Consider the following 262,091-nt stretch of genomic DNA (forward strand, 5'->3'; position numbering starts at 1 on the left):
AGAGAGAGTCGTGGAGTTAACAAGTTTCTGTCTCTTCTCCCTCTTTTATTCTCAGCCGTATTTCTCACTCTTGTTTTTTCTTTCCTTCTTTTTCTTTTTCCTCCCGCCCCCCCACGCCCTTCAAGGTTGAGAGTAAAATTTCATCTCATTCTCATGTGTCTTGAAAGCAAGATTTTTTTTTTTTCTCAGAAATAAATACACTCCCATTCCTCAGGACTGGTTTCTTTGTTCCCATATTTTCAGGGAGAATTGTGTTCTATTCAAATTAAAATTCCTTTTTTCCCCCCTTTGGTAAAGTGAGACATGGATAATTAGCCACGGGTAATCTACAAGCTTTAATTTAAATAATAAATTCAGGGTTTTTTTTTGTTCTCTCATCCTCAGACTCTTCTCCAAAGTTTGGCTTGTGTTGCAGTAAAGACAGGTTTGGAAGGTGAAAATAAAACGGGCATGGGAATATTTAAAATGGGTGTCAGTGGGACAGCTAATTAATGGAACATTATTCAGCAATTTTAAAAAGTTAACTATTGGACTGGAGAGATGGCTTAGGTTAAGATGCTTGCCTGCAAAGCCTAAGGACCCATATTCTACTCCAGATCCCATGTTAGCCAGATGCACAAAGGTGAGGAAAGCGCAAGGTTGCACATGCCAGCTAGGTGGCACAAGCGTCTGGAGTTTTATTTCAGTGGCTGAGGCCCTGGCATGCCAGTTCTCCCCTGCCTCCTCTCTCTCTCTCTCTCTCTCCTGTCTCTGTCTCTCTTAAAAAAGAAAAAGTTGGGCTGGAGAGATGGCTTAGCGGTTAAGCGCTTGCCTGTGAAGTCTAAGGACCCCGGTTCGAGGCTCGGTTCCCCAGGTCCCACGTTAGCCAGATGCACAAGGGGGCGCACACGTCTGGAGTTCGTTTGCAGAGGCTGGAAGCCCTGGCGCGCCCATTCTTTCTCTCTCTCTCTCTCTCTCCCTTTATCTGTCTTTCTCTCTGTGTCTGTCGCTCTCAAATTTAAAAAAAAAAAAAAAATCTTTAAAAAAAAAAAAGAAAAAGTTAACTCTCATCTGGGTACGGTAGTATATACCTTTAATCCCAGCACTCAGGAGGCAGAGGTAGGAAGATCACCATGAGTTCAAGGCCACCCTGAGACTACATAGTGAATTCCAGGTTCACCTGGGCTAGAGTGAAAACCTACCTCGAAACACCAAAAACCAAAAGTCAACTATTAAGCCATAACCAGGTGTGGTGGTGCACACATTTAGCCCCAGCACTTAGGAGGCTGAGGTAAAAGGATTGTTGTGAGTTGGAGGGCAGCCCGGGCTACATGCAGAGTGAGTTCCATGTCAGTGTGGACTAGTGAGACCCTGTCTCAAAATCAATCAATAAATAAGCCCTGCATGGTGGCGCACACCTTTAATCCCAGCACTCGGGAGGCAGAGGTAGGAGGATCGCCATGAGTTCGAGGCTACCCTGAGACTATATGTGAATTCCAGGTCAGCCTGAGCTACAGTGAGACCCTACCTCAAAAAACAAAAAAAAAAGAAAAAAAAGAAAAAAAAACCCTGGCACAATAATTAGAGACACATCAGTAAAAGAACCTATGCCCTTCATCAGTGGCAACAAATGACCCATTCTAGTGGAAGATGCTCATACCTGGGAAGGTTAGGGGGGGGGGGGGAGCTGGTGCGGCAGCTGTATGGGAATTCTCTATCCTTGTCTCCAGTTGGTTGCACTTCTCCCCCCAGTGCTCCTCGCTTGTGTCTTGGGTCTCTTAATGTGCTGTTCCTGTCTGTTTTCTTCTTCTTCTTAAAAAAAAAAATCTTGGGGCTGGAGGGATGGCTTAGCAGTTAAGGTGTTTGCCTGCAAAGCCAAAGGACCCTGGTTCGATTCCCCAGGGCCCATGTTAGCCAGATGCACAAGGGAGTCCATGTGTCTGGAGTTTGTTTGCAATGGCAGGAGGCCCTGACGCACCCATTCTCTCTCTCTCTCTGTCTTTCTCTCCCTCTTTCTATGTCAAGTAAATAAATAAACATAAAATATATTTTTAAAAAAACTTGAGCCTATGTTTTTAATTAATTTATTTATTTGCAAGCAGAGAGACAGATAGAAAGAAGACAGACAGAGAGAGAATGCGCGCGCCAGGGCCTCCAGCCACTGCAAATGAAACTCCAGACGCGTGCGCCCCCTTGTGCATCTGGCTAACGTGGGACCTGGGGAATCGAACCTGGGTCCTTTGGCTTTGCAGGCAAACACCTTAAACGCTGAGCCATCTCCCTAGCCCCTTCTTTTTCTTCTTCTTGGCCCCTTGTCTCCTGAATGAGTTTTGCTGTGTTCCGTGGCCCTGCCCACGAGCCACCCACACATCCATTCCTACCATTCATGTTCCCTTCCACCAGGTTATTTCCTTCCTTTGATCCTACGGCAGCTGCTTTCATGGATAACAGTCCTTGAAGGTTTCTAATAATTCACCATAATATGGTGCTTGCTGCAGTTTTTAAAAATTTATTACTTATTATTTGAGGAGGCGGCGCCAAGAGAATGGGCACACCAGGGCCTCCAGCCACTGCAAATGAACTCCAGACGCGTGTGCCCCCTTGTGCATCTGGCTAATGTGGGTCCTGGGGAATCGAACCTGGGTTCTCGGACTTTGCATGCCTTAACTAAGCCATCTCTCCAGCCCCTGTTGCTGTTTTCTAACATGCTGCTTTTAAAGCCAAGAATATTTCTGTCTAATCCCAATAAAAATTTCATATGAAATTAATGTTTTTCCTTCAACTGCTAATATAGGTTTGATATATGCTTAAAATTGGATCGTCTTTTTTTATTTCTATGGTAAGTCCTGTTGTGTTGTGGTACTTTATCCTTTTGAATAGCAGGATTTGATTTGCTAGCATTTAAGGTTTCACACCACAAGTGAAAACCACTTACTTTAATTTCTATGCAATGTTGCCCTTTCTTGGTATCGGGTTATGATAGCATCATAACATTGACAGACTTTTTTCTGGAAAGCTTTTTACAGGTTTTGTGAAACCTATATATAAATTGTCATACCAGTCACTTTCATAGGTATTTTTGATGATTATTTTAATTTCCCTAGGTTATTTGGTTAACAACTCTATCGTCAAAAAACTTTAACTATCCCTCAACTGATGAGTGGATAATGAAGATGTGGCACATTTATACAATGGAGTTCTACTCAGCAGTAAAGAAAAATGAAGTTATGAAATTTACAGAAAAATGGATGGACCTGGAAAGGATTATACTAAGTGAGGTAACCCAGGCCCAGAAAGCCAAGCACCACGTGTTCTCTCTCATATGTGGATCCTAGCTACAGATGACTGGGTTTATGCGTGAGAAGGAAAATACCTAGTAGCAGAGGCCAGTAAGTTAAAAAGGAGACATAAAGGGAAGAGAAAGGAAGGGAGAAGGGTACTTAATAGGTTGATATTGTATATATGTAAGTACCATGATTGTTATGGGGAGGTAATATGATGGAGAATGGAATGTCAAAGGAGAAAGTGGGGGGGGAGGGAATTAACACGGAATTTTTTTATAATCATGGAAAATGCTAATAAAAATTAAAAAATAAATTAAAAAAATTTAAAAAAACTAACTATTTTTAATAAAATTATTGATTTTTTTCTGTTCCTATTATATTTTATCACTATTGTATGCATTTTAGCTATAAGCAGATAATGTATTGTAAAAGGAAGTATAGTGTTAATAAAATGCATCACTACCTATTTTTCTCCCTATTCACCCAAACACATAAGCACATGTATTCATAGAAAAATGTAATGAGCCCCTACTATGGGCTGGGAATTAAAAGTACAAAGATGAGCTGGAGAGATGGCTCAGCAGTTAAGGCACTTGTCTGCAAAGCCTAAGGACCCAGGTTCAGTTCCCCAGTACCCACATAAAACCAGATGCACAGTGTAGTGCATGCATCTGGAGTTTGTTTGCAGTGGCTAGAGCTGTGGTGTACCCATTCTGTCTTTACTCTCTCTGTCTCTCTCTCTCTCAAATGAATTATTTTTAAAAGTACACAGGCAAGGGGCTAGGGAGATGGCTCAGCAGTTAAAAGCACTTGCCTGCAAAACCTGTTGTTCCTGGCACAATTCCCTAGTACCCATGTAAATCCAGGCCCACAAAGGTGGCTGGTGTGTCTGGAATTTGTCTGCAGTAAGAGGCCCCAGTGCATTCATGTTCATTCTCCCTCTTTCTCTCTGTCTCTCTTTCTCTCTCAAATGAATTAAAAATATTTTAATAACAAACATAAATAAGATACATTCCTTGGCTTCAGTGAGCTCAGGCCAGAGTGGTTGGAATACAGATTAGGGAAAAACTGTGATAAGACAATGTGCTGAATTTCATAATGAAGACATAAATAAATTCTTGGGGTTGTTTGAATGTAAATGTTGCCCATAGCCTCAAGTGTTTGTGATTAAGCTTCCTGCGTACTCTTGGGCTTTGGGAGGCGGAGCCTTGCTGGAGGACGTGTGTTGCTGGAGGCAGACCTTGGGGCTGATCAGCCTCCTCTAGCTCTGGCTGCTCAGGCCCTGCTGCCAAGCCAGTTGCCATGCTTTCCACACCCAAGGCAAGACACCTTCTTGGACCCGGTGTCAGGTTTAGCATTGCAAGGGCACCTAAAGGCAGAATATTCTGAGCAGAAGTCTAAAGGAAAGACGGTATTAAGGTGCATGACCCTGGGCTGGAGAGATGGCTTAGTGGTTAAGCGCTTGCCTGTGAAGCCTAAGGACCCCGGTTCGAGGCTCGGTTCCCCAGGTCCCACGTTAGCCAGATGCACAAGGGGGCGCACGCGTCTGGAGTTCGTTTGCAGTGGCTGGAGGCCCTGGTGCACCCATTCATACTCTCTCTCTCTCTCTTTCTCTCTGTCACTCTCAAATAAATAAGAATGAACAAAAAAAATTTTTTTTAAATAAAATAAAAATAAAGACCATGACCCAGGTATTCTTCTGGGGTCTTCTGTGAAGTAGCCTCTGCCTCCTTTAAGGAGATAAAACCCAAATTCCCCACCAGTGGCTTTACCCTGGCTTTTCCCAGGAGAGTCTGTCCACCGTGGGGCAGCTTCACCTTCCAGCCTCAGCTGCAGCTGCACATGTGGTCTGCCCTTTTCTGGATGTAACTGAAGTAAGCTGGAATGCCTAAATCCAACTTTTCTAAATGACTTAAAATCAAGCGAACACATGAAATGATCACCAGTGGGATTTTTGTTGTCGTTGTTGTTTTAAATTTTATTTTAGAGAGAGAGAAGAGGGAGAGAATTGGAGCACCCGGTCCTCAGCCACCGAAATCGAACTCCAGACGCTTGCGCCACCTAGTGAGCGGGTGAGACCTTGCACTTTCCTCATTTTTCAGGGCATCCCTCCCCAACCCTCCACGAAATCATATTTTGTCTGGTGTGTGTTCATTTTGCTGAGGGCACAGTATCCCCAGCTGGAAGCACTCTTCTGGAATCTTTGGGAAGTGACGCCTCCCTGGAATACATGAATCTCTGGAGGTTAGGCCTTGAGGTTTATAACCTGCCCCACTTCTGGCTCTCTCCCTGCTTCCCATTCCCCAAAGATATGAACAAGTAGCTCCCACGCTCCTCCATTCACTGAGCTACCATGCTTTCCCTAACACCATGGATGGCACCCCTCAAATTATGGATCAAAGTAAGCCTCTCCTCTCTTTTTGATTTTGTATTCTTTAAATATTTTATTATTTATTTATTCATTCATTTGGCAGAAAAAGAGAGAGAGAGAGAGAGAATTGGCACGCCAGGGCCTCCAGCTACTGCAAATGAACTCCAGAAGTGTGCGCCCCCTTGTGCATCTGGCTAACGTGGGTCCTGGGGAATCAAACCTGGGTCCTTTGGCTTTGCAGGCAAATGCCTTAACTGCTAAGCCATCCCTCCAGCCCTGTTTTTTGTAACTATTTTTTTATGAGAGAGGGAGTGACAGAGAGAGAGAATTGGTTGGCAACAGGGCCTCCAGCCACTGCAATCCAGCTCCAGACACGGGCACCATCCTGTGCCAATGTGCGACCTTGCATGCTCCTGACACATTGTGTGTCTGGCATACATGGGATCTGGAGAGTTGAACATGGGTCCTCAGGCTTCGCAGGCAAGCGCCTTCACCGCTAAACCATCTCTCCAGCCCCCTTCTCCCTCTCTCCATGTGCTTCTTGTCAGGCATGTGGTCACAGCAGTGAGAACAGTAACTCATCAGGAATGTCCCATAGACACCTCAAACCCAGTGTCCAAAACCTGTCCCTTCATTTTCTTCCCTAAACAATCCCCTATTTTCTTATGTCCCAAATCACATTTTTGAGCCTTACCATGACTCTGGTACCTTAGCCAGAATCCTAATTGAATCCTGTCATTTTCACTCTCACCCAGTATATACTCATCAACCACCAAGGGCGATCGATCATTCCACTGTCTAACTGATCTCGCTAAATCTGTTCACGGACCTCTGTTCACTCTGCACTGACTGGCACCATACAACCATCTTCTCTCTATTATCCCAATAAGCTCCTAAATGCCCTCTTGCCACAATCTTGTTTTCCTCCAGTCAAAATGATCAAATACTCAAAAGACGCCACTCAACATATTCGATAGCTTCGTGTCTCCCCACCTTCATTCTGATCTGTGCATCGTAGAAATAGGAGTTTTGCCGCATCCACTACTATTAGCAATTTTCCAAATAGTGCTGGTCACAGAGTAAACCTTTAATCAGTATCTGTAGGAAAAAAGCAATGATCAAGTGACACTGTCCTGCTTCCAACCCTTCAATGGGTCCTTGCTGTCCTCGGGAAGATGGCCAGCATCACTGTTGCTAAAGTTACTCAGGAAACACCACATTTGCTTTGAATATGTTTTCCCCCCACACCTCTCTCTGTCTCTGTTTTTTCCAAGGTCGAGTCACTTGCTTGAGCCCAGGCTGACCTGGAGCTCACTCTGTAGCCTCAGGCTGATCTCAAATGCACAATGATCTTCCTACCTCAGCCTACCGAGTGCTGGGATTATTACAAGGCATACACTACCACACCCGGCTCTGAGCATATTTAATGTTTCATTTAGTCCTCCTGCCTGGTCTACAGTGTAGCCAGGCCTACCCCCGAAATGTGCATGCCAGCCAAGAAGTCCAGATGGAAGGCTACACGCAAATGTCGAAGTATTTGAAACTTATAAAATGATAGACCTATTGAATAAAATAACTTCTATTCTCGGGATATATACTTTCATAACAACTACAAAGACAGACTCAAAGTTAGAGACCTCGGGCTGGAGAGGTGGCTCAGCAGTTAAGGTGCTTGCCTCCAGAGCCTAATGACTGGAGAGTTCAAGTCCCTAGGACCCACGTAAGCCAGATGCACAAAGTGATGCACGCATCTGGAGTTTGCAGTGGTGAGAGGCCCTGGCGTGCCCATTCTCTATCTATCTATCTGCTTGCAAACAAATAAAATAGTTTTTAAAAATTTAGAAATCTCAGACTTAGAAGTTGTTTTGTGTTACTGGAATGTGACAACTAAAAAGCTTGTCAATGGGGCTGAAGAGATGGCTTAAGTGGTTAAGCACTTTCCTGTGAAGCCTAAGGACCCCAGTTCAAGGCTCAGTTCCCCAGGACCCACGTTATCCAGATGCACAAGGGGGTGCACGCATCTGGAGTTCGTTTGCAGTGGCTGGAAGCCCTGGCACGCCCATTCTCTCTCTCTCTGCCTCTTTCTCTCTCTCTCTCTCTCTGTCACTGTCAAATAAATAAATAAAAATGAACAAAAAACTTAAAAAAAAAAGAAAGAAAGCTTGTCATTGGTACCCCTCTCCCCTGCCTCTGTTCTGCCATTATATGCCACAAAGACAACATGGCTAATGTGGTATACTCCAGCCTGCCACTTAAGGTAAGAAAGAAAGCCACTTAAGGCAAGAAAGAGCTGCTGTTCACCTTACAGCTTCAAGGGGGAAGTGACCATTGTGCAGGGAAAACACGGCAGGCCAGACAGACAGCGTCACATCTTCACATCAGCAGGGAGGAAGGAGCACGACCCAGACAGCAAATAGGGCTGGCCTGCACTACCTCAAGGTCCTCCCCCAGCAGTGACATGCTTCCTCCAGCAAGACTCCGCCTCTTAAAGGTTCCACAGCCTTTTCAAACAGTGCTACCCACTGGGGATTAAGTACTCAAACACATAAGGGAGACATTATATATTCCAACCACCACACAATTCAAGTCCCATCTATATCCCTGTCACACAGCCACCCTTTGACAACATCTCAGACCCAGGACCCAATGCAGACACCACAGTCTTTCCAGACCTTAAGGACATGCTCATGGTCCTAGTACTGAACGTGGTCTAGGAAGGGGATGAGCTCTGGGTGACATTGTCCCCTGATCCACTGAATGATAAAAGAGCCACAGAGGGTAAATAATTTGCTCTAGATCACATAGCTAGAAAGTTGGTCTGGAGAGATGGCTTAGCAGCCAAGGCACTTGCCTGCAAAGCCAAAGGACCCAGGTTCAGTTCCTCAGTACCCACATATAAAGCCAGATGCACAAGGTGGCATATGGCCCTGACATGCCCGTTCTCTCTCTCTCTCCCTCCCTCCCTTTCTCTCACTCTCTCTCTCCCTCAAATAAATAAATAAAATGTTGTTTTTTTGTTTGTTTTTTTTTAAAGAAGGTTATCAGACATGTGTTACTTGGACCCTTCTCAGCCACTACACTGTACTAGCTCCTTCTGGTAAACTTTCATCTCTTGAAGTTGGCTTAGCTACTGTGGCTTAACTACCACTGTGGCAAGGAGCCCCAACACTACAATGGCTTAGCAAAGTAAATAATGGTTTGTCATTGTCCCCCCACGTGAAAGGCAGACCTCCCCCGCCCAGTAAGCTAGGCACTACGCGCTTTCCCCGTCGCTGCTCTCCAAGGGCGTACTCAGCGTGTGTGTTCAGTGTCCTTAACCAGGACTTCGGTGTCACTTGGGATCCTTCATTCAATGACTCAGACCTACTGAATCAAAGTGGGCCTGAGGGCAGCGAGCCGCATTTTCACAAGCCCTCCAAGTGACTCCGAAACACACTGTGGCTATCCTTGTTTAAATCACTGCCACATCCCATTCCACCCACAGCGATAGAGAGGGGAGAGGCAGAAACACCTGCGATCACATGACTTCCTCTTGTTGCAAATGAAGCTAGAAAATCTCTGATGCCCTCCTACAACCTGGAAGGAAAAAAGACACACTCAAGTCCCCGGTGAGAGGCGTGCATTTTGCAGGGTTATGGTACAGAAATCAAGGTTACTTGATCCTTTCAGCCTTCTAAGAAGCACAGGGCCTGGTGCCTGCCAAGAGCTGCTGTTTACGACTGGAGAAAATTTCTAGCACTGGGGTAGAAAAAGGAAACTTTAAGATGGAAACTGATGTGCTATTTGCCAACTAAAATTCAGCTCATTGTGATTTCCAACTTAATGTGGAATCGAGGTCATTTTAGTATGTTTGATATAACATGTCGAAAGGATCTACAAAAACCAGTGAGAAGAAGTTTTGTAACATACGTCTGCATAAGTCTCCATGTGCCCCATTGTTATGGGTTAGGAGCAACACCTAATTCCCCATCACCATCTTCCAGTTTCCTTCTCAGCTCAGCACACGTGTGGAGCTGGCCCTTCCTCAACAGACCTTTGAATTAGCCCACCAACCAGTCAGGTCTGTGGCTTGTGGTTTGATTCAGGTGTCCCTCATAAGCTTAGGTGCTCCGAGTGCTGGGCTCCCAGCTGATGGAGATTTGGGAATTAACACCTCCTGGAGGGAGTGTATTGATGGGGGCGGGCCTATGGGTGTTATAGCCAGTTTCCCCTTGCCAGTGTGTGGCACACTCTTCTGTTGCTCTTGTCCACCTTATGTGGGCCAGGGGGTGATGTCCACCCTCTGTTCATGCCATTGTTTTCCCTGCCATCATGGAGCTTCCCCTCGAGCCTGTAAGCCAAAATAAACCTCTTTTCCACAAGCTGCTCTTGGTTGGGTGATTTCTACCAGAAATGCCAACCTGACTGCGACAAGGTTTCTTCCTTACACAGCTAGTCTGGTCATGAGGCTCATCCTAATTGGATGTTTGATCCATAAGCAGGCCGGGCACTCAGGTGTGAGCCTCTTGGCTCCTTCCCCCTTGCTTCTTGTTGGTGCCTGGCTCACTGTGTGAGGGAGATTTTCTTACTCTCCTTCCATTTGGCCTGGACTTTCCCACTAAACCTCATCATTCATGCTTTACCCTTCTCTGAGTTCATGTTTTCAATTCTTTGACAACTTGGTGTGGTAGTTGAAATAACACCCCCCCACACACACACACACACACTCCCCCAATAGACTCAGGACTTTTAGTCAAGCTTGTAACTCGGTGTCACCGTGGGTGGATCCGAGGGTCCAGCCCAAGGTATGTTTGGGGGCGGATCTGGAATCCCAGTGTAAAAATATGCAGAGTGCTGGAGCTCTGCCTGGGGTCCTGGAGGGTGCTTTTCTCCCTGTGTGGACCTGTGAAAGGGGGGCGGCCAAGTTCTTCCACCATTATGGACTGTCCCCTGGATCCGTCAGCTTCCAATCAAGCCTTCTTCCTCCCATAAGCCCTTTCTGCTCTGGAGATTCATCCCAGTGGCGTGAAGCTGTCTGCAACATCTGAACGATCAAAGACCTAAAGTTGGAGTTTACTGGCCTTGGGTCTCCTGAAATTTTTTTTAATTCTTAAAAATTATTTGAGAGAGAGGGAATCCATGCTTTGCGTACCTGTCCTTTCAGAAGGCGGCACTGACAATGCCACCATTCTCGTCCGAGTGTTCTTGGCTAGTGATGCTCTGCGTTGTTTTCGTTAAGGTCATTTTAGAGATAACATTGTTGAGGATCCAGTTGTTAGAAATCGAGCTACCAAGTTTTTTGAAGAGATGAACTTTAATTTTTTTTTTGTTATTTTTATTTATTTATTGGAGAGCAACAGACAGAGATAAAAAGAGGAAGACAGAGAGAAGAGAGAGAATGGGCACGCCAGGGCCTCCAGCCACTGCAAATGAACTCCAGACGCGTGCGCCCCCTTGTGCATCTAGCTAACGTGGGTCCTGGGGAACCGAGCCTCGAACCGGGGTCCCCAGGCTTCTCAGGCAAGCACTTAACCGCTAAGCCATCTCTCCAGCCCTGGCCTCTGAATTTTTTATGGAGGTCTAATGCCTCCCAGAAGTCCAACCTCACATCACCATCCCTCCTCCAACTCCACCCAGAGGCACTGTGCAACTTGCCATTCTTGCATGGGCCCCATCGCTCCTCTCTCCCAGTCTTTGTTTGTTGAGAACATTCTAGGCCCTTAGCTGCCTGACTGACCATGAGCTAGCTCCACTTTGGCCACGTGAAGACTTCCTCATCTTCTAGGTCTGGCCTAGGACTCCTCTGCAGGAAGCTGTCCAGGCTGTGCGCCTCTAAGCAGCTGAGTATTCTGTCATGGAATTTGCAGCACGGCCTTGTGACTGGAAACGGCCATGGGCAGTGTGAAGCACGTTTGCAGGATGCCTGCATGGAGACCCCCGTGGGGCCAGGAGGATGGACCGAGGGTTGCAGTGGAGATGCTGGAACCACAAGATGGCTGCCAAGGAGAGCTGCCAGCCCCAGATGAGGTTTTCTGGGACTGTGAGTAGCCAAGATGGGGGTGGGGTGGGGGTGGAATTGGAATGCCAGAGACTTGTTGCTGGTTTGAACTTGGAGATTTGTCACTGACTATTGCTGTTGGACTTGGAGCTACAGAGTTTGATGTTTGCCCTGTTTAAATCTTGTATTGGCTGAATATTTCTTGGCATGCCCAATGCCATCTTGTGCAGTGTGAACGTTTATTCTGTACCATTATGGGGTTTTGGAGGATTTTTTTTTTTTTTTGTATTATGGCTCAGTTAAAAGACCTTGGATTATGGGGAATGTTTGGACATCATTGGGATTGATAAAAACTATGAGGACTTCTAAAGTTGGACTAAATGCATTGTATATTACATCATGTACGGTTATTAGTTTATGGGGCCAGGGGTGGAATGTGATGGTTTGATTCAGGCATCCCCCATAAACTTAGGTGTTCTGAATGCTATGTCCCCAGCTGATGGCATTTTCGGAATTAAACCCTCCTGGACGCAGTGTATTATTGGGGGTGGGCTTATGGGTGTTATAGTCAGATTTTTTCCTTGCCAGTGTTTGGCACACTCTCCTGTTGCTATTGCACATCTGATATTGACCAGGAGGTGATGTCTACCCTCTGCTCATATCATCGTTTTCTCCTGCCATCATGGAGCTTCCCCTTGAGACTGTAAGCCAAAATAAGCCCCCTTTCCCCGCAAGCTGCTCTTGGTCAGGTGTTTTATGCCAGCAATGCGAACCTGACTGCAACACGCGGGTAATGGGGAATAGAACTTGGGTCCTTTGGGTTGGCCAGCAAGTGCCTTAACTGCTAAGCCATCTCTCAGCCCTTCTTTTATTTTTTATAATTTTGTACTTGTTTTAATGTATTTTGATCATATTGTCCTCTCTTATCCCCCTCTCACTAAACCCCTTCTTCTCAACTAATTCTCTTCCCATTTTTTGACTTCTTTTTTCTTTTGTGACACACTGAGATAAATTAGGGTGGCTTGCATGTGAGAGGGAGGAAATTGTTTACTGGAGCCTGGGCAATTTATTAGGGCCTTGGTTCCACAATTACAGAACATGATTCAGGAGCAAGAGAGAGATGGCTTAGCAGTTAAGGCATTTGCTTGCGAAGCCAAAGGACCCAGGTTTGATTCTCCAGAACCCACATAAGCCAGATGTATACAGTGATGCATGCATCTGGAGTTTGTTTGCAGTGGCTAGAGGCCCTGGCATGTCCATTCCTTTCTCTCTCTCTCTCTAATAAACAAATAAATAAAATACATGAAAATACATTTTAAAAAATAGAACATGACTCTGGCTGGAGAGATGGCTTAGTGGTTAAGGCACTTGCCTGAAAAGCCAAAGAACCCAGGTTCAATTCCCCAGGACCCATGTAAGCCACATGCACAAGGTGGTGAATGTGTCTAGAGTTTGTTTGTAGCAGCCAAAGGCCCTGGTACACCCAATCTCTCTCTCCCTCTTTCTTTCTTTCTTTCTTTCTTTCTTTCTTTCTTTCTTTCTTCCTTCCTTCCTTCCTTCCTTCCTTCCTTCCTTCCTTCCTTCCTTCCTTTCTTTCTTTCTTTTTCTCTCTCTCTCTCAAATAAATAAATAAAAATAAATTTTTTTAAAAAAACAGGACTTCCCCACCCTCAGCAAACATTAGCTGACAGTAGCTAATTGGGAAACCCCAGGGGCCCTGTGAGCCCCTCTAACAGAAGATTGATGGGCTCAGTCCTGTGCAGAAAACCACAGCTGTTGTGAGTTCATGAACGTAACAGCCGCTTTGTGTCCTAAAGATGATACTTCACAACACTTTTCCCTGTCTCCTGGCTGTTAACATTCTTTCTACCCTCTCTTCTACAATGTTCCCTGAGTGGTGCTATAGATTTTGTAGTAAACAGTTTCCTCTTTGTTGCAGGGACAAAACACCTAACAAGAAACAGCTTATGGCTTAGCCGGGCGTGGTGGCGCACGCCTTTCATCCCAGCACTCAGGAGGCAGAGGTAGGAGGATCGCCATGAGTTCAAGGCCACCCTGAGACTCCATAGTGAATTCCAGGTCAGCCTGGGCTAGAGTGAGACCCTACCTCGAAAAAAACGACAAAAGAAACAGCTAATGGGAGGAAAGGGTTTATTTCAGTCTTAGGGTTTTGAGGGCAAGTTTCCTCGTGATGCGGAAAGTATAGCAGTAGCAGGAAGTAGCCACACATCTGGGCGGAAGGAGTCGGAGTGAGCCGAGCTATGAGCACCCCGAGGGTCGGACTAATAAACCTCAAGGTCCACCTGCCATGACATGCCCCCTCCAGCCAGGCTCCACCCGCCCAAGCACAGCCAGCTGGGGATCGACCCTGAGGCTACACTACACTACACTACAGGTGACCTTTATGTTCCAACCCGCGCAGATGTCCAAACTATAGTCATTTCTGAGAACTTTCTCCAGTTAGGTGTCTCTGCATTAACTTCTGCCCCCTGCAGAAAGAAACATCTCCGATGGAGGCAGGGAACAGCACGGATCAAATTGTCCACTTAGCATGGCAACAGTAGCAGCTTTTCCCCCAGGGCCTATCACCTCCACTAGATTTGTCTCAGCAAGCATAAAAACCCTGGGGGATGGAGAGATGGCTTAGCAGTTAAGGCGCTTGCCTGCAAACCCAAAGGACCTAGGTTCAAGTCCCCAGGACCAGGTAAGCCAGATGCACAAGGTGGTGCTTGAATCTGGAGCTTGCAGTGGCTACAAGCCTTAGTGTGCCCATTCTGTCTCTCTCTCTCTCTCTCTCTCTCTCTGTCTCTCTCTCTCTCTCTCTCAAATAAATAAATGCAAAATGAAATTTCAAAAAGATTTTAAGAAGGAAAATCCTCTTGGGAGAGGGCCTCAAATCCAATAAGAAAGCCATTGTTTTCCCCCACAATAGTCATGCTAATTTTGCATCAGTGGGCATACCTTGCTGGATAAATCAATATTGTAACATATTGGGAGCACAGCCGAGCCATACCTTTCATTTTTCAACCCCACCCCACCCCCACCCCCCACCCAGCAACCTGCCTGGCACTTTCTAGCAGGATGTACGCAAGCCAGCAGGGAGGAAGCTTGATTTCTCTATGGTAGGCAACCTGCCATCTAATGTTGATGGACAACCAAGAGCAAAGACAATAGCATGTCTTCTTTTAAGGCCTCTGTAGCCTCCCTGACCAGTAGCTCATTGGGAGACATTTCATCCTTGGCACTGGCGTGTGTGTGTGTGCGTGTGTGTGTGTGCGCGCGCGCGCGCGCGCGTGCCACCATGCCTGGCTCACAATGGTACAATGTTTTTCTGTGGGTTCATTTGTTTGTTTGTTTTGTTTTTCGAATAGGGTCTCATCCTAGCTCAGGCTGACCTGGAACTCACGATGTAGTCTCAGGGTGGCCTCAGATTCATGGTGATCCTCCTACGTCTGCCTCCCAAGTGCTGGGATTAAAGACGTGCGCCACCACACCTGGCTGTGTTAAATGTTAAACATTTTTAAATGTTTTTGTTTATTTATCTAAGGGGGGGAGAGAGAAGTAGGCATATATTTATAGAGAGAGAGAGGAAGAGCGGGTAAGACAAGACCTCCAGCCACTGCAAAAGAACTCCAGACACATACACTACCTTGTCAATCAGGTTTTACATGGATACTGGGGAATCGAACCTGTGTCCTTGGGCTTTGCAGGCAAGCACCTTAGTAACTAGACCATCTGTCCAGCCCAGCACTGGGATTTTTGAATCGTAACCCCATGGCTTGTGGGAACAGCTTTATCCACTCATGTGCGGTACATTCACTCAAATTCTATCTTTAATTCTATTAAAATTAACGTGCAGGCTGGGGGACTGACTTAGCGGTTAAGGCATATGCCTGCAAAGCCAAAAGGATCCAGGTTCAATTCTCCAGGACCCACCTTAGCCAGATGCACAAGGGGACGCACGCATCTGGAGTTTGTCTGCAGTGGTTGGAAGCCCTGGTGCACCCATTCTCTCTCTCTATCTCCCCTCTTTCTCTGTCAAATAAATAAATAAATTAAATTAAATTAAAATGTCTTTTAAAATTAGCTTGCAGAGTAGCAGGTTTCCACGTGGTTTTTCATGTATCTTTAGTATTAGTTAACTCTTCTCACACCACCATTTCCGCTTCAGCATGTGTTCTGCTATTCCTTTCACTTGTTGCGACTGTTGTCCGCCTCCCCCCCCCCCCCCGAAAAAAAATAACCTGCTCTCCCCTTCCTGGCGTCTCCAGACTCTCATTCCAACCTAAACACACACGCGTCTAAAACTCTGATGTTAGGACCCACATTTGAGACAGAAACCGCAGCACGCTTTTCTGTAAGGCTCTCTTTGGGATCAGAGGGCCTGACCGTAATGTGTGTTTAACAAGCACTCACTGCATAGAGCCCTTGGACATATTTCTACCTGTGACTCTGATTTCAGCCTGTTACCTTTTACAACAGATAAACTAGTATTGGAGTCACACAGTAAGGTATTATTACTTATGTTTCTAGAATGCTTTTAAAAAAAAAATATATATATATACACACATATATATATATTTGACAGAGAAAGAGAGAATAGGTGCACCAGGGCCTCCAGCCACTGCAAATGAACTCCAGACAGGTGCACCCCCTTGTGCATCTGGCCAACGTGGGTCCTGAGGAAGTGAACCTGGGTCCTTTGGCTTTGCAGGCAAATGTCTTAACAGCTAAGCCATCTCTCTAGCCCCTAAAATACTTTTTCGTTTTGTTTAGTTTTGAGGTAGGGTCTCACTCTAGCCCTTGCTGACCTGGAATTCACTATGTACTCTCAGAGTGGCCTTGAACTCCCGCCGATCCTCTTACCTCTGCCTCCCCAATGTTGGGATTAAAGGCGTGCGCCACCACACCCAGCTCTAGAATACTTTTAAAGCTTCATATAACCACATCCTTGTGGTTGATGCTACAGATCACTTTTAAATTGAAAGTTTGCTGAAAACAATTCCCTCATAGAACCTAACTCCAACTCCTGACGAAATCAAGTGCAGACTTTTCCAGTAGTGAAGTTCGTGATCGTTCAAAACAGGAGACAGCCAGGGTCTCATACGCTTTGGGAAACCAAGGGGTACGGGGTAGCAATCTAAAATTGCTCGTTTCCTGTGGCCTTCCCTCTCGGCTGCCAGCCAAGCCATAGAGCAACCCCGCTAAGCTCAAACCCTGAGACTGGCTAAAAAAAAATCCCATTGTAAATCCCAGCTGTATTTCCTCACAGCTCAAATATTACGCAACTGAAAATCACGTTGGTACAGGGCCTGTTTAGACTGTAGGGCTTATTTTTTTCAAAAGGAACAAACTGTGTTTGTTTTTTTTTTTTTTTGTCTATTTTAGCTAGGTGTAGGGGTCATGGTTAGCTTTCACCAGTACATGAAGGCCAAATGGTAAAGCTTTGAGAAGTTAATAAATGTACGGAATCATGGGGCTGCGGTTTGCTCCACCCTGAGGGGGGCAGAAGCCCTGGTGATGCCCATTCTCTTCTCTTCTCCTGCCCAGTCAGCCTGTAACGCTTGGTACGCTCGTCTAGATGGCAGCTCGCTAAGGCGGCAGCGAGTGGCAGTCAGCTTCGTGGTGTGTTAACAAACACCCTGAAAAGGGTTGATTCCAGGCTTACCAGTTCCCGGGCACCACCACCAGTGGCAGGAGGAGCTGGCTGATTTCCATAGCGACACTGCATGCAGCTGGCATCACAAAGCCACCAGGGCTCCAGCTGCTCTCCGCGCACCTTAGGGCTGGACTCCGAGACCCAGTCACTTAGCTCTTCCCTGCCGGCGTCTCAAGATCCAAGCCTGGGTGTGTGGGGCCACAGATTCCATCTACCACCCAGTGCTTCTCAGTGGGGCTGACTTTTCAGCACTCCTGGTCAGAGCAGTTTCTGGAGAAATTTCCCACGAGCAGAGGCTGGAGGGAGTAATAACCAGCTCCCAGTGCCCGGGACAGCCCTTCCACGATAAATGTTAGCCAGTGCCAAGATTAAGACACCCTGGCCCAGAGGTTAAGAGGCCAGGGTCAAGTCCAGGGCCTATAATCTTGAGCACGTTGCTTCACCTTTACAAACCTCAGCTTTGTTCACTGTAAAATGGAGCCGTCACCTATCTTCCTCCAATCTTATTAATTTATGCATCTCTGAGTTCATGCAGTTATAATCTTCCATTGTCCTCACTCAGGTCTGCTCTGTGCCCACTGGCTGGGCCTCAGAATCTGCAGTTTTTGATAATTTTTTTTTAATTTTTATTTATTTATTAGAGATAGAGAGAAAGAGAGAGTGATGTGCCAGGGCCTCCAGCCACTGCAAACAAATTCTAGATGCATGTGCCACCTTGTGCATCTGGCTTATGTGGGTCCTAGAGAATCAAACCTGGGTCCTTAGGCTTCACAGGCAAATGCCTTAACCACTAAGCCATCTCTCCAGCCCCCAAATCTGTATTTTTAATAAGCTTTGTCATTAAGCAAGAAACAGACAGCTCTTTGTTTTCCATACAGCCATCTCAGAACCACTGAAGTGAAGGATATTAGATGGAGCTTGCTTGTTTCTGATTTGTGGATTTGTAAAGTGGCCAAGACATTTCTTTTTTTGAACTACATTTTCAGCTTTTCCAGGAAAACCAACTTGAGTTAAAATTGCTTTGGCTTGGTTTTTGTCCAAAACTGACTCCTTTTTCCAGTAAAGGATTTAATATAAATTTTTTTTCAAATCTGCTTTAAAAATTTTCAATCTGATGGCGATAGAGACCAGCTGGAGAGTGTTTTCAAGCATGTACGAATTATTTCAGGTAATTTGAGATTAAATTAGTTTGAAAGAGCTGCAGAGTGTGTGTGTGTGTGTGTGTGTGTGTGTGTGCGTGCATGCACACACGCAATCTTGCTCATCTAACACTGAGAGGAAAATGATCACACACTTTTATTTCTTTTTAAAAAAATATTTTTTTATTTTTATTTATTTATTTGAGAGCGACAGACAGAGAAAGGAAGAGAAACAGAGAGAATGGGCGTTCCAGGGCCTCCAGCCACTGCAAACGAACTCCAGACGCCTGCGCCCCCTTGTGCATCTGGCTAATGTGGGACCTGGGGAACCGAGCCTCGAACCAGGGTCCCTAGACTTCACAGGTGAGCGCTTAACCGCTAAGTCATCTCTCCAGCCCAATCACACACTTTTAAAGGTATTTGGCCAAAAGTACCATCATGTGAATTAGAATTAAGCAAGATTGATAAGACCACACACAAAAAAAAAATATAGCAAGAGCTAAGAAACTGTTTGTGTGAAATCTATATTATTAGGAAGAGAAACTCAAGGCAACCTGTCTCTACCCGTGAAGTCACAGAGGTCAAAAGATTATTCTACTTCTATTTTACTGATCTCAGAAAATAAGACACCTGCTTTCTATGTTGAAACGATTTCCAGAAGTCCTTTCTGCCACACAGCCTTAGTTGGGTGGGCTCCCAGACCTTGCCGGTACGGTGGGCACAAGACCTCTGAGCCACTGTGAAAATAAGCAATGTGGGCTAGAAGGGTGTGTCACAGAATTTAGGGCCTGGGGTCATCATCCTTCTTGTGCTGCATAATAGGGCCCACTCAGATGTCCCCCAAACAACACAGATCAAAGGAACGTCTACTTTGATTGGCATCCTTCTGGGACATGGCCTAACCGTGATTCTCTGTGTGCTAAGAACTCTGCACACGCCACCTCACTTCACCCTGCCCAGCCCCACGCTGCCCACGTGTCAAAGTATACGCAAACAGACTCAAGGGTTTAGAAATTGCAGAGAATGGGGGTAAAATAAAACAATTTTTAAAATTTAATTAATTTATTTGACAGAGAAAGAAGGAGGGGCAGAGAGAGAAAAAAAAAGGGGGGAGAGAAAGAATGGATGTGCCAGGGACTCCAGCCACTGCAAACAAATTCCAGACGAGTGTGCCCCCTGTGCATCTGGCTAATGTGGGTCCTGGGGAATAGAACCTGGGGCCTTTGGCTTTGCAGGCAAACACCTTAACCACTAAGCCATCCCTCCAGCCCAACAATATTTTATATCACTTGTTCATTACTCCTGCGCCATGATCATTATCAAGCTGTCTAGTAACACCTTTGCCTTGATATGTGTGTGCGCTTGTGTGTGTATGTGTGTGTGTGTGCACGCGTGCTACGTATAGACACTTGGTTTATCTAAGCCCAGGAATCGTCTCCACCTGTGGATAAACCAGAATCCCCGTTGATCAGAAAGCTATCACGCACTTGGTTTCGAAGGAGTTTCCCATTCCTTTGTGAGCCCAACCTTGACTCCTTCCAGCCCCACCACCACGCTCCAGCCAGTTTATAAGCCTAGAGACCAGGCACTTGGAGAGTCAACCTGTGTCTCTCCAGGAGACAGAAACTTAAGGCGCAAGTGTGGCTGTTGTAGGCAGCCATGTCTTGTATCACACAAGGAAGATAGAAAGTTCCTTCGGGAAGGTGGAGCTCCTGGTTCCAGCCATACCTAAACTCCATCTTGCCTTTCACAAGATTTTTATTGCATAATGTTGGATTTTGCTCACAATTAAAAGAAAAAATACCTACGAGGCCTGGGAGAGATGGCTTAGCAGTTAAGGCATTTGCCTACGAAACCCAACAACCTGAGTTCAATTCCCCAGCACACACGTAAAGCCATTTGCACAAGGTGGCGCGTGTGTTTGGAGTCCATTGGCTGTTGCTAAAGGTCCTGATCTGCTCATTCTCTCTCTGTCTCAAATAAGTTAATAAATAAAAATTTTAAAAAAAGAACGAGGGCTGGAGAGATGGCTTAGCAGTTAAACGCTTGCCTGTGAAGCCTAAGGACCCCGGTTCGAGGCTCGATTCCCCAGGACCCACATTAGCCAGATGCACAAGGGGGCTCATACATCTGGAGTTCGTTTGCAGTGGCTGGAGGCCCTGGCGCGCTCATTCTTTCCCTGTCTGTCTCTCTTTTCTATCTCTCTCTCTTTGTGCTTGCAAATAAAAAAAATAAAAATAAACAAAAAAAATTTTAAAAACAACAAATAAAGTTGGATTGTTAACTCTTTGAAGACAGAGACAAAGTCTGCAGGTCCTTCTCATACTGGGTCCCTGACGTCGTCTTCCCCAGAGAATCCCTTGGACAATGCCCTGAGCAAGATGTTAACTGATAGAAACATAGGGTCTACTTAACCTATTATTTCTCAACCTAAACCTCAATTTTTTGTTTGTTTGTTTTTTTAAGGTAGGGTCTCACTGTAGCCTAGGCTGACCTGGAATTCACTATGTCATCTCAGGCTGGCCTCGAACTCACGATGATCCTCCTACCTCTGCCTCCCAATTGCTGGCATTAAAGGCATGTGCCACCACACCCGGCTCTAAACCTCAGTTTTGAAAGCCACTCTGGAGAAATAAAAATCTGATATCAAAGAAACAACATTAAATGATTGGAGAATATAACTTTTCTCCTTTTCATTAAATTATGGGGAGCATTTTAGTTTATAAAACAAAACAAAATAAAATAAAATAAACAAGTAATTTTGAGTCTTCCTCTCTCTATACCAGTGTCTTGAACCTACCATGCATGAGGAATTGCTTGCAAAGTTGTTTTGTTAAATCTTAGGCCATACACCCTAATTTCTGATTTAATTGTCTGAAAAAAAGCCTGGATACCACAATTTTTATTTTTTCAAAAACCGTATCAATGTTTATAGGGATTGCAGTGAATTCATAAATTATTCGAGGACCACTCTCACAGTGTTATTACATCAGTGGTACCATAAACATATTCATTTGCATGGATTTTTGAAGTATAGTTTATATATATAAATACACCTTTGCTATACACGATTCTAAGGATTTGGACGTATACTTGCAAAAATCAAAATCAAGATCAAAATCGAGATAATACATGTATGAATTGCCTCCAAGTTTCTTTATGCCCGTGTGTGTGTGTGCGCGTGCATGTGTGTGCGCTGAGATCTACCCTTTTAACACTTTTTGAGGTTCACATCTGTAGTTTTACACTCCCTGAACAGCCACTATTTTCCACATTGTTGAGGAACCTGGCTCCTTAGAACTGGACTTGAGGGGCAAGGTCGCACCCCTTCCCTGTTGTCTCATGGTAGTCGGTGCTTTGTTGAGTGAGTAGATGCACAGCAACCCACAAGTCAACTTCCCAATCTGAGGGCAGTTACGATTTCTGACCTCCCATTACCTTCTTACTGCCTCAGTTTTTTTCTGGACCAGCAAAAGTCCCACATCAAGCTAGGTATAGTGGTGCACACCTTTAATCCTAGCGCCTGGGAGGCAGAGGTAGGAGATTATCATCAGTTCAAGGCCAGCCAGAGACTACATAGTCCAGGTTAACCTGGGCTAAGAAAGACCCTACCTTGGGGGAAAAAAAAAAGAGAAGAAAAAGGCTGGAGAGATAGCTTAGTGGTTAAGGCACTTGCCTTCAAAGCCAAAGGACCCAGGTTCAATTCCCCAGGTGGCACATGTGTGTGGAGTTCGTTTGAAGCAGCTAGATGCCCTGGCATGCTCATTCTCTCTTTCTCTCTCTCTCTCACTCCCTATCTGCCTCTTTCTCACTCTGTCTCTCTCAAATAAATAAATAAAATATTTTTTTAAAAAAAGAAAAAGTCCCACAGTGAAAAAAGCAAAGAGGCAACCTACAGAATGGGAAAAAATCTTCGCCAGCTATATATCTGATAAAGGATTAATATCTAGGATATACAAAGAACTCAAAAAGTTAACTAATAAGGAATCAAACAGGCCAATCAAAAAATGGGCTAAGGAGCTAAATAGAGAGTTCTCAAAGGAAGAAATACGAATGGCATATAAGCACCTAAAAAAATGTTCTACGTCACTAGTCATCAGGGAAATGCAGATTAAAACTACATTGAGATTCCATCTCACTCCTGTCAGATTGGCCACCATCATGAAAACAAATGATCATAAATGTTGGCGGGGATGTGGAAAAAAAGGAACCCTTCTGCACTGCTGGTGGGAATGCAATCTGGTCCAGCCATTGTGGAAAACAGTGTGGAGGTTCCTAAAGCAGCTAGAGATTGATCTACCATATGACCCAGCTATAGCACTCCTAGGCATATATCCAAAGGACTCATCTCATTTCCTTAGAAGTACATGCTCAACCATGTTTATTGCTGCTCAATTTATAATAGCTGGGAAATGGAACCAGCCTAGATGTCCCTCAACAGATGAGTGGATAATGAAGATGTGGTACATTTATACAATGGAGTTCTACTCAGCGGTAAAGAAAAATGAAGTTATGAAATTTGCAGAAAAATGGATGGACCTGGAAAGTATTATACTAAGTCAGGTAACCCAGGCCCAGAAAGCCAAGCGCCACATGTTCTCCCTCATATGGGGATCCTAGCTACAGATGACTGGGCTTCTGTGTGAGAATGAAAATACTTAGTAGCAGAGGCCAGTAAGTTGAAAAGGAGACATAAAGGGTGGAGAAAGGAAGGGAGGAGGATACTTAATAGGTTGATATTGTATATATGTAATTACAATGATTGTAATGGGGAGGTAATATGATTGAGAATGGAATTTCAAACGGGAAAGTGTGGGGGTGGGGAGGGAGGGAATTACCATGGGATATATTTTATAATCATGGAAAATGTTAATAAAAATTAAAAAAAAAAAAAAGAAAAAGTCCCACATCAGAGGCAGTTGCCCATCAACCCTCCCCAAATCTTTTCCACAAAGCTTCCTCAAAGCTTTGTCAAACAAGACCTTATTCATATTTCTAGATCTAACGGTTAGAGGACTACTCATGAAAATGATTCCCTACAGCACTTAGTTTCTGAAAAACTCAGAAAAAATGTGAAAAGATAAAAAGCAGAATGGGGAGGGGAGAGACCAATCTATGCTTAGTTCAGTTACCTGGATTATAGCAATAAAAGAGTCACTTAAACAACGTTCCAGTTTAGTGAAAGAAAAATGCTCAGCTTTTCCAAACCTGGAGTGGAAACTTTTCCTGAGGAAGGTAGACAATAGGCTATGAGAAGGATAGACTTCATGCGGCTGGTTGTTAGGGTTTGGACGTAAACTGTGCCCCCCTTGGGTTCATGTGTTTGAACACTTGGTCCTCAGCTTGGGGGCACTGTTTGGGAGAAGTTCTAGGCTCTTTAGAAAGTATGTATGGGAAGCTAGCAACACTAACTGGGATACAGATGCTGAGCTCTGAACCCCAGAGCTGCTTCCTGGCCCATCGTGACGTGGGCAAGCTGCCTTGCTCTCTGGCAGCCACAGTCCTGAGCCACTTCAACCACCATGCCATCCTGCCACGATGGACCGTCCCTGCCTTAACCCCTCAGTCAAAATAAACCCGTCTTTCCTTACGTTGCTTTGCTAGATACTAGGTCTCAGCGATGAGAAAAATACATGGGTGGAAATAAGTAAAAGAAAGTGGGTTTAAAATGTAAGAAAAAGCCGGGCGTGGTGGCACACATCTTGAATCTCGGCACTTGGGAGACCGAGGCAGGAGGATCACTAGGAGCATGGCTGTGAGTTGGAGGCCAGCCCGGGACTACATAGTGACTTCCAGGTCAGCCTGAGCTAGAGTGAGACCCTACCTCAAAGAACCAAAATAAAAAAAAAAAAAGGTAAAAATAAGATTTAAAAGACCCAGTTTATAAAAATTAAAACATAGGGCTGGAGAGATGGCTTAGCGGTTAAGCGCTTGCCTGTGAAGCCTAAGGACCCCGGTTCGAGGCTCGGTTCCCCAGGTCCCACGTTAGCCAGATGCACAAGGGGGCGCACGCGTCTGGAGTTCGTTTGCAGAGGCTGGAAGCCCTGGCGCGCCCATTCTCTCTCTCCCTCAATCTGTCTTTCTCTCTGTGTCTGTCGCTCTCAAACAAATAAATAAAAAATTAAAAAAAAAATTAAAACATAAAAAATTCATATCTTAAACCGGGCGTGGTGGCACATGCCTTTAATCCCAGCACTCGGGAGGCAGAGGTAGGAGGATTGCCATGAGTTCAAGGCCACCCTGAGATGACAGAGTTAATTCCAGGTCAGCCTGGACCAGAGTGAGACCCTACCTCGAAAAAACAAAAAACAAAAAAAAAAAATTCATAGCTTAAAGCACTCTCTTGGATGTAACCATCTTAGCAAGAGAAGATACTTGTGAAGAAGTTACAGATGACCATGGGCTTTCTCTTCAGCCTGTTCCCAAGGGTGAGCTACCAGGGACTCACCTTGTAAGTCATAACTTCAGGCAGAATAGTTTCAGGACAAAACCTAAGAGTGTACTATTTTGTCAGCTCCAACTTCTCCATTAGGTTGCCAACCTGTATCCTGTAGACTTGAAAAACTTGGGAAGCCTTGGTGTACATTTAATAATAAAATTACTGTGGCCTAGATAATGCACTAGATGTTATAGATCTACAATAAGCTATGCTGTATCTTACTCTAGCCTTGCGATGCATCAACAATTAATACAGAGATGGCTTAGTGGTTAAGCTCTTGCCTGTGAAGCCTAAGGACCCCGGTTCGAGGCTCGATTCCCCAGGACCCACATAAGCCAGATGCACAAGGTGGCGCATGCATTTGGAGTTCGTTTGCAGTGGCTGGAGGCTCTGGCATGCCCATTCTCTATCTATCTGCCTCTTTCTCTGTCAGTCACTCTCAAATAAATAAAAATAAACAAAAAATAATTATATAGCTTTTTAATTTGATTGCAAACAGAGAGAGATAGAGAAGAGTGACAGAGAGAGAGAGAGAGAGAGAGAGAGAGAGAGAGAGAATGGGCACTCCGGGCCATCTAACAACTGCAAACAAACTCCAGACGCATGTGCCACTTTGTGCATCTGGCTTTACCTGGGCACCAGGAAATTGAGCCTGGGTCATTAGGCTTTGCACCTTAATCACTGAGCCATTTCTTCAGCCCCAATATTTATTTTAATTCACGTTTTTATTGTTTTAAGTTTATCTTTTTAAGATCCTATGTTGCCTCTTTTTGCAATCAAAGGAGTTAGTGTTTTTTTCTTTAATGTTTACATTGTAATACTTAAAAACTGCATTAATGTACCTTTTATGCTTTTGACTTACCAAATAACAGTTAAGTGGCTCAGATCCTATGAACACAAATTTTAGGCTCGCTAGTTCACTTTTTTCTCTCTCTCTCTTTTGTCAGTTCCTAGTGTTAGAAATGGAGCCCGCGACCTCATACAGACTGCATAAATGCTCTACCACTGGGCCATGTCCCTCAGCAGCTCATTTCATGCACATTCATTTAAATAAGCTTTAGTTACTACAAAATCAGTTGTGCGTGGTACGGGATGGAAGGAAGTATTAAAATAGCCCCCTTAGGAAGGCCTGGTGACCGGATCGTCCTGGGCTTTTGCCTGAGCACCCGATGGATACGAGGTGCCAACTTCCTCCTGGTGATCCCGTCTCTACGCTAGATGGGCCAAGAATCTGCTAATGCTGAACCCTTGCTCTCCTTCTGGGAGTCTGGAATTGGAGCTGCTACCGGGCTCTGCTGCAACGGGCCAGTAACAGCCCTTCTGCCAAAGGCTTCTATAGGGCTCAGTGCAGGTGAATGCGGTGTGACTCCGCCGGGACAGAACTCCAGAGGATTGTCCCTGGGTTATTCCAGCCTCGTGAGTCTCCTCCTTTTGGTCCACGCGTTTCTTTGTATCCTTTCCCGAATTTCCAGAGAGTCACCGAAAGTGGGAGGGGCCTTGGGGGACTCCCAACATACAGGGGTTTCTTATGCACGCTCCTGTCTTGGTAATTGACTTTTCTCTCTTCTCCAGACCAGATGGCAATTGAAACTTTTCCTCTTTTCATTTTCCATTTACCTTCAAAATTAACCATTCTAAGTACCTGTCACTTCAACGGAAATCCTTAATTAAGGATAATTCCGTCCCCCCCCCAACAGATTTGACTTTAAAATAGACGGAGCTATTCTGAAGTCTTCGTGTGCCAGCTTAGTGCACTTTTTTAAAAGGCTTTCAGGGTGTCATTATGACCAAGCTCTGTACCCTCCCTCCACACCAGGCAGAGGCTCTTAGCCACAGGCTACAAGACTGAGCCTCCAGATTCGGCCATGACTGTCACCTCTACCCAGTCATCGCTATTTCTTCAGCGTGGCTGTTGGCAGTCCCTCCTGGCTATGCAGACATGTGGTCTAAAGGGTGAAGCAAGCTCCAAGCGAGACAAAAAGGAACAGGGATAAGTGCGAGGGTGGTTGCTATGCTTGCAAAGCAGACCGGTGTGATGGGTGGATAAAGGGGAAGAAGAAGTGGTTTTGAGGCAGTTCTTCGCCTCGGGAAAAGCTGAGCAGGTCCAGCTCTGCCGCCCTCACAGCACCCAGCTGCCTGAAAATCAACGAGCCACATCTTTCTAGAACTGATAAGAACTTCCTGGAACGTGCCTCTTTGGGTACGGTCTCTTTCTCTTAAAATGCATGCAAGGGTATTAAGTTTCCTGGTCTCCAAGATTCCTAGATGCTTAAAAGAATTTTAATTTTTCTTTTTTAGACACACACACAGAGAGTTGTCATGCCAGGGCCTCAGCCACTGCAATCGAACCCCAGACACTTGTGCCATCTAGTGGGCATGTGTGACCTTGTGCTGGCTTCATCTTTGTGTGTCTGGCATATGTGGGATCTGGAGAGTGGAACCTGGGTCCTTAGGTTTCACAGGCAAGCGCCCCAACTGCTAAGCCACTTGTCCAGCAATAAAACCCAGATTTTTGATTGCAGTTTCTTGTCTTCTTCCCCAAAGGCAAAGATGAAGTAGCTTCTGTAACCTCAAGTCTCTAGAGCATCTGTTTTCATCCAGGTTTTACCTGACTTCCCAGTACTCAAAGGACATGCTGTAGTTGAATCAGCTTAAATTACCTGAGTTCTATCAGAGGCAAGATATGTGATAGGTATATGGAGAGATATGACAGATACATAGATATAGATAGATGATAGATTAGATACATGACAGAGATAAATGGATGATAAGATATATAATAGATAGATGTTAGACAGGGGATAGGAATTGATGATAGATAGCTGCTAAAGATATTTCATAAACAGATTTTTAGATAGGTAATAGACAGGCAGAATACTGCATGGATATGATAAACAGATAGATGACAGGTAGATAAGTTATAGGATAGATAGATAGATAGATAGATAGATAGATAGATAGATAGATAGATGATAGATGATTGATAGATAGATGATAGATAACAGAAAGATAGATAATTGAAAAATAGATGACTGGTAGGTACATGATTGATAGATAAATACATAGATGATAGGTAGATGATAGATAGATAGATGATTAGTAGATACATGAGATAGATAGATAGATAGAAAGATAGATAGATAGATAGATAGATAGATAGATAGATAGATAGACAGACAGACAGATAGACAGACAGACAGACTGCCTATCATTTTACTATCTTGGTCTCTGCTTTCAATTAGGTTTTCAACTTTGTTTTCCATGTACCTGACATTATTTTGGGCGACCTGGATGCCAAGACTGACAATCTAATTTTTAGATAATCTCTTAAACGAAATCTTGGCAGAAGTCCTGGAGCTCACTAAAGCTATAAGACTTGGTGTTAATTTGCCCACCCTAGGAAGAGATGAGAGATATCCTCTGTCACGTGAGACAGCTGTCTTTCTCACCTTTTAAGTACCAGCATCAAGGGCCTCAGGGACTGGTGTCCAAAACCAGCGTGCTCCCCTGTGGAACATCTGCTGCATTTTGAAGCCACCTCAGGTTAGTTTGGAAGTTGTGATATAAATAAAACGCACCTCACGGATCTCCCCCTGCATCCCCCCCACATACGCAGTTTTAACATATATAGTGTAGCTATATCATTTCTAGGATTGTTTTATTTTTCATACTCATTTCTTTTTAAAAATAGGGTTTTTTGAGGTAGAGTCCCACTCTAGCCCAGGCTAACTTGTGTAGTCCCAGGCTGGCCTTGAACTCATAGCAATCCTCCTACCTCTGCCTCCCAAGTGCTGGGATTAAAGGTGTGCACCAACACACCCAACTCTTTAAAAGTATTTTTATTTATGAGACAGAGAAAAAGAAAGACTATGCCAGGGCCTCTAGCCACTTCAAACAAACTCCAGGTACCATGTACCACCTTGTGCATATGGCTTACTGGGGAACTGAACCTGGGTCTTTAGGCTTTGCAGAGTCCTTAGCCACTGAATCATCTCTCCAACCTCCTATTATTGTTATCTCTAAGGCAGGACCATGTCCCACCTTTTCTCTTGTAGTCCAGCTCCTCAAAAATGTTTTGGTCGGGGCTGGAGAGATGGCTTAGCGGTTAAGCGCTTGCCTGTGAAGCCTAAGGACCCCGGTTCGAGGCTCGGTTCCCCAGGTCCCACGTTAGCCAGATGCACAAGAGGGCGCACACATCTGGAGTTCATTTGCAGAGGCTGGAAGCCCTGGCGCGCCCATTCTCTCTCTCCCTCTATCTGTCTTTCTCTCTGTGTCTGTCACTCTCAAATAAATAAATAAATAAATAATTGAAAAAAAATGTTTTGGTCAGCTTGATTCAAACCAGAGGAGAAATGGCAAATGGTATTGTGATTCACCCTGAGTTTGGGGACATAGTTAAAACCAGGCATGAGCGTGAAAGGTTCAGCTAATTTGTATTTGACAGTTTAAAACCAACCCCCCCAAACATATTTTGTATTAAGTCATTTTAGATTTAAGTTTCTACTTGGCACTTACCAAAAAAAAAAAAAAAAAAAGTTTAAGTTTCTCTAGAGAAGCTAATTTTTTTTTTCTCTCCTTGATATGATTACCATAATTCAACCCATAGAGGAGGAACTGGGTGGGAATATATTAACATTTCAATTCAGCTCAAAATAACTTAATACATTATTTTCTACTTCCCTTTGTATGTCATGGTTACTGTATGTCATGGTTACCGCCCTTCATCTGCAAGCTCTTTGTAAATAAAGGAGTTTAATCTTAAGCTTTAAATTATATCTATCACAACCAGAATTAGCCCCTAATTAATCTTCCAAGAAGACATACAGTGACCAATTTTTTGCTCTAATGAACATTGGCAGGAGGGTCACAGGGATCTTGCCTCATTATTAATGCTGCCGTTCGACACTACTTCAACACACCAGACAGGACAGCTCCACGTACTTACCCATCAACACAGGGGTCACGGAGACTCGTTTAATACATGAATGGCGGAGCAGGTCAGCCACAAAAGCAGACACGCAAGAACCATCTTGCAAATCCATCACATAGCTTATTGCCGCGGCACTCGTGTTCCTGCCGTACTTGAAATCACAGATGGAAAACAAAAAAATCTAGAATGCAGTAGTCTTTCCAGATGTGTTTTAAGATTTATAAATCAGGCCAGAGAGATGGCTTGAGCAGTTAAGGCATTTGCCTGAGAAGCCAAAGGACCCAGGTTCGATTCCCCAAGACCCACGTGTAAGCCAGATGCACAAGGTGGCGCATGCATTTGGAGTTTATTTGCAATCACTGGAGGCCCTGGAGCACCCATTCTCCATCTGCCTCTTTCTCTCTCTAATAAATAAACAAAAATATTTCTTAAAAAGATTTATACAGCATTCTGTATCTAAGACAATAAAACCATGTAAACTCGGTGAATGACCAGAAGGTGAAAATTTTATTGAGACTAGCTAATTTTTAACTTTCTTTTTCATAGCAAATTCAATAAAAAAACAAAATTCTGACCATTTCTTTATTTTGTGGTAGGGTCTCCCTCTAGCCCAGGCTCACGTGGAACTTACTCTGTAGGCCCAGGCTGGCCTCAAACTCAAAGTAATCCTCCTATCTCTGCTGGGATTAGAAAAGGCATGCATCACCATGACGGGCTTTTTCTGTCCTTTTAACCAGGTCCATGGATTCCCATGAAATCCCCTATCTAAAATGATGACCGCGGCACCACAACTGTTCCATGCAATGTAGTGAGAACCAGCAAGTTGCAAATTCCTAGCTCTAGAAATGGGGATGTAGCTCAGCGGTAGAAAGCTAGTCCCACATGTACAAAAATCTCAGGTTCGTTTTCTGTGCATTCTTTAAATTATTTTTTTAAATTTATTTTCAAGCACAGAAAGACGCACACAGAAAGAGAATGGGCACAGCAGAGCGTCCAGCTGCTGCAAATGCATTCCAGATGCAGTCGCCCCTTTGTGCATCTGGCTTATGTGAGTACAGGGGAAGTGAACCCAGGTCTTTAGGCTTTGCAGGCAAGTGACTTAACCACCCAGCCATCTCTCCAGTCCTTTTCCTGTAAGTTCCAAATGGTTGGAGGGTATATTACCCACAGCCGTTTTCTTTCTATACTTTCCCCTTAAGGAGGGGGGGGGCATTCTTCCACAATAGAAAATACGACTGGTACGTCACACAATAATCACTGCTTGGAGCGTTGTCCGCCTCCACATCCGGTTTGCCTTCGACCGGGGCCAAGAGGTGTTTTGGTTGTATGGTTGAGAGGTCTGACTAAAATGATCAGTCCATTGTGGATTCTGTTCCAATGATTAGGTTTGCTCTTCCGTGAGGTCTGGCTGCATCTTTACACTAATACAGTTATTCATAATTACAGAATAATGATGGGCTAGGGAGATGGCTCAGAGGCTACATGCGCTTGCTTGCAAGATGAGCTGGCCAGGTTCGATTCCCCAGTACCTAGGAAAAGGCAGATACACGACGTGGCACAAGTGGCTGGAAGGTTGTTTGCAGTGGCAAGAGGTCATGATGTGCCCCTTCTTCCTCCTCCCCTCTCAAATAAATACAAATTTCAAAACTGCCTCTTTTTGCGGGAAAAAAAAAAAACACTGCTTGTCACAAATGACAGAGCAGGACGCAAAAATACTGTCATATCAGTATCTTATTAAGAGAAATGAAAATATGTGTGAGTGTACACGCAAGAGATGATATATGATAGACAGATAGACAGAGTGACAGATTAGACAGATGATAGACAGATGATAGAGGAAGGAAGGAAAGAGAGCAGGAAGGAGGGAGGGAGGGAGGGAGGGAGGGAGGGAGAGAGAAAGAAGGAAGGAAGGAAGGAAGGAAAGATAGATAGATAGATAGATAGATAGATAGATAGATAGATAGATAGATAGATATAGACCTAACATCTGAAATTCCAAGTGCCAGGCTCTTCTCAACGTCTTGTGCTTAAGGAATAGCACAACTTGGAGAGTCAATAAAAGATCCAGAATGTACATCTTTTTTTTTTTTTTTTTTTTTTTTTTGGTTTTTCAAAGTAAGGTCTCACTCTAGCCCAGGCTGACCTGGAATTCACTATGGAGTCTCAGGGTGGCCTCGAACTCACGGCGATCCTCCTACCTCTGCTTCCTGAGTGCTGGGATTAAAGGCGTGCGCCACCACACCTGGCCAGAATGTACATCTTGAGACACCCCAAAGAAAGTAACCACCCTGGGTCAAAAGTAAAGTTATACAGAAATTCCAATGCACTGGGTTGGGGAGATAGCTCATTTGATATAGTGCTGACCTCTCAAGGAGGAGGACATGAGTTTGATTCCCAAAACACACATACAAATGCTGCAAATGGGGACATGGACCTGCAATCCCAGTGCTGGGAAGGCACACACTCACATATACACATAAGAGAAGGAACTTCAACACACTGGCAACACAAAACCCAAATTATGACAATCCAGGAATAAATTTCATAAAACTTTTATTATTCATTAGCAGTGTATCCTCCTACACTTTAAAATAGAACAAAATAGCTTCTGGAAGATAAACTATTCATAACAAAATACATGTCAAACAATTTTTTTATAGCTGGAGTAGAATTACTTTTCTATATAATTTATATTATATACATCTCCTTTCTGGTGTGCCTTATGTATACACATGTGTATAATTAAGTTTAAGACATACACATGTAGATACATATGACTTATATACACACATCATTGTGGAAAATTTACAGTAGTCAACTTTACAATCATTTTAGTGGCTGCACACGTTAGTGTTCAAAGAACTAAAAATGACAATACAATTCCCTTTCCCCGCTTCTCAAATGCAATCTGAATTACTTTTCAGTGATAATCTGAAAAAATAGCATCATCTTCCTATACAATTAACCAACCTTTTTACAACAGCTCATAATAAAATATTTTATTTTTCAGCTTTAGAAAAGATAGACAATTTCATCCCACTTGTTTTAATATCTGATTCCTAAAGCATGCAGTTCATTTTTCCGTCAGCTGAGTGCAAGTATTTGGTACTGTCGTGGAAGGTTGTGCTAACACACCTGAGTCAGTCACTCAAATGCCTTTTGAAAAAAGTAAAACGTGAACAAGATGTCCTACTGAGGCACAGGTACCCCCTGCGAATAAATACTTTATAAATAACTCAGTGGCTGGAATCAGTCACTTCGTTAGCATCCATGTAACTGGCCCTGCACTATGGAGTGGTTCCTTCCTAAGCAGCCTAGAAGAAAATCAGGATCTATAACTCTCCACTTCCAGAAACAGAACACACAAGTTTCTAGAGTCCTAAACCTGAGGTGATGCTTACAATGAAAAGGCCACGTGTATCAAAGGGGCCTTTCATTTGCACGTTAGGCTCTAGATACACAGCGGGTATCAGGGGGGGTTGCTGTGTTCAAAATTGTGTCCCTTAATATACAAATGTCCCTAGCAGCGTCTTCCCATTTCCCTTCAGGGAGTAAAAAGTGAAGTCAGATCTTGTGTGCTTTCCAAGGTAACCATCACCTCGCACCAAAACCAGAATGTTCTGAGTCAATACCTCTTTTGAAGTGCTTTGTGGTCATTCTAAGCATGATAGACTACTTAGTGACAGAGGTCTTAGAAACTTCAGGCATGGATTTTAAAATGTGAAACCTTCTTCTGCATATTACAAGAGAAAATAGAAGGGAAATTAATGGTTTAAGGCATTTTTGTAAAGCACTCTTGTGAGAGAAAGAAAAAGAAAAAAGTGTTTGGAATGTTGTTATTTCATACAGGGAAAAAATAAAATGCTTTCAGGAGAAATATCCAGTAAATTCTGGTCTTCCAGTAGATGCTAAGATCTTTAAGTATTCCCTCCCTCCCGGCAGGAAACAAAGCTGACAGAAAGGAACAAAAACAAAAATAAAATAAAAGTGGGGGAGGCTTCATCCCAAATGAGCCCCACCAGACAGCTTTACTCTTGGTAGAGATAATTGGATGAATTTTTAAAATAGACACAATTCTCCCAAAGAATACCCTGGTCTGCTGTATCCACAGTGGGAACAAAAGTTGCTTCCTAAAAAATGTCTTCCTCACTTCTTTTCCTTAATAAGGAGTCTGGAAAAAAACAATCCTAACACTAATCACATTTAAAATACAAATTTTTGGTAGCAAACAGCAGAAAAAAAGCTAAATCAAAATAGAGTCTAACTTTTACATAATTTTTTATATATTTATAAATTTATCAAAATAGTCTTTCATAAAGTTCACAATACATGTATGCTGTAACACTGTACACGTAAATGCAGGTAACAAACGCATTCCTGGAATACATTAGAAATAACCTTTAAAATACCAAATTCAACTTTAAAACTGTCTTTTAAGAGTGTCAAAATCTCCACAAACATCATTTCAGTGCATTTCTGGAAGTCATTAACCAGGGTCCTGGTTCTGAGTCTCTTGAAGGTGTTATCTTAGTGCGCTCCTCCACATTGCTCGTCCAGATGTCTGAGGAGACAGAACTACCTTCACTGGCGTGGCAAGGCCTTAGTAATGGACATATTCACACTGAAGGGACTGTGCGGGGAAGAGACAGAAGGGGAGGTTAAATTCCATCACACAGAAAACTGCTAACAAATCATACAGCTTCCTCCTTCAACACAAGGCAGTTTCAGGTCTATTACATAAAAGATACATGAAATAAACTAAGAAAAAAAAAAAACCAGAAAGATGAGGGGAAGCATGGCATTTGCTCAAAAAGAATGAGACATTCAGTTATGTAAAGTGATCACCAGAAAACCCTTGTATTTCAAAAGATTTGGTAACTTACTAACAGTGGTTATAGTGAAATGTTAGTTGAAAAATGGAGAGGCAGCCTAAATTTGATTCTTGAGCTTTTGTGCAAAAATACTGGCTGTTACTCAAAAGTTTTAAATGCCGTAATTAACTGAAGGGTTGGAGTAAACTTCGTGAAGGTTTTCTTTTAATTTAACACGCAAAAGTGACATGTTAACACTTCTAATGCGCAACAGAATTAGCAGCCATTTAAATCAGGTCCTTCAAAATGCCTGAATTTAGTAATTGTCTTACAAATCCTTCCCATGGAAGGGACACAAATCACTATCAGCTTTGAAAGCTCATCTCAGGTCAGTTCTGCAATTGCAGCAGCTTTCACACCCGCTGCTGGCACTTAACAGGGACATGAGGGTACCGTGCATCAAAATGCGAGGATGCCAGGCATAACAAGCCAGGAACAGAGAGAGAGAGTGACAGAGAGCACTCACCACTTACCTCTGAACACTAAATAGTGGTTACAAAGAAGCGACATAAACCAGTTCTGAACATTAACAATATTTTTGTACAGAATTCTACTCCAGTGCCTCTGAACAACAAAGATGAGTTTCTAGAAAATCGCCTCTTCGGACTGGAGAGATGGCTTAGTGGTTAAGGCGCTTGCCTGCGCAGTCAAAGAATTTATGTCTGAATCTCCAGGTCCCATGATGCACAGTGGATAAGCGCACAATGTCACACATGTGCACAAGGGGGCATATGTGCCTGGAGTTCGTTCACTGCACCTGAAGGCCCTGGATCACCCTTCTCTCTCTCTCTCTCAAAAATAAATAATAAAAATAGAAAGTCACCTCTTTGCCCACTTGATCATTTTTCAAACTGATCTGCAACATTTTATTAGCAGATCATCTCAATTTCGAGACTGATCCATTTAGTGCTGATATAGGTATCAGTAAAAAAATAAATGTGCTGTTCACTTTCATGAACAGTCAAACAATGTCCGTTAAGAATTTTATATCCTCCTTGAAAAACCAAAAAAAAAAAAGAATTTTATATCCTATCAACAGCTATTTACTAAGTACCTTTTAACACAAGGAACCAGTTATAACCCTAACCTCAAAGGGCAAAAGATGCATCCACGAAGCACGTTAAATGAAGACAGTTCTGGCAGACAAGAATGCACCCCCCACAGCCCCCCATAGAGTTCACATTGTGCATCAGTGAAAGGCTGGGAGAGGGCCAAGGAAGAGAGCGGTTCTCCCCGCTACAAGTTTCAAGGGAGAGGTTCAGTGTTACGACGAGTGAGGCAGAGGGCAGGGACTTGCACAAGCTGACTTGCACGCTACGGGATGAGGTTTACACAAAAGCTTCCCAACAGGAGTGAGAGCATCAGTATTTAAACGCTACAGTATGAAGACACCTGATTTCACAGAGAGGACAAACATACTTGGACCCTGAGAAGGTCCAGTGGAGTTAGCCAAATGGCTTAGAATAATCCATAGTCTTTTAGCTGGTGGGACTCCAGCTGTCATGTTAGCCATGTGAGCTTAAACATGACCTGTTGTTTTTCTAGCTGCTGCTTCCCATTTTCTTCTGATACCTGGGCAAGCAGTCTGAGGCAGAGCAAGTAAGAATTCTCCGTTTGCAAGAATGCCACACATAACAGGTCACAGATTGCAGCTGGCGTTCCTTGGGGATACTGAATTTTGACATATGTTTCAATTAGAAAAGTCACAGGTGTTATCACTGAGGGGAATTTAAGATTTCCCCGCATGGCTTATAAATGGAGAACAGTTACGTAGGCAAGCGCTTTCTGAAGCCTTGGGGCTCCCTTAGTTCTCACTCAACAAAAGACAGAGACTGAGCAAACGACCTCACTGAAATTGTTTTCAAGGGTACTAGTAGCGACAAGAATGTGCAGGAGGTACACACGTGTTCATTTTTTTTCATCTTAGGAGTCACAGTGCCCACCTTCAGGTTTTATTGCTCATATATTCAGGGGTCTTCTGGCTAAAGTCTTTGCCTTTACACAGCAGAGCTCACCGCGCCTAAGTGGGGTTTGATCTAGCTTCAAATACAGTTCCCCACAATCCTCCTGTTTCCTTTTCCCACACCCTGTTTGCTCTCCTACATTGCTGATCTGGTCCTGCAGGTCTCTGCAAACAAATGAAGACACGTTTTGGCCCAAGCAGGACCTTTTGTCCTGCGGGCTGAACCATTCAATGAGTATTTATAGATTAGGCTGTGGGGCATTAACAATGCGACGCTCAAAGTAAAACACGCCGCATGGATTCTTTAAATGCTGCAAAGAAACTTAAAGGTTTCTTCACTTTAGCAAATTCTTCTGTATTTTGTAAGAAGGCAACTTCTTTTTAGTCTCAATCTAAAATAAAAATCATAACAGAGTCCACAGACCTACTAACTTCAGAACACATAAGAAACATGTCAGCACTTGTCACCGGGGCAGCAGTGACGTCGGGGGATGGGAATGCTTCCCCTTCAAGCACCGGGTGCCTACCGCAGCGGGGTGCTGCCCGGGATCTCTTTGGGCCGGTTGGACGGTCCACCACGGAAGAACCTGCGGGGAGAGCAGCAGAGCTCTCCACCTGAGATCTCGGCGCAGAGGACCGACAGCCCTCCCAGCTCCAGCGTGAGTCCAGCCCACATCTAACAGCGCGACACTTCCTGCAGAAGCACAAGGGGCCTACCAAGCCGACCAAATGTCTTCCGATGCTCTGTCTATCATGAACGTCAGGTGACAATCCAGACTGCTCCAAAACCCAAACTGATTTGAATGATAGCCACACACACACACACACACACACACACACACACACACACACACACACACACGCCCCGGACCTCATGCGACTGGGTCGCCCTCAGCATACAGGCACAGTAGGAATGCCACGTGGAGTTATCTTTGGGCTATGCACATCTCCACATATCTCATTACGTATATTTAAATATGCCAACATCCACTTCTGATAAAGAAGATTCAATCTGGACTACTAGCTGGAAAAGATACCTGTTGCTAGAGTTTTAATTTGTATAATTAACATACGCTTTGTAGTTGAGAAACATCATCACTACCATCAATTAAAATAAACGGAAAGCAAATAGATCTAGCGTTCTTCATGAGTTAGATAGAGTACTGAGCAGGTCGTCTATTCTAAGGTGAATATTCACTGAGTACGTTCTGCACGTGAGACACAATTTAGGTATCTTATATGCACTCACTCACTGCGTCCTCCACACAAGCGATCTCACAGATGGCAGAAAGGAAAAGTTGCCCAGATCACACGACACAAGTGGGGGTGCTCTAGTCTGAACCCCAAGAGCCTGGGTCTGAAGCACAAACTCTGGCTGCTATATTTAATACCTCAAGGGAACTTTCATCATCTGTCCTGTGATCTCTACACATTCAACATTCTCTCTGACCCTGACAAAAAATAAGGCAATAATGTCTAATGCAGAGCAAAATCTTGAGAGAACAAATGATAAATATATATTACAAAAGATAATGTATTAAAGGAAATGATGTTTAAATTATCTTCATCAGTACTGAATCAAAAAGGAATCTTCTAGATGAGTGTGGCAGCACACGACTTCAATTCCAGCACTTGGGAGGTTGAGATAGGAGGATTACTGTGACTTAGAGGCTAGCCTGGGATACATTGTGAGTTGAAGGTCATCCTGGGGCTACCGTGAGACCCTGCTTCAAAAAAATAAAAATAGGCCTGGAGAGATGGCTTAGCAATTAAGGCATTTGCCTGCGAAGCCAAAGGACCCAGGTTTGATTCCCCAAGACCCACATAAGCTGATGCTCAAGGGGGTGCATGCAGCTGCAGTTCCTTTGCAGTGGCTGGAGGCCCTGGCATGCCCATTCTCTCTCTGTCTTCTCTCTCTGCTTGCAAAAAAAAAAAAAAATTAAAATTAAAATAGACCAAAAAGGAATCTTCTTTATAATTAATTAAAGTTTGTGTGCGTGTTGTGTGTGCACGTGCACATGCATGCAGTGTGCGTGGGTATGCATGTGTGTACAGTGGATGCAGATATGCACACGCCATGCACAAGCATGCAGAGGCCAGAGGAAAACACTGGGTTTTCTCCAATGCCTCTCTTCTGACTTAATCCATCGAGACGGTGTCTTTCATGACCCTAGAGCTCCCTATTTCTCAGTAAGACCGGCTGACCAGCGAGCTCCAGTGACCCCCCCCGTCTATGCCCTTCTCAGCACTGGGGTTCCCAGGCATCTATCACTGGGCCAAGTTTTTTTTTTTTTTTTTTTTGTAAATTTATTTATTTGAGAGCAACAGACACAGAGAGAAAGATAGAGGGAGAGAGAGAGAATGGGTGCGCCAGGGCTTCCAGCCTCTGCAAACGAACTCCAGACGCGTGCGCCCCCTTGTGCATCTGGCTAACGTGGGACCTGGGGAACCGAGCCTCGAACCGGGGTCCTTAGGCTTCACAGGCTAGCGCTTAACCGCTAAGCCATCTCTCCAGCCCTGGGCCAAGTTTTTTACGTGGGTTCTGGGGACTGGACTCAAGCCTTCATGCTCATGGGGCAAGCATTCTTAGCCGACGAGCTCTCTCTCCAGCACCTAATTAAAGTTTTAATTCTGTTTGGCAATTTTGTTGTTGTTACCTTAATGAATTAATAATATTCATGTATCTAAAATACAAAAAGTAATAGCAAGGGCAAAGATATTGGAGATGGTCACGAGACCTGACATGTTAATATTATTTTAGCGCTTGTTTACATAACCAAGAGATTTTTAGTTTCTCAACTATAATATTCAAGATCATATGGTCAGCAAGTTCCACAGGGCTATAAGAAATTAAGATTAAATCAGGTTTATTATGAAAGTACAGTATTATTATGATATGAAAACCATAAAAATAATAATGCAGAAATATTTAACCTGGGAAGTATGGATGAAATTGCCTTACATTTTCAGCCTCAATTTTTTTAGTGTCAAAATATAAGCTTCCATCAAGAAGTCTTGTTCCCTGAAAGCTGTAAGATTTGACATAAAACAAGGTGTTAGGTAAAGAGATCAAGACAATTTGTTCTGATCTAGAAATTTGCTACTAATCTGTTTTGGCAGATGTGCGTAATTAACTGGAGACACTTAGCTAACATGCAGGTGTTACTTGTTTCAACAGCCCAGTTACTTAATCACGGCAGAACAATGTTGAATAATTATAGACATAAATACAGCATAAATGGTTAATAATAAAACTAAGTTGGCTAGCAAGAGCAATACACTAGAAAAGACAAAATAAAAAATGGGCACCCTTGGCCTCAAATAAATGAAACAATATCTTATGTCATTAAATGAATAAAAAGGCCTAATTTAGCATCCCTCTAAGTCAGAGTCTGTCCTCAAACTGGTCATAAACTTTTGTGCCACATTAACTTTCTTTCTTTTTTCATGGTGACTTTCTATTCATCATATTTCTCCTTCTTCCCAAGTCTCTCCGTTCTCATTTTTTGGTGTATACGTACAAATGGTGTGTGTGTGTGTGTGTGTGTGTGTGTGTGTGTGTGTGTGTGCAGGATGTGCACAAAGCATTTACGTGTGAGAGTGCAGGTGGAGTTTCGGGGATCAGCCCTCACCTTCCACCCTATATGAAGCCAGGTCTCTCGTTCATGTCTGCATTCACCAGGCTAGCTTCTAGAAAAGTCTCCTGGCTCTGCTTCCCTTCTCACCATAGGCACACTGGGTCTGCGGACGGCTATCATGATGTTTGGTTTTTATGGGGGAATTAGGCTTAAACAGCAAGCACTTTATCCACTGAGCCATTTTCCCAAATGGGAGGGGGAATAAATCATCTACCAGTTACCCCTGCTTTAAAACATTTCATTTATTTATTCATTTATTCATTAGAAAGAGAGAGGGGCAGATAGAGTAGAGAAAGAATGGGTGTGCCAAGGCGTCCAGCCACTGCAAATGAACTCCATATGCATGTGCCACATCTGTACATCTGGCCTACATGGGTATTGGGGAATCAAACCTAGGTCCTTAGGTTTTGCAGGCAAGTGCCTTAACCACTAAGACATCTCCCCAGCCCATCCCAGATTTGCGTACTAACTACAGAGGCAAAAATGCACCTAAAAAATAGTTTGTTTTAATGTGATGGCCAATTAAGAAGAAAAGCACATGTTTCAGGAGAAGAGACTTTTTTACACAGCTTCAGTTTCAAAAGTTTTAAAGAAAATTCAACACTGGGAAAAATTTAATTAATCTCATTAATTCCTGGTTTTCTTTATGTCTTTGAATAGCTTCCAGTTTTTGTATTGCTTAACACTGAATACAGTGGGGTTGGGGAAATGGCTCAGTAGTTAAAGGCACTTGCGTGCAAAGCCTGGCAGCCTGGCTTCAATTACCAAGCTACGCGTGTAAAACCAGCTCGGCATTTGTTTGCAGTGGCAAGAGACCCTGGCATGCACGTGCGCTCACATGCACGTACACAAGCAAATAGACAGATAAGTTTTAAAGAACGGACACACAAAACATGTGTGTTGATGCACATTTCTACAAATGAGGTTTCTCAGCACTTAAGAACTTGCCTCTGGTGGTGCCTCCGCTGGGTAAGGGCTTATGGGCATTGTGTTAACACAAAAAGGCTAAGAAGGTTTGTGATAAAATCAATAGATAGATTTTTCTTGTGTTCTCTATGCAATCCAGGTACCTTGAAGATGGAACAAGCCAATTTTGGTTAATTAAAATACTATGTAAAATATTCTTTTACCATCCTACATGGTTTTTAATAGATTCTTTTTTTCTGGGGGAATTTAATATATGCTTTTCAACAATCACAAAGAGCTCAATTGTTAGGTGACATGTTGTTGACACCCAGCTCGAGTCAGCCAAGCATTGCAGGAGTGTTTTCAGTTCATCTGAACGCCAAAATTATATTGATGCAAGCTCGGTTTAATTTTATTTTCTCTTATTTTAGGAAAGCCACTTTTCTAGAAGAAAAAAATAGACAATTTCCAGATTACTGTATATTACGGCTAAAACCGAAAACTTGGTTCTCTTTGTATTAGTGTTTGACACACTAACAATAATATATACAGGCTCCTGAGTGCCTTAGCTTAGCATTCATGAACACAGATATATTATCCAACTTTTAGTTTGAGAAAACTTGTTAGGCAGAGACACTACAGAGCCTCAGGAAACAAAGGCACTCTGAGAAGCTTAAAAGCTGGCAGAGGACGGAGACTCACGAACGTGACCCCGAGAGTAACGGGTGCAGGGCAGTGAGGGGTGCAGGCACAAAAGCCATAGGTGTCCAACTAAATGGGTCACTAATGCTTCATCAGAAAGGCATATCAGGGGCTGGAGAGGTGGCTTAGTGGTTAGGCGCTTGCCTGTGAAGCCTAAGGACCCCAGTTCGAGGCTCGATTCCCCAGGACCCACGTTAGCCAGATGCACAAGGGGCGCACATGTCTGGAGTTCGTTTGCAGTGGCTGGGAGACCCTGGCACGCTCATTCTCTCTCTATCTGCCTCTCTCTCTCTGTCTGTCTGTTGCTCTCAAATACCAGCACCTGGGTGGCAGAGGTAGGAGGATCGCTGTGAGTTGGAGCCCACCCTGAATGAATTCCATGTCAGCTTGGGCTAGAGTGAAAAAAAAAAGGTATATTAGGGCTGGAGAGATGGCTCAGCACTTAAGGCACTTGCCTGTGAAACCTAATGACCCAGGTTCGATTCCCCAGTACCCACATAAAGTCAGATGCAAAAAGTGGCACAAGTGTCTGGAGTTCATCAGCAGTGGTGTACCCATTCTTCCCCCCACCCCCAGCTTGTAACTTGGAAAGAATATAGGTAGATGGGATTGCCACTGGAAAATGGGAGGGCTTCTGTGATTTAAAAGGGAGTGGGGGCTGGAGAGATGGCTTAGCAGTTAAGGTGCTTGCCTGCAAAGCTCAAGGGCCCAGGTTCAAATCCCCACTATCCATGTAAGCCAGATGCACATCCATTCTCTATCTACCTCTTCCTCTCTCTCTAATAAATAAATTATTTATTTATTTTGGTTTTTTGAGGTAGGTTCTCACTCTACCCCAGGCTGACCTGGAATTCACTACAGAGTCTCAGGGTAGCCTCAAACTCACAGCAATCCTCCTATCTCTGCCTCCTGAGTGCTGGGACTAAAGGTGTGCACCACCACACCTGGCTCTAATAAATAAATTATTTTTTAAAAAGGATAGAGGGGGAAAGGGATGAGTGTGAGGCAGAAGCACATGGAGTGGAAGAGAGAGGTCACTTCTGGTGAATTCTGTGTTCTCAGCAGATTTCAAGACCAGGTCAACAGGCTGTGGATGTCAGGAGGGGTTCAACTGATGATGGTCTGATGTTTTGAAACAGCCAGTGTAAAGAAGGGACAGCACTCCAGAAAAGGGACAAGTAAACCAACTGTGATCACTGAAGAGTCAAGTAAATTACAGACACATTTGAAATGATATTTTTCTCAGACAGCACTTAGAGAAGGACAAGAGACCGTTGAACTGACTGAATATTGGAAGCTGGTCATAAAGTGACCAGCGATTGTCCAAGGACACCTGAGAAGCTGGGAGAGGGAGGCAGAAATGACTACATGGGCTGCGGAAGGAAGGGGGAAACTGGACAAGACTGAGGAGCTGGGTCCGGGTCAGAAAGGAGACAGTGCGGACGTGGGAAGGGAGGTGAGTTGTTTGGAGGGAGTTTCAAGATGTCAGAAGCAAGCCTCTAGGGACTTCAGTCTACTGGATGGATGTCCGAGAGACTAACATGGTAACACAAATAAAGTCCCTAATGGGACGACATGTACGTCAGAGGTATTCAATGACTAATTTATTTTTTTTAATTTTTTATTTATTTATTTGAGAGTGACAGACACAGAGAGAAAGATAGAGGGAGAGAGAGAGACTGGGCATGCCAGGGCTTTCAGCCTCTGCAAACAAACTCCAGATGCATGTGCCCCCTTGTGCATCTGGCCTACATGGGTCCTGGGGAATGGAACCTCATACCAGGGTCCTTAGGCTTCATAGGCAAGCGCTTAACTGCTAAGCCATCTCTCCAGCCCAACTAATTCATTTTTAATATTTTATTTTTATTTGTTTATTTGAGACAGAGAGAGAGAGAGAGAGAAAAAAAAGGCAAAGAGGTAGAGAGAGAATGGGTGCACCAGGGCCTCCAGCCACTCCAGAAACATGCTCCCCCTTGTGCATCTGGCTCATGTGGGTACTGAGGACTTGAACCTGGGTCTTTAGGCTTCATAGGCAAGTGCTTAACTGCTAAGCCATCTCTCCAGCCCTCAACAACCTACTTTTTGAAGAGGGAAATGATGAAGAAACTGTTACAGAATTTTGTCAAAGACCTGCTACTTAAAACATAAGCACAGGTCTTCTTCAAGGAAGGAATTTGGTGACAGTGATGAGGGAGAAAAGCTCTTCGTCTCACTGCGTGGTGTGCTGAAAAGAGGGGCGCATGGGGGAGCAGACAACCACTGCGGGTCAGAACTCTTGGGAGCGGCCTGAGAGCAAGCAGGTTGTATGCAGAGCTGTAAATGGGGGGGAGAGGGGAAGAGGTTGGCAAGGGGCCATCATACTTTACTCACTTCCAAATGGAGACTTCTTTTCTCCTTTGGGTGATCATGTTTTCATAACAGCGGGTTGACAGGCTTGTAACGTTCTCCCCACGGAGGAAGCACATGCTTTTATGAGGAAAACAGCTCTCCCCTCACGCTCCAGCCACTAAGCGGTTGTGATAATTCACTACCAAGGAGAGCCTGTGTCGTTAACCAGAGACTCTGTCAAGGCCAAGCTCAGTGGGGGCGGGGGAAGGGACTGAAGTGATGGCTCAGCGGCTAAGACACTTCCCTGCAAGGCCTCAACCCCCAGGTTCGATTCCCCAGTACCCACATAGAGCCAGATGCACAAAGTGGCGCATGTATCTGGAGTTCATCTTCAGTGGCTGGAGGTCCTAGTGCACCCATGCTCTCTCTTTCTCCTTGCAAATAAATAATTTTTTTTTAATTTATTTGTTTGAGAGAGAGAGATGCAGAGAGAAAGACAGATAGAGGGAGAGAGAGAGAATGGGCACGCCAGGGCTTCCAGCCTCTGCAAACGAACTCCAGACGCGTGTGCCCCCTTGTGCATCTGGCTAACGTGGGACCTGGGGAACCGAGCCTCGAACCGGGGTCCTTAGGCTTCACAGGCTAGCGCTTAACCGCTAAGCCATCTCTCCAGCCCAAATAAATAATTTTTTTTTAAAAAATCTGGCTGGGAAAATTCAAAAGGCTTCAGATACATTTAACAGACCTAAAAGTTATGACTACTCCCTCCACGTACAAGCTAAGTATCTGTTTAGATGAAGAAGCCACCCATCAGCATTCAATGATCAGGGGCTGGAGAGACGGCTTAGTGGTTAAGGCGTCGGCCCTGCGAAGCCAGAGGATCCAGGTTCAACTCTCCAGGACCCACGTAAGCCAGATGCACAAGGGGGCGCACGCATCTGAAATTGGTTTGCAGTGGCTAGAGGCCCTGGTGTCCCATTCTCTATCTGTCTGCCTCTTTCTCTCCCGGTCACTCTCAAATAAATAAATAAAAATAAACAAAAAACTTTAAAAGAAAAGCATGATCAACAACTCTGTGACACGAAACGAAAGAAGAAGACACAGGGCAGGCCACTCACTGGAGACGGAGACAGGCCCAAGTGGACAGCTGGTCCATTTCTGTGGATCCACGGGGCCAAAATCCTCAGGCCTGAAACTGGGGCTGAGCCACGTTCTGCCCGCCGCGGAAGGAGGCTGAGCTAAATCACGACCACTGTCCTCAGAGCGGGGCTTCCCGCTCACCAGTCCAGGAGCCTGGATCACTCAGACCAGCCTCCAGATTGACAGACAACCAGCAAGCTCACAAGGAAGGATAAAGGGTCAAGAACAAGCACACTGGAGAGACTGATTTGATCACTACGTACCAAAGCATCATATTGGGGACGGGGAGATAGCTCAGTCATGAAGTGCTTGTCTTGCAAAGCATGAGGACCTGAGTTCAATACCCAGAACCCATGGTAAAAAGAAGAAAAAAGGGGAACCAGGAGCCAGGCATGGTGGCGCACGCCTTTAATCCCAGCACTTGGGAGGCAGAGGTAGGAGGATTGCTGTGAGTTCGAGGCCACCCAGAGACTCCATAGTGAATTCCAGGTCAGCCAGGGCCTCAGTGAGACCCTACCTCGAAAAACCGAAAAACCAAAAAACCAAAAGAAAAGGGGGGCCAGAGAGATGGCTTAGCAGTTAAGCACTTGCCTGTGAAGCCTAAGGACCCCGGTTCAAGGCTCAACTCCCACGTCAGCCAGATGAACAAGGAGTTCATCTGCAGTGGCTGGAGGCCCTCTGCGCCCATTCTCTCCCTCCCTCCCTCCCTCCCTCTCTCTCTCTCTCTCTCTCTCTCTCGCTCTCGCTCTCAAATGAAAATATTTTAAAAAGGCATGTGCAGTGACATGTGCCTGTAACCCCAGCACTGAGTAGAACCTGGGGGGTCCTTAGGGCTCACTGCCAGCCAGTATAGTCTACGTGGTGAGCGCCAAACCAGGGTAACACTGTGCCTCAAGAAAGGTGAAAAATACCTGAAAGATGTCCTGATGTTTGTCCTTTAGCCTCATACATATGCACACACATGCAGTGCACATACATACGTGTACACACAAGTCATATGTAGTCCATAAATAGACCTAATTATTTTGCCAATCAAAAATAAAATGAAGTGCTAGAGAGATGGCTTAGTGGTTAAGGTGCTTACCTGCGAAGCCTAAGGACCCAGGTTCGATTCCCCTGTATCCATGTAAGGCCAGATGCACAGGGCAGCGCAAGCGACTGAAGTTCTGAAGCATTTGCAGTGGCTGAAGGCCCTGGTGCACCCATTCTCTCTCTCTCTCTCTCAAATAAATAATTTAAGTTAAAAGTATAAGTAAATAAATAAAATGAAACAAAAATCAGCAAACAGAGGAGAAATACAGAAAGGAGAGGAATGAAAAAAAAATAATACTTCTCTGAGGCTGGGGAGATGGCTCAACAGTTAAAGGCACTTGCTTGCAAAGTCTGCTAGCTGGGTTCAGTTCCCCAGTACCTATAAAAAGCCAGACACACAAAATGGCACATGCATCTGGAGTTTGTTTACAGTGGCTAGAGGCCCTGGCACACCCATATTCTCCATATTCTCTCTCTCTCTCTCTCTCTCTCTCTCTCTCTCCTCCCCCCTTTCTCCCCTTGCAAATAAATAAAATTATTTTTTAAAGTACTTCTCATCAGGCTGGAGAGATGGCTTAGCGGTTAAGGCGTATGTCTGTGAAGCCTAAGGACCCAGGTTCTATTCCCCAGGTCCCACGTAAGCCAGATGCATATGGTGGCACATGCATCAGGAGCTTGTTTGCAGTGGCTAGAGGCCCTGGAGTACCCATTCTCTTTCTCTCTCTACCTCTCTCTGTCTCTAATAAATAAATTAAAATAAAATCTTTAAAAATACATACTTTAGGACTGGAGAGATGGCTTAGCAGTTAAACACTTGCCTGTGAAGCCTAAGGACCCCGGTTCGAGGCTCGGTTCCCCAAGTCCCACGTTAGCCAGATGCACAAGGGGGCGCACGCGTCTGGAGTTCGTTTGCAGAGGCTGGAAGCCCTGGCGCGCCCATTCTCTCTCCCTCTATCTGTCCTTCTCTCTGTGTCTGTCACTCTCAAATAAATAAATAATTTTTTAAAAATACATACTTTAAAAAAATACTTCTTTTCCAGAGTTAACCAACTAGAATTCCTCTAGAACACACTGAAAAACATAAACAACAAGAAAACCAACAAAGCCGCAAGGAGGAAGCAAACTCTCCCAGGCAGAAAGACAAAAAGCACTATCAATACGACTTTCCCCACAAGATCCTGAAAATGCCTCAAAGAGAACAAAAAAAAACTATGAAGCCAAAACAGGCAGGTCCAAATTAGACCAGATGGCTATCACACTACATGCATTTGACATGCTAAAAAAGAAAGAACTAAGCTGGGCATGGGGCGCACGCCTTTAATCCCAGCACTTGGGAGGCAGAGGTAGGAGGATCGCAGTGAGTTCGAGGCCACCCTGAGACTCCACAGTGAATTCCAGGTCAGCCCGGGCTAGAGTGAGACCCTACTCTGAAAAACCAAAAAAAAAAAAAAAAAAAAAAAAGAAAGAAAGAAGGAAAGAACTGTTGAAATGCAAAGGTCAGTGGACCGGGACACCTACTCCGGAACACACACATCAAAGACAATCAGCACCCGAAAAGCAAAGGCGGGCTGTCATCACAATGCAACCAGAGCTCAGGAGAAAAGCTACAAACACAAGGGCAGGAACGCTGACAACGGACAGACGGGCAGAAAGGCTTCAGCGCGAGCTGCGAGGGTTCCTTCCTGGCAGCGCTCATTTTCCTGGTTAGGGAATTTTGATTGGCAGCTTCCCGCTGGGTGGGAGGTTTTATTTGTTTCTCACCAGAGTTTAAGCTAAAGGCGAAGGGAAAAAAAAAAAAAAAAGCAGAGAAGGACTATGCGGAAAGTTACCCGCTGAGAATTCGCCGTAACAGAAGAAGGCGTCAACCCGAACATGGAAAGCTTACACAGAGGCCGAACACCCATCCGCTATAATGAACCCACACCCAGACACGCTGTCAAACCACAGCATTTCAAGGAAAAGGAGCCAGCACCATCTCATGATAACTGATCTTAGTCCACAAACACACGGTATTTCTAAACATGCCTAACCTGGGAAACTGTGGGCTGGAGAGATGGCTTAGCGGTTAAGGCGCTTGCCGGCCAAGTCAAAGGACCCAGGTTCAATTCCCCAGTCCCACAGAAAGGCAGACGCACAAGGTGGCGCATGTGTCTGGACTTTATTTGCAGTAGGTAGAGGCCCTGGCATGTCCATTCTCTGTCTCTCTTTCTCTCATAAATAAACGATCTTTAAAAATTGGGAAAATGGTCTCTGAAGTAGATTGTAGCAGTGGTGGGAACACAATGATCCATGAAGTCTAGAGACAAAGTAAGCCAAGAGACGTCTCCGTGGAACTTTAGCCTGGTAGAAGACCATGGCTATGCATCTTTTCTGGCCCTGCTCCCATGAAACAATGCTGAATTCATATCAACATATAAAATTCCTATTGGGGGCTGGAGAGATGGCTTAGCGGTTAAGCGCTTCCCTGTGAAGCCTAAGGACCCCGGTTCAAGGCTTGATTCCCAGGACCCACGTTAGCCAGATGCACAAGGGGGTGCATGCATCTGGAGTTCAATGGCAGTGGCTGGAGGCCCTGGCACACCCATTCTCTCTCTCTCTCAATATCTGCCTCTTTCTCTGTCTGTCACTTTCAAATAAATAAATAAACATAAAACAACAAAAATATTTTAAAATTCCTATTGGTTAAGTTTGACATACATCTAAAAAGCACTTCACTCTGGGCCAGGCGCAAAATTATGTATGGATGGATGGGAAGTTGGCTGGATAAGTGGATGAGCAAGTTGTCTGAATGAATGAATGTCAGACTAAGCGAAGCCTCTTCTGATCCAGCAGCATTGTTGATGTCACATAAGGAAACGACACAGCCAGCTCCGGTGGCTCGGGCCTGTAATCCCAGCTACTCTGTAGAATTATCACAGGTTCAAGGCCTCCTGCCCCATCTACAGAGCAAGTTCAAGGCAACCAGCCTAGGCAACTAAGTGAGACTTGTTTCAAAATTAAAAAAAAAAAAAAAATGCTGAGGATATAACTCAGTGGTAAGAGCACTTGCCTAGCATGTGTGAGGTCTGAGGTTCGATCCTCAGTAAATCATGAAATTTATTTATTGAATCTTTGGGAAGAAAATAGTATAATAACATGCACCTACAATGTATCTAGCATCTTTCTATGTGAAGTCAGGGACAATTAACTTGTTCACATGCTACAGAGATGATTCTTCCACTGGTCAGATTTGAGGGCGAGAACTCAGCTCAAGTCTCCCCAAAGCACAGCCCACTCAGCTGACTATAAGAACAGTCACTCCCTGTGAGCGGCCACAGCTACATCGCAGTCACCTTCAGCTGTGCTACAAGAAAGCCGAGAGAGCCGGGAGGTGGCTTAGGCGCTTGTCTGCAAGGTCCAAGGACTCATGCTCTACTCTCCAGATCCCACGTAAGCCAGACACACAAAGGAGAGGCAAGCACAAGGTCGCACATGCCCACTAGGTGGTACAAGTGTCTGGCATTTGATTGCAGTGGCTGAGGCCCTGGAGCACCAATTCTCTATCTCTCCTCCCTCTGTCTCTCTCTCTCTCTCTAAAATAAAATAAAAAAATTTTTAACAATAATGCCAGTGTAGGCCAGTGCACACCTGTAAGCTCAGCACTTGGGAGGCTGAGGCAAGAAGACTGGCTGTTCAAGGCCACCCAGAGCTACACAGTGAGATCCTGTCTCAAAAGCAGGAGGAAGAGGAGCAGAAGGAGACGAATAACAAGAACAGGAAGAAGACGAAGAGGCAACTGTGGCTAAGTCAAAACTGGAAGTGCATAATATTTCATTTTAACTTTCCTTTCAACTTTAAACCGAATGAGTATCTTTTTATCCTTTTCTATTTCTACATAATACGTTGGAAACCATGAACTACAAAGAACTTCATGAGATGTTTGCACAAAGGAGACTTAAACTCTGGAGACAAAATGGTAAATGTGGATAATACATAAACAGATACTTCATAAACATAACAGCAACACTGCATGTCAACAAATCAAGGCGCTAAATCCTCACAATGTGAAGGAACAGAAAGTAGATGGGCTCAATGTACCGGAAAGAGCTTTACAGAGGAGGCACAAGGCCACGTGTTTCTGGTCCAAAGGGCAGAAGACTTTAAGAAAGGTCTTCCCAAGGCTAAAAGATAGAGAGAACTCGGAGCAGGAAGATACGAAAACAGTGTTCAAGGACATTCAGGGTCAGTGCAGAGGCAGAGATACAACAGGGAACTATCTGGTTCTTTGTGGAACATGTCTGCCAACTCTAGAGCAAGAACTGAAAGTAGAAAGAGGCGGACTTAGGAAGATCATCCAAGATGTCACCACAACACGGGCAGCAGAGAAGAATGGGAACATTCTAAGAAATGACACAGCCTTCATCAATACAACCTTCATCTTCCCCATGACTGGAAATGTATTCTTGGAAATATTTGATGATTAAGCTGTAAGAGTGAATAACAAAGCTAAATGTAGGATGCCACAATGTTCTTATTTTTTAAAAATATTTAAATTTATTTATTTGGATAGAGAGAATGGGCACACCAGGGCCGCTAGCCAGTGCAAAAAAAAAACTCCAGATACATGTGCCACTTTGTGCATCTGGCTTTTCGTGGGTACTGGAGACCAAACCTGCATTGTTAGGCTTTGCAGGCAAGTGCCTTAATTGCTGAGCTATTTCTCCAGCAACCCCCGTTTTTTAATATCAGAAGGTGACACCCAAAGTAGCTTCCAGAAGAATTTTATTATTGTTAAGAAGCTTATCACTGCATACATGTATAAACCCTACAGGCCACCGCTACACCAGCTTGTTCTCAAAGGCTGTTCCCATAAAACAGGATTGATGTGAAGCCCAAAACAAAACAAAACAATTCCTTGAAGCCTCGTAACTCTGCACACATGGTTGTTGTTGTTCTTTTATAACAAAGCACAGTACTTTATATCTTCTCATGCTCAATGACTGTGGAAAGATGCCTACTGAAGGACTATAATTTATCTTTGAATAGTTATGGTTCTATTCACAAGACTAAATAAAGAACTTAGAGATACATAATAGAACCATGCCAGTGTCCACATGTGGGTATTCAGGACTATCTACTAGAATGTGTGTTGAAACCCAGAAGAACAATCACATAAGCACAGCAGTTTGTTAAGGACATCTTGCAGAGGTGCCCAGGACGGCAGAGAAGCCCTCTCATATGCAATTCCTGACATGGAATGCTTTGATTTGTTTCTGACTTGTACTGACCTTCAGTAGTACTGGCAAGGAGGCCGGGATGAGGCTTGAGATGAGAGGAGAAGCAGGAAGGGTCGAGAGGAGGGGGTACTCAACAGGCAAGCGGAGGGACGGGGTAGAGAGGGCAGAAGGGTCTTGGCAGGGGATGACTGGGGAAAGGAAGGATGGGAGGAAGAAATACACAAAACCATAGAAACCTTCCTCTTAGTTAGCTAATTAAAAGTTTTAACTCTGAAGCTGGGTGTGGTGGTGCACGCCTTTAATCCCAACACTCGGGAGGCAGAGGTAGGAGGATCATCGTGAGTTCGAGGCCACCTGAGACTACCTAGTGAATTCCAGGCCAGCCTGAGCTAGAGCGGGACCCTACCTCAGGAAAAAAAAAAAGTCATAAATCTTAATAAGGCGTGCAGTGGGTGTAGTTTGAACAGAAGTACCCTATAGGAGGAGGAGCAAGCTGTATGCTAAAACCGTAGGCTTTTGCTGGTCAATCCCAGTGCCAGAACTGGGTTACCCACCAAAGTGAGCTGTTGGTCAGAACGGCCATGAGGACCCCAAAACAATGCAGGCCATTGTCAAAGCATTTGGTTACACACCAGATATAAGTAGTAAGACCCTATTACCGGAGACACCGAAGACGGCAGTCACAGGACACTGAGAGATCATGCTGGAACTGGGAATGAAGCAGCTCCCTGCTGGCTGGCCCTCATGGTGCTGGAAATGCCACCGGAGCTGCTGGGGGACAATGGTCACCAGCAGCAGGAGCAAGCAGGGATCCTGCCGGCTACAAAAGCAACCACCCAGCAACGATGCGCACTGCTCTCTGATTGGATCCTGGAGCCCATTCAGTGGGAGGGCATTCACACCTAGTACTGAGAGCCAAGTCAGAAGGCTGTAGATTAGAAATTCATAGACTTAGTGGGGAGCTCCCAGTATTCTTTGGCTAAGAAGAGAGGGTTTGCTCACCAAAAAGTTTTCTGAATGTCTTTGCTTATCCCCTTTGATCCATGCTGTTCTCACTCTGGGTTTGAGAATCTGAGTTTACAGATGGCAGCAAAAACCAGGGAGTCCCAAGAACCATGAGAGGAAGGAAGGGAGGGAGGGAAACCAACTGCCTACCACAATATGCTTTAGCTCACGCACATCTGCCAGGCTCCAGGAGACATTACAAAGGAAGCGGTGGATTAAACATTAGTGCTGCTGTCAGTGCTAGCCTGAGAACCTCCTCAAGGGAGATGGAGGCAGACACTGAGGAGACTCAAAACTCCTCAAAGCAGAAAATCAGAGGCTGCCAAGAGCTCAACATTAAAGGAGACTCCTAATATGCCCTCAGAAAGCATGGTAGATGGGGAGACAGAAGATTTGTGAGAGGGCTGGAGAGATGGATTAGCAGTTAAGGCACTTGCCTAAGGACCCAGGTTCAACTCCCCATAACCTACATAAGCCAGATGTACATGGTGGTGCATGTGTCTGGAGTTCCTTTGCAGTGGCTGGAGGCCCTGGCATGCCCATCTTCTCTCTATTCTCTATTTTTAAAAATAGATTTGTAAGGGCTGGACACTTGCCTGCAAAGCCAAATGACCCAGGTTCAATTCCCCAGGACCCACATTAGCCAGATGCACAAGGGAGTACATGCATCTGGAGGTCATTTGCAATGGTTGGAGGCTGTGGCATGCCCATTCATTCTCTCTCTCTTTCTCTCTCCCTCTTTCTCTGTCAAATAAATAAATAAATAAAATATTTTTAAAAATAGATTTGTAAGAGCCACAGGATGGGAAGGGTGTCCTGAGGTATTGTCCTCAGGAAGACTGGCTGGTACATTCATGGCCTCCTCAGTGAATAACAATGACCCCAATGAAGAGGACTCTCAGTGGAATGGTATTGGTGGAGAGAAAACATAAGCGTATAACCCAATGGGAATACCTGATTCAATCATACCACTTCTGAAAAAATACCTGAATCTAAGTCGGGAGACCACAAAGATAATTGCATATCCATGTTTATTGCTGCATGGTCCACAATAGTCAAGATATGGAACTGTCCTAGATATTTATCAACTGAGGAATGGATAAAGAAAATATGGTACATATACGCTGGAGTGCCACCCAATGATAAAGAATGAACCTATGTCATTTTCAGGGAAATAGAAGAAACCGGAGATTGTGTTAAGAAAAATAAGCCAGATTCAGAAAGAAAAACATCACATTTTCTTTATATGGGGATGGGGAATTTATATTTAAAAGAGTATGCAAGCGTGTGTGTGTGAGAGAGAGAGACAGAGAAAGAGATGAGAAAAGAGATGTTCTCTAAATATTCCTTTATTTTTTTAAAAACATATTATTTATTTATTTATTTGAGAGAGTGGAATAGAAAGAGGCAGAGAGAAGAGAGAGAGAATGAGCATGCCAGGGCCTCCAACCACTGCAAATTCCAGAAGCATGTGCCACCTTGTGCATCTGGCTTGTGTGGGTCCTGGGGAATTGAACCTAGGTCCTTTCTTTGGCTTTGCAAGCAAGTGCCTTAACTGCTAAGCCATCCCTCCAGGCCTATTCCTCTACTTCTACCCATAACAGTACACACATGGCATACAGTCAAAACTGTACGTCTCCAGGAGTCAGATGGCCGAGCTTCAGATGATGGCTCTGCTGTTGGCCAAACATTTAATCACTCTGCCCTTTAAGTGTTTTTAATTTTTATTTGAGACACAGAGAGAGGGAGTGAAATAGATGGGCACCCCAGGTCCTCTAGCCACTGCAAGCGAAGTCCAGACATTTATGCCACCTCGTGCATCTGTCTTATGTGGGACTGGGAGAATCAAACCTGGGTCCTTAGGCTTCATAAGCAACTGCCTTAACCACTAAGCCATCTCTCCAGGCTACCTTAAGTATTTTTTAACTGTAAAACACAAGTAATAATTCTTACTAGATTCACTTATTTATACATCCATCCATCTTTTTATCCAATCAACAAACCTTTGCTGAGTGCATCCAATATGCCAGGAGCAAGACATTTAACAATGGAAACCACAGGGCACATTCTCTGCCCTCACAGAGCCTGCAGCCTAGTGGACAAGCCCAGAGTGAGGAAGTACTGTGAGGAAGACCAAAGGAAAGCTGACGGGGAAGGGCTGTGACCGAACCCAGACGTGGGGGTCACATAAGGACAAGGAAGATGAATCGCAACTCAGTGAAAAGTGTCATAAAATGATAACATAGCAAATATTCAAGACAGATACCACAAGTAATTTCAAGTTAATAAAATACTTCCACCCCACCCACAGCTCATCACATGTCCCTCATTCCTTAAGCACTTGAAGACTTCTCTGTCAGCGATGTTCCACGGTAAGCGGGTCACCACAAGCAAAATTTTGTGCTTAGCTCCGGGCAGCAGAGAACCCCCCCCCCCCACACACACACACAACTAGAGGCCGTGATAATAAAAATAATAGCGATTATTTCTGTCTCAACCACAAGGATTCCTTATTGTTGGTTTCTGTTTTCCGTGTTAAGGCATTTAATGACAGAACAAGGAAATCATTTTTACATTTTTCTGGGGGCTGAACTGCTGTAAAAAGTGAGAGCAATTGCAGCTTTCAAAGGAGATGCTAATTGCAGCTTCTAAAATATGAGACTCCCTCCAAACACCCATCACCTCATCCCCCAGAGCTCCTGGATCTTTCTTAAAGGTACAGGGTGGATATCACCATGCAGACTTCATTTTCCTAACCAAGGAGTTTAGAGTTCTTAAAGTGCATGTATGCACACGCAGGTGCACATGTGTCTATGTTGGCTCGTGATGTGTGTGTAAAGATAAGAGAACAGCCTTGAATGCTGCGCCTCAGAAACACAACCCAGTTTTTCTGAAAACATGTTCTCTTCTTTATTTTCCCTTTGTCCCGGCTCTTTCTCTCTTTCTTCTCTCTTTGCCCCCCACCTGGGGTTCACCAGCTAGGCTAGCCTGGCTGGCCAGCGAGCCCCAGAACTCCACCTATCTCACCTCCCCAGCTCTGGGACTGTAGACACACGCCCACCTTGCCCAGCACCATTGCTTCACTGTGGGTTCTGGGGATCAGACCCGTGTCCTCATGCTTGTTCAAGGGTTTCCCGTCTCCCATCTGCAGCAGCCCGGGAAACAAGACCGATCTTATCAGACAACGATCGGAAATGCTGCGCAGGACCCTGAAGGAAAGCGGCTCCCCAGCCGCGTACAGCGGGCCCGGGCTCGTCTGAACTTCCTACCAGCGAGTCACCCGGGCAGGACTGGGGCCTTCGCGTCCCAGGAGGTCACGGGTGGCTTGAAAGGCAAACAGGGAGGAGGGTCTGCACAGAGCCCTTCTGCCTATTCCTCCCCAGCAGGGTGCGAGGGAGGAAAGGCTGGCCATGCTGCCAGTTCGAGTCACATGCCTTCTTTCACAATCCGACCACAAATCTAGGAGGAGCAGCAGCAGTAGCTGACTGCCCACACTTCAAACTCAGTTATTGGAGAGCCACTCTATGCCAGCCAAAAGGGATAAGGAGGAGGAAAAATGAAAAGAAGCGGCAAAATAGGGAACAAGACCAAAATTAAGTCATATAAACATCACTGGGGGGGCAGGTGGGTGTCAATAAGAATCCCCCAAGCTCCCACCAGCAAGGAGGAGGAGGGAAGCCCAGCTTTCCCCCTAAGCGGAGGTTCTGAACAGGCACCACAGTCCTGTGAAGCCATCAGGGTTTCTGCCATCGGCTAGGAAGTCTGCAAGGAATTTGTGTAATTCTCGAGCTCACACTTTCCCTGCAAATGTAAAGATTTGTATTCCGTTCTTGGAGAAAAAAAAAAAAAAAAAGGCTGTCCACAATCAGTGAATGAAGATATTGGCCTAATTCAATTCAGTGGCATACATGACGTATAACAATGAAAATAATGAAAATTTAAGAAGGAATTCTTCGTGTCTCGTCCCCATTGCGTGGATTCCAGCTTTTATGATACTCACATGTACTCGAAGCACATGGAAAGATCCGAATCAGACAGAATCAGATCAAGGTGTGTAAGTCATTACCTGGAGCCCTAGTCTATAAAGGGATCTAAGATAATGCTGAGCTACTTCATAGGGAAGAACATCAGATGGGGAAAGTTATATGCGCATGAACTCATCTTAGGAAAAGGAATGTGTGTGGAGTGTTTGGCCAAAGGGGAAAGGTTTGTTTTTGAAGAGGGCTGTGGTGGGGACAGGGGTGGCCGAATCCACGGAGTCCACATATGCACACGCGCGCGCGCACTGCATCCTCATTAGAGATGCTGCCTCAACTGCAGGCTAAGGAAAGAGGGCCCAGCGTGAGTTCACAACAGGGCAGCGTCGGGCTGATGGGTCAGCAGCAGCATTCACGGCCGGCACTTTCCTCGGTCCCCACCTCTTCTCGCAGACGGTTGGCTGCAGAAGTAACTCCAGACAGTGGCACACGGTGGGCCTGAACAGCCCCTTCCCAGGCGGGCTGGCTCCTGCCCGGGGTGCCACCAACGTGCCACCATGATTTCCCTTACACTTCCATGGCTCCTCTGCCGCGTCTCCTTGTCCCTCTCAGCCCTTACCCGCGTTCCTCAGATCTCACCGTCCCTTGAGGGATCACTAAACAATAGCCCTCGCTAATTAAGGATCTCTTTGGCAAAATGTGTTTGGAGATCTTCCCACCTGTCTCTAAAAAGAGATAGCAGATTTCAAACATCTTCCTGACATTCCTCCTACTCCTCCCCTGGCAGGCCCGGTACCAACTTAGAAGCTTTTCCGGTAAACCCGCTCAGTGACCACTTAATGGAGCCTGTGCCAGTTCCCTGCAAGAGGGCTAATGCTTGGCTCTGGGGCGATGCTTCTCCATGGAAAGACACTGGCACATTTCTCTGCCCCGAACCCACTCACTGATGCATGAGGTGGAAAAGTCATCATTGCTAATACACCACCACGAGCAAAGCAAATGCTCCTGACATATGAATCAGCTCCTGGCCTTGAACCAGACACTCAGGAGTGTTCTGAAGTCCAGCCAGAAAGCTGGCTTAGTGGGCCGGGGCACTTCCCACGCGAGCATGAGGGCCTGAGACTGCCTGAGTTCAAGTCTCCAGCAACCCACACGGAACCTCCAGGGAGGAGACTCTGTGTCTCGGGCTGCAGACACGGCTTGGTGGTTAAAAGTGCATTTCCTGTGCAAGCGCAAGGGTCCGAGAATGCCTGAAACTCCCAGAGTTCAAATCTCCAGGGCCCACGTAAACAGCTGGGGGTGGTCTTGTGCACCTGGAACCCAGTTCCACAAAGGGGAGGCGACACCAGGGACCCGCCTGAGCTCGTGAAAGGCTGTGAGCTCTGGGGTCAGTGAGAGACCCCGGCTCAAATGACAACAGGAGGGAGAGCCATGGCACAAGAAGACACGTGACCCTCTGCGCTGGCCACAAGGGCACACACATGTGCATACAGCACACACACATTACACGCACACAAGCAAAAAAAAAAAGCAACAATCAAGGAGAGACTCCATCTCATGAAACAAACAGATGAACAAGGGACACCAACCTTTGCACACACACGGAAGGGTGCACACATCTGTACACGCCACACTTTGTACACACACGCGCGCACGCGCGCGAAAAGAAGAAAGAAAACAAAAGCGTCACTGAAGTCAACAGGGTCTGCGGTGAAAACCCCACGTGCCCAGAGAGGAGAGGGGAGGCAAAGAATTAGGAAGAAGACCCAGGTGACACTCGGCATTTACTTGAAGAGGAGCGGGCAGCAGAGCGCGGTGCCGGGACAGGCTGGCGGCGCAGAGGGCAGCCGCTCAGAAGGCCTCCTTGGCACTGCCCAGGGTCTTTGGTGGCAGCCTCCGCTGCGAAGGCAACGGGCAGAAGTTGCAACCGGGGGTCTGAGGACCGAGAGGCGGCGTGTGCGAACTTACGGGGATGGACCGGCTCAGGAACCTGGCCGAGGAGGAGGAGGAGAGCCCGGTGAAGGAGGGTCGGAGGAGGGCGCTGTCGTCGGGCTGGCCGCTCGCGGGGCCCGCGCGGCCGTGGACGTGGCTCCCGGGGCTCCCCGCGCTGCAGCAGCCGCCGCGGCCGTCCTGGTTGTTGTTGAGCTCCGGGGGGCTCCTGCCCGGCGGCGGGGGGCTGCCGTTCGGGAGAGGGCTGGAGTGCGTGGCAGCGAAGCCCGCCTTGGAGGACGAGGAGGGCTTTTTCTCAGGGCCACCTGTCTCCGCGTTCAGGTTCCCTAGGGAGCTGGCGAGCCTGGAGTGGATGGAAAAGCTGGGTGGGAGACGCGGGCGAAGGAAGGGAGACGAGGAGGAGGGAAAAACAGCATTGTGTGCACCCGTGGACCTTGCCACACGATACAGGGCAAGGACATGACGACTCCCCTGGCCCCTGACACTGTAACTGGTGGCCTTACCTATACATATCAAGTTCCTTGGTCCGCAGAACTTAACTAAAACCCAAGAAACACTTGGACCAGGGAGCTTAAAACAGAATATCTGCGCTGGAGAGATGGCTTTGCGGTTAAGCGCTTGCCTGTGAAGACTAAGGACCCCGGTTCGAGGCTCGATTCCCCAGGACCCACCTTAGCCTCATGCACTCTGGAGTTCGTTTGCAGTGGCTGGAGGCCTTGGCCCGCCCATTCTCTCCCTCCCTCTCTCTCTCTCTCTCTCTGCCACTCTCAAATAAATAAATAAAAATGAACAACAACAAAAAGAATACCTGAGGGTCTTAGTGCCCCGAGGCAGTAAGCGAGTAAATGGGAAGTCTGCATGCAGACTGCCTCGCGAGCTTTAACGGAGACATTCAAGCTCATACCTACACCACGCATCCCCATCCACGAAGGCCATCCTCACTTGTCTGCACACACCAGGTGAGGAACAACATCTACCATTCATTTTCCGGAGCCCATGAAGCAAACTGGAGATTTGCTACAAGAATGGGATGGTCTATGATACTCTCTCCACCAAGCAACTAGGGACAGAAGTCCCAGATGGTCACAAGAACTTTTTAGGTTTCTCCCCGTTCCTTATCCTTTCTTCACTCGGAACTACAGTCAAATTTCTTGGCCTTTGCAAACTTCCTTACCTCAAGCCAGCAGGTTGGTTTTTGGGTTTTTGTTGTTGTTTGTCTGTTTTTAGAGGCAAGCCCAACAGACTGGCCTTTTTTCCTTTAATTTTTTTAAACTTTATTTTTATTTATTTATTTGACAGAGAGAGAGAGAGAGAAAGAGGCAAAGAGAAGGAAAGAGAGAATGGGCACACCAGGGCCTCCAGCCACTGCAAACTAACTCCAGATGCATGTGCCCCCTATGCATGTGGCTTAGGTGGGTCCTACAGAGTTGAACCAGGACTTAACTGCTAAGCCATCTATCTCTCCAGCCCCTCCCCGCCCTTTAATGTGAGAGAGTGAGAGCAAGAGCAAAAGTGAGAGTGAGGGAGAGGAAGAGACAGAGAATTAGCCTGTCAGGGCCTCCAGCCCCTGTAATCAAGTTCCAGACGCGTGTGCCACCTTGAGTGACACGCGACCTTGCACACTCGCGTCACCTTGTGCGTCTGGCTTACGTGGGACCTGGAGAGTCAAACATGGGTCCTTGGGCTTCGCAGGCAAGCACTTTAACCGCTAAGCCATCTCTCCAGCCTGCCGGCAGTTTTTTTTTTTTTTTAATATTATTTATTTATTTATTTGCAAGCAGAGAGAGAGAGAGAGAGAGGTAGAGAGACAGACCGAGAGAATGAGATGGGCATGCCAGGGTCTTAGCTGCTACAAATGAATTCCAGATGCACTGTGCGTCTGGCTTCACATGGGTAATGGGGAACTGAACCCAGGCTGTTACAAGGCTTTGCAGGCAAGCACCTTAACCACTGGGCCATCTCTCCAGCCCCTCAAGCCCACAGTTTTGAAGAGGGAGAGATATTTACCTTCTTACACTGGCTCCGGTAGACAAGGAACCTCTGCTTATCCTCTTGGCTGTGGCAGAAGGGGGAAAAGCCACTTTGGGGGTCTTCAAAGAAGACACGGATCCTTGAGGAGAAGAATTTATTCTTTGGAGAGAAAAAAAAAAAAACGGGCAAAGTGTCATATTAGTGTGGCATTATGTTGTCTATTCAGCAGCGAACTAGGACAAGATGGGTTAGCCAACCTCAAAGATGGCAGGATAGGTAGTAAGACAGTCAAACAGTAGTGCCAACAGACACCACTGGGAGCTATGCTGGGCACCACGAAGGTATGAGCCGTATTTTTACTGCCACCACCCTAGGAGGGGCTGAAACGGCTGCCCCACACCCAAGGGAGGAGAGCCACATGAAGGAAGACTTCTGCAGCCAAAGGCACTCGGCTGGCAAGCGGTGAAGCCGGGATTCAAACCCTGGCTTCAGGGTCCCGCCCTTCGCTCAGATTCTGCCCCCCCCCTTCCTCACAGCTGACACTCACGCCTAGGGACCACTGAACCCACCCTCTCCCTTCCTCACAGCTGACACTCACGCCTAGGGACCACTGAACCACCCTCTCCCTTCCACCCAGCACTGGCATGGGGCGCTGCCACCACACCGCATTTATCCTCAACCAAACAATTCATATTGAGAATCGCCTGCAGTGAAACCTGAAATGGCTAATCATATCCTTTTGTCATTTTCGGCCATTTAACCACTCCCTGGTGTCCATAAAGCCGAGAGTCTAGGACTTATGAAAACCTCTGGGTCGGAGCACTTGCTTCTCTGTCAGCTGTCCGCTGGGATGGCTCTAGCCCAGCCGCACAGACTCCAGGCACTCCCTGCGGGGCCGCACGCACACCCCCTTGCCAGCTTTCAGATGTTCCTTTCCCTGTGGGATGTGCCATTCCCTCGCCTCTACCTTCCACCTCCGCTGAACCCACTGCCACCTTCTGCCCTCCGGCAGCTGGGTCAGCAGTCATTCCACGCAGCAAGGCTTCCCGGAATTCCCAGGCAGGGTGAGCGTTTTGATTCAACCCAAACCTCCCGGTGAATCACAGCTCTTACATCTCATTTTATCATCTCATCTTTGCCTGTCGGTCTCCCTCAGGGTTAGTATTTTGAGGACAAAGACCTGGGGAGATGCCTAGTGGATAAAGTGCCCAGTTCAGATCCCCAGCGGGTATAAATGTGAGGGGCCGTGGCTTCCACCTGTAGTCCGGCCCTCCAGAAAGGACAGCGTAACCTGTAACCTGGCTTGTCTCCTGTTTCATGAACAATTTTAGCCAAACACTTCTACCCTCCCCTCGCACCCCATGCTGTACCCTGATAACACCACTCCCACGGTGCTCAAGGTGCTTATTCCCAGAGAAAAACACTACCGCTCTACCTCTTAAGATATGGGCGAAAGAAAATGATAAAAAGGGAGGGGGCTGGGCTGGAGAGATGGCTTAGCGGTTAAAGCGCTTGCCTGTGAAGCCTAAGGACCCCGGTTCGAGGCTCGGTTCCCCAGGACCCACGCTGGCCAAATGCACAAGGGGGCGCACGTGTCTGGAGTTCGTTTGCAGTGGTTGGAAGCCCTGGCACGCCCATTCTCTCTCTCTCTCTCTCTCTCTCTCTCTCTCTCTCTCTCTATCTGCTTCTTTCTCTCTCTGTCTGTCGCTCTCAAATAAATAAATATAAATATAAATAAACAAAAAAAAATTTTAAAAAGGGAGGGGGGAATAAGCCAATACAAAACTAGGGGAAAGATGCTGGGAGTGGCGGCACACGTCTTAGGATGGCAGTGAGCTCAAGGCCAGCCTGGGCTACAAGTGAGTTTCAGGTCAGCCTAGACAAGGGTGAGGTCATGTTTAAAAAAAAATGGGCAGGAAAAAGGACTAACAGAAATGGGGTAAAAAAAATACACCTCTGGATTGAAAGGGAAATCACAGGGCACTCTGGCATTTGCTACACACCCCTTAAATGTGCTGTGCACTCAAAGAACACTGAGATCACCACCAACACACAGCCCTGTGGGCACGTAGGGAAGAGAGAAGTCCTTTCAACAGTGATCATTTTTTAAAAAAAAGCTTAGGGCTGGGCGAGGTGGCGAACGCCTTTAATCCCAGCACTCGGGAGGCAGAGGTAGGAGGATCACTGTGAGTTCAAGGCCGCCCTGAGACTACATAGTGAATTCCAGGTCAGCCTGGGATACAGTGAAACCCTACCTCGAAAAACGAAAAAAAAAAAAAAAAAGCTTAGGGGCTGGAGAGATGACTTAGGCACTTGCCTGAAAAGCCTAAGGATCCAGGTTGGATTCCCCAGTACTCATGTAAGCCAGAAGCACAAGGGTGCATGCACATGCGTCTGGAGTTCATTTGCAGTGGCTGGAGGTCCTGGTGTTCCCATTCTCTTGCTGTCTCTCTCCCTCTCTCTCTCTCTTCCCCCCTTTCTCCCTCTACCTCTTCAAGAAAGAAAGAAAAAGAAAAAAGAAAGCTTACTTTATTTGGGTATGGTGGTGCACATATTTAATCCCAGAATTTGGGAGGCTGAGATAAAATGATTGTCACGTATCCAAGGCCAGTCTAGGCTACAGAATGAATTCCAGGCCACCCTGGGCTAGAGTGAGACTCTGCCTCAGGTGCATATATATTTACACATCACATATTATATACGTGAACATATAGAATGGTGATGTATATATTACAATGGGTATGATAAAGCTCATTTTAACAACAAACAAAAATAATGGAATTTCAAAAGCAAAAAGATGGGCTCAGTGGTAAATCACTTTCGTAAGTACCACATATACAAAACAATGAACAGGTCTGTCATTTATGCTTATTTTCATGTGTTTCGGGCTTGGAAGATATGTCTGGAAGGTCTCATGGCCAAACCACCCGGAAAGCTAGAACGTCAAGCTTGTTAGAGCCCCTGAAAGGCCGGGCGTGGCTCGGGGGTGGGGGGCCCTTCATGTCATCCGACCTGCAGAAACGAAGGACAAGCACTCAAGCATGGCCAGGGCTCCTGGTTAAACAAAGACCAGAACACACGGGGGCCGGAAGGAAACCCATGCAAACATGTTACACGTCAGAAAGGAAAGGCCTCACAGGTGGGCATCAGTTTTCGTCCACTTTATAAAACAGATAATCAACCCAGCAGGAGAGCTATTTTTGTCATTTTATTTCATCTCCCCTGTCACTTACAGCACCTTGCTTTTAAATCAAAAGATGGCATTGTATCCACTCAGATTAAAAAAAATAAATAAGTAAATAAATAAATAAAAAACACAGTGTTTCATAATGGTACCATAACAGTAATAAGAAAATTAAAGGGTCAGGGAGATGGCAGCAGTTAAGGGTGTTGGCATGCAAAGCCAGGCAGGCGTTGTCTGCAGCTGTAAGACACCCTTATACACAAATAAAGTTTTACAAGTAAGTTAAATTCTAAAAAACTGGAAAAAATTCTGAGCGTTAAAAAGAAATTAGAAAAATCATTCTGGAACAAGAGTGTAAAAAAAAAAAAAAACTTTTTTGGTCTATTTATTTGTCAAGTTTTACTTTCTTCCAACATAAGCCTCCTTCTCAATTAAGACTCTTTTTTTAAACCCAGGTTTCAAGTGCTGGGGTCGGAAGTCAACTTTGGACATATGTAAGAAGTACTTATTCGATTTTCAAACAGAACATAAAGTAAAGAAGTAGTGGGATACACCCGTGTAGGGCACACTTGGGTATTCTTCATGCCATGGCTTTAATACAAGGCCCTGGCACACCTGAGGGGGTTTGCCATAACACTCAAGACCCATTCGTGAACTCCAATTAGAACAGAGTACCAGAAATAACTGCTTGGCCCCTTGAGGTTAAATTCCAAAGATGGAGATTGCTTTCAAGAGACTTCTAAAATGCAAATACTGGCAACAGTGATGACATTCATAGTACATGAATACCACAAAAGAATGATACATCAAAAAAATGAGGTACAGCCGGAGAGATGGCTTAGCAGTGAAGCCAAAGGATGCAGCTCCGCTGGAGTTCCCAGTACCCACGTAAAGCCAGATGCCCGAGGTGGCGCACGAGGCTGGAGTTCGTGTGCCAGGTGGCTGGAGGGCCTGGTGTGCCCATTCGCTCTATATACCCGTCTCTCTCTCTAAAATACATAAGTAAAATATAAAGAGACAAAATATTTTTAAAATGAGGTGACCTTAGTATTTATAAAATGTGATACTCAAAAAGAAGATTAAATATTTTACCCCCAATAAAAGTAGACTATGAACGGAAACATTTAAGACAGAGCTACCTAAATGCACAGGATGGCGAGGAACGTGGCTGTCGCTGACTTTTTAAGGCACGTAGTTTGTCTCCCTGCGTTATTTTATTTTTCATTTCCACATCGTCATCATCTTCTAAATTGTTCTGGAAGAGAATGCATGTTCCAAAGAAAGGTCATTATGAATACTTTAGCTTTTAGACAGAGTTCCTAACAGAGTATGGATTGTCTACATTTGTAGATAACATCCTAGTCACATAACTGTTCTTCACCCAGATGAAGTCACTCAAAGGTGCTCTGAAGTCAGCGCTGCCCCAGTATACGCTACAGGAAGGCTCCCCATTTAAACATACAGGTCAAGTTCTACATCAAGGCGATGTGGGGGCTGGGAGGACATGAGTTCTATCCCCAGAAGCTATACTTAAAAAAATCCTGGGTGTGGTAGCATGTGCCTAACATTCCAACGCTAGGGAGGCGGAGAGAGGCAGATCCCTGGGGCTTGCTGGCCAGCTAGCCTGGTCTACTTGGCGAGTACCAGGCCAGTGAGAGACCCTGTCTCCCAAAAAGGTGGACAGCACTTGAAGTTGTCCACTGACCTCTACACACCCAGGCATAAACATGCACGTACACACACATGGATGTGTATGTAGTAGCTTATAAAAGCTTTTAGTTATAATGGGTCATACATCACAGAGATTCTTACGTCAACAGAATCATGCTTTGGAAAATTAACGCAGATTGGCTCAACAGACATGTCACAAATATTGCCAGGTCCAACTAGGAGGCTGCACCTCAAATTCCACAACTGATTTACAAAAAACCGCAAGATGAACAACTAAGGGTATCTACCCAGTCACACACTGGCACCTGTCAGAAGCTTTCAAGCCCTTCCCAGAAAGGCGCTAAAGGACAGATGTCACCAAATCGAGACAGCGTGTGTCCTTCTGAAGTTGTGTCTTTTTAAAGACATAAGTGTCCTGCCAGTGTTTTCACATGGCAAATTGTGGGGTGGGGGGTGAAAGAGTGACACAGGGGAGCTCAAATACATCTATCACAGCCAAGGGGCAAACAAAACAAAAATGGGTTTAAATTTTCTCTTTGAATTAGTGATGTATGCGAGGTGTCTAGAATGCGGGCAGTGGGGTGAGAGAGATGGATCAGCTCAAAGAATGCCCAGTACCCGCATAAAAAAGCTGGGCACCTGACAGCCTGTGCCCAAGCCGAGCGGGGGCAAGGATGGCTACAGACACTGAGAACATCCAAAATGTACCAAGGCAGAACTCCAGAAGCTGCTCGGAGCCCAACACTAAAGCAGACTTAAATCGCACCCACCGAGGCACAGGGAACTTTGGGGAAGAGGGGGCATAGCCACAGGGTGGGAGGAACTATCCAGAGGCATGGCCCCCACCCCGCCGACAGTGACTGACTGCGGCTCTCTGAACCCACAATGCCATGGTGAATACAGCATGGTGAATGCAGCAAGCCGCCAAGGAGGGCCCTCAACAGAACGGGGCTGGGCAAGAGGGAAATGATGGTACCAACACAAGATGTGTCAGTGCAAAGTTTCTACTTAATTAAAAACAACAAGTAGTTGGGCCCCACCACACATGTAGAGAGATGACGGGAGAAGCCCCAGGGCTTGTTGGTTAGTCTATGTGATGAGGAAAATAAAAAATAACAGCAGCTCCAGGATCAGTGAGAGACTCCGTGTCAAAGACACAGCGAGGACACGTGCCATCCTCCTCCGGCCTCAGAGTGTGTGCGCCCGGGGAAAGCATGCCTGCACACGCACCGCACACAATACACACATGCATGCCAGCATTTTAAAAATATGTAGTTATGTAAAAATATGAACGGAGAGCTGGGGAGATTGCTCAGTGGGTTAAAGGCCCTTACTTGCTTTAAAAGCCTGCTAGCCCGGGGTTCAAGTCCCCAGTACCCACATAAAACCATACACACAGAGTTCCGTGTGCAGCTATAGTCTGTATGCAGTGGCAAGAGACCCTGGCATACCAATTTTCCTTCTTTCTTCTCTCCCCCCAACAAAAAATAAAAATTAAATATTAACAATGAATTGACAATATCAATTACATGGTTTTTTTTTTCTCATTCTATCATGAATCTTAAAGGTCAGATGTTTTCAATGTTTTTTTTGCTTTAAATAGGATCATTGGACTGGAGCGATGGCTTAGTGGTTGAGCACTTGCCTGTGAAGCCTAAGGACCCCAGTTCGAGGCTCGATTCCTCAGGACCCCCATCAGCCAGATGCACAAGGCACAGGCATCTGGAGTATGTTTGCAGTGGCTGGAAGCCCTGGTGCACTCATTCTCTCTCTCTCTCTCTCTCTCTCTCTCTCTCTCTCTTTCTCTCTGCCTCTTTCTCTCTCTGTCACTCTCAAAAAAATGTTTTTAAATGTAAAAAAAAAAAAAAAGGATCATTATTGTAGCCCAGACTGGCCTCAAGCTCAGGATCCTCCTGCCTCAACCTCAGGCACCAGGATTGCAGGCATATGCTACCCTGACCAGCAGGTCCAATTTTTTTTAAAATTATGACGGATTTCAAGAACATAATATCATGGTACACTATTGTACATCTAACATCTTCATTTAACACATTTGTTCACTTTTCTCCTTTAGTTTAAGCTCCTCTCAAAGGAGAAGCACACAACCACACAATCCCCTCTATGAAGGGAAAACTCATGAAAGAGAAAAACTTTTCTCTAAAAGGAGGGATATACATATAAATTATACTTTTTTTGTCATAAGGAGTAAAACATAGATGAGCCTGAAATGTTAGAATCATCAATTTACTTACTGTCAAATCCAACCACATTAACATCTCAGCAATTTTCCAGAATCTTTACTGTAATATACATATTCCTAGCTTGCTTGTTACAAAAGAGGTCCCATTATACTAGTGGCTTGTAACTCAATTTTCCATTAAAAAAAAAAATTCATATAGCCGGGTGTGGTGCCTCATGTCTTTAATCCCAGCACTCGGGAGGCAGAGGTAGGAGGATAGCTGTGAGTTCGAGGACACCCTGAGACTACATATGAATTCCAGGTCAGCCTGACCTAGAGTGAACCCCACCTCGAAAAAATAAAATAAACAAAAAAAAATACATATATTGGGGGTAGAGAGATAGTTTATCAGTTAAGACACCTGCCTGCAAAGCCTAAGGATCCACGTTCGACTCTACAGATCCCACGTAAGCCAGACGCACAAGGTCACACTTGCATACAAGGTGGCACGTGAGTCTGCATTTCAATTGCAATGGCTGGAGGCCCTGGTGTACCAATTCTCTCTCTCTCTCTCTCTCTCTCTCTCTCTCTAATTTTTTTAAAATACGTATATTATAGAGGTATTTCAGGACAAATTTAAAAGATCTCTACATTGTCATTTTATAGCCCTATAAAATTCCATCTTCTAGACATGAATTACTTAACAAATACCTTAGGTCAGGCTGTTCTCTGTCTTCCATCACTATGAACAGCCTTAACATACATCATCCTATATACAAATGGCTGTTCAGCACTGTCCTGGTGTTGCCTTAAGGCAAATTCATAGATGTCGAATTACTAAGTTCATTTTAAAGCCATCTTCTACAGGTTGACAAATTGCTCTCCCAGGTGGCTATTATCATTCTAGACTTTAACTAGCAAAGTTTAAGAGCCGTGTCTTCCCTACTTCCTTCCCAGTGCAGCACACATCTCTTCAGCATCTTATCATGTGAAGTCATGTTCCTTTCATTTCCAGGAGGGTAGAACATTTTCAATGTTTAGGACTGTAAGGTTTGTCATCTTACTTGTGTGCCTTGCATGTCCACACTGGTATGTAAGAGGTCTATGCATTTTAGTAAAACCTCATGTAGACACATTGCAGATGGTTACTTCCAGTTGCTCACTGTGAAGAAAATGAACTGGAGAGAGGAGGAAACCAGGAATGGAGGGGCAGTGATAGCTACTGCAATGTCTCAGGAGAGATGGTGGGTTTGATCAGGACATGGGGGACTGCCTGGCAGCGCTGTCTTGCCCCTTCACCCTGACAGGACAGGGAGAATGTGCCACCCATGAACCAGAAAGCAGGCCCCGCCTCACTGAATCTACAACACCTTGACTTCGGATTTATGAGCCTCAAACTGTGACAAATAAATGTCTGCTGTTTACAAGCCATTACTAGCATTGTGTTATGTGGGCTTGAATGAGCTACAATGGAGGGTGACATCTGAATAGAAGATTAGAATGAAAACTAAAATATTTTAAATTTCAGTCACATTGCATTTCTTACCCTTCCAGTGGGTTAATCAATCTTAAATTCCACAAACGAGAGTTTTAAGAAAGGATTCTACCACATATTAACTTAACACAGACTAGATTATAGAAATGATTTTAAGCCAGGTGTGGTGGTACATGCCTTTAAGACCAGCACTTGGGAGGCAGAGGTAGGAGGATCACCGTGAGTTCGAGGCCACGGAGACTACATAATGAACTCCAGGTCAGCCTGGGCTAGAGTGAGACCCTACCTCAAAAAAATAACAGAGCTGGAGAGATGGCTTAGTGGTTAAGTGCTTGCCTGTGAAGCCTAAGAACCCCGGTTCGAGGCTCAATTCCCCAGGACCCACGTTAGCCAGATGCACAAGGGGGTACACGCATCTGGAGTTTGTTTGCAGTGGCTGTAGGCCCTGGTGCGCCCATTCTCTCTCTCTCTCTATCGGCCTCTTTCTCTCTATGCCTGTTGCTCTCAAATAAATAAATAAAAATAAACAAAAATAATTTAAAACAACAACAAAAATAAGAAACGATTTTGCTCTTGCAAGGTCATCATGTGCCTCAGATGCAGGGAAATAGGCTATGTTTGTGTTTTCAGAGGTCAAAACTCTAAGCCTTATTTACTTGAACTCAGCATGAGAAACAATGCTGACCACAGTAAGAAGAAAGAGGTCTTACTCAGCTATTTGAGCACAGAAAAATGTTAGTTAGGATTCTTGTTTGCGTTTCACAGGCCACACTGTAACACAGAGGCGTGAAGGCATCAACAAAGGTTCCAGACGTCACCATGACCTTGGCCGGGATTTACGTTTCATGAGGACAGCTGGCTCAAACAAGCAAACCAAGACACTTCCTCGGGGGCTGTGTGGAGGGCAATGCAGGGTTTGCACAAGGTCCTCTGGAGGCCTCCGTGTCGAGTCCTGGGTGGACGGCTCACTCTCCCCATCTCCAAGCACTCGGGCCATCTTGAGGCTAACAGAAACGTCTGCGGGACGCCCAGCCTTCAGCCAAGACAGCCATCCCTTCTTCCCGTTGGGCTCGTGAGACTAAGGCTGGGGTTCAAGGCTGTGTACTGGGTCTAATGGGTCACCTCAGGCATGATATGACAGAAAGAGCTAAAGGAGATCCAGGAGTGGCTCTAGTGACAGCAACCCCAGCACTTGGGAGCTGCAGTAGGAGGATCACCTAGCGTGGATTTCAGAGTAAGAGCTTTTCCCCAAAAGAAAGAAACAAAGGAGCGAGAGTGAGAGAGGAAGGAGAAGGGAAGGCCAGAAGGGAAAAGTACACAAGCCAAAGTAGATGTTGGATGGCACTTCTCAAAGTGGCCCCCCCATGAAACAATTCTGGGACCTGGGGCAAATCTCAGATGTTCTGGAATCCCAGTTTCTTATCCATAGGAGAGACCTGCAGCAAGTCATTACACAGTGGCTTCTGGTTCCAGAAATGCTCATGATCCAAATCCACTTCAAAAGTGGCCTCTTCAGAGGTGGCAAGCTTAATAATTAGCCACGATAGATCACCTCTGGCACACGGCTTCCTCACGACAGAGCGGCAGAATGGCCCGCTTACCAAGCGGTTACGAAGGTGAAGTCAGACAGAGCCTAACAAGTAGGTAAGTGCCTCGCTTAGAGCAGAGGCTGCAGGAAACGAGGCGTCCCCTATATGGTCTCAGCTCAGCGCTCCCCTGAGAGAAAATGAGCCGGAGACTTTCTAAGTGCCGCTTGCGGAATGTACCGCTTCTTCGATTCTAACATTGAGCTTTTTAAAAAAAAATTTTTTTAAAAACTCTATTTATATTTTCAAATGAGAATTGAGTCACTGATTTCCTTTTTTAAATTATTCTCCATAACAGACTAGCCTTATCATTGCACACCTTAAATTACAGTTTGGGGCTGGGAAGATGGCTCAGCAATTAAAAGCACTTACAAAGTCTGCCAGCCTGGGTTCAATTCCCCAGTACCTATATAAAGCCGTATGGACAAAGTGGCACATGCATCTATAGTTTGTTTGCAGTGGCAAGAAGTCCTGATGTGCCTATTCTTTCTCTTTCTCGCTGTCCTCTCTTTTTCTCTCAAAAATAAATAAAAATTAAAATAAATAAATATAAGGGCTGGGTAATCCCAGCACTCAGAAGGCAGAGGTAGGAGGTTTGCCATGAGTTCAAGGCCACCCTGAGACTACATGCTGAATTTCAGGTCCTTGGCTAGAGTGAAACCCTACCTCAAAAAAAAAAAAAAAGAAGGAAAAAAATAAAGCGCTGGAGAAATGGCTTAGCAGTTAAGGCACTTGGCAGCAAAGTCAAAGGACTTTTGGTTCGATTCCCCAATGCGTATGTAAGCCAGATGCAAGGTGGTGCATGCATCTGGAGTTCATTTGCAGTGACTAGAGGCCCTGGCGCGTCCATTCTCTCTCTCTCTCTTTCTCTCAATACTAAATAATAAATTAATTAAATATTTTTTAAAAGTAAAAATTAAGAATGACTTAAAAAGAAAGTTACATTTTTGTTCTTGTTAAGGGCACTTGGGTTTCTTTGTTCTATACCAGAGAAGAGGTAGATGACTCCACATTTAAACATTTGGCCCTTCCAGGATCTATGTCACATGAGACACACTGATGTTGTGTGTGTCCAGTTGGGAAACAAATTAAGACTGTTAGTCTCAGGGAGCTAGAATCTCCCTTGGAAAACTCACCTCTCCAAACCTTTCCATGTTTTGTATTTTAGAAAAGCTTCCACTAATAGACATATCATCCAAGCTAGAAAGAATTGAATTAATACTTCCTTCACTGGATGGTCTGTTTTTCAGTTTGGAACGGAAAATATCTCCTTGGACCCACAGCGATGCTTGTTTTCTGAAAAAATGACAGAAAATAAAATATTAATTAAAATATTATCTCTTCAAAAATATATCTGTAAAAGAATATATTGGGCCAGACATGATGGTGCATGCCTACATGTAATCCCAGCACTAGGGAGGCAGAGGTAGGAGGGTCTCCAAGAGGTCAAGGCCACCCTAAGACTACAGAGTGAATTCCAGGTCAGCCTGGGCTAGAGTGAGATCATACCTTGAAAAAATAGAACAAAAGAATATATTAACAGAAAAATATTTCCTAATTAGCCTGGTGTGGTGGCTCCTGCCTTTAATCCCAGCACTCAGGAGGCAGGTAGGAGGATCACCATGAGTTCAAGGCCACCCTAAGACTACACAGTGAATTCCAGGTTAGCCTGAGCAAGAGTGAGAAGGCCCTACCTCAAAAAACAAACAACAAAAAAATTCTTAATTAGAGTAGAAAGGTTATAGATTATAGACTATAAAAAAATCTCGTCCTGGACTGGGAGGTTTCTCAGTGGCTAAAGGTGTTTGCTTGCAAGCCTGCTACCCCAAGTTCAATTCCTCAGCACCCAAGTAAAACTGGGCACAAAGTGGCACATGCCTGTGTGCCCCCATGCGTCTCTGTAATGGAAGGCAGAGGCAGGAGAATCTGGAAGCTCACAGGCCAGACAGACTGACACACACCCACAGCAGAACAAGAGAGACGTTGTCTCAAAAAGAAGGTGGATGGCCGGGCGAGGTGGCGCACGCCTTTAATCCCAGCACTCGGGAGGCAGAGGTAGGAGGGTCGCCGAGAGTTGAAGGCCACCTGAGACTACACAGTGAATTCCAGGTTACCCTGGGCTAGAGAGAGACCCTACCTAAAAAAAAAAATAAAAAAATAAACCCACAAAACACAGAGAAAGAGAAGGTGGATGAAAAACACAAAGACCGGGCTGGAGAGATGGCTTAGCGGTTAAGTGCTTGCCTGTGAAGCCTAAGGACCCTGGTTCGAGGCTCATTTCCCCAGGACCCACGTCAGCCAGATGCACAAGGGGGCGCACGCATCTGAAGTTCGTTTGCAGAGGCTGGAGGCCCTGGCACGCCCATTCTCTCTCTCTCTCTCTCTCTCTCTATCTGCCTCTTTCTCTCTCTGTCACTCTCAAATAAATAAATAAATAAATGAACAAAAAATTTTTTTAAAAAAAGAAAAAGACAAAGACCCCAAGGTTATCCTCTGACCTCCATGTGCATGCTGCAGTGTTCATACACACACACACACACACACACACACACACACACATACACACACACACACGCATGCATGCATGCACCTAAAAGCCAGGGTTATAGCTTGAATTCCCTTTTCTTCCAAGAAAAGGCAATGTGTCTGAAGTGCATCTGTGAGCGTGCTGGTATTCAACGAGACACCACTGAAATTGTTCTCAACGTTCTCCGAAAAGAACGTAAGTCAAACAGTCATCTTGGGCTTCTACTTCTATTGATGGGGTCATGGCCATGTCTTTTTTATTGGAATGAATTACATCATAGAATACTTTCAATGCTCGCTATACTTGTTAGAACAGAATTAAACTAACACAGAGAAGCCATTGGGAGGGTTATCCATACCCGATGAAATAACACGTCACGGAATGCCAACAATAAGAAGCACAGATTTTGTTCTGAAAGTCTCAGACAGACCAAGTAATAAGTTCTCTCAGAGGTCTTACATACCTCACATGCAATCCAGAAGACAAGCAGGAAGAAGGGAGGGAGGGAGAGAGAGAGAAAAATGGAAGGGAAGAGTGGGAAGAAGAGAGGATAGGAAAGGAGGGAGGGAGAGCAGAAAGGGCAAAGGGAAGGGAGGGATGGAGGAAAAAGCAAACAAAAAAAAGGAGGAAGGGAGGAAGAAAACCACTTCCTAATGTTTACTAGACCTGCAAAGAACAATAGATCACCTCTTTTAAATAAAATTTACTCTCAAATCAGAATGTTATCATTTATGGTTAGCTACTGTGGAAAATCTTGAAGACTAGGTTAACATTTAGATCTCAGTAACATTCTACATATGCAATCTCTCTAGCCATGTGCACCTGGGTATCACCCACAAAATATCATATGAGCCATGCCTGTTGCCACATTATTTGCAACGGCCCAACACCAGAGACACCAGATGGAAAACCAGCTTCTTAGGTTATAGAGTCGTGGCTCTGGCCAGATCCCTGACAAGCAGCAGCCTAAAGGGAGGAAGGCTTGTTTCAGCTATGGATCCAGGGGACTTAGCAAGCCCACAGCGGTGAAGGCGCAGCGGCAGAAGCGGGAGGTGGTGTTCACACTGCATCCACAGTCACGAAGCAGAGTACACAGGACGCGAGGCTAAACAAACCTCAAACCTCAAGGGCTGGGCATGGCAGCGCATGCCTTTAATCCCAGCACTCGGGAGGTGGAGGTAGGAGGATCGCCATGAGTTCAAAGCCAGCCTGAGACTACACAGTGAATTCCAGGTCAGCCTGAGCTAGAGTGAGACCCTACCTTGAAAAACAAAGAAACAAAAGCAAAACAAAACAAATAACCTCAAGGCCTATATCCCCATGACCCACTTCCTCCAGCAAGGCTTCACCTGTTAAACATTGTGCAGCCTTCCCCAATAGCACCTCCAACCCAGGACCAAGTATTCAAACATTCTGAGAGACATTTCGCATTCAAATCATGACACACCTATTCTATGAAATATTACAGGGCTGCTTACTACGCTGTGGTAGACTGAATAGATGTCTCCTAAATAGATGCAAGAGTTGTATTAAAACTTTTTGCATTTCCAGCCATCTGGCTGGAGGAGGTGTCGCTGGGCTGATCCTAGGGTCCAACAGCCCAAGGTGTGAGGGTGGATTCGGAATTCCAACCTAAAGATACGCAAAGCACTCGAGGCTTGCTGGAGTTCCGGAAGTGTGCTGGTGTGGCTGCTTTTGGTTTTTCTCTCTGCTTGGAGCTGTGAGGGCAGACCCGCTTCTCCGGCCATTATGGAACTCCCCTTGGATCTGCAAGCTTCATATCATTCCCTCCATCCTCATAATTATTGGTGCCTGGTTTGAAGGTTCATCCCAGTGATGTGAAGCTGTCTGCTGCAGACTGACATCTGGTAACAAAAGAGACTGGGAATGACCACGAAAAGAGTTCTAAGTGAAGAATGCTATTGAAAGAGTGTGGAAACTGTGATTCCCATTCGATTTTAGATTTTTTAAAAAAGGCTTTTCTTTTGTGAAAATATTTACCACACACACACACATATGTGTGTGTGTATATACAGTACATAGATAGTTTTTGGCATAGGGTTTGGGGGAATGGCTCAGCTGTTAAAGGTACTTTCTTGCAAAGCCTGACAGCCCAGGTTTGATTCCCCAGAGGCCATGTAAAGCCAGATGCACAGAGTGGTACATGCATCTGGAGGTCATTTTCAGCAGCAAAAAGACCTGGCATGCCTATATTCATTCATTCATTCTCTCTCTCTGCAAGCAAATAAATAAAAACATTTACACAAACACACAAAAAAAGCACAGTATATACAATTATGGACAGAACAAAATACTTGATAATATATGACAATATTACTGGTTCCTGCACTTACTATACTTACTATACTTTTTGTTATTTTGCAGTACTTACCACTGTACCACCGAGCTATACCCTGACCCTTTTATTGCTGTTTTAGAGTAAACGCCTTCTACTTATAAAAATGAAAGTCTAGTGCAAAATGCCATGCGTCAATGGGATTAGCCTTGGACATCTCACATTTACCACGTCCCTTAATTGCATTTAACAGGCCACGTTGGTGACTGGCCAGCCTGTGCCATCTGGGTTTATACAAGTACACTCTGTCACGTGCACAGGACTCCTGAATTGCCTGAGAACACATTTCTTAGAAGACGTCACTGTGTGTAGGTGGTGCATGACTCTACGTCGAGCGATAAGCAGCAGGGAGGCAGTCAAAGGCCCCCACCCAGGACAAAGCAAGCAACGCTCACAAGCTGGGGAAGCATGATGTCCAACAGGCTGAGAAACAGGGCTGTCTGACAGTGTGTGTGTGTGTGTGTGTGTGTGTGTGTGTGTGTGTGTGTGCGCGCGCACGCGCGCGTGTGCATGTACACATGCCCATGCAGCTACACGGGCACATGAGGCCAGAGGACAGCCCTGGGTGCTGTTCTTCAGGCGCCATTCATCTCTAAGACAAAAGTGGGGGCTGGAGAGATGGCTTAGCAGTTAAGGTGTTTGCCTATGAAGCCAAAGGACCCAGGTCCAATTCCCCACATAAGCCAGATGCACAAGGGGGCGCATGTGTCTAGAGTTCATCTGCAGTGGCTGAAAGCCCTCGCGTGCGCGCGCGCGCTCTCTCTCTCTCTCTCTCTCTCTTTCTCAAATAAAACAAATATATAAAATAAAATAAAACAGGATCTCTCACAAGCTGGAACTTGCCAAGTAGGCTGGCCAGGGAGCTCCAGAAAACTGGCATCTCCATGTCCCCAGGACTGGGCTCACAAATGCATGTCACCACATCCAGCTATTTGCACATGGGTTCTGGGGATTCAACTCGGGTCCTCATGCTGAGATCCAAGCACTTAGCCAGCTGAACTACGTGCCAGCCCCTGACACGGGGTCCTTAAGGAATAGCCGGCCCCTTGCTCATGATGTGCTTGGCATCCTAAGAAATTTAAATAATATGATGCTCCATATAAAAAACGGGGGTCCTAGTGCATGTGTTGGGAGATCGTTTACAGTGGCTGAAGGCCCTGGCGCACCCATTCTCTCCCTCTCTCTTTCTCTTTATCAAATAAATGAGAAAGTAAATAAAATAAAATTTTAAAAGAGTCTTGTCAGGATTTTTAGGAATAAGGAAAAACAAACATGACTGGGACAGAGAAGAGGTGGAGAAGGGCTTCGGAGGCTACACTGAAAGAAAAAATGAAAGACGGGACTCTCATATGGATTCCTTAAGAACTGTCAAGTGCCACCTTCCATTCGCTTGCTTCACGAGACTCAATCTGTCCCATCTCTGGGAAGACGTGATATGAACCTGAATATTAAAGACGAATAAGGTGTCAGAGCTGATCTGAGTGTTGCTAAGCAATGCTGTGCACAAGGGCTTCTTGATTTAAAAAAAAAAAAAAACGCTTCATGCAAATACCTTTTTACGGACGCTGTAAACCATGTTCACTCTTAGTGGGGTGTCTGTCACTCGTTAAAAGCCTCATCTCCAACAAAACAAGGAAAACTGTATTTTCAAGTATTTAGCATTTAGAACTCAAATCTTCTGAAGCAAACACATCTGCTGAAAGCAGAGCCTCCAGTAATGTGCATCTTGTAAGAGAGAGAAACGACTGCCCTCCACTGAGAGTCTATGTGTTCTGAAGTGACAGAAAGAGATCTGCCTCCATTTGAATAGAGCCTTCTGGAGAGATGCAGTCAGGGTCAGGTGACTGGTTTGGGCCATGACCTGGGTTAATCACATCTGGGCTAGGCAACCATTGGCTTCATTAATGTTCCAATTTATAGTTTGGTTTGATACAGGGATTTCTTATTTCCTTGTAAATACCTGCTTTGAATACAGCCCGAAGTCAGTTTCACTGTCATCCACATTTCTGGTTTTGGGTCCAGGGTGCTAGAGAAGTCACTGTATAGCTGCTCCTGTCTGTGGCCTGGTTTCCTTCCTTCCTTAAATCTAGCACTGACTTTACATCATCCGAACTCTTTGTCTTCATCACTCCTTTCATCCTGGACATATTTTTCCTAGGATGACCTAATTTTGAGCCCAATGTCCATCCAAAGTCATGATTGCATCATCTGATATAGAAACCTAACCCTTTTCTGGTCTAGCTATGATGTATGGTCAGAGAACTCATCTACCCTGACACCCCCTATTTACCATCCCAGGACTCCGGCAGGCATTGAGGTAGTTCCCAGCCAGAAGAACTGGCTAATAAAATGGGTCTGATTTGATAGCAAAAGAGAACAAATTAGAAACAGCGACCAAGAGGCAAGAGGTGTGTCGCAGTTATCTTCAAGTTGCTGTGACAAAGACACCCAACCAAAAGCATCGAATGGGAGGAGAGTTTTTGTTTCGGCTTACAGTCTAGAGAGGAAGCTCCATGATGGCAGAGGAAAGCACAGATGAGCAGAGGCTGGACGTCTCCTCTGCCACAGCAGGTGGAAAACAGAAGCAAGAGAGTGAACCAAGCCAGGCACGGTGGTGCACGCCTTTAATCCCAGCACTTGGGAGGCAGAGGTAGGAGGATCGTTGAGAGTTTGACGCCACCCTGAGACTACATAGTGAATTCCAGGTCAGCCTGAGCTACCTCAGAAAACCAGAAAAAAAAAGAGGAAAAAAAAAAGAGAGAGAGTGAACCAAACACCGGCAAGGGAGAGCTGGATTACAGCATTCCAAAGCCCACTTCCAATAACACACCTCCTCCAACAAGGCTCCACCTCCCAAACTGCCACCAGCTGGGGACCAAGGATTCAAAGCACAGGAGTTTATGAAGGACAGGATTCAAACATGACAAGGTGGGGGCAATTATTGAGATACAGGTGGGAAATTCTATAGGAAGATATTTAGGTAAAGAATTTCTATTTTTAATACTTATTTATTTGAGAGAAGGAGAGAGAATGGGTATATCAGGGCCTCCACAGCCACTACAAATAAACTCCAGATGCATGCACTACCTTGTGCTTTACATGAGTACTGGGGAATTGAACCTGGGACCTTCGGTTTTGTAGAAAAGTGCCTTAACCGCTAAGCCAACTCTCTAGCCACAGGTAAAGAATTTTTAATGGTTTATAGGAGAAGGCTCTAAATTCTGAAATACACAAGAAAATTAAACTGGAAGGAAAAAAATTAGCTGGGGGAGTCTTTTAAAAATTCAAGTAAGGGGCTGGAGAGATGGCTTAGCAGTTAAGCGCTTGCCTGTGAAGCCTAAGGACCCCAGTTCGAGGCTCAGTTCCCCAGGTCCCACATTAGCCAGATGCATAAGGGGGCGCACGCGTCTGGAGTTCGTTTGCAGTGGCTGGTAGCCCTGGCGCGCCCACTCTCTCTCTCTCTCCCTCTATCTGTCTTTTTCTCTGTGTCTGTCGCTCTCAAATAAATAAATAAATAAATATTTTTAAAAAAATTCAAGTAAAGCCTGGGTTTGATTCCCTAGTAACCACATAAAACCAGACACACACACACACAAAAATTCAAGTAGATAGAAATCTTGCTTTAGGCATCCAATCACACAATCAGAGGCTAGTTCACTGGTTTGTCATGTCAAAATGCAAACTTTAAGCTGGGCATGGTGGTGTATGCCTTTCATCCCAGCACTCAGGAGGCAGAGGTAGGAGAATCACTGTGAGTTCAAGGCTGGCCTGAGACTACATAGTAAATTCCAGGTTCAACTGAGCTACAGTAAAACCATAACTCGAAAGAAAAATGCAAACTTTGTAATTAAACCTTTCTGCTACTTGCTCTAGTCATTTCTTTTCTTCACACACCCTTTACATAAACTTTTATTCAGCACACAGAAGACAAAACAAAAACTGCTCAGGCTGAGGAGACAGAGAAATGGACTCCAGCTACTGTTGGTAGAGATGCGATATAATTTGGCCATTGTGGAAAACAGCTTGGAGTTCCAAAGAAAGTTCCAAAGAAACCCTAGCATTGAGATGAGAGAAACAGGAGGGAGAGAATTGGCATATCAGGGCCTCAGCCACTGAAATCAAACTTCAGATGCTTGTGCCACCTAGTGGGCATGCATGACCTTACGCTTGCCTCACCTTTGTTAGTCTGGAGAGTCAAACACGAATCCTTAGGTTTGGCAGCAAGCATCTTAACTGCTAAGCTATCTCTCCAGCCATGCCCTAGGTTTTAATTCAGCATGGTAATATATCCACACAGCATAATCACAGCATATGTACTCAATTGCTACAATGCAGGTGAGCCTTGAAGCAATGCTATACACTATCTCACATGTAAAAGAGTGATTCCATCAGGTAACCCGCTAGGTAAAGCTATTTTCAAAACATAAAGCAGAAGAGAGCTTACCAAGAGCTGGGAGAAGAGACAATGGGGACTTTTTGTTTGATAAATACTAAGTTTCTGTTTGGCATGAGTAAAATGTCCTAGAAATAATCAATGAAGATGTCTACACAGCATAGTGAATGTATTTAAAACCAATAAGCCAGGTGTGGTGGCACACGCCTTTAATCCCAACACTCAGAAGGCAGAGGTAAGAGGATCATCGTCAGTTCAAGGCCACCCTGAAACTCCATAGTGAATTCCAGGTCAGCCTAGAGTGAGACCCTACTTTGAAAAACCAAAAAATAAATAAGTAAATAAAATCAATAAAATAGAGCTGGAGAGATGGCTTAGTGGTTAAGGCGCTTGCCTGCAAAGCCAAAGGACCCAGGTTCGATTCCCCAAGTACCCACATAAGCCAGATGCACAAGGGGGGACGCATGCAGCTGGAGTTCCTTTGCAGTGGCTAGAGGCCCTGGTGTGCCCATTCTTTCTCTGACTGTCTCTTTTCTCTATGATCCCCCCACTTGCAAATAAATAAATTAAATCAAATTAGAAAATTTTTTAAATCAGTGAACTACATACCTAAAATTAGCGGGTTTTATGTTATCTGAGTTTTACCATGAAGAAACAGGGCTGAGCGGCAGCTCTTGCCTAGTGTGCGTGAGAACCTGAGTTCACGCCCCAGCCACCCCCTCGCCCCCCCCCCCCCGCATGTTGTCTTGAAGGAGGACCAGTTCAAAGCTGACTCAATAAGCAAGAGACTATCGGTGCCTCATTTCTAGAATTTTGAGGATGTTGGGATAGAAGAAATATTTGGGGCTCAGAATAATTCCTTTTTATTTTTTTAATTTTTTTTAATTAATTTTTTATTTATTTATTTGAGAGAGACAGAGACAGAGAGAAAGACAGATAGAGGGAGAGAGAGAGAATGGGCGCGCCAGGGCTTCCAGCCTCTGCAAACGAACTCCAGACGCGTGCGCCCCCTTGTGCATCTGGCTAACGTGGGACCTGGGGAACCGAGCCTTGAACCGGGGTCCATAGGCTTCACAGGTGAGCGCTTAATTGCTAAGCCATCTCTCCAGCCCCCTTTTTATTTTTTTTAAGACAGGGATTGAAGCTGCAGGCATGTGGAAAGCTCACTTAAGAGAAACTGAGGCTTTTTAAATTTGTTATTTTATCTTATTTATTTATTTGAGAGAGAGATAAAGACAAAGAGAGAGAGACAGAGGAAAGAACAGGCACACCAGGGCCTTCATCCACTGTAAACGAACTCCAGACGCATGTGCCACCTTGTGCATCTGGCTTGCATGGGACTTGGGGAATCAAACTTGGGTCCTTTGGATTCATAGGCAAATGTCTTAACCGCTAAGCCATCTCTCCAGCCTTCAGAATGATTCTTTCAGCTTAGGAATGGTATTTTCAGTTTAAGTAGATGAAAAAGACTTGGTGGTTATTTTGCAAACAAGGAGCAAAATAAATATCCTGGGGAGGGGGAAATGAAATATAAAATATCAGATAGTACCCCGGCACGGTGATACACGCCTTGGAGGCAGAGGTAGAGAGCAGCCTGAAACTACATAGTGAATTCCAGGTCAGCCTGAGCTGGAGCAAGATCCTACCTCAAAAATAAAAATAAAAAAAGACAGTAGCAAAAAAGCCTGGAACTGCCAACACATAATTCGCCAGCAATTTAGGAGCATTCTAACAAAATCTCTGCCTTCCAGGGACACAACATAAACATTTGTCTAGGACACAGAAATTCGACACCTGGATATATTTGATTTCATGACAGAATAGACCATGATAAACCGGCTTTTCTACAAACACAAACTTGGAATTGCCGTGGCCAGAAAAGGTCTGATTGGCTTTTCACTGCTCAAAGAATCCAAACCTGAGACTTATTTGGTCACTTGTGACAGATGAAAACTGAACAGAAAACCTTTCACCCTCTTCTTTCTTTCTTAATGAGCACGTTATTTATTCATGCTTTTGCGTCAACGCTGATGTCACACTCTTCCTATCTCTATCATTAGTCGGTCTTTAAAGCCTGCTATTTTTTCCCCTTTGAAATGCCCCTCGTACCCAGCTGTACCTCTTCAGCCCAGAGTCTAGCCACTTTGAGTTCCCATCTCCCTGACGGATGGCTGCAGTCTTTTTAGCTCCTTGAATTCTGATCCCTTCTATCTGATTCATCTTATGCAGGTTGAAGCCAATCTTCCTTAAATAATCCTGGGCTCACGTCAGACGTTCCAAATTAGGAAGCTTGAGTAACATGACAGGTTCAGAACAGCCGTGCCTGACCCTGGGATCTGCACACTGGTCACACACGTTTCCTGATTACATACAGAAAGATGTCCTTTCTTCTCTGAATCTATAAAAGATGCCCACAGAGTGCTTCAAAAGAATACAAAAGTTTACTTTCATTTAAAAAAAAATTTTTATTTTTTTTATTTTTTATTTATTTATTTATTTGAGAGCGACAGACACAGAGAGAAAGACAGATAGAGGGAGAGAGAGAGAATGGGCGCGCCAGGGCCTCCAGCCTCTGCAAATGAACTCCAGACGCGTGCGCCCCCTTGTGCATCTGGCTAACGTGGGACCTGGGGAACCGAGCCTCGAACTGGGGTCCTTAGGCTTCACAGGCAAGTGCTTAACTGCTAAGCCATCTCTCCAGCCCAAATTTTTTTTATTTATTTGAGTGAGAGAAAGAGAGAAAGAACAAAAGAATGGGCACACCAGGGCCTCTAGCCACTGCAAATGAACTCCAGACGCAAGCATCAGTTTGTGCATCTGGCTTTACGTGAGTACTGGGGAACCAGACTGAAGTCCTCAGGCTTTGCAGGCAAGCACCTTAACCACTGAGCCATCTCTCCAGCCCCCAAAGTTTACATTCTTATACTGCTGGAGTTCGGATATCTGACAGCAGTTTCACTGAGCTAGTTAAGGCGTAAGTGGAGCTGGTCCCTACAAAAAGCTCACGGGAACAATCTATTCCTCACCTTTACCGAATTCCAATGGTTACAAGGTTCCTTGGCATATGTCCCCTTCCTTCCATCTTCAAAGTAAACCAATCCACTTGCTGTCTCACTGAAGCATTCTCTAAAGACACTGAGACTACACCGGACGTACCTGAACAATCCACTCTCCGCCTCGCTGCACCTTCTCCAAACTCCTCCTGTGTTCTTCTAAAGACACTAGACTACACCGGGTATACCTGAACAATCCCGGACAATTTCACTCAGCATTAGTCACACCTGCAATGTCTTTATCCATGTAAGTCAACATGTCCTGGCACCAGAAGTTATAAGCACCCATGTAGGCAACGTCACTCTGCCAAATACATTCCAGGCTGAGCATTAGACTAATTTTCTTAAAACGTAAGATAACGGGGACCAGGGAGGTGGCTCAGCACCCAACTGAAGTATCAACAGAGGCCAAATGGGGAACCATTTTCCAAAATAAAAACTTTCCAAAACAAAACAAACCGCAGCAAAACAAACTCGCTGGCTGGGAGGATGGCCCAGTGGTTAAAAGGCGCTTGCCCCAGTGAAGCAATATAAGAGAACAGCTAAGGGCCGGGACACAGCTCACCGGTAGAAAGCATGCACAAATCCCTGAGTCCAACCCCAGCACCCCTAAAACCAAGCCTGGTAGTGCACACCTGTAATCCCCACCCTCGGGAAGCAGAACAGGACGATCAGGAGTTCAAGGTCCTCCTTGGCTACATAGAAAGCTTGAGGCCATGGGCTACATGAGACCCTTGTCTCTAGGAAAAGACCACATAAAGCCAGTCCCATAACATTCCACCACTGACAGCCATATCATGGTAAGATTTTACTTTGACTAAACAGGTGGTGGAAGACTGCACATGGGTGGATAGAAGATGGATGGATGATGAACAGATGAGAGATAATAAACAACACATCAAAATTTGTAGGACAAAGTTGAAACAGATGGCACTCACTACACACATTAGTAAAGAATTCAAGTATCTCAAGAGAACCATCTCAGTTGCACCCTAATAGCTTCGAAAGAGCTAGACAAACCAAAAGCAAGTAGAAGGAAAACAAATGTAAACCTGCAAATCAATCAAATTAAAAACAAATATATGGGCTGGAGAGATGGCTTAGCGGTTAAGCGCTTGCCTGTGAAGCTTAAGGACCCTGATTCCAGGCTCAATTCCCCAGGACCCACGTTAGCCAGATGCACAAGGGGGCACACGTGTCTGGAGTTTGTTTGCAGTGGCTGGAAGCCTTGGCATGCCCATTCTCTCTCTCTCTGCCTCTTTCTCTCTCTGTCACTCTCAAATAAATAAATAAAAATGAACAAAAAAATTAAAAATAAAACAAATATATATGTACAGAGACCAAAAAAAAAAAAAAAAAAAAAAAAACCAATAAAACACTGAGCTAGAGAGAGAGTTACAAACCAGCCTGGTTATGTTACACTCTGGTTTGGCAAGATGTTAGTATGTGAGGAAAATGTCTGAAGGGTACACTGGAATTCCTGACAACTGCATGTTAATTAGATAATTGCCTCTGAATAAAAAAAAAAAATCTTGAGTATTTATTTATTGGAGAGAGATAAAGAGGCAGAGAGAGAGAGAGAGAGAGAAAGAATGGGCGCTCCAGGGCCTCTGGCCACGGCAAACAAACTCCAGCTGCATGCGTTACCTTGCGCATCCAGCTTCAGTGGGTACTGGGGAATTGAACCTGGGTCCTTAGGCTTTGCAGGCAAGTGCCTTAAATGCTAAACCATCGCTCCATCCCCTAAATAAAAAACTTAATCATACCTCTAATGAAAACCTTCAGCTGGCTTCCTATCATACCATCCCCAAAAGGGGGATGGGCTTACAAAAGCTCAACAGATGAATGATTGATCCTTTCACCTCCTGGTCTCATCCCATCTTTCCAGCCAAGCGTCCCCCAGCCCATCTCCAGTCAGTACGCAAAGTTCCTCCAGGGAGAACCCTTCCTGTCCCCATTACCCATATGGGGAATGCAAGTTGGTATCGCTGCTGCAGAGGACACAATGGAAAGTCCTCAAAAAAAAACAAACAAACACACAACTAGAACACTCAATCCAGCTAACTCCCTCCTGGGTGTAGATGCAAGCTGAGTAAATACGCAGAAGTACACTGCAGCATCACCATCGTAACCAAGAAGCCAACCCAAGTGTCCATCAATGGACGGGCGATGAAGAAAACAGAGCGGGGTTTAAAAGGTGGCTTAGCGGTTAAGGTGCTCGCCTGCAAAGCCAAAGGACCCAGGATCAATTCCCCAGGACCTACATAAGCCAGGTGCACAAGGGGTGCATGTGTGTGCAGTTGGTTTGCATTGGCTGGAGGCCCTGGCATGTCTATTCTCTTTATCTGCCTCTTTCTCTCTCTCTCTCTAAAATAAATAAGAAAGAAAGAACAGACTGTAGATACACTGCATTCCTGCCATTTGCAATGACATGGGCAGGCCTGGAGGATGTCATGTTAAGTGAAATAAGCCAAGAACAGAAAGACTGGCACAGAAAAATATTGCTAATATGTAGGATCCATGTGGTGGCTTGACTGTAAAATGACTCCCATATACCAAGTGTTTGAATGCTTAATACTCCGTGTCACTGTTCGGGAAGGTGGTGAAATTTTCAGAGGTGAATCCGTGTGCCTCTTACTGCAGGCCTCGAGATGCGGGGGAGATGCTGCGCCCTGCACCGCAGCCCAGCCCCGCGACCACTCGCTCTCTCAGCTTCCGCCCTGGCAACGCGACACTGGCTTCTCGGCTGCTGCCACCCTTTCCCTGCCCTGACAGACTTCTCCTCAAAGCTGACAAGGAGGCCTCTCCTTCCTCGAGCTGCTTCTGGTCGGGTAATCTGTCCCAGCAGTAAGAAAGGACCTGACTCAAGCTAGAAACACTGAGCTCAGAAGCAGAGAGTAGAATAATGGCGATGAGACGCCGGCTGCATAGGGTTGGGAGATACTAAGTGAAGTATGGAAAAGTGTAGGCAGGATACGGTCAAGGGATCTGCTGAACAACATGGTGACTATAGTTAATAACATTAACTATAGTGAACAACATTATATGCAGGAAAATTACTAGAAAGGTATAAGTGGGGCTGGAGAGATGGCTTAGCAGTTAAGGCACTTGCCTGCAAAACCAAAGGACCCAGGTTCAGTTCCCCAGCACCTGCGTAAAGTCAGATGCACAAGGATGCATATGTGTCTGGAATTCATTTGCAGTGGCTAGAGGCCCTGGTGCATACAATCCCTCTATCTGCCTCTTTCTCTTTCTCTTTCTCTCTCTCTCTCTCTCTCTCTCTCTCTCTCTCTCTCTCTCTCGTAAATAAATTAAATTAAATAAATGAAAAAAGAAAGATATGTGTTCATACTACAGATAATAAAGAAAGGAACACATATATATTAACTTAATTAGCCATTCCACAATATGTAGGTTTATCAAACCATCATGCTGTACACCATAAATATATGATTTTGACTTTTCAGCTTAAACATTAAGGCAAAAGGAAAAAAAAATAGAATCAGAAAGTTTTAAATTTTTTCCTGAGCTGTGCACTCTCACATGCTTTTCACTGAGCTCCGGAGCACCACCTATTTAAAACTGCCTTCTCCTCCGCCCCCTATTCTTTCCTAATTTATTTTTCGGCACAGCATCTGTCATCCTCAGCGAAGCTATATAATTTATACATTTGTCCGCTGCCATTCTCTGCCACGACAAGACATGAGCTCCACGGGTCAAAAATGCTTTTTTTTTTTTTTTTCACTTTTACTGCAAGTTCCTAGTTGCCTGCACCCAGTAGCTCTCAACAAATGTTTGAGGGGAATAAAAAGAAGAAAAATAAGGGGAAAAAGAAAGCAGGTGGGGGTGGAAAGGAGGTATTCCTAACACCTGTGAGAGTGTCTCAAAGATAGATCAGACATAAAGACAGGAAAACTGGGGATCACTGAGAATACCCTGAATCCTAAAGCCAATTATAACGGTAATGCACAACATGGAAAATCCCAACTGTGCCCCAAAGGTTCATGTGTTAAAGCTTTGGCCCCCTGTTGATGGAAGTGTCAGAAGGTGAGCGGATCTTTAAGGAGGCAGGGCTTAGTGGAAGGAAGTTGAGTCGTTCTCTCTCCCTCCCTCTCTCTGGCCCGCCCCTCCTCCTCCCTGGCCACCATAAAGTGAGCGGCTCTGCCTAACCACGTGCCCTCTCCCGAGATGTTCTGTCTGTCACACACTCAAAGGCAGCAGGGGTGGGCTGTCACGGCCTCACCCTCTGAAGCCACAGCTAAAGTAAGCCTCGCCTCTTGTGAAGTGATCACATCACGTTACAGCAACAGAAGGCTGGCAATGGCCAAAAAAAAGGTCACTATCTCAAAGTTGTTTCCCGAGGAGGGTGAAAGGTTTCCATTTATCACAGAAAGTAGATTTTTGTCAGTCCACAAAAGGAGCAGGAGAAGGACAAAAGAAAACTGGTTATCCAGGACTGGAGAGATGGCTTAGAGGTTAAAGGCATTTGCTTGCAAAGCCTGCTGGCCCTGATTCAACTCCCCAGCACCTACATAAAGCCAGATACACAAAGTGGCACATGTATCGGGAGCTGGTTTTTAGTGGCAAGAAGCCCTGGCATAATCTCTGTCTTTCATCTCTTTCTCCCCCACCATCCCTCCCTTTCTCCCTTTCTCTTTTTTTCCTCCCTCTCTTCACAAATGCACATGAGAAAAAATAGTTATTGGCATAAAGTATAGCTTAGGAGGTTTCAAGTTGTGTTTAAAGTGACTAGAGACCAGCATCTGAGAACTCTCTGGGCAGAATGTCAGAAAGTGTCAGAGAGGGCTGGAGGGATGGCCTAGCAGTTAAGGCGCTTGCCTGTGAAGCATAAGGGCCATGTTCAACTCTCCAGATCCCACACAAGCCAGATGCACAAAGGTGAGGCAAGTGCAAGGTCGCACACACCCACTAGGTGGCGCAAGCGCCTGGAGTTGGGTTGCGGTAGCTGAGGCCTTGGCATGCCAATTCTCTCTCTCCAAAATAATTATTTTTTTAAGTTAAAAAAAAAAAAAAAGAGAAAGTGTCAGCGAGAGAAATGAACAGAAGCATTTCGCCACGGCAGCCACTGAGACCCCTTTGATCTGACAGTTGTCCCCAGGTCACAGACCTGCTCACACTGGGCGTTGGTGGAGAGCTCCGAGTTCAGGCTCACAAGAGACGGGTAACTCCTCTGGATGGCGACTGCATCCCAGTACGTGTGCATGCGACAGACAGCGTGCCAAAAGACACACGGCACGGGACAGCCAGGAGCTGGGAACAACCCACCAAGAGGACGGACAGGTCGCCTAGCCAATCAGAGGTTACACAGCAGTGAAGGGGACGGAGACCTTCCTGGCAGGAGCAGCGGGGAGGCCGTGGAAACACACGCTGTGTGGCCATGTTCGTACCAGGTTCCAAACGAGCGCTGCTCATCTGCTGTGAGACAAGTCAGAACAACGAGCGCTCTGGTGGATCTCAGTAGCGGATGGAAACGAGCAAGCAGGGCTTCAGGGGGCTGGTGATTTCTACTTCTTTGTCTTGCAGGGATACACGTGGGGCATTCTCAAACCACCCATTATCTGTTTTGTTTTGTTTTCTTGTTTTTCACAGTAGGGTCTCACTCTAGTCCAAGCTGACCTGGAATTCTCAGGCTGGCCTTGAACTCACAGTGATCCTCCTACCTCTGCCTCCTGAGTGCTGGGATTAAAGGCATGCGCCACCACGCCCAGCCATTATCTGTTTTTATATCTCATACACACCAGTCTTCACTCTATTATTTTTCTTTCTTTTTTTTTTTTGTTTGTTTGTTTGTTTTTTGAGGTAGGGTCTCACTCTAGCTCAAGATGACCTGGAATTCACTATGTAGTCTCAGGGCAGCCTCGAATTCACGGCGATCCTCCTGAGCGCTGGGATTAAAGGTGTCCGCCTCCACGCCCACCTGGCCTTCCTTTTGGTTTCTTTAGACAGAGTTTCTAAGGCAGGCCTAGAACTTTCTATGTAGCCCAGGCTGGCCTTGAATTCATGATCCTCGTGCCTCAGCCTGAAAATGCAGGCATTGTCACCGTTCCCAGCTTAGCCTTCTCTAGACTTAGAAAGAAAGAGAGAGAGAGAGAGGAGAGGAGGGAAGAAGGGAGGGAAGGAGGGAGGGACGAAGGAAGGAAGGAAGGAAGGAAGGAAGGAAGGAAGGAAGGAAGGAAGGAAGGAAGGAAGATAGATAGATAGCCAGGCATGGTGGCACACACCTTTAATTCCAGCACTCAAGAGGCAGACGTAGGAGGATCACTATGAGTTCAAGGTCATCATGGGCTCAAATGAGACGCTACCTCAAAAATACACACCCCCCGGCAAAAAAGAAGAAGAAGAAGAGGAAGAGGAAGAAGAAGGGGAAGAAAGAGAGAGAGAGGTTTCCACCCTAGGATCCTCACGTGCCCTGCAGGGAACACGGCTGGGATCCGACAGGACGCTCTCCTTTCTCTGTAGGCGCTTGCTACTCCTCAAGCAGCCTTCTCCGACACCCCCGTGCAAAGAGCTCCGCTCACCCCTGCCTGGCGCCCCTCTCCCACCTGCCCCTCACCTGCCCCCTCTTAGCATCTCCTGTCAGAAAGCAACACGGACACTCGTGCACCCATGTTGACCGTGTGCCCCTTCCGCTAGGCTGGGATGTTCACTGTTGCACCCCAAACCAAGAACACCGTGGGACAGAGTGTGCACACAACAAACAGCTGTCGTATGAACAACCGTCACCAGTGCACTAATGCCGTCTTCTTCCGTGGAGAACCTTGCGATAGAGGAGTGGATGGGGAAACGTGAGAGGAGGGGCCAAAGGGGAAGAGAGAATAAAAATGAAACATCAAGCTCAATACTTGTCAGATGGCCGGGGAACGGGACCCAGGGACCCAGGCAGGGAGGCGCTCTGAGAACACCACGAGCAAAGTATAAAAGGTACAGTGCCCAAGACAAGCAGGCTCTTGCCTTCAGGAAGCTTCCAATCTAAGCGACACAAGCACTTGCTTCAATACTGGAGGTATCTAAGTAGGTCATTCCTGCGCTTTAGTTTTCACATATACTTGGCAGGTGATAGTATGACTCAGAGTGAAGGAAGCGCCCTGCATTTTAGGGCACATGTACCTACAAATGAAAAAAAAGGCTTGCTTCAGCCCAGAGCACCTGTGCCTTGTGACCCTAATTTCTTTTCCTCTTCACTGGCACGGAAGGTGGAGAGAAGCCCGGGAGGGTGGTGGAAGGAGGCACAAGCATGCAAGGGGAGGGCCATGGACTCTGGCACCCTAAGCAAGACGTGACCTTGGCCAGTGGTGTCCTGGGCTCCTGGGAGCTGCACCCAACAGAGAGCCCCTGGGAGCGAGGTTAAGTGTTCCAGCATGCCTTTTAAGATGGGAAAAAATGGGGGCTGGAGAGATGGCTTAGTGGTTAAGGTGCTTGCCTGTGAAGCCTAAGGACCTAGGTTCAATTCCCCAGTACCCATGTAAAGCCAGTGGTGCATGCATCTGGAGTTCATTTGTAGTTGCTAAAGGCCTTGGTGTGCCCATTCTCTCTCTCTCTCCTTTTCTCTGCCTCTTTCACCCTCTCAAATACACACACACACACACACACACATACACATATACACACTTTAGGGGGAAAAAAGATGGGACAAATGGTTTAAAGAACTAAGCATATGATACCTTTTTTTTGAAGTAGGGTCTCACTCTAGCCCAGGCTGACCTGGAATTCACTATGGAGTCTCAGGGTGGTCTTGAACTCACAGCAACCCTCTGCCTCCCAAGTGCTGGGATCAAAGGTGTGCGCCACCACACCCAGCTAACACTTTGCTTTTTGTTTGTTTGGTTGGTTGTTTTTCGAGGTAGGGTCTCATTCTAGTCCAGGCTGACCTGGAATTCACTATATAGTCTCAGGGTGGCCTCAAAGTCATGGCAATCCTCCTACCTCTGCCTCCCAAGTGCTGGGATTAAAGGTATGTGCCAACATGCCCTGCTTGTTTTTTTTGGATTTCTTTTTTTTACCCTGAGGCCGCTCATATCCAACGTCAGTAGGCAATTAGCCTATCAAGCACATGGCAGATACACAACACAAAACCCCATGCTCCACATGCTCAAAATTCATGAGAAGGAAATAAAAAAACAACCTGTGGCTGAGAATCTGATCACAAGTGAAACTAATGATGCATTAATGTCACTTGAACCCACCGGTAAAAACCTAAAAGTGTGGGCCCAGTGTGCGCAGGTGAGCACAAGCCAAAGCTCACGTGGAGGCCAGAGGGCAACCTCAAGTCTCAGGCTCTCTCACTGTATTTCCCGCTAGGCCCGAGATCTTCTAAGGGATTCTCTGCCTCCGCCTTCCACCTGGCAGTTGGCACGCTGGCATTACGGACGTGCCAGGGTGACGGCTGCGCGTGTGTTCACGACGTCTGAGCTCAGGTGCTCAGGCTTACACGGCACGTGCTTCCCCCCTGAGCCATCTCTCCAGCCCAATTTCAGTCTTCTTCTAACTTTAATTTTAATTTTTAATTTATTTGAGAGAAAATGGGCTTGCCAGGGCCTGAAGCCACTGCAAACTCCAGAAGCATGTGCCCACTTGTGTATCTGGCTTATGTACTGGGGAACTGAACCGGGGTGCTTAGGCTTTGCAGGCAAGTGTCTTAACCACCAAGCCATCTCTCCAGCCCCCTCTTGCTTTTTTGTTTGTTTGTTGTTTTATTTTTCGAGGTAGGGTCTCACTCTAGCCCAGGCTGACCTGGAATTCACTCTGTAGTCTCAGGGTGGTCTTGAACTCACGGCGATCCTCCTACTTCTGCCTGCCGAGTGCTGGGATTAAAGGAGTGCGCCACCATGCCCGGCTCAGTTTGTCTTTTTAGTGAACCTGTTCTTACACCCCTCTTCTTAAACACTCACTAGAATTCCATCGCCCTGTTCTAAGCGGGGTTATTTCTGCTCACTATCTAGCACTTACTTTTTTCTTCTGTTACTCCCTCTAGGATTTGTAAATCAGTAACTTCTCAGACTCAAACCTACTTAATTATTTCAGACACTAAGAGCTTACCTATAACATCTTTCTATGAAATTCATGGTCATTTGTTTCTTACCAACGTAAATTCATTTAAATTGCAAGGGGAAAATTACATGGAAATAAACACTGCTCAACACACAGTCATTCCAACAAGAAGAGGAAAAGAGCTGAGGCTTCCACGCAAGCCGTCACTAAGCGATCACAGCTTAAGGCTGGACTAAGACACACGCGCAATTTCCATCTCCTCATTTTATGGGCTGGGGATGTGACTCGACTGGTTAAGGGCTTTCCAACCATACCCAAAGCCCGTGATTCAAACCCCAGCACACCATAAAGCAGGTGGGGTTTGGCACACTTGTAATCGGGAGGTGAAGGATCAGGAGTTCAAGGTGATCCAGCAATTCGAAGCCAGGCTGGGGTAGAGACTCTGTCTCAATAACAAAGACTAAAATCATCTCTTCATTTTATGAATAAGTTAAGTTGATGGTACGTGTTCAGTATTTTAAGAAGAAACCAAGTGGTCCAAAAAGGCTCGTATTCTTATAAGGTATATCTTTCTACCTAGAGGGTGGGGTTAATGAACGAATATAAATGAATTTATAAGACTCCTAAATAGTGCTCCGAAAGCTAGCTGTCGTGAGTCCAGAGCTAAACCCTCCATCTCTTCTTTTTCATTCCTTAAAAACTTACTGGGTGGACTTGGAAGACCCACATTATTCAGTCAGTCGTCAGGAGAGCAGGAACCTTACTGGAACTAGTGACTGACCTCCGGGTATGTGTGTGTGTGTGTTTTAATTTCATTCTGCTTTTAGACATGCAAACAAAAGAAAAGAATGAAAAGTGCCAAGTGGGATGACATAAGAAAATTGCACTGTAGCCAGATCACACAGAGAAAATGACAGAAAAAGGGTAGGCAGAGATGGCTCTGTGACTTTCTCCTCACTCTCGCCTGATCTAAGAGATATAAAAGGCACAAAGTTAGAATGTATGAGCTGTCAAGTCGGCAGACTTCTCTGACGATGCAGCCATTGTATAACCACGGCCCTGACACGGTCCACAACCGGAACACAAGACATGGAAAGCCGGGGACAAGGATGTCATGTAGTAACGGAGAAAGGGCACTTACTCTTCCAGGAAATGCTGCTGGGGTCCGATGATGGAGCCCGGCCGGCAAATTCTGATCCAAGCAATGATTTCAGCATGTGTAAACCTGTAGTGCTTCATTACATAACAGGCAATCAGTGTCCCCGTCCGTCCCAGACCGGCTGTAAGAAAGGGAGACAAAAGAAATACAAAATCTAGCAAATACACCCACATAAACTGAAGTTACTTCTGTCCACAAACTGCACTGGATTCAAGTGTGATGGACCTGATCAACAGCTAATGCACATGAAACTGCTATGGCAGTAAAATCTGCGTGTGTCTTTCACCAGTGGGAAAAGGCAAAATAAAGGTGCCCTCCAGTTTGGGAACAAGACAGTGACCCAAGCCAGTTAGAGGGGTATGGCAGTCACGGAGTGGCTGTAATGGAAAGGGCAGAGACGGAGTCCACCCGCGATGGTCCAGGGCAGCCGAGTGTCTGGAGGGCCGGGGCAGGAGAGCACGGGGCTGGGACGTGGCCCAATGAAGAAGGGATGAAGTAGAAAGCTGTTGTGATTGGCTCATAAGGAAAGTCGAAAATGGCAGATATTAGGGCCTAGGGAGACGCCTTAGTGGCTGAAGGCGCTTGCTTGCAAAGCCTGTTGGCTTGTATTCGAGTCCCCAGGATCCACGTAGCCAGATGCACAAGGTGGCACATGCATCTGGAGTTGTTAGAGTAGTTACAGCAGTTAGAGGCCCTGGCGCACCCATTCTCTCTCTATCTGCCTCTCTCTCTCCCTCTCTCTCTCAAATAAGTAGCTAAGTAAAAATATTTTGAAATACTCGAAAAAATATTTTAAAAAATTGTTATTGGTATTAGTGACCTGGAAACTGTCAGTACAATGTCAATTTCATCCATGAAGAGATGTTTTAAAAAGGAAATAAAACACCAGCACCACCACCCCGCCCTGCAGCACAAGCCTGTAATCCCGCGCTGGGGAGCCACAGGTAGAAGGATCATGAGTTCAAATTCAACCTGAGCTGCCCAGTTTGGGTCAAATAGTGAGAAAGAAGGAAGGAAGGTAGGTAGATAAGTTGGTAAATAATGAATGGCTTTGTGTTGTTGTGTGTGCCCACATGCGCATGTGTGTATTTAAGAATATTCTGTTTCAGGGCTGGAGAGATGGCTTAGTGGTTAAGGCATTTATCTGCAGAGCCAAAGGACCCAGGTTCGATTCTCCAGGACCCACGTTAGCCAGATGCACAAGGGGGCACATGCATCTGGAGTTCGTTTGCAGTGGCTGGAGGCCATGGTGCGCCCATTCTCTCTCTCTTTCCCCCTCTTTCTCTGTCAAATAAATAAATAAATAATTTTTTTGGAAAAAAAAAAAGAATATTCTGTTTCAGCCAGGTGAGTTGTCCCACACCTTTAATCCCGGCACTCAGGAGACAGAGGTAGGAGGATCACCGCGAGTTTGAGGCCAGCCTGAATCTACATAGTGAATTCCAGGTCAGCATAAGCTAGAGTGAGACCCTACCTCAAAAAAAAAAAAAAAAAAAAAACAACCAGAATATTCTGTTTTGGAAGGCCCCTTTGTCATCCTCCTCTAGTCAAGTAAGAGAGACTTTTCTCTAACCTCCCCAGTACTTTGAAATACACAGTAATTCATCAAATCTGAGAGAATATGATAATGTCTAGTGATATAATATCCACTATGATTTAAGGCCAACTAAGAAAAATTAAATGATGACATTTATCAATTTTTAAACCCATCCTAATTTCAGAAGTGTTCAAATGTGGCCATGTAGGCCATTAAATCAGTTTTCCGTAGTGTTTTTATATTACTGGTCCTTGGAGGCATATTATACACTTTTGCCTAATTGTCCACCATTAATTGTGTGTGTGTGTGTGTGTGTGTGTGTGTGTGTGTGTGTGTGTGTGTTACATGCATGCTCACATGTGCAAGTGTAGGCACACCCATTCCACAGTGCACAGGTGGAGGGCAGAGGCTAACTTCAGAACAGTTCAAGGTCCGCCTTGTTCGAGGCCTCACATGCTCCATGTTGCCAAGCTAGCTCACCTAAGACATTTCCCCGTCTCTGCAGCTTTGCCCACGACTGGCACACTGGGATTAATCTGCCACCAAGTCCATTTTTAGTGGTTCTGAGAGTCCGAACTCGGGTGGTCACGCTTTCAGAGCTCCCCAGCCCCGCCACAAAACCTCACTGCTGTAGCCGCGCTGTGTGTAAATATGCACTATTTGTAGATTTGTAAAAATGCTTCACCCTCCAAGAAAAAACTTTACTTCCTTGAGGATAATTCTACTTAGGTTGAGAATCTATATCAAACATGAAAGTGAAACCTAGCTGGGCGTGGTGGCGCACGCCTTTAATCCAGCCCTCGGGAGGCAGAGGTAGGAGAATCGCCGTGAGTTCGAGGCCACCCTGAGACTCCATAGTGAATTCCAGGTCAGCCTGGGCTAGAGTGAGACCCTATCTCAAAAAACAAAAACAAATGAAGTCTATATTGAAAGGAATCTATATTGAACACAAAAATGAAAGAACCACCAAGCAAACCCTTCCCAATTCGCAACACACACGCACGCACGCACGCACGCACATGGAGGAAGGCTTGACTGACTCCTGAAATTATCCCGTGACCTCCACATGGGCACTGTGGAATGTGTGTGTTTGCACTCATATGTGTGAGCATGTGTCTAAACACACATACACAATATTTACTTATGTATTTATTTGAAAGCAGAGAGAGACAGGGCAAGAGAATGGGCCTCTACCCACGGCAAACAAGCTCCAGATGCATGCAACGCCTCGTGCATCCGACTTTACACGGTCCTAGGGAATTACGTCGACCCTGGGGAATTAGGCTCTGAAGCAAGCATCCTCACCGCTGAGCCATCTCTCCAGCCCCCTCCCAAATCACCTTTCTTTAAAAAGCATACATACGGTATCCTCAGGTGAGGGGTGTTTGTGTGTCCTATTTTCATCGTAAGTTCCTTTTGCCTGAATCGAACATAACAACCTGGCCTCAGTGGGGCTCTGCCTTTAAGATTTAGAGGCGAGAGTAATTTGCCTTTGTTTGTACCTGAAGCCTATAACTGTCAAGTCCCCAGGTAGCTCACAAGGCTAGTAACCAAGTAAAGGAAACGCGCCTGGGCCAGTTGGTTTCCAGGGACCCAGGTCAGTCCCTGTCTAGAGAGGAGGTGACCTTTCTCTCTCTCACTCCCTCCCGGGGGAAGAGCCACCTGGTGTCCTCAGGCAGGCTTCTAAACCAACTCGCAACCAAAGAGGTAGGGCTGGGATTTTCAAACGTCTCTGAAACTGAAGTTACTTCCCTCCTTTTAAGAGTGTATAATTTTGATCTATAAAAAGAACCTACTTAGCTCTCAATAGTTAGGAGCTTTTACCACAAGCAAATAGGAGCACTTCACTAAGTTCCTACAAAAACTTGAACAACGACAACAAAAAAAAAAGCAAGCATTCGTAATGAAAAGGCTCCTGGCACAGCATGACGGGAGGTTGAAGGTGTTCTGCTCATAGCAAAGATCAGTCCTGATTGCATTGCCTGAAATCCCAGTAAAACTTCAATAACTCGGGCTGGAGGGATGGCTTAGTGGTTAAGGCATTTGCCTGCAAAGCCAAAGGACCCTGGTTAGATTCCCCAGGACCCACATAAGCCAGATGCACAAAGTGGTGCATGCTTCTGGAGTTCGCTGGCCTACCAAATCTCTCTCTCTCTCTCTCTCTCTCTCTCTCTCTCTCTCTGCCTCTTTGTCTCTCAAATAAATAAATAAGAATAAAATATTTAAAAGCATGACTAATCACATGTTGGAATATCACAGTACCGCTGTGCCTTAGATAATTATTTGTGCTAGAAAGGGTCAAGAACCCAATAGTCATTCCTTTTTCTCAACCGTACAGTGAACCAGAGATATTGACTGCGGAACTGTTTCACACGTTCCCAGCTAGTAAGTGTCTACTGGATCCCTGTGCCTAATATTTGATATGTTAAGACATACTATTTTCATTCCCCTTCCAGTAAGCATAAAAGTTCATCTAACATAGGCTAAGACTCTTTCTTCTAGCCTCGTTTAGTTCATTTAAAATACTGAGTGTTGCTTGACTTCTCAGAAAATTAAACCAACTTAATTAGGACAGATGTCAAAATAATTAACAGGCCAATCGACGGTAGCTAAGTGTGCTATTAAAAGCAATACAGCTGTAATTAAACTAAAGGTGTAATGCTTATTTTAAAAAAAAAAACCCAGGCTGGAAAGAAGGCTTAGCGGTTAAGGTGCTCTCCTGCAAAGCCAATGAACCCAGGTTTGATTTCCCAAGACCCATGTAAGCCAGATGCACAAGGTGGCGCATGCATCTGGAGTTCATTTGCAGTGACTGGAGGCCCTTTCATGCTCATTCTCATTTTCTCTCTCTCTCTCTCTCTCTCTCTCTCTCTCCCCCTGCCTCTTTCTCTCTCACAAATAAATTAATTAAAAATATATAAAAAGTCTGAAGCTGGGTGTGGTGGTGCACACCCTTAATCCCAGCACTCGGGAGGCAAAGGTAGGAGGATCACCATGAGTTTGAGGCCACCCTGAGAATTTCAGGTCAGCCTGAGCTAGAGTGAGACCCTACCTCGAAAAAAAAAGAAAAGAAAAGAAAGAAAGAAAGAAAAAGTGAAGATATACATTCCCTAAAAGGTAAACAGTCACTCACCAGTAAAAGATACACAGAGGGCGCTTCTAACAAGAAGCTCAAACACCTGACGTCTGTTGTCACAGTGTTTCTTAGGTGAGACAAAGTAACACGGGAGATGCTAAACTTGTTTCAGTGTGCATGTGATGTGTGTGTGCATACAATGTGTGCACATGTGTGCAGATGGGCACATCCTGTGCACACACGTGCTCAGGCCAGGGGCAGATATCCCATGCCCTTTTGCCTTACTGCCCTGAGAGTTTCACTCAGCCGGGGCCCCCCAGTTTTCCACGTAGACTGGCTGGCCAGAGAGTCCCAGTCGTGCAGGCCTGGCTCTTTTTTGTTTGTTTTGTTTTGTTTTTTTCCAGGTAGGGTCTCACTCTAGCTCAACTGACCTGGAATTCACTATGGAGTCTCAGGATGGCCTCGAACTCATGGCGATCCTCCTACCTCTGCCTCCCGAGTGCTGGGATTAAAGACATGTTTGTTTTGTTTCGTTTTTCTTTTTCTTTTTTGCAAGCAGAGAGAGATAGAGAGACAGAAAGAGGGGGAGAAAAAAGAGAGAGAATGGGTGCACCAGGACCTCCAGCCACCACAAACTCCGGATGCATGCACCACTGCATCTGGCTTTACATGGGTCCTGGGGAATTGAACCAGGGTCATCAGGCTTTGCAGGCAAGTGCCTTAACCACTGAGCCATCTCTCCAGCACGCTGGTTCTTTTTTAACATAGGTGCTAGAACTCAAGCTCTGTTCTTTATAGTTTTGTGAGTGCATGTCCCCGCTGAGCCATCTCCCCAGCCCACAGAAAGGTACCAAAATTTAATGAAAACCGCATTTCTTCTTTCTTGAATCAGTCAATCCAAGACATGAAATACTAAGCCGTACATATGCATACAACCTGGTAGTCCTAAAATTAATTTGACTAGACAAAAAGGCAAAAAGGGAAAAGGTACTGCTGCTGGGTTTTTTTATATACTAAAACCAGACTGTTCAAGAGAGAAGAGCTTCTCATGCCAACCTTAATCGCTGCTTATGCCACCAGCTCTCAAGTTCTGCAGATGTCTGGCTACCTGCGTCATTAACAACAGGGGATCACAAAGCAAACTAGGGTGCCAAGGAAATTCGGCCATGACAAGCCAATTCTCCATCCGTCCGCTGTGCCCTGAAACCCAGCAGCCCGCCACCCCAGGCTCCCTCTGGGTCGGGTCCGTCCCAGGAAAGGGGCAAGACATGTCACAGGCGGGTAGCGCCCGACTTGGGCGGCCTCCCCCACGCCCCCCGCCCGGCCCGCGCCACGCGCCTCCCTCCCTCCGTCCCGGGAAGCGCAGCTTCGCACTGCAGCTCACATGTTCCGCCAAGCTCCCCTGCCTACACACGTCTTAAACATAGAAACAAAGGCCTACAAAATGGTATTTTAATTTCTGTCAGAACCAGAGCCACTTGTCGGAATAAGACAGTTACAGCAGCGCTCGGCACACGAAAAGAACAGTACCATCATCCGCAACACCTACTGGGCAATTAGCATAAAATGCAACCAAAACCCATTTTGCAGATGCAAACCAATGACCGCAGCACCACCTTGTGGCACCCGGGAGTAACTGCAGGTGAGAACTACTGGCTCCATCCCAACGTGGCGAACTTGGTCGTGGCTGACGCATCAAAGAACGCCACACTGGAGAATCCACAGCAGAATCTGGGCTTCATCACAGTGTAAACTGAACTTGGGGCAAATGCCATTTATATCTGCTTAGTAGCTGACATAGGATTGCCAGAAAAAACACAGAATATGCATGCAATGTCTGGGACACACTTATATAAGCAGTATCCATGCTTATGTAACATTTAAATTTAACTGGCCGTCCTGTATTTTTTTAAATTTTTTTTGTTGTTTATTTTTATTTGAGAGTGACAGACAGAGAGAGAAAGAGGCAGAGAGAGCGAGAAAGAGGGAGAGAGAATGGGCGCGCCAGGGCCTCCAGCCACTGCAAACGAACTCCAGAGGCATGTGTCCCCTTGTGCATCTGGCTAACATGGGTCCTGGAGAATCGAGCCTCGAACCGGGGTCCTTAGGCCTCACAGGCAAACACTTAACTGCTAAGCCATCTCTCCAGCCCTGTCCTGTATTTTTTTAAAAATATATATTTTATTTATTTATTCATGAGAGAGAGGGGGGAGAAGGAGAGGCTCTGAGAAGGAGGGAAAGAGAGATAAAGGGTGCACCAGGACCTTCAGCCAATGCAAAGGAACTCCAGAAGCACGCACCACTCATGCATCTGGCTTATGTGAGTACTGGGGTATCGAACCTGTGCCCTTAGGCTTTGCAGGCAAGTGCCTTAACCACTGAGTCATCTCTCCAGCCCCCTCATCCCCATCTTGTATTTCTGTTTGTTGAATCAGACAGCTACACTTCCTGTACTCTAAAAAGAGCCCCGCTCCCAGAGTACCCGCCCCCGAGACCAGGATTCACTCACACAGCCGAGTCTCATGGGCAAGTAAGACAGCCCATTACCCCCAGGAAGAGGCCAAGAAGACCCCAATTCCGTGACTCAGAGAAGAGATGACTGAGACTGAGGGGGTGGGGCAGGGCCAGAGCTCTGGGCCACAAAGCAGAGGCATTAAGTTTTAGAAGGACGAGAACAAGTCTGAAAGAACAGAAGAAAGAGGGTCCTTCCAACCCTGCTGTATATGATGCATAGTGTCAATGAACCTGGGCTCAGAAAGGTTACACCCCCAAACCCTGCCTTGGCATGAAAGCTACCACCATTTCAACAGCCCACACCCCAGGCAATCTTGGGGTATTTAGGAAGAGGTTAATTAAAATGGGCACAGAATCTCATATAGCCCAGGCTGCCTCGAACTAGCTCATAGCTAAGGGTAACCTTGAACTTCTGACCCTCCCGTCTCGGCCTTCCCCCTACGTCCCCAGTGTTGGGGATACAGGTCTGAGCCACCACCCCCAGCTTACGTGGTGCTGGGACTCGACCTCAGGGCTTTGTGCATGCGAGGGCGAGCTCTGCCGACTGACCTCCAAGCCCTCGCTAGCTTGGCTGGGCGGGATGCGGCGGCGGGCACGCACCTTTGCAGTGGACCGCGATGGCCCCGCCGGCGCTCTCGCAGATGCTCAGGAACCTGCGCACGATGCTGTCGCTGGGCGTGCTGCCGTCCAGGAAGAACAGGTCGTAGTGCTCGAAGCCCGCGTCCGTGAAGCGCTTCGCCTCGTAGACCTTCTTGTTCAGCCTCACAACGGCCGTCACGTTGTGCTTTTTGAAGTAGGGAAAGTAGGCCTCGGGGGCGTGCAGAGGGTAACCTGCGGGGGGGAACGGGAGCAGTGAGCGCAGGTGGACGGGAACCGCCAGAGGGGGAAAGTCACAGCAACCTAACTCCAAACACCGCGGGGGTTCAGACAAGCACACACCCCTCTAAGTACTGGAAACAGCTCACAGAGGGACAAACGCAGCCACCCCCACAACTCACATCCTGGGAACAGAGGACTTGAGCCCCCAAACAGAGACGTTCCTCAAATACTCAGATGTGCAACGTAGACTTGGAATTACTTGGATTTTCTTCCCCCTTGAACATTACTCTTCACTTAACAAATACATTTCAACACACACACACACACACACACACACACACGTGTGTGTGTGTGTGTGTGTGTGTGTGTATATAAACATATATATATATATATATAAAACATATATATATATATAAATATATATATATATGTTTTATGTGTGTTTGTATGTATATGTGTGTGTGTTTGTTGTTGTTTTGGGGGTTTTTTTGAGGCAGGGCTTCACTTTAGTCCAGAGTGACTTGGAATTCGCTATGTAGTCTCACGGTGGCCTCAAACTCATGGCGATCCTTCTACCTCTACCTCCCAAGTGCTGGGATTAAAGGCATGCGCCACCACGCCCAACCAGAGGTATCATTGCAATCCATACCACAATCCTCTACAAATAGATTTATGGGGCTGAGGAGGTGGCCAGATGGTTAAAGGCACTTGCTTGCAAAGCCTAATGGCCCAGGTTCCATTCCCCAGTACCCACAGAAAGCCAGATGCACAAAGTGGCACCTGCATCCAGAGTCCATTCGCAGTGGCTGGAGGCCCCGGTGTGCCCATTCTCTCAATCACTCTCTCTCCAAGTAAATACATAAAAATGTTTTTCCAGGAGTGATGGCGTATGCCTTTAATCCCAGTATTCGGAAGGCAGAGGTAGGAAGATCGCTGTGAGTTCAAGGTCACCCTGAGACTACATAGTGAATTCCAGGTCAGCCTGGGCTACAGTGAGAACCTACCTCGAAAAACCAAAAAAAAGTTTTAATAAATAGATTTACGGGGCTGGAGAGATGGCTCAGCAGTTGAGGCACCTGCTTGCAACACTTAACACCCCTGGTTCGATTCCCCAGTACCCACATAAAGCTAGATGACCAAGTGGTGCATGCCTCTGGAGTTCATTTGCAGTGGCTGGAGGCCCTGGCGCACCCATTCTCTGTCAGTCTCTCTTCTCTGTCTGCTTGCAAATAAATAAATAGTCTTTAAAAAATAGATTTATGATTAGCACTTGGAACGTACAAGTCCAAGTTATACATGATTTCTCCCTAAGTTCTCAGTCTGTTAAAATAAGGATGGTTAACGCCACGTGACAGCTGAGTTTTAGAGACGCTCATTGGACAGGAGGAGTGTGTCCCAGAGATCATGTGACAACCGTTAACAACGATGTACTGACTGTGAGGCTCCCATCACTAGCTGTGAAGCAAAACGCATGTTAAACGCGACAGCCGCTCGACAATACTACGACATATACACAGTGAGGGAGGGGGGGTATCACCATGGGGTATATTTTGTAATCATGGAAGTTGTTACTGAAACTTTGAGGGGAAAAGAAGAGTGAGTTCTGGCAGACAGTTTTGATGCGGGAGCGTGACTGGGGGAGGGCGGGGGGCGTTCTCCAGATGCCCTGGTGTGTCCCCACCAAGCACGCATTCCTGGGCCCGCAGAGCCAGCTGGGCTACAGACCTGGTGACCAGTGGGGGCTTCGGCCACTACAAGCCTTGCCTAGCAGCCCCAAGTGTCCCGGGCACTAATTTCTCAGCACACTGACCACAACGTGTATGATCCATTCTGGGTTTACCCATTCTGGGTTTACCCATTCCAGGCACGCCAAGCAAGTGAACCGAGCACACCAGGAATTCATTCCCGGGGGCCTTCCCAGTGCACAGGGAACCACGCCTCCACTGCGCACCCGGCTGCGGGTCTTGTGGCCTTGCTTCCTGCCGGGACTGTCATCCTTAGCTTCTCTCCGCTCCCAGAGTCCCTTCGTGCTCCACTCTGCGGCGCTGGGGCCCGTGTCGGTGACTCTTTGTGAACTCTCTGCCTAGCAGCCCTCCAGCCGCGTCTCAATGTGGGAGAGACTACGCTGCAATCAGGAGCGAGGGGACACTTCTTCCTCGTCTCCAGCCACAGCTCCTGGCTGAGCCCCGGCGCCGGCAGCTGCTCGGCCTCACGGTCTCCAGTCCTCAGTCTTCAAATCCAAATAGCAGTGGGCATTCCATTTCGGAGGTCTAGGCGCCAGCCGGGCCCCCCTCGGTGCCCCCCGAGTGCCCTACTTTTGTTCCTTTCTCCTCTCCCAGCCTGAAAGGCACTTGCTGTTTTCTTCTTCCCATTCTCAGTTCCTCACTGCTGCCTTTCCTTCTTGTTAGTCGTCCTTGGAACAAACGCCTTACGCTCAACTCCCTCTCCCACACGGCCCCGGCACAGGCCCTGTCTCCTCTAGAGATCGCTCACTTGCTAGGACTCCAGCCTTCTCTCGCCACCTGTGAGCTACCGCCCAGTTTCCAACAAGGGCCTCTTTGGTTTAACGTATACGTGCTGGGAGAGGAGCTGGGGAGGCAACTCTGTAAAGCGCCTGCCTTGTAAGCCTGAGGGCCTGAAATGCCGCAAGTGGTGCTTTGTGCTTAGAATCCCAGCGTGGGGAAGCCAGAGGCAGGCGGGCCCCTGCAGCCCTCTGGTCAGCCAGCGTAGCTGAATCGGTGAGCTCCGTGCCAACAAGAGACCCCATCTCAAAAAAAAAAAAAAAAAAAAAGCTTGATGGCACCAAAGATTGTGCACACAATACACTAATATACACACACACAAACCTCTTAAAAAAAAAAAAAAAAAAACCAGGGGGCTAGAGAGATGGCTAAGCGGTTAAGGTGCGTGCCTACAAAGCCTAAGGACCCAGGTTCAATTCCCCAGTATCCATGTAAACCAGATGCATAAGGTGGCACATCCCTCTAGGGTTCACTTGCAATGACTGGAGGTCTTGGTATGCCCATTCTCTCTGTCTCGATTTGCCTTTTTCTCCCTTTCCAATAAATAATAATTTTTAAAAAAAAAAAAAAAAAAGAGGGCTGGAGAGATTGCTTAGGGGTTAAGGTATTTGCCTAGGAAGCCTCAGGACCCATATTCAACTCCCCAGATCCCACATTAGCCAGACGCACAAAGGCAAGGCAAGCACAAGCTCGCACATGCCCACTAGGTGGCGCAACTGTGTGTAATTAAATTGTAGTGGCTGAGGCCCTGGTACACCAATTCTCTCTCCCTCTCTCCCTATCTCTCTCTCTCTCTCTCTCTCTCTCCTCTCTCTAAAGGAAAATAATTGTTTTAAAAAAGGAAGCTGATTCTAGTGTCCACAATAAAGAGCCCTAACTGATACGCTTGGCCATGGTCAACAAAACATGGCTTTGGTGGCAGGGATGTCGCTCCATGGGAGAGCAGCCCTCGGTTCAGTGACTAGTTCTGAGGTCTGGGGAGGTGGAGGCAGACTCCCAGCCCCAGCCGCGGGCTTCCGAGTGAACACTACAGCAGAGCTCACTTCCGGTTTCCCGTGAGAGAGAGCACCACAGAGAGACACAGAGAGAGCACCATCTTCTGTGGGCAAAAGTCAAGCCAGCTTCCTAGCTGGTTTACTGGTTACAACTACTTCCCAATGGCAGATTTGTAGCTCAAAGTGGGAAATGACGATGGTTGCCATGAGGAAACTGGAGCTTTTCCAAGCCTGTGAGGCATGGTAAGGAACAATCCAAGCCTGTGGGAAGAAGCCCTCCCTGGATATGGGAGGCTGCTGAGCGCCTCCACTGTCAGGTTCGACACCCTCGCACCTCCACAGTGGAGCCTGGTCGGTTTGAGCCTCTGTATTCCATATGAATTCCATCACAGAATGGGGGGGGGGGTAGCTAATACACCCAAACTGTTAAATGAAACCAAGAAAATCTTTGAGGGCACCCTCTGGACATCTTGTAAAATCACAGTAAAGGCACATTAAGGTAATAACGATGCCAACAATCACATCCAATGTTTATTGATCACTTACTGTGTCCCAAGTACTACATGAAGTGCCCCATGTGGATTGCCTCCTTAAGCCCCACAGCTATTGCCTGGCAGCAGACTGAACGTGCGCACAGAGAACGTGCGCTGGTGAGTGTCAGAGCCCACGCTCAAACCCTGGAACACGACTCCAAATCCTATGCCTGGGCCTCAGCGAAGATCTGCTTGACTGTTCGTTGGGCCTCCAAATAAGAGAGAATGCAATCTGAATCCAAGGAGCTGGACTTCTTGGAACTAGTGACCAGGGCTCTTTACCATCCTTCAAACTGGCCTGCAGGGATGGCTCAGTCAACACAAGTTGACTCTCGCTGCTGGGACAAAGCACCCCACCAAGAGCAGCAGGAGGGAGAAGTATTCATCCTGGCTTGCAGTGTCTAGGGGAAGCTTCGCGAAGGAGGCAGGGGTAAACGTGACATGAACAGAGGCTGGACGTCACCTCTGCCACAGCACGTCCGGAAGACCAACCAACTGACAAGCTAGGGGTTAATAAACCTCAAAGTCCACCCCAGCAACATCCTGCAACAGGCCTCCGCCTCCCACACTGCCATCGGCTAGGGACCAAGCAGTCAGCACAAGCGAGTGGCTGCGGGACACCTGGTTCAAAGCACTGCCATGTGCAAGGACTTCAGTTCGAATCCCCAGCACCCGCGCAAACGGCCAGCAAGCGTGGCAGGCAGCCCGGCTCAGAGATCCCTGGGCAGGTGGCTAGTCTGGCCAGATCAGCAGGCGCTGGATTCAAGAGACAGACCCAGTTTCAATAAATACAGTGGACAGCAATCAAGGAAGACACCTGACTTCAACCTCACACATGTGTACATGAGCCCACGCTCATACATGCACCCAGACACAGACACGTACACATGCTTGCATACCATGATGCACACACCAAAAAAAGCTCTTCTAAACTGTTTAAGGTTAATCCAAACCAACAAATTATTAAAATATCCCATGAACGTTCAACGAGGGTTTGTGGGTATCTCTGACAGATTTGGACGCTGGTCATAGAGAACTGATTAAAGGTGATTCCAGAAAGGTGATTCCAGCTGACCACTCATCCGACCTGTCTCCATCTGGCCACTAGATGGCGCCCTGCCATCAGCGCGCACTCAAAGCCACAGTAGTACAGACAGAACTTCGGAGCTAAAAGGGACTTTTAAGTTCTCCTCTTTCCAAAGCCAGGAAACTGAGGAACAGCAGAATCAGATGTCCGCTCTACCAGGTCATTATTAAAAGTAAAATCTGGGCTGGAGAGATGGCTTAGCAGTTAAGCGCTTGCCTGTGAAGCCTAAGGACCCCGGTTCGAGGCTCGGTTCCCCAGGTCCCACGTTAGCCAGATGCACAAGGGGGCGCACGCGTCTGGAGTTCGTTTGCAGAGGCTGGAAGCCCTGGCGTGCCCATTCTCTCTCTCTCTCCTCTATCTGTCTTTCTCCCTGTGTCTGTCACTCTCAAATAAATAAATAAAAAATGAACAAAAAAATATTTTAAAAAAATAAAAAAATAAAAGTAAAATCTGTCAAAAGGCAGGCAGATGAAACAGGCAGATTAAGCTCAGCAATGATAATGTACCGCAGCTGCTCTCTGACACTTCCACATCACCTCCCCAGTCCTCACTGGATGCTTCGAACCCCGCTCCGTCGTAACACACGAGGAAACTGAGGCTCAGAGAGGCTGGGGAGCTCACTGAGGTCACAAAAAACAAACAACCAAGGATATCACATCTGAACATGGGATTCCCATAAAACATCAGCACTTTAGCATGATGAAGGGCAGCAATATTAGGTAAGCAAGACTTTCGGATTCGCTTTTCCAGGAGCGGGCCCGGTGTTTGCGTAAGAAGAACAGAGTTGGGAATCAAAGAGACCTATCCTGGCATCCTCCCACTGCCCCCTGCTGCAAGAACCTGGGCAGCGGGCAGCTCCTTCAAGTCTCCTTCTCTGTTATAAAATATCTATCAGTGGGCTGGAGGGATGGTTTAGGGGTTAAGGCACTTGCCTGTGAAGCCTAAGCACCTAGGCTCAGTTCCCTTGTACCCCACATAAACCAGATGCACAAGGTGACACATGCATCTGGAGTCAGTCTCTGTGTGTGTGTGTGTGTGTGTGTGTGTGTGTGTGTAATAAATAAAATATTTTAAAAATGAATAACTATTAGTAACTACCTAAGGTGACTCAGCACCATGGCTCATATTCAAGCAAGTGGTGATTCTAATTCCCATCTTTAATTGCACCATGGGAACAAAAAAAGTAAGATTTTTATAATGTTTTTGGAAAACATTATACAAAATATAGGTATCCTTTTATCTAGGGATTCTAAGAATTGAGAAAAATTCACTGCAAAAAAAAAAAAAAAAAAGTTTGGCTGCTAGGTGTGGTGGCGCATGCCTTTAAACCCAGCACTCGGGAGGCAGAGGTAGGAGGATCGCCGTGAGTTCGAGGCCAGCCTGAGACTACATAGTGAATTCCAGGTCAGCCTGGGCTACAGTGAGATCCTACCTAAACAAATACAAATACATATACATATACATAGAAAATGAGTAAATTATACCTCTCATCCTCTCAGTAAGAGAACTTGGCAAAGGGCATATAGCAAACAGCCAAATTCCTTCAACTTTGCCAGACAAATACCAGCCGTGAGACCACTACAGAGAGAAAACACCTACAAGGTCTGCCTAAGCCTGAGTCAAAGAATTACACATAGGGAAGGCGGGGTGAACCCACTGTCAGAAGGCAGTTTCCTCAGGCCGTCCGCACGTTAGTCCAGACACCCCACCATGACACAGGTCAACTAATCCACATCCACAGCACAGACAGACTCCCAAGTGGCCCAGTCCTCGCTCCTCCGTAGATACCGTCGGCCTGGTACTTGCTAGACTGGACTGCCCATCAAGCATGACGCACACAGAACTCGCTGGCAGGTACGTAACTCAGATACGAAATAAGCGTATTGTGTGGAAATGTGAAAGACAAAACTGAAATGCATGAGGAACGGTGTATAGTAGAGCTGGGCTTTAGAAAGAACGTTGAAGAAGAAATGGAATCTAGAAAAACTGGAGTTCAAACTAGCTCCCTCAAAAACCCACCATTCCAGACTGGGGAGATGCATCTGTCCAGGGGTTCAAGGCATCTGCTTGCAAAGCCAGCCAGCCTAGGTTCGGTTCCCAGCGACCACGTAAAGCCAGAGGCACAAAGTCGTGCATGCAGCTGGAGTTTGTTTGCAATGGCAAGGTGGCCCTGGTGTGCCCATGCTTTTTTTTTCTCTCTCTTTTGCTTTCTCTCTCTAATAAATAAATAAGACTTTTTTTTTTTTAAACCTGGCATTTTACCTTCATAACCAGAGAGTAAAAATTGGAGCTATTCTGTTCGTATCACCTTTTCTATTTTATGCACTTCTCCCATAAATTAATCTTAATCATTAATGTTTGGAATTGTTTATTATCTACGTACTATTCACAGATTAAAAAGTATGAAATGAGCCGGGCGTGGTGGCGCACACCTTTAATCCCAGCACTCGGGAGGCAGAGGTAGGAGGATCACCAGGAGTTCGAGGCCACCCTGAGGCTACATAGTAAATTTCAGGTCAGCCTGGGCTAGAGTGAGACCCTACCTTGAAAAAAGAAGAAAGAAAAGAAAGACAAAAACAAAAAAAGAAAGAAAAAAAAGTACGAAATGAGCATCAATGGGCAAACTCAAATAACTGGTCATATTTTTCTCAAATTTATTTTATATTTTTCAAAAATATAAAATATAAAACGTTTTTGTTTTATTCTCCTGAATTATGTAAGGCCATGATTATACACACACTGTGAATGATTACTATGATTACTGCAGGATAGAAAATTGTTACACAATGAAATTAAACACATCAATGTTGAGACACTGTTTAGGTATCAGGAGCTAGGCTGAACAACCTGTTTTGCCTGTCACTGTGTGACCTTGTCAGATTCCCTAATATACCTGTTTTCTCATCTGTAAGATGGATAACAGTGGTGACATTTCAGAGCCAGGAGGACATTAAACGGGATCGCGCTGTGACCGGCTAGGAGTCCACACACGGCAAGTACCCTGCACACCCTGAGGTGGAGGATGTCACAGGCACATGAATCTCCGAAGCACCAAGACTCCAGCCCTCTGCTCGAGGCTCTGAACAGTTTGTTTCTAAGATTCTTATATTTGCTCCCATAAAACGAATATCCACCCTATGTACCACCCACCGCCCAAAAGCTGGCTCGTTCTAAAACAGTGGTTACAGCGCCACCTACTGGAAATTTAGTATTTAACACATTAATACTTCATTTTTTTCAAATATGAATAAATATCCTCTAAAGAATATTACCAAAAGAAGGGAGTAGCTGAGGGAATTGAGAAATTGCAATAAACAAAAATAAATGATCAGGTGGTAAAGGAACAAAAAAAAAATTACCTACCATTTTCAATTTTGCTTTTAGGATGTGGTCCACTAAATGCTAAAAACTTCCCCGGAACAATCCAGTTGAAGTCGCCATTTTCAACTCGCTGCCAGGATTTTGTCGGAGTGGGGGTGGGGGAAGAGAAGAAAAATTATTTTTTAATTTTTGTGCAATTTAGGAAAACTTTACAAATAAACCCACTTTGCACACTAGTGCTTGGCCTCTTCATCTGCGCCTCGGCCCACACTGGCCCTTGGGTCACCACCCGCAGGGCAGGAAAGCAACCCCCGGCCAGCCCTGGCTTCCAGGCAAAGGGCTCTGCCCCTCTGTGTGGAGAGATTCCACAGCGCAACCTGAGCCAAGTGAAGGCCATGCTATGCTGTTAAGAATTCAGTAACTGCCGGGCGTAGTGGCGCACGCCTTTAATCCCAGCACTCAGGAGGCAGAGGTAGGGGGATCGCCGTGAGTTCGAGGCCAGCCTGAGACTACATAGTGAATTCCAGGTCAGCCTGGGCCAGAGCGAGACCCTACCTAAAAAAAAAAAAAAAGAATTCAGTAACTACGGCAGAACTATGTCATCCACGGAAGCTATTTCTATGAACAAACCCTGGCTGGACAAATTTTGATTTTTTAAATATTATGTATTTGGGGGCTGGAGAGATGGCTCAGTGGTTAAAGCACTTGTCTGTAAAGCCTAACGACAGGGGTTTGATTCCCCAATACCCACATAAAGCCAGATGCACAAAGAGGCATGTGCATCTGGAATTGGTTTGCAGCACTTGAGGCCCTGGGGCATCCATTCTCTCTGCCTGCTCCCCCCTCTCTCTCCCTCTCCTCCCCCCACCTCTCTCTCTCACAGCTTGCCAATAAATATATATTTTTTAAACATTATGCACTTACTTGCAAGAGGAGAGAGAGAATAAATGTGACCACACCAGGCCTTTCTGCCACTGCAAACAAACTTCAGACAAACGCGTCACTTTGTACATCTGACTTTATATGAGAGCTAAGGAATTGAACCTGGGCCAGCAGGCTTTCAAGCAAGTGCTTTTAACCGCTGAGCCATCTCCCCAGCCCCAGTGTTTAGCTTCAAATGCAGCTGTATCTTTTGTAGTCATAAGAAGGCATTAACAAAACTTTACATGACTCCTTGTAGATATGACCACTGCAATAATCTAATTATAATTAGATTAATGACATTAATTAACATAACATATGTAAGGAACATAACATCTCCACACCACTCTATGTAAAAGTGTACGGACACTGTGAGTGTTACACATATTTCTAAACATCTATTTATTTACCTGTCTGCACTGTCCCCCGGCACACCCGCCTACACGTCTGCATTGTCCCCTGACACACCCGCCTATGTGTCTATACTATCTAATCACAAGTTAAATAAAGACTTAAATGTACAAATTTTTCTGGTGATTAAACAATTTCTGTTTTTAATATTTTATTTTTATTTATTCATTTGAGAGAGAGAATGGGTGTGCCAGGGCTCCCAGCTCCTGCAAACAAACTCCAGATTCATGCACCACGTGTGCATCTGGCTTACATGGGTCCTGGGGAATCAAGCCTCAAACCTGGGTCCTTTGGCTTTGCAGGCAAGCACCTTTACTGCTAAGCCATCTCTCCAGCCCAAACAATTTAACAGTATAAAATAAATGATCCAATTGCCTTCTAGAAAGACGATTAAGCTTACTACAATATTTAAAAATTCAAGGGCTAGAGATGTGGCTCAGTGGTTAAGCGCTTGCCTGTGAAGCATAAGGACCCTGGTTCAAGGCTCAATTCCCCAGGACCCACATTAGCCAGATGCACAATGCGGTGCATGCATCTGGAGTTCGTTTGCAGTGACTGGAAGCCCTGGCGTGCCCATTTTCTCCCTCCCTCCTTCCCTCCCTTCCTCCCTCCCTCTCTCTCTCCCTCTCTCTCTCTCTCTACCTTGGAAAAGAAAAATGAAAATTCCAGGACAAGGACTCGCTCTTCTTCATGAACAGTAGAAGAAAGCAGCTTTCTCTGTTCACCATTTCTGCATCCAGTCCACCACGGAAGTCGGATGAATCTATGGTGTTACATATGTCTATTTTGACCTAGATATGTTTGGTTAAATGGTGACTTTTTAGAATCAGTCACATGGAAGAGCAGAAGTGGATTCAGTAAAATACACTCCCTCACAGAAACAAAAGAAATGCATGTAAATTTTCCTACCCAAAAGGATAAACATTCAATAACATTAAGCTCCATTTATCAGCCTGGGAAAAGAGGTTGGAATAAACAAAGAGATTTAGATTTTAAATTTAAATCTGGAAGAAAAAAAAATAGAAAACTACAGCTTTTAACTGACCTAATACAACATAAGCTTACTTTGGTAATCTCCTGAAATCATTATCTATGCTTCCTTCCCCAGTGATTTATACAAACATTAACGCATATCAATAACAGAATATTTTCTTTCGAGGTAGGGTCTCACTCTAGCCCAGGCTGACCTGGAATTCACTATGTAGTCTCAGGGTGGCCTTGAACTCACGACAATCTTCCTACCTCTGCCTCCCGAGTGCTGGGATTAAAGGAGTGCGCCACCATGTCCGACCCAATAACAAAATATTTTAAATAACATAAACTGGTTCTTCTAGTTAAGCACAGTTCACAGAATCTAGAGCAGACAGGTACTTTCCAAGCCAACCACATTTTGTAAAGAACGATTTAGGAAGGAGGAGGCAGGAATGGCAATTTAGCCTCCTCTGATGTAAAGGCTAGTACCCACCAAATACCATCAGGAAAAAAAAAAAAAACAGTAGGAAACCCCCAAGCAAAAGTCAGACCCCTCAAGTGGACGCTGCCATTCACTTTCCTCCATCCACCATAAGTGCAGGTGAATTCCCTTGAAGAGCTAACCCTCCTGGTGCAATTAAAACATAATCTGACTTAAAAGTGTGTTTCCACACTTGCAGAAGTAGGAGGATCGCCATGAGTTCGAGGCCACCCTGAGACTACATAGTGAATTCCAGGTCAGCCTGAGCTAGAGTGAGACCCTGCCTTGAAAAGGAAGGAAAGAAGGAAGGAAGGAAGGAAGGAAGGAAGGAAGGAAGGAAGGAAGGAAGGAAGGGAGGGAGGGAGGGAGGGAGGGAGGGAGGGAGGAAGGGAGGAAGGAAGGAAGACATTCATGGGCTAGAGAATGATTTAGTGGTTAAAGGCACTTACTTGTTAAGCCTGGCATCCCTGGTTCAATTCCCCCAGTACCCTCATAAAGCCAGGTGCAAAAAGTGGTTACATGTGTCTGGAGTTTGTTTGCGGTGGCAAGAAGCCCTGGTGTGTTCATGAGCTCGCTCGCTCTCTCTCCCCTTCATGTTTATATATGTATCTCAAACATTTAAAAAAGGCAGCTGAGCCGCAGTATTTTTTTGAAAATTCATTTCAAAGTGCGTTTGTGTTCCCCTCACTTCTAAAACAATCCATGTTGGCAGTACAGCGACATTACACTAATGCAAACATCTAGGAAGATGAACACTTTATTAGCTTAAAGCAAAGTAAACAGTTGAATTGTTTGGTTTAAATTAAGTTTCCATGCCCTCCGGCTGTAAATAATAATCACATTCCAGATTATTGCTTCCGATCTGTTTTTGAGTGGAACAGTATGGTGGAGCGGAGAGGAAGTGGCTCTGGGGAGGACGGATGCGGCTCAGCCAGCAACAGCTGGGGGAGGGAGAAACAGCGAGCGGAGGTCGCCATGAGCCCGCTCAGCCAGCGACCGCCCGAGAGAGCGAGGGACTCCGCACAGCGAGGGCTTTTAGGAAACCACTCCCACAGTCTGGACCAGTAAACACCTTTGCAGATAGAACGGCAAGCAAAAAATCCCTACCAGAGTACACAAAAACTGTGGCTGAAACAAAAGCAGGTTGCTCAATTATAGAAAGTGTGTGCAGGGCTGGGGAGATGGCTTAGCGGTTAAAGTGCTTGTCTGCAAAGCCAAAGGATCTGGGTTCAAGTCCCCAGGACCCACGTAAGCCAGATACACAAGGTGGCCCATGTGCCTGGAGTTTGTTTGCAGTGGCTGGAGGCCCTGATGTGCCCACTCTCTCCCTCTCTCCCTCTCTCTCAAATAAATATATTTTTTTTAAAAAAAGAAAGACACTCCGTGAACCAAACAGAATTCACAGACTCTATAGAGTTCATGGTGGCCATGAGTGGAGACATGAGGCAGACTGAGTGAGCAAAGATGGTAGAGGTGGGAAGAGGAGAAATGTGAGAGACGGCATCTGACAAGTTAGAGAAGGATATGTGTCCAGAATTCAAAAGCGGCCAGAGTGACTCAAGGAGAAGAGGGGCAGCCGCAGCCACACGCCTTGGCTCAACTCCTAGGCTTCTGGGAGCTGCTTTGGCGGAGTTGAGAAGGCCAAGGTCATAATACAGTACAGAGTTGCTCCCTCGCAAGTCTGGAGGCTAAAGAAAGAACATGCTGGGCGTGATAGATGTCTGTTATCCCAGTACTTGGGAGGTTGAGGAAGGATTGCTTAGTGGTCAAGTCACTTGACTGCGAAGCCTAAGGGCCTAGGTTTGATTTCCCAGGACCCACGTAAACCAGATGCACAAGGGGGCACATGTGTCTGGAGTTCATTTGCAGTCGCTGCAGGCCCTGGCATGCCCATCCTCATTCTTTTTCTCTATTTGCCTCCTCTCTCTCTCAAATAGAAAGAAAGATAGAGAAAGAAAGAAAGAAAGAAAGAAAGAAAGAAAGAAAGAAAGAAAGGAGGGAGGGAGGGAGGGAGGGAGGGAGGGAGGGAGGGAGGGAGGGAGGGAGGGAGGGAGGGAGGGAGGGAGGGGAGGGGAGGGGAGGGGAGGGGAGGGGAGGGGAGGGGAGGGGAGGGGAGGGGAGGGGAGGGGAGGGGAGGGGAGGGGAGGGGAGGGGAGGGGAGGGGAGGGGAGGGGAGGGGAGGGGAGGGGAGGGGAGGGGAGGGGAGGGGAGGGGAGGGGAGGGGAGGGGAGGGGAGGGGAGGGGAGGGGAGGGGAGGGGAGGGGAGGGGAGGGGAGGGGAGGGGAGGGGAGAAGAACAGAAATCAAACAATAATTAAAAAGAAAACAAACATGGACAAGTGCTTAGGTCACAGCAGACCAGCTGAAGTTTTTGTTGTTGTGTTTTGGTTTTTCGAGGTAGGGACTCACTCTAGCCCAGGCTGAACTGGAACTCACCATATAGTCCTCAGGCTGGCCTCAAACCCATGATGATTCTCCTACCTCTATCTCCCAAGAGCTGGGATCAAAGCCATGCACCACCATGCCCAGCCTGTTGAAGTGTTTACGGACTTAACCAACATGATCTTTAACTAGCAATGGGGGAGGATTTCTTAGCAGATGTGGACACACCGAGTTCCTCCCCTGTAGCAGCTGGCCAGGAAGGAATCTGGGCTCCCGAATGGTGAAATCAACACTACAGGATAGGGAGGCACCACAGGAATGTGTCTAATCTTCCTTCTAATGCTCACATCATTGAGGGAGGCACGCCTCAATAACTGCTCCAGACGGTGAGGAAAGGCCCACACGCCCGCACTCGGAGGCCCGCCTGACCCCAGGCCCGTGGCAGGAGTTCGCAGTCACGGTGGGTGGAATCTCTACTGGTTCCAGGAGACGCTCCACGAACCAAAGGCCCCACGCCGAGCAGCCCCCGCTCCCAGTGACATTCTAGCTTGCCCTACAAATTCTCCAAAGCGAAGCCATTACACATCATATGCCATTCCCACTGCTCACCTGAGACCGGGTCTCAGGGCACACGGCAAAGGGCAAAGTCAAGAGTCCACATCACGTGGAGAGGGTGACAGCTCATCCACTGAAGGGTGCAGCCTCCCCAGTCATAACTAAGTTGGCGTTCGTACGTAGGGCCTGGTGTCAGATTACTCTCACACTGACTACCACTCCACATTGCAAATAACTACTTCATTCTTCATTGATAATTACAAGGCATTTAATTCTTGCCCTGAAGATTAGCTGATGATGAAAGAAAGAAGCGTCGTTTCGAGAAGTTTCTAACCGCTGTGAATGTGTCCCCCAAAGTGTGGTGACAGAACCAGAAGAGGTTCTTAACACATGAAACACTTTCCACTGAAAACGGATCATATAAAACAGCCTGAAATGCACCACTCTCCTGCTTTCAGTTTCCCTTCGCTCATCTATTTCTTACTGCTTTCATTCCAGGGAAGATTATTTAATGACTACCCGCTAGGAGTAAACTTGTTAGCTGGTTACTTGTTCACAGAAAGGTGAGTAAGACACAGTTCCTGCCCACAAGCACGGGAGACACAGACGTGCAAGGATGCACAAGTCAAGTCCGCACGGGGCTGACGATGGCCATGTCAACACGGTGGCAAAAACAGGGCCCACGGGGACAAAAGTCAGAGCAGGGCTGCCCTCTGCGAAGTTGCGTGGGTTTGAGGATGAGGAAGGAATGGGGAAGGAGGAGATGGAAAGAAAGGGAAAAGAAGAACTCTGGTCCACAGTAAGGGGTTTGCACTTACTCCCTACTTCTAGTCAGTGAGGCCCATGGCAGGTTTAAAATAAGGGAATGATATCATCAGACTTAATTTTGTTTGTTTGTTTATTTTTAGTTATTTATTTATTTGAGAGTGACAGAAAGAGAGAGAACGGGAGCGCCAGGGCCTCCAGCCACTGCAGAAGAACTCCAGATGTGTGCGCCCCCTTGTGCATCTGGCTAACTTGGGTCCTGGGTAATCAAGCCAAACTGGGGTTCTTAGGCTTCACAGGCAAACGCTTAACCACTAAGCCACCTCTCCAGCCCAGATTTAATTTTTAAGTCCACAGCCTGACAGTAAGGTGAAGAAGACATGATGAAAGAGGCCCACGAGGGGAGAAAGAACCATCTCCGGGCATCCAGGGTGCCCCAACTATTGCCCGTAGTTCCAGATAACTGCACAGTAATGTAACTAGGATGGTGTGAAACCACTTTCGAGAAAACAGAGCTCTTCCTGCCCGCCCGGCCCCCCTCCAAAAGAAAGCATCCTTCTGGAGAAAATGACCCACGAGTTGGCTAGGGAGTGAAAACAGTCACCTTTCAGCCAGTCCAGGATCAGTGAGAAATTCTGCGTTAACAACTAGTTGGAGCCGCATGGAGATGGGGACTTTAAATAAAGAACGAAACGCGCCACTTCTCCAGAATAAAGCCCAGGTTACACAGGTGCTGCGTAGGAGGCGGCGAAAGCAAAGATTCCAACCCTGCAAATGAAGCTGAAGAAATGAAATTGGGGCTGGAGAGATGGCTTAGCGGTTAAGCGCTTGCCTGTGAAGCCTAAGGACCCCAGTTCGAGGCTCGGTTCCCCAAGACCCACGTTAGCCAGATGCACAAGGGGCGCACACGTCTGGAGTTCGTTTGCAGAGGCTGGAAGCCCTGGCGCGCCCATTCTCTCTCTCTCCCTCTATCTGTCTTTCTCTCTGTGTCTGTCGCTCTCAAATAAATAAATTTAAAAAAAAAAAAAAAGAAGAAATGAAATTGAAGGCAGCATCCTGGTTTGGGGGGAGGGGGCCTCGCGCATACAATATGCTAATGAGCGGCACGTTTATCTCACGACAAACAGAAAAGGGAGGAGGAGGGGGCTTCTCGAGGCTTGTCCCCCCACTATGTGTGAGGCCCAGAGCTTCCCGACCCGTGACCATGACGCAGTGACCCGGGCAGGGACTAGGGCAACTACAGTCCCCGGGCCAGTTGCCGACAGCTGTGAGCTGCAACCACAGGTGTGGAGCGCACGCTACCATTTTTTCTGGGCGGCATGATGCGTGACAAAGGGGGACCCTGGGCCGCGACTCTGTCCTCGGGCAGGCAGCAGCCGGGTGTAGCTCTCACTTGCCCAGGCTGACGCTGGGGCCTGGCTTTGTCAGTGGTGGGTAAGAGCCCAGGGTCAAGTCCCCAACAGCTGGACCGTCTGAAAAAAGACCCTCCTATGACAACGCTACTTTACAAAGCAGTCTTTCACACACACAAAAATGACTTATTGTGAGGGAAGGATAACAACAGCATGTATAAAATAGCTCAAAGAAATAAAAGAAGCCGGGCGTGGCAGCGCACACCTTTAATCCCAGCACAGGCAAGCAGAGGTAGGAGGATCACCATGAGCGTGAAGCGTCCCTGAGACTACAGATGAATTCCAGGTCAGCCTGTGCTAGAGCAAGACCCTATCTTGGAAAAAGAAAGAAAGACAGACAGACAGAAAGAAAGAAAGAAAGAAAAGTAAGTTTTTAAAATATATTTTTAAATATTTATTTATTTGAGAGACAGAGAGAATGAGCACGCCATGGCCTCCAGCCACTGCAAATGAACTCCAGACACGTGCATCACGTGTGCATTTGGCTTTATGTGGGTCCTGGGGAATCGAACCTGGGTCCTTTGGCTTTGTCAGCAAGCACCTTAACTGCTAAGGCGTCTCTCCAGCCCCTAAGTTAGTTCTGAAATGCCTTTTGAACATTAAGTTCCAATTTATCACCCAAAGGATACTTGGGGCGCCTCTTGGAAACTGCATGAGCCAAAAGCCCTAAGAACAGAGCATTGCGACTGGGCGAGCTCTCCGTCTATGGTTTCCCGTCAGATCCCCTTTGTGTGGACAACAGAGGGACCTCGTCCTGAATAGCAAGCCTTCTGGTGAGCAGAAGAAGACAATGAATTGAAGACTGAACTCCAAAACTCCCTGGGGAACAGTCATTAAGAATGACCTCAGCTGGGCTGGACAGATGGCTTACTGGTTAAGGCACTTGCCTGCAAAGCCTAAGAACCCAGGTTCAATTCCCCAGTACCTAAGTAAGCCAGATGCACAAGGCGGCACATGTGTCTAGAGTTCATTTGCACTGGCTAGAGGTCCTGGTATGCCCATTCTCTCTCTCATTCTCTCGCTCTCTCTCATAAATAATAATTTTTCAAAAATAAATAATGACCTCATTAATAATCAGTGGTGTTTAGGCAAAGCACTGTTTAGTAAGGACAGAGTTGTAGATACTTTCTTGTTGCTGGGACAAAACACCCAACCAAAAGCAGCTGATAACACCTCAAAAGGGCCCCAGCAGAAACTAAGAACGATTGGAGAAACAAGAAAGGGTGCTGTTTTGTTGGTGAACCAGGTACCAGCACAAGGATGAAGGAGATCAACACAGAGAACAATCAACTCCTACCAATTCAGATATTCCAAGACACAGAGGCTCCCAACACTTCATCACTGAAGCAGACCTAAAGTGAACCCAACATGGCTCAGGGAAATTTTGCGGAAGAGGGGGCGGAAAGAATGTCAGAGCCACACATTGGGTCATAACACACAGAGGCATTTCCTCCTACCCATAACTGATGGCTAACTCCACAATGCACGACCCACATACCTCAACAAGGAGGGTGGGGGGTAGGACGTGGTCGAGCCTAACTATGGTACCAACTTGACTGCATTCACTGAGTACAAAATTAATTTAAAAATTAATTTTAAAAAAGCAGTTGATAAGAGGAAAAGGTTTATTTTGACTTACAGGCTAGAGGGGAAGCCTTACTGTGACGGGGTGGAGGTGGGGAAGCATGGCATGAGCAGAGGGTGGACATCAGTTCTTGCCACCACAGGCGGAAAACGGCAACAAGAGAGTCACCTGAACTCTGGCAGGGGGAAAATATCCCTAAGCCCATCCCCAGTGACTCCCCCTCCCAAACTGCCACCAGCTGGGGATGGAGCATTCAGAACAGATGAATTTATGGGGACATCTGACTCCAACCACGGCAGATGGCTACTCCTCAGACGATCCAGCAAACACTGAGTGCTGACTCTGGGAATCGGCGCTACCCCAAAGTCCTCCACGAACGCCGACTTCACAGCTGGAGAGCCACGCCACTCCGCACGGACCTACAGACACAGGGAACACTCAAACGCGTTCACCTTCGCGGTTCCCCTGGGACACAAAGTCTATGTTTTCTTTTCTTTTATTTTTTCTAAATAAATCAATGGCTAGATTCAAAGGAGTAGCTGTTTGTTCCCTTGCTCCTCAAGTTCTTTGAGAAAACCTGAAGAGTCCGGCTGGGAAGTACAAATGCTTAGACAATGATTCCTATAGGAGTTTGAAGATCGCTGTCTTGTGGCTTTGTTTTTTTTTTTTCTTCTTCTTCTTTACTTTTTTTCCTGGTTCCTCCAAGCAGAGCTGCCAGAATCATGCCCGTGTGAACAGTGAGGAAATGGGCAGCTCCATGACAGGTGGCAAAGGCCACGTTTCGGAAGACAAGTGTACTAGGTGGAAACCAATCCCCTGCTATTTATCAGTTCTAAATAGAGTGCGCCATTTGTAAGTCACATGAAAGTAATCAAAAGCCCAAGGTATCTTTCGCCAAGCCTTCTAAACAGGACAGAGTCTTGAACGCTCGTGTGAATAATAAGATCAAATAAAGCCAGGAAACATAACCTGTTCTTCTGCTAGGCTTCGTGTCTCACTGGGGACCTTGACAATAGGCGGCCGAGCCTGTCGTTCCCGAGCTGGGCTCTGTGCCCTCATCGGCTGTGGTCACCATGGACTTGAAATGTCAACAGACCACATTAAGGCAGGTCACAATGTAAACAAAACACTGCGCTTCAAAGGTTTAAGTTTTAAAATGTCAAGTATTTCCTTTATCATTTCCATATTAAGTACTTATTGAAATGATAACCTGAACATATTAAAAAATAAAATATACTAAAATGAAATTCCATCCCTTTTTTTTTTTTTTTACTTTTCCTAATGTGGCTACTAGAATGTTAAAATGTGCATATGACTAATTGTAATGTTTCTTTTTTATTCTATTTACTTATAGACAGAGAGAGTAAGAGAGGGAGATAGAGAAGGATTACGGGCTCACTAGGGCCTCCTGTCACTGCAAACAAACCCCACATGCATATGGCACTTTGTCCATCTATTGGTACTGGGGAGTTGAACCTGGGTCATCAGGCTTTGCAAGTAAGTACCTTTAGCCACTTAGCCATCTCTCCAGCCCTAATTATAATATTTGTAATGGACAGCACGGCTTTAAAATGACAGGAGGGCCGGGCGTGGTGGCGCACACCTTTAATCCCAGCACTCGGGAGGCAGAGGTAGGAGGATTGCCATGAGTTCTAGGCCACCCTGAGACTACACAGTTAATTCCAGGTCAGCCTGGAACAGAGTGAAACTCTACCTCGAAAAATCTGAATAAATAAATAAAATAAAATAACAGGGGAGCCAGACGTGGTGGTGCACGCCTTTAATCCCAACACTTGGGAGGCACAGGTAGGAGGATCGCTGTGAGCTTGAGGCCAGCCTGACACTACATAGTGAATTCCAGGTCGTTCTGGGCTAGAGTAAGACTCTACCTCAAAAAAAAAAAAACAAAATACATATAATATATAATAATATATTAATATGATATATAACATATAAAGACTATAAGAGCCTCAGGGGGTGGGACTGGCCTGAGGCACCATGTACCCCCTTATCCCAGATTCACTGAGGCCTCTTGGTCCCCATAATGAGTACCAATGACCCCACCTAAGAAGACCCTCTGTGGAATTAGGGAGGGGGAGGACGGTCTAAGAGTACATCCCTTTTATTAAAAAGTCAATAAATAAGAAAGAAAAAAAGGAAGGAAGGGAGGGAGGGAGGGAACAGTGAGCAAGCTTAGGCCCCAGACCACTGACAAAGATGGTCCTTTATTCAGCACAAGCATGTATGAAATGCCTACCATGTGCCAACCACAGTCTGTGAATTTTTATTTGAGAAGATATGTGACAGAACCAATGTTCATTTGCAGAAGATGTTTGGCAGGAGCCTTTTCATATGCCCACCCGTGGCAGTTTGATTCAGGGGTCCCCATAAACTTGAGTGTTCTGAATGGTAGGTCCCCAGCTGAGGGCAATTTGGGAATTTAAAGCCTCCTGGAGACAGTGTATTGTTGGGGGCAGGCTTATGGGTGTTATAACCAGCTTCCTCTCGCCAGTGTCTGGTATACTCTGTTGTTGCTGTTGTCCATTGGCCAGGGGGTGATGTCCACCCCCTGCTCATGCTATCCTTTTCCCCTGCCATCATGGAGCTTCCCCTATAGCTGTAAGCCAAAATAAACCTTTCTTCCCACAAGCTGCTCTTGGTCGGGTGTTTTCTGCCAGTAATGCGAACCTGACCGCAACACCACCCAAGCCACTGCCGTTACCCGGCTTGTTTGAACTCAGGTAAAAGTGGGAGGATCACCTTTTTATCAGACTTGTGTTTCTTTGTAATAATGAAATTATGCTGCCTGTTCCTGGGGTTTCAATGGCTGTTCCAAGTACCCCTCAACATCACTACTGAAGGGAAAGGAGGAGGGAGGGAGGGGGAAAAGGAGGAGGCAGGACCAAGTAATTTTCTCCTCTAGATGATGGTGCTCAGGCCTCCCTTTTCTTCTCTGTCCCCATCCCTGTGTCTGTCTTTCAACTGAAAAGGTTTCAGCATGTTCCACTTACTTTCCTTCATGTTCCTATACATAGGGCGGATGTCAGGGTTTGAAGGTGGGTTGTTTTTGCGGGGGAGAGGTCAGGGATGGCACATCTTATCTTACTTGGAGGTTAACTTTAAAAGTACAAAAGTATTAATACAAAATTAGGTATAGGATCTCAAAAGATAACCCTGCAAGTTGGAGGTCTATAAAATTGAAGCTCCAGTAAGGAAACTCTCTAAGCACATCACCTCGGCTCAGGTGCTAGTGACATATATGTACATATGACATATGTACTTGATGGCGCGGGGGAATCTTGTTAAGATGTCGTACTTTTTACTGGGTGATTACAAGCACTCTTCTGGGTCTTTTCTTCGCAGTTATAAAATACGTTTTAGATAATTTATTATAAAGCATCATAGGAATCACTCCAGAGTAAGCAGTATAGCTCAATTCATTCTTTTCTTAAATATTTTTATTTATTTATTATTTATTTGACACAGACACAGAGAGAAAGAGGCAGAGAGATAGAGAGAATGAGCGTACCAGGGCCTCCAGCCACTGCAAATGAACTCCAGACACATGTGCCCCCTTGTGCATCTGGCTTACGTGGGTCCTGGGGAATCAAGCCTCAAACCGAGGTCCTTAGGCTTCACAGGCAAGCATTTAACCACTAAGCCATCTCTCCAGCCCTCAATTAATTCTTAAATGACTATATAACATTCCATGATATGCATGTGTTACCCAATCTGGTCCCTTGTAAACACACTGCCCTCTGTTCCTAGTTTTCTGAGGGTTCTTTTTGTTTCTACGAAGGGATTCTTCTGCCACTACTTAAAATGTACCCCATCTCAGCACACACACAGCTCTTAAGAATTTAAAAAGGAGCCAGGCGTGGTGGCGCACACCTTTCATCCCAGCACTCAGGAGGCAGAGGTAGGAGGATCATCATGAGTTTGAGGCCACCCTGAGACTACAGAGTGAATTCCAGGTCAGCCTGGGTTAGAGCAAGACCCTACCTCGAAAAACAAATTGACAAAAAAAAAAATTGTTTAAATAGTTTTAGAAATTTTCAATAAATTATACTAAACTTACGAATTTTGGAAGAAATAGCAATTTTATGATGTTAAGATTTTTTGTTTTGTTTTGTTTTGTTTTGTTTGTTTGTTTGTTTTTGAGGTAGGGTCTCGCTCTAGTACAGGCTGACCTGGAATTCACTCTGTAGTCTCAGGCTGGCCTTGAACTCACAGAAGTCCTTTGCCTCCCGAGTGCTGGGATTAAAGGTATGCACCACCATGCCCAGCTCTGATGTTAAGGTTTTCTATCCAAGAACATAGTATGTGTTTTTCTACAAGGATCGTGTTCTATCCACAGAGAATTTACAGTCTAATAGGGCAAATAACCCTGGATGTAAATAACCATGATTTAAAGAAATAGGAAGTGTGAGTCATAAAACTTGAAATTAAAAAAACAGGCTGGAGAGATGGCTCAGTGGTTAAGGTGCTTGTACGCAAAGGCCAACAACCCAGGTTCAAATCCCCAGTACCCACGTAAAGTCAGGTGCACAAAGTGCTGTATGCAGTGGTTCGAGGCCCTGACATGTGCCAATTCTAATTCATTTTTCTCTCTCCTTGCAAATAAATAAAAAGAAAATCAAAAAGAAAACTTGAAATTTACGGTACGGAGCTCTCCAGGGCAGAGATCTGGTCTCTGTAGAGCTAGCAACATGCTGAATGGCGGAGAGACTTGAGGGAGATGGGCAGCTGGACAGAGGGACCCTCGGGCATTTAAGAAATGGTAAACAAGAAGCTCAGAGGGGCCGGAGCCCGAGTGGCATGGAAGAAACAGACGAGGCCACAGAGAGGCTGGAGCTCAGCTCAGCTAAGAAAACCACACAAGAGCCTCGCCACATTTCCTCTGAGGTCAAGAACAGGAGCGGAAGGAAGAGGGCACAGTTGTCAGATCGCCAGCCAGGTTTCAGGCAGCGTGGGGAGAAGGCCAGGGCTCGGGCAGAGTGCTCAGAGCAGTCCACGGAGAAGGTGGGCTGAGACCTAAGCAGGGTGAAGGAAGTGGGAGAGAGCACGTCCTTGGGCACCAGCCATGAGATTTCAATGCTCACGGGACACGCAAGGCATATAGAGGGGTTTTTCTGGTCTAGATGAGGGGCCATGACACGAATGACCAAAGCAGGAACCAAGCTTGGCTGACAGATAACCAGTTTGTCTTCGAATGCATGGTGCTTGTGATGTGGACGCAGGAGAATCGGGTAAACACAGTCTAGACTAAAGCCCAAAGTTGGGGGGTTGCCTCACACCGCTAAGGACGGTGATCAATGCAATTGCTCCTACGGAGAGACCCAACAAGTGAGCTCACGTTCAGGGAATGCGGACCTCCTCGTCCCTCAGAAAATGTCAGCTGGTTCTGGGCCTGTCCTTATCGTACTGGAAAGGTTTCTTCAGTGGCTCCTCACAGCACGTCCCTGCATGGAGACCTCTGCCTAGACACTCCACCTACACCCCCGGGCAGGCAAGACTTCATAATGGTGCCGTGAGAAAAACGTTAGCCACCTCTTAGAACGAAGTATGTGCAACCATTTGAGTATCATAAGACACAGATCCACTTTTGTTTTGAATAAGACCTAGCATAAAATAACACTTAGAATTTCACTACCAAACTATACTTCAAAATTATCTAAAGGGAGCCGGGCGTGGTGGCGCACGCCTTTAATCCCAGCACTCGGGAGGCAGAGGTAGGAGGATCACCGTGAGTTTGAGGCCACCCTGAGACTACATAGTGAATTCCAGGTCAGCCTGAGCCAGAGGGAGACCTTACCTCGAAAAAAAAAAAAAAAAATTATCTAAAGGTGCAAAGAGACTGTCTATATAAGTTTGATGAAAGAAAAAGAAAAAAGAAAGAGGTAGGTAGATGATAGATAAATGATTAGACAGATGGATGGATGGATGGATAGATAGATAGATAATAGCCAGGCATGGTGGCGCATGCCTTTAATCCCAGTACTTGGGAGGCAGAGGTAGGAGGATTGCCATGAGTTCAAGGCCACCCTGAGACTCCATAGTGAATTCCAGGTCAGCCTGGGCTAGCGTGAGACCCTACCTCGAAAAAAAAAAAAAAAAAAGATAGATAATAGATGATAGACAGATAGATAAGTAGATATTTCCAGTATTAGTGGTGCACACATTAATCCTAGCACTAGGGAGACAGAGGACTTCTGTGAGTTTGAAGACACACTGAGACTACACAGGTAAGTAAATACAGACAGATAATACATAGATAGATAGATGATAGACAGATTGATGATTTTGATGACTCCAAGTTCAAAGGTAATAACCACCAAAGCATCATTTTTTTGAAACTCTCATAAATGCTTTTCATTTAGCAGATAATACAAGTGTTCGATTTTTTAAATGTTTAATGTTAAATTAAAATCTGCAAAACTTTAAGTGTACAAACCTCATAATGTTCATATTCATCCACATCAAATGTCTCAAAGTCAAAGAATCCATGCTGTAATCCCTAAAAGCAGAACTGGAATTAGTGTTTTCACACAACATTGATGCACTCGATTCATCACTTCTAGAACTCCTACAAACAAAATGCTTCCCCCCAGACCTCAATGAAAGCACATAAAACTTGTGATCTTTCTCACAGAATTCTACAAATAACTTTATAGCACCAGAAACGTGGTTTTATCTTAGAAATGGAACTCAATGTAAAAATATACCCCACAGAAGAAACCTCTTTTCCAATTTATATTTATTTTATATGCAAAATTAATAATGTAAATAAAATTGAACTAAGCAGTAAATTCAAAGTTAAAACCTACTGTTAATTAGACTTTTGACAGGACACATCCATCGTGTTTAAGTTGTCAGGAGAAAAATCAATGATTCCCAAATGGTTTTTTAAATATTTTTTTAACTTACTAGAGAGAGAGAGAGAATGGGTATGCCAGAGGTTCTAGCCACTGAAAACGAAATCCATGCATGCGCCACCTTGTGCATCTAGTTTACATGGGATCTGGAGGATGGAACCTGAGTTTAGGTTTTGCAGGCAAGCACCTTAACCGCTAAGCCATCTCTCCATCTCTCAAATGGTTGTGATTTCTTTTCATCATAATGAAATATTTACCAAAAAGGGGATATCAAAGCAATAGTTGTAGACAGAATGAGTGTGCACTCACTGTTCTTACAACTTCAAAAGAACTGATATTAACAACACAGAGAAAAACCTTACATTCCTATTTGTAAGTAATGACTTAAAAATTATCAGATCTACGGGGCTGGGGTGGCCGCCGCCGCCTCCCTGGGCCGGTTGGCCGCCTCCGCGATGCCCCTGCTCGTGGAGGGGCGCCGAGTGCGGCTGCCGCAGTCCGCAGCGGAGCTGGTCCGAGCCCACCCGCCACTGGAGGCTCCATCTCCATTCTGGGTTCTGATGATGCCACCACTTGTCACATTGTGGTCCTGAGGCACACAGGTAATGGGGCGACATGCTTGACACATTGTGATGGAGCTGACACCAAAGCCGAGGTGCCCTTGATCATGAACTCCATAAAGTCCTTTTCTGATCACACAGTGTGGAAGGTTGGACGTGCACCTTGTGGGAGGCTTCAGTGATGACAGGCAGCTGTCACAGAGACTTACCGATCAACTTCTTAGTGAGTTTGACAAACAAGATGAGGATATTCACTTAGTGACTTTGTGTGTGACAGAATTAAATGACCGGGAAGAAAATAGAAACCACTTTCCAGTAATATATGGCATTGCAGTCAACGTTAAAACTGCAGAGATTTACAGAGCTTCCTTCCAAGATCGAGGCCCGGAGGAGGAGCTGCGAGCCGCACGAGCTTTAGCAGGAGGCCCGCTGATTAGCATTTATGATGCAAAGACAGAGCAACTTCGAATAGGCCCGTATTCCTGGACGCCATTTCCACATGTGGATTTCTGGTTGCAGCAAGATGACAAGCAAATACTAGAGAACCTCTCCACGTCACCTCTGGCCGAGCCCCCCCATTTTGTTGAACATATTAGATCCACCTTGATGTTTTTAAAAAAATACCCATCTCCAGTAAGTACACTGTTTCCTGGAAATAAAGCTCTCCTCTATAAAAAAAAATGAAGATGGCTTATGGGAAAAGATCTCTTCTCCAGGAAGCTAAAAATAGGAATCACCAAAGCAAGCAACTGTGTCATGGGAAGATCCTTGGGTTTAGAATCTACATCTGTCCAGTCGAAGGTCTTCTATGTCCACTGTCTTTGAAAATAAAGTCTTATTTTAGCAAAAAAAAAAAAAAAAAAATTATCAGATCTAATATTTTCAGGACAAAGAGTCATTTATTGCCTAAATCATGAAGCTTATACAGGTTACAACAGAATGTTCATTTAAAAGGTTTTGAAGGGCTGGAGAGATGGCTTAGCGGTTAAGTGCTTGCCTGTGAAGCCTAAGGACCCTGGTTCGAGGCTCAGTTCCCCAGATCCCACGTTAGCCAGATGCACAAGGGGGTGCACGCGTCTGGAGTTTGTTTGCAGTGGCTGGAGGCCCTGGCGCACCCATTCTCTGTCCCTCTCTCTCTCTCTATCTGCCTCTTTCTCTCTCTCTGTTGCTCCCAAATAAGTAAATAAAAATAAACAAAAAATAAAAATAAATAAATTAAATAAAAAAAGCAACCTAGTTCATACATATACATTTACTCTGCTAGAGAAAACAGTGAGAAAAATATACCCTGAACAATCTACTTTTTTTTAATCTTTATATTGTGTTTGTTTCCATGTGTTCATAGGATCAAAATACTATCACAACAGCCACCCATCAAAGTCAGAATAACATTTTCCCTTAAAAGGCAAAACACAGCCAGCTGTAGTGGTGCATGCTTAAATCCCAGCCCTTGATAGGCAGAGGCAGGAGGATTGCCATAAATTCGAGGCTACCCTGAGACTACATAGTGAATACCAGGTCAGCATGGGCTACAGCGAGACCCTACCTCGAAAAAACAAAACAAATAAATAAAAATTTAAAAGGCAAAAACATGCCCATGCTCTACATACATTCTCAGAATGCATACTCATTGTCACAAAAAAAACAAAAAAAAGCCCAAAATGAGGCACTTTTAAGTCAGAGAGTCTACATGGACCAGTGTGTCATTGGCTCAAAGAAAGGTTGAACAATGGCTCAGGTCCTTTAAAAACCCATCTGTATAAAGCACAGCACTACATAAGGAACAGTGCATCGAGAGCAGCCTTTGCTCGTGGGGCAAGTCACCGCTTTCTCATAGGTGGGGAAGGTTGTCTTGAGGTCCGGGACTAAGACACTGGCTACCGTCATAATGGGCAGGAGCGTTCCAGAGGAAACTCCTTCTGAATTTCATGAGCATCATGAAAGAAACAAAAGGAGAGGAAAACAACAATGCCAGGGACAAGACATACTTCCTCCACTTTGGCAAGGTTCCTAAATGCTATAATAATAATGGTGACGATAAATAAATATAAATAATAATGGTGTGTATATAGGGTAATCCGTCCACAAACTCTCTTAGCTACGATTATTGGAGGTAAATTCTGGCCAAAAGGTTTACAGGAATGGGTTAAATTATGTCCATAGTTGTTGTTTTTAAAGAAAAGTATATGAAAAATATTTTCAAGTTTTCAAGACTTTAAAATCATTTCTGAAAGTGAAATAGCAAAGTCAGAAACAGACGTAGGTAAAACAGAGAGCTGACTTTCTCAACTCAAAACACAGTCAATTTCATATTACATCAGAGAAAGAAACTTTTGCTAGAATCACCACGGATACTACATTTATGGCCCAATGGGCTAGGTAACACATACATTTCTGACTGAAAACAGATCATAGCTCTATGTTCAACATAGAATCATATACTTTGAGCCCTCATTAGAACTCACAGCAAAACTTATGTGACTTCTGATTGTAAATTAAATATTCCAAAAACTGTTCAGTTTAACTTCTCCATCATAAATTTTATAGACATGTGTGTGTGTGTGTGTGTGCGTGCGTGCGCGCGCACGCGCACACGCTAAATAACTATACCTAATTAAGTGTACAGTATATCAAATCACCTCAAGGCTTGATTCAAACCTAAACCACAGAGTGCCTCCCCCAGAGTTTATGATTCATTTTAGGCTGGACCAGAACCAACCTCCTTGAGAACAGCTGCTCAGATAACGTCCTGTCCCTCCCACACGAAGATCTAGCTTGATAATGAAAAGAAGTGGTGGACTGAAAAGCCAGGCGTGGTGGCGCATGCCTTTAATCCCAGCACTCGGGAGGCAGAGGTAGGAGGATTGCCATGAGTTCAAGGCCACCCTGAGACTATGTAGTGAATTCCAGGTCAGCCTGGAGTGAGACCCTACCTCAACAAACCACAAAAACGGAGAGACAGAGAGAGAGAGAGAAGTGGGCTGGAGAGATGGCTTAGCGATTAAGATGCTTGCCTGAAGAGAAATGGTGACCAAACACAGCAGGAAATTACAACTTTTCTCCAGACACAAATAGCTTAGCTAAGAAAGGGGGACTATTCCCCACCTACTTTGTCCTACGATGGACATAGTCATCAAGAGGTATCCATAGGGTTTGGGCTCAAGTGCTTCAGATATCAAGCCCTATGTATTAAAAGGCACAGTGTATAGGACCAACCCATGCCTTCCTATACACTTAACTTCTAATCCCTGGTACAATGTAAACGCTATATCAAGGCCTGCCTGTATTGTGTGAGAAAAATGGTAAGCGCAAAGTCTACACATGTCCAATATGGAAGCAGGTTTCTCACTACCCCCTCAAATATTTTCAATCTGAGGTTCATTGAACTTGTGGATAAAGAGCCCACAGAAACCAAGAGCTGGCTGTGCGTTGTGAATCAATCCTCACTCAGGAGGAGGAAAGCGGTACGCTCTCTGGTTACATTCCTCTTCCACAACAAGCAAGGACGTTGACACCGTTCTTTTCCCAACCACGGGCCCAGCGCCGGCTAGAGGAGCTACATCATTACCTTTCTGATTCCTTGTAAACAGTCGAGGATGGTAAGATTGTAAGTGCAATTTCCAAAGGAAGCATCCCTGTGAATACAAGGACACAGCATTAAAAACCTGCAAGCAGGGCTGGAGAGATAGCTTAGCGATTAAGGTTTTGCCTGCAAAGCCAAAGGACCCGGGTTCAACTCCCCAGTGCCCATGTAAGCCAGGTGCACAAGGTGGCACATGCGTCTGGAGTTCGTTTTCAGTGGCTACAGGCCCTGGCATGCCCATTCATTCCCTCCATCACATATAAATAAATAATTTTTTTTTTAAAGCCTACATGCAGATTTTCCAATAATGAGAGGAGACATGTTTCACTGGGCTTCAGAGCTGTCTGCATAGCAAACGGACCTAACTCAGCCAATACAGCAGAGCCTGCTAGTAACTCCACCTGCAGGGAAAGTAAACGTCTTCCGGAACTGCTTTAATCCAATAGGCTTAATCAATAAAGAAGTCGGGGCTGGAGAGATGGCTTAGTGGTTAAGGCACTTGCCTGCAAAGCCAAAGGACTCAGGTTTGATTCCCCAGGACCCATGTAAGCCAGATGTACAAAGGGGGTGCATGAGTCTGGAGTTTGTTTGTTGTGGCTGGAGAGCCTGGTGGCCCTGGCGCGTCCTTTCTCTCTCCATGCCTCTCTCTCTCTCTCATAAATAAACAAACAAACAAATAATTTTTTTGTTTGTTTGTTTGTTTTCTAAGGTAGGGTCTCACTCTAGCTCAGGCTGACCTGGAATTCACTATGTATTTTCAAGGTGGCCTCGAACTCTCAGCAATCCTCTTACCTCTGCCTTCCGAGTGCTGGGATTAAAGGTGTGCGCCACCACGCCCGGCCAAATAAATATTTTTTTAAAAAAATAAAGAAAGACACAGCCTCGAGAGCCTAAGCTCAAGTCAGGCTGCCTTACTCCAGATCCTGCAACCTTGAGGGAGATCCTGGCTCTTCATGTGTAAAGTGAAGTGAGTAACAGCCACCATCCCTAAGATGGTTGTGAAATGACATAAAGCGTTCTCCATACAGCGTCTGACCACGGGAAGAGCGGAAGCGTTATGTCTAGTCTTCCATTCTTACTTTTAAAAAATACATTTAAGGGCTGGAGAGATGGCTTAGTGGTTAAGCGCTTGCCTGTGAAGCCTAAGGACCCCGGTTCGAGGCTCGATTCCCCAGGACCCATGTTAGCCAGATGCACAAGGGGATGCACGTGTCTGGAGTTCATTTGCAATGGCTGGAGGCCCTGGCGCTCCCATTCTCTCTCTCTCTCTCTCTCTTTTAACTATTTATTTGTGTGTGTTTGTGTACACCAAAGTCTCTCGCAAACACACCTCAGATGCCTATGCCACTTTCTGCATCTGGCTTTCCGTGGATACTGGAGAACTGAACCTGGGCCAGCAGGACTTGCAAGCAAATGCCTTTAACAGCCCAGCCCCTCTAACTTTGTATTATTTTAGGGGGATAGGGTCTGTTCCATGGGGCTCCCGCTGACCTGGAACTCGTTATGCTGCCAAGACTGACCTCAAGTTGTAGCCATCCTCTTGGGATTTCAACAGAATTACTCTTTTTTGGTTTTAGATTTGTTTGGTTTTGCTTGGTTAAGCCAGAGTCTTCACATGTGTCCTAGTTGGCCTCAAGTGAGCCGTGACCCTCCGCCCGAGCCTCCCTGAGCTCTGGGATTACTGGGATTATTGGAAAATGTGCACGAGTGTGCCCAGCTCGTGACTGGTCACTTTTAGCAAACTGGGCTGTTTCATCACATAAGCCATCCATCACCTCAACAGGCAGCTGGCAGGGGACAACGTTCTGTCAAGACGGGGGAACAGGCGAACAACCATGAGCGGGAAGCAAGGGAACTAGGCAGGTCAGGAGAACCCAGTGGTTGAGGTGCCCTCCCTCCCGTGCCCAGAAAAGAAAAGTGAAGTAACGTGTAATCAAGATCCCCAGCCATCACCTCGAGGTCAGGGAGATCCAAGGAGCCTCTTCACAGGCATAATTGTTCTTTAAAAAAGAAACAAAATTTTTAAAAAATGAATTCAAGGGCTGGAGAGATGGCTTAGTGGTTAAGGTGTTTGCCTGCAAAGCCAAAGGATCCCGGTTCAATTCTCCAGGCCCCACATCAGCCAGATGCACAAGGGGAAGCATGTATCTGGTATTCGTTTGCAGTGGCTGGAGGCCCTGGCACACCCATTCTCCCCCCATACACACACACACCTCCTGCCTCTTTCTCTCTCGCAAATAAATAAATAAAATATACTTTTGTAAAAAAAAAAAAAAAAAAGAATTCAAAACTTTGTAATGGAATAAAAAAAAAAAGTGGGACCTTGTTGCACCAAAATTCGAGGGTGTAACACTTCTAAGTTTTCAGAGCAGCTCAGCAAACCTACTTTAGGTAACCCAAAACGAAAGCATCAGGTTCGGGCCACTTAACTCAGAACTGGCCCTGGCGCTCTAACACCAGTAACGCTCCACGGTGACCAAGGCATGAAACTTGACCTCAAGTCTCAAGCCTCTCAGGAGGGCCCCACAGCTGAGCCAAGAAACAGAGCTGTTGGCCACCTACCCCGGCACAGCCAAGCGTCGCAGACAAGGCCGGCCTAGGGGCAGCACTTGGGGGCGGGGGAGGATGCCAGGTGTTCCACAGGGAGAACACAGCCTTCAAGAGCTTTCACACGTAATTAACATAAAACCAACACGCACATCACCAGCCACTGAGGGTAACTTGAAGCTGCGGCTACTAAGCCTCAAATTAGAATGCAACTTCATCTCCATCCTCAGAGCCTAACATAAAAATAGTGACCTGGGGGCGGGAGAGATGGCTCAGCAGTTAAGGCACTTTCCTGCGAAGCCTAAGGACCCAGGTTCGATTCCCCAGTACCCATGTCAAGCCAAATGCACAAAATGAAGTTTGTTCGCAGCGGCTAAAGGTCCTGGTGCACCCATTCTCTCTGTCTGTCTGCTTCTCTCTATCTCTCTCTGCTTGCAAATAAATAAAATAAATAAAAAGTATTTTATAAAATAGTGACTTAGTTGCTGGAGAGATGGCTTAGCGATTAAGGTGTTTGCCTGCAAGGCCAAAGGACCTAGGTTCGATTCCCCAGGACCCATGTCAGGCAGATGCACAAGGTGGAAATTCCAGGTCAGCCTGGAGAAGACCCTACTTCAATAATAATGATAATAATAATTCATTAGCTGTCCACGCCTTTAATCCCAGCACTAGGGAGGCAGAGAGGTAGGAGGGTCCTCATGAGTTTGAGGTCACCCTGACACCACATAGTGAACTCCAGTTCAGCCTGGACTAGAGCGAGACCCTACCTCAAAAATCCAAAAATAAATAAACGAAAAAGAAGGCAACCCAAGTAAAACAGTGACTTAGGCTTGCAAGATGGCTCAGCGGTTAAGTGTGTTTCCTGTGCAAGTATAAGACAGTTCCAATCTCCAGTCCCCACATAAACCGCTGTGTGTGAGCACGCGTGTCTGTAACCCTAGCCCTACAGGGAACAGAGACGGGAGAATCACCGGGGCTTGTGGTCAGCAAGCTCTGGAAGAAACAAGTGGATGAGCGGTGCCAGCAGACCCAGATGGTTTTCTCTAGTCCCCAGCAAGAGCCTGAGTGCTACCTCAGCACCCCATGAACACCCCTCCTCCACACCTCACCACGCCACAGGGAGTGGGAACAGACAAAAGTGCTTCAGTCCCAAAGTTCCACAGCTAACTAGCCTAAGCAAGCAGCAAGAGTTACTGCAGATACTGAAGTCTGACTTCAAGAGGTCTTTAATTGCTTTTTGGGTTTGTTTGCTTGTTTGAGAGAGAGAGAAAAAAGAGAGAGAGACCGAGAGAGAATTGGTGTGCCAGGGCCTCAGCCACTGAAATTGAACGCCGCATGTTTGCGCCACCTAGTGGGCATGGGAGACATTGCGGTTGCCTCACATTTGTGCATCTGGCTTGTGTGGGATCTGGGGAGTCAAGCATGGGTCCTCAGGTTTCACAGGCAAACGCCCTAACCACTAAGTCATCTCTTCAGCCCTGCTATTGTTTTTAATAGCATTTGAACTCAAATGGTAGTGAAAACAAAAACAACTCCCTTTCCAAGTATCTTGAAAAGGTATAAATTTTAAGGATTATACCAGAGAAAGGACCAGCTAGAGATCTAAGATAAAACATTACTTTCTATAAATACATGTTTCAGAGCTAGTGAGGTGGCACACACCCTTAATACCAGCACTTGAAAGGCTACATTAGGAGGAACACCATGAGTTCAAGACCAACCCAGGTTACAGAGAGAGCTCCAGGACAGCCTGGACTAGAGTGAGACCTTGCCTCAAAATAACAAACAAGATATATATTTCCTGGGCTGGAGAGATGGCTTAGCCATTAAGGCACTTGCCTGTGAAGCCTAAGGACACAGGTTCGATTCCCCAACACTCATATAAGCCACATGAATAAGCCAGATACACAAGGGGACGCATGCGTCTGTTCAGTTGCAATGGCTAGAGGCCCTTGCACATCCATTCTCTCCTTTCTCTCTCTCTCTCTTTCATAAATAAATAAATTAATTAATTAGAAAAAAATCCAGGTGTGATGGCACACACCTTTAATCCCAGCACTTGGGAAGCTGACATGGGGGAATGGCTATGAGTTTAAGGCCAGCCTGAGTCCACATAGTGAATTCCAGATCAGTCTGGGCTACAGCAAGACCCTATCTCAATAAATAAATAAAGAAATATAAAAGACATATACAATCATCACAAGATTGTAAACTTTTTTTAATGTTTATTTATTAGCAGAGACTGACAGAGAGAGAGAGAGAGAATGGGCACACCAGGGCCTCTAGCCACTGCAAACAAACTCCGGATGCATGTGCCACTTTGTGCACCTGGCTTTACGTGGGTCCTGGGGAATCGAATCTGGGTCCCTACACTTTGCAGGTAGCGCCTTAACCACTGAGCCATCTCTCCAGTCCAGATTGTGTACTTTATAAAGATAGGAAACGTGGCTTAATGTGACCAAAGTACAGTACAACATCAGGCCCTCTGCTATGCAGTAGATGTTATTGAAGGAAGGAATCAACGACCACTCAGTTGGGCTGGGAAGAAGGCTCAGAGGCTGAAACCCTTGGGCCACCATACCAGTGTTCAGCACCTGAGCGCAGATCCCCAGAAGGCGCGAGAAGCCGTGCGCTGTGCCGCAGGCAGGTGTATTCCTAACAAGCCTGTGGCAAGAAGAAAGGCAGGGACAGAATTGCCTGGAAGCTCAAGGGCCAGCTAGCCTGGACAAACTCAGCAGGGAACAAGGGACCCTGACTCACACAAGGTGAGAACCAACACCCCACGTTGTCGGCTGACCCTGTACACACACCGTGGGATACACCCCTGCACTCACATGCATAAACACACAGCACACAACCAAAAGGAAAAAAATGCCTTTAACTATAAGCTATGTACAAGAACAGAATGTACTCCGTATCACTACTTTCTATAAATGTTAAGCCAGCCAGAAAAGAGCCAAATATTTGGCTATAATTTTGCATAACCATATTAAAATAAAAATAAACAATTTTAGGACTGGAGGGGTGGCTTAGCAGTTAAGGTGTTTCCCTGCAAAGCCAAAGAACCCAGGTTTGATGCCCCTGGACCCACGTTAGCCAGATGCACAAGGGGGCGCATGCATCTGGAGTTCACTTGCAGTGGCTGGAGGCCCTGACATGTCCATTCTCTCTCTTTCTCTGTTAAATAAATAAATAAAACATTTTTTAAAAAATTAAAAATTTCAATAATAGATTTTCTTTAATCTAATATATCTAGAATATTATTTTACCACCTTCTCAACATCATTATAAACACTTTACTTTTATCTTTTAGACTAAATCTTTGAAATCCAATATGCCCTTTAGGTGTGCAATCCATCTTAATTTGCATTTGACAAATGTCAAGTGCTCAACAGCACATACAGTGGATGGTTCGTCCCCACACTATGCTCTATGACACTTGAGAACGAGGCACAATTGTGTCTGTACTCCGGGAGCTTTGGATTTATATTATATATTGGGGAGCTTCCAGCCTCTAAATAAATTCACTGCATATGCCCAGCAGCTACAGGGGAAAGGCAAACAGCTTATATCTTTTGGACTGACAAGATGAAAATGTATTTGGTGACAACTAGAAGAAAGAACAAAGCCAAAAGTGATTCACGATGAACATCCAAATGGAATCTCCCGCTTTTCAGACTTCAGCCAGGCTGCCTACTCATCATTCCGCTCATCTGAAGCACATGAAAATCCAGCTCCAAGGCACGGCTTGCAAGGTCGCAGAGAGTCAGTAGGACAGAGAATGTGCAGAACTAGCAATGATGCTGGAACTGAGCCAGGGCTGTGCGCCAGTTACCTGACTGACCTCACTGAGCCACACCGGCTTTTCTTAGAAAATAAAAATAATGAGGGCTGGAGAGACGGCTTAGCGGTTAAGCGCTCGCCTGTGAAGCCTAAGGACCCCAGTTCGAGGCTCGGTTCCCCAGGTCCCACGTTAGCCAGATGCACAAGGGGGCGCACGCGTCTGGAGTTCGTTTGCAGAGGCTGGAGGCCCTGGCGCGCCCATTCTCTCTCTCCCTCTATCTGTCTTTCTCTCTGTGTCTGTCGCTCTCAAATAAATAAATAAAAAATTAAAAAAAAAAGAAAATAAAAATAATGAGAAGTTATCACTAAGGTAAGTGGTTGCAATCTTATTCCAAAATTATTTTTTTTCATCAACTGAGACTGTTTACTGGACATATATTATGAAAAGTACTAAGGGGCTGGAGAGATGGCTTACCATTTAAGGCACTTGCCTGCAAAGCCAAAGGACCCAGGTTCAATTCCCCAGGACCCACATAAGTCAGATGCACGAGGGGGCACAAGCATGTGGAGTTTGTTTGCAGGGGCTGAAGGCCCTGGAGTGCAACCCCCCCACCTTTCTCTCTCCCTCCCTATTTCTCTCTCAAAATAAGAAACTAAAATATAAGTACAAAGGGGTTGGCACTTGGGGCTAGAGAGAAGGCTCCGCAGTTAAGAGCATTTCCCGCATAAGCACAAGGGCCTGAGTGGAAGATGCCTGAGACCCCCTGAATTCAGTTGCCCAGCACCCTGATAAAACATGTGGATGTCTCCACATATGCTTATAACCCAAGTCCTGCAATAACTAAATAAATGAATTAATTAATTAATTAAAACTCTGTGAGCTCTGAACTGCAGGGCACTGAGCATTCAAGCAGGATCCAAGCTGGAAAGCCTCCTCCCTGTGGACTACCTGCCAGGACGCTGGAAAGAACTAAGCAAGTCATCCGCAGGGTTAACCAGCAGTGGCCCCCGCAGGCCCTAGCTGGCCAACCAGGCCAAATGTCTCAACTGGTACAACGGTGACATGTCTTGTCATGGGGGAAACCAACTGCTCTATGACTGAACTCCCCTAGGAGGAATTCCTGCCGGACACTAAAGACCTAATCAACATCCTATGGCTTGGGAGGTCACAGTCCTAGGGGAGAAACAACTACTGCTGGCTGGCTAGATGGGTATATTATGCCCACCAAACGGCCCTCTCTAAGTGCTTATGTTTATGCCCACATGCTAATGCTACTCTCACTTTTGGTTAGGGAAGCTTCTCTTTACAGATGGTGGTGACCAGTGGGTTGAGTCAAAACTCAGCAAAGAAATGAGAAGAAGTTACAGTGGAGTGTTCAGCACTGAGTGAGACATCTCTAATCACGCCCTCCAAGGCCCAAGAGCCACTGTGGAAGACAGAGTGGAAAGAACGGAAGAGCCAAAGGAAGGGAGGAGTGCTCACAATACTGTCTTCCAGACACACGGTGGCCGTGACAGTCATGACCTCCTACACAAGACCTGTGGAACAGGAGGGAAATGACGACATCAAAATAGAAGAGCTGGACAGACGCTGGACAGAAGAAGGGATTCAACGGAGAGGAAGTTTGAGAGGAGGGCTAAGGAGGGAGGTGGGAGGGGTTATAATCACAGCTTATTGCTTAGATTTATAGAAGCTGTCAATTAAAAAAAAAAAAGCCTTAAGGGCTTGAGAGATGGCTTAGTGGCTATGGCACTTGCCTGCGAAGGCTAAGGGCCCATGGTCAACTCTCCAGGTCCCACACAAGCCAGACACACACGGTGACGCCAAGTTCGCATGGTCACATATGCACACAAGGTGGCACATGCATCCGGAGTTGGATTGCAGCGGCTGGAGGCCCTGGTGCACCAATTCTCTCTCTCTCTCATTAAAAAAAAAGTTTTAAGCACGTCTTTAATCCCAGCACTCGGGAGGCAGAGGTAGGAGGATCGCCGGGAGTTCAAGGCCATCCTGAGACTACAGAGTGAATTCCAGGTCAGCCTGGGCTAGAGTGAGACCCTACCTCGAAAAAACAACAAAAAAAAAGTTTTAAAACAGCAGCAAGCTCTGGAATCAGGAAGAGACTGCTTCTCAAGGAAACACGCCATAAGAAATGGAAGAGGAGCCGGGCATGGTGGCGCACGCCTTTAATCCCAGCACTGGGGAGGCAGAGGCAGGAGGATCACCGTGAGGTCAAGGCCACCCTGAGAATCACTGCATAGTGAATTCCAGGTCAGCCTGGACTAGAGTGAAACCTACCCTGAAAAACATTAAAAAAAAAAAAAAAAAGATATGGAAGAGGGACACCTGGCATTCTCCTCTGGCCTCCACACACATATGCATACACCGCACACACACGTGCACATATTAACTATAACTTGACAGCTATAAAACAGAAACAACAGAAAAAGTAGCCTGGACCAATTTTCACTCTGCAAATCATTGCAGCATTGCCTTGTTCAACACTGATTAAGAATAGACTCTTGTGTATGCTTCATGGTGGTCCAAGTTACCTCAAATCTACCACAGCTGTTAAGAACAGATTCAACAGCCGGGCGTGGTGGTGCACGCCTTTAATCCCAACACTCGGGAGGCAGAGGTAGGAGGATTGCCGAGAGTTCGAGGCCACCCTGAGACTCCATAGTGAATTCCAGGTCAGCCTGAGCCAGAGTGAGACCCTACCTCAAAAAAAAAAAAAAAAAAAAAAAAAAATAGGTTCAACAGGTTAGACTGGAGAAGGCAGCTGTTGTCAACACTTAGGAAATTAGCACACCATCACTTTTCAAAACTCACACGGGACGGGTTCGTTCCTACCCTGCTGGGCATCAAAGGCAAAGGCTTAGGAAAGATCCTTGGGCCGACCTGACCCCAACAGCCCCTGAGAAACAGCGAGGTAGCTGGGAACGAAAAGAGTATTTTCAAAGAGCATGAGATAAATCGCTTCTATACTTCTGAAACTCAAGACACACAGTAAGGAGGCATTATCCTTTGAAGTGCCAGGTTAATAGCTAAACAAACTTCGCCACAAATCACAATGCCGTACTTGAGCTGACAGATACCTGGGATCGTGTTTTATGTGAACAGATATATTTTATAATTACACCCAGCGCAGACCAGCACATGTTTACTGTGCTTGAGAAGAAAGACGGTACCTCCTGCCAAGTTCTAAGAGGCTGACCCTTCTGAGACTTTGTTGTAAGGCCTACAGGTTCTGGCCTGCCCAGGAGCTCTACAATAACTGCTTTGGAGGTTTCCCATTAAGACTCAGCCCCTGAGCTCAGCAACTAGGATATCAGCAAGGGTCATCCCCAAACACAACAAACCCCTCCCTTACCACAAACAGTGCGAGTGGGTTTTGAAGGTGCTCATCATTAAAGGACGGCCAGTGGAGGCTCGTGGGCCCTCTGCTAGCAAAGACTGGCCTCACATCTACTGAGAGAATACTTGGATATGCCTGTTCACATCAGATAAAATACCAGTATTTGATATGCCACTTACTCCCAGGGCTCTCAGGAAGCGGCACAAAGAGTTCCCCAAATGACAGCACATTATTCTGATCCCAAGAGATCGTTTTGTGCCATGCAGGCGTGAGTCAGGAGACAGGCCTGAGTGCTTCAGTGATTCTACCAGAAGTTAACAGGAATTAGGAGGAAGGGAAGCAATATTCTGGAAAATTGTGGGTTAGATTACTTCATTACTCAATATCAATCAAAACTTTTGAAATGGAAATGTGTTTAATAAATCTCCAAGAGAGGGCTGAAGAGATGGCTTAGTGGTTAAGGCACTTGCCTGCAAAGCCAAAGCGCCCAGGCTCGATTCCCCAGGACCCACATAAGCCAGATGCACAAGGTGGTTCATGCATGTGGAATATGTTTGCAGTGGCTGGAGGCCCTGGTATGCCCATCCTCTATCTGCCTCTCTCTCTGAAATAAATAAGATTTTAATTTTTTTTTTATTCCCCAAAAGAGTTTTAAACTTCATCATTTCATTTGGAGGGTGTGGGGACAGGGCACAGCTTATAGAGGAATTCGCTAGGAGGACTGAGGCACTGAGGAGGGGCTCCTGAGACTCGAGGTGGACATGTCATAGGTATTGGGTGCTCCTGAAATGCACAGGAGCCCCCGACCCCTTCCCAGGGTTACAGACGCGGTAACTGGGGCAGTGAGACTCGGGCCAAGCGGCTCCTGAGAGTCGTGTGCTCCTCAGACACAGCTTTCAGGGGTCACCACCTATAGTCCAGGGGGCCTTTCTGAGCTGCAGCTGTCTTTGAATCATCCACGCTCCTGCAAGCCACGCCTCAGCCAGCTCTGTAAGTAACCTCAATAAAATCAGCGCTTCACCAAGGCGGGGACTCGGGTGTAACTGCTGCTTTGATGTCGGTGCCCACCTAGGGGTAAAGACACTCTTATTCTCTTCAGGAAAAGTTAAAGCAACATGGCCACACAGTCACACACCTGAATCGTATAAGAAGTGTTTAAAAATCTAATACCCAAGGGCTGGAGAGATGGCTTAGAGGTTAAGGCTCTTGCCTGCGGAGCCTAAGGACCCAGGTTCAACTCCCTAGTACCCATGTAAGCCAGATGCAAAAGGTGCCCAATGTGTCTGCAGTTTGTTTACAGTGGCTGGAGGCCCTGGTGCGCCCATACTCTCTATCTGCCTCTTTCTTTCTCTAATAAATAAATAAAATAAAATATTTTTTTCAAAAAATCTAATACCCGGGTTTCACCCTAAACCAGTTACATCAGAATTTCTGGTAGTAGAACTGGAGAGATGGCTCAGCGGCCAAAGACACTTGTTTGGAAAGCCTGACGGTTCCTCAGTACTCACGTGAAGTCAGACACACAAATTGGTCCATGTGTCTGCAGTTCATTTGCAGTGGAAGCCCTGGCATGCCCACATTTCTTGCTTTCTCTTTCTCTGTCTCAAATAAATAAATAAAAATTTTTAAAAAGAATGTCTGGTAGTAGCCAGGCGTGGCGGCACACGCCTTTAATCCCAGCACTCAGGAAGCAGAGGTAGGAGGATCGCTGTGAGTTCGAGGCCACCCTGAGACTCCATAGTGAATTCCAGGTCAGCCTGGACCAGAGTGAGACCCTACTTCAAAAAAAAAAAAAAAACAAAAAAGAATTTCTGGTAGTAGCAGCATCAATAATTTTTAAAGGGTTCTACAAGGTACAAATTTGAGCACCAATGTAACTTTGCCAAACAAGCTATAGCTGGAGGCTAAAATCTGTTATGCAGGTAAAAAAAAGAAAGAAAAAAAAACCCGCAGACACACAAATTGCATCCCTGGACCAACCTAGGAAGGAACTCATAAAAACACACCAAGGCACTAACAACCAAGGATAGGGTGCCCGCTTAGCCAGTGCGACTCCTCTGGAGGAAAGAAGGGCCGCCTCAGCTCTGCCAGTCACTCCCCCATGCCAGTCACCAGGCCCATCCTCGCTCACGCTCTGCTTTCTGCACATGTCTTCTAAGCTGGGTCCCTGCGGCTTATTTATTTTCTGTATAATTGCATTTTGCTTTCACGTTGCATACCATAGAAGCATTAGATTTTGGCAAATTTAGGAACTATCACCAATAGCAAAAGAAAGAAAACCTGGCTAAGCTAGTTTGAATAAAAAACACAAACATAAATCCAGGCGTGGTGGCGCACGCCTTTAATTCCAGCACTTGGGAGGCAGAGGTAGGAGGATCGCTGTGAGTTCAAGGCCATGTGTCTGCAGTTCATTTGCAGTGGAGGCCCTGACATGCCCACATTTCTTTCTTTCTCTTTCTCTGTCTTAAATGAATAAATAAAAATTTTAAAAAAGAATGTCTGGTAGTAGCCAGGCGTGGTGGCACACGCCTTTAATCCCAGCACTCGGGAGGCAGAGGTAGGAGGATTGCTGTGAGTTCAAGGCCACTGTGAGACTCCATAGTGAATTCCAGGTCAGCCTGGGCTAGAGTGAAACCCTACCTCAAAAAACAAAAACAAACAACCAAAATTTAAAAAAAAAAAAAAAAAAGAGAGAGGAAGGAAGGAAGGAAGGAAGGAAGGAAGGAAGGAAGGAAGGAAGGAAGGAAAGAGGGAGGGAGGGCGGGCGGGAGGGAGGGAGGGAAGGAAGGAAGGAAGGAAGGAAGGAAGGAAGGAAGGAAGGAAGGAAGGAAGGAAGGAAGGAAGGAAGGAAGACAAACATAATCTCAAATAAAAAGTGTGCAATTTAGATTGGTTAACTTTTTTAAGTATTTCACGTACTTACTTATATGAAAGAGATAGAAGGGGGGAGACAGAGAGATAGGATGGGCACACCAGGGCCTCTAACCACTGCAAACAAACTCCACATGCATGCACCACCTTGTGTATCAGGCTTACATGAATATAGGGGAGTTGAACCTGGATCCTCAGGCTTCCCAGGCAAGTACCTTAAACTGCTAGGCCAGCTCTCCATCCCATAGATTGGTTAACATTTTGTGTTTTGTAAAACTTTAAGCTTTCACAATCGCTGTTTTATGGGTACCTAGAAGTACATATTTGAGGACTGGAGAGATTGTTTAGTGGATAAAGACACTCTTCCTCAGTGCCCATGTAAAGCCAGACACAGAGGGGCCACATGTCTGTAATCCCAGCACAGTTACAGCAATGGAGGCAGAACCAGGAATATCCCAAAGCTTGCAAGCAACAGTGCAAGAGACCCTGTCTCAAAAGGGTGGAGAAAAGAAGGAACATCCCGCAGCTAGCTGCTGACCACCACACGGCATTGCAAGTACCCGGCACACACACACACACACACACACACACACACACACACACCATACACATATATACTTATAAATATACACACAAGCAATAAAAAAAAAAAGAATCAGAGTACAGATTTGGAATGGGGAGATGGCTCAGTGGATAAACTTGTTGCACAAGCACAAACATTTGAATTTGGATTCTCAGAACCCACATTTAAAAAACAAACAAACGAGACACACGTGGTGCCGCACGCCTTTAATCCCAGCACTCGGAGGCAGAGGTAAGAGGATCATGTTGGGTTCAAGGCCACCCTGAGACGACATAGTGAATTCCAGGTCAGCCTGGGCTAGAATGAAACCCTACCTCAAAAAAAAAAAAAAAAAAAAAACAGACTGGACTGGAGAGATGACTCAGCGGTTAAGGCACTTGCCTGCAAAGCCCAAGTTCCAGAGTTCAATTCCCCAAGACCCACGTAAAGACAGATGCACAAAGTGGCACATGCATCTAGAGCTCATTTGTAGTGGCTGGAGTCCCTGGCGCTGCCCATTTTCTCTCTCATAAGTAAATAAATAAACTTTTTTTAATTTATTTATTTGAGAGCGACAGACACAGAGAGAAAGACAGATAGAGGGGGAGAGAGAGAATGGGCGCGCCAGGGCTTCCAGCCTCTGCAAACGAACTCCAGACGCGTGCGCCCCCTTGTGCATCTGGCTAACGTGGGACCTGGGGAACCGAGCCTCGAACCGGGGTCCTTAGGCTTCACAGGCAAGCTCTTAACCGCTAAGCCATCTCTCCAGCCCAAATTTTTTTAAAGTATTATTTTTAAAAGCCTGATGCTGTGATGCCAGTGTGATCCCTATGTTAAGAAGGGAAGGAGACTTGGAAGCTCACAGATCAGCAAGCCTGGGGAACGGCCACAAGAAGAGACCCTCCTCAACAACACATCAGCCCTTGTCCTCTGACTGACGGGCACCGGGGCATGCAGGCCCCCACTCTCAACACACCGGAGCACACGCACGCACATGCACATGCATCACCCACCCATGCACACTACCCCCACCCCCGGAAAAAAAAGAAAAACATGTGGATTTGACAAGCACTGCCATTAGCCAGCAAGAAAATCTGGAAATTCCACTCCGGGCGGGGTCTTGTGGGGCTTGAGGCAGGAGGCAAGTCACAAGACGCTGTGAAGTATCTGGCCAGTTGCACGCCCTGGAGCTGGCAGGGCGCTCAATGGAAGCGATCGCAAAGGAAGCCTGCCAAGCTGAGCTCCACCAGCTGCCCCCAGAACTGAACGTCCCTTGTGTCCACAAAGGCCAGCGGCCAAGCCAGTTCTGGGGAGTGACGGCCTCAAAGAATTAAAGGAGGTGGAAAAGAGCCTTTTCTTCTAGCTTTCGGCTACAGCCACTCTTGATAAACACACTGACTATGCTCAGCACAAGTGAAAGAACAGTTTATATACCTTACTACCCAATAGCGCACCCTGAGACAGACTCGCGGCCAGTAAAATGAGAACATTTCTTGAGGGTCCGGCCACACCAAAAATTATCGGCTCTCACTGAAGTCAGCTGTGCTTAAAAATAGGCAGTAAAGGTGCATAAATCATTCTTTTTAATTTTTTTCATTTGTAGTTAATATTTAACTAGGTTCTTAGAAAGCTATAGCTATGAAAGTTCATTTTTTAATATTTTATTTTTCATTTAAGAGAGAGAATGAGAATGGGTGTACCAGGGCCTCCAGCTGCTGCAAACCATCTCCAGACACAGGTGCCACCGTGTGCATCTGGCTTAGGTGGGTCCTGGGAAGTTGATCCTGGGTCCTTGGGTTTTACAGGCAAGCGCCTTCACTGACAAGCCATCCCTATAGCCCAAAAGTTTGTTTGTTTGTTTGCAAGCATAGAGAGATAGAAGAGAATCAGACCTAGACAATGGGCATGTCAGGGCCTTCAGCCACTGCAAACGGACTCCAGATGCATGTGACATTTGTGTATCTGGCTTTATATGAGTATTGGGGAACAGAACTCAGGGCATTAGCCTCTGAAGGAAAGCGCCTTAATGGCTGAGCCATCTCTCCAGCCCAGCTAGGAAAGTTTAAATATAACTGTACATAGAAAAAAATACAAACAACTTTCTGGTTTTAATAACGTACCTATTGGGGGTGAGGATGGCTCATTCACTGACATGCTTGCCATGCTGCATAAGGACCTCCGTTCAGCTCCCCGGTCAGAACGCACGTGTGGTGTGTGCGTCTGTAACCCTAGCACTGGGGGGAGGGGGCGCAAAGACAGGAGTATCCCTGGCCAGCTACTCTAGCCAAACCAGAGAGCTCCAGTTTTAGTGAGAGACCCTATCTCAAAAGATAGATAGACAGACAGACAGACAGACAGACAGACAGACAGATAGGCAGATAGGCAGACAGACAGATGGATAGTTAGTGGGGCTCTGTGGTTAAAGACATTTGCAAAGCCTGATAGCCTGTGTTCAATTTCCCAGTACCCACATAAAGCCAGATGCGCCTGGAGTTTGTTTGCAGAGGCAGAAGACCCTGGTGTGCCCATTCTAAATCATTCTCTCCCTCCCTCCCTCCCTCCCTCCTTCCCTCCCTCCCTCCCTCTCTCTCTCTCTCCAATAAAAATAATATCTTTTTAAAAAAGATAAGGGGCTGGAGAGATGGCTTAGTGGTTAAGGCATTTGCCTGCAAAGCCAAAAGACCCAGATTCAATTCTCTAGGACTCACATAAGCTAGATGCACAAAGTGACACACATAGCTGGGGAGTTTGTTTCAGTAGCTGGAGGCCCCGAGCACACCGTGTTCTCTCTCTCTCTCTCTCTCTCTCTCTCTCTCTCCCTCCCTCCCTCCCTCCCTCTAAAAAAAAGTAAAAATAAAAAATTGTATGTGTATGAAGAGAAAGTGGAGAGTAATTGATGAGCACACCCAACATCAACCTCTGGCCTCCTCTATACACAAGCACGTGCACCCACAGACACGCACACACACACACACACACACATACATATAACCCAACATGTAATAACATGTCTGTACCACAAACATCATGCATATCATTGTTTTTAAAACCCCATGCATAGGAACAGTACCTAAAATCAACTCCTGAATTGTTACACTCCCATTTGCATCCTAACGCGAAGGCCATTCTATGAAGCTGACCTCTGACATCTCCTGCACACTTCCAAAGCCAAGCCTCTGTTCTCAGTATCCCCACAACGCCCAGCTCTAACAAACCGCTCCCGACTGTTTCCTACACCCATTCATTTATACAAACTACAGACTGAGTTCCATTCAGTCATACCAAAATGTCCCAGTGCGCTTTACATCCATAGAATTTCAGTGACTGGCATGTAAAAAAAAGCAATACATTAATATAATTTTTCCCCTCTGGGGACACTAAAAGGAAAACAAACCAATTTGTACCCTCAAGAGAAGAGTCAGCCATGCAAAGAATTATAATACAAGACATTTGCTGTGATGGTGCATGCAGCACAGTAATTCACAGAAGGTTACAGAGAATTCCAGGCAAGGGGCCTGCTGAGTTTCTGTAGGAAAATGAGGCAAGACTTCACAGAAGTGACTACTCCAATAAATGTTTGCTAAATGAATAAATCTTGATGAACAACACTTGTTAAACTCAGAGCAGCCATGAAATTCCATTATTAGTAAGATATTAAAATACATAGTTCAGATGGGATACTTCAGACATTTCAGAGAAAAGCACAGATACCAACCACACCTCAAAAATGGTCTTAAAAAATGTTTTTTAAACAATACAAGCTAGGAAGACGGCTCGGAGCTTAAGAAAGCTTGCCGCTTAGGCATGAGGGCGGGCCTCTCATGCTAGAGACTGCCAAGTTCAACTCCTCATAGCTCACATGTAAAAAATATTTTATTTATTTATTTGAGAGAGGGGAAAAAAAAAACAAAACAGGCATGCCAGGGCCTCTAGCCGCTGCCTTGTGCATCCAGCTTATGTAGGTACTGGGGGATTGAGCCTGAGTCCTTAGGCTTCACGGGCAAGCGCCTTCACCACTAAGCCATTTTTTAAGCAGCTGGGAGTGGCCACACACACCCGTAACCCAGCCAGCGGAGGATGGAGACGGAAGAGTCACCGTGTCACTGACTGACAGCGGCTCCAGGTTGGGGGAAACCCCACCGCAAGGAAATGCGGAGATGTGTGGCAAGAAAAGGGCACCGAAGGTCTCCTCTGGCCTCTGCATGGCACTCATGGGGTACATGCCTCTGCCCACGCATGCGTACACGCCACATCTAACACCCACGACACACACCACACCATGCCATGCACATACTCGACACCTAAACATGCAAAAAAAATTTTTTTTGAGTAGTATAAAAATCCTATTTCAAGGGAAGTTCACTAAGGGTTTCCATTGTTTTAAATCTTTATTTGTGTATGAGAGAGAGGGGATTATAGGGGCACCAGGACCTCCTGTCACTCCAGACACGTGTCACTCTGTGCATGTGGCGTTATGTGGGCACTGCGGAATTGAGCCCCGGTGGTGGGCGTTGCAAGCAAGTGCCTCTAACCACTGAGCAATCTCCCCAGCCAATTTCCACCATTTAAAGTATTTCATTTACTAGTGAGAGAGAGAAGGAAAAAAAAGAGGGAGGGAGGGCTGGAGAGACGGCTTAGCAGTTAAGCGCTTGCCTGTGAAGCCTAAGGACCCCGGTTCAAGGCTCGATCCCCCAGGACCCACGTTAGCCAGATGCACGAGGGGGCGCACACATCTGGAGTTCGTTTGCAGTGGCTGGAGGCTCTGACACGCCCATTCTCTCTCTCTCTCTCTCTCTCTCTCATTCTCATTCTCTTTCTCTCTCTCTTTCTCTCTCTCTCTCTCTTTCTCTCTGTCTGCCTGCCTCTTTCTCTCTCTGTTGCTCTCAAATAAATAAAAATAAACAAAAAAAAAATTTTTTAAGGGAATGACTGAAAATTAATCTAATTAGGCGAATGTCAATCTTAAAAAAAAGAGGGAAGGAGGGAGAGAGAGACTAGGCTCTGGATGCCAAAACCAACAAACAAATGTCTCTGTGTTTGGGCTAAGTGTTCTTTTGTCACATAATACAACAAGCACCTTTCAACAGAGTATTAAAGTCTCTCATGTCTAATAACAATGCAACAATAATATTCACTAGAGTAAGCTCAATTTCTTATTTTCCATTCACCTGAGACAATGTAAATTTTAAAACTACAATTAAAATAAGAGGAAATGAGCCGGGCGTGGTGGCGCACACCTTCAATCCCAGCACTTGGGAGGCATAGGTAAGAGGATCGCCCTAGGTATGAAGCTTCCCTGAGACGACATAGTAATTCCAGGTCAGTCTGGGCTACAGTGAAACCCTACCTCGAAAAACTAAAAACTAAAAAGTAAAAAAGAGGAAAGAAAAAAAATTAAATAGTAGGAAATGATCTACATTTCACTAACTAAGAGACTGGTTCAGTGCACTGTGGTCCATGACACAGAGGTGAGGCTGAATGAGGAAATAAGTTCTCCAGCTCCCAGCACACACACAATACCCAAGATGGGGCTGGAGAGAAGGTTCTGTGGGTAAAGGCGCTTGCATGCAAAGCCTGATGGCCCGGGATTGATTCTCCAGTAGCCATGTAAAGCCAGACACACAAAAGTGGCATGTGTATATAGAGATCATTTGCAATAGTAAGAGGCCCTGGTATGCCCATTCTCTCTCTCTTTCTCTCTCTATCAAATAAATAAAATTGTGTGTGTGTGTGTGTGTGTGTGTGTGTGTGTGTGTGTGTGTGTATGCACGCATGCACGTCTAAGATGAATTTAGTGAAAAAAAAAGTTAAGGTGCAAATAGCATAGCTAGTTTTCTATATTTTGTGCTGAAAATGAGAAAAAAATAAGAATATATATCTTTGGGCCAGGCGTGGTGGCACACACATTTAATCACAGCACTCGGGAGGCAGAGGTAGGAGGATCCCCATGAGTTGCCATCCTGAGACTACATGGTGAATTCCAGGTCAGCCTGGGCCTACGTGAGACCCTACCTCGAAAAACTGAAACACTCACAAATGAATACATATCTTTGCTTAGATGCACATAACAACATTCTAGCCAAATATAGTGATACGTGTTTATAATGCCAACACTCAGGAGGCTTGCTGTGAGTTTGAGGCCAGCCTGGGCCCTCCTCCTCCAATAAGTAGATCTCATCTGACAATTGAGGAAATCAAGGCTAATCTTAGTAGTGAATCAGAAATTAATAATTTCAGATTCGTTATCAGCAGCATAAAAATCAATATATATTCTATTTAAAGGACTTTAAATAGCTCGATTGTCCATCAGGCCTATTAACTAGCATTATAATATTATATGTACTACCTCAGCATAATTTCCAGGTACATAATGAATTTTCAAACAACCAAAAATGCTGCCAATATTTTTCTGATTTGAAACACAGAGTGAATGAGCCCTCACTGTCTGTAGGAAAGATGGGTGGACAGACCCCATGGTCAGTGCCCCTCTCTGACCAGACCCTGGGCTCCTACCACATTACTTGATGCATGATGCCCACCTCCAGGGATTTTTGTTTTTATTTATATGAGAGCAACCGACAGAGAGAGAAAGAGGCAGAGGAGGCAGAGAGAGAGAGAGAGAGAGAGAGAGAGAGAGAGAGAGGGAGAGAGAGAGAGAGAGAGAGAGAGGGAGAGAGAATGGGTGTGCCAGGGTCTCCAGCCACTGCAAACAAATTCTAGACACATGTGCCACCTTATGCATCTGGCTTACACAGGTCCTGGGAAACTGAGCCTCAAACCGGGGTCCTTAGGCCTCACAGGCAAATGCTTCACTGCTAAGCCATCTCTCCGGCCCATTTTTTTTTCTACCTCCAGGAGTTTTCAAAGGGTACATCTGTGACCAATGTGCCCCCTTCATCCTGCCAAACTCTCCGCCAACTTTACAGCTCCTTTTAAATGAGTCTGAGACGCCCCCAAGGGTGTCAGATTCAATCTTCTATATTATGCCACCTGTTTACAGCTAATGTTGTGCCTGCTCCTGGTAAAATGTGAGATCATGAGAAGAAACACCTCCTACTCATATTTTAAATTCTTATAAATAGCCCTTAATTCTCATTAACATTATGGACACAGACAGTGAGGGAAAATCCTAGGCAGTCTGCCAGGCACAAGGAGGGATGATGCAGTGTCTTAGTCAATCTTAGAAATGCCCTGTGGCCGTCTTACAGAAGCAGAAGCAAAGCTCAGAGAGAGTAAGTCATTTGCCCGGGTTACTGACACTTGCAGCAGGTGGCACAGGAGACTTCAAACCCAGCGCCTCGATGGCCAAAGGATCCACTCTCACCCACTTTGCTCAGAACTCAGGGTTATTAATATCATTTGTCAAAATGGCAACCATTCTGACAAAAAGAAATGTATTTTACAAAGGGCGTTCACATTCTACAAGCCATCAGAAGAAGAAAAAAGAAAAGGCTTTACATTTTCTTAAAACTCTCCTATATATTCTCATGTTCTGTCTGCCAGTTTGCTTCAACACATGTTCCCATCAGTCTCACACTGCTCTCTCTAGGAAGATTAGACACACTTTCCTCCTACTTCTCTCCTACCTCCTTGTACCTCCTGTGGTCTCAGAAGCAGAGGCAGGAACCTTGTGGAGTTTAAAGCTTGTGTCTTATTTTTCTTATTATTTATTTATTTGAGAGAGAGAGAATGGTTGTGCCAGGTCCCCTAGCCAATGCAAACTAACTCCAGATGCATGCACCACCTTGTACATCTGGCTCACGTGCGCCTAGGGGAATCAAACCTGAGTCTTTTGACTTTGCAGACAAGTGCCTTAACCACTAAGCCATCTCTCCAGCCCTTGTGTCTTATTTTATTCACTAGAAGCATGTCTCATCATCTGCACTAGTGATGGTCTGCTCCCTGTAAGAGTCCATAGCAAAATGGGGAGATGTACTAACAGACACCTCCTCAGTGGTTCTATTCCATCCTCTGATAGTAATCATATCAGTAGTGATACCAACAATATATGTGCTGATCGATTCAGGTACATGAAGAAGCAAAAGGACAAAAATATTACAGTCATTGACAATTCTCCCAGATGACTTACTGTGTGAGGTTTGTTTTGTTTATTGTTTGGTTTTACTGGAGTGGAGTTTATTGTTGTTGTTTTAATGCTAGTGATCGAACCATCCTTGTATGCTAGACAAGTACCCCTAGCAATGAGCTATATCTAGCCCTGTTGTGGGCATTTTGATATATAGTTTCTTCTATTATTTAAGCAAATTCATTTACTCCAAATAGTTGAAGATTTTCAGATGATACCTAACAGAACCTTCTTTTCCAATACTGTAATAAGAGACAACGTTCCTGAAGTTATAAGACTAAGATGTGTGGTAAACAGAGGATTTAGGGTCCTTACTAAACCTGTGGTCCTGGAAGATATGTAATGACTCTTTGAACCTGTGGTCCTGGAAGATATGTAACAATTCTTCTTCTCTATTCACATCCTTGCCAAGCAGTCAGAGCTCAATTGATGCTCATGGACTGAAAGGATGACTGGATGCATACTTGATATGGATGACTAAGATCATAAATCAGGCACTTCATACTTCAAGTAAACATAGTCCAGAAAGAAGGGAAGGGGGGGGAATCCTTAAATGAGAAAGTCATTTTTTTACTCTTTCTAGCTAAGGGAGAGAAATCTGCACAACAGCATAATGAAAACTACCCTCTGAGCTTGGAAGAGGAAAACAACACCATCCTTTTTCATACCCTAGAACATCACAGTCTCAGGGTTAGGACACTGATAACCCGCTCCAAGGAGCTCCCGAGCCAAGTCTAGCCCAAGCTCCAGCAGCAATCATACCTGAATGGAAGGTAGGGAGGGTTTGAGCCAGACAGGAGTGCTCTGTAGGCTTCTTCTGGTGTCTTCTTTAAGTAGATGACCTAAGACAGATGAACAGAGACATTTAGAACACCACGCAGGAATGACAGAACTAGTTACTCACCGAAGTTGCGTTTTACTTCGTCCACTTGGAGTGACACCTACCAGGGTGACACTGTGGTTCTTTCATACCTGGGAGGTTGGGGGTTAGTTTGGGACTTTGATTTGGGGTTGGTGGTGGTGGTTTTGTTTGAGAACTACATAACCCTGCCTGGGCTGGAACCTGGTGTGTAAACCGGGCTGGCCTCAAACTCCTGGTGGTCGCCTTGCCTTTGCCTCCCAAGTGCTAGGACTAATAGGCATGTGCCACTCCAGGCAGCAACCAAGCTGCCAGCATTTCCTTTTCAGTTTGAAGCTATGTAGCACCCTTGATTTACATATGGCTGAGGGTTAGACAGGCAGGGCAGGCCCTTGAAGCAGCCAGTCGGAACAAGTCAAAAAGTCCACAGGACAGACCCAATGCAGGGACAGTCATGAATCCCATCACTAATGTTCTCACCAAAGACCAAAGTGGCGTCCTTGTCAGAGACAGCCTCAAGGCGTCTGGGCTCTTCTCCCACCTTCTTTGAGACAAGGTCTCTTGCCACTGCAGGTCTAGCTTCCAGCTGTCCTCACTCTGCCTCCCATGGTCATAAGCTCACTTGGGACCACGGGCCCATGTGCCACTTGCATCTGGCTTTAGGTGGTACTGGGGAATACTGAAGTGAGGGTGGCAGGCTTTGTAAGCAAGCGCTCTTAACTCCTGAGCCATCTCTCAGCCCCACAGTTTGGTGCACAAAAGTTGAGGAGGTACCATCTCGTGACTGTAACCCAGACAGAGCTGGAACTCACTCTGTGGCCCGAGGGGGCCTCAAAATCATGGGGAGCCTTGTACCTCAACCTCCCAAGTGCAGGGATTACAGTCCTGAACCACCACCTCCAGCGCAAACAAGTTCTTAAAACCAGTAAGCGGGGCAAGCGGAGGGGCCGGGGACGGGGGAAGGGGCCGGATAGGTGACTCAAGCGCTTACAAGCGCTTGCTTTGGAGCCCATCGGCCCACGTTCCATTCCCTGGTGCCCCCACAAAGAATACACAAAGTGGCACATGTGCCTGGAGTTTGTCTGCAGTGGCAGGAGGCCCTGGTACATGCATTTATACTTTCTCTTTCAATCAAGTAAAATAATTTTTTTTTAAGATGTAAAAAATTAGATCAGTAAACATCTTCCACTTAGTCAATTTACTGCCTAGACAGCATTTGCCAGGCACAGTATAAGACGTGGCACCTCACTTAGAGGAGCTTACATGACAAGGACACAAAGACAGTAATTTTTAAAAAACAAATAAAACCTACGCTATGAACAGGACATAATCAGGGTCCAGTAAATACAGCAGAATCACCAGCCTTGGCATACATGACAAAGGCAGGGCGGGATCTCAATGCTGTATTACAGATGAGAGTCAGCTAGGCAAGGCACAGGAAGGGATTCCTGGGAGCGGGAATGGCAGCGCCAGGGCCCTGGGGTGGGACAGAGCTTGTGATCACTGCGGATGGACAGGCTGCAGGGAGCAGCAGTGAAGAGAAGGCCTTGGCCAGAACGTGAAAAGATATATATACCACAGGGTAAGTTCTGGTCCTTTCCATCTCTAGATCTAATTTAATTCCCCAAATCCTCTCTGCCCAGAATTAATGGCATCATCTCCTTAATATGTCCCAACATCAAAATTCTATGCATTTCAATTAAAAGCATGGCAAGCGGTCCTGGGTTGTTGTATTTTTTGCATGTGTGTGTGTGTGTATGTGTGTGTGTGTGTGTGTGTGTGTGTGTGTGTGTCACGGGTGGTGTGCTGTGTGTGATGGTGTATTATGCTGTATGCACACACGTGTGAGATGTTCACCCCCATGAGTATATGTAGAGGCCAGAGGAGAATATCGGGTGTCTTATTCCATCATTCATCACAAGTTTCCTTGAGGCAGTCCTTTAAGGATCCCAAAGCTTGCTGTTTGCCTGCGCGCCAATGACTCTCCAGCCTCTGATCCCCCATAGGGCTGGGGTTACCAGTGTGTGTGGCCACACCACACCCCACTGTTTACATGGAACGTAGGTTTTCTGAGGCTCTCATGATGCACAAGAAGTACTGTTGCTGCTGGGCCATATCTCTAGCTCCAGTCCCAGTTGGGGATTTTGTTGTTGTTGTTGTTTTTAACTTTATTTTTATTTATTTATTTGAGAGAGTGGGGGCAGAGAGAGGGAGAGAGAGAATGGGCACGCCAGGGCCTCCAGCCACTGCAAATGAACTCCAGACGCATGCACCCCCTTGTGCATCTGACTAATGTGGGTCCTGGGCAATAGAACCGAGGTCCTTTGGCTTTACAATCAAACATCTTTATCACTAAGCCATCTCTCCAATCCCCACCGTTTTGGTTTTTTTTTTTTCTTTTTTTTTTTTAGGCATGGTTTTCCTTTTGACTGACAAAGCTTCTATGACCTTTAAGCTACTCCACGAAAATTCTATCACATGTATTTACTTAGTAATTTCAGGGCTAGAAAGCACCCCATTGTGAATTCTCTAAAGAAAGAAAATTAAAATAGATTAAAAGTACACCTAATTTTTTTTTAACAGCAAGTCCTTATATGCATTTGGGAAATGGAATCTGAGAAAACACACGTTAACTAAAGTGACTTGGGTATGAAATAAAAAGTGAATCAAAAATGAATTGGCAGGCTGGAGAGCTGGCTTAGCAGTTAAGGTGCTTGCCTGTGAAGCCTAAGGACCCAGGTTTGACTCTCCAGATCCCACATAAGTCGGATGCACAAAGGTGAGGCAAGCGCAAGGTCGCACACGCCCACTAGGTGGCGCAAGCATCTGGCGTTCGATTGCAGTGGCTGAAGGCCTGGTGTGCCAATTCTCTCACTCTTTCTCTCCCCCCCCCCCTTTGGCTTTCTCTAAAAAAAAAAAAAAATTTTTTTTTTTAATAAATTGGCTTGAAAAGGACAGAACCTGAACTGGAGACCGAGGATGCAAAGAGAATTCCAACTCCAGTGGCAGCTCAAATAATTACAAAATCTATTTAAATCAACCCCAGCTTTGAAGGCTGTTTGCAGTACCAATGTTACGACATCATTTTACTGCACCCTAATGGGTAGGCATAACAACTGGTTGTAACCCAGACATTTCTCAAGCTTAAAGAGGCTGCAGCATTTCAAAGCTGACGATGGCTGCCACAAGGAAAAGCTACTGGTAGTGAGCGTCCGTGTCTGGGTAGATAATTAAAGCTTACACAACCACCTTTGAAAAGCAAAAATACATTTCCCTTCCTAAGAAGCAATTACACTCATTCCCTTTAATTTTGAGGCATTGTTTCTGCAGGACAGAGTCACTGGGCTCCCATGAAATATTTCTTTAGACTTGCTACCCCACAGGACTCAGCTCTGCATCTCACCTGCATGACTTAGCACGCACGGGCTATGTCCTCCCCTGGAAAGATGAGAGCCTTTGTTTTTATTTTTATCCCAGCGCTAAATTATTAATAAGTGCAAAGTGAAACCCAACAAAGACTATCTAAATTCCAGGAAGATTCCCGGGGCGTCTATTACAGGGTGACCTTTTACAGGCTAAAGGTAAGTCCTAAGGGAGAGTGGGAAAAATGTTCTCCTGAGGCCTCAGGGCATTACTGAATGAATGTATGATGGCTCATTGGAATATAAAACCCTGTTTTTCCAGGAGAAAATACAGCATGTATTCCCTATGCTATGGCTTCTTAGACATGTTTGCTTATTAAAAAGGGAAAAAGGAAACAGGGCCTTATTGAAGCCAAGATGGAAAATAACATATGTTAGCCTAACTGTCAAGAAATCCAAAGAATGTCTGAATGTCCACTACTGCTGAACACAAATATGACTCCATAAATACGAAAGAAAGAACTCTTATTCCTAAATGCCATTGTAAATGTTTTTTTTTTTTTTTTAATTAAGTGACTTGAAATTGTTAACAGTAAAGGTCTGAGGAATGGGTCTGGGGTGAGGAAGAGAACAAGACAGAAAAAGAAGAGCCCTCTTCTTTGTATTCCCCACTGTCACTTTATTTTGTTTTTTAAACAGGAAGTAAATAAATCAGTTGTGGAATGTTAACTGTTTCCTCTTTTCAAAAATAAAATCTGGGGCTGGAGACATGGCTTAGTGGTTAAGCACTTGCCTATGAAGCCTAAGGACCCCAGTTTGAGGCTCGATTCCCCAGGACCCACATTAGCCAGATGCACAAGAGGGCGCACGCGTCTGGAGTTCATTTGCAGTGACTGGAAACCCTGGCCCGCCCATTCTCTCTCTCTCTATCTGCCTCTTTCTCTCCCTCTCTCTCTCTCTCTCTCTCTCTCTGTCACTCTCAAATAAATAAAAATGAACAAAAAGTTAAAAAAAATAAAATCTGTATTTAGAACTTAAAACGTGTTACTGGACAGTCTAATAGTTCTAAAAGTATCTTCTAAATAAAACCAATTTCAGGGGCTGGAAAGATGGTTTAGCGGTTAAGGTGTTTGCGTGTGAGGCCTAAGAACACATGTTCGAATCTCCAGGTCCCACATAGCCAGCCGTACAGTGATGCGAGCGTGCAATGTCGCACATGCACACAAGGAGGCACATGCATATGGAGTTCCTTCACAGAAGCTGAAAGGCCCTGGCATGTCCATTCTCTCCCTGTCTCTCTCAAAAAAATAAATAAATAAAAATTTTTAAGAAAAACTAATTGCAGGGGGCTGGGGAGACGGCTCAGCAGTTAAAGGCATTTGCTTGCAAAGCTTGGCCTCGGTCCAATTCCCTGGCACCTACATAAAGTCAGACGCAAAGTGGCACATGCATCTGGCATTCATTTGTAGCAGCAAGAGACTCTAGTCTGAGCGCGTGCGCGCGCGCACACACACACACACACACACACACACACACACACACACTTCAAAGCATTTTCTAAACGTTCTAGTTTTTCTGACTCTAAGAAGGAAACAGGTATATGCCTATGAGCTGCTGTCTCGCTAGCTATTAGTATATATAAACTCAACGAGGCCACTGCAGAAGAGGTGGTGGAAAGACGGGAAGAGCAAAGGAAGGGGAGGGCAGCTCCGCAGCGCTGTCTTGCAGACACAAAGCGGCCGTGGCCTTCCTGACCTCACCTAGCCGGTGCTACCTGCACACCTGTGTAAGAGGAGGGAAAGTGACAGCGTCAAAATGGAGCAGGAACTAGTGGGAAAGAAGAGGGGATTTCATGGAGAAGGTGCAGGATGGGGGAAAGGAGGACAGTGGAAGGGGATTATGAACATGGTGTATTGTGTATGGTACAGAAGCTGTCCATTCAGAAGTTTAAAAATGAATAAACTCAATGGCAAGAATTTTCCCAAAGTTTTGAATGATACAACTTGACTAAAATATTTGCAGGGACAGCCTCTTCTTCTCTCTCTCCTTCCCTCTCTCTCAAATAAATAAAGAATTTTTCTGGGCTGGAGAGATGGTTTAGTGGTTAAGCGCTTGCCTGTGAAGCCTAAGGACCCCGGTTCGAGGCTCGGTTCCCCAGGTCCCACGTTAGCCAGATGCACAAGGGGGCGCACGCATCTGGAGTTCATTTGCAGAGGCTGGAAGCCCTGGCGCGCCCATTCTCTCTCTCTCCCTCTATCTGTCTTTCTCTCTGTGTCTGTCGCTCTCAAATAAATAAATAAATTTTAAAAAAAAAAAGAATTTTTTTTTTTTTAAGAAAACAGTTGATGGTGACACAAACAGGAGAAAGAAGGCATTTTCTGTGAGAAAAAGTATGGCACGGTCACAACACTGATTACCTATTTAGAGACTGTGAAAACAAAATGTAGTGGTTACAAGCCAACCTGTCCGCATTGAGAGGCAGGCTCCTTCGTCTCGGAGAAGCAGGAGGTTAAATCTCCATGCTTCTGTTCCCAGTGTGGGGGCGTAAATGGACTGCGACTCGCCTCAGACAGAAAACACAGTGTCACCGAGACACTGCTGCTACTTTGTGCATTGTTTGCTGGAAATACTAAATGACGGAGTAGCGCACGCAACTGCTCACAACTGTGATCAGCGCATATCCCCTCAGTAGCCAGGGAACACAGGGAAGAGACAAACTGAGTCCTGAAATTTCTTTTTTTATTAAGTTTCTTTTTTTTTAATTTTTTTGTTTTTTATTTATTTATTTGAGAGTGACAGAGAAAGAGGCAGATAGATAGATAGAGAATGAGCAAGCCAAGGCCTCTAGCCACTGCAAAGGACCTCCAGACGCATGCAGCCCTTGTGCATCTGGCTAACGTGGGTCCTGGGGGATCGAGCCTCGAACCGGGATCCTTAGGCTTGACAGGCAAGCGCTTAACCGCTAAGCCATCTCTCCAGCCCTGAAAGTTCTCTTTTGGTTGTGCTGTTTTGTTTTGTTTTGGTTTGGTTTATTTTCTTTTCTTTTTTCGAGGTACGGTCTCACCCTAGCTCAGGATGACCTGGAATTCACTCTGTAGTCCCAGGGTGGCCTTGAACTCATGACGATCCTCCTACCTTTGCCTCCCAAGTACTGGGATTAAAGATGTACGCCACCATGCCCAGCTAGTCCTGAAATTTCTTTTTGCTCTGCTGTTACGGCTTAATATGAAATGTCCTTCTCAGGCCTATGTGATAAATAAAGGATTGATGGTGTAATGTTGAGAGAGTCTGAAAACTTGAGAAGGTGTCCTTGATCCCTTCCTCACTTGCTGATTCCTGTCTATCATGAGGTGAACAGCTTCCTCCACATGTCCCCACTGTCATGGTGCCCTGTCTCCCTCTCATGGACCCAATCAATGCATCCAAGTTCATTTATTTATTTATTTATTCATTTATTCATTTATTTTGAGAGAGAGACAGAGAATTGGCATGCCAGGGTCTCAGCCACTGCAATAGAACAACAGATGCTTGCGCCACCTAGTGGGCATGTGTGACCTTGCGCTTGTCTCACCCTTGTGCGGCTGGCTAATGTGGGAGCTGGAGAGTGGAACCTGGGTCCTTAGGCTTCACAGGCAAGCGCCTTAGCCACTAAGCCATCTCTTCAGCCCCAGTGCATCCAAGTTCTCTACACTGAAATCTCTGAAACCATGAGTCCAAATAAATTTGCTTGGGTTGTTTCTGTCAGGTATTTTGTCACAATGACAAGAAAAGTAATTACTAGAAGGCAGCTATACTCGTGAGATATTCTGAGCGGAGCCCTAAAGCCAACCTATGCATATAAACATAAAAATATGAGCTGTAAACAGCCCTTGTGATTGCTTAACTCATAACATACAGACCATCACTTAGTAAAACATTCTCACTTAAAAAAAAAAAAAGTTCTGCACTCAGGAGGCAGAGGTAGGAGGATCACCGTGAGTTTGAGGCCACCCTGAGACTCCATAGTGAATCCCAGGTCAGCCTAGGCTAGAGTGAGACCCCACCTTGAAAAAAAAAAAAAAAAGTTTTGTTTTTTAAAAACTATTTTACTTATTTACTTAGCTATTAGAGAAGGAGAAAGAAGCAGAGAGAGAGAGAATGGGCACGCCAGGGCCTCCAGCCGCTGCAAACTCCAGACACACGTGCCACCTTGTGCATCTAGCTTATGTGGGTACTCGGGAATTGAACCTGGGTTCTCGGGCTTCAAAGGCAAGTGCTTAACCACTAAGCCATCTCTCCAGCCCAGTGCTCTCACTTTAAAGTAGAGGTAGGTGGATCACTGTGAGTTCGAGGCCACCTTGAGACTACATAGTGAATTCCAGGTCAGCCTGGGCTAGAGTGAGACCCTACCTCAAAATAACCAAAAAAAAAAAAAAAAGAGAGAGAGAGAGAGAGAGAGAGAGAGTTGATGTTACTGTAACTATCTCTTTTTTTTCGTATTTGAAATCTGCACAAGCAAAAGAAAAATAAAATAAAATGATCAACTCAGGAGAGGAGAGCAATTACTAGTAACCTGGACTCAAAGAGACACACAGGTCCATGGGAAGCACATCTATTAACAACATACTACGCAGCCAGAAACTCTGCAAAGAGCTGACAGCGTAAAGCTGTTAGGTCTTGTCCTTGGCTCCTGAGACTTGGTGCTCAGACTTCTTAAATGTCAAGGCACTTAATTTATAAAAAGCTTTTTTCCTGAAGACAGTGCTAAGTCGTAATTGTCATAAACAAGTACAAAGTGTCTAATTTTTATGTTTAGCAACATTTTCCTCATCAGCGTTTCCTCTCATTCTACTCAGTGATGAAGAAAACAGCATCTGCATTCAATTCTACAATTCTAAAAAAAATAGGAAAGAAAGTCAAGCATTTCTGAACTACACAAACAATTCTACTTTTGTTCTAACTGCTTACAGAAATGGAAATAGTGTTGAATAAACACTAACAAATTAGATTGGCAAGCCCAGTTACAAACCTGAAATACAACTGTGTATTTTAAATAGCTTTGGATTCTAGTCTTTTTTAAATGTACTGTGCTCAACAGTCTAATTAAAACGCGGTAATAATGAATGCATGTCTCTTACAGGCATTTGGTTGAACACAATGGGAAAAAAACAAGTCATTCTTCCTGTCCTTCAAGTCTAACATCAATCCCAGGTGATGAGGTCAATGGCAATACCTCCTAACTGAGTCGGAGGAGTGAGGCAGAATTCAACAGCACTTATGCTAAGAACTTAATCCGGGGCTGGAGAGATGGCTTAGCAGTTAAGGCGCTTGCCTACGAAGCCTAAGGACCTAGGTTCAATTCTCCAGCACCCACGTAAGCTAGATACAAATGGTGGTCCATGCATTTGGAGTTTGTTTGCAGTAGCTAGAGGCCCTGGTGCACCTGTTCTCTCTCTATCTGCTTCTCTCGCTCTCTCTCTCTCTCTCTCAAATAAGTAAATAAAATAATTTAAAAAAATAACTTAATCCGGGATCCTTCTAAGAACAGGTCTAGAAATGACTGTTCTTTTTTCTTTTTTTTTTTTTCATTCAAGGTAATATTTGCTCTGAAATTCTATCATGTGACACCCTTTACTTTTTGGGGAGTTGGTTTTTTGAGGTAGGGTCTCTGTCTAGCCCAGGCTGACCTGGAATTCACTATGTCGTCTCAGGGTGGCCTCGAACTCACAGCGATCCTCCTACCTGTGCCTCCCAAGTGCTGGGATTAAAGGCGTGTGCCACCACGCCCGGCTCTCAGCCTTTATATTTTAATTTGAGGTTTGGATTGGGCCAGCAGACTTTCTTCGTTTATTTGAAAAGGTGTTGGGATGAGGAATGTCTTTCTACCCCTCTCATGGACACAGAGTGAAACCAGCGGGAGCTCTCTGATGGGCAATTTAAGAGAACGGTAGCCATTAGACACGTGTGACTTCCTATTTAATTTGATGAGAACGAGGATCTTCATAATCAACCTGAAAAGATGTTTTTCCAGAACTGACAGATACAGCCAGGATGAAGCCCCCGTCTCTGGCTAGGGCTTCTCAATGACACTGCAATCTTACTCTGCCTCAGGCCATGTTCCAGCGCTGATACAATGTGCTGGCCCAATCCTTTATGGAGCTGAGCAAGGAAGCGCCACAACCATGGTCCCTAGCTCTGCACACAGACCCTTGGAAGGAGCTGGTAAAGTGGACAGTGAGAGAATGTGTGGCTTCCAGCAGACCAGGGCTCCCCACAGCACAGGAGCGGACACAGCGCTGCGATGCCTGTGTGGCGAGAAGGCGCCAGAGCAGACCGACGGCGCGCAGGACCGAGCCGGGCGACGCGCGCGCTCACCCGGGGCAGCTCCGTGGTGAACACCCTGCTGCTAACCAGCCCATCGCTCCTCAAAAGGGCCCCAGCTGAAACTAAGAATAATTGGGGAAACATGCAAGAATGCTGTTTTCTTGGCAAACCAGGAACCAGCAGAAGGGTGAAGGAGATAGACACAGAGAACAATCAACTACCAAACCAGATATGCAGAGACCAGAGGCTCCCAAGACCTCATCACTGAAGCAGACCTAAAATGACCCCAACGTGGCTCAGGAAATTTGTGGAAGAGGGGCGGAAAGAATGTCAGAGCCACACTTTGGGTCACGATACACAGAGACATTTCCTCCTAGCCATAACTGATGGCTAACCCCACAATGCACATACCCCAAAACGGAGGGCCCAGGTGGAGGGGAAGGACTGGGAGGAGGCTAACAATGGTACCAACTTGACTGTATTCACTGACTACAAAAATAAAAATAAGTAAATAAATAAATAGATAAATAAATAAAGAAGCTCCTGGTGCTAAAGTTCACTACTTACTTCTTGGGTATAGTGTGAGTTTTATTTCATAAAATATTCCAAAACTTGGGCTGGAGAGATGGCTTAGTGGTTAAGCGCTTGCCTATGAAGCCTAAGGACCCCGATTCGAGGCTTGACTCCCCAGGACCCACGTTAGCCAGATACACAATGGGGCACACATGTCTGGAGTTCATTTGCAGTGGCTGGAGGCCCGGGCATGCCCATTTTCTCTCTCTCTCTCTCTCTATCTATCTATCTATCTGCCTCTTTCTCTCTCTGTCGCTCTCAAATAAATTTTAAAAAATGAACAAAAAATAAAAAATATTCCAAAACTTAAGAAAAAAAAATTTAATGTGAGATTAGTGTGTTCTTTAAAACCAGCATTGTTTTGGTCAAGCTTAATTGGCTATTTATTTATTTATTCATTTAAGAGAGAGAGAGAAGCAGATAGAAAATGTGCACACCAGGACCTCTAGCCACTGCAAATGAACTCCAGATGCATGCACTCAGCCCCCTGTGCATCTGGCTTAACTAGATACTAAGGAATTGAACCTTAGGCTCCACAGGCAAGTACCTTAACCACTAAGTCCTCTTTCCAACCCAGGAATCACAATATTTTTCATGAAGAGGCTGAGAACGGATCTAACGTCATGCTTTAATCTTTAAATCCTCTTAACAGAGGAAGGAAGATCACCATGAGTTCAACACTACCCTAGGACTACAAAAGTGAGTTTCAGGTCAGCCTGGGCTAGAATGAAACCCTACCTTGAAAGCGATAAAAACAACAACAACAGAGATGAAATCTTGACTGGAGGCCTTGCGAAGACCGCTGGCCCAGGTTCGGTTCCCCAGGACCCATGTAAAGCCACAGGCACAAAGTGGTGCATGCATCTGGAGGTTTCTGCAGTGCTAAGAGGCCCTGGTGCGCCCACGTAGTCTTTCTCTGTCCTTCTCCCTCCCTCCTTCCTTCTCTCACCCTTCTCTTTCTCTCTCCCTCTCTCTTTCAAATAAATAAATAAAATATTTGTTTAAAAATCCTCCTAACATCTGTTCTTCGTTATGAAAAGTCCTTAACTTGAAACGAACCATAGTCCAAGGTTTATTTTTAAAGGCTAACAACTCAAATTCTGGGAGTATTTTCCTAAAGATAAAAGTCCAAGATTGTTAGTCTCCTAGGCTAGTCCAAAAATGATATATTTCATATTATCACTAAAAAATAATGGATCTAAAGTAAAATGTAGTCAAAAGCTTTACTTTGAAAGCCAAATACTAAAACTAAAATACAGGAGGGTTTCCCTTCTTAAATTCTCTCCTCTCACCATTATGACTTGAAGAAAGGTTACATTAGAAAAACATAAAGAGATCAATGGATAGATTTTTTTTTCCCCCCCAGTGGCTCTAAATTGACCATGAATTACTTCAACTGTTTTGGCTGGTACTTTAGTGCATCAATTAATACGTAACAGCCGTCTTCAATACCCAGCATTATGATTAAGATTGACTTAAAACCCAAGGCAATGAGAGGCAGGGAAAAGACGAGAGAGAGATTTTCTTCCAGTAACTAGCAGGAAGTATTGGAAAGAAAAGTAAAGAAAAGACAAAGGCTTTGGGGTACCTACAGGAGAAAGACTACCACGGATGGAATGAGACTAAGGGAGACCATTTCTCATTAACTTCGAGCAGCCTTCCATCTCTGGGAAGGGGGTAGAGCAGGCTATCCAGTGTATCCATCCAGCAAACCCAGCATGCATCTGAGAAACTCTAAATATCATTGTTTTGAAAATTTAAATTTTTGCCTTGGTGTAGTGGGACTGTCCTCTAATCCTAGCACTTGGGAGGCAGAGGTAGGAGAACCACAACTTCAAGGCCAGACTGGGCTACATAGCAAAACCCTATCTCAAAAAATAAATAGGGACTGGAGAGGTGGCTTAGCAGATAAGGCACCTGCCTGCAAAGCCAAAGGACCCAGGTTTAGTTTCCCTGGACCCACGAAAGCCAGATGCACAAGGTGACCCGTGCATCTGGAGTTTGTTTGCAGTGGCTGGAGGCCCTGGCACACCCAGATCCCCACCCCAAAATAAATAAAATGTTTGAGAAATAAATAAATAGGGGCTGGAAGGATGGCACAGGAGTTAAAGGTGCTTGCTTGTAAGTCCTAATGGCCCAGGTTCGATTCCCCAGTCCCACGTAAAGCCAGATGCACACAGTGGCACATGCATCTAATGTTTGTTTGCAGTGGCAAGAGGTCCTGGTGTGCCCATTCTCTCCCTGTCTCTTGCCCACACCCACCTTGCAAATAAAATATTTTTAAAATAGATAAATAGGACTGGAGACATGGCTTAGCAGTTAAGGTGCATGCCTGTGAAGCCTAAGGACCCACGTTCAATTCTCCAGGTCCCACATAAGCCAGATGCACATGGTGGCACATGCATCTGGAGTTCGTTTGCAGTGGCTAGAGGTCCTGGTGTGCCCATTCTCTCTTTCTCTCTCTCTCTTACCCCCTCTCTATCTCTAATAAATAAGTAAAAATAAAATCTTTAAATCAATAAAATAAAAATCCTAAAACCTTTTTAAATGTATCTTATTCTTTCCCAAATGTTAAGCCTTTTGAAGGTAGATATTATGCAAACGTCGAAGCCAGAGCCACCCTGCATGTGGACGAAATCGCCTAGTAACTAAGGAGCTAATGTTCGTCTTACTCAAGAAGAAAAGGCTGACAATGAGCCCAGACAAGGAACTGGCTGTTCTGTTCTAGTGTTTACAAAAGAACTGTTGCTTAGAAAATGCCAGGGAAATTCGAGCTCTGCCCACCAGTAAGGTGTTTGCAGAGAGGATTCTGTGGCAAGGGTTCTGGGCATCAGCCTGAACTGTTCAAACACAGGCCACATGACAGGGCACGCCTCTGAGACGATAAGGAACGAAGCATTCTTCAGCCTGCAGATCATGTTCAGTAGCCGAGTGCGGTGCACACCTTAGCTTCGTAATTTCCACAAACACAAGCGACATAGACAGGCACACAGCGGATCGCTTGCACGCACGCCGATGTAACTGGTACGAAGTCTACTCGCCTTCCCTCCGCTACTAGGAGCTAGTCCTGGCTCACCTCCGTGACTAAACCTCACTTCTTCCAGAAAACACACACAGCCCAACCCCTGGTCGGCAGCTTCTCACATCTTTGAAAATATTTTTATCTACTTATCTCTGAGAGAAAAAGACAGAGAAGCTGGGCACATGGCTTAGTGATTAAGGCGCTTGAAGCCTAAGGATCCAAGTTTGATTCCCCAGTACCCATGTAAACCAGATGCACAAGGTGGCACCTGTGTCTGGAGTTCGTTTGCAGTGGCTAGAAGCCCTGGTACACCCATTCTCTCTAAATAAATAAATAAATATATATATTTTTTAAAAAGAGACAGGGAAAGAGGGGCTGGAGAGACGGCTTAGCGGTTAAGGCGCCTACCTGCAAAGCCTAAAGACCCAGGTTTGATTCCCCAGGTCCCATGTAAGCCAGATGCGCATGGTGGCACATGCATCTGAAGATCATTTTCAGTGGCTAGAGGCCCTGGCATGGTCACTCTCGCTCTTGCTCTAGCTCTCCCTCTCTCTCACTCTAAAATAGAGAGAAAGAAAGAGAATGAACACACAGGCCTCTTGCCACTGTAGTGGACTCTACATACACGCACTGCTCGGACTTTGCATGAGCACTGGGGAATCCAAGCGTGCTGGGCGGGCGCTGCAAACAAGCACCTTCAACTGCTGAACCATGTGAGCAGCAGCAAGACGCACATCTCAGGCTGATGGGGAGTGAGGAAGATGAGGAAAGGGAGGAGAAAGGAAAAGCAGATGTAAGCAGAGCCTTCTCCAGGATGCCACATACTAATATTTCAATTCTCCAGTCAGCAAAGAGCTACTGACACCAGGGACCACGGGAATACCAAGAACAAGGTTAATGTGTTCCTCATGTCAGAGAGCTCCCTGTGTTTACTTCTCATCTGTCAATACAAGGAGGCTCCCAAGTCTAGGTATATCCCCCCAAAATTAAGTGACAGCTATTTAAGATACAAATACCCTGACCTCTCTCCCTGTCCCTGGGATTTTAAATGACAACCTATGGGGCCAGATTATGAACACAGATGGTTATTTCTGATACACAGTTACGATCGAAGGATCGCCATTATAAATATTCTCATTATACAAGTCAGAGACTTAAATACCTGTTACACACAGATCTACAATAAACACACCTCTCAGCATGAACAGACAAATGATGGAACTCCAAGTGCACGTCAAAAGGTTTTGCCTGGCTGGAGAGATGGCTTAGGGGTTAAGGCATTTGCCTGCAAAGCCAAAGGACCCAGGTGCAATTCGCCAGGACCCCCGTAAGCCAGATGCACAAGGGGCGCACGCGTCTGGAGTTCGTTTACAGTGGCTGGAAGCCCTGGCGCGCCCATTCTCTCCCTCTCTCTCCCCCGCCTTTCCCTTTCTCTGCCAAATAAATAAATTAAATAATTCTTTAAAAATCTTTAAAAAAAAAAAGAGGGGATGCGCTTTGCCGATGGCCTTTATAAGCCAAGTACCAAATCCATCTTTCTGACAGCGCAGCAACTTGGGAGACACGAGGCTATTTTAAAGACACAAACATGGGACCAGCGGGCGGGGGAGGGGCCCCCAGGCAATCAAGCCACCAGGGCAGAGCAGCAGGGACCGGAGGTCGCTGCCGTAGTCTCAAAGACGAGTCTGAAAAGCTGCTGGGCCAATCAAATTCGCCTGTAAATCTCGGTGCTTCGGCCCATAGGTTGGTGCTGCTCTCACACGCAGTCAGACGAGCGTCTTTCTGCCCTTGGAACTCATCGAAGTGCTGAGAAGAGGGGACTACGGCGTGCTCAATGCCGCACGAGACATCGGTGTCGCCGCCGCTCCCCAGGGCTCAGGGAGCGTCGTAGAGGAGGGAAAGGAAGAGCGTAAGAACCAGAAGATGGAGAACACCGTCTTCTCGACATGAAGCAGAGCTCACTACGACCGTCACCTGTCATTACCTGTACCAGACCCATCAATACCCCATCATGAAGCGTGGAGATCAGGGAAAACACAGCAAAATAGCAGAGGGAATAGTGGGAAAAAAGGAGGAGGAAGGGCCCAGCAGAGGAGGGAGAGTGGAAAAGAGAAGGTTAAGATGAGAACTCATTACATATGTGTAAAAATTATCAATGGGGCTGGAGAGATGGCTTAGTGGTTAAGTGCTTGCCTGTGAAGCCTAAGGACCCTGGTTCGAGGCTCGATTCCCCAAGACCCACATTAGCCAGATGCAAAAGGGGGCGCACGTGTCTGGAGTTCGTTTGCAGTGGCTGGAAGCCCTGACGTGCCCATTCTCTCTCTCTGCCTCTTTCTCTGTCTGTTGCTCTCAAATAAATAAATAAAAATAAACAAAAAAAATTATCAATGAAAAAATAACAGCCAGGGCATGGTGGTGCACGTCTTTAATCCCAGCCCTTGGGAGCCTGAGGTAGGAGGATCAGCATGAGTTTGAGGCCAGCCTGAGACTACGTAGTGAATTCCAGGTCAGCCCGGGCTAGAGAGAGACCCTATCTTAAAAAAAATACACACATACACACAGACAGCTATTCTATATATTGAGCCAATTAAGAAAAGGAGGGAAAGAGAAGAGAAAACAAAGTTTCAGGAAAGAAACAATTCGAATAGAAGGAGGACCGCAGCTGGAGAGGTGGCTCAGTGGTTAAGGCTGCGAAGCCTAAGGACCCAGGTTCAATTCCCCAGTATCCATGTAAACCAGATGCACAAGGCAGTGAATGTGTCTGGAGTTCATTTGCAGTAGCTATAGGTCCCAGTGTGCCCGTTCTCTCTCTCTCGTTCTCTCTCTCTCCCTCTTTTTCTCTCTCTCTAAAATAAATTTAAAAAAAAAATTTTTAAAGAGGAGGAGGAGAACGAGGTGGAAGTTGAAGGGGAAAACGCAAATGGAAAAGGGAGGCAGGTCAAGAGGAGACGAGATGCTGGTGGTTAACGAGGGGACTGGTTACTTCACACCGTAGCGTTCACTTGGGCAGCGGCAGCTACCCTCAGGCTGCTAAGGTGGCAGCCCCCAGACTAGAACACCCATTCTGAAGGGCTTCCTGTCCCCCCCCTTCTGCCTCAAGTGAAAGATTCTTTAAGTTCCTGTGGGACAGTGAAGACAGTGAGTGAGAGGGCTGGCGATCTGTACTGGTCAATCTGAGAAGAGTCTGTGTCCGGCTCCTTGGGAGCAGTTCTTCAGAGGGAAAATGATTCTCTGGGCTGCTCATACGGACAAGGAAAAAAAAGTCAGAGATCTCCTGTCTCATCTTGAAACTTTGGAACGTAACCTGTGGTCTAGGTCAAACAGCATTCCATTAAAAAGTGTGCAGGTGGGCTGGAGAGATGGCTTAGCAGTTAAGGCATTTGCCTGCAAAGCCTAAGGACCCAGGTTCGAGTCTCCAGTACCCACGTAAGTCAGATGCACAAGGTGGTACGTGCATCTGGAGTTCATCTGTAGTGGCTGGAGGTCCAGGCACACCCATCCCCTCTCTCTCTCTCCTCCCTCTTCCTCTCTCTCAAATATATAAATAAAATATTTTTTAATGTGCAGGAGGAAAGCAAGAAAAAGCAGAATGTAGTTAACAAAGGGAATCTTAAAATCCATATTTGGGATAAATCTCCAAAAAAAAATCATTTGTAATAGAAAGATCTTAATCAACAACTTAAATCTGACTTCCTCTTCCCTGAATTCACAAGTAGAACATTTAAAGTGAATACACACATACAATATTATCTAATGCGTTTTTAAAACTGTGTGCTAATCATAGCACCATTCCAATGTCAGGATATTCTAAAAAAATATCATTTTTTTAAATTCATATGCTGACTCAGAAACAGGAAAACAAAATTATTTTTGAACCTTTTATAAAATGTTAACTCCATTCTGTCACTATTTCCATTATATTTCACTGATGTGTCTTAACCAAAAAGATAAAGTTGGCTCTAGATTTAAAAAAAAAAATGTAACTTGGGGCTGAGAGATGCTCAACAGTTAGACGCACTTGCTTCAATCAATTCCCCAGACTCCATGCAAAAGTGGCACAAGTACCTGGCAGCAAGAGACTCTGGCATGGGCACGCGCACGTGCACACACACGTGCACACAAATGAGTCGTTTTTTGTTGTTTGTTTTGTTTTTCGAGGTAGGGTCTCACGCTAGCCCAGGCTGACCTGGAATTCACTATGTAGTCTCAGGGTGGCCTCGAACTCACAGCAATCCTCCTTCCTCTGCCTCGCAAGTGCTGGGATTAAAGGCGTGCGCCACCACGCCCTGCAAATCACTTATTTTTAAATATAGTTTGCTGCCAAAACTACAACTCACTTTCAGGCGCTGAGAATAATCTCTAATTTTCAGAAATTTCTGAAGGGAATATAAATGCCTGTAACCACAGTGATGGACTGACTTTAAGGCTTTCCCTATTCCAAGGCAGCTAGCAGTCTGTCCCGGGACATAGCAGTGTTCCGTGCTGCAGGAGGCTATGTCCTGTGCTTCACACACAGCGACTGCTCGTCAAAAGCATGAAGCGGGACGGTGACGACGGGACGCTGAGCCCGGGGTAAACGTACAGCAGTTCCCTCTCACCTGCAAAAGAACCTTTCTGTCCCCCACGGGGATGGATGCATGAAACCACAAACAGAACTAAATGCCACAGAGAATGTATTTTCTATACATGTCTGTGATGAATTTTAACTTACAAGTTAAACACAGTAAAAAAAAAAATTAATAAAAATTAAGCCAGGCATGGTTGCGCACGCCTTTAATCCCAGCACTCGGGAGGCAGAGGTAGGAGGATCACTGTGAGTTCGAGGCTACCCTGAGACTTCATAGTGAATTCCAGGTCAGCCTAGGCTACAGTGAGACCCTCACTCAGAAAAAACAAACAAAAATAATAATAATAAAAACTAATAGAAAAGTTGTAACACACTATACAACAAAAGCTTATGTAAATAATCCCTTCTAAAATACCATATACGCTGGGCGTGGTGGCGCACGCCTTTAATCCCAGCATTCAGGAGGCAGAGGTAGGAGGATCGCCATGAGTTCGAGGCCACCCTGAGACTGCATAGTGAGTTCCAGATCAGCCTGGGCCAGAGTGAGACCCTACCTCAAAAAAACGGAAAAAAAAAAACAAAACATATGCTATGTTCACCCATATTGTGATCACGTAAGACCCAGCAACTGTGAGATCGGACGAAGTGAGGCGCACGACGCAGGGACTGTGTGTGACACAGCATCTGTCCGGCAACGAGACAGCCAGGGGAAGACTGGCAGGCAGGCGCCCGCACGGTGCGGATCTGGCAGACATGGGGTGAACGGACATCCTAGGTGGGATGGGCGCAGGCAGTGCCAACTTTATGATGCAACTCAGAACGGCACCCAGTGCAAAACGTGAATTGTTTCTGGAATTTTCCATTTAAAGTTGTCAGGCTACAGTGGATTGCTAGTAACTGGTACTGCAGAAAGTGGATGCATAGATAAGGGGACAGTTTTGTGTGCTTTTTTTTAAATATTTTATTTATTTGTTTGTTTGAGAAAGAGAGAGGCAGGTAGAGAGAGAAAGAGAGAATGGGTGCACCAGAGCCCCTGGCCACTTGCAAACTAACTCCAGACACATGCGCCACCTTGTACATCTTCCTGGGGAATCGCACCTGGGTCCTTCGGTTTGACATGCAGGCACCTTAACCACTAAACCATCTCTGCAGGCCAACACTTTTGCCATGTGGACTACTGTTGTGATGCAGACCCAGATGGGAGCCCACCTGCCCCACATCTTCCATGCCCAACATGAGGCCAGGTACCATGGGAGGTCTGAGCTAAGCAGGGCGGCTGCTGGCCTCTTCACACCTTCATTCATGAAATAGCAGACAGGTACTGTGCTGGGCACGGGGGGGGGGGGGGGAGACAGAAGTAACAAGCTCATATTCCAGCCAGGGGTGGGGGAAGATGGGGAGACTGCAAAGCAAGTACCTGTGAGGTGTTCACTACAGTAAATGATGTACACATGACTACTTGTAAGACAAGGTGAGAAAAGCTAGAATCAAGCCCTGCTCCGGGAGAGGTGGACAGGAAATGACAGGGATCCACAGCGAGGAGGGGGAGGCAAACCAATCAGAGAGCAAACAGGAAAAGGCTGTCTAACAAGAGGAGTACAGTATTTTGATTAAATAAGACAATTTCCCCAAACCGGCCCCCTAAATGAGTCAAACACCCACTCCTGAAAGAATCGTCGGTCTGATTCACTGCACGGTACGCATGCCACGTGGGAAGGCTGCCTGCCATCTCAGTGCTGGGAGCTGTGAACCACAAACGTTACCCACATGGTGTGGAATAATGTTATGAGGATTACAGGAGAAGGTGTCACTTTCCCAGCACAGCTGTGTGCTTTTGTTAGCAACGATTCTTTTACATAGCCAGGTCTCTAGCTTCTGGTCCTTGTCAATAAAAATCCTGGATTTTTCCGGGCATGGCGGTGCACACCTTCAATCCCAGCACTCAGGAGGAAGAGGTGGGAGGGTCATTATGAGTTTGAAGCCAGCCTGAGACTACATAGGGAATTCCAGATCAGCCTGGGCTACAGTGAGACCCTTGAAAACAAACAAACAAACAAAATTTCTGGATATTTATAGTGAAAAGCCAAAGCCTTAACATGGCAAATCTGGGAAGAGGAGCAAGACATAGGAAGAGGAACAACAACAGCAAAAAAATTAGAGGCTGGGGAGATGGCTTAGCGGGTAAAGGCACTTGCTTGCAAAGCCTGGTGGCCCCGGTTCAATTGCCAGTACCAACATAAAGACTCAAACATCTAGAGTTCATTTACAGTAACAAGAGGTGCACCCATTCATTTTCTCTCTCTCTCTCTCTCTCTCTCTCTCTCTTTCTCTCATAAATAAAATTGAAAAAAATTGGGCTGGAGAGATGGCTTAGTGGTTAGGCGCTTGCCTGTGAAGCCTAAGGACCCCGGTTTGAGGCTCGGTTCCCCAGGTCCCACGTTAGCCAGATGCATATGGGGGCGCACACGTCTGGAGTTCGTTTGCAGAGGCTGAAAGCCCTGGCGTGCCCATTCTCTCTCTCTCCCTCTATCTGTCTTTCTCTCTGTGTCTGTCGCTCTCAAATAAATAAATAAATAATTTTTTAAAAAATGAAAAAAATTAATAGAGAGAAAGGGTGGCAGAGGCAGGAATGCTCTAGAGATTGTGGCCATCCTGGGCTACATAGTAAGTTCCAGGGCCCTATAGACCCGGTTTCAAAAAAATATGGACTTCCAGGTAAGACAGTGGCATCGTAGCCACGCCAAAGCAGCCTAGGGAGGGAAATGAGCAGAATAGGGAAATACACACTCCTACTGATAGTGAAGGTGTCTAAGGAATTATCGAGCACAGCGGAGAAGCAGGAGAGACTCCGAGCTTCTGTCAAGCAGGAAACCAGCCAGAATCCCGCTGAGGCGCCGACAGCCCCATCGTACGCCCGCCGGGCCAGTGCGGACTGCAGGGGCAGAAGCCGGGGAGGGACCTCTGCTCCCATGGGCCTCCTCGCAAAGTCAAGAAACCTGAAGGAGGGACAGCAGGGACGAGCTGAGCAGCTGCTGAAGGAGACACAATCAGGGCCAGCTGAGCCGCTCTGCACAATGCCAGGCACCCTGCACCGCCCCCAGCACCAGGGCTATGAGCCACCAGAGAACTCATCCCCTCCCCGGCCACTGTGTCCAGCAAAGCCAATCAGAACCCCAGATCCAGTGACCCAAGCGGCCTAAACGAGCCCACAGCACAACACAGAGGGATCAAGGTGGGCACTTGGCATTAGTGAGACTGGAAGCTATCCCCAAAAAGTGCCAGGGCCCACTTACACACAGCCGGGTACAGAGGCCAGCTCTGCAACTGTCCATCTCGCCTTCCATCTCGCCTTCCATGTCAGGAAAGGCGACGTGTTAGATTTGACTGATATATTTTTGGTTGGCTTCGCCATTCTCAAGTAAGCTGTATTTTGGAGTTGACTATGATTGCTTTTGACATTTCCTGATTTATGGGGCCTTTGTCTATTTCTTCTGTCATTATGGGGGGCAGGGTCTGATTTGGCCCCACGCTGACATGAAACCCATTTCTGAAATCTCAGCCTCCCAGGTGACAAGATTAAGGGTGTGGGGCAACACAAACCCTTAGGGACTTTGGCTTTACTGGATTATCTGTTGAATTTTAGAATTTGCCAGTAATTTGCTCCAACCAGCTGACTAGAATACTTGAATAGCGGACAAACTCAACACCTAGGGTCACTTCTGCTATTACTCTGGGAGTATAAGAGCTACGCCTGGCACCTTTAACGCCTACCCTAAAGATATATAAAGTCGAATTTACCTGGCTAAGAACACTGTAGATAATTACAAAAGCCAAGCATCACATTAACTCAAGAAAAAAAACGCCTACATTGTAATACAAGAAACATACACAAAAAAAAATCAAGACAAAACAATCTCAACAAAAATTACAAATCCATCAGAAATGACATCCAGTGAGATTGTATTATATGAAATGCCTGACAAAGATTTCAAAAAAAAAAAAAAAAAAAGATCATATTGGTGCTCAAAGACATCAAAGGAATCAAAGAAGAAAACAGATTTCTGGAGGAATCCCAAGAGAACATAGGAGACTACCATCATGAAATAAGAAGGTCAATAGAAGATGAGTAAGGAAATACAAATAATGAAAATATAGCAATCAGAAATACTAGAAATGGAAACCAAAGTAAGTCCAATAGAAAACACTGTAGAGGACTGGCTTAGCAGTTAAGCGCTTGTCTGTGAAGCCTAATCACCCCGTTCAAGGCTCAATTCCCCAGGACCCATGTTAGCCAGATGCACAAGGGGGCGCACACGTCTGAAGTTCGTTTGCAGTGGCTGGAAGCCCTGGAGCACCCTTTCTCTCTTTCTCTCTGCCTCTTTCTCTCTCTTTCTGTTGTTCTCAAATAAGTAAATAAAAAAGAAGAAAAAGAAAACTCTATAGAAAGCCTCACCAGTACAATGGATCAAGGAGAGGACAGAATATCTAAACTAGAAGACCAGGCTAATACAGTCCAACAAAGACAAACTAATAGGAAGGAAGGAATGGGAATTTCAAGACATTTTGGACATATGAAGTGGTCAAACATAAGCATTCAGGGCATAGGAGAAGAATTTTACTCTAAAGGCATACAGGTACTTTCAACAACAAAAAAAGAAAACTTCCCCTAAGTAGGGAAAAGATGCCAATACAGATATAGGAAGCCTATAGAATGCCAAAAAAGACAAAATCAGGAAAGAACCTCTCACCATTATAATTAAACTATAAGACATACAAATCAAAGAAAATATACTGAAAGCAGTTCAAGAGAAAAATCAAGTCACATACAAAGGCAAGCCCATCAGGATCACAGCAGATTACTCAACACAAACTTTTAAAAGCCAGAAGGGCTTGGAATGATGTATTCCAAGTTCTGAAAGAGAACAATTGTCAACCAAGGTTACTTTATCATGCAAAGCTATCCATTCAAATACACACAGAAATAAGGACATTCCACAATAAAAGCAGGCTAAAGGAATATGTGAACACTAAACCAGCTCTACAGAAAATACTTGAAAGGATCCTCCACGTGGAAGAGAAAGAAAAGCACACACCTAAGGAACCTGGAACAAACAAACCATAATCAAATACTCATTAATACAAGACAGCAAAGGAAAAACCAGAAGAACTACAGAACAAGAAGAATGGCAAGAATCAATACATGCCTTTTGATAATAACGCAGTATCAATGGACTCAAAGCCCCAACCAAAAGGCATTGGTTGCAGCCTCGGTTAGAAAGCGGGGTCCTTCTATTTGTTGCCTCCAAGAAACTCATCTTTCCATAAAAGACAGACACTATCACAGGGTAAAAGGATGGAAGATGGTATTTCAAGCAAATGGGCCTAGAAAACAAGCAGGTGTCGTTATCCTAATATCTGACAGGGTAGACTTCAAACCAGCATTAGTTAGGAAAAATAAAGGTCACTCTATATTGATTAAAAGAACACTCCAACAGGAGGACATTATAATCCTAAACATATATGCACCTAACATGGGGGCTCCCAATTTCATCAAACATTATTAGAATCAAGAACACAGATAACACCAAACACAATTGTAGTGCATGACTTCTCATTCTCATCAACTGACAGGCTATCCCAGCAAAAAATAAACACAGAAGCATCTGGATTAAATGAGGCCATAGAACAAATGGACCCAGCAGATATGTACAGAACATTTTGTCCAAATGCTGCAGAATACACATTCTTCTCACAGCACATGGAACATTCTCTAAAACAGACCATATATTAGGACACAAAGCAAATCTTAACATATACAGGAAAACTGAAATAATTCCTTGCATTCTATCTGATCACAATGGGATCAAACTACAAATCAATAGCAAGAAAAGCTATAGAGAGCCGGGGCGTGATGGTACACACCTTTAATCCCAGCACTCGGGAGGCAAAGGTAGGAGGATCACCGTGAGTTCAAGGCCACCCTGAGACTACAGAGTTAATTCCAGGTCAGCCTGGACCAGAGTGAGACCCTACCTCGTAAAACCAAAAAAAAAAAAAGAAAGAAAGAAAAGCTATAGAGCATACACAAAATCATGGAAACTAAACAATACACTACTAAATGACGAATGGGTCAATAAAGAAATCAAGAAGGAAATAAAAAAATTCATAGAATCAAATGATAATGAGAACACAACATACCAAAACCTTTGGGACACAATGAAGGCATCCTAAAATGGAAATTTATAGCTTTAAGTGCTTACATTAAGAAATTAAAAAGGTCACAAGTAAACAACTTAATGCTTCACCATAAGGCCTAGGAAAAAGAACAAGGCAAACCAAAAATCAGTACATAGGAAGAAATAATAAAGATTAAGGCAGAAACGAATGAAGTAGAAACAACAACAACAAAAAAAAAAAAAATACAAAGACCAATGAAAGAAAGAGTTGGTTCTTTGAAATGATAGATAAGATTGGTAACTCATTAGCAAATCTGACCAAAAGAAAAAGAGACACAAACTAGTAAAATTATAGATGAAAAATGCACCATTACAACAGATACCAAAAAAATTCAAAAATTAACATAAGGACATGCTTTGAGTACATATACTCCACTAAGTTTGAAAATCTGAAAGAAATGGATGATTTCCTAGGTTTATATGACCTACCAAATTATATCAAGATGAAATTAACCACTTAAATAGACCTATAACAAGTACAGAGATGAAAGCAATTATAAAAAATCTCCCAGCTAAAAAAGTCCAGGACTAAATGGGCTCACTGGTGAATTAACTGGAACTGGAAGAACACCCACGCTTCTCAAACTTTCCCATCAACCAGAAAATGAAGAAATCCTACCAAACTCCTTCTACGAAGCCAGCATCACCCTGATAGCAAAACCAGGCAAAGACAGACCATAACAAGAAAATTACAGACCATTCTCCCTCATGAACACAGATGCAAAAATTCTCAACAAAACTTTGGCAAACAGAATACAAGAATACATCAAAAATATCATTCACCCTAATGAAGCAGGCTTTAACCCAGAGATGCAGGGATGGTTCAACATACACAAAATGATAAATGTAATACACTATATAAATGAGCTGAAGGACAAAAATCACATGATCATCTCAATGGATGCAGAAAAGGCATTTGATAAAATCCAACATCTCCTCATGGAAAAGTCCTATATAAACTGGGAATAGAAGGAATGTATCTCAACATAATAAAGGCTATTATGACAAACCTACAGCCAACATAATACGAAATGGGGAAAAACTTGAAGCTTTTCCACTAAATTCAGGAACAAGACAAGGATATCCACTATTCCCACTTTTACTTAACATAGTACTAGAAGTCTTAGCCATAGAAATAAGGCAAGAGACACTCATAAAAGGGATACAAATTGCAAATGGAGAGATCAAACTATCATTATTTGCAGATGATATGATTCTCTACATAAAGGACCATAAAGACTCTACCAGTAAAATGTTAGAGCTGATAAACACGTATAGCCATGTAGCAGGATCCAAAATAAACACACAGAAGTCAGTAGCCTTCCTATATGCTAACAAACATGCTGAGGATGAAGCCAGAGAATCATTCCCATTCACATTTGCCTCAAATAAATAAATAAAAGTACCTTGCAATAAACCTAACAAAGGATATCTACAATGAAAACTTTAAAACACTCAAGACAGAAATTGCAGAAGACACTAGGAAATGGAAAGACATCCCATGTTCTTGGATTAGAAGGATCAATATTGTGAATATGTCAATCTTGCCGAAAGCAATCTACACATTTAATTTAATACCTATCAAAGCTCCAATGGCATTTTTCACAGAAATAGAAAAAAATCATAAAATTCATTTGGAAACACAAAAAAACCTCAAATATCCAAAACAATTTTGAGCAACAAAAATAAAGTTGGTTATATCGCCATACATAGAAACAAAAGCCACAGTAACAAAAACAGCACGGTACTGGCACAAAAACAGACACACAGATCAGTGGAACAGAATGGAGGACCCAGATGTAAGTCTGGGCAGCTACAGCCTCCGGATCTTTGACAAAAATGCCAAAAATACTCACTGGAGAAAGACAGCCTCGTCAACAAATGGTGCTGGGAAAACTGGATATTTCTATGTAGAAGGATAAAAATAGATCCTTATCTCTCCCCATGCACAAGAATTAAGTCCAAATAGATCAAAGACCTTACTATCAGATCTGAAACAGCTAGAGAAAAAAAGTAGGGGAAACCCTTCAACATATTCATATAGGCAATAATTTTCTGAACCCCGGTTGCTTAGGAAATCAAAACCACTAATCAACCACTGGGTCCTCTTGAAACTACAAAGCTTTTGTATAGCAAAGGACACTGTGAATAGGGCCAAGAGGCAAACTACAGAAACTCTTTGTCAGCTATGACAGAGCATTAATATCCAGGATACATAAAGAGCTCAAAAATCTAAATAATAAGAAATCAAGGAGGAGGGTACTTAATAGGTTGATATTGTATATATGTAAGTACAATGATTGTGATGGGGAGGTAATATGATGGAGAATGGAATTTCAAAGGGGAAAGTGGGGGGGGGGGAATTACCATGGGATTTTTTTTATAATCATGGAAAATGCTAATAAAAATTTTTTAAAATGGGCTGGAGAGATGGCTTAGTGGTTAAGCGCTCGCCTGTGAAGCCTAAGGACCCCGGTTCGAGGCTCGGTTCCCCAGGTCCCACGTTAGCCAGATGCACAAGGGGGCACACGCGTCTGGAGTTCGTTTGCAGAGGCTGGAAGCCTTGGTGCGCCCATTCTCTCTCTCTCCCTCTATCTGTCTTTCTCTCTGTGTCTGTTGCTCTCAAATAAATAAATAAAATTAAATTTAAAAAAAAAAGAAATCAAGCAATGCAATTAAAAACTAGTCTATGACCGGGCATGGTGGCATACACCTTTAATCCCAATACTTGAGAAGCCAAGGGAAGAGGACTGCTGTGAATTCAAGGCTAGCCTGAAATTATACAGTGAATTCTAGGCCAGCCTGGGCTAGAGTGAGACCCTACGTTGAAAAATAAAAAAAAGGCAGGGGGACTATGTAACTAAATAGAGAGTTCTCAAAAGAAGAAATACAAATGACCTATAACCATTTTTTTAAAAAGGTCCTACATCATTAGCCATCAGGGAAATGAAAACTAAACTACTTTGACATTCCATCTCACTCCTGTCACAGTGGCTACCATGTTGAAAACAAATGACAACCAGTACTGGTGAGGATGTAGACAAAGAGGAACCGAACCCTTCTACACTCTCGATGGGAATGCCAACTGGTCCAGCCATTGTGGAAATCAGTGTGGAGGTTTCTGAGACAGCGAAAAATGGATTTTCCATATGACCCAGCTATAGCATTCCTAGGCATATATCCTAAGGACGCATCTCATTTCCTTAGAAGTACGTGTTCAACCATGTTTATTGCTGCTCAATTTATAATAGCTGGGAAATGGAACCAGCCTAGATGTCCCTCAACTGATGAGTGGATAATGAAGATGTGGCACATTTATACAATGGAGTTCTATTCAGCAGTAAAGAAAAACAAAATCATGAACTTTGCAGGGAAATGGGTAAATCTGGAAAGGATGATACTTAGTGAGGTGACCCAAGCCCAGAAAGCCAAGTGCATGCTCCCTCTCCTATGTGGATCTCAGCCGCAAATGTTTGACTTGCATGTGCATTGGAACAAAACTCAGTAGCAGAGGTCAGCAAGCTAAGAGGGCGCTATAAAAGGGAGGGAAGAAAGGAGAGGACTTACGGGGATAGCACTGTGTCTACTATGTAAGTATATGAACAATCACTGGGGGAGGAAAAGCCTAGGTGAGGTCAGGGGAAGAGACTGAGTAAAGGAAGAGGTGGAGTAGTGTTAATCAAAATCTAACACAGTATGAAAAAGCCATATGGGGGCTGGAGAGATGGCTTAGCGGTTAAGCGCTTGCCTGTGAAGCCTAAGGACCCCGGTTCGAGGCTCGGTTCCCCAGGACCCACGTTAGCCAGATGCACAAGGGGGCGCACGCGTCTGGAGTTCGTTTGCAGTGGCTGGAAGCCCTGGAGCGCCCATTTTCTCCCTCTCCTTCTACCTGTCTTTCTCTCTGTGTCTGTCGCTCTCAAATAAATAAATTTAAAAATGAACAAAAAAATATTTAAAAAAAGAAAAAGCCATATGGTAACCTGCTCTTTTGGACAAGGGTGCATCCAGAAGCCATATATACACATACATACATACATACATACATATACATACATATCTAGACTGACCTGAAATTCACTCTGTACTCTCAGGGTGCCCTTGAACTCACGGCGATCCTCCTACCTCTGCCTCCGGAGTGCTGGGATTAAAGGCATGCGCCACCATGCCCAGCTCATACCCATATATTAATGCTACTCTCACTATTGGTTAGAGAAGCTTCTCTTTTCAGATGGCAGTGACCTCTGAGCTGACTCAAAAGGCACCATAATGCTTAAAAGAAGTGATAGAGGAGTGCTCAGCACTGACACATCTCTGTCACACCTTCCAAGTCTCAGGATCCATTGTGGAAGAGGTGGCAGAAAGAATGTAAGAGCCAAAGGAAGGGCAGGACACCTTACAATGCACTCTCCCAGACACAAAATGGCCTGGATATCCATGACCTCACAATGCCTGACACTCCCTACACAAGACCCTCATAATAGGAGGAAAGGATGATGACATCAAAATAAAAGAGAGACTGATTGAAAGGGGGAGGGGATACAATGCAGAGTGGAGTTGTGAAGGGGAAAGCAGGGTGGGGGAAGGGAATTAATATGGTTTATTGTCTATAATTATGGAAGTTGTTAATATAAAAAATATCTAAGGGCTGGAGAGATGGCTTAGCAGTTAAGGCACATGTCTGTGAAGTCTAAGGATCGAGGTTTGATTCTCCAGGTCCCACATAAACCAGAGGCACATGGTGACACATGCATCTGGAGTTTGTTTGCAGTGGCTAGAGGCCCTGGTGCGCCCATTCGCTATCTTTCTCTCCCCCCCCTTCTCTCTCAAATAAATAATATAAAAATCTTCTTAAAAAAAAAAAAAAAGAACAAACAAAAAGAGAGAAAGAGCCGGATGTGGTGTCACACGCCTTTAATCCCAGCACTCGGGAGGCAGAGGTAGGAGGATCACCATGAGTTCAAGTCCACCCTGAGATTACATAGTGAAGTCCAGGTCAGCCTGGGCTATAATGAAACCCGACCTCAAAAAAACAAAAAGAAAAAGGAGGGAAAAAAAAAGGAGAGAAAGAAAACAGTTAAGTTTACGCCATACACTCAGTATCAAATTTTACCACAGTATGGCCAGTGTGCGGCCAAATCACCTCGGTTTGCATAAGATTTGGAAGCTTGACCTCCTGCCTCTGCGCATATCCTAGTTAGCACCTCTCCCAGCTGAAGGCGTCTATGGCCGTGTGCTGGCCGCACATCCGGCTGTGAGCCTGCTCCATCCAGACATCCACACAAAATGGAACAGCGATGGCCCACGCTCCAGCCAATGCCAGGGGAGCCCAGGTGCACTTGTTTTCACATCAAGCATGGCAAATGCATTCTGAGCCACCCTCGTAGGAAATGACGGGACTTCAAGGACGTCCTTCTACATGTTTTTGTTTCAAAAATGAATGCATATTGTAAAGATATGAAGTTAGATTAAGTCGGGGATTTTTGTTTTGTTTTCTGAGACAGGATCTCACTCTGGCTTTGAACTCATGATCCTCCTGCCTCAGCCTCCCTAGGCTAGTGTAATAGGTATGTGCCACCACATCAGACCACAGATAGCCAATTTTTCTTTTTAATTTCCACTCTGGCTGGGGAAATGGTTCAGTTGATAAAGCATTTGCTAAGCAAGCATAAATACCTAAGTTCACGTCCCAGAACCTAGATAAGGCCAGATGCTGGAGGGCACGTGTCTGAAATCCAGTGCAAGGAGGGAGGTGAGAGAAGAGAATCTCCCAGAAGCTCAGGTCCAGCAAGCTGGTGAACACAGCATGAACAATGAGAGGCCAGACAAGGTCGCAGGTGACCACTGACCAAGTTGACTTCTGACCTCCACACACATGCAGTGGGATGCGCATGCCCACACTCACGTGAACACAGTCACACATCAACCAAAAGCAAGAAAAAAGTTCCACTCTGATTAAAATTTTTCTGGTACTCCTATTTTGAACATTTTAATTACTTATTACTAAAAATTATCCAAAACTTGCAAGGACAGATTTTTTTTAAATTGACTTTTATTAGCAACTATTTGTAGGTATCAATAAGAGTTTTTACTATTTTAGAAAAACAATGCTAAGCTAAAATTAAGATTAAATGCTATGGGCTGGAGGGATGGCTTAGTAGTTAAGGCAAAGCTAAAGGACCCAGGTTCTATTCCCAAGGCAGTGCATACGTCTGGAGTTCATTTGTGTGCCCATTCTCTCTCTCTCTCTCTCTTTCTCTCTCTCTCAAATCAATAAAATAAACTTAGACAATTAAAAAAAAAAAGATTAAGCCGGGCGTGGTGGCGCACACCTTTAATCCCAGCACTCGGCAGTCAGAGGTAGGAGGATCGCCGTGAGTTCAAGGCCACCCTGAGACTACATAGTGAATTCCAGGTCAGCCTGAGCTACAGTGAGACCCTACCTCGGGGGAAAAAAAAAAAAAAAAAGATTAAATACTTGTGGGGCTGGAGAGATGGCTCAGCAGTTAAGGTGCTTGCCTGTAAAACCTAACAACCAGAGTTCAATTCCCCAGTACCCACATAAAGTCAGACGCACAAACGGAGCACATGTATCTGGAGCTTATTTGCAGCAGTAGCTAGAGACCCTTGGTGGTGTGGCCATTCTCTGTGTCACCCTCTCTCTGTCTCTCTCTACTTGCAAGTAAATAGTATTTGTAACAAAAGATTGAATGCTTGTATATATCAGTAAAACCCATTTCAGATTATGAAACCTTGGGTTTATGTTTGTTTTTGTTTCTTTTGGTTTTTGCAATGCTAGCGATCAAACAAAGGTCTCATGAATACTAGACAAGTACTCTACCTCTGAATTATATCCACAGTTTAAAATTCCTTTTTTTTGCTCAGTAAGTTTTTTAAAAATTCAATTAATGCTTCAGACAGTTCCCCAGCCACCATGTAAAGCTAGATGGGCATGCACTGGCAGCAGCAAGAGACCCTGGCACACCCTTACACATACATATTGCGAATAAATAAAAATTAGCTAGCTAGATAGACAGACAGACAGACAGACAGACAGACAGAGACAACCGTGGTGGCACACGCCTTTAATCCCAGTACTTGGGAGGCGCAAATAAATAAAAATTAGATAGATAGATAGAAAGAAAAACAGACAGACAGAGCCGGGCGTGGTGGCGCACGCCTTTAAACCCAGCACTCGAGAGGCACAGGTAGGAGGATCACCATAAGTTCGAGGCCACCCTGAGACTATATAGTGAATTCCAAGACAGCCTCAGCTAGAGTGAGACCCTACCTCAAAAAAAAAAAAAAGACATACAGATAGATAATGATAGAGAGATATAGATGATAGATATTTAGATAAATAGACAGACAGACATAGATTCATGCCACTCCTAAGCTACTAAGAACCAGAAATGTGGGCTGGAGGGATGACTTAGTGGTTAAGGCATTTTGCCTGCAAAGCCAAAGGACCCAGGTTCAATTCCCCAGGACCCACGTTAGCCAGATGCTTCTGGAGTTTGTTTGCAGTGGCTGGAGACCCTGGCACTCTCACTCTCTCTCCCCTCTTTCTCTGTCAAATAAGTAAATAAATAAATAAATACAAATACAAATATTTACAAAAGAATCAGAAATGTGTGAATAGATGACTGTAAGCAAATACAACGCATAGGTAGTGGACGCAGCGTGTATGCGCAGGCACGATTGCGTGTCTGTCCGCAGCTGTGTGTGTTCTCAAGTTTGAGAGCTTCTTCAGGCACAGAGGAAACTTCCGGATGCTAACAGGAAATACTGAAAAAAGCACACCCAAGAAACGCTGGAAATAGCCGTGCAGCTTAATCAGAGAAAAACACCCTCTGCAAACGGAAAGCGAACGGCTACTTTTGCCAGCTCACCGGTAAATGGAAGGAACACAGAGAAGAGCTGATGCTGAGCTACCCACTGCAAACACGGGCACAGCTTCCAGTCTCGAGGAGACTGAAATTCAAAAACGTATGATTTTAAGGCCAGGCGTGGTAGTGCACGCCTTTAATCCCAGCACTCGGGAGGCAGAGGTAGGAGGATCGCCGTGAGTTCGAGGGCACCCTGAGACTACATAGTGAATTCCAGGTCAGCCTGAGCTAAAGTGAGACCCTACCTCGAAAAACCAAAAAAGAAAAAAAAAAAAAATGTATGACTTTTTTAGGGAGTTTGGCTTGTTAAAACCACCAAAAAAAACCAATAATAATAATAATAACAAGCCTCCAAAGAGAAAAGATTGGCCCATTGACAGGCAAGCCACAAAAGAGCTCTTGCCTATCAGTCTACAAAAGGAAGGAACTGCAAACAGGAAACGGCCAGCCCCAGGCCTCCCTTCCTCCAGAAAGCTCTGTGTGAGAACCGAGACTTTCCGCAGCACACTCACGGCTGGCGTCTGCTATGATAACGTTTTAACAAACGTCTCAAATAAAAGTGCCTGTGATTTCTGAACCTACGTTTTTCCTGACAATTTCTAGCTGTATTCTAACTGGCACTGGTTTCATCCACAAATTCTACTACGCTAACTTACAGCAATTCTGAAATCACAATTCGTACATGGTTGGCTCAAACAATACAAACAAAAACAAATTCATAGCTGGTCGCCCAGGCGTATCAAGTTCCACTCATTTACACACACACACCCCCTGCACCCTGACATGGTGTGCTGTTAAGGACGTTCGGCACATATAGCTCAGGGCTGAGCAGTCAGGAGGTCCACTGAGCAGGTGCAACCCACTGCCTCTGTCATCAGATCTGAGGAGCTCCGAACTCCCCACAGAAACTGACAGGCGAGGTTTCTGATAGTCTGCATGGATCCATACAAGAGAGACAAAAGGCAGCTGATGGAGATTTGAAAATTAGCACCTCCTGGAGGCGGTGTATTGTTGGGCGTGGGCTTATGGGTGTTACAGCCAGTTTCCCCATGCCAGTGTTTAAACACTTTCTTTACTGGTGTCTACCTTTTGTGGACCAGGGGGTGATGTCCACCCTCTGCACATGCCATTGTTTTTCCCTGCCATCATGAAGCTTCCCCTTCAAGCCTGTAAGCCAAAATAAACCTCTTTTTTCCCAGAAAAAAAAAAAAAAAAGAGAGAGAGAGACAAAAGGAAATGACATCTTTCTTCAAAGACAAAAGATGAATATTGGTTTTCAACTTTAAATAATCCAAATACCAAAAAAAAGAAAAACTTAAATACAGGTATTCAAAAGTTAGGACATCTATAATAAAACTCCAAAAAGAATAAGACTCATTGTTAAGCAATTAAGTTAGATATAGTTGCATAAAAATATAATCCCGAGCCAGGCTTGAGGGCACACACCTTTAATCGCAGCACTCGGGAGGCAGAGGTAGGAGGATTGGTGTAAATTCGAGGCCAACCTGAAACTACATAGTGAATTCCAGGTTAGCCTGGGCTAGAGTGAAACCCTGCCTTGAAAAACCAAACAAAACAACAATGAAAATATTTTTTATTAATTAATTTATTTACTTGAGAGAGAGAAAGAAGCAGAGAGAAATAAAGAAAGAGAATGGGCACACCAGGGCCTCCAGCTACTGCAAACAAAAACTCCAGACGTATGCACAACCTTGTGCATCTGGATTACATGGGTCCTGGGAAATCGAACCTAGGTCTTTTGGCTTTGCAGGCAAGTGCCTTAACTGCTAAGCCATTTCTCCAGCCCAGTAGAAATACTTTTAAAAAGAAAAATTAAATGATTACTAGAACATTAAGTAGCTGGGTATAATGGTGACCAGCAAGCAGGAGGAGGAAGGAGAAGGAAACCTGAAGTTCAAAGTCACCCGGGGCTATATAGCGAGTCTAGGTCAGTCTAGGCTGTATATCAAGACCGTGTGTCAAAAACAAAATGAATAACTATAAAATAGTGAAGCAATAATTTGCACAAGTGTAATGTTTATACCTAATTTACAAATACGTATAAAATTACAGATTCTGGCTGGGCATAGTGGCACACACCTTTAATCCTGGCACTCAAGAAGCAGAGGTAGGAGGATCACCATGAGTTCGAGGCCACCCTGAGACTACATAGTGAGTTCCAGTTCAGCCTGGGCTAGAGTGACACCCTACCTTGAAATGTCCCCCCAAAAAGTAAACTAAAGTTGGAAAGGCCACATAGTTTCCCTGCCCAGAGCCACCAGGCATTCCTAGATGCTTTTAGCAGTGCCCCAAGGTCACCTTTGCAGGTATGATCTCCTTCACTCCTCACAGCTCTTCTAAGTGTTATATTACTATCCCTGTTTTAAAGATGAAAGAACGGGAGTTTGGGTGAGTGAGCGCGGGACCAGACACGATGAACCGGCAACTGAAGCCTCTCGGCCGAGGCCACTCTGCGGTACTGACTGAAGGCCAGCGTCCTCCGCTGGACCCGACGGCACTTTGGGTGTTGGCAACAACCCTCTATCTGTTTCTCTTTCCTCCATCAGATGGAAGCTATTTTTCTCTTTTTCCTCCTTTACTTTAAAAAAAGAATCACCATCGCTCTTACAGTTTTTTTTGTTTTTTGGTTTTTTGTTTTTTTTTTTTTTGGTTTTTCGAGGTAGGGTCTCACTCTAGCTCAGGCTGACTTGGAAGTCACTATGGAGTCTCAGGGTGGCCTTGAACTCATGGCGATCCTCCAATCTCTGCCTCCCGAGTGCTATAAGAGCCACCACGCCCGGCTCTTAACAGGCTTCTTTCTGATGCCACACACCATCTGAATTTGTCCCGTGGATTATGTAGCTGCTGTCGAATTGGAAGCCCTGTTGTACCTGGAAGAGATTCCCCCAGACGACTCCCCTTAAAACTCCCTGATCTGGGTGCTGAGCACATTACTATCTTCTAATGAGATTTGTGTCAGCAATAAAATCGCACACAGATGACATGAAGAAGGGCGCAAAACTCTCCGTAAGGAAGGGCAACTCCTAATGTCATTTTTACTAAGGGTTGGTGTCCAAAAAAAGAAGAAAACTTTCTGAGAAATGCATTTCTAAAATTAGACGAGAAAGTCAACTGGGAAGTGGCCGTAAGGAAATCATCACCTGAGGCTCGGGACGGTAACTAGGTGTAAGACCAGCTCCTGCTAGCTCAGCACGCCTGCAACCAGGCCAAGCCTGCTCCTCCTCAGGGTGCCTTAAGATGGTAGAAACTTCTGCGGGAAAAGATGTGTTTGATCACGGGCTATTTTTTTAAATAGTTTATTGATTATTTACTTAAGAGCAAGAGAGAGGAAAAAATGGGCACGCCAGGGCCTCCAGCTGTTGCAAATGAACTCCAGACGCATGCACCACCATGTGCATCTGGCTTATGTGGGTCCTGGAGAATCAAACCTGGGTCCTCAGGCTTTCCAGGCAAGCGCCTTAACCACTAAGCCATCTCTCCAGCCCTTTTACAGTGTATTTTCTCATAAGCTAAAAGTATATATGGTTAAATTTCATTTCCAAATTCTGAGTGTGGGGAGCGGCACCTGCCACCGTGATGCCCAGAGCAGAACTTCAGGATTTTACCAGACTGGGCATGGCCCATGCCAATGCCAGGAGTTCTGGCACCCCAGCAAATTCTGAACGTAAGCTGGTGAGACAAAAGGCCACTCTAAAAACAACAGGGAGGAGCTGATGGGAAGGGGGGAGGGATGGCCCAATGGAGGGAGAAGAAAGCGCAAAGGGACACAGGAAAGAAAGCCTAGCCGCAGAGGGATGTGCTCTCCTTGTCAGCCACCCCTGCGACAGAGGACCCAGGAGTCAGATGCTCACTGAGCATTAGAAGCCCCTCAGGAAAGACGGGCTGGTCTCACGGCTTGAGTCCAGAGATGAGTATGGGCGCTTCAGAGTGAACCATGCTGTCAATCACCAATTTCAAAGAGGTCACAAGGATCAATATAAGGTAAAAGCTAAACAACACCTGCTCAGTTCAGCGACCTTACTGACCCTCCCTGCCAAACAGACAGCTTCCAAATAGACTGTGCTCTTAAGATAAAAGCCATGGGGGCTGGAGAGACAATCCAGCAGCTCAAGGCACTTGCTCACAAAACCTAACGACCTGGGTTGGATTCCCAAGTACTCACCTCAAGCCAGAAGCACAAAGTGGCCCATGCTCATGGGGTTCGTTTCAAGAGACTAGAAGCCCTGTTGCGCCCATCCTTTCTCTCATTCATCCATTCTCTCTCTATGTCTGTGTGTGCACGCGTGTGTAATAAATATATATTTCATATATGCTAATAAATAAAAATAAAAAGATAAAAGCAATGGCCCAGCAGGGGCTACAAACACTTCTAAGAACTGGAAGGAAATCTATAGGGCATGGCAACCAGTCCTCCCATTTCACAGATAAGAAAACTAAAGTTTAGAGAGAGAGAGATGGTAACCTGGCCTATCATCACAGAGCCCTTTCAGGATGAAAAATTCACAGTTGTTTTTCTTTTTCCTGATTGTTAGCCACTATTCTTATTTTTAACATTTTATTTATTTATTTGAGAGAGAGAGAAAGAGGCAGGTAGAAAGAGAGAGAATGGGCACGCCAGGGCCTCCAGCCACTGCAGGCAAACTCCAGATGCATATGCCACCTTGTGCATCTGGCTTATATGGGTCCTGGGGAACCGAGCCTCGAAATGGGGTCCTTAGGCTTCACCGGTGGATGCTTAACCACTTTTGTTTTTTCTTTTGCAGTGGCTAGGGTCCCTGGCGCACCCATTCTCTCTCCCTACTTGCCTCTTTACCTTTCCTCTCTCTCAAACAAAGATATAAAAGAAAGAGAGAAAGAGAGGGAGAGAAGGAGGGAGGGAGGGAGGGAGGGAGGGAGGGAGGGAGGGAGGGAGAGAGGGAGGGAGGGAGGGAGAAAAGAGGGAGAGATAGAAAAGGGCCACAGAGGACAGTCACAGCAACCACACTGGCGAGGAACGACAGGAAGAGTGGTTTTCCCCAGTCTGAGAAGCAAGACCCAGGCCTGGAGTCCCGGCACTCCTGGGCCTCCTCCCCGAAACTTGGGGTTGAAATGGCAGAGCGGGAAATCTGCTAATGAAGCCTAAAGGTCACCAGCAGTGAGAGTTCCGTGTTTCAGAGACACTGTGGCCCTTGCCTGAGGCCAAGGGAAAATGTCACCATGTTCCCTTGCCTTCAAGCCAGGATTTCCCTCACTGGATAGCACACTTGCCCTAAAGAGCTATTCTAGGTTGCAAATACATTTTAGTCCTGACGACTTCTGTCTTCCTCTTGCCCAGTCCCAGTATAGGCAGAAAATTCCAGAAGCTGTAGCATGCTTAAATGAAATTCATACTAACATTTTTATGCTTTCAGGAAAAGAAATAATCTACTCCAAATTATTTTTTAAAGGTCTTCTCTAGTTATTAAGAAAGCTATAAATATGAACATACTTTATATTCAATTTTTCTATTGCAAACATTTTTATAGATGAATGATTTTTTTTTAAACTGATTTAAAGCCGAGAGTGATGGCACACCCCTTTAATCCCAGCACTGGGGAGGCAGAGGTAGGAGGATCTCCGTGAGTTTGAGGCCACCCTGAGAATACATAGTTAATTCCAGGTCAGCCTGAGCTAGAGTGAAGCCCTATCTCGAAAAACCTCAAAAAATCAAATACATACACACGCACACACACACACACACACACATATACACATATACACACATATGTACATATATATGATAAAAATATACATAACAAATAAATATATATATAATAGCAATAATAATCCATCCCTGTGTAATCTAGGATTACCTCTTCTCTCCCCCCTCACTCGTCAAGAGGATTACTTTAACAGGCTTTAAATTTTTCCATAATATTATATTTCACAAACAGACGTTTTTCCTGTAAATGTCCTTGCTATTTTTTTTATTTTTTGCATTGAAATACTCATATAAGAGTGGAATCCGTGCTATACGTCATAATTCCAAGGTTCTCTCACTAGCCAGTAGAAAATAAAATCTATAGCTACACAGGGTGGCTCAGACCAGGAAAATAGTTTCAAGTCTGAATCCAGCCTGGGCTACACACAGTTCCAGACCAAGCCAGGCGTGGTGGTGCACCTTTAATCCCAGCACTCGGGAGGCAGAGTTAGGATCACCATGAGTTCAAGACTACATAATGAATTCCAGGTCAGCCTGGGCTAGAGTGAGACCCTACCTTGAAAAAAACAAAACAAAACAAAAATAACCCTGAGTTCCAGACCAGCCAGGGCTACATAGAGAAGACTCTGTCTCAAAAGAAAATAGTATAATAGGGCTTTGCAGTTAAGGCATTTGCCAGCAAAGCCAAAGGATCCAGGTTTAATTCCCCAGTACCCACATAAAGACAGATGCACAAGGTGGCGCATGCGTCTGGAGTTTGTTTGCAGTAGTTAGAGGCCCTGGCGTTCCCATTTTCTCTCTATCTGCCTCTTTCCTTCTCTCTCTTAAATAAATAAATAATTTTTAAAGAAAATAATAATATAATAGTAATAATAAAAAGCTAGAGATGAAAGTCCACACTGTCCATTCCAGATAATTCCCAACTTGCTCATAATCTCCTTATTCCCATTCCCACTTGGAAAAGGGCCTAGACTAACGTGAAATGGCTTGATTAATGAAGGAAGTACTTACTGCGTAGGCGCCTATCAAAAATGCTGCGTTTGCCCTTTTCCGCTGGTCAAAGCAGGTATAGTGCACTATTTTCTTTCTTGATAAACTGTATGACTGGAAAGAGAGAATTTAAAAAAGAGTGTGACCATCATGGCAAAATATACAAAAGATAGTCATCTTCTCTTCATTTTCAAGATTTGTTTTGATCTGTACAATTTGTTACAATCTTTTAAAATATTTATTTATTCATTTATGAGACAAAGAGAGAGGGAAAATGGGCACACCAGGACCTCCAACCAATGCAAACACGCATGCACCGCCTTGTGCATCTGGCTTTACATGAGCACTGGGGAATCAAACCTGGGTACTTTGGTTTTGCAGGCAGGTGCCTTAACTGCTAAGCCATCTCTGCAGCCCTTTAACACCCTTTAATTTCCATGATGCTTGGGCACAGCTATTTAGGGTCAGAGGATGATTATTAGCTCAAGTTTCCGAAGCCTTTTAGGTTGTAGAATGTAACAATACAATAAGCATGGTCCTAACCAAATCACTGACATCTTTCTGCCTAATTCCTGGTTTTTGTTGTTGTTTGTTTTGTTTTGGTTCAGTTTGGTTTTTGTTTTTCACGGTAGGGTTTCAATCTAGCCTAGGCTGACCTGAGATTCACTACATAGTCTCAGACTGGCCTCAAACTCACAGCAATACTCCTACCTCTTCCCAAGTGCTGGGATTTAAGGTGTGCACCACCACACCCAGCTCCCTGTTTCTCATTCCTTTTTTTTAATATTTTATTTATTTATTTATTTACTTAAGAGAGAGAGGAAGAAGCAGAGAAAAAGAAAGAATAGGCACACCAGGGCCTCAAGCCACTGCAAACGAACTCCAGACGCTAACCCTTGTGCAACTAGCTTATGTGGGTCCTGGGGGATCGAACCGGGGTCCTTAGGCTTCCTAGGCAAACGCCTTAACTGCTAAGCCATTTTCCCAGCCTGTTTTTCATTCTTAACATGCCATTCCCACCAAGAATAGCAGAGGACCTTACCTACTTTACTGTTTAAGATCTGTCAACCTGAGTACTGTCCTTTCTTTCTGTTTCATTTTACAATTGGCTGGCTGATTGGTTCTGCAGTTGCTGCTGTCCATCGATAAATTATGATTGACCACTTTTAAAGATCAAAATTAGTATTTCCTTTCTAAGATATGTCTCAACAATCCCTTTTCAATTAGCTAATAAAGAAGTGCGGAATGGGAAAAGACGAACTATTAAAAGGGTGTCAGCAGGGCTGGAGAGATGGCTTAGCAGTTAAGCGCTTGCCTATGAAGCCTAAGGACCCCGGTTCGAGGCTCGGTTCCCCAGGACCCACATTAGCCAGATGCACAAGGGGGCGCACGCGTCTGGAGTCTGTTTGCAGTGGCTGGAGGCCTTGGCGCGCCCATTCTCTCTCTCTCTCTGCCTCTCTGCCTCTTTCTCTCTGTGTCACTTTCAAATAAATAAATAAAAATAAGCAAAAAAAAAATTTTTTTAAGGGTGTCAGCAGTCCTCATAATACAACAGCTGTATAGTAAGTAAATTAATGAAGTCCATCATTGTAGCAGCAGCTTCAGGTCACTGAGGTGAACATCCAGACCAGGCACAGTTATGGAGGAAGGGATTTAATGAAGCTTACAGATCCAGGGAAGTTCCCTAATGGCAGAAGTTGGCCCTCTCTCACAGGACCAAGCAGATTGAGAGAGAGAGAGAGAGAGAAAGAGATGCCCCAAGCCCAAACCCCAAAAGCCACACCACACACAAGCACACTTAGGAATTCCAGGCAGAACTCAGCTTGCATATCTTTAGACTGGAATTTCAAATCCACCACCACACGTTAGGGCTGGACCCTAAGATCTGTCCAGTGATACCTCCTCCACCCAGGTGGCTACGGATCTAAATTACAAACTGTAATAAAATCCTAAACCAGGCATGGTGGCACACGCCTTTAATCCCAGCACTCGGGAGGCAGAGGCAGAAGGATTGCCATGAGTTTGAGGCCAACCTGAACCTAGTGAATTCCAGGTCAACCTGAACTAAAGTGAGACCCTGCTTTGAAAAACAAACAAACAAAAAAAAAAAAAAAACCCTGTAATAAAATCCTGAATATATGGGGCCATTCATTTAAACTACCACAGTTGTTAAGCACTTGCTACACACCAGGCAAGATGCTGCGTGCTCAAGTATGTAACTAAATGCAAAATAAAGCAAAAGGGTATATTGTGTATATACAAATCACGAAAAGTGACAGATTAAGAAAAAATATGTGGGCTGGAGAGATGGCTTAGCGGTTAAGCGCTTGCCTGTGAAGCCTAAGGACCCCGGTTCGAGGCTCGGTTCCCCAGGTCCCACGTTAGCCAGATGCACAAGGGGGCGCACGCGTCTGGAGCTCGTTTGCAGTGGCTGGAAGCCCTGGCGCACCCATTCTCTCTCTCTCCCTCTATCTGTCTTTCTCTCTGTGTCTGTCGCTCTCAAATAAATAAATAAAAAATGAACAAAAAATATTTAAAAAAAAATATGTTAAAGAAAAATCACATGAATAGCCAAAATTTAAATCTCAAGCAATGGAAATATAGACACTGCTATATTAAATCCACACAATTTCTTCATGCTTCAAGACACAGTATTTTGACACTTTTTTTTTTTTTTTTTGGTTCTTTTCACTAACCTGGCACCAAAGTCTCCACTTCCCCAGTGCTGAGATCTAAAGTGTGCACTATCACACCTGATTTTATTTATTTATTTATTTATTTATTTATTTATTTATTTATTTATTTTTAAAAATATGTTTATTTATTTGAGAGAAAGAGGCAGAGAGAATGGGCACACCAGAGCCTCCAACCACTGCAAATGAACTCCACCTTGTGCATCTGGCTTACGTGGGTCCTGGGGAATCGAGCCGGGGTCCTTTGGCTTTGCAGGCAAATGCCTTACCCGCCAAGCCATCTCTCCAGCCCTTTATTTATTTTTTTATATGGATTCTGGAGATCAAACTCAGTTCTTGACACTTGCGAGGCTCAGCTATCTTCCCTAGCCCCAGGGACTTATATAAATGAGTCTACAGATTTTTTTCTCAGATTCTGCCCTCGGTCCCGGTTGGGAGGAGAGGAGGGTCCTCGATGCCTCCAGCGACTGCCTCGTCCTTGCTGTGCAGTCTCGCGTCTTGAAGGGCACTTGCAGAGTGACGCCCTCCTCTCTGGCTGTCAGTGAGCCATTCTCACCGATGGGTTCTTTGCCCTTTGCACGAGAAGCTCCATGCCCGCACAGCTGCAACTGGCCAGTCCTACACGGAGAGGGGGCACGGAGGGAACGCTACACCGAGACCCTTCTGCCTGCTCTGCAGCACGACCTGTGCAAATCATACTCTGTGGCCACCATCTACCCTATATTTTCGATTTCGATCTTGAAATGGGAGAACATGACCTCCCAAAGCTTCTCCACCTAAGTGCTCAGCCAGCCCTGAATAAACCCAGCAATAGCAGTGGCGGCTAAGATTCACCAGTCGCTTGCTGCATCCCATCGTTTCCCAGACTAACAAGAGCAGAGCCAGAGGGGTCCAACTTCACAGCACGCCAGAGTTTCCCAGAGCAGAGGTCCTGGGCGAGACTGAACACTACTGAACATGCTGCATTTTGCCAAGAGGACCTAAGGCAGGTGCCAGAGAGGACCTGCTGTGAACACTCACACAGCAAGTGTAGGAGGCAGGAGAAATCTAGAACTCTCTCCCTGAGCTCGATGGTTGGTGCATACCTCCATAATAAGACCATAACAAGTTTTATGGTTCAGAATTTGTTGAATAAGCTTTGGGCTAAAATGGTCAATATTGCTACAATTTTTCAGAAATTAAGAAAAAAAAATATATTGAGGGCTGGAGAGATGGCTCAACAACAGTTAAAGACACTTGCTTGCAAAGCCTGACGGACAGGGTTCAATTCCTAGTACCCATGTAAAGCCAGATGCAAAGTAGCACAAGTGTCTGGCGTTCCTTGGCTGTGGCAGAAGGACCTCATGGCCCACCCTTTCCTTATCTATCTAGCTATCTCAACTATACATGATTAAATCTGAATCTAAGCTCTATTGTGTTCACTGTTGTACTGGTGTATTCTATTATACCTTCTTTTTAAAAAAAAAAAAGTTTTATTTTTATTTATTTGACAGAGGAAGAGGGAGAGAAAATGGGTATGCCAGGGCCTCCAGCTATTGCAAACGAACTCCAGACGAGTACACCCCTTTGTGCATCTGGCTTACGGGGATCCTGGGGAATCGAACCTGGGTCCTGTGGCTTTGCAGGTAAACACCTTAACCGCTAAGCCATCTTCAGCCCTAAGGGATGGGTTCAGAGTCATCCAGGGTGCTAATTGAAGCACAGATTCAGTGGAGCAGGGCCTGGGAAGTTACACTCCCGACAGAAACAGCTGCTGTTGCTGCTGGTCCGGACACCACACACGGAGACTCACTACTCTAAGTCATGGCTGGATTTTGCAGAAGAGGTGCATGTAATGTAATTACCATTCATCCTTGTGTCATTTGACTATAAAACGGCTCCCCATAGGTTCATGTGTCTGAATACTTAATCTCCAGTTGGTGGCACTGTGTGGAAAGGTTGTGGAGACTTTAGGAGATGGAAGAAGGGGTCACCGTGAGGAGGCTTGACGTTTCATAACCCGGCCCCACGTGCCGGTCACCCTCTGCCTCCTCACCCCAAACACAATGGGACCAGCTCTGGTCCATACCTTTCCTGCCAGGAAACGTTGCCCCCAAGACTGTAAGCCGAATTACACCCTTTTCCTTCCCTAAGTTGCTTCTGATCAGGCATTTGTTCATGGCAAGGAGAAAGTACCTCATCCAGGCGCCGCCTCTGGAAATGTTGTAGGTGCTAAAACACTGAATTCTCTAAATCACGCCATACTTCTTGTAAAATGTAGGTTACAGCCGGGCGTGGCCGCACACGCCTGTATTCCCAGAACTTAGCGGGCAGAGGTAAGAGGATCTCTGCGAGTTTGAGGCCAGCCTGGGGATACAGAGTGAGTTCTAGGACAGCCTGGGCCAGAGTGAGGCTCTGCCTCAAAATAAAAATGCATAAGGCTGGAGAGATGGCTTAGTGGTTAAGCGCTTGCCTGTGAAGCCTAAGGACCCCGGTTCGAGGCTCGCTTCTCCAGGTCCCACGTTAGCCAGATGCACAAGGGGGCACACGCGCCTGGAGTTCGTTTGCAGAGGCTGGAGGCCCTGGCGCGCCCATTCTCTCTCTCTCCCTCTATCTGTCTTTCTCTCTGTGTCTGTCGCTCTCAAATAAATAATAAAAAAAAAATTTTTTTAAATGCTTATTCTCCCTCTCCCCCCACAAAATCACTTCCATAGGCTTCTCAGAACCCTTTATTATGTATGCAAACGTGAGCATTATATTTGGTAACACCTTGGGAACCATACGTCCATATTTAAGCCTCACTTAGTGAGTTAGCTTGAAGACTTCAAACTCAGATTAATCAGTGCTGGATGCACTTCCAGGTTCGCAATTTGAAGTGGGCTGTTGGTAAAGTAACAAAATTAGCCCCCACCCAAAGCACACGTAGCTCCAACCGGCTGCTCACATGCGAGAAACTAGGCATAGAACTGTCAAGTCAGATCCTGACGCATTTCTAAGTCCCAAATCTAAAATTTTGTGTAAGCTTTTATAAGTCATGCCTGTTGACCACAAATTTAATTTTTTTTCAAAAGCTTTCAAGTTCAACACAGCACGTGTGTGGACAGAATGACAGGCATAAGCCACTGTTCTGATGTCATGTACCTGGTGGCCAGGGCTGAAGACAGTCCTGTTGCTTCTGTTGACCAACTGAAGCTGCCATGTGACAAACACTTCAGGAGTCTCTACTTTCATGTTTCAAGCTCATGACTATCTGAGGCAAAACACTGGCTAAGACTTCTTAGAAACAGAAAAGAACTGCACAGGAATGCATTCATAGCACGAAGGCACCAATGACATGATCTTAACTACGCATGTAACAGCCTCATTTAACAAGGTTAAAGAAAAGATAGGCAAGGGCTGGAGAGATGGCTTAGTGGTTAAGGCACTTGCCTGAGAAGCCCAAGGACCCAGGTTCAATACCCCAGTACCCACGTATGCCAGATGCACAAGGAGGCGAATGCGTCTGAAGTTTGTTTGCATTGGCTAAAGGTGCTGGCATACCCATTTTCTCCCCACCCCTTCTTCCCTCCCTGCCTTCCTCAAGTAAATAAAATCCTTTTCAAGAGAGAATTTAGTATTGAACATCGATCAATTACTATAATCAGACCTACCGAGATTTTCAGTCTTACATTGCTTACCTGTGAATCAAAGCTCTATGACTTTGACATAAACAACTGGAAGTATGAAATATATCATCTAATATTTTATGGCACTTGCAAACCAAACTAAAGGGATTGCACAAAAGAACGATACAAATTAAAAGGAAAGCGTTGACGCCGTATGGACCCCTTCGGTCTTAGAAAGAAAAGCGATGGGAAAGGCTACATTTTAGCGGGATCATGCTACAAGTAAAATGAGCCACAGTGACTCAGCAAGAGGAGACAATGCAGACATGCTACACAAGTAAAAGTCCAGACTGGCCTTGGGTGACGGATGGTCACAGGCAAATCATGCACTTGCTTGGCCAAGGTAAGAAGACCAAAAACTAACCATTCTATGGCAAAAGGGTGATGGATGCATCATCAAAACCGAAAAGAAAAAAGAAAAAAAAAAAAGCAGAGTTAATAAACACTTTGAAGACACAAAGTTGTTTTTTGTTTGTTTGCTTTTTAAGAAGCCTTTTGGTGAAGTTGCTTGCCGTGCTTAAATCTTTAAAAGCATTTGGTTAGAATACTTCATTGAACGAAGCTGTATAATTGGGCTAAGGGAGATACCTAGTTCAGCCAGGATAACATGTTCCTAAGTGAGAAACAAGAGCCCATGCACGTCTCAGAACAAGCAAGCTTTGCAAGTGATGACGACCCAATGAAGACCACAGCACGGGAGCATGGGGACCAGGGCACCCTTCCCTCACAGGTGACCAGGCGAGCCCAGTAAATGGCCGCAGCAACCAGCTTATCTCCAAAGCCATCAGCGGTCATCTCACGGCCAAAGCAATAGAGTGAGCAGGACGCCCTGCGGCAGCCAGGACTCTACATGTTTACCTCCAACTTTCTCAGGAATGGGACATTCTTGAAAATTTTCTTTGGCTGCACAAAATAAAACATGGTTTATGTTTTTACTTAGAGCTCAGGGGGAAAAAAGTTGAATTGTTTCTTTAAAAAGAAAAGGATAGATCTTTATGATCTATTTGGTTTCGAACCCAATATATTTCATTAGCAAATAACACATTTTGACTATAAAGCAGTAAAGGGAAAAAAATTATTCATAAAATCATTCGTCAGAAAACAGAGGCAAGAGGATTAGGAGTTCAAGACCATCCTTGGCTGCATAGTGAGTTCCAGACCAGCCTGGGCTACATAAGATCCTTTCTCAAAAACAAAAAGGGATTTGGTCATTCTGATCACATAGATGAACACATGGGGATTCTCTTTAAGAAGATCTTCTGACCCGAGGATTCCTGAATGGGAACAAAGGGTCCACGCCGCAAAAACCCTGTCCATGCTCATCCCATGAGTCACTGCTTTAGAGCTCCACTACCTCTTTTTTAAAAAAAATATGTTTTATTTATTTATTTGCAAGCAGAGAGAGATAGAAGAGACAGGGAGAGAATGGGCATACCAGGGCCTCCCGCCACTGCAAAGTCAAGATGCAGGCACCACTCTGTACATCTGGCTTTACTTGGGTACTAGAGAATCGAACCCAGGTCATCTAGGCTTTGCAGGCAAGCACCTTAACTGCTGAGCCATCCCTCCAGCCCTACCCACACTATCTCTTTAAACTACATGAACTGTTACCACAAGGCGACTTGCTTTTCTTCTCCTAAGCCCATGAAGCTGAAACAGAAGAGAATTACGTGAAGAAACCTCAATAGAGAAACAGGATGGCCAATCACTACTTCAGAAGAGCTCCTGCAGAGAGCTGCCTGACACAGTAGAAGGTGCCTGGCTTCCTGGACAGAAGGACTGCACCCTGCATTCGGCAATAAGGACATTCCCAGAGCCCCACCCTCTGCCAGGCACCCCAGAAATTAACACAGTCCTGTCTTCCAGGGTGCCACCTGTCTTCTCCTCTCCCCTTGGCAAGGCTATGTGGGGGGGGGGCTTTGAGAATTTCTGTGACTATTCTTTGAACCCTTTCAAAATAGTCTTGTTGATTTGTAACACCTACTGCCCCAGAAAATGTCCCTTTTTAAAGATGTTTTAACCCATCTAGGATTTTATGTTCCTCTGAGACCAAGTAAAAACAACAATTAAAACTCTAGGGCTGGGGCTGGAGAGATGGCTTAGCGGTTAAGCGCTTGCCTGTGAAGCCTAAGGACCCGGGTTTGCAGTTCAGTTCCCCCGGACCCACGTTAGCCAGAAGCACAAGGGGGCGCACACGTCTGAAGTTCGTTTGCAGCGGCTGGAGGCCCTGGAGCACCCATTCTCTCTACCTGCCTCTTTCTCTCTATGTCTATTGCTCTCAAATAAATAAAAATAAACAAGAAATTTATTTTTAAAAAACTCTAGGGCTGGAGGATGGCTTAGTGGTTAAGGCATTTGCCTGCAAAGCCAAAGGATCTAGGTTCTATTCCCCAGGATCCACATCAGCCAGATGTACAGGGGACACACACATCTGGAGTCCATTTGCAGTGGCCGGGGACCCTGGCATGCCCATTTTCTCTCTCTCTCTTTCTCTCCCTCCCTCCCTCTTTCTCTGTCAAATAAATAAATAAATAAAAATAAAATTTAAAAATAATTTTAAAAACTCTATTAACAACAACAACAAAAAACTCCATTAACAATATCGGGCAGTTCGATACTATTTTTATAAAATTTGGGGGGTTTTGTTTGTTTGTTTGTTATGTCTGTATACCTGCATGCCTGCGTGTGGTGTAGCTCACGTGGTGTAATGCACACATACAAGCCCTTTCATCACCCCATGCGCTTGTCTACGGTAGTGGGGTCTCCCCTGTGGTGGTAGGAGCAGAATGTGGCTCCACTGCTCTCTTGCCCATTCTGATGTGAGGGGGCGTCCCTAACTGATACGGAGCTGGCTGGTTTCACCAGCCTGGCCGATGCCCTGGTCTCGCTCCTCTCTGCAGGACTGGGAGAACAGGCGCATGCGGCCACACAGGCAGGAAGTGCATCCAACCACTAAGCCACTTCTCCAGCCCCAGCTTTTTATGTTAGTGATCGAAAGGTTTTGCTGATTAAATTTAGAGAAGGGCTAGGCATGGTGGCGCACACCTTTAATCCCAGTACTCGGGAGGCAGAGGTAGGAGGACCGCCATGAGTTTGAGGCCACCCTGAGACTCTATAGTGAATTCCAGGTCAGCCTGGGCTAGAGTGAGACCCTTACCTCAAAAAAAACAAAAAAAAAAAAAAAAATAGAGAAGGTATTGTTTTTCACAATACTACGAACTTTGTCTTTTGTTGGTAAAGCCTTCTCTTTCTGACACCCTTCTCTTCTAGTTCAGTGATCTTAGCACTGTCTACACCAGGGATACTTTTGAGGACCTAATAAAGAGCTTTGAATCCTCCCAAAAGAAAAATACAAATACACATCAATTACGCACGTAACGCCAAGGACCTATGGGTCCCTTGAAACACCAGATGGAGAATTCCTGCCCTTCCCTATCAGTCATTAATGACACTTGACATTAAAAAACACGCACTGTTGTCTCCTCACTTCAATAAACCTCCCCTCTCTGCGTCCTGCGCCATGAGAGGAACTGACCACATATGGTAAATTGCAACCTATTACCGCATAACTCTTAGTACTAACAACATGATAAAGGACAGCTCCAAATAAGCACTAGATGATTTTTGTGGTGACAGTGCCCTTTGTTTGGGACTCTTTAAGCAGATGTTTGATGGACAATTTTCCATTCCATCAACATAATTAAAGCTAAGGCCACCGGGGATAGACACACACACACACACAAAATAGCAATAAATCGTCATCTCAAATCATGTGCAAAAAAAATCTTTTGGCATTTAAGAAATAAGAAATTTGGGGTCTGACTAGAATTCATAGCAAAATACTATCTATCTAGTTAAGGTATCAAATAAGAGAGGAAAAAAATCATAAAATCTTTACTGAAAGCCATAACAATCTCCAGACTAGAAAATAACATGTACCTAAAGCAAGATACAAAACACTAAACTAAAACTGCCTAAGTAGAAAAAAAGGAAAGAAATTGCAAAATTGCACAGCTGAATTCTAAAATGAAATGATTGGTTAAAATCATGCTAAGCTATTGAAAATGAAAAATGAGTTTGATACCCACAAAAATGTCATCATATTTTGTGTTTAAGGTACCACTAGGATATCAAGCATGGTGGTACATGCCTTTAAACCCAGCACCCAGGAAGCAGAAGCAAGAGAACCACTAAACATTTAAAGCCAGCCTGGATTGCATAGTGAATTCCAGGCCAGCCAAGACTACATGGAGTGACTCTGTCTCAAAACACAAAAACAAAGCTGGGCGTGGTGGCACACGTCTTTAATCCCAGCACTCGGGAGGCAGAGGTAGGAGGATCACCATGAGTTCAAGGCCACCCTGAGACTACATAGTTAGGTCCAGGTCAGCCTGGACCAGAGTGAGACCCTACCTCGAAAAAGCAAAAAAAAAAAATGTCACTAGTCTAGTTTCAATTTTAAAGTTAGGTAGAAAAATGTTAAGAAATCAGTGCAGGGCTGGAGTTGGCTTAGTGGTTAAGGCACTTGCCTGCAAAGCCTAAGGACCTAGGTTCAATTCCCAGTACCCACGTAAGCCAGATGAACATGATGGCACGTGTGTCTGGAGTTCATATGCTGTGGCTGGAGGCCCTGGTGGCCCATTCTCTCTCTCTCTCTCAGCCTATTTCTCTGTCTTTCTCTCCCTCTCTCCCTCTCTCTCTCCCTCTCTCTCTCTCTCTCTCTCAAATAAATAAAATTAAAATATTAAGTAAAATGGGGCTGGAGAGATGGCTTAGCAGTTAAGCACTTGCCTGTGAAGCCTAAGGACCCCAGTTCGAGGCTCAATTCCCCAGGACCCACGTTAGCCAGATGCACAAGGGGGCGCACGCATCTGCAGTTCGTTTGCAGTGGTTCAAGGCCCTGGCGCACCCATTCTCTCTCTCTCTCTCTCTCTCTCTGTGTGTGTGTGTATGTGTGTGTGTGTGTGTGTGCCTCTTTCTCTGTCTGTCACTCTCAAATAAATAAATAAAAATGAACAAAAAAATCATTTCAAAAAATAAATAGGGCTGGAGGGATGGCTTAGCAGTTAAGGTATTTGCCAGTGAAGGCATGTGCCTTCAAAGCCAAAGGACCCAGGTTCAATTCCCCAGGACCCACGTAAGCCAGATATGCACATGGTGGTGCATGCGTATGTGTCTGGAGTTCGTTTGCAGTGGCTGGAGGCCCTGGCATGCCCATTCTCTCTGTGTCTCTCTCTCACTCTCTCTGATTCTCTCAAATAAATAAATAAGAGCCAGGTGTGGTGGTGCATACCTTTAGTCCAGCACTCAGGAGGCACAGGTAGGTGAATTGCCTTGAGTTCAAGGCTACCCTGAGACTTCATAGTGAATCCCAGGTCAGCCTGGGCTATAGAATGAGACCCTACCTTGAAAACCCAAAAAAAAAAAAAAGACGGAAGAAGGAAGGAAGAAGAAATAAGTGCCCAGCAAGGGCATAAAAAGGCTGAAGGTAAGCCAGTCTCCTGAAATCTCAGGAGGCTAAAAAATAGAGGAGTCTGCAAGCCACAGGATCACAATTTGATGATGAGGCCAACAGAAGTGCCCACGTGCTGCGTATGAAGCTATGAAACTTTCAGACGCGGCTTTGTCCTCCCATCTCATTAGGAGCATAGATACAGGAAGATAACTATTACTCATCAACAGGAGTTCTGCCCAGAGAAGCATCGGAAACAGGGTGCTATCCCCAGCCCTGTCCAGAGGGGCATGGAGCTTGGAGATGCTCCCTGGAGGCTAGCACCTGCCCGAGGACCTAAGGAAGTGTAGGTTGAGCCAGAGGGGTGGGACATTCCAATGGGACAGGGGGTGCGGAACAGCACAAGACCCAGAGTGGCAAAAGCGACCCGGTACCCGGTGAGTGAGTGTGAGAAATCATCCACCCGGGAAGATGTTAAGGGAGGCGCTGAAAAGGCAAAATGTACGCGGGTACGGTGCCCAGGGCCAAACCCAACTGAGGAACCGTGGGCTGCAGGTGAGAGACAAGACTGCATAGCAAAACATGTAACAGGAAGGGTGCACCCCAAGTGGGGGAGCCTGGGGCCTGGGGTCTGGGAGGTGAAGCAGAAAGGGAGAGGGGGAGGGGCCTGGAAGAAGACAAGGGGGGGGGGAGTCAGGTTACCCCAAAGGCAGAGGGAAGAATGGGAACAATGACGCCCTGCCCTGACTTTGCCTGGCAGCCTCTTCCGGGACTCCTGTCCTCCCAACAGCTCCCCCTGAGAACTGCCAACTGTCACTTAGACCCCAAGAAATATACTGGCCAGCCTTCCCATGCAAGAACGATAGTTTAAATGCTGGTGTCTATATTCGCTATCAAATCTTAACTTTTTAAAATATTTTTTATTTATTTATTTGACAGAGAAAGGGGAGGGAGAGAGAATGGCCGCGCCAAGGCCTCCAGCCACTGCAGACGAACTCCAGACACATGTGTCCCCTTGTGCATCTGGCTAGCGAGGGTCCTGGGGAATCAAACGTGGGTCCTTTGGTTTTGCAGGCAAACGCCTTAACCGCTAAGCCATCCCTCAAGCCCTCAAATCTTAATTTTAAAATGTACACAGCTCTTTCCACATATACTTTCCTTTCTTAAAAATATTTTATTTATTTATTTATGAGAGGGGGCAGATAGAGAGAGAGAGAGAGAATGGGTGCGCCAGGGCCTTCAGCCACTGTAAACGAACTCCAGACACACGCGCCCCCTTGTGCTCTGGCTTATGTGGGTCCTGGGGAATCAAACCAGGGTCCTTATGCTTCGTGGGCAAACGCCTTAACCGCTAAGCCATTTCCCCAGCCCTCCACATATACTTTCTAATGTAATCTCACCATCATTCTCTGAGAACTTCTACCTTATAGGTAAAGAAATTCAGATTCCACAGGGCTAAAGCAATTCTAGGTTTGGGTTATTAACGTAAATCTTTTTGTCTTACAGAGATTCTATGTGACATGGGCCACTGGAATAAACGAAGACTTAGTAACATTCGGGTTTTGAAAAGTCAATCCCCTCAGAAAGCAACAAAGTGCCCACTAATTGTATTAAACCTAAAAACATCATTCCAGGCATCCAGCTGATTACTGGACACTGGAACCAACCAAGAAACTATCTGAACTCTAATAAGCTTTCATAAGCGTATAAGAAATGAAAGCAAATTAAAACAAGTTCTGTTCAAGACAGAATATGGTAGAAAAAAGGCTTAATTCAATCCATCTGCTCTTGTGCAACTGACACAAATAGACACTGAGCCACACCCATGATTTCATTTTCCTAATAATGATTTTCTCTTTGGTAATTCTAGATAGTTGTTTAGGTTATTAATTATAATATCCAGGTTATTAATTATAATACCTGGTCATCCCAAGAACATGCCAACATAATTAATCATGGAAGCAAAGAACTCCATAGGTCCTCTCAAGGCCAACATGTAGTTCACTCATTGACTAATCTCACTTGGCTCATTCATTGACCGAACTTGTTACCTCAGCCATTAAAAGCTTATTTTAGGGCTAGAGAGATGGCTTAGCAGTTAAAGTGTTTACCTGCAAAGCCAAAGGACCTCGGTTAGATTCCCCAGGACCCACATAAATCAGATACACAAGGTGGTGCTCATATCTAGAATTTATATGCAATGGCTGGAGGCCCTTGTATGCCCCATTTTCTCCCTCCCTCCCTCCCTCTCTCACTCTCTTTCTCTCTCTCTCTCAAGTAAATAATTTTTAAAAGCTCATTTCATATAAAAAGAATATTATTTATTTCCCTGACAATTGTTAAAACATTCATAGACAATGGCTTCTTTCCTGAAAACGCAGATCCAGCTAAATGAATTCACAAGTATATTTTCAAATGAGACAATACTTTTTAAGTCAATTCCTAAAACAATTGAGTACAGTAGGCTTTGAGCTATGCAATTATTACCTGAAAATTCATTGCATTTTTAACCCTATTTGTTTCTTCTCTTATTTTTATATTATATAATTAGTTTGTTATTATCCTTATTTTTATTTAACACTTTGAAAATAATGGGAAATTTTTATAAATTTATAAACACATGACATCTTCCACAGGAAGCGCTCCACCAGACTGTCTTTACACCTAACTTCAGCCAAAGATGAAAGGCAATCGCTGAGAAGCTAACATGGGCAAGACGCTGCCCCACGCAACAACAGCATTTATCCAGCCGAAATGCACTATAATATAATATAATAATGCATTATAATTCTGTTGGGATTAAGAGCATGCTCCAGAGTAGTATGTCCTCCACAATGAAATATGTAAGAGGTTCATTTAGAAATTGGAAGAAAAAGACACTGCTTTCCGTGGGCTCCGTTTACTCATACTAGGAATGCAGATGTCACTTTTCTTCATAGGCTATGAGATTATGAGGGAGGGGGAAAAGCCACATGCCCACATCTGTCCATACATGATGAAACAAAATCCTTATGGGAGACCAGAACCACGCGCGAATAATGAATGCCCGACCCAAATCCTGTCACATCAGGTGAAGCGCCGTCATGGCCAGCTCGGTCTTGGTTATTAACGCTACAGAGATGACATTCGATATGCAAAACGTTCAATCTCGACCAGACAGCCAAGAGCTGTGCTCCAGAGCAGAGGCCGTGTCCCTTCATCACCTGGTGACAGTGTCTATAAGCAGGCTTCAGAAAAACTATCCCAAGAGGAATGTGATAGACTCATTAACAACCTAAAGGGATGTAGGCTCTCTTCCTTAGATCCCTAGTCCAATGACTTCACTCAGCTCGGATTGCGTCCTGCAAAACATGAAAGAGGTTGACATGCTCTTGGTGGTTTCACCCGGAAGGAGTTCGACTTCTGGGCGAAGTCCTCACGTACATTTCTAAAGATCTAAATTACCTGATTAAACAGTCTGTGAGCACAGCAGTCCCAGTGGGCAGGTTTTCTGGTTTAAACACATTAATAGTAAAACGTAAGTGCCACCATGATACTCACTTTTAGCTTCTTGTTAAGTTTACAGCAGTATCTGTACACCATTGCCAAGTTCAGAGGTCCGAAATCTGCATAGAAGCTGAGATATATATACGAAAAAAATAGTGTTTAGTACAGGCACAATTTTCAGGATTTTTTTTGTTTGTTTTGTTTTGTTTTGTTTTGAAATAGGGTCTTGCTCTAGCCCAGGCTAACCTGTAATTCACTCTATTCTCAGGGTGGCCTCAAACTCTTGGCAATCCTCCTACCTCTGCCTCCCGAGTGCTGGGATTAAAGGCGTGTGCCACCAAACCCAGCTCATTTTTTTTTTATGTCATTAGATTTGTGATTGAATCTCAATTCTCTTCAAGAATAGGATAATAATGCACCTAACCTGATTTATGGCAATCTGTTTCACCCTAGTTATATACCTTCCATTTGTTCTAATCAGTCTTACTGGAGATTTTTAAGTTTCAAGTCTGTTGAACTCCATGCCACGCCACTTAAGGCATGAAAAGCACACAAGAGAATAGCCAACATGGAAAGAATATACATACAGACATGCATATGTCCCGCGTTTCTCCCTTTATCCCAGACTTTACCATAAGACTTGTATATTCTCAGCTTTTTTGTTTGTTTGTTTGTTTCAAGATAAGGCCTCACTGTAACTCAGGCTGACCTGGAATGTACTATGTAGTCTCAGGGTGGCCTCAAACTCTCGGCAATCCTCCTACCTCTGCCTCCCCAGTGCTGGGATTAAAGGCATGCGCCACCACGGCCGGCTTTACTATTCTCCGTTTTTTCTTTTCTTTTTTTTTTTTTTTGGTTTTTTTTTTTTTTTTTTTTTTGAGGTAGGGTCTCACTCTAGACCTGGAATTCACTGTGTATTCTCAGGGTGGCCTCGAACTCACAGCGGTCCTCTTACCTCTGCCTCCCGAGAGCTGGGATTAAAGGCATGTGCCACCACGGCCGGCTTTACTATTCTCCGTTTTAATTCCAGCTATCCCATTCAAAACTCTCAGTTATCAAATATATTAAATCCAGGGACTGTGGGCTTTTTTTTTTTTTTTTTTTTTTTTTTTGCTTTCTTCATATACTGACTCCTCTCTCTCTCCATCCACTTAGCTCTCCAGAACACAGCCATCATTCTGTTGATCTCTCTTATCCACTGTCATGAGTCAAACTGGAAACCCAGTGAAAAGAAGACACACACCCCCGCCCTGCGCTGGTCTTCAGTCGCTGCTTCCTGCTGGACCCCACAACCTGCAGCTTCCCACCACCTACAACACAGCGGGTCGAAATCCATCTCTCATGCTAACAGCCCTGCGCCTTTCCCAGCCACCACGGCATGAAACCTGCCCTTCCTACCAGCGCAGAAAAGCAAATCTTGGGCCGGAGTGTTGGCTTAGCAGTTAAGGCATTTGCCTGTGAAGCCAAAGGACCCAGGTTCAATTCTCCAGGACCCACGTAAGCCAGATGCACAAGGGGCACATGCGTCTGGAGTTCATTTGCAATGGCTATAGCCCTGGTGTGCCCATTTTCTATCTCTTTATATATATATATATATGTATCTGCTTGCAAATAAATAAATAATTTTTAAAAGTAAATCTTAATTTAATTTACATAAACCAAATAGCAATTCTGCCATGCCTCTCCCGTTTCTGCTCCCACGACAGCAGCAGAAGTTCAGATTCTCTTTGGCACATCTTTACTGCGAGGAGCGGCCTCGGTCCACGTTCCAGTCACCCCACACTCACCACAGAGACAATCTCAACGGTTTCGTATCCTGCCCCACGCAACACTGCCCGGCGTGGCTCCTCACTACCTAAGGACAATTCCCTAACTGAGTGACCAAAGCCTGACAGAAGCCTCCTCCTCGCTTCCAGGATGATTCTGCTCCTACCACGTCCCCTTCAGTTTATTCCAATAAACACAGCCACTTACTTCCAAATACTCTTAACCAAATCTTCATCTTTGTTTGCTTGTTTGCTTTTGTTTTATTTTGAGACGACAGGGTTTCACTATAGTCCAGGCTCACCGAGAACTCACTGTTGATGCTCCTACCTATGGGATTAAATGAATGTGCCACCTCACCCTCACCCCAGCAAGAGTAGAGATGCCAGCGACTGAATCCAAGGCCTCATAACATACAAAGTATACACTCTACCACTGAGCTATATCTCCTGGCCATTCTATTCTTGTTATGTGGGTCCTGGAGAATCGAACCAGGATCCTTTGGCTTTGCAGGCAAATGCCTTAACTGCTAAGCCATCTTTCCAGCTCCCTGTTTTTAGTTTTACTGGATGGGAAATAGGAAATAAGGATTAATTTTCACTTGTTATTATATATACATGATATATATAATAAATATATATATGACATATATAATAAATAATGATATATATTTTATTATTTATTTGCAAGCAGAGAGAAATAAGTACACCATGGCTTCCTGTCCACTGCAGTGAACTCCAGAAACATGTGCCACTTTGTGCATCTGGCTTTACATAGGTACTGGGGAATCGAATCTGGCCATCAGACTTTGTGAGCAAGTGCCCTTAACCATTGAGCCATCTCTCCAGGCCATCCTTACCTGTCCTTAATGTAACCTTCTGCTCATATCAGTCAGTCCTCCTCTCCAGAACATCCTCTCCTCTCCTCTTTTCCCTGTACTCTACCTTTCTCAAAATCTGCTTGAAATCCACCTTCCACAAAGCCTTTCTTACCATTAGGGAACACTCTCCTTTGCTCAAAGTCCTCAGAGCTTAACCATTTCAGTCATTATTTTGGACAATATGTATAACTACCCTCTTATGAGGTATTTTAAGGACAGATGCTTTCTGATCAACTATAACACAAGCCACTCTTAAGAAATGTACCGTAGACCTTACTGACGCAGAAGTCCTAGGTCCTAGGCATGATACGAAACTTCAAGAAGAAAGTTCACCATGAATAGCTACTTACTAATGCTCTGAATTCAACACAGTGTGGATCATAAGTTTAATAATAATATATACTAATTATTATTATTATTTATTAATAATTTGATAATAATAAATACAAGTTTTCAAAAGTCTATTTCCAAAATGCCCTTATTTTGAGGAAGGCATTCAAGTGTTTTCTGCCACCTTAATTATACTATCACATACCTGTCACTCCACTATCTAATGCCTGCTGATACCTCCCCACCTCAGGTAAGCAAGGCTCAGGGAACTTTGCAGAAGAGGGAGCAGAAAGAATGAAAGAGTCACAGTGACTACTGATAACCACTCTGAGGAGGGCCCTCAGCGTAATGGGGGCAGGAGAGAGGGGATATAAGAGTATAACCCAGGCTGGAGAGATGGCTTAGCGGTTAAGGCACTTGCCGGCAGAGCCAAAGGACCCAGGTTCAGTTCCTCAGGACCCACATTGCACAAGGTGGTGGATGCCTCTAGAACTCATTTGCAGTGGCTGAAGGCCCTGGTGTACCCATTCTCTCTCTCTCCCTCTCCCTCTCTTTCATTTCTGCTTCTTTCTCTTCCAAATAAAAATAATTTTTTAAAAAAGGAGTATGACCCAATGGGAATATGACCAATATGCAGTATGTTCACAGGATAAAGTTCTCAATTAACGAAATAAAGACTAAGTGTGCACATTATTTTACCCATGTTGGGCAAATTGGTAATATTTTGGAATTTATATTTCAGATAATCCCAAAATTAGCTGTTTTTATATGTAGGGCTCATGAGAAACATAATACAGAATGGGCATAAAAGAAACTTGCAATAAACCAGGCGTGGTGGCTCACACCTTTAATCCCAGCACTCGGGAAGCAGAGGTGGGAGGCCACCCTGAGACTCCATAGTGAATTCCAGGTCAGCCTGGGCTACAGTGAGACCCTACCTCGAAAAAAAAAAAAAAAAAAGAAAGAAAGAAAGAAAGAAAGAAACTTGCAATGATATAAATAAAATAAACATTCTTAATTTACTTCTAAAGACCCCCATGTGATATTATGCTATAAATATAAACAAAAAAAAAAACCTACAGTCCAACACTTTTTCTGGGATTTGTTTTGTTTTGTTTTTGTTTTTCTAAGATGAGCTCTTATTCTATAGCCCAAGCCGGCTGCACACTCACAGCAATCCTCCTGTCTCAGATTCCCAAGAGTTAGGGTTATAGGCATAAGTGGCTATACTCGGTACATACAAATAGTTCTCATAAAGGAATACACTGTCAGCCACAAATAGTTCTGATCATTTATCAGATGTTTGCAAGGACTAGAAATAGTACATATTTTCAACAAATATAGCAGTGTTTTTGTTGGTGGTCCTGGGAGTAATTTGTTTAACCAAACCAGTATTTTTAATTAAGTTGAAATTAAAGCCTTAAAAAAATTTAAACAATGAATTCCACAATTAAGTATACAAAGTCCAACTCAAATCACAAAGCCAGAAAAGAAGTAAAGACCGGCTGTCTCACTCACCTCCCAGACTTTAAACAGCAGCTAGTACCTATTTGCTGCTTGAAGATTACAAAAGACAAAGACTCGTTACAAAACAAGTGAAAATTAATCCTTATTTACTATTTCCCATCCAATAAAAATAAAAACAGGGAGCTGGAAAGATGGCTTAGCAGTTAAGGCATTTGCCTGCAAAGCCAAAGGATCCCGGTTCAATTCTCCAGGACCCACATAAGCCAGATGCACAAGGGGGTGCATGCGTGCAGTGGCTAGAGGCCGTGGTGTGCCCATCATCTCTCTCTCTCTCTCTCTCTCTCTCTCCCTCTTTCTCTCTCAAATAAATATATTTTGAAAATAAAAATAGAGCCGGACATGGTAGTGCACACCTTTAATCCCAGCACTGGGGAGGCAGAGGTAGGAGGATCACCATGAGTTAGAGGCCATCCTGAGACTACATAGACTACATAGTGAGTTCCAGGTCAGCCTGGGCTACAATGAGTCCCTACCTCGAAAAACCCAAAAAATTAATTAATTAATTAATTAAAAATAATTTTTAAAAAACAGAACCTTTAAAAGGCAGCTCTGGCCGGGCATGGTGGCGCATGCCTTTAATCCCAGTACTCGGGAGGCAGAGGCAGGAGGAGGGCTGTGAGGCCAGCCTGGGGCCAGAGTGAATTTCAGGTCAGCCTGGGCTGGAATGAACCCCAGCCTCAGGGGAAAAGGACAGCTCCCCTTCAGATCACTTCAGACTTATCCTGTCACTTTCACCTGGCTAGAAACTGGCAGTTCCTTTCCACTCCTCCTCCTACCAAATTTTTCCCAACCTCTGTTCCCATTGCTTTTCTTTATCCTCTTTTTTTTTTTTCCTCCTTCTTCTCTTCCTCCTTCTAGGCAAGCTGGAGATCAGACTTCCGCTCCCATTGCCATGGCCAGAAAAACCAACCATGTCACGTGACCGCGGGACTTGTCCTCAGAACCCTGGCTCAGCGCGTCAGCAAACAGAAAGGGCTAACACCCAAAGGCCGCCTCCCACAAACCAGCCTTCCTCCGCTAGAATCTCCCACCTCCCCTAGCAGGCCCTAGCTACATGCCTTTTCGTATGCCTGAAATGCAACTTCCTTCCTTCTTCCCTCCTTCCTTCCTTCCCATTCCTCCCTCCTTTATTCATTCAACTTCAATTTCTCTGTCACCAGCTCTATCAGGCATATGATGGTGAGGGGAAAAAAACTGGCAGTACTGGTTGGTCCTCAGAGATCATTAAGTGTCCTGCGCTCCTTCCCCATCAAACACCACACTATGGAGTCTTTACCCCCTACCCTGGGCAGTAAGTAACCCTCGCTGGATTTCCCCGCGCCCAGCACATAGTCTGCAGCTTCTGCCACAGACCGTCTATACATTCCACTTCCTTAGGAACCTGTGCACACCCAGTGTGTCAGCACAGGGCTCCAGAGCAAAATCTGACCCCACTGAAATATTACTGTCTTTTTGTTGTTGTTGTTATTTATTTTTTGAGGTAGGGTCTCACTCTAGCCCAGGCTGACCTGGAATTCACTCTGTATTCTCAGGCTGGCCTCGAACTCAGGGCGATCCTCCTACCTCTGCCTCCCAAGTGCTGGGATTAAAGGCGTGCGCCACCACGCCTGGCTTGAAATATTATTTTCTTACATCGCAATTTCCAGCTGCTTACAAGTTTCAAGTGGCACTATTTACACCCCGCTTAAAAATGTGTCCAATCCCTAATCATTTTGTTTCTGTTTTTAAGCACAAAGTTGTTTTGAGCTGTGGCTCACTCAAAGCCACTTACTTTGGGCTTGAGAATGTGTTTATGAACTTACAAATGAGACCATCTGCTGTCTTAGGAGTCTACTTCAAACAAAATAATGAAGCCGCCCTGGGGTGACCTGGCACAGAATGCCCTCTCCCACAGCCCACTCAGATGACTCTCACACTGCCCATGTTGGAGAGAAGCCCTCTGGAAAAAACGTCTGAGCATTTCAGTGCAAGTTTACATTCTCACCAGGCTTATCTCAAGCAAGCTGGAAAAAAAAAAAAAAAAAAAGCCTGAGACACAGTTTATCATTAGGCACATGAAAGAGCAACCAAATACACTGCCAGTGCCTGAGAGGTCAAACAGCAAGTACGTGAATAAGTGAACACCTCAAGAGGAAAACCTGATTGAATTGAAAATGGGCTGTTAGGGGGCCGGAGAGAGGGCTTAGTGGTTAAGGCACTTGTCGGCAAAGCTTAAGGACCCAGATTTGATTCCCCAGTATACACATGAGCCAGATGCACAAGATGGCACACACATCTGGAGTTTGTTTGCAGTACCTGGAGGCCCCTGGTGTGCCCATTCTCTCCTTTTTCTCTCTCAAGTAAATAAATAAAATATTTTAAATATATATATAGATTTTTTTGAGGTAAGGTTTCACTCTAGCCCAGGCTGACCTGGAATTCATTATGGAGTCTCAGGGTGACCTCAAACTCATAGTGATCCTCCTACCTCTGCCTCTCAAGTGATGGGATTAAAGGCATGTGCCACCATGCCCAGCTCCCTTTCTTTCCTCTTTCTTTCTTTCTATTTATCTATCTATCTATATAAAAGGTGAATAAAAAAGGCAATCTGGTCTGGAGAAATAGCTTAGCAGTTAAGGTGCATGCCTGCAAAGCCTAAGGGACCCAGGATCAACACCACACTCGGCTCTAAAAATAAATCAGGAGGCTGTGATAGATGGCCTGAGCTAGAATGAGACCCTGACTCAAAAAAAGAAAGAAAAGAAAATGGCTAAATAGTTGTCTAGGTTTTCTAGAAAACAACAACAAACAAAAAAAAGGTCTATGCAGAAAACATTACACCCTGAAATACATGAGTTCAGCAACAAGAACATGTCACCAATAGAGTACAGTGAGTCGTCCCACAGTCCTAGCTAGCATGCAATCCCTAAGGCAAGAGGGTCAGTATAAGGCCAGTCTGTGCTACATGGTAAGGCCTTTTCCCCTGACTCATAAAACCAAAAATACTAGGAACCTAATAATAAATCACCTGATAGCCTACAGAGGCACTTTCTTCTTTTTTTATATTTTATTTTTATTTATTTATTCATTTGACAGAGAAAGAAGGGGGAGGGAGAGAGAAAGAGAGAGAGAATGGGCACGCCAGGACCTCAGTCCACTGCAAACGAACTCCAGACACGTGTGCCCTTTGTGCATCTGGCTAATGTGGGTCCTGGGGAATAGAACCTAGGTCTTTTGTAGGAGAATGCCTTAACCACTAAGCCATCCCTCCAGCCCCAGAGGCACTTTTTAGGCTCCTACGTAATAGGTTTCTTTTGTTTTTTGTTTTTCACATGCCCTACTAATTTAAAATAACTATCTCAATTTATTTTCTCTCTTTGTTTTTGGCCACGCACTGAATGAAAAGGCACGGGAAGAAGGAAGGGTGGGAGAGAGGGAACCTTGTAATTACTACACCATGCCCCCTAAATATGCCCTGGCTATGCACATTTCACAGTAAAGCCATCACCACCCACTTAGGAGGGTCAAGGCCACCAAGGACAAACAAAACTTCCTAACAACCTCGTCCCCAGCTCAGGTTCAGGGCAACTGGGAATGTGCTGGAAGCCTCCAAGCACGGTGTTGCAGTCAGCTACACATTGCTGGGATGCGCACCCCTACCAGACACAGTTTATAGGAGAAAGGGGTTTATTTCAAGCTTACAGACTCAGGAAGTCCCCTGGATGGCAGAGGAGCTGCTTCCACACATCCAAGCAGAGAGACAACCAAACAGCCAGCAAAAACGCAGAAGCAGCAGCGGGGCCCGGCAGCAAGCAGCAGGAACGCAGCCTGAGCTCAGGCAGCTCTTCCAACCTTCTGGCTGGAATCTGGATCCCACCACACACACCTTGGGGCTGGCTGGACCTCAGGACCCACCCCCTCGACACCTTCTCCAGACAGGCAGCTGGAAACCCAAGTTACAAGATTTAATGAAAGGCCCGAGTCTCTGGGGGACACGGATTCAAACTGCCACACACGAACTCCAGGGTACTCTTCCTGTGGCTGGAATTCCAGCTCTACCACGCAGTGCCTTCAGACCAGACAATAGGGCTGTGGAGTGGCTCATGGCAAGCACTTGCCTACCATGGGCAAGGTTCTGGGTTCTATCCTCAGCACAATCAAAAAAAAAAAAAAGGAGAGGCGAGGAGGAAGAGAAGGACAAGGAGGAGGAAGAGGAGGAAAAGAAATTATGAACAATACAGTATACCTACCTATCCTCTCTGATCCTCAATCTCCTAACTGTAATGTGGTGATCACAACAGCACCTAGCTACTAAGACTGTTCTGAGGATTAACCAAATTAATGTGTGTGGGAAGTCCTATAATTCAGAGGCATGCTGTTCTTTTTTTTTTTTTTTTTTTTTTTTTTTTTTTAAGAGAGAGAAAGCAACAGAGAGAACTGGTGCCAGGGCCTCAGCCATTGCAATTGAACTCCAGATGCTTGCACCACCTAGTGTGCATGTGAGGCCTTGCACTTGCCTCACCTTTGTGCATTTGGCTTACCTGGAATCTGGAGACTCGAACATGGGTCCTTAGGCTTCGCAGGCAAGCACCTTAACCACTAAGCCGTCTCTCCAGCCCTGTTATGACTTTGTTAATATTCCAAAGGTGAACCTTGACCTGAATTCGCCCCCACATCTCCTCTTCTGTCTATACCACAGTGTGATGAGAGCTGAGGGATTGAGGGACAAAATGATAATGCTACAGCAATGTAAGATCATGGGTGTGATCATGAGCTTAAATGACATCTAACTTCCCAATAACTTATCCTCCTTGAAATAAAAATTGAAAACTCAAAAGGGGGCTGGAGGGATTGCTCAATAGTTAAAGATGCTTGCTTGTCAAATGGCCTGACCACCAGGATTTGATTCCCCAGGACCCACGCAAGCCAGATGCACAAAGTGGTACACGCATCTGGAGTTCATCTACAGTAGCAGAAGGCCTTGGTGTACCAATGTGCTCACTCGTTCTCTTGCACGCTCTCTCTCTCTCTCTCTCTCTACTTGCAAATAAATAAAATTAAAAAAAAAAATCAAAAAGGTTTATCCTCACCCACATCTAACCTAGACTCACTCCTACAATGTTTCCAGGCAAGAGAAATTTCTCTGTACTTCACTCAGAGATGTCCTCTGTTCATATTTTTACTCAAACATATGCAACAGACAAGATAAAAGACATCATTTTTTAACACTTAAAACGAATTTGTTAGATTAAGAAGAAAGTATAGAGAGCTCCTGCCATATGGAATGTAGAAGGTATCTGTGGAGAGCCCACGTGGTAAGCAGCCTCCCCTCTGCCATCCTGGCCCAGCAGGGTCTCACTGTAGCCCAGGCTGACCTGGAATTCACTCTGTAGTCTCAGGGTGGCCTTGAACTCACGGCGATCCTCCTACCTCTGCCTCCCTAGTGCTGGGATTAAAAGTGTGCATCACTATGCCTGGCCCTATTTGACCATTCTTTTCCTGATACCAGGTCTATGTATCTCAGGCTGGCCTCAAACTTGCTATGGAGCAAGGATGACCTTGAATTTCTGATCCTCCTGCCTTGACCTCGTGACAACGGAGGTAACAGATAGCAGGCTGGTACCACCATGCCAGGTTTGTTTAGTGCTGACAATCAAACCCAGAGGCTCGAGCATGCTAAGCAAGTGCTCTACCAGTAACCGAGCCACATCCCCAGCCCTTTCATTTTTGAAGTCGCGATCTCACTATGAAGCCCAAGCTAGCTCTGAACTCATGATCCTCCAGTCTCAGCTTTCTGAACGTGAGTGACCAAACTCTGGTGCTTTGAATACGAAATGTCCCCCACAGCCTCGTGTGTTTTGAACACATGGTCCCCAACTACTGGCAATTTGGAAAGGTTGTGAAACCTTTGGGAGCTTTGTAAACCCATGAGCCAAACAAGAGCCAAGCCATTAAAAAGTTACCCTTGAGCTTGGGAGAGGGCTTAGCAGTTAAGGCACTTGCCTATGAAGCATAAGGACCCAGGTTCAATTCCCCAGGACCCACATAAGCCAGATACACAAGGTATCACTGTGTCTGGAGTTTGTTTGCAGTGGCTGGAGGCCCTGATGTGCCCATTCTATCTGCCTCTTTCTCCCTCCCTCCATCCCTCTGTCTCTCTCTCCAATAAATAAGTTAATTAATTAAATTATTTTTTTAAGTTAGCCTACATTAGGATAACAGCCCAATTCCAACACCAAAGAATTAGTCTTTCTGAATTTTAAGAGCCGCAGAGCATGCAGGAGCACTCTGAGCATGCCCAACCCATCCCTGCTATCCCACAGGGAATGACTGAGGCCTTCATGACCTCACAGTGATTTCCATCACCCCACTATGGAGGGCCCCAGGGAGATGGGAGCAGGGGGCAAGGGGATAAAAGCGTATAACTTGTTTTATATATATTTATATATATACATATATATATGTATGTATATGTATATATATAATTTAATTTTTTAAAAAAGAACTAGCCTTTCTGGAGAACTGTGGGTTACCGGGTGGCTTAATCTCATACAAATAAAACTTTGACAGGCTCCTTTTTTATGGAGCTGTTTTTCGTGCCACAGGTATGTTAGCCTATACTCTGGTGTACTTTGGACCCATGAAAATGCAGCCCAAGGACAGAGTATGTTTTCTTACCGCCCATGTTTTATTAAACCTGCCCAGGCCCTCACGGACTAAGTTCTGTTGAAGCGCTGAGCAGAAAATTCAAACTCTCATTCTCGCAGCCTCACCCGAGGAGGTCCTTTTTGTGAAATGTTCCTCACGGGCTTTTTAGAAGGTTGCTATTTTCAATCACGGGGAGCTATCGTTCTTTTGTATGCACAAAATACAGACTCAACGTACCCTCATATTTAAAGAGTTCACGTACTAATTTCTGAGGTGACAATTTGTCCAGAAAGGCAACAGTTTGTTGGAACACTCAGCAAATAATGACGGTGATGGGGCTCTATGAAGGCCCAGGTGATGACACACATGAACACGGCCCTCTCCCCGGAGACTTTGTAACGCACTTTGTCTGTCCCCTCGGGACATCCTCCAGACACAAGGGCTCTGAGGTCATTCTCATTCTATCTTTCCAAGAAGTGGAGTCAAAGATGCATTCCGCTGTGTCTTTCTCTCCCCTTCCCTCTCTCCTTCAGGTCCCCCTTCCCTCCACACACACACACATACTTGTTTAGCAAATTTTCTCTCTTTCCTCTCATCCTGGTTCTACCTGGGAAAGACTGATCATGATAGCGTCTCGTCTTCCCCAGAAACAAGTCATTTGTCCACCTTTTTTGTTTTTTTTTTTTGTTTGTTTGTTTTTTGAGGTAGGGTGTCACTCTGGCCCAGGCTGACCTGGAATTCACTATGGAGTCTCAGAGTGACCTCGAACTCATGGCGATCCTCCTACCTCTGCCTCCCGAGTGCTGGGATTAAAGGCGTGCGCAACCATGCCTCAATCCTTAAGAAGGATACGAAGATCCCTTCAATTTCTTAAAGTCCACCTGTCCATGATGGAATGCCTGACCCTCCCGGCCAAGCCCAGCATCCTCCCTATCTTGTGTCATTTACCAGGTTCACCGTGACGAAATGACTTCAAATCTACTTCGACTCTCCCTCAGCTCCTCACTGACCCAACCACCTGATCTGTTGCCAAGTCACATGGATTCAAAGTCCACCTCTCCGGCAACACCGCCACCATCCCAATCTAGACACGTTTTCTTTCCTCTGAATATACCAGAGCCTTTCCACATGGGTTCTTGCTGCCCCCTCGAAGGGTCTTCAACAATGCTATCGTGTTCTCTTTCTTTTTTCTTTTAGTTATGGGGCAAGTTAGCCAATCTCACTGTGCACTATCCTCATCTCTGTACAGTGGATGGTGGTACCGCCAGCTTCACAGAATTGTTATAAAAACACAGTAAGGGATGGAGAGATGGCTTAGTGGTTCAGGCACTTGCCTGCAAAGCCAAAGGACCCAGGTTTAATTCTGTAACATCCACGTAAAGCCAGATACAAAAGGTGAAGGGGGTGCATGAGTTTGGAATTCATTTGCAATGGCCCTGGTGTGCCGAACCTCTCTCTCTCTCTTTCTCCCTCCTTCTCATTTTCTCACAAATAAATAAAATAAATTTATAAAAGTACAAAAAAATCTGGATATAGTGGCACACGCCTTTAATCCCAGAACTTGGGAGGCAGAAATAGGAGGATCGCCATGAGTTCAAGGCCAGCCTGAAACTACATAGTGAATTCCAGGTCAGCTTGGGCCACAGTGAGACCCTAACTAAAAATAAAAAAATTAGAAAAAAAGCGCAGGCTGGAGAGATGGCTTAGTGGTTAAGGCATTTGCCTGCAAAGCCTAAAGGCCCAGGTTCGATTCCCCAGCACCCAGGTAAAGCCAGCTGCACAAGGTGGCATCTGTGTCTGGAGTTCATTTGCAGTGGCTGGAGGCCTTGGTGGGCCCATTATTTCTCTCTCTCTCAAATAAATAATTTTTTTTTAAGTGAGCTGGACATGGTGACGCACGCCTTTAACCCCAGAGGTAGAAGCAGAGGTAGGAGGATTGCTGTGAGTTTGAGGTCAGCCTGGGCTACAGCAAGACTCTACCTCAAAACACAAAACAAAACAAAAGTGAACTTCTTCTCTCAGGGCACACTGAAACGCTCAGGAGCATTTGCCTTATTTTTTCAATTTGTATGAATCTGGCCACACCATTCCCGCCCTAAAATTCTTACCAGAGTTCCAAGACATACCAAGAAAGGGCAGGTTCCTCATCCTAGCATGAAGTTTGTCCCCAACCAACCCTCTCAGTGTCATTCCACACCTCCCCCAAGTGACCTGTGCACACACCAGGCAGGCTGGAGGACTTGCTGTTCCCTCAACACACACCCACCCTGAGCCTCCCTCCCGCTCCTGGCTCGTGCCCCCCTGATCAAACCGAACCATCCCGCATGCCCTCGCCCTCTGGGGAGTGCTTTCCAGGTAAAGAAGTGGGGTTTTTCTCTGGCCGTTTATCTTCATGTAAATGCAGCTCTGTTAGCCACCCTATGGGCTTAGAGCTGCGTGGAGGAAGCATGTGTTTCACCATTTTATTCCCTGTACCACCAAAGCACAGCGTAACGTGCCAGGGTAACAAAAGCACGGGGCTCAATTGAGAGCTACCACAACCGTAGTTACTACTGTGGCAAGGTGCGGTAAGATCAAACTAACATGTAAATGCTGTTAGCATTTCATTTGTTTGTGTGTTTGTGGCGGGATACTGTTCTAAAGCACAGGCTGACTTGCAGGTAACACTTTAGCCCATGCTCACCTTGAATGCACAGACACCTTCCCTCCTTCATCTCCTAAGAACTGGGACCACAGATGTGAGTCACCATGCCTAGCTGCTTATAGTTTCAAATTGACATCCAGACTCACAAAATAAACCATGTGGCCTCTCGAGCAAGTCTTTCCTTAAAAGAAATGCAGTCAAACAAACACCAAAGGCATATAATTTGTAACTAGCCCTATCCTGAAATACCACCATTAAAAATCACATAAAAATCTTAATGCTAGAATCAGAAGGCCATTGTGCACTGTGTTTAGTCGGCTAAATGTAATTTTCTACCAGATCCACCATCTAGCAATCTCAAAAGAAGTGACTCAGACCTCAATAACTGGAGCCTGTTAAATGACATATTAATGATAAGCAGTCACCTTAGTCACTACAGACTTGAACAAAATGGCATAGACACAGTGTCTGCCCTCAAGTCCAGGAGAGGTCCCTAAGGCCCTAAACTCACAGAGAGGAAAGCCACGACCAGACCTATTCCCAACAACAGAGCATCCACTCAAGAAACACTGCTTGCAGTGACATCACCCAGGTACACAGGGTCAGGGAGGGCTGCCCATAAGTCTATTCTGTCTAGGAGCACAGCTGTAACCCGACACTAGGAGTGCAGACAGATTTGCCTCAGCAGCTCAGGGCAGTCCAGAGGAGCAGCAAAGGCCTCTTTCTATTTCTCACTCACTTCAGCCCACGCCACTCAAGGAAGGGTTCTAAGACATCAGTTTCAGGAACCCCTACAAGGAGTGACAATGAGCGGTTGTTTTCTCTGAGAGAAATGATAGCTTCTTAGAGCTGAGGAGATGGCTCAGCAGTTAAAGGTCCTTGCTTGCGAAGTCTGCCAGCCTGAGTTCAATTCCCCAGGACCCATGTAAAGCCAGATGTATAAAGTGGCACAAGCATCTAGAATTCCTTTGCAGTGGCAAAAGGCCCTGGTGCACCCATACAATCTCAATTTCAATCTCTCTCTCCTTGCAAATAAATCTTTTAAAAAAAATTTTTTTTGAGGGTCCAGAATGCTCCCTCTTCCAAGACCTTATGATATCCACAGACCTCTAGATACAACTGCCAACATCCCCACAGGACCAGCCCCAGGAAACTTACTACAGTCATTTAACTATGTCCCTCTTAGCTGCACATGTGGGGAATTCGAGCCTCCTAGGAAATCACCAAGCCTTTTAAGCAAAAGAGTATAACTAAGTCAGTCTTTCATTGACTGGTGATTTAGTTCTCCAGTTAAGTTTTTACTGTACTGAAAGTATTCAAACATCCCTTTCCGACAGAGCCACAGTCTTTCCCGAGAAGCAGCTCTCTGCTCTTATGCTGCGCTCTGAAATCCTAATCCCACAGGGGCACGGGAGCCACGCAATGTAAACGGCAGTAAGGCACTGCTTAGGCAAATGCAGAGAAAAAAATAATAATAACAAGGCCAAGAAGTGTGGGGCACCTACATAAAATAAGTCAATCGTGCGGTCAAGATCTCCCAGATCCGCCTTGGATACAGTTCCCAAGCGGCCCATGTGTCCCACTTTCTGAAAACCAGCCGCACAAACAAAAACATCCTGAGATACAAGGGCAGCCTTGTGAGGCGACAGCTTGAGCACCTGTAATATGCGCACTGCCCTGTGCCCCGTGGGCGCTCCATAAATACCTGGTGACTGATTCAAGGGCCAATTACACAGGCTGGCAAGGACACTGTGGGGACTGCCTGCTCTCACTCGGGGCAGCGTTAGGAATCCAAGATGCTTGTGCAGTGATGGAGAACTAAAAATCCCGAGTTCCAAAAAGATCTAGGTGCTGACAGGTTCGAGCTGTGTTCGCTTATCCGTGCACTTCTCACCAAGCAACTTGAGTTTTAGAAAACCAATGGGATGGGAGAATGAAACGCTCATAAAAACATAAAAATGCATGGTGTTCGCTTTACCACAAAACCAACGAGCACACTAAGGCAGGGGGAAGAGGTGGTGGGTAGGAAAACTTACTTTTCATAGACCAGCTCCTCATCGATGGAGAAATAGTGTGTATTTACTGTGCTTTTTGGTCTAGTCCTTAAAGTAGCAAAATATAATCGATCTGAAAGACAAATTTAAAAGACAGAAGAAAACGTATGAGAAGAAGGGAAGTGAAAAGGGTGACACACACGAAGGATCCATCATTACAACTGCTACGAATAATTTAAAGAGCCTTTAAAAGCCCCGGCGGCGTGGTGGCGTACACCTTTCATCCCAGCACTTGGGAGGCAGAGAGGTAGGGGGATCGCCGTGAGTTCGAGGCCAGCCAGGGACTAGGGAAGAGAGTTCCACGTCAGCCTGGGCTAGAGAGAGTGAGACCCTACCTTGAAAAATCAAAAAAAAAATAAAATAAAATAAAAAGAGCCTCGTGGGATTCTTGCAGAAACACAATCTCTCCCCCAAAAGCCAGAGTCCGTCCCAAGGGCACAACAGCTCAGAGGTGAGAAGAGGACCTGGCTGAGGACTCTGAACGGAGCAGTGTCTGCGCTTCCCCCCCCCCCCACACACACACCCTAGTTTTCTGGCCAGTGGGATACAGGCAGGGGGCTGAGGGGGTCCCCGCAAAACCGGAGACACAAGAAGTTTGGTTCTGAAATCGCCCAGACCGCATCAGCCGGCTGCGGAAGTTCGGGAAGAGAGGCGCGCCCCGCAGACTTCAAGAAGAGGAAGGGAGGAAGGAAGCAAAAAGGGGGTGTGGTTGGGGGGGTGAACCCAGAAATCCCAGATCAGACCTAGGGACCCAAGAACGGCTGGGTGAAGGAGCCCAGGGACTTTTCCCAGCACCAGGAAGCTGCAGAGGGAACGAGGGACTCGAGAAAGAAGCCGGAAGCAGGGGGTCCTCGGGGAGCCCAGAGTGGCGAGAGGGACCCGGAGCGCGCGCGCAAGGGCTGCGGGACACTGGGCGCGCGGTGTGGACAGGAGCTGGGGACAAAAGGGGACGAAAAGTGCAAAGAGTTGGGGCGGGGGGGGGTGGGGGAGTGGGCGTGGAAGGGCTTGAAGGATGCCGGGTGGCCGCTCCTCACCTTTGATGAACTCACAAGCCCCGATTAGTTCCCCTGATTCCGCTGCCATCTTAACGGAGATCCGCACGGGAGAGGAGGGCTGCTGGGTCGCGGCTAGCTGTGGTCACCCGCCCCCAGGAGTGGTGGTGGTGGTGGTGGTGGTGGGGTCGGGGCGGGAGGGGGGGGTGGGGGATGATGATGATGATGATGATGTGCTTCTCCACTTGCCCAGGAGCCGGGAAGTTCGGGATGTCGAACCCCCCCGAGCCCACCTGAGACAAGCCGGAGGTGATGGGCAAAGCAGGCTCAGCTCGCCGCACGCCCCGGGGACATTCCGCGGGGAAGCCGAGCCCGCCGGGCGCCAGGGCGCGCACGCCCGGGGCTGCTGTGGCCGCGGCGTTGGGGACTCTGCGGTCGCCTCCCGGGTCTCCGCACCGCTGCCACCGAGCCTGAGGGACGCGCACCAGCTCTCCGGACCCGGCAAAGTCTTCCCCGGGCTCCCAAAGTGATCATGGAGGAAAGGACGCGTCTGGCCCGGAGCGCGCCCCTGACCACTCGTGTGGGGCGCAGCGGGGCAGGACTCCGGGTGCCCGCGGGGCTGGGTGGCACTAGCTGCTTCCCCCGGGCTCCTCCTCCTCCGACACCTCCTTTCAGCCGAGACTCTTCTTCCTCCTCCTCCTCCTCCTCCTCCTCTTCCTCCTCCTCTTCCCCTTAGGTCCGCCCCCAGATCTGCCTCCCCGCCTCCCCTCGGCCCCCCTCCACGCTCACGGCTCCGAGGCCATCCCTTAAAGGGACAGCCCGCTCCTTTCTCCGCGCCAGCCAGCCTGGGGAGGGAGGCAGAGGAGGGCAGCGACCCGGCGCCCCGCGGGTCACTAGGAGCCGGTTGCTAGGGCTTTGTTACCGTTCACCAATTGCCGTCCGGGAAGCGGAGCCCGGCCAGGGGAGGGCAGGGATGGGCAGGGCAGGGATGGGGAAAGTGGGGGTGGGGGGGTGGGAACCTCCTCTGAGACCAGAAACTTATGAATGAACCCGAGATGGATTAGGGAGCGGATGCAACGATGCGCCCTCCCCTGACGGTCCCGCTCCGCATCCATTAAGTCTTCCTCTAGCCCCAGAAGGTTCTACTCTTGTCTCTCCTGCTTTTTCTTAAAAAAAAAAAAAAAAAAAAAAATTCTCCCTGACCCCGCTCACCCCCGTTCGAAACTCTACACAGAGACTGGAAAATAATAAATAAACGAAAATAAATCATAGTGAATGAACGCAGAATGTTCTACTCTGTCTCTCGTGCTTTTTGAAAAGAAAAAGAAGAACTCCCCCTCCCGGCCCCCCCACATTCACCCTCGCTGGAAACTCACACGGAGACCGAAAAGCACATATATAGACAGATGAGTGAATAGCGGACCCTGGGACCCTCTGGCCTCGAGCTACCCTCGGCACCCACCCCCCCCACACACACACACACCAGCACCCCGAGAAGCCGGGGTGCCGCCCCCCCCCACCCCCGAGCGCGGGCACTGACGCGGGGCGGGCGTTCTGAGGTCGCCCTGAGCTTTGTTCTTTCTCCGGGGGACAAACGCGGCCGTCAGCTCCTCCGCGGAGCTCAAGAACAAGAAAAAAGAAAAGAAAAGAAAAATGCTAAAAATAAATAAAAAATAAACATCATCATCATCATCATCATCACAAACACCTAATCCCACTGCCCGGGCCCCGGGGAGGGTCGCGGGCGGCGCGGAGGCTGCAGCGGCGCGCGTGGGGACGCAGGGCTGGGCGCCAGGCGCGGGCGAAGGGAGCCCACTGGTGCCCCCGGGGGGGGGGGGGGAGGGACGCGAAAGTTTCCACGCGTCGTCCCAGCGGAAGCGGTGCAGGGAGGGGAGCATGGGGGGGGGGCCTCGCTGCACGGGGGCCTGCACTGGTGCCTGCGGCCATCGTGAATGCCCCGGCGTCCCCGGGGACGCACCTAAGGAGCCGGGCGGTCCCGGCCATATGAAAATGGCGCCACAGCCCCGCGGTCACGGGAGCATGCGCCGAAGGGCCGGGGCAGGCACAGAGGGGGGCGCTCGAGGGACGATCGCCCGCTGGTGCTTCCCGGAGTCGGGGAGGCACGAAACTACAACGCACGCACCGAGGGAAAAAAAAAAAAAAAACTCTAAACGAATACTATTACTTTTTTTTAATTTTTTTTTTTGGGGGGGGAGGTTCGAGGTAGGGTTTCACTGTAGCTCAGGATCTCCTGGAATTCACTTATGTAGTCTCAGGGTGGCCTCGAACTCTCTGCGATCCTCCTACCTCTGCCCTCCCGGGTGCTGGGAATATTACAACTTTGATAGAAAAAGGATCCACCGCGTCTCGGTGGTTCTAACCAAACTTGTTCTGGTAAGATAATTAAAGACCCAGACCGACTTTAAAAAAAAAAAAAGGTACATTCTCTTTCTCCCTTTCTCTCTTATCTTTCTCCCTCTCACAAATAACTTTTAGAGATACGAGGCGCTCTTCCTAAGGTTCGATGGGGAAAAAAAAAACCTCAAAAATGTTTTCTAAATTATAAAAGGCCTGAAAAGAGTTATAATGAGGGTAAAACCCTGTTGAAGTATATTCCTTAGCCAAAATCTTACTTTAAACAATCGTGTTGGCCGATTCAAATTATTTTATTGAAAAAATGAGATTTAGATAAAAAATTTTAATGAATAAATAAATTTGAACTTAATCACATTGACCTTATGAAAGCCCTGTTTCTAAAAAATTTACAGGGTAGATAAATAGATGGATTCAATCAGGCGTGGTGGTGCATGCCTTTAATCCCAGCACTTGGGAGGCTAAGCTAAGAGGATTGTGGTGAGTTTGAGGCCAACACGGGCTACAGAGTGAGTTTCAGGTCACAGTGAGACCCTGCCTCAAAACAAAAGTCAATTGTAAATGAAATGGAAAAATATGGAAAAACAAAGTATAGGATGCTCAATATATTTAATGTTTTTGTCTGAAAAGCCAAGCAAACCCAATAAGGGTCATCTGTTTCTAAATTTGCTGCCTTAAGGAGATGGGGAGATGGCTCAGTAGTTAGAGTCACTTGCTTGCAAAGCCTGTCCACTCGGGTTTGATTACCCAGGCACCCATGTAAATCCAGACGCAAAAAGTGGAACATTTAGCTAGCACTGGTTTGCAGTGGCAAGAGATACCTACACACACACAGGTACAAATTATTAATTTTAAAAATAAAGTTGTTTACTTAAAATTCCTGTATAATTGAAATTTACTTAAATTCTCTAAAAAGGTCTCATCTGATTATTATAGTACATTATTATTATATTACAAAGAAGTGCATTAAAAATAGAAATCAGCCAGGCATGGTGGCGCATGCCTTTAACCCCAGCACTTGGGAGGCAGAGGTGGGAGGATCACTGTGAGTTTAAGGCCACCATGAGACTAAATAGTGAGTTCCAGGTCAGCTTGGGCTAGAGTGAGACCCTATCTTGAAAAACGAAAAAAAAAAAAAAAAAAAAAAAGATAGAAATGAAATAACTAGATATAGTGGCTCACCCCTTTAATCTGAGCACTTGAGAAGCTGAGGTAAGGGGATAGTTGTCAGTTCCAGGTCAGCCTGGGCTGCAGTGAGACCCTGCCCTACATAAACAGACAAATAAATGAAATCAGAGGCACTTGCAGTGGCTTGTGCCTTCAATTACAGCATTTGGAAGGCTGAGACAGGATGATCACCATGAATTCATGAATAGCCTAGGCTAGTTCCAGGCCAGCTACAAGTATAATTCTGTTTTTAAACAAAAGAAAGAAAGAAAGAAAGAAAGAAAGAAAGAGCCAGAGGTGGTGGCGCACGCCTTTAATCCCAGCCCTCGGGAGGCAGAGGTAGGAGGATCACTGTGAATTCGAGGCCACCCTGAGACTCCATAGTGAATTCCAGGTCAGCCTGGGCTAGAGTGAAACCCCACCTTGAAAAACCAAAAGAAAAAGAAAAACTGGAAAGAAAGAAGGATAAGGGCTGGAGAGAGGGCTTAGCAGTTAAAGCACTTGCCTAAGGACCCAGGTTTGATTCCCCAGTACCCACGTAAAAAGTGAATAAATAAATAAAAGCAAAGGAAAAATTCTCATTTAATGATTCCGTGCTGCATATTTTTTTGTTTGGCTGGTTTCTTGGGCTTCTTTGTATGTTTGTTTCTTTTTCAAGGCAGGCTCTCACTCTAGCTTAGGCTGATTTGGAATTCACTATGTAGTCTCGAGCTGGCCTTGATCTCATGGCAATCCTCCTACCTCTGCCTCCAAAGAGCTGGGATTAAAGGCGTGCGCCACCACGCCCCGCTTTGGTTGGGGTGTCTTTGTTTCTTGAGACATGTCTCATAGAGCCCAGGCTCGACTTGAACTCACTGTGAAGATGACCTTCTATTCCTGATTCTTCTGCCTCCATCCTTCAAGTGCTAGAATTACAGGCAAGAATTTTAATGTCATAAAAGGTCTCATTTTTAAATTTCATAAATGGCTTATGAAAAATCCAAATCACTTTTCTATTTATGTGTGTGTGTGTGTATGTACGCGCACGTGTGTGTAATGTGTGTACATCAGGGTCTCTTGCCACTGCAGATGAATTCCAGCGTTCTGGCCTTATGTCGAGTGGCTGGAGAATTGAATCAGGGCCACCAGGCTTGCAGGCAAGCATCTTTAACCACTGAGCCAGCTCCCCAGGCCCCTACATCACTTTTAGAGAGGCCAGATTTAATTAAATATCCTCTTGTTATTTTTTTAAATGAATTTATAAAGCATCTTTTTCCCCCTGTACCTCTGTCATGAGAAATGACATGTGACTTTACAGAAGTCCTCAACAGAAGAGAAAATGTCCCAGTCAGGGTTTGTGGCTCATTCCTATAACCCCCAGTATTTGGGATGTTAAAACAGGGGGGATTTGTGTGAACTGAAGGGTAGCCTGGGCTACAGTGTGAGCTAAGACCCTGTCTTAAAACAAAATAATTAAAAATGTAAAGGTTGCTTTTCCTTAGCGTGATATATATATATGCATATAATGATAATATCTTTAAAAGCAACACTATGCTATAAATAATATAGTTTTAAAGGAAAACAAATGTCCCTGTGATAGGTTCTCTCTGACTCATGGTATGAAAAATGCCACCAGAAAAAAAAAAAAGTGAACCAGATAGTGTGTGCATGGCACACATGCACACCAGAGTTCTAGTGAGATCATAAAACACATTATTCTCTCAGTTCTCAGGAGGTCAAAGTTCTCCCTGGTTGTAGTTTCACAATAAAGGCTTGTTTTTACAGTTCATGGAGGAAGATAATGGAAGAAAATTCTTCCCAACCACCCACTTCATACAAATGTCAGGAACTTTCCATCGTAAGAGATCTAAGAATGTCCCCTAACTGGAGAAAAGGAAGTGGATTTAGCAGATAAGCACCGAGTTGGAGAGAACAGCATTTAACTCTACAACTACCAACAGCAACCTGGACCTCCAGTGGTCCCCCTGGAGCCTGGGCCATCATCACTCTCACACCTGACAGCTCTTCACCAGGACCACGAAGCTCTTCTGACAACCTCTTGGAAGCCCACAGGTTTCAGTCCCTCTCCCTATATCACACGGCGTCAAGCTTCCTAACTTTCTAATCTAATCTCTTTATCCCTGTGTCCGATTTCTCCTAAAGTATGACCCAGAATGGAATCTGAACCAATGGTGACCTGGTATGGCCAGTTACGGGATCATGTGGGGAAAAGGTGAGGTGATGGAAGATTCACATGGGCGCAAAAGGAATGAAAAACACTAAAAAACTAATTTTATCATTTAACCACAATATAAAAAGGGAAATGGGAATTGGCTGGGGAGATGGCTAAGTGGTTAAGGAGCTTGCCTGCAGAGTCTAATGACCCAGGTTCAATTCCCCAGTACTCATGTAAAGCCAGATGTACAAACACCTGGAGTTCACTTGGCTGGAGGCCCTGGTGTGCCCTCCCCCCCCCTCTCTTATCTGTCCCACTTTGCTAGCAAATAAATAAATTGACAAAGATGGAAAATGTTCTTTTGTCTGACAAAGGCAAAGGAAAAACCGAACTCAGGAGAGTTAGAGGCCTGACAGCTGTGACATTTACATATTCTATTCTTTTAAAATTCCCATCATTTCTCATTAGAATGTGTCATTGCAACATACCACTTCAGTTCATAGTGAAAAGTTACCTAAGAAAGTTTTAAGAAAAGAATATTTGTTAAATTCTTTTTAAAAATTAATTTCAGATTATATACGAAACTAGGCAGCAGAAATTCACACTAGCAATTTTAAATTCAGTATAATTTGAATTGTTCAAGGCTAGCCTGGAGCTACAGTGAGACTCTGCCTTGAAACACGCACACACGCACACACACACACACACACACAGTTATAATAGAACCAGGATGCCAAAAACGGATGGGTAATGTGGCTCACAAAAAACCTACCCACATATGCCAAGACCTTGGCCTAACCCAGCCAGAAACTGCATCACAATAATGCTTGTTTAAGAATTCCAAGGTGGAACTTAAGATCCACAAAGAACCTGGAACTAACTAGAACATCAGACAGTTCCAAGTTTCAAATAAAATCTATAGTGCCCAAACATTTAGCAAAAGCCAAACATGGCAATAAGGACAGAGAATGATGGGTGAAGGTGTAGGGGCTTCTGTGAGGTATTCCATTCATACAAGATGAGGCAGCATTGTGTCTCTCAAGCAATAAAAACTTCTTTGAACCACGGAGCAAAAAAAAACTAGAACCAAGATCCTGATCAACCAGACCACATTGGATGAATATTGTTTAATTATGAACACCTTTTGCTTCATGACCTATTTCTTCTTCATGTCAGTACCCCAAAGATGGAGTTGGGGGGACACTGAACTCTTACATCTGTACTTCCCAATGGGGCCACATTGATTCACTCTCTTTTCTCTGCCTTTCATCATTAAAAGAAAGAAAAGGGTGGGGCATAATGATGCATGCCATTAATCCCAGCACTTGGGAGGCAGAGGTAGGAGGATCACTGTGAGTTCAAGGCCAGCCTGAGACTACATAGTAAATTCCAGGTCAGCTTGGGCTAGAGCAAGACATTACCTCAGGAAGGAAAAAAGAAAAAAGGAAGGTGATACAGTTAATAGTATTCAGTTTATCCTAGTTCTCAAGATAATGATGTATCTTTTGAATTTTATAGAATTTGTCCATGTATGTTTTCCATTTATGCTGTATTACAGAAAAAATCAAAAGGTGAAGCCAGGTTTGGTGGCCCATGCCTATAGTCATGGCACTCAGGTGTGTGAGGCAAGAGGATTTACCTCTGGCTGGATAGTGAACTCCAAGTCAGCTTGAGTGCAGAATGCCACCTTGTCTCTAACTTCATATGTCAACAGATACTTAAATTGAAAGTAACCTTTTCCCAAAAATAAATATCAAAGAATATTTCCGGCAAAATTCCTCACTCACCCCTACTCCAATAGGGGGTGGTGACTTAAATGAGATGGCGCCCCATAGCCTCATGTGTTTTAAAGACTTGGCCCCCTGTTGGTGGAAATTTAGGAGGCTGGACTTTGCCGGAGGAGGTGTGCTGCTGGGGGCAGAACTGGTGGGGGCATCGCAGCCCAGTTCCTCTTGCCAGCAGCAGCAGTTCTGCCCAGCTCCCTCCTTGGCTGCTTCCTGACAGCTGCCACGTAGGACGCCCAGCCTCCGCTCCACCATCCTTCTCCGGCCATGATGAAGTTTTCCCTCAAGACTGCAAATCAAAATAAAGCAATTGCTCCCATCGGCTGCTTTGGGTCAGTTTGTATTTATTTACGTATTTATTTATTTAAAAGAGAAAGAGAGAAGCTGGGCGTGGTGGCACACGCCTTTAATCCCAGCACTCAGGAGGCAGAGGTAGAAGGATCACCATGAGTTCGAGGACATCCTGAGACTACATAGTAAATTCCAGGGGAGCCTGAGCTAGAGTGAGACCCTACCTCAAACAAACAACAACAACAACAAAATAACAAGAAAGAGAAAGAGAAAAGAGAGAGAGAGAATGGGCATGCCAGGGCCTCTGGCCACTGCAAATGAATTCCAGATGCATGCACCTGTGTGTCTGACCATGTGTGTCTGACTTACGTGGGTTCTGGGAAACCAAACCCAGGTCCGTAGGCTTCGTAGGCAAGCCCCTTAACAGCTAAGCCATCTCTCGAGCCCTGGTCAATTGTTTGGTCCCAGGAATGAAAAGGTAACCACAACATACGATCATCCCACCATCACCAGGATGAGAAATATCATTAGTGAGCTTACATTATAATTTGAATTTTCACTCCCACTGTACAAAAACATGTAACATCTGTCTCTATTATACATATTTTTGTCAAATTAGAATGATAATATATTTAAAAATATTTTATTTAGCTGGGCGTGGTGGTGCATGCCTTTAATCCCAGCACTAGGGAGGCAGAGGTAGGAGGATCGCCATGAGTTCAAGGCCACCCTGAGACTACACAGTGAATTCCAGGTCAGTCTGAGCTGTCTGCCTCAAAAGGCAAAGGACCCTGGTTCAATTCCCCCAGGACCACATTAGCCAGATGCACAAGGGGGCGCATGTGTCTGGAGTTCATTTGCAGGGGCTGGAGGCCCTGGCGTGCCCATTCTCTCTCTGCCTCTCTCTCTCTCTCGTAAATAAATAAATAAGATTTTTAGAAAAAGGAGAGAGCAGAGTGGCTGTACTGCGTGGCATGTGCTCTGAAGTCCCAGAAGAACCAGTTGATCTCAGCTTTTCCCTCTTCAGAGAGATGACAGTTGCCGGTGTGAAGACATGATTCTTATCTCATGTGCTGTGTCTGTATTATGAAACCTTTTGTGGCTCTCTTCAATGGTCTGACAAGTTGGATAACCTGGAGGGACGTCACTTTATCAGTGTCCTTCATGCCATTCCTCTCAAAGTGGCTTTACTTCTTGCAACATCTTTACTTTCTTTCTTTCTTTTTTAACCTCATTTCTGGGGATTGAATGGGACGCCCTGTGTAAGTTTGGAAAGCACTCTGACACTGACTTCTATCCCTAGTCTTCTTGGAGCATCATTATCCTAAATATTACTTCTCTCTTTTTTTTTTGGTTTTTCGAGGTAGAGTCTTACTCTAGCCCAGGCTGACCTGGAATTCACTATGTAATCTCAGGGTGGCCTCGATCTCACGGCGATCCTCCTACCTCTGCCTCCCGAGTGCTGGGATTAAAGGCGTGCGCCACCACGCCCGGCTACTTCTCTTTTTTCTTTTTGGTTTTTCAAGGTACGGTCTCGTTTTAGCCCAGGCTGCCCTGGAACTCACTAAGTAGTCTCAGGGCGGCCTCAAACTCACAGCGATCCTCCTACCTCTGCCTCCGGAGTGCTGGGATTAAAGACATGCGCCACCACGCCCGGCTCTCCTAAATCTTACTGACTGTCTTTGGCCACACCACATCCACGCACACAGCACGTCTGACAAGACTGCTACTTACCAAGCTGACTCAAGCCTTTCCTAACACATGAGCTGCTTCTGGAGAGAGCTTATCTGCCCGCATGCCTCTCCTCCTCCAGGAGTTTCCAGCTCCTTGCATATTACTATCCATCCAGGTGCTCAAGACAACTCCAAGTTAAGAGTCATCTTTGGGCTGGAGAGATGGCTTAGCGGTTAAGCGCTTGCCTGTGAAGCCTAAGGACCCCGGTTCGAGACTCGGTTCCCCAGGTCCCACGTTAGCCAGACGCACAAGGGGGCGCATGCGTCTGGAGTTCGTTTGCAGAGGCTGGAAGCCCTGGCACACCCATTCTCTCTCTTTCCCTCTATCTGTCTTTCTCTCTGTGTCTGTCGCTCTCAAATAAATAAATAATTAATTAAAAAAAGAGTCATCTTTAATTTATCTCCCCAGACATTCCACATGACCTGTCTGCTGTGCCTTCAGAGTACTTCCCCACTCCCACCTTTCTCTTTCAAATGGTATCTCTTCCCCCAGATCTCTGCGATGACAAGAGCTGTTGACCTTATGCTGGTGTTAGGATCTGTTGGCAGGACCCAAGGACGACTGGAGTCTTTCACTGTTGCGTCCTCCAAAGCTGGGGGGTTGGGGGGCGTTTAGTCAGCTCCGTTGAGGCATTGGGAACCAGACTGGGACCTGTGGCCAGAGCATAGCTTCCTGGGGTTGGGCCAGGAAAGTGGAGTTGAGGCAAGAGGCAAGACAGGAGTCAGACTGTGAATGACCTTATGAGCTTTTCAAAAAGAAAGGAAGAAAAAACAAAGAAAGAAAAAAGAGTCCATCCTTTGATGCTTCAAGCAGTGGTAGTCACAGAACATTCCTTAAAAGAGAAAAAAAAAAAAGTCACACAAGTAACTGGCTAGTTTCTAGCGTGGTGCATAGTAAACAGTGAAAATATTTTTAAATATTTTATTCACTTATTTATTTGAGAGAGAGAGAATGGGTGTGCCAGGGCCTCCAGCCACTGAAAACAAGCTCCAGATGCATGTGCCACCTTATGCATCTGGCTTACATGGGTACAGGAGATTCGAACCTTGGTCCTTAGGCTTTGCAAGCAAGCACCTTAACCTCTAATCCACCTCTCCAGCCCCAACAGTAAAAATACTTTAAATAACTTTAAAAAGTAAGATTAGTGTGGACGGGAATGGATGTGAAGATCTCGGGATAGTTAGGATAAAGGTCCAAACCTATTGTCATGAGCTGGCATGGTAGTTTGAGTGTAAAGTGTTCCCTCCCATAGGATCACATGTTTAGAATACTTGGACCCCTGCCGGTGGCAATCTAGAAAGGTTCTGCAGCCTTTAGGAGGTGGAGCCTTGCTGGAGGAGGTGGGTCACGGGGGCTAGTCTTGAGGTTTACTAGGCCAGCTCAATTGAATGTTCAGAGTTAGCTCAGTCTCGCTGCTTCCTCCAAGCTGAAGTGACGATGTGATGCCCTCTGCCACGCTTGCATCACCATGAGCAAGCAGCCCTCAGCCCCGTAAGCCAAAATAGACCCTCTTCTCCCATAAGCTGAGAAGGTATCTGCAACAGCTGGCGTCCAGCACAGTCTTTTCTTCCTGTCTCTGTTCTGTGAGAGTTTGAAAGTGAGGAATTAATTCTAGGGGATGGAAGAAAACCTACTGTGAGCTTCGAGTTCCAAGTAGAATTTTCAGAATAGGCCCTTAACTCTTGTTCCTCAGCAAAGACTGTCAGTGATGAATTTATAGATGAGAGGCAAGGTAAAGACTTATACTTCAGTTTGGTGGCAATGATTACTTTTTTTTTCTTTAATTTATTTGAGAGAGAGAGAGAGAGAGGAAGGAAGGAATGAAGAAGGAGAAAGAAGAAAGAAACAAACAAAGAAGGAAGGAAGGAAGAAGGAAAGAGGCAGAGAGAAAGTGTGTGAGAGAGAATGGGTGTGCCAGGGTTTCCTAATGCATACAACACCTTGTGCATCTGGCTTACGTGGGTCCTGGGGAAGCAAACCCGGGTCCTTAGGTTTCACAGGCAAGCACCGTAACTGCTAAGCCATCTCTTCAGCCCTGGTACTTTCTTTGAGTTGTATAATATATGTAGACTAGTTCCCTTTCTCCTTATGTGATAAACTACCTGCCAAGGGCAGCTGAAGGCGGGAAGAAACTGAGAATTGTGGGGGAGGAAGCAGTAGAGGCGAGCTCACACTGGTCAGAGCGGTTACTGTATGAGGAAGGGCTGAGTCGCCTGGGTAAATAAGTCTGAGGGTGCCGTCCACCATGGCACCGAAGGAATGGTGGCCACAGTGTAGGTGACCTTGTGTCTGTAGTCAGGACGCAGGCAGAGATAAATGCTGGAGCTCACTTCACATTCTCCTTTTTTTTAAAATATTTTTTTATTTTTATTTATTTATTTGAGAGCTACAGAGAGAGAAAGAAGCAGAGAAACAGAGAGAATGGGCACACCAGGGCCTCCAGCCACTGCAAACGAACTCCGGACGTGTGCGCCCCCTTGTGCATCTGGCTAACGTGGGTCCTGGGGAATCGAGCCTCGAACCGGGGTCCTTAGGCTTCACAGGCAAGCGCTTAACCACTAAGCCATCTCTCCAGCCCTCACGTTCTCTTTTTTTTCTTCTTTTTTTTTGCACGTATACATATGTGAGGAGGTGTACAAACACATTTCATATGTATGTGAGTGCACATGTATGTGGGTGCATGCATGTGGAAGTCAGAAGTCACACTATCACTTTCCACCTCCTTCTTTGGTGAGACAGGGTCTCTCACGGAACCCAGATTTTACTCCGGAGATCCGTCTGTCTCTGCCTCCTCGGCACTGGCATAATAAGCGCATACCACGATTCTTAGCGTTCGTAGGCGTTGCAGAGATCCAAAACTGGGTCCTCATGTTTGCAAAGCAAGCACTTGACTGACTGAGCTCTCTCACCAGCCCCATTTTTTTTGGTATTTAATTGTTTTTTTATTATGCTTTTCTTTAGAGTTTTCCAAGTATGTATGTATCCCTAAGGTAAATATTGGGTGTTTTTCCAGCCCCATTTTTTAAAAGATATTTTATTATTTACTTGTTTATGATAGAAAAAGAGAGAGAGAGAGTGGGTGCTCTAGGATCTCTAGCCACTGCAAATGAACTCCAGACGCATGCACCACCATGTGTATCTAGCTTACGTGGTTCCTGGGGTATCCTTAGGCTTCTCAGGCAAATGCCTTAACCACTAGGCCATCTCTCTAGCCCCTATCTGTTTTCTTTTTGTTTAGTCCAGCACCACAGCCCATGGTGTGATACTACCCAATTTCATGGTGCATATTTTCTCTTCAGCTAAATCTCTCTATAAATGCACACATACACCCCTCCCCCCACCCACAGACACATTTCCCCTAGTTCATCCTAATCCAAACAAACTGGTAACAAAAATTAACTATCACAACTCCGCCTCTTGTTAACTTAACACCTAAATATACCACTTTAAAATTTAAAAGTTCCATTTATGGATGCTGAAGTCCTATTTTTATTTATTTATTTTTTGTTTGGTTATTTTTATTTCTTTATTTGAGAGTGACAGAGAGAAAAAGAGAGAGAGAGAGAGAAGAGAGAGAGAATGGACGTGCCTGGGCCTCCAGTCACTGCGAACGAACTCCAGATGCTTGAGCCCCCTTGTGCATCTGGCTAACGTGGGTCCTGGAGAATCGAGCCTCAAACTGGGGTCCTTAGGCTTCACAGGCAAGCACATAACTGCTAAGCCATCTCTCCAGCCCCTGAAGTCTTAATTTTAATCTCATGCTGCATACAGAACATCTCTAAAGTCCCCAAAGTCTTCAACTTCTGACACTGCTCACAAATCTGAATTCCAAAGTCTCTTTGAGACTCAAGTCAATCTCGTAACTGTGAACTATAAAACGCAACAAATTATGTACTTCTGGGCTGGAGAGATGTCTCCACAGCTGAGGCCTTGCTTGTAAGACTTGACTGCCTGGGCTTGGTTCCCCAGGGTCCATGTAAAGCCAGAGGTGCAAAGTGGCACGTGCGTCTGGAGTTCAGTCGCAGTGATAGAAAGACATGATGCAACCATTTCTCTCCCTCCCCCGCCTTCAATCATTGCAAATAAACAATAAATTTAATTTTTTTAAGTTATATGCTTCCAGTATATGACACAAACATTCCCACTCCAAAAGGGAGGAATGTGGGCATGCTAAGAAAAGATGAGGCTACAGCAAGATTAAAACCCAGCAAGGCAAACACCAAACCCTGCAGCTCCATGCCCGGCATCTGGAACCCGTGATTTCACCACCTAGGATCCACAGCCCTGGGTAGCACTGCCCCTCCAGCTCTGCCACCCACAGCACTTGTGACTTCTGTCTGGGGAAGGTTTATGCTTAGCCTGCAGCTTTCCTCACCAGACAGTCCACAGTCCTGGCATCTCTGCCACCCTGGGGTCTCCACTGCAACTTAGGCTTCATTCTCCCAGGTTCCCACAGGGCCAGGGAATCCAACCCTGCCACACATTGCCTGCTTCGGGGGCTTTCTGGAACCTTCCTGTAAGCCTCCGTGACCCTGTAACTACTGCGTGTTTCATGCTGGTAAAACTACGTGGGTGACACTGGCAAGTTCTGCTACCAGTTTGAGATATAGTTTGACCACCTTCTACAACAGTCCTGTGGTTTCTGTGCACCTTTGTGGCACAAACAATTCCTTAAGAGTTATTTTCTGGGCTGGAGTGATGGCTTCATGGTTAAGGTGTTTGCTTACAAAGCCAAAGGATCCTGGTTCGGTTCTCTAGGACCCACATAAACCAGATGCACAAGGGGGCACATGTGTCTAGAGTTCCTTTGCAGTGGCTGAAAGCCCTGGTGTGCCCTTTCTTTCTTTCTTTTTTCCTTCCTTCTTTCCTTCCTTCCTTCCTTCCTTCCTTCCTTCCTTCCTTCCTTCCTTCCTTCCTTTCTTTCTTTCTTTCTTTCTTTCTTTCTGTCTCTCTCTCAAAATAAATAAATAAAATAGCATATATTTTAAGGAAAAAAAAAATTTTTTTTTTGAGTGTTGTGTCACTTTAGCAGAATTGTCAGCTTGGGATCTCTTCTTCCAAATGAATTTGCACTTTCTCAAACTAGAGGCTTTGATGGGTAAGATCTTACCCTCAAGGCACCTTTCCTTTTGTTCTGTTGAAGAGCAAGAGGTTCGTCTGCATTGGTGTTGGTCACTTTAGCAAGTACGGCCGCTTTCTCTTGCCTCTGCAGATGAACGCCAGAAGCTGGAACCACGCTTTTGCATTTTGCTCCCACGGGCGGCTTGGGAGATGAACCCAGGCCACCAGACGTTACAAGCAAGCACCTTTAACTGCTGGGCCCTGTGGCTGCTTTCTCTAAACCCACTGCATCTACATCTGGCTCACATTCTCTTCCTTGCCAAACTGCACATTTTTCATATATATATTTTCCTCTCAATGTAGCTCTAAGAGCAGTAAGTAATAACTGTGCCACAGGCTGAATGTTATTCTGTCTTGAAATGTCATCTGCCAAACAACCTAATCCATTACCTTTGAACTGAGCCTCACTCAAGATTTCAGGGCACTGGTAGAAAGCAACCAGAGTTGTTTTTTTTTTTTTTTCCAGAACAGAGCATAAATGAGTCCTTATATCTCTCTGAAATTTTATTAGCCAAGCCTCTACTGTCCACATTTCTCTCAGCATTCTGGTATTTCACATCCCCACCAGAATGACCCATTAAGTTCTACCTATACCATTGGATGGCTTCTCTAGTACAAAGTTCCAGATCCTTCCAGATTCCTCCTGAAAACCAGTTTCAAAGGCCTAAGACCCATGTGATAGTTTGAATAGATGCCCCCCCCCCAATAGATTCAGGAATTTATTAAAACTTCTTAGATTTCTAGCCAGTTACCTGGCTGGAGGAGATGTAAGATGTCATGAAAAAAAGAGAATGAGAAGAAGGCCCAGGCAGGATTTTGTTTGTTTGTTTTTCTCAGAAGACACCAAAACAGACACTGAAAGAGACAATCACCAGGGCAGCACCCTGGGAGCAAGGTTCTCCACAACTTTTATGGGCAGGCTGTGATTACTTTAGGATTAAAACATTTTTGAATCATTTTAAGTATTTTAAAATTTTTATTTACTTATTTATGTGAGAGAGACAGAAAGAAAGAGGTAGATAGAAAGAGAGAATATGTGCGCCAGAGCCGCTGCAAACAAACTCCAGACACATGTGCTACCTTGTGTATCTGGCTTACATGGATCCTGGAGAAATAACCTGGGTCTTTTGGCTTTGCAGGCAAGCATCTTATTGGCTAAGCCATCCCTCCAGCCCTAGCATTAAAACACTTTCAGGTTGTACCGGAGTAAAGAGAAGGAAAATATGTCTTTATTTATTTATTTATTTATTTATTTGACAGAGAGAAAGAGGCAGAGAGAGAGACAATGGCCATGCCAGGGCCTACAGCCACTGCAAATGAACTCTAAACGCATGCGCCCCCTTGTGCATCTGTCTTACATGGGTCCTGGAGAGTTGAACTGGGATCCTTTGGCTTTGCAGGCAAACACTTTAACTGCTAAGCCACCTCTCCAGCCCTTATTTATTTATTTATTTATTTATTTATTTATTTATTTGAGAGGTAGAGAGAGAGAAAAAAAAATGGGTGCACTAAGGCCTCCAACCACTACAAACGAACTCCAGACGCATGGGCCTCTTTGTGAATCTGGTCTATGTGGGTCCTGGAGAATCAAATCGGGATACCTTGGCTTTGCAGGCAAACGCGTTAACCACTAAGCCATCTCTCTAGCCCCCTCCAAAAAAGTATGTCTTTAGCTACATAAAAGAGGGGGCATATGGGCAGGAGCATGAGTCAAGGGATAAAGTGCTTGAAAAGCAACTCTGAGTTCAGATCCCCAGACCCCATGCAAAAGCCAAGGTGGTAGAGAGCTCTCTGTACCCCCAGCTTGCATCTAGCAAGAAGAGAAGTAGAAGCAGGAAAATTTCCCAGAAGCCCACACGTGGAGCAGCGAACCTCCCCAGATGAGATGGAAAGACTGACCTGAAATTGTCCTCTGACCTCCATACATGTGTTCACACACGCACGTGCACACACACACACACACAAATAACTTTAAAAGAGGGGTATACAGTATTCTTTGTATACTTTTTTGCATACTTATATAGAAGTCTTCCTTTTATTTTTATTTATTTATTTATTAGGGAGAGAGAGAAAATGGGCACACCAGGCCTGTAACCACTGCAAACGAACTACAGATGCATGCGCCACCATGTGCATCTTGCTGACATGGGTTTTAGGGAGTTGAACCGGGTCCTTAGGCTTCATTAAGGCAAGCGCTTTAATTAGTAAACCATCTCCCCAGCCTCACCCCCCCCCCCCGCCACATTTTTTGAGACAGGGTCTCATGTAGTCCAAACTGGCCTTGAACTTGCTATGCAGCTGAAGGCTGACCATGAACTTCTGATCTGCCTGCTTCCACCTCCAAAGTGCTGGGATCTCGGGCGTGTGCCATTCTGCCTCCTCTATGTAATGCTGGGATTAAAGCTGGGGTTCATGCATGCTAGGCAGGCGCTCTACCCACTGAGCCACATTCCCAGTTCCAAGTCTTCTCTTTTCATAGCAACTGAATATGCTACACGGAGGAAAAACTAGTCTCTTGGAAGAGTTTAAAAAAATCCACATATAAAACAATCTGGACACACACATGTATAAATAAATAAATAAAAATCTGACTCACTCATAAGATCTAGGTTGAGTAATTAACATTTGTGAAGTGTTCTAAAAGGAAAAATCACTTAAGAGCCCTGAGCATCACTGTTTAATTAATAATTTTCTAGTCTTTATGTGATTAAATATCACGCATACAGAATTACTATTCCTGGCATGAAATCAAACTTGTGCTCTCCTTATATCCAACAATGTTCATAGTATACCAATACCTTTAAAATGCTAGAGAAAGTTTGTTAAAAATTTTATGTTTTAGAGCCAGGTGCGGTGGTGCATGCCTTTAATCCCAGCACTTAGGAGGCAGAGGTAGGAGGATTACTGTGAGTTCAAGGCCACCCTGAGAATACAGAGTGAAGTCCAGGTCAGCCTGGGCTAGAGTGAGACCCTACCTCTAAAAAAGTGGGGGCTGGAGGGACGCCTCAGTAGTTAAGGTGTTTGCCTGCAAAGCCAAAGGACCCAGGTTCGATTCCTCAGGACCCATGTTAGCCAGATGCACAAGGTGGCACATGTGTCTGGAGTTCGTTTGCAGTGGCTAGAAGCCCTGGTACACCCATTCTGTCTCTCTCTCTCTCCCTCTTTCCCTCTGTCAAATAAACAAGTAAAAATTTTTAAAAATTAATATATTAAAAAAAGGAATTTTACGTTTTAGTAGTCCCTTACTGTGACTTCTCACACAAATGTGTAGAGCTTTCCCACAACAAACCCAGCTGTCTGCCAACAGGAACTGGGTGTTCTACAACTTAACTGAACTCTGAACTGTCTGCCTGGCATTACCAAACCCCACAAGTTCAGGGCTCACTACCACAGCTGCTCCACTCCAGACACCAGCTACAAGTCCCGGGGTGTCGTCTGTCCTTTACAGCCAGCTATAAATCAAGGGTGTTTCCACAGCTTCCTCAGGTCTATTAGTTTCCACGAATGGCTCATAGAACTCAACAAAACATTAACTTACCATTGCCAGGTTCTCATAAAAGAGCCAAGTCAGGAACTAGAAAGAGAGGTATGAGGGAGCGTATGAAGGAGGTGACCCAGAGATTCCCCATAAAGAGAGGAGAGTAACGCGGGGTTTCCATGTCTTCTCTGCACACACCTCCCTCCCAATGCCCCCATGTGTTTGCCAATTTGGAAGCTCTCTGAATGCCAGCCTCGGGTTCTTAATGGGATTTCTTCGATGTAAGTATGGCTAATTAATCACGGGACATTGGTGATTGAACTCACCACGCACACTTTTTTTTTTTTCTTTTTTGGCTTTTTCAAGGTAGGGGCTAGGTAGAATTCACTATGCAGTCTTAGGGTGGCCTTGAACTCACAGCAATCCTCCTACCTCTGCCTCCCAAGTGCTGGGATTAAATGCATGTGCCACCATATCCAGCTAATAACATTTTTAAATGAACTTTTTTCTTTGCTTGTTTGTTTGTTTTCAAGGTAGGGTTTCACTCTAGCTCAGGCTGATCTGGAATTCACTATGTAGTTTCAGGGTGGCCTCAAACTCATGAGGAACCTCCTATCTCGGCTTCCCAAGAGCTGGGATTCAAGACATGTACCACCATACCTGGCCCTGTTTGTTTTATGAGGTAGGGTCTTACTCTAGCCCACGCTGACCTGGAATTCACTATGTAGTCTCAGGGTAGCCTCAAACTCATGGTAATCTTCCTACCTTTGCCTCCCAAGTGCTGGGATTAAAGGCATACACCAGCATGCCTGGCTAGATATTTTCACTTGACTGTCTAAAGGGTAAATCCAGGCCTGGAGAGATGGCTTAGTGGGTAAGGCACTTGCCTGCAAAGCCTAAGGACCCAGGTTCAGTTCCTCAGATCCCATGTAAGCTAGATACATATGGTGGCACATGAACCTAGAGTTCATTTGCAGTGGCTAGAGACCCTGGTGTGCCCATTCTCTCTCTCTCTCTCTTTCTCATAAATAAATAAATATTTTTTCAAAAAACCATAAAAGGTAACTCCATCTTGACGTGCCCCAATATAAGCTCCTGATCTTTTCCAAAACCCTTGCCCCTTAAATAATCTTCCTCATCTCAATCAAATGTTATTGTACCTTCCCGGTATTTTTGGCTACAAACCTTGAATTTATCTTGAACTCCCCATTTTATGACATATGCCACATCTAATGTGCAGCAGACCCTGACCCACCTACCTTACATGTGTATTTAGAACTGGGATCGCTTTACAATCAGTACTACATCCAAGCCACCACATCTCTGAATATTTGCAACGATCCCCTAACTGGATCATAGGTCACAGAACAGCTAGCTTCTGTGGGCACTCTTTGCCAATGCTGCTAAGTGACATCAGTTCTTGGCTCAAAACCTCTTAATAGAATCCCGAGTGGTTCACACTAAGAGCCCACAGGTCACCAACTCCAAAGTTGAGATTAGACAGGAAGAAGGAAGAATGAACACAAGTGTAGACACATTAGTGAATCAGATGGGCAGGTGGGAAAAAAAAAACATCAGTATGTTATCTAACTACTTCTGTTTTCTTTGTAAATTGTGGTTACCCACTAAGAAAGAAGAAATGAGATCAAGTGGGGATTTTTTTTTTTTTTTTTTTTCAAGGTAGGGTCTCACTCTGGCTCAGGCTGACCTGAAATTCACTCTGTAGTCTCAGGGTGGGCTCGAACTCTCAGCGATCCTCCTACCTCTGCCTCCCGAGTGCTGGGATTAAAGGCGTGCGCCACCACACCCGGCTTAAGTGGGGATTTTTAAAAGCATCTTTTTCTAATTTTTTGTTTATTGTATTTAGACAGGCAGAGAGAGAGACAGAAGCGCAGAGAGAGAGAGAGAGAGAGAGAGAGAGAGAGAGAGAGAGAGAGAATGAACACACCTGGGCGTCCAGCCCCCACAGATGAACTCCAGGCACATGTGCCATCTTGTGCATCTGGCAATTGAGCCTTGAACCTGGGTCCTTAGGCTTCACAGGCAAGAGCTTAACCACTAAGCCATCTCTCCAAACCCCTAAGTAAGGATTTTGTAGAGAGTGGTTAGCAACACTCCCAGTGCTTGAAATACAACAGAAAGGAATAGGGTACACACACACACACACACACACACACACAATATTGCCCATCTGAGACTAGAAACCAGTCCACACAACTGAGTTCCACCAACACACCAGTCTTAGCATGGGAGAAGACCAGGCCACTGCAAGAGAAAAGCCTGAAGCGCCATCTTGTGTCTATTGTCTCCCTGACTTTCACTTTCTTCCTCCAAACCTTTCCTCGGAGACATTTGTCCCTCGGTCGTTTTCAAGGACATGGGTTTGTCTCAGCTGTAGATGTGGGCACTGGCTGCCTGACCCAGTCACAGCAGGGAGAATCCCACAGCAGTCACGGTGAGTGAGTGGAGAATAAGGGAGGGATGCGATTCAGAACAAAGAAACAGTGACTTGCAAACACTGTGCCCGATCCACCTCAAAAACGCAGTTTTGGCGGGGCGTGGTGGCGCACGCCTTTAATCCCAGCACTCGGGAGGCAGAGGTAGGAGGATCACCGTGAGTTCGAGGCCACCCTGAGACTATATAGTGGATTCCAGGTCAGTCTGGGCCAGAGTGAGACCCTACCTGAAAAAACAAAACAAAAAACAAACAAAAACAAGAACAACAACAAAAAAAAAAGTGCAGTTTTCGGTCTGGAGAGATGGCTTAGTGGTCAAAGCACTTGACTGCAAAGCCAAAGGACGGACTTAAGCCAGATGCACAAGGTGGTGCATGCATCTGGAGTTCATTTACAGAGGCTGGAGATCCTGGCATTCTCCCTCTCTCTCTCTCTGCTCCCCATCTTTCTCTCTCTAAAATAAATAAATAAAATAAAATAAAATATTTTTAATGCTGTTTTTTTTGGTTTTTCAAGGTAGGGTCTCACTCTAGACCAGGCTGATCTAGAATCCACTCTGTAGTCTCAGAGTGGCCTCAAACTCACGGAGATCCACCTGCCTCTGCCTCCTGAGTGCTGGGATTATTATTATTTTTTTAATTTTTTATTTATTTATTTCAGAGCGACAGACACAGAGAGAAAGACAGATAGAGGGAGAGAGAGAGAATGGGCGCGCCAGGGCTTCCAGCCTCTGCAAACGAACTCCAGACGCGTGCGCCCCCTTGTGCATCTGGCTAACGTGGGACCTGGGGAACCGAGCCTCGAACCGGGGTCCTTAGGCTTCACAGGCAAGCTCTTAACCGCTAAGCCATCTCTCCAGCCTATTATTATTATTTTTGAAATGCTGTTTTCTTCCCCTGAGGTAAATGGTTCTAGGAGAAAAGAGAATGTCTAGGAATCTTGTCACCACTGTGCCATTGTTTTAGACAGCTTTTGAATCCTGTAATGAAATGGGAAATGTCTTCCTTTCCTTAAACAGAGCGACTGAGAGAGGTGGCTCTCAGTGCTTCACAGCGCTTGCTGAGCAAGCCTAGCACCCGGGGGATGGCTCCTCAGGACCAGAGGTCAAACCTGTAGAAGTTTGAGGCCTGGTGGCACATGCTTGGGAAGCCAGCACTGGGAAGGTAGAGACAGGAGGATCTCTGGGGCTAGCTGGCTAGTCAGTGTAGCCTAATTGCTGAGCTCCGGGCCAAAGAGAGACTTTGTCTCAAAATAAAAAGTGGATGGGCCTGGGCTTGATTCCCCGCCACCCACATGAAGCCAGATGTGCAACGTGGCACATGCATCTGGAGTTGGTTTGTAGCAGCAAGAGGCCTAGTGTGCCCATTCCCGCTTTTTCTCGTTTCTCAGCAAATAAAAAATAAAATAAAATAAAAAGTGGAGCTGGGTGTGATGGTGCATGCCTTTAAGTCCCAGCGCTTGGGAGGCAGAGGTAGGAGGATTGCAGCTAGAGACTATACAGTGAATTCCAGGTTGGCCTAGCCTAGAGTGAAGCCCTACCTTGAAAAACCAAAATTTTTTTTTTTAAAAAAACCTTAAAAAATATATAAAAAATGGATGGGGGCTGGAGAGATGTCTTAGCAGTTAAGCGCTTGCCTGTGAACCCTAAGGACCCCGGTTTGAGGCTTGATTCCCCAGGACCCACGTTAGCCAGATGCACAAGGGGGCGCACGCGTCTGGAGTTTGTTAGCAGTGGCTGGAGGCCCTGGCACGCCCATTCTCTCTCTCTCTCTCTCTCTCTCTCTCTCTCTCTCTCTCTCTCTGCCTCTTTCTCTCTCTGTCTGTTGCTCTCAAATAAATAAATAAAAATAGACAAAAAATTAAAAAAATTTAAAAAATGGATGGTATTCCTGGAAAATAGCACCTAAACTTGTCCTCTGGCTTCCACATTACTACATACACATGCATACACATGCATTAAAAAAAATAATAACACAAAGATCTGCTGCTCGGCATAAGAAACACAGGAGAATCTCTCTAATTTTAGTGTAATTTTAGTTCAATTGTATAACTGTTCTCTTCCACACTATATGACTCTCCTCTCTCGCTCTTTTTAAAAATTTTATTTTATATGTATTATGACAGGTTGCACACTTTTGTCCCCTCTCCCCAGCTCCCATTACCCTGGGGGTCCTCCTCAGTGGAATAATGTTAGTCACTGTGGGGTCATGAAGGGCTCAGCCAGTCCCTATGGGGTAGCAGGGAACCGTGCCTCAGGCTAGTCCCACCCACTCTTTGGCTCTTATAATCTTTCTGCCTCCTCTTCGGCAAAGCTCCCTGAACCACGGCAGGCCTGTTACCAGTCTATTTTAGTGTTGAGCTCTCTGTAGCCTCTGGAATTCCACTTGCATAGGTGTCGATTATTCCAAGCATCCGTCACCATCACCCTGTGGCTAGCTGTCAGCCCCTGCCATTAAAGCCCAGGCTCGGGGCTGGAGAGATGGCTTAGTGGTTAAGGTGCTTGCCTGTGAAGCCTAAGGACCCAGGTTCAATTCTCCAGAACCCACGTAAGCCAGATGCGCATGGTGTTGCATGTGTTTGGAGTTCATTTGCAGTGGCTGGAGGCCCTGGCTCAGCCATTCTGTCTCTCTATCTCTGTCTCATATGTGTGTGTGTGTGTGTGTAATATTTAAAAAAAAAAAATCTTAAGGGGTTGGAGAGATGGCTTAGCAGTTAAGCACTTGCTTGTGAAGCCTAAGGACCCCGGTTCAAGGCTGGATTCCCCAGGACCCAAGTAAGCCAGATGCACAAGGTGGTGCACGCGTCTGGAGTTCATTTGCATTCTCTCTCTCTCTGCCTCTTTCTCTCTGTGTCTGTCTCTCTCAAAAAAATTAAATAAAAATTTTAAAAAATTAAGAAACAAAAACATTTTGAAAAGCCAGGCTCAACTGCTTTCTTCTCAGCTGTGGGACTGGCCCCAGCTGCTTCATAGAAAGTGCCCTTGTCTCTTCAGTCAGATGGCAGTAAACGAAGGAGCTGATACAGAGGAGAGCAGAGGAGAAAGCAAGCAGCTCTGCCCGGGCATGATGCAGTCATAGCTCACTTTTTATGGTGCTTTTTCTTTTTCTTTTTTTTTCCCCCACTTAGTGCTTAAGTAGAAATGCTTAGAATTCGAAGCACTTCCAGTGTAAAGAAGGGTTTGCAGAAAGGTTGAAAGAACATCCCCCAAAGGCAGCTGAGTAAGAGCTGGCTCTCCCCAAGCTTTCCCAAGACGCTGACATGGGCGGCAACACTGAGAATCTAGACTATAATCCTCCTTCACTTTCAGATATTTAACCTTCCCATGCCTTGTAAAGGACAAGACACACACACACACACACACACACACACACACACACACACACACACCAGACAACCATCTACCAGGCAAGAAATGCAGAGAGGTCATGAATGAAATTGTTTGAGCTTTATTACATTATATGGGAGAGAGAGCATAGGTGAGTCTTGGTAACAAGCAGGAAAAAGATGTTTCCTCACAAAAATATCCAGAACTGTCAACCACCTCCTCAGATGATAATATTTTATGTTGTTGTCATTGTTGTTGTTTTGGTTTTTTCAAGGTAAGGTCTCTCTGTAGCCCAGGCTGACCTGGAATTCACGATGTCACCTCAGGATGGTCTTGAACTCATGGCAATCCTCCTAGTGCTGGGATTAAAGGCGTGCGCCACCATGCCCGGCATGACTTAGACTTTTTTTTTTTTTGCAGTTGTGAGAATTTTTTTAAATTATTTATTTATTTATTTGAGAGCGACAGACACAGAGAAAAAGACAGATAGAGGGGGAGAGAGAGGATGGGCGCGCCAGGGCTTCCAGCCTCTGCAAACGAACTCCAGACGCGTGCGCCCCCTTGTGCATCTGGCTAAGGTGGGACCTGGGGAACCGAGCCTCGAACCGGGGTCCTTAGGCTTCACAGGCAAGCGCTTAACATCTAAGCCATCTCTCCAGCCCTGACTTAGACTTTTAATAACCATCATTGGCTGGGCGTGCTGGAGCACGCCTTTAATCAGCACTTGGGAGGAAGACGTAGGAGGATCTCCATGAGTTCGAGGCCAGTCTGAGGCTACATAGTGAATTCCAGGTCAGCCTGGGCTAGAGTGAAACCCTATCTCAGAAAACAACAACAAAACAATCTAAGTCACCACCTTTGATATTTAACCCACCAGAAACTGTTACCGGCTCTGTGTATAAAGTTGTTTTCGCCCAGCAAGCCAACGTGCCCTCCAGCTAAATGGTTCTTCCTAAAACACTGCCTCAGCACGTGTTAAAGATGCCCATACCCACACACACCTCAGGAACCTAGACGTGAAATAGCCAAATTGCTGGGTGACTTCCAAACGTACTGAGTCCAGCGCATCCCGCGCTCCGCACTGACCTGCGATTTGTGGAGCCCACACCTCCTCTTCCTCGTAAGGATATCCTCCTGGGCTGTAAGGACCCCACATATTCCGGCTCCGCTTGGCATTCTACTGGGTGGCACAAGCCTGCAGTCCTCAGGTGAGAAGACAGGAGACTTGTGCCCTATCACATGGGCGGGCGCGGTGTTTGCTTACCTCCTATCGGCTAGATGATGGGGCTAAGGAGCTTGATCGCATTACAGTCCCGGAGCGTGCAGCTTTGTAGTGCCAGCGAAGGGGAGCAGGATGTGCCTTCAGGAAATGCGGAAGTTTCCAGAAACGCATGTCTCATCCCTGCGCCCCACACCGTTTCTTTCTTTCTTTTTTTTTTTTTCAAAGCAGAAGCTGCCCAGGAGTTTGGAGTAAAGCAGCAAGGTAGAATGATTTCAAAAAAGAAGAAGAAGAAGAAGAAGAAGAAGAAGCTGGGATGGAGAGATGGCTTAGCGGTTAAGGCGCTTGCCTGCAAAGCCAAAGGACCCAGGTTCGGTTCTCCAGGACCCACGTCAGCCTGATGCACAAGGAGGTGCATGCACCTGGAGTTCATTTGCAGTGGTTAGAGGCCCTGGCATGCCCATTGTCTCTCTCTGCCTCTCTTCTCTCTCCTCTCTCTCTCCTTGCAAATAAATAATTTTTTTTTTAAAAACCCAATGCAGCCACAGCAATACTGTGTGAGGCAAGGCAAGCTGACTGCTTGCTTCTGTTACCTATGGCATTGTGGTTTACGGTGTCAACACAGCCGTAGCCAAATGAGAGATGGCTAACAGTTTGGGTTGATTCAGTTTAATTGGGACAGATTAACATGCCTACGGCACCACCAGGTGGAGAGGGCTATTAATTAATCACATAAACTAGATGGGGTTTGAAAGCGCAAAATGCTCTTTTCCAAGATTTTGGTTGGTGTATAAACTTTGCTTTTAACTTATTTTTAAAATTATTTACTTATTTTCAAGCAGAGAGAGACAGAGGCAGAGAGAGAGAGAGAGACAGAGAGAGAGAGAGAGAGAGACAGAGAATAGGCACACCAGGGCCTTAAGCAGCTGCAAACAAACTCCAGATGCATGTGCCACTTGGAGCATCTCACTTTACATGGGTACTGGGGAAACGGGCTCCGGTTACTAGGCTTTGCAGGCAAGTGTCTTAACCACCTAGCTATCTCTCCAACCCTGTTTTTAATGTTTTATTGACAAGCTTCACACATACAGACAACATATCGTGATGACAGTCTCCTCCCTGTACCCCCTCTTGAGCACCCCCTCCACTGAATCCCGTCTTCTCTCCAACTACTGTGAAAAGAGAAGCTTCTCTAACCAAAAATGAGATTGGGGGCTGAGGAGACCGCTCAGTGGTTAAAGTGCTTGTTTGCAAAAAATGAGAGTAGGGCTGGAGGAATGGTTAAGGCATTTGCCTGCAAAGCCAAAGGACCCATGGTCATTCCCCAGGACCCACGTAAGCCAGATGCACAAGGGGGTGCATGCATTTGGAGTTTGTTTGCAGTGGCTGGAGGTGCTGACATGCCCCTTCTCTCACTCACTCACTCTCTCTCTCTCAAATAAATTTCAAAAAAGTGAGAATAGCGTTAACATATGGGCATAAACATAAGTATTTAGAAGGCAGTTTGGCCCTCTAGTGCTGAGATTATACTGGTGTGAGCCACCACTTCCAGCTCCCAGACATTCTTTTTTTTTTTAATATTTTTTTTTGTTCATTATTTATTTATTTATTTGAGAGCAACAGACACAGAGAGAAAGACAGATAGAGGGAGAGAGAGAGAATGGGCGCTCCAGGGCTTCCAGCCACTGCAAACGAACTCCAGACGCGTGCGCCCCCTTGTGCATCTGGCTAACGTGGGACCTGGGGAACCGAGCCTCGAACCGGGGTCCATAGGCTTCATAGGCGAGCGCTTAACCGCTAAGCCATCTCTCCAGCCCCCAGACATTCTTATTGACGATAATAGCAGATGCTAAGCTGATGGAAACTTTCTTGTTGGCTACTTTCATGGACACATTTGGATTGACATCTGCAATGGCCAGGACTTCTCAACTTTAATTCTGTTCATGTTATCTTTTCAGCACTAGGGACGGGATCCGGGACCCCTGTACGCACCAGACAGGCCCTCCACCACTGAGCTACATCCTCAAACTCTCTGTTGCCATTTTGGACTCAATAGTTCTTCATTATGCGGGACCCATCTGTGCCCTGTAGGTTGTTGGTTGGTTGACAGTGTCCGTGGCTTCTAGTCACTATGGGCATCCAAGAATGTCTTCAGGTATTGCACAGGGTCTCATGGCAAAAGCAGGAAGGGATAGTCACCCCAGTTTGGGACCCTCCATCAAGATAACTAATAGCTGCTTTAGTGGGCACATTATCTTATCATCTCCCTGATTGTGTAATTGTCAACCATTTCCTTTGCATAATTGCATGGTAAATAAGATACACACACACACACACACACACACACACACACACAACAAAAAAAATCTGTAAATTATTTCTTTCAGGGCTGGAGAGATGGCTTGGTGGTTAAGGCACTTGCCTGTGACGCCTAAGGACCCATGTTCAACTCTCCACATCCCACATAAGCCAGACGCACAAAGCTGAAGCAAGCACAAGGTCACATATGCCCACTAGGGGGCGCAAGCCTCTGGAGTTTGATTTCAGTGGCTGAGGCCTTGGCAAGCCAATTCTCTCTCTCTCTCTCTCTTTCTAAAAACAAAAATACTTCTTTCCAGTCAGGAGTGGTGATGTGCATATTTAGTCCCAGCGCTGAGGAGGCTGAGATAGGAGGCTCCTTGTGAGTTCGAGATTAGCCTGAGACTACAGGGTGAGTTCAAGGTCAACCTGGACTAGCGTGAGACTTGCTTTCAAAAACAATTACTGGGGGCTGGAGAGATGGTTTAGTGGTTAAGCGCTTGCCTGTGAAGCCTAAGGACCCTGCTTCGAGGCTCAATTCCCCAGGACCCATGTTAGCCACACGCACAAGGGGGCACACGCGCCTGGAGTTTGTTTGCAGTGGCTGGAGGCCCTGGTGCGCTCATTCTCTCTGTTTCTCTGCCTCTTCCTCTCTGTCTGTCGCTCTCAAATAAATAAATAAAAATTAAAAAAATAAAAAAAAACAATTACTGGGCTAGAGAGGTGGCTCAGTGCTTAAAGTCACTTGCTTGCAAAGCCTGATGGCCTAAGGTTCCATTCCCTACTACCCAAGTAAAGCCAGATGCAAAACGTGACCCATGTGTCTGGAGTTGTGTTTGCAGTGGCTGGAGGCCCTGGTGTGCCCATTCTCTCTCTCTCTCTCTCTATCTCCATCTTTCTCTCCTTGCAAATAAATAATAAATAAAAGAAAAATACAAGTAAATGACCTCTTTCCTTATCATTAATTCAAATCGTGAAGGTGGGCTGGAGAGATGGCTTAGTGGTTAAGCGCTTGCCTGTGAAGCCTAAGGACTCGGGTTCAAGGCTTGATTACCCAGGACCCACATTAGCCAGATGCACAAGGGGGCGCACACATCTGGAGTTCGTTTGCAGTGGCTGGAGGCCCTGGCACTCCCATTCTCTCTGTGTCTCTGTCTCTTTCTCTCTGTCTGTAGCTCTCAAATAAATAAATAAAAATGAACAAAAAAATTTTTAAAAAAATCTGTGAAGGTAAGACAGTGTCTGCCATGCTCAGCCCAGGTGTCCAGCGTCCAGCACAGCACCAAGGAAGGGACAGATGGATGGATGATGAATGGTTAGGATACACCCTTGAGCATTTTCATTAAATCATTGTGAATAGCATTTGGGTTTCCTCTAGACCACACATAAGGGAGATAAAGAGTGATCACTGGGGCAGGAGAAACGGCTTAGCAGTTAAGGTGCTTGCCTGTGAAGCCTAAGGGCCCAGGTTCGACTCCCCAGAACCCATATAAGCCAGATGCACAGGCGCACAAGGTCGCACATAGGCATCAGGCGGGTCACGCGTCTGGAGTTTGAATGTGGTGGCTGCAGGCCTGGTGTGCCAATTCTCTCTCTCTCTCACTCGCCCTCTCTGTCTCTCATAAAACATAAAATTTTGTGCCAGGCATGTTGGTGCGCGCCTTTACCTAGCACTTGGGAGGCAGAGGTAGGAGGATCCCCATGTGTTTGAGGCCATCCTGAGACTACATAATGAATTTCAGATCAGCCTGAGCTAGAGTGAAACCCTACCTCGAAACACCAAAAAAAAAAAAGAAACATAAAATAAAATTTTAAGCCGGGTATGGTGTGGGGGGGTACAACTTTAATCCCAGCACTTTGGAGGCAGAGGCAGGAGGGTGGTTGTGAGCTCAAGGCCACCCTGAGACTAATTCCAGGTCCGAAATATATATATATATATATATATAAATTTAAAAAATAAGAATTTAAGAAAAGACTGATCACATATTCACAGACACAAGGAAATGCAGCCTGCTGCCCCAGCTGAGGGGGCCTGGGGACAGGGGGATGGCGGGAGCCCCCAGGCACAGATCACCTCCAGGGGACAACACAGAGAACCGAGGTGCAGCGAGGGCACGGAAGGAGCGGGGGCTCCCAGCACAAGGTGGTCCAGAAAACCCCTACAGAAGGCAGCTCCGCCTCGGGCTGCTTCAGACTCCTCGTGACACGCTCCGGGTGGAGTGAGACCCAGATTCTGTCCCCATTGTCTGAACTAACTTGGCTCATTCAGCGTCTGTTAGGGTTGTAGTCACTGTGCTCTGTCTTGCCCAGGACAATGGTAAACATGGCAAATAAAACTCTTCCTTGGGGCTGGAGGGATGGCTGAGCGGTTAAGGCATTTGCCTGCAAAGCCAAAGGACCGCAGTTTGATTCCCTGGGACCCACGTTAGCCAGATGCACCAAGGGGGCACATGCGACTGGAGTTCGTTTGCAGTGGCTAGAGGCTCCGGTGCGCCCATTCTCTCTCTGCATCTTTCTTTCTCTCTCTCTTTCAAATAAATAAATGAAAATAAAGTTTAAAAATTAAAAAAAAGAAACCTTTTCCTTAGGGCTACAGAGATGATCAGCAGTTAAGGCACTTACCTGCAAAGCCTAATGACTGGGTTCAATTCCCTAGTACCCGCATAAAGCCAGATGCACAAAGTGGCACATGTGTCTAGAGTCCATTTGCAGCGGTTAGAGGCCTGGTGCTCTCCCTTGCTTTCCTCTCTCTGTCCTTGCAAATAAATAAGTTTAAAAACAAAAAACAAACTCTTCCTGGGCTTAGTGGTTAAGGGGCTTGCCTGTGAAGCCTAAGAACCCAGGTTCAGTTCCCCAGGACTCACATAAGCCAGGTCCCCAAGGTAGAACATGCATCTGGAGTTCTTTGCAGTGGCTAGAGGCCCTGGTGTGCCCATTCTCTCTCTCTCTCTCTCTCTCTCTCTCTGCCTCTTTCTCTGTCTCTCTAAATAAAATAAATACAAACCTCTTCCTTGGAAACTACTATTATTTTTCAAATGACATACTAGATGAACGCATTTAATGACGTAGGCATCACGTTAACCATGCCATTACAGTAACACCGCACATGGAATTGTCATGTGAGCCTCATGTCAACTGTTTCCATGTGAACCCCAGAGTGATGCAATCATAACCTGGTGTTTACATGATTCTTCCCAAGCACACCAATGAGGATTCTGAAGTCCCATGTCATTTGTCACTGAGATATGCATCGGTAAACAAATACACAGCTCCCACAAGCCATGCCTCTGACCCTTGCTGCCTCCTTCCAAGCCAGGGCACCCGTTAACCATCCACTCATTCTCGTTTCTATTAGCACTGGTTGACTTTGCATTTTGTGCCCTTTATCATGCCAAGGTATGTGGAAATAGCCACGATACTAAAACTTGCATCCATTTCTTCTGGGGTTAAGCACTTCTAAGGAAACAGAGAGGGAGGGTTGGGGAACAGTGAGGAGAGAAAAGCAAGTAACATATCAGGTTTCCCTTTTCACTTTCCTCAGGAATCCTAGACCAGACTTGAAACTCAAGTCTCGTAGCTCATTTGAGTTCTAATTTGTGCCTCTCCACCTGAGTTCTTATTTCTCAGGCCCTGATTTTTAATTCCTCGTTCACATGTAATGACTTTATGATCCGTGTTTATTATAAGTTGTCTCAGACAATTGATGAAATGAGGCAAGATCTGAGCAAGGAGTAAACAATAATCAAAAATTATATTATAAAGCCGGGCGTGGTGACGTACGCCTTTAATCCCTGTACTTGGGCGGCAGAGGTAGGATCGCTTTGAGTTTGAGGTCACCCTGAGACTACACAGTTAATCCAGGTTAGCCTGAGCCAGAGTGAGACCCTACCTCGAAAAACCAAGAAAAAAAAATTATATTATAGCCAGGTGTGGTGGTGCACACCTTTAATTCCAGCACTTGGGAGAGAGCGGTAAGAGGATCGCTGTGAGTTCTGGGCCACACTGACACTACAAAGTGAATTCTAGATCAGCCTGGACCAGAGTGAGACCTTGAAAAACCGATATATATATATGTATTAAAAATGACATTGTAGGGCTGGAGATATGGCTTAGCGGTTAAGTGCTTGCCTTTGAAGCCTAAGGACCCCGGTTTGAGGCTCAATTCCCCAGGACCCATGTTAGCCAGATGCACAAGGGGGCGCACGCGTCTGGAGTTCGTTTGCAGTGGCTGGAGGCCCTGGCGCCCGCATTCTCTCCCTCTCTCTTTCTCTCTTTCTCTCTCTCTGCCTCTTTCTCCCTCTGTTGCTCTCAAATAAATAAATAAACATAAACAAAGGAATTTTTAAAAAATGACATTGTAAAACAAGAGACAAGATCAGCCTTGGTGATGAGTCAAGGAGTATGTGAGAAAGAAACATTGGGAACTTCACAATTATTTTTATTTATTTTTGAGAGATTTTTGATTTTAAGAAATTCCAATGAGAGCTGGGCGTGGTGGCACATGCCTTTAATCCCACACTCAGGAGGCAGAGATAGTAGAATCACTGTGAGTTCGAGGCCACCCTGAGACTACAGAATGAGATCCAGGTCAGGCCTGGGCTACAGTGTGACCCTACCTCAAAGAAAAAAGAAAGAAAGAAAGGAGGGAGGGAGGGAGGGAAAGAAGGAAGAAAGGAAGGAAGAAAGAAAGAAAAGAGGGAGGGAAAGAAGGAAGGAAGAAAGGAAGGAGGAAAGGAAAGAAGGAAGGAAGAAAAGAAAGAAAGGAGGGAGGGAAGGAGGAAAAGAAGGAAGGAAGGAAGGAAGGAAGGAAGGAAGGAAGGAAGGAAGGAAGGAAGGAAGGAAAGGAAAGGAAAGGAAGGAAGTCTAATGAGAACACAGACACCAACTGTGGAGGTCGCTCAATGGTGGAGTTCTTACCTAGCATGCCCAGGGGCCAGTGTTGGATACCAGAACACACACACACACACACACACACACACACACACACACACACTAAGCAAACACCACAGATCTCCTTGGTAGGTTAATATTTAAGGTTTTATCCCTGCAGCTGACTTAAAGACCAGCTCACCTGCACAGGATGCTACAAGAAAAGACAGAAGAAAGGGCAAGCAAGGTAGTGCCAAGGACCAGCCATACTTTATAATTTATAAACAGGGCAGCCATCAGGCTCAGCCAGGGAGCAATTTCATTATTTCCTTGGGCTGCGTGGGCTTTCGGTGAATCGGTGAGTTTATTAGGCTTTCTTACAGGAGCCTGAGTGACTCCCAAGTGACCACACCACTGAAGCCTCATCCAGGGCGACCCGATGGAGCTCCCCCTTCCGTGAAACCCCCAAACCTTACACACTCTGGCATCTCCCTTCTCTGAGCAGAATCACACTGAGCCGCAGGAAGGTACGACAGAGAGAGGCGGAAATCTCAGGCAAAGTTCCAGTGACCCTCCCACCCCTTGCTCTGCGGGGGAACGTCACTGGCCCTATCCTGGGGACTCTTGGGAGCGGTGACAGCTGCCACCATGAAGATGGTGGGTATGCTCAGAGGAGCGCGACCCAAGGCAGGCGTCTGTGTCAGACATGTCACTCTGGTGACTGCCCACTTCTATACTTCTGAAGGGACAATTCCAGGGGCTCACTGGTCAGCCAGTCCAGCATAATTGCTTAGCTCTAGGACAATAAGAGATTCTGTCTCAAAAGAGGTGGACAGGGCTGGAGAGATGGTTTAGCGGTTAAGCGCTTGCCTGTGAAGCCTAAGGACCCCGGTTCGAGGCTAGGTTCCCCAGGTCCCACGTTAGCCAGATGCACAAGGGGGCGCACGCGTCTGGAGTTCGTTTGCAGAGGCTGGAAGCCCTGGTGCGCCCATTCTCTCTCTCTCCCTCTATCTGTCTTTATCTCTGTGTCTGTCTCTCTCAAATAAATAAATAAATAATTTTTTTTTTTTAAAAAAGAGGTGGACAGGGCCTGGAGGGCTGGCTTAGCGGTTAAAGCACTTGCCTATGAAGCCCAAGGACCCAGGTTTGGTTCCCCAGGACCCACGTAAGCCAGATTCAAAAGATGGCACATGCATCTGGACTTCATTTGCAATAGCTGGAGGCCCTAGCGTGCCCATTCTATCTGTCTCTTTCTCTCTCTCTCAAATAAATGAATAATTTTAAAAATTTTGGTTTATTTTTATTTATTTATTTGAGAGCAGCAGACAGAGAAAGAGGGAGAGAGAGAGAGAGAGAGAAAATGGGTGCGTGCCAGGGCCTCCAGCCACTGCAAACGAACTCCAGATGCGTGTGCTCCCTTGTGCATCTGGCTAATGTGGGTCCTGGGGAATGGAGCCTTGAACAGGGGTCCTTAGGCTGCACAGGCAAGCACTTAACCACGAAACCATCTCTCCAGCCCCCTTGAATAAATAATTTTTTTAAAAAGAGGTGGACAACATTTCTGAGGACAGTACCTAAGATTATCATCTAGTTTCTGCGTGTACCTGTACACACACTGACCCAAATATATACATATGCATAACACACACACACACACACACACACACACACACACACGTGTGCCTGAATACATATAACACACCCACACAAACACGTACGGGGAGGAAGACACTTCCCCCCTGGGTATGTCAATTGCCTTGTCTGATCGTTACATGTCATATACATGTGATGGAACTGTACCCTGTTTTCATGTACTATCACTGTATGTTAAATATACATATATATAAATTGGTTTTGGGAAGTACGATCTTGCTTTAGCCCAGGCTGACTCAAAATACTTTTTTTTTTTTCTTATAGAAAAGAGGCCTTGGGCTGGAGAGATGGCTTAGAGGTTAAGGTACTTGCCAGTGAAGCCCAAGGACCCAGGTTGGATTCCCCGGGACCCACGTAAGCCAGATGCACAAGGAGGTGCATGCGTCTGGAGTTCATTTGCTAGTGGCTGGAGGCCCTGGCACACTCATTCTCTCTCTCTATCTGCATCATCCTCTTCCTTTCCCTCCCTCTCTCTCTCTCTCTCAAATAAATAAATACATAATATTTTTTAAGTTTATCTTTAAAAAAATAAAAGAGGTCTCATCTCTATCCTTATCTGTCTGGCCAAGTCATTCCTGTCTCATGGGCCCCACAATGGAAGCAATAGGTTTCTCTCTCTTATTTTATTTATTTGTTTATGAGAGAGAGAGAGAGAGAGATGGGCACGCCAGGGCCTCCATCCACTGCAAACGAACTCCAGAGCCATGTGCCACCTTATGCATCTGGCTTACATGGGTTCTGGGGAATCGGACCTGGGTCCTTAGGTTTTGCAGGTAAGAGTCTTAACTACTGAGCCATCTCTCCAGCCCTCTCTTTCTTTTCTTTTCCCTCTCCTTCTCTCTGTAGTAAAATAAATAGAAAATTAAAAAATATTTTAGCCAGGCGTGGTGGCGCACGTCTTTAATCCCAGCACTGGGAGGTAGAGGTAGGAGGATGGCTGTGAGTTCAAGGCCACCCTGAGACTCCATAGTGAATTCCAGGTCAGCCTGCGCTAGAGTGAGACCCTACCTCAAACAAAAAAGAAAGAAAGAAATATATATTTTAAAAAAAACCAAAAGTGAACCTAACAAAAACCCAAAGATGAGAGAAGGTTGCAGCTAATGTCATCATTTTGGCTGACTTCGACCTTAAAACAAAACCCTTGGGGGTTGGAGAGGATCAGAATTAGTCCCGGGAGGAAGAGGACAGAGTAAAATTAAATCGAATTCAACATGGATTAAAGTGGAAAGTGGAAGTGAGAAGAGGAAAATCGAACTTGTCCTATCTCGTGATTCTGACTGGCCATGGCCCTGGCTTTCCAGCTTCTGCTTTCCAAGAAGAAGCCAGCTATTTAAAAAAATACTGGGTTTTTTTTTTTTCTTTCTGACAAATTTGGCAGTCAAAAATATTCCTGTTGGCTCAGCAGTTAAAAGCATTTGCTTGCAAAGCCCGCTAGGCCAGGTTCAAGTCCCCAACACCCACATAAAGCCATATGCGCAAAGTGGCACATGCTTCTGGAGTTTGTTTGTAATGGCAGGAAACCCTAGCATGGCCATTCTTCCACCCCCTGCAAGTAACTAAAATTTCAAAAAAGAGGGCTGGAGAGTGGTTAAGGCGTTTGCCTGCAAAGCTGAAGGATCCTGGTTTGATTCGCCAGGACCCACGTAAGCCAGATGCACAAGGGGGCACATACATCTGGAGTTTGTTTGCAGTGGATGGAGGCCCTAGTGTGCCCATTCTCTCTCTATCTGTGCCCCCCCCAAAAATAAGTAAATAAATAAAGTAATTTTGGTTTTTAAAAATATTTTATTTATTTATTTATTTGACAGAGAAAGAGGGAGAGAGAGAGAGAATGGGCATACCAGGGCCTCCAGCCACTGCAGATGAAATCCAGACATGCGTGCAACCATGTGTATCTGGCTTGCGTGAGACCTTGAGAATCAAAACTGGGTCCTTGGGCTTTGCAGGCAAGTGTCTTAATTGCTAAGCCATCTCTCCAGCCCTTAAGTTGCTTCTTTCATAAAAAAACAAAATTAGGGCTGGAGGGATTGCTTAGTGGTTAAAGTGCTTGCCTGCAAAGCAAAAGGACCCAGGTTCAATTCCCCAGGACCCATCCATGTAAGCCAGAGGCACAAGGGGGTGCATGCATCTGGAGTTCGTCTGCAGTGACTAAAGGCCCTGGCATGCCCATTCTCACTCTCTCTCTGTCCTTCTCTGTCGCTAATGAATAAATAAATAAATAAATAAAATAGAGGGTGGGGGGGAGAAGCAACTTAAGGAAGGAAGGGCTGATTTCAGCTTACAGCTCAAGTTTGCAGCCCATCGTGGCAACAGGAACGAGGCGTCAGGAACTTGGGGCAGCGAGTCACATTCGGGTCAGAGTGAGGAAGCAGAGTGATGCATGCGCATGCTCAGCCAGCTCTCTCCTTTCCATCCTGTCCGGGACAGCCAGCCATGGCCCCGCCCATGGTTAGGTGACTCTTTCCACCTCAATTAGCCTCACCAAGACAATTCCTCCGTGGCATACCCGGAGGGTAGTTTCTCCACATTCGCTTTATTGAATAAAATTTGTTTTTTGAGACAAGCCCAACAGACTGTCCTTTTGTATGTGTGTGTGTGTGTGTGTGTGTGTGTGCGTGTGTGTGTGTGTGAGAGAGAGAGAGAGAGAGAGCCACTTCAATTGAACTCCACATGTGTGTTTCCCTTGTGCACATGGGTGACCTTGCATGCTTGGGTCACTTTGAGCATCTGGCTGACATGGGACCTGGAGAGCCAAATACAAGTACCGTGGGCTTCACAGGCAAGTAAGCACCTTAACTGCTAAGCCATCTCTCCAGCCCTAACGTCTTAAAATATATATATATTTAAATTTATTTGCAAGCAGAGAGAAAATGAGATAAGGAATGGTCACACCAGGGCTTCTTGCCACTGCAAATGAACTCCAGATGCGTGCAACACTTTATGCATCTGGCTTTCTGTGGGTACTGGGGAATAGAACCCAGGTCATACGGCTTTGCAAGTAAGTGCCTTCAACTGCTGAGCCATCTCTCCAGCCCAAACAACTTCAGTTTAAAATTTTTTTTTTGGTTCATTTTTTATTTATTTATTTGAGAGTGACAGACACAGAGAGAAAGACAGATAGAGGGAGAGAGAGAGAATGGGCGCGCCAGGGCTTCCAGCCTCTGCAAACGAACTCCAGATGCGTGCGCCCCCTTGTGCATCTGGCTAACGTGGGACCTGGGGAACCGAGCCTCGAACCGGGGTCCTTAGGTTTCACAGGCAAGCGCTTAACCGCTAAGCCATCTCTCCAGCCCCCAAACAACTTCAGTTTTGAAAGTTATTTTTAATCCCAAGAATTTTGTCCTCCAGTTAGACATGCTACAGGTGGTGGAAGAAAAACATATTTTTATTTTACAAAGATCTCTGAGGTTTGTGTTAAGTGCTCATTATTGAACAGATTAGATTTTCTTTTTACTTTTATTGATTTATCTGCAAGCAGAGAAAGACACATACACAGAGAGAAGGCTGGGCATGGTGGCGCACACCTTTAATTCCAGCACTCGGGAGGCAGAGGTAGGAGGATCACTGTGAGTTCAAGGACACCCTGAGACTCCATAGTGAATTCCACGTCAGCCTGGGCTAGAGTGAGACCCTACCTCAAAAAAAAAAAAAAAGAGAGAGAGAGAGAGAGAGAATGGGCACACCAGGGCCTCTATCTGCTGCAATTGAACTCCAGAGGCATGGGCCACCTTGTGCATCTGGCCTTATGTGGGTACTGGAGAATTGAACCCGTGTCGTTGCTTTGTAGGCAAGTGCCTTAACTGCTGAGCCATCTCTCCAGTCCACTTTAAAAATTTTTTTTTGGTTTATTTTTATTTATTTGAGAGCAACAGACAGAGAGAGAAAGAAGCAGAGAGAGAGAGAGAGAGAGAGAGAGAGAGAGAGAATGGATACACCAGGGCCTCCAGCCACTGCAAACGAACTCCAGACGTGTGCCCCCCTGTGCTTCTGGCTAACGTGGGACCTGGGGAACCGAGCCTCGAACCGGGGTCCTTAGGCTTCACAGGCAAGCGCTTAACCGCTAAGCCATCTCTCCAGCCCAACCTTTTCTTTTTTGAGGCAGAATCTCTGTGGTAGTTTGAATGTTAAAGGGCCTCCATAGCCTCAAGTGTTTGTGATTAAGTTTCCTACTCAGTCCCCAGCTGGTGGAGCCTTTGGGGGACAGAGCCTTGCTGAAGGAAGCATATTTCTGAGGGAAGAATGGAGGAATGATTAGCGTAGCCTACTGGGCGTTCAGAGCCAGCTTGCTTTTGCCGCTCTCTCTTCCCGCTGCTGCTGGTGCATGAAAATGCGACACCAGGGGACAATAAACCTGAAGTAGACCCTTTCCCCACCCCCGGCACAAAGCTGCGTCTGGTTCAGGAGTCTATCCCAGCTATGAGAGCGAACTTCTCAGTCTCAGTGTAGCCCAGGCTGACCTGGAACTCACTCTATAGCCCAGGCTGGCCTTAAGCCCATGGTTACCCTCCTACCTCAGCTTCCCACCAATTGTGTTCTGAGTCCACTCAAGTCCAGAGAAGCCCAGTCCTTGCCCGGGTGCCTCGTGTGCAGTCACATCATGGGTGCCTCACACGTGCTCCTTCAGTGACATCAGGACCGGAGAACAGCAGCTGAACTTGGAGTGGGTAGTGGAGGGGAGGCGATGAGATTGACTTTACTCAAATTGGAGGTGAAATAATAAGATCGAAACGCGGAGTTGAGCACTGGAGGGATGGCTTAGCAGTTAAGGCGCTTACCCGTGAAGCCCAGGAACTCATGTTTGAATCTCCAGGTCCCACATCAGCCAGACACGCAAGTGCACAACGGGACACATGCACACAAGGGGACACCCGCGTCTGGAGTTGGTTCACAGTGACTGAAGGCCCCTTGCATGCCCATTCTCTCTCTCTCTCTCTCTCTCTCTCTCTCTCAAAATAAATAAATAGATAAAATGTGGGGTTGAGAGCTAGAGAGATGGCTCAGTGGTGAAAAGTGCTTTATTACAAAACCCGATGTCCCAAGTTTGATTTCCCGGTACCCGTGTAAAGCCAGACAGATACACAAAGATGTATCTGGGGTTTGTTTGCAGTGGCTACAGGCCCTGGTCTGCTTATTCAGCCTCTCTCTCCCTCTCTCTCTCTCTCTCTCTCTCTTGCTCTCTCTCTCTCTCCCTCTGTCTTTGCAAATAACTAAATGAATAAAAGTACAAAATGTGAAGTTGATGGCTGAAAACGCTGGATTCTTGCCAGCAGGCGCAGTTGACTATGGAACACGGGACTCACTCGGGGATGTTTTTCCTGGTGACTCACGAAGCTTCCAGCAGCATGAAGTACAGATGACATTTCCTGTTCCGGCCGTA

The 262,091-nt window shown here is 45.5% G+C and overlaps 2 protein-coding genes and 1 pseudogene across 3 annotated transcripts in view; 1 reads left to right on the forward strand and 2 right to left on the reverse strand.

The window, feature by feature from the left end:
• The window catches only part of Gpr88 (G protein-coupled receptor 88), a 3,145-nt gene extending 3,059 nt beyond the window's left edge, over window positions 1–86 (reverse strand). The window contains exon 1 of the mRNA XM_045138457.1: window positions 1–86. This exon is cut by the window's left edge and continues 26 nt beyond it. The gene's annotated coding sequence lies outside the window, so the exon portion shown is untranslated.
• A 32,228-nt stretch (window positions 87–32,314) lies between these two features.
• Cdc14a (cell division cycle 14A) lies at window positions 32,315–222,980 on the reverse strand. Of its 2 annotated transcripts, XM_045138596.1 has the most exons (15): window positions 222,834–222,980; window positions 221,782–221,872; window positions 206,028–206,103; window positions 190,720–190,812; window positions 151,962–152,041; window positions 129,980–130,046; window positions 125,431–125,493; window positions 109,536–109,623; window positions 100,817–101,047; window positions 93,072–93,210; window positions 71,729–71,888; window positions 64,801–64,916; window positions 60,514–60,636; window positions 58,525–58,867; window positions 32,315–34,408 (listed from the first exon to the last, which is right to left on the reverse strand). In XM_045138596.1, exons 1-15 carry the CDS (start codon window positions 222,880–222,882, stop codon window positions 34,379–34,381), a joined length of 1,749 nt encoding a protein of 582 aa, XP_044994531.1. In that variant the 5' UTR covers window positions 222,883–222,980; the 3' UTR covers window positions 32,315–34,378. The 2 variants fall into 2 exon arrangements, with proteins under 2 accessions (XP_044994531.1, XP_044994530.1); XM_045138595.1 differs by lacking the exon at window positions 32,315–34,408 and having other exon boundaries at window positions 58,408–58,867.
• Window positions 126,307–127,105, forward strand: LOC123456042 (annotated as a pseudogene).
• Window positions 222,981–262,091: the final 39,111 nt, after the last annotated feature.

This window comes from Jaculus jaculus, chromosome 19 (genome assembly GCF_020740685.1).
Source record: "Jaculus jaculus isolate mJacJac1 chromosome 19, mJacJac1.mat.Y.cur, whole genome shotgun sequence".
In the NCBI taxonomy this organism is placed as follows: domain Eukaryota; kingdom Metazoa; phylum Chordata; class Mammalia; order Rodentia; family Dipodidae; genus Jaculus; species Jaculus jaculus.

Coding starts and splice junctions, on each gene's coding strand:
- Cdc14a (XM_045138595.1), bottom strand. CDS start 222,882: ATGGCAGCGGAATCAGGGGAACTAATCGGGGCTTGTGAGTTCATCAAA. Junction 60,637..64,800: donor TCGCCATCCTGTGCATTTAG/GTAGCTCTGTCT, acceptor TTCTCTCCAAAG/AATAAATTCTTCTCCTCAAG. Junction 58,868..60,513: donor ACCGGAGCCAGTGTAAGAAG/GTAAATATCTCT, acceptor TCTCCCACCCAG/CTTTTCCATCCACTCCAGGC.